Below are 260218 nucleotides of genomic sequence, written 5' to 3' on the forward strand. Positions count from 1 at the left end.
TAATTCATAGGCCTCATTATTATACTAGAACAGAAGTTGGTACACTACAAACCACGGAGGAGAGTGCAAGTCCAGTTGATCACCTGTTATTAGAAATAAAGTTTTATTGGTACATAGTCATGCATATTCATTTGCATATTGTCAGTGGCTGCTTTTGCACTACCACAGCAGAGTTGAGCAGTTGCATTAGAGACCAGATAGCCCACAAACAGTAAAGTATTTTCTATTTGGTCATGTTCAGAAAAAATTTGACAACCTCTGCAGTAGAGGTCTAGGAAAAACTCTAGGACCTAACTTGATTATGCTTTGGAGGGAAGGTGGTAGTGGAGGGAACAGATAAAGCCACCCAGAGTGGCACAGGGACCTGCATCTCTGAGGCAGAGTGTGAAGTCTCCATCTTCTTTCCTGTGCCCATCATATTTTTTTGATACTTGGGCTTTTGGACAGGTGCCAGTTCACCCACAGAACAAACTCAGACTCCCTGCACCCCTAAAGACAAATGAAGTTGAACTCAAAGACACAGTGGATGTAGGTTGTCGGAGTAAAGATATGGGAGTACATAGCTGTCATGGCTTCTTGGTACCCTGGGTCAGAGAGCATCTCAAATATGGTGAGATGATTAAAAAAAAAAAAAACAAAAAACAAGAGACAGATGCTAAAAAAAAAAGGCTGAGTTGAATGAGGGCTTTGTGGGCTGCATGACTTTAGGCAAGACACGTAATCTCTCTCATCCTCTCTGTACCCAGGAATAGTAGTTGCTGCCTAACCTGCCCTGGCTCTCCAGCTTCTTATGCAGAGTGAGGAAATGACACCTGTAAAGAGCTCAGGGTTCAGATAAGGGGAAGTCTGGTATTTGAGGAGTTGGCCCAGGTATAGGATCTGCTCTTTACCCTGAGACTCCCTGGCTTATGTCACAGCTCAAATATCTTTCTTCTCCACCAACATTTACTCCCCAGTAGTTAAACATTTTTGTCCAACCCCCTCATTAGCTCAAGGAAGGAAGTAGTGGTAGCAACTCACAGCCAGAAACTCCAAGTAGGGACTGTTGGCCTCCCAGATCTCTTTCAGGAATAGTCTCTTCTCCAGTTTCTCCAGCAGTAGCTAGAGAACCTTGGGGCAGATCCTGGAGTTGGCACCTACTGTCTTTCACAGCTCTGCCTACAGTCACCTTGGGGCCACCAACACCCTCCAGTGGTCTTAGGTCAGATCCAGTGAGCACCCAAGAACACACACAGCTATAAGGCATTAGTTCATTTTCTCATCCATCCATTCCACAAACTTTCCCAGAGCTCCTACTCTGAGCCAGTCACTGTGTCCAACATCAGAAACACAGTGGGGACTAAGACACAGTCCTTACCATAACAGCATCATAACACATAAGCAAATAATCATAGCATCTTCTATATCATTGTCACTTGTGGAATGATATATTCCAAATATTCCATATATAGTATTCCCTATTCCATATATTCTATATATTCCACATGCGATATGTGGAATACTATATGGAATATAAATATGTAAACATGTACTGTGTCAGAGGGATGCACAGAGTGCTAGTGGAGTTAAAAAGAGTGGAAACAGACCAGGTCTCAGAAACAAGGGGACATCTGAACTGGCTCTTGAATAATCAGTAGTTTTCTAGGCAAAGGGGATGAAGGGAAGTCTAAGTGGAGGAAATGCCATGTGCAAAGGCAGGTTCAGAGGCATGAAAGGGCATGGTGGATTCCAGAATAGTACATGTTTTCATGGAGCTAAAACATGAGAGTGGAGAGGCACAAAGGAGGGGCTAATGTTGAAAAAACTAGTAGATGATTGATTATAAACAGTCTTGAATGCTGTGCTAAATTCGATTTTTTTTCTGATGATTGTGAGGAACCAACAGAAAATTTTTATTTAGTTTGGCTTTTAAAGCAAAGAATTTTTAAGCAAACAGATTTCCAGCATCATTAATTAGGACTGAATCCTTAAGCCCTCCTTAGATCTATGTTTTTCAAACTATAGTGAGTTTTGAAATAGACTTTTAAAGGGCCAGCTTCTTTAATGAAACAGGAAATAATATATATTTTCAGAATACTGTACATCACATGATGAGGGTATGTATTTTTCATGAAACTTATGCTTAAGGGATGTGTGTGTGTGTGTGTGTGTGTGTGTGTGTGTGTGAGCACACACCCATAAGGAAGGGCATGTAAAATGTATTCCTATTTATGGGTCTCTGTCAAAAACTTTGAAAACCATAGCCCTAGGTTCAGCCCCTTCTCTATCATTCCCAGCCATCTCTGACCTAATTCTTTCCAGGAAGCCTGCCCCCTGTAGGCTCACCTGACCATTCAGATGAGCTTTGTATTGGTCATGGTGGCAGAAAGCTCCAGAAATACAGGGATATGTTCTTGCACATGGTACCAAGCTAGGTAAGAGATGGCCTGTAGCACATCGAAATGTAGTCTCCTTCAGTTTGATGATGTGGATGAAGGAGAACTGTTGGAAAACCTGCTTGGCAACGCCAGTCTCAAGTGAGAGGACTCACTTGAAAGTGAGTCATGGGCTGGGCTTAAGGGATATGTTCACCACCATCTACTGTGAGCCTTCCAGTCCTCTGACAAAAACAACATGAATTTTTTTAAATTGTTTTTTTAAGTACTTTGTGGGGGAGAGGGGATGAATAAACAAAACACAGAGGATTTACAAGATAGTTAAAATATGGTATATGATACTGTAGTGATGGATATGTGTTCAAACCCATAGAATGTACAACACTAAGAATGAACCCTAAAGTAAATTATGGAGTTTTATTGATTATGATGTATCAATGTCAGATCATTCTTGGTTAAAAAAAAGTACCATTCTAGTAAGTGACGCTGCTATTAGGAAGGTTATTCATGTTTGACAACAGAGGTATATAAGAATTCTCTACCTTCCTCTCAATTTTGCTGTCAACCTAAAACTGCTCCAAAAAAACCCACTCTTTTTTAAAGCGGTTTCTGTGAAAAAGGGAGGGTTTTTTTTCTCCCAGAAGAAAAATTCTTTTAGGAAAAGTTCTAGTGTAACTGAGTTTGATAGAATTCTACACTTATTGTCAGAAGCAACTTTTTGAAAGTGGCTAGTTCCTAAGGGAATTAATCAGGAGATTTCATTTCTTAGAAGATCTAACTAAGGAAGTGAAAAGTTAATTAAGGTAGCAGTCTGACTCAAACATAAGGTTCCAGAGGGAGGTTGAAAGAATCTTACACTTAGGTGTTAATAATTAAGGATGTGTCAGGAAGGTACTAAGGCTTGATACCTTGCATATAAAGCCCTTATATATTCTTCACAAGTTACTGATGTTAATAAAACATCAATTCATTAAACTGTTTTTTGTTCAAATACAAGAAAAAAGTTCATTTAGAAAGTCACAGGTAGCAGAAGTGAGCTGTGGAAGAAGTGAGTCAGCTGAGCTGTGTGGGTTCAGGAGACAAGCTAGAGAGCAAAAGAAGGGCCCTTAGAGCTTAGGAGAAAGAAAGCTAACTTATTCTCCTCAAGGGAAGAAAGGCACAGGCATGCTCTAGAGAGGGAGTGAGTGCACATCCATTAAACTGTCCTCATAAATGAATGTTTTCTTCTTTCAATTATATTTTACTTTATTTTTATTGTTGACATTAATATAGATACCTCCATTCTCCCCCCTTTGCCTGCCTTCATCTAGCCCCACCCCTGCTTCCCTCTGCCCATCAGTACACTATTGTCTGTGTTTATGAGTTATGCATATACTCCTATGTTCTTTGGCTAATCCTTCACCTTCTTTCATCATTCCCTAACCAATAAATTAATAATTTATATTGGGAAAATGTGAACACTGATATGTAATTTTATGATATTAAGGATTTATTTAACATGGGACAATGGCATTATAGATGTAGAAAAGTGTCCTTATCTTTTCAAAATACAAACTGAAGTATTTATAGATGAAATAAAATGGTATCTAAGATAATCCAGTCGGCAGGGTATTTTATGTATGGAATCATTAGTTGATAATTATTGAGGCTGGATGGTGGACACACAAAGTTCATTAAATTATTTACTTCTTAAAAATTAAAAATTTTCCACAATAAAAAAATTTTAAATAAACATTTAAAGGGAGATTTTTGATAGGAAAATATAATGAATAGGCAGAAAGATATGTCTGGTAAGTACAACCCAGGGCCATCCTGTTGTTTGAACCAGTCCCTTGTAACAAAGTCCCTGCACTGGGTTCAATAGTGTCCCCTCAAAATTCATATACTCCCCAGAACCTCAGGATATGACCCTATTTGGAAACAGGGTCATTGCAGATATAAACAGTTAAGGTGAGGTAACAATGAAGTAGGGCAAACTGTTAATCCAATAAGACTGGTGTCCTTAAACAGACAAGAAAACAGAGACACATAGGGAGAATGCCATATGAACATGGAGACAGAGATTGGAGTTATGCCACAAAAAAAAAACAAGGAGTGACAAGGATTGCCAGCAACTACCACAGCTAGCAGAGAGGCATGGAACACATTTTCCCTTTGAGCCTCAAGGAGGAACCAACACCTTAATTTCAGAGTTCTAGCCTCCAGAACTGTGAGAGACTAAATTTTTGTTGTTGTAAGCCATCTGTTTTGTGGTACTTTGTTACAGCAGCCCTAGCAAATTAATACTGGCACCATTGGTTGTATATGCTCTCCTATCATTTGCATATCTTGACTTCAGACCAATAGCCTGAGGCTTTGCTTCTCCAAAGAGTGGCCAGCAAACCTCCCAGCAAATACAGCTTGTGCACAGGAGGCCAGGACAGGGCAGTGAAATAACAGGCTAAACATGGCATAGCCCATCTTCTTGGGGAATTAATTTCAGTCAATGGGTAAGTAATTGAGATCTTGATACTTATACTAATGAAAACAGGGATGTAATATGGAATATATTGAAAAGCTGACATGACTGTTTAAGATAAAACATGAGGCTTCAAATAAATTTTTTTGACCTGGCGGCTGGTGCCAAATCTCCTCCCCAGATCCCCAGGGGCTCAAGGACACTCCTCTCCTTTGAGATGTCCTTTTGTAGAAACATTTGAAAATCACTAGCTTCAGGAAAATAAACAGAGTTAGGAGTGCAAAACTTGGAAAGTTAAGTATAAAGTGAGAACATTTCCAGATGGATCTAAGATTTAAATATTAAGAATGAAAAAGAGAATTTAAATGCAAAAAGAAAAACTGGCAAAACTTGTATAACCTCTAACTGAAGAAATGATTTTTAAACGCGATATAAAAATTCAAAAACATAAAAGAAAAGGTAGCCCTGAGTGGTGTAGCTCAGTGGATTGAGTACGGGCTGAAAACCAAAGGGTTGCCAGATCAATTCCCAGTCAGGGCACATGGCTAGGTTGCGGGTCAAGTCCCCAGTACTGGGCAGTCGAGAGGCAACCACACATTGATGTTTCTCTCCCTCTCTTTCTCCTTCTCTTCCCCTCTGTCTAAAAATGAATAAATAAAATCTTGAAAAAATAAAAAAGAAAAGATAGATTAGTACATTTTACTACATAATGCTTCAAACTTCTGCATCATAAAAATATATACAGCATTAAATGAAAATACGAACAGCAAACTAGAAACATATTTACAGAGAACAGAAAAAGATGGGATTACTTTCCTCAATAACAAAGAGATCATAAAAACCATTAACAATAAGGTGAATAATCAACAATAACAATAAAATGGAAAGGGGGTACAAATAGGGAGTACACAAACTAATATTAATGACTATACAATTGCTCATCTTTAGTCATAATGAAAAAATTCAAATTAAAGTGAGATACTATTTTTCACTTATCAGACCAGTGGAGTGACAGTGTAGAGAAACAGCTATTTAAAAAAAAATAAAAAGATTTTATTTATTTACTTTTAGGGAGAAGGGAAGGGAGGAAGAAAGAGAGGAGAGAAACATCAATGTACAGGAAATACATGGTTCCCTCCCGCACGCCCCCAACTGGGGACCTGGCCCGAAACCCAGGCATGTGCCCTGACTGGGAATCCAACAGGTGACCTTTTGGTTTGCAGGTCAGTATTCAATCTATGGAGCCACAGCAGCCAGAGCAAAATAATCATTCTTATATATAGTTAGTAGGAACATAAATTGGGCAACCTCTTTAAGGGCAGTTCATCAATATCTATCAATCAAAACTGCTAAGTGTGCATAACCTTTGACCCAACAATTATACTCTAAGGAATTTAGCCAGCAAATGTATGACGCTTGTTCATGGACATGTGTATAAGGGATTAAGGGGGAAAATCCCTACATATTCATCAGTTAGGGACAGGTCAATAAAATTAAAGTGTAAATTCTACTGGTAACTATGCCTCAGTTAAAAAGAATGAGGGAGGGCTGGGGGAGTGGGCTGGGAAGGGAGTAAAAGACAGAGAAAACTGTACTTGAACAATAATTAAAATAAATATATATATACATATACATATATATAAAGGAATTAGAAAAAAAGAATGAGGTAAATATGAAAAGTCATCCAAATATAGGTAAGTAAACAAAGCAGGATAGAGAACATTGTGTCTAGTATGAGTTTATTTGTTCAAAAAAAAAAAGTATGTTGTTCTATATAGACCGTTAACATTTTTTGGAAGGTACACAAAAGAAACTCTTACAAGTGGATACCTCCTGGGGAGTGAACCTGGCAGTCTGGCTGTTTGCACTTATAAATTATTTACTTTTAAATTTTAAAGAGTAATTAATTTTAAAATAACTGTTATCTACTGCAATAATTTTAGAAAGTGAGTACAGTCAGGCCAAAGTGTTTCAGTGATTGTTTTTGCCACTTCCACTAGTCAGGGCTGAAGTCTAAGGGTGAATGTATGTTGGTTAAATCCCAAATAGGATATTTTCTTGCCGTGGCCAATGAGCATAATTTAGGACTGGAGGCAGAGCACTATACCTCATATCTGTTATGGATGTATTCTTAAAAGCAATAAAGTCTTGTTTTTCTTGACTCTCACCCATGGTGGCAGAAATGCAGTAGTGCTGCTGAACTCCTTGCCCTATGTGACTCCACCTTTATAGTGAAGGGATCTCTGAAGGGGTTATCTCACCTCATCCAGGTGGTCCCCAAATACTTCAAACATGCTGCCTAGCATCTCAACAGCAGTGTAAACACGGCATATCAAGCTGTCCTGATTTTCAAGCAATGCTCCCTTGGTTGGAGCTTGTGGAAGTGCTCCCCAAAAGCCTGACACAGCCAGGAATATTTGGTTGTGTGTGAGGAGGCAGCAGTAGCTGAGGTCTGGGGAGAATAGGGATCAGTGAATCATTTCTTGAGAAGAAGAGGTGAAGGGAGTAATGACCTCTCTCAGGCTTACTAGCTTTAATCCTAAAGTGCAAAGTGGCAGGTTAAAGGCTGGAAGGGACTGTTCTGTTTCCCTACCTTACCATAACCCACTGACTAGACAGAAATTTAGAGTAGCAAGGGACCCCTCAGAGATCATGGAGTTCACTCTTTCATGTTATAGAGGTCAGAGTAAGGAAGAAACTCGCCCATGTAGCACAGCAAGTCTGGCAGAGCTGGAACTAGAGCTCAGACCTTTTGCCTCCGAGTCCAGTGCTCTTTTCATGACATCAGGCTGTCCTAGCAACTCAAGGCAGTCTAGCTGAAATTTCATGATTCCACCAAAGAGATGAGACTCCAGTCTCCCAAACCTCATCCCAGCAAGTCTTGCTCACAATTACTATCTTCAACAATCTGGGAGCGATTTGTAAATAATTCCCTATAATTTTCTGGGGTCTCCTGGTCCATCTCTCACTGGTGACCACTGTAATGAAGTTTCTCTCTCTCTCTCTCTCTCTCTCTCTCTCTCTCTCTCACACACACACACACACACACACACACACCCCTCAGCTTTCCAATAGAACACCATTAAACAGCCCTAGGAGTGCTGAGTCAGTGACGCTGACTTCACCCTCCACCTAGGACCTGCTAAGCCCTGAGGCTTGGGATCAATAGCATGCCCTGAAAATTATATAGTAGGCAGTAAGACAGGAACAGAGTATGAACAGGAATAGAAGGTTAAAGCCCTGGGTGCCTAGCAACAAGCAGAACTGGGAAAACAAGTATTGTAGAATGTCCTCCCCTGGCATATCAATAGTCATGTGCTTTAGAAATCCTCCCTCACCTTTCATGTCGCTGGTCATGAGGTTTGGATCCTCCCCTGACCTTTTCTCCCCTGGCATATCACTGGTCATGAGGTTTGGACCCACTTAGAGGAGGAACAAGGGGGCCAGAGAACAACCTCACATGACTCCCATACAAGGCCTTGCATGACCACTCCCTTAAGCACTAAACCCTCAGAACAATGAGGTACTGACCCGAATCAGATAATCTTAGGAAAAACTTTCTGATCTGTTGACCACAGAAACAGAGTTTTGGTCAAACGAGAGATAACATTTAGGCCTCAGTTGTGTTTCAGCTCCAAGCCCAGAAAAGCAACAAAACCAGACAACTCATGCCATGGCTAACATCAGGACCAGCTGCATTGACTAATGGTCCCCATCCTGACATCAACCAATCAGTGGGGACCATGACCCTGAAAGGCCACACCTGGGAAAGCTGATGAAAATTTTACTGAGATCCTCCTCTAAGACCTCCCCTAAAGTTCCCCACATTTGGAAAACTGATAAAAACACTTAAAATAAAGGACTCAGCACTCTCTTTCACCCTTTCACCCTCCTTGCTCTTTCTCTTTCTTCCTCTGGAGTATGCCTGTGCCTTTCTCCACCTCCTTCTCTTCTCCTCCCCCACCTCGCCTGTGACTTTCCTTCCCCCTTTTTCCCCTCAAGGTGCATAGCTTTGCTTTATTTCTCCTAAGCTTCAAGTTTCCTCCCCTTTTTGCCTCTGTAACTTGCTTCCTGAGTCCACACAGCCTAGCTGGCTCACTTCTTCCACACCTCACTTTGATTTTGGTGACTTTCTAAATAAACTTTTGCTTGTATTTGAGTTCCTTGGCTCTGAATTCTTTTCTTAGCAGAACTCAAAGAGCGAGGTCTAACATCTGGTGTCAGTAGTTAAGGGGACACTGAGGCTGTGGCCCTCAGTCAAGTGAGAAGAGGCAGCCTGCTCTAGCTCCTTGTCCAAAGATGATTCATCTCTGGCCTCTGAGAAAGAAAGGGAAATGCAATAGAACAGATCCCAGGATCAAAAGCAGGAGAGGGATGACTCCTCTAATGTAAGACCATGTAAACACCCAAAGAGAAGGTGACAATCTATCTGCAAGCCAAGGAGAGAAGCTTCAGAAGAAACCATACCTGAGGACACCTTGGTCTTGAGCTTCTAGCATTCAGATCTGTAAGAAAATAAATGTCTCTTGTGAATCCACACAGCCTGTGGTATTTTGTTATGGAAGCCCTACCAAACTAATATAGCAAGGAAACAGCAGAGCCAGGAATTCACCCCCAGCTATTTGCCTCCATGGCCCATGTTCACCCAACCTATCGGTTGTTTAAAGGTTAGGACAAAGAGAATCAGGGAAAGATCAAAGCCCCGAGCCTCCCAGTGTCTTAGCCCTGGTCAGGCCTCTATAAGCACCTCAGTCCACCCTGCTGTCCTGCAGTAGTTGGAGCCAAGAGGTAGCTAGCTAATAAGGGGCCAGGGAACATTTAACCCTAATCATAAGTCTTGAAAAAAGCTTAAAAGACGTGGCCAACTCTCAATTACCCGTGTACTAATAACTAGTGAATTATTCACAAGGTGTTTCATTGTTTGTGATTAAAACCTGTTTTTAACCCCTTGTGTACACTGCCTTCATTCTCCTTCTATCACCTCCTCCTAGACAGCATACATTCACTGGTATTCTAGCTATGACAACCCCTGGGTCAGAGATGCCCTGCTAAGCCTGTACCTGTACCTTGCTAAAGTCAGGGTTCTCGGAGCAGAAAACTAGAGCACCTGATCCAAGACCTATACCATTTGTCCATAAAGAATCCAGACAGAGAACAAAGATGAATGAGCCAGGGACTGGCAAGGACACCAGGCTCTCAGTGGAGTGACCATAAGTGCTCTGTGGACCAAAACAGGGGGTTCTATGGAAAGTAACCTCACAGGATGATCTAATCACAAATTTCTTTTTTTAAAAGACTTGATTTATTCATTTTAGAGAAGGAAACGGAGGGAGAGAAACACCAATGTGTGGTTGCCCCTCATGTGCTACCTACTGGGGACCCTGGCCCACAACTCAGGCACGTGCTCTGACTGGGAATCAAACCAGTGATCCTTTGGTTCGCAGGCCCATGTTTAATCCACTGAGCCACATCAGCCAGGGCAGATCATAACTTTCTAATTGGGTAGAATTTGGTAGGTAGTCACACCCCAGGCATATAACAAATGGAAACAGCAAGGAAATGTTAAGTTATTATGTTCCTATCAGATGCCATACACACATTTTCTCTTTTCAAACTTTCCTCACAAACCACCCTAAGAATTAGCTTCTACTAACCCCATTTTACAGGTGAAGAAACTAACACTTAGAAGGGAAAGTTATTTTAGCCAAGTTTGTAGCAGGTGGTTAGACAGGCGTGAGCAGAGTAGGAATGATAGGCCAAGTACTAGAGGTCACCAGGGTGAAAAGCCACATGTTCCTAGCCACAAACAATCTTGGCATATTAGAAGGATGCTCTAATCAACTGAGCTACCCAGCCAGGGCAACTACTACCTCTGTCTTTAAGTTTTTTTCTTTATTTTTTATCGTTTAGGCTGTAACAGTTGTCCCCACTGTTTCCCTCTTTTACCTACCCCACCTCAGGCCATCACCACACTGTTTGCGTCTATGGGTTATGCATATACTGTATTTTGCTCTGTATGATGAGCACCCATGTTTTTGGCCCAAACTTTCAGGGGAAAAAAATCTTCCATTTTAATTTTTTAATTCGATTAGTTATTTATATTTAGATACTTGTTTTTTGTATTATAAAGGAATTTTAGCATTTATTTTTGAACATATCATGGTATGAGAAATTTTATGTAACAAACAATTCCAAAACACAAGAACAGCTACAAGGTACAAGAAATTTACGTACACGTAACAAATTTACAGTATTTATTCATCATAGAAGGGCAAGAACTCTTTGTCACTGTCAATATCAGAAGTATTTTGTTCAATTTCTATATTACCAGTGTCTTCTGAAGAGTTCCTTTCCTCATCCCAGTAAATGTCATCGTTCTCAGTTCCATCCATGGGCAAGTTTCATTTTTGGGTAAGTTTCATTCGGGCCCTCATGCTCAAACCTTCTCTCTTCATAAAGTTAAAGCAGCATTTAGGTGTCTCTGAGAAATCATCAATGTTTTTTGTTTTTTTTTTTCTCATGCAATCCCATTAACTTCTTGTATCATCTTGGTCCAAACGGAGATCCCAGTTTGATGCTGCTCCAGAATCCAGGTCTTCACCTCCTGGTCCCACCTCTGGCCACTGTGGTTTCCCTCACTTTGCCTTCTTCTGTTTTGGCATCTGGAGAAGGTTTTCTTCCTGTTGCCTCCACAATCTGATGACACTCTCTGTGAGAGGAGGTCCAAAATGTCTCTTGGCAGCTCTGTTGCCATGCTTTTTAGCATATTTAATAACTTTTAGCTTAAAGCTTGCAGTGTGCAAAAACTGGGCATTTTCCAAGTGATTTTCCAATAATGTCTTCCACCTAGAGTGTATGAAGACAAATGTCCCGCTGTTCACCCTATGGTAATAAAGTTGGCATCACCTATGTTATCAACATCTATCTGATTCTGTGGATAACAAACATCACTCTTTGTTTCATTTCATTGAATTGTTGGGCAAAACTGCTTTTGTTGCAAGTTCAACAAAACCGATGATCATATTCCAGGGTGTTATTTTGCATACAGATAGCATTATTGTTTTCTAGAGTTACACTTTTAACACATAAGCATAAATAAAATAATTAAAAACATTTATACAGATACAAAATTAGTACTACCCATGTATAATGCATATTCTTATTGTTCCCTCAAAAAATGGGCAAAAAAGTGTGCATTATACACTGCAAAATATGTGTATGTTCTTTGGCTAATCCAGTCACCTTTTTCTTTTCAGTATATTTTATTGATTATGCTATTACATTTGCTCCATTTTTTCTCCCCTTTATTCCCCTACATCCACTCCCCCCAGCATTTCCCCATCTTAGTTCATGTCCATGGGTCATACATGAAAGTTCTTTGGCTTCTCCATTTCCTATACTATGTTTTAACCTCCCCCTGCCTATTTTGCACCTACAAACTATGTTTCTTATTCCCTATACCTTTTCACCTATGCTCCCACTCCCCACTGATAACCCTCCATGTGATCTCCATTTCTGTGATTCTGTGCTTTGATGTGATAGAGAAACACACATCAGTTGCCTCTCACATTTCCGCAACTGGGCACCTGGCCTGTAGTCCACGCATGTGCCCTGAGTGGGAATTGAACCTGTGACTTTTCAGGTCACAGGCTGGCAGTCAAGCCACTGAACCACACCAGCTAGGGTGGAAGTTAGTTTTTTGTTATTGTCCAACACTCTTTTATACTTCACCTACCCTCAGACCCTCCGAAAGTCACATTTTTTGTGAAATTTGTCCTTGCAGAGCCTCAGTCATGGAAAACAGGAAAATCTATGTCTAGTTTTTCGAGTTTATTTCACAGGCAGCCAGAGCAAGGCACTGAACTCCAGAGTAGTCTGAGTCTTAGAAAGAGCTGGTTAGCCACTCACCCAATCAACGTTCCCCTACTCAGTCTCCTTTCTTTAATTACACAGCAAGTTTTAATCAGTCATTTGTACCCTGGGCCAGATTAGTCAGCTAATTAGAGAGTTGTTTTATCTAAAGAGATTGTTAGATGATTAGTCAACTAGCCAGTGTTGACTGTTCAGTTAATCAGTGAATTAGGCACAATGAGTCAGGGTTTAGTAGGTGGGCACCAGTCAGTTAATTGAACACTACATCCCAACTCATTAAAAAGTAACAGAATGTTATCCTAAAATATGCCTGTTTGTCATAAGAATTATTTTGAGAAACTGAAGACACAGGAAAAGCTCTAAAAACAGAGCGGAAGTTATCCTTTTATAAGGAACATTTACAGAAAGGGAGCCTGTGCCAGAAAGGGAGCTATTACAGTTTCCAGAGGAGGACCGAGACCAAAGCTGGTCTGCCCAGGCAGTCTGGGAACAGGATTCTTCTGTGGGGTTGCAGGAAAGGAATTTCAGGGACACAGGCACAGGAGGATTTGAAGCAATAGTGGCAAGATTTATTAGAGTTAAAAGAGATAGTGTGCCCTCACAGAGGCAGAGAGCACACAGTCTATAGAAGGGGGTGCTTTGAGGTCCTTGCTAAGCCTCCATACATTTTCTTGGGTTCCCCAAACAGTAGACTTTATTTCAAATTATCCAATCTCTTTCCTGGTACTTCCCAGGGTTATGCTTTTGCCCTCCCTGAATTCAGTCCCTTTCCTGTATCTTCTGAAGCTTCATGCCTTTATCCTATCTGATTTTTTCCTCATATTTTCCTAGATTAGTCTCCTCCCGCTTTGTGGTCGCCATTTTGGCTCCTACTGTGTGTGGCTCATACTTCTGCTTCATTATTTGGTTTCCACTGTGCTTGTGCTTAGTAAAAGCAGTCCCTCTGCACTATCTTGGCTTCTACTGCACATTCACTTAGTAAAAGGAACCCCTTTGCACCATTTTCTTCTTCCCACCATTAATCCTGGGGAACAATGCAGGTTTTCCGCTGCGCCCCACCCCCACCCCAGTTGCTGTAAAGCTATCTTTCCTGCGTAGTCCACTAGGCAGGATGTTGTCCAGAGCCGATGCCAGTTTCTCTTCGGGGTGACTGTGAAACTGCTGTTTTTCGAGTTAATCAGATGTTTGCCTCTCCTCTCTTTCACTAATAACTGTCTACTGTAACATTACTGGAGATAACTTTTTAATCTTACCGACTTATCTGCATGGCACGGCAACCTCTGTTTATGATATATTTTCTCCCTTCACCTTCCTGTGAATTGCCCTTTTCCTCTTTGAAGCTTTGGGCCCATATTCTTTTTCTAAACCTCAACTGTTTGGTTGACTTTTGAATCTTCTATCTTTGTGGGTCCTGCCATATATACACAATTCAATTTGTTTTTATCTTGTTAACCTGTCTTATGTCAATTTAATTATTAGACCAGTTACAGAACCTAAGAGGGAAGAAGGGAAAAATCGTGACTCCCATACATCATCAGTCTGTGCTATCAGTGAGTCAGAGTTAGTTAATTGGTTAGTTCCTAATCAGGACTAAACAATCCAAATTAGTTCAAGCCAGTCAAGTCACTAATTGTTGAATTTCTTAAGGTTAATTATTCAATCAGGCCATTAGATGAGGGCTTAGTCAGTCAGAAGGTCAATCCAAAGAGTTCTTTCAGTCAGTAAGTTGAGTTGTGAGTCAGTGAGATTGTGAGTTAGCTACCAGCCAGCTGGTTAGTCAGCTGTGCATTGCTTACCTGTATATAGGGTGGTGTGACATTGTGATTTATAATAAGAAATATATAGTTTGGTCCTACTCCCATTTCTGGCACAGAGTTCCTAAAACCATTGGAATTTACTAAGTGATAACAGCAATAAAGGTGTCTTGATATTCATAACAAACCTTTCAACCACACCGGAGTTTATGTTATAAAGTGACTTCTGAAAATCCTTTAGAATAGGGCTGGTTGCCAGGAGAACCAACCCCATGACCAAAAGGGAGGGGAGAGGGCTGGAGATTACATTGACTGGCCAATGGCCAATCATTTAATCAATCATGCCTGTAATAAAGCTTCCATAAAAACCCAAGAGGATGCAGTTTGGAGGGCTTTCAGGTAGTTTAACACCTATGAAAGCTCTGTGCCCCCTTCTCACAAATCTTTTCCTATATATCTCTTTCATCTAGCTGTTTCTGAATAATACCCTTTTATAATAAGCTGGTAATGTAGTAAGTAAAATGTTTCTCTGAGTTCTGTTAGCTGCTCCAACAAATTGAACCCAATGTGGACCAAAAAAGGGGGGCTTCTATGGAAAGTAACCTGACATTCTTAACTGGGCAGTTCACAGTAGGTAGCCATGCCCCAGGCAAGCAAGTAAAGTTATTTACTAAAAGGCTTATTTTGCCTTAAGCAAACCCTGTCCATTGTTTCTGTGAATCTAGGTTAACACAGATTTCAAATAAACCATAACCAACCTCAAGGGGAGCACATAATTTTATTAACTAGCCTGTAATCCAATCCCCACTTTGCTTTTTCCCACTTTTATTCAGTCTTTCTTAGGTCCCCTCCTTAATTTCAAGTGCATAAAAGAAGTAGCAAAACTATTATCCTGTGAAGTAGTTGAGATCTTGCTCCCAAGCATATGTCAGTTTGACTCAAATAAACTCACAAAAATTCTCTACAGGTTGGGACATTTCTTACCTCAACACTGAGGAGGGGGTTGTGGGAACCTTCAATCTACAGCCAGTAGGTGAGAACCACAGGTTATTACCTGGACTTGCAATGGGCCTCCAAACTGGTGGGGAGTACTTTTGTTGGTCTGAAACCTTAATCTGTGAGATCTGATGTTGTCTCCAGGTAGATAGTGTCAGAATTCAGTAGAATTGTAGGACACTCAGCTGGCATTGTAGAATTACTTGGTGTGGGGAAAAAGGCACATGTAGATGGGTTTATATCAGAGCAATTTTCTTGCTCCAGGATCTCTAATGCAGGCAGTGCAAGAAACCTCTGAAAGTAGGAAGTCAGAAGTCCTGTCTTCTCTTGATCTTTCAGAGAGGGCTTGAGTTAGCTGGAAAAGGACCCCTGTATCTAGTAAAAAGAAAAAAAATGGAAAGAACAGGTAGAAGGTGGCCCAAGGCAGAACATAGAGAAAGCAAAGGGGTATAGAAAGGAAAGGAAGCCTGCTCCCAAGGGCAACATAAGAAAGAAACAAGCAGAGCCTGAGACTTAGATCTGGACTCTGTGGCCTGATCTGTGAAGAGTGAACGCAGGCAGCTAGGGGAAAGGTGTCTGTCCCACACTAGGCAAGTGTTTAAGAAGTACTTCTTACTTTAATTCAAAGATTCTTGGCTTAAAGCTGGGACCCAGACCACTCAGAGGAAAAGCATCTCTTTCTCTGGCACTGCCCCTAAATCCCCTTTCAGGTGCTAAAGCACAAAGCAGCAGATAAAAGCCCTCGAAAAAGGAAGGTGGCAAGGTTAAAGGACCCCTGCTCTAAGAACAAGGTGGTAAGGGGCTACCTGAGAGTAGCAACAGCAAGGAAGGCCTCCCGAATATCTGAGGTTCTTCATGTGTCTTGAGACTTCTGTTCTACCATCTCTGACAACAAATGGGGAAGGAAAACTCAGGCTAGCTAAAGAGTGATCTCTGTGTCCAAGGCCCTCCAGGCAAAGGATTTCAAAGGCTCCCCAGCTTGTATGTCTTGACTGACATCTTTCCCAACAGTAAATTGCCTTATACCATCAGGAGCTGCTGATGTCACATAAAAGACAAGATTAGACTCAAGAGGAAGGGGGAAAAGGAAATACACACTTAATGAGCTCCTACTGTTGACACAGAAAAGAGAATAGGGAACAAAGGCCTCACACTCTACCCCTCCCCTTTTCAGTCTTGGCTGGACACAACCTTCACTGACCACCTGTTCCCCCGCTTCCCCCTCCCCAGTTTCCTGTCATTGAGAGAACCAAAAAGAAATCATTATCTGGAAAGGAGAGACAAGGACAAGCCACGTCAGCACTCACCCAGTGCAGAAGCCGAGGACCACCTTATTCCCCCTTGACCACATTTAATGAAAACCTTCCACCCAGACCCCATCAGCATGTCTTGTTCTCTGAGGCCGCCCGCTCTCACTTCTCCAGTGTGTACTATCACTTTAAGAAATTTGCTGCGCTTTGCTAAATCCTTCTGTCACACTCTCAAATCTTTTCTTGTACCATGACAAGAATGTGGATAGGGTTCAGGCCTTCCTTGGCCCCGCTGTGAGCCACAGGGCATCACTGTGAGGATCTTAAAAATCAAGTATTCACCAATGAGGGCACACAGGTCTCAAAGGCAAGCAACTGGAGCAGTTAAAGAGTCCACTTTGGATCCAAACCGCCTTGTCACTGCCCTTACTCTCCTTATCTGGAAAGTGGATATGATGATAACATGTACCTCAAAAAAATGTTGTAAATTTTAAAGATTTTATTTATGTATTTTTAGAGAGAAGGGAGGGAGGGAGAAAGAGAGGGATAGAAACATCAATTGGTTGCCTCTTGTATGCCTTTAACCAAGGACCTGGCCTACAACCTGGGCATGTGCCCTAGCTGTAAATTTTAAGTAAGTTCACATGCATTAGATTTGAAAAGGTGCCTGATACCCAGTATCACCCAGTACAGAGTACCTGTTATTTTTGCACATCGTGTGCCAGGTAGTTTTCCATGAAATCAAATAGTAAACACAGTGCATCTTCCTGAAAAATTAATTTTCCTCCATGGTATTGACATAAGAAACACGCAAACCTGTAAGAATTTTTAGGAGCTTATTTGAGCAAAACTGACAACAATTGCCAGGAAGCAAAACCTCAAAGGGCTGAGAAAATGCCCCAGAGAATGGCAGTTTTGCTCTTTAATTTATACAGTACAATAAAAGGAGAAGGCCTTAAGGGGATTATATGCAATACACTGGTGATAGATTAGGGAAATGGGAGACAACAAAGCAGAATCAGGGGGAGTCTCTGGGATTAGAAAAACAGTAAAGCGAACTTTTATTTCTGTGGGTATTGGATAGTTAACAATGAACACAATAACAATAACAATGAGAGGTTCTGCGGTCTCTGCTCTGGTGGAAGATTGTGTCCTGAGGGGTCTGGAAAAAGGAAATAACCCTGACATTCCTATGTTATTATAGATGCAAAAAGACAATAGGCAGGCTTAGTTAAGATAAAGATCGACCTTTCTCAAGGAAGACACCAGCCTAGGACATGACTACCCGCCACGAGTCGCTTTTAGTTAGAAGTTTTAATCCTATGTGGTCACTTTCAGTCTCTGAGTTTGCAATGCAGGCCTCCCCTGGGCTTATCAAGTTTAGTATGTGGCTGCTTTTTCATCCACAATGGTAAATATTTGTAAAACATTATTTTAATATTAAACAGAATATTTTGGTGTAGAAATCCTTCGTGAATTTTTAAGCTAAAACAAGATGTTTTAAGGAAACCCAGGACTTTCCACAGGAGACTTCCTGAAACTCTCCCTCAGACCTTGTCTGCTTATTCTGTACTGTGTGTCCTCAGAGCCAAACATGGTGTTTGTCAATTAGACGGCACCTGATAAATATTTGTGTAATGTTTGAATGAATCAATATGCCCCACTTGTCTCTCTGTACCTAAAAAGTTTAGAGGAACTTTAAATCTTCACATAAGCCTACAAAATATTATATATCACAATTATCTTTAGATATTAGGAAAGCAAAACTAGTTAAATAATTTTTTAAAGCTCTGACCAGTGTGGCTCAGTTGGTGGGCATTGTCCCACAAAGCAAAAGGTCTCTGGTTCAATTCCTGGTCAGGACACATGCTAGAAGTAACCTATTAATGTTTCTCTTTCACATTAATGTTTCTGTCCCTTCCTGCCCCTCTTTCTAAAAATAAATAAAGAAAATTTTCAAAAAACTAGTCAAGTTTTGGTTCCCTCTCTCTCCACGCCTCTCATGGTGGAGCAAGAGGCAACTTGCCTGTGTTTGGGAACCACATCTGCCCACTGAGTTCACCTTGGGCAGATCACTTAGACTACAAATCTGTTTCTTCCCCTATAAAATGGGAAAGAGTCTCTGCTTCTCAGAGTTGTGGACATGAAGAGAGATGCATGAGAAAGTATTTTGTAAAAGTATTTAGCTAAAGTACACAGTGTATGCAGTGTACACATATGAAAACTATGATTTGCTTTTAAACCCATAGGCTTATTATCATACAAAGAGGGCAAGTGGGTGATTTTACACTGCATAGCACAATAGTTAAGAGAGAAGTTTCTGGAATCACAGTGCATGAGTTTGAAGCCCACCGCTGATACTTGCTGTGTGGTTTTGGAAAAGTCTTATACCTGCTTTAGCCTCATTTTTCCCATTTGTCAAGTGGTTATAATTATAGCCTCTACTTCATAGGGTTGTTATGAGGAATAAGTGTAGGTTTTTATAATAATACCTAACTTCTGAAGTGCCAGGCACTGTGCTCAGCACTTCTTATTTTTCCTAACCTACAAATCAGAAAAATTGACACAGAGAGGTTAAGTCACTTGCCAAAAGTCACACAACAAGTGGCAGAACTGGATTCCAATCCAGACCATCTGGTTCCAGAGTCCAAGGTTTTAAAAAAAAATTATAAGAGTTTATTTGAGCCAAACATATGCCAGGGAACAAGATTTCAAATGCTCTACAGCACAAGCTCTTGTCTGACTTGCTGGTTTGGTGAATATCTAGTTATTACTCTTAACAATCATAATGATTTCTGAAGGGAGAGGATCCCAGAGGAGCTAAAATCAGAGACCAGAATGTGTCAGTATAAGAAATATCCAAATCAAGCCCTGGTTGGGTAGCTCAGCTGTTTAGAGTGTTGTCCAGATATGCCAAGGTTGTGAGTTCGATCCCTGGTCAGGGCACATACCTGTTACTTTTGTTAAATAAAGTTTGTATGATGCATTTTTTTAAACTGTGGAACTAAGGTAGATTACACAAAGGAGACAGCAAGGCAGGGATCGGATTACAGAATGGTTAATAAGATTATGTGCCCCCATGAGAGTAGTTACGATTTATTTCAAAGGTGTGTTGCAAGTCCATTTTTAGGGGCAATGGGGAGTGATCAGGGAAACAGTGAACCTAGTGTCAGAAGCCCTGGGTTTGATTATCTATCCCTGACCTTAGGCAAGGTAACTAACCCATGTGAACCACCTGTATATACCTGATCCATAAAGTAGGCTGATGATTATCTTCCTCCCAGAGCTAGAAAGGGTACATCACGCCTATAAACACCTTTAAAAATCAGACAGTGATTTATAATTCAGACACAATGCTAATGAAACGTGCTAAATTCATATTTTGTTTGCTCAAGGAATAATTTCAACTCTGCCTGCAAGTTTGAAGTTCCCAAAGGGAAGTAGGGTGGTAAGAGGAAAGCAGTAAGAGAACTAGGGTAACCAACACTTCTGGTCTTCCCAGGACTGAAGGGTGTTCTCAGGATTCAGGACAAGTTGGTCACTATAAAAAGAACTCTGGCCAGAAAGTCAGGAAGAAAGAAGGGGATGAATATCTGAGTACCTCCTCTGTGCTGGGCACTGTCTTGGCATTGTTCCTCTGGTTCAGTTCCAAGCTCTGACATCAACTTCCATTGAACAAGAGTCTGGGTTTCAGGTGGGATAAGAGCTCTGAAGCCCATCCAAATTCGAACGTTCTGTGAGTCCTTTCCTTCAAACTCAGGTGGCATTTGAAACCTAGGGAGGTAAATCCCACCCAGTAGACTGGACACAGCTGAATGTGGCCATGAATTTCCAACCCCTACTCCCAACACATACCACTTTCCCTGCTATCACCCTTCTCTAGAAACTTTCTGGTATAGCTTTATTCACACTTGCTGAACTCCTGCTGGAGTTCTGTCATCTCGATTTTCTCCATGAGCATCTGCAGGGACATTTTATGTATCTGTGAAAACATACTTAGATTTCAGGGATCAAGGCAGGCTACAGAGGGCCTCATAGGTATGTGAGTCAGCTGCCTGCAGTGAAGTGTGGGGATGAAACCTGGGGTTGATGTATGGGGCAGAGGAAGCTTCCTTTGAGTCCTAGCTTAATTCAACTTGGGGTAGTTTCAAAGGACCCAATTTAGGGTGGGGATTTAAATACTAGGACTGGGTGACCAAAGGCAGGGGCAGAGTAGAAATAGGGTTGTCTCAGGAACATAGTACTGCTCCAGGCACAGGGCATGGAGATGACCTGAAGTGGCCCACAATCCCTTCCCAACTGGCTGGACAGGGGCACCAGTAGGAGCTTGCTTTCTCCCAAAGCTTACGGGTCTTGGACAAGCTGAACTTTCTCTAAAGTATTCCTCTCCCTCCACACCCTGAAGCCCCTCTGGGCATACAGTTTTTCCCTCTGCTCCCTCTGGACTGGCAGATCTACAGTCCTCTATGTTTTAGCTCTTTGTCTATCACCATCATCTCCATTCCCCAACACACATCCCAGGGACCAAGAGTAAGGAGGTGGCATAGTTGGGCAGTTTTTCTGGGAGGAGCAGGAATGGCAATTTAGGCTTTCTCAGGAGGAGGACTGGGCTGTGGGAATGAGGGACAGTGGCGAATGCCCAGGCTTAGGAGTTAGAAACCTTGGGCCAGAGTCCAGGTCCTACTGTGGTAGGCAGTTAGACAGGCATGAGCAGGGTAGGAACAATAGGCCTATTGGTGACTGGAGGTCGCCAAAGTGGAAAGCCCTGGGTACCTAGTAATGAGCAAAACTGGGATGGGACCTGGCTCCCAGGGTGACATGTCTTCCCTTAGCTTGTCGATAGTCATGTGGTTCAGACCCTCCCCTAACTTTTCATATTGCTAGTCATGCAGTTCAGATACTGCCCCGACTTTTCCTCCCCATGACATGTCCTCACTCGTGCAGGTTAGACCCCCTTAGAGTGGGAATGAACAAGGACATGGGAGAATAGGCCATATGACGCACGTACAAGCCCTTGCACAACCACTCCATTAAGCATTAAGCCCTAGAGATAATATCTAGGCCTCAGTTGTGTTTCAGATCCAGGCCCAGAAAAGCAGCAAGGCCATGCGGGGTGATGTCATGACTGACATTATGACCAGCTGTGATGATTAACAACCCCCTGCTTAGGGGCCAACCAGTCAGTGGTGATCATGACCCTGAGGGGACACACCTGGAAAGCTGATGAATATTCTGTTGAGATCCTCCTCTGAGACCTCTCCTAAAATCACTGCCTTTGGAAAACAGATAAAATCCCTTGAAGCAAAGGAATGAGCATGGCTCTCAGCTCTCGCTCTCTCTAAAACACACCTGCACCTTCACCCCTCTCCTTCCCCCAGGAAAATTATCTTTGCCTTTCTCCTAAGCTCCAAGGGCCCTTCTTTTGCCTCTCTAGCTTGTCTCCTGAGCCCGCGCAGCCCAGCTGGCTCACTTCTTCCACAGCTCACTTCTATCCCTGTGACTTTCTAAATAAACTTTTGCTTGCATTTGAATGCCTTGGCTCTAAATTTTTCTAGCCAAACTCAAGGCTCGAGGTCTAAGGTCTAATATCTGGTGCCATTTTGTCATTACCACTGCCATTTAGTTATTGGCTGTGCGGACTCAGGCAAATCATTTGTACCTCTTCGAGTCTCAATTTCTTTCTTAGTAAAATGGAAGGAATGACAATCTATTAGCCTCAAAGTGTTGATGTGGGCAACAGATGTGTAGTAGACATGAATTTTGTAAACTGTCAAGGTCTCTACGTATGTTTGCCATTTATTTACTTCTCCCTCCTAAGTCAATTGAATAGAACACGTTGATTAAGTGTCCACTATGTGGCAGGCACTGTGGAGACTATAAGACGGGATCCCTGAAGACAAGGCCAAACACTGTTATGTTAAGGTAGTTGAACTATGAATAATTGTTCTTTTTTCTCCATTTTCTATTCTATGTAATGTGGCTGTTACTTTTCATAACATAAATAAATGATAAGCTAATATTGGTTGAATATCTAATATGTGCCGAGCACTATATGGGGCAAACTACACACATTATCTTATTTAATCCTTGCAACAACTCTATATGCCACCCCATAGAATTGCCATAAGGATTAAATATGATTTTTACTATTTTACACCATTTTACAAATACAGATACTGGACTCAAGAGGTTAAGCCACTTGCCCTGGCCAGTTAGCTCAGCTGGTTAGAGCATCATCCTGATATGCCAAGGTTGCAGGTTTGATCCCTGGTCAAGGCACAAACAAGAGTCAACCAATCATGGACATGGACAACAGTGTGGTGATTGCTGGGGTGAGGGGAGTATAAGGGGACTAATTGGTAATGGAAAAAATACAATAAAGATTAAATTAAAAAATAAAATATAAATAAAACATACAAGAGTCAAGCAATGAATGCATAAATGAGTGGAAAAACAAATCAATGTCTTCCTTTCTCTCCCTCCGTTCCTGTCTCTAAAATCAATAAATATTTTTTTAAAAAAAGAGTTTAAACTGTTTGTTGAAGGTATTACAACCAATAAATGAGTGGTAGAGCCAGAGTTTCAATCCAGACCTCTCAGGTTCCAAAGCCAAAGTCACTCTTTGGGAGTTGCAACTCTTAAGGGGGTACTGAACGGAAATATACAACACACTATAAGACTGACCATGTTAAGTTTCAGAATAAAGATAGAAAATTCTGCATGCACAAAGAAAACCAGTAAGTAAACTCAAATGGGCCTAGAACTAAGTCATCTACTAGTCTACTGACTTTTATTTCATTCTTTCACAACACTGTGAGAATTTTCCAACGCAACAAATCATACACATGTGTAAAATCATAACCCACAGCACACAACTCCACAAAGAGAGAAGCTTCTCAGACACTTCATTTTAATACATACTGTTGGCTTGAGATTTACAGAAGTAACAAAAAAAAAACCATAAATAGAGAAAAGTCAATTACTTAATAATGCCAGGCTAGGCAAATGAGTTACATCCAGAATCACAGCGATCACATCAACAATACCTCGGATGATCTGGCTTCCTCCCTCCCCACTTTAAGGCTGAGGACACTGACCTTTCCAAGGAGTAGGAGAATCAGCAAGCTGCTCTTCAGCTCAAGGTATCACACAGCCAGACTCCTCCTGGCTAGAACTTCCAATTTCTTCATCTGCACCAGGGCCAGGACAATGTTCAGAAACTAAGAAGTCTTTTGAATGATAATTCAGATTCCAACAGTGGTGGATTGTAGTGCCAGGCTCAGTGCCCGACTCACTGAGTGATCTTGGGCTAGGCCATTGGCCTTTCTGGTCATCACTGCTTCCCCTCCTCTAAGCTTAGAAAGTTAAAATGGCTGATCTTCTGAAGGTCCTTCCAGTTCCAATTGTCCATGCTTCTGAGGGAGTTTGCCTCAGCAATTTTAAGTGTAAGAGGGGATCCGTGTGAGCCTGCTTCCTCACTGGCGCTGGTGGAAGTGGAGTCCTTGCAGTGCCACGAGAAAAGCATTTTCGAGGATGCACAAGGGAGGGTGAGGTCTGGGGATAAGCTTTCTTTTGGGTGAAAATAGAAGGGCTGCCCCCAGGTTCCTCATGTGTCATCTGCGTTCCTTTCGCTCTGAATGAAGTCCAATCTTTTCTTCATCAGGCCCAGAAATAGGACTAGTGTCCAGACATTTTGCACCCTTGGTTTGGTCCATGTCTCTGTCTGGATCTGGCAAGTTTAGTGTGCTCCCGGTTGGCATTGCGCTCAGGTGCTCACAGTCCGCTGCGGACCTCAGGTGGCTGCTAGGGCCACATGACGGCTACGAGGAGAATGCACAAATGAACAAGGCAACTGCATATTACAGTGAGGGAGGGAGATTCTTTGTTAGGCTGATTATACTATCTCAACCTTGGGATACACCAGGTACTTCTTTAAACTAGCCAATCAACTTCTCAAGCTTTCGTGTGCTTGCGCTGGATCCTGTGCCTAACGGATCTATTTCCCAGATCTTCCTTTATCCAATCCAATTCTTCTCCCAGGCTAAACAGACAGGCTTTTATGGTCACCATCTTGGCTCCTATTGCACATGCCTCTTAGAAGCACCTCCCCCTTTGCCATTTTGGCTTCTACTACACACGTGCTTACCTTCCACCATGGTGTGAGGAGGATGAACTGTTTGTACCCTGTAGAGACTGGAAAGCTGGCCCTCCCAACACACGGGAGGGAGGAGTGTTAATCCCCACGGCAGGGCAATGCTGCTATGCCCTGGAGTGTATGAAGCTATAGCTTCCTGGTTAAGCAGGCTCATGCTCCCTTGTTGATTATGCTTAATAATGTCTGATTCCCTTTGCTTCCGTCCTCTATTAATATCTAGTAACCCACACTAACATCACCACTCCTTCTGCAGTATCACTGACTGGCCTGGAGACCAGTAGATTACATCCAGGAAGTGGGAGGGGGATAAATCAAAGAACCTTATTCTCTGGCAGCCTTGAACTTCAGAGAAGAACAGATAATATTGTGATGAGAGTGAACAGTTCTGTTAGGCAAACAGCAGCACTAATACATTCTAGACTTTAATTAATCAAAAGATATGCATAGGAAAGCAGTGAGCAGCTCACCGATTACACTGTGGGTACTAAGAGCAAATGCAAATTTGTTTTTGAATTGCTAAGGGATAGCTGCTTAGGACATCAAAATGCAGGCAGGAAGCAGAGCATAAGAGACACACAGTATATTTTCTAGCAATTAGCAGAAAAAGCCCCAGACTTCCCTAAAAATTTCCTCATCCCAGAAAAGACAGCTTCCTTCCAACAGGCCTAGCAAGGGCTTGTGATACCAGACCATTGTGCCAATCTCTCCAGGGACAAAACTGTTTTGTGTGTGTGTGTGTTTTGGGGGGGTAGGGGTTAGGGTGGAGTGTTGAGGACTCCTGGGAAATGACAGTGTGCTGAGGAAATGTGAGTGTCAGAGCGGCACAGTGGATTTGCTCTCTCTTTTCTGCCACAAGTCACCCCACTCACCTTTCCCACCCTACCTTCTCCTCACTGAAGGGTAATGCTCCCAAAAGGTACCAGGACAATCTTGTAGATACATCTTCCTGGGACTCACCCATTTCTCATCACCATCTCCTTACCCTTGAAGATGATTTTTTCAATGTAGACTGGTATACTCCAAGGAGGCCCACTTCATGCTGAAGGCTTTGGGCATAATATGGGCATAACTTGTGTGTCCACACTGTCAACAGAAAGTCACTGACTGTATTCTGGTAGGCCTCCTTGCATCCTGGGCCAATGGCAGAGGGACAGAAAGACCCCAGAGTGGGATGGAAGGGAGTCTGAATCATCCCACTGGGTTTTTGGAAGACCTGAAACCATCCCACATCCTTGGAATGGACTTGTCCAAATGCCAGTGGCTACACCATCCAACTGCATTGAGTCTCAGTTGCCTATCTGAGGAAATAGGGGTATTACTTTTGTCACAGACTTGTTGCCAGGATCGAACAGTCTGTGTAAAGTGCCCAGAAAAATGCCCAGAGTAAAGTACCTACTAGTGTTGCCTGTTTTGACTACAATGGCATCCTGGTTTGCCTATGACGTTCCTGGTTCTAGCACTGAAAGTTTCTCATCTTGGGAAACTCCCTGAGTTCTGGCAGCCCAGACAGTAGGTCATCCTATTTTCTGTCCTCTCTCCTCAACTTTTCAAATGAAGGTACAAGCCAACCATCTCACATCCTCATCTGTTTGACTCACAAAAACCAATCAACTCCTGTATTTCTCTAATCAAAGTCCTAAAAATTTATAACATATCCTTAAGTCCAACAAATTGCAATATGCTTCTAATATCTATAAGTTTGTGTTCTAGCTCAGTGTTTCTCAACTGAGATTTTACCTGCAGGGCCCTTTGACAATGTCTGGAAGTACTTTTTGTTGTCACGGCGTGGGGGGGGGGGCGCAGGAGAGAGTGCCACTGACATGTAGTAGGTCCCTACCAACATCCCGTGATGCACAGGACAACTCCAACAACAAATTATTGGGTCAAATGTCAATAGTGCTGAGGTTGAGAAACCTAAATCTAGTGGTTATTATTAGCTCAATATACGCTACAAATGAAGAGTGAGGCTGAGGAAGATAAGTAACTTAAAGTCAAAGAGCTGGAAAATGGCCCAGATTCAAATCCAGACTGGTTGACTCTGAATCCGGTTGTTTTCTTACAATATTGCAATGCTCTTGAGAACATTTTCTTTGTCACCTCCGTTGGGTGTATCACGTCCCTGGCATGTTAAGGCATGGCCTATATTAGAGATAAAAAGATGGAGTCTCCAAAACTCAGGTTGTTAAGTTTCTCAATCCATTTTAGCTTTATATCCTGCAGCCTACCCCACCCCACTCCACACACACAGAGAACAAGGTATAATGGAAATGAAGATTTGCTGATTGGTTGGGAGCCCTTGGGAGGCCTGGAGGTGAGTAACATCTGGGGAGCAGGGTGGTGATGGAGAGGTAAGAATGGAAAGATAGTAGTAACGGGTAGACAGAAAGTCCATCCCTGCAGCCTCTTGGCATCCACAAGAATGTCTCCAGCTCCTGATTCCAAAACCATGTCTCAAGAGGGACCACATCTTGCATTGTGGAGCTCATAAGAAGTGAACTGTTGATGTAATCTGCTCCAAAGTTCTCATTTTACAGATACGGAAATCCAGATAAGGGTCTGGCTCATTGTCCTGAGGAGAGAGACAGAAACACTAGCATATGCTGCCACCTAGTGCAGGTCTTATGTCACTGCATTCTCTGGAATCTGAGGCTTGCAGGCTATGCAGGCCCTTCCACTTTAGTGCTGGGTGCAAGCCAAAACATCCCCCACCCAGCAGGCTCTATTAATATCCTGGAATTTGAGGATCCTGAGGCAGATGTTAGGGTATGGAGGTGGGGGAAGGGCAGAAGAAAGGAAGCTATAAACCTTCCCTCTCCCCTTTTTGACATCTCTTTTACACTGTAGTCCTGGGCTGTTGACTCCCTCATGTCAACGCCATCTCTCAGCTTCACTGTGTAGCTCCTACTTCCCCAATGCCCTTCCTTGACCTTGGTTAATTTGTCCTTTGTAAAGCTCCTGTTAAACAGAAAACCACAGGCCCAAAATGGCATCACTTCTGCTAAAGCAAACCTAGAGTTAATGCCTAACCTAATTGCAGTTTTAACCTAAACCAGAAATGTAATCTTAATCAACCGGTCTTGAATTTTCCGGTCAACATCAAAGAGGTAATCTGTCATGTGGGGCCTCTCTACCGCCCAGCACCCCCCCCCCATAAGAAGAAGAGGAAATCTGCATAATAAAACCCTTGCTGTCCCCCAAAAAGGTGATTTCCTGGTCTAAACATAATCCTTTATTTTATTTTACTGAAAACTCCCCTGCCACATGCTCCTTCCTATAGAAACCTTCCATTTTAGTACAAAACTTTCAGTGCCCTTCTAACTGCTAGACAGGATGTTGTTTGGTTCATGAATTATTTAATACAGCCAACTAGATCTTCAAATTTACTCAATGGAATTTTGTCTTTAACACAACTAAACCTCAAAGCAAAGGAATTAATCCTAAATGTAACATTTTCTTTTAATTTTCTTTCTTTCTTTTCTTTCTTTCTTTCTTTCTTTCTTTCTTTCATTTTAATTGTTGTTCAAGTACAGTTTTCTGTCCTTTACTCCCATCCCAGCCCACACACCCAGCCCTCCCCACCTCCCTCCTATTTCCATCCCCCCAGTTTTTGTCCATGGGTCCTTGATACTTGTTCCTGCAAACCCTTCCCTTTTTCCCCTGAAATTCCCTCCCCTCTCCCCTCTGGTCACTGTCAGCCTGCTTTCTATTTCAGTGTCTTTGGTTATATTTTGCTTGTTTGTTTTGTTGTTTAGGTTCCTGTTAAAGGTGAGATCATATGGTATTTGTCTTTCACTGCTTGGCTTACTAAATGGAACATTTTCTATACCAAACTACCCCTACACATACTTCTGTTACCTGCCAGACCCAATGGGCATCAGAGTTTGGGACCCCAGTCTACCCTAAGCCCTTATTCCCTAAGGCAGACAGTCTAATTGAGTATTCCAGCTACACATATCCTGCTCACAGAGAAAACACCTAGCTTACTATGTACAGTGGTTCTCGAAAGGTGGTCCCTAAATCAATAATGTCACCACTCTCTGGGAACTTGTTAGAAATGCAAAATCTCGGGTCCTATCGCATACCTACAGTATCAGCGACCCTGGGGGTGAAAGCCAGTAATCTTCGCTTTAACCAGCACTCCAGGTGAGCCTGCTACAAACTGAACTTGGAGACATTCTGCCCTGTGCCTTTTAAAAAATATATTTTATTTATTTTTTTTAGAGAGAGGGGAAGGGAAGAAGAAAGGGAGAGAAACATCAGTATGTTGTTCCTACTGGGAACCTGGCCTGCAACCCAGGCAAGAACCCTAACTGGAAATCAAACCAGCAACCTTTCAGTTCACCGGCTGGGGCTCAATCCACTGAACCATACCAGTCAGGGTCTGTCCTGTACCTTTAGGTTAGTTTATAAAGAGGCAAAACTGTATCATTTTACAGGTACTAGGAAATAGGGTTGTTACCAGACAGCACCTAAACCGTGGGCTAGCCCTGCCCCAGCATGGTCTGGGAGCTTTCTAGTGTCAGGAGACCTCCCGGTTCTTGATTCGTGCACAAAAAATTTCAAGGCATGAGCCCAGGTGACAACAAAGCTAGTTTAATTCAGTCAGAGAAAAAGAAAGGTCAGGGTGCAGGCACCGCTGTGAAAGGAGCCAAAAGTACACACCCGAGTGGACATTGGACAACTCACTGAGTTGTGCACGTGGTCAGTTAATTCTTGGGATCTTACGTGTTTGGCGGAGGGCGGGGGAGACGGGATTGTCTCTAAGCTTTTCGGCGCCAAATTCTGATTCCGCCTTCTGGGTGGGAGGGGGGGGGGTCTTGTTCCTAATATGGTTTGTTCCGGGAGTGTCTTGGTATTTGACAATCCTGGCGGCGGGTGAGGGGGGTAGGCTTCTACTTGCAGTGTCAATTTTATTATAATGATGGTATAATAAGCTTTGGGGTCGTTTTCTGGTCAGTTTTTCTTCCATCTTAGATTAGTCTGGGTCTAATTGGTTTTTCTTATCTCCCTCCCTGACTTTGGTGATTTAAACCATCTGCTCTTAGGCATCCTCAGTTAGGGAGGATAGGGTCTTGTGATTTATCAGCTAGTTGTTAATTGCTCAGCCGTTCTGGCCCTTTGTTCAACCATTTGTCTCAGTTTCCTCATTACACTTGCCAGGGAATTTTCTTAGTTTCTTACTGACCTGCCTCAGGGCCACCTGAGAGCAGTTGCACTCCGTACAACTTTCTTTCTGTTGATGTGAATGGTGCCGTGTAGATTTGCGCAGTGCAGACCTGCTAGTAAGGGTGCTGTTTTTCTTCCCGCCATGAAAAAAGTTAACAAAAACAAGCCAACAACTCCACATTTCCCCTTAGTCCTCACAGTGATGCTCTGGAGCTGGTTCATACAAGCTGGAGCCAATTGTGCATCTCTTCACAAGTCTGCATTCAGGAGTTTCCCATTGATAGCTTGAAATCAGCTATGACAAAGGTATTTCAACCATGGAAATCGGTAAACAGTACAAATCACGTTTGTTTGTTTTTAAATGAAGAGTCTGTTTACCCTTCCTAGCAGGGCTACCAGGTTTAGCTGTGTGAGTTATGCACTGCAGTACTGCCTCTCCAGCAAATCTGTACAAAAATGTTCTTGCATCATAGTTCTTAGTGGCAAGAAATTGGTAACAAAGCGAATGCCCAGTGATATGGGATAGTTGAAAAAACTACAGTATGGTCCCACCACAGAATATTATATGGCCATCAAAAAGGAAATAATTGCCCCTCGCTGGTGTGGCTCAGTGAATTGAGAGCCAGCCTGCAAATCAAAGGGTTGCAGGTTCGATTCCTAGTCATGGCATGTGCCTGGGTTGCAGGCCAGGTCCCCAGTAGGGGGCACACGAGAGGCAACCACACATAGATGTTTCTCTCCCTCTCTTTCTCTCTCCCTTCCTCTCTCTAAAAATAAATATTTAAAAAAGAACCTTAAAAAAAAACCCTGGCTGGTGTGGCTCAGTGGATTGAGTGCCAGCCTGCTAATCAAAGGGTTGCCGGTTCAATTCCCAGTCAGGGCACATGCCTAGGTTGTGGGCCAGGTTCCTAGTAGGGGGCGTGTGAAAGGCAACCACACATTAATGTTTCCCTCTGTTTCTCCTTCCCTTCTCTCTCTAAAAAGAAATAAAATCTGTTTTAAAAAACCTGTAATGGAATAATATTGTCATATACATGCTTTAAAAAAATAGAAATAAATACAGACATAAAAGAGTACCTCATAAAGGAGTTCAGGGAAGACCTCTATAGAATGTGCTCAATCTACAGTGGCAGTGGAAACATTGGAAATGGAGATGAGAGGGAACTGGAAAAGGGGATTAAATATTCTAAATCAATGTACTTACATGATATTGGAGGAAAATGCTACAGATAAGGGAGATACAGTTCAAGTGAAATGTGTCAAACCCCTACCCTTACCACTACTAACAGAAGGGAATAAATACAGGGTTAGGGGAAGCTAAGTCCTAAGGAACTGAGGCTCAGGAGTCTAGGCCCAGCATAAGCCTGGGGCCCTTAGGAAGTGCCCAGCTTTCTTCTGTCTGGGCTGGTTCCATTAGAATTGAAACAGGCTAGCTGGTTTCTGGTTGGTCATCTCTGACTCTAATTTATCATTTGTTCAATGACTTGGCTGTGCCCTATGTTGCTCAGCAGGTGGCCTGTATATCAGGTCCAAGGGCAAGAGGAACTGAAAATTGTTAAATCCCAGTCCTTTACTTACTGACTAGGATTCAGGAACTGTCCCACTTGTGGGAGTGTGAGTTTAATTGGATCCTCGATAGTATTGCCATGCCTACTACCATCTGACCATCTGACCAACTTTATATTATTTTAACTATATTCTCCCAAACAGGTTTACATTTACAGAATACATAAAATGTCATTAACTATGTAAATCTAACTATATAAATATTGGGGATATTTTGAATAGCCCTTTTTTAAAAGATTTTGTCTGTTTTTAGAGAGAGGGGAAAGAAGGGAGAGAGAGAGACAGAAACATTGACTTGCAAGAGAAACATTGATCGGTTGCCTCTCGAATGCTTCCAACCGAGGACCTGGCCTGCAACCCAGGCATGTGTCCTGACTGGGAATTGAACTGGCGACCCTTTGGTTTGAGGGCCAGCACTCAATCTACTGAGCCACACCAGTCAGGGTTTTTTTAAAAAAAATGTTTCTTCTTTTAAATATTTATTTTTAGAGAGGGAAAGAGAGGGAGAAAGAGAGGGAGAGAAACACCAATGTGTGGCTGCCTCTTGCACGCCCCCCACTGGGGACCTGGACTGCAACCCAGGCACGTGCCATGACTAGGAATCGAACCTGCAACCCTTTGATTTGCAGGCTGGCACTCCATCCACTGAGCCACACCATCCAGGGCTATTTCTTTTTTAATACAACTCTCATCATTACCTGGAATTATATCACTTGGTATTTGTTTTCATGTAGGTTCTCTCTTTCCTTACACTGGAATGTAGTAGGCTTTACCTGGACCAGGACTTTGCTCTGTTCACTATTGCATCCTCATTTCATTCCCTTTTTCAGTAGTTTAGCTGAGAACTGGCTGTGCTGTACTGAGCCAGCTGTAGAAAGACAAAGCCTTTGGCTGATATCAGCATTTCTGACAGGGAGAATTCTTCCCAGGGCCCTGGGTATGCAGCCCTTGTCCCTGATTATGCACACTGTTCCTGATCTGAGGGACTACTGATACATTTCTTGTTACTTGGAGAAACTAGGTATTGCCTTAGCCCCTTCTCCCAGTGTGTAGGCGGAGCTCCTGTTCTCTTTGAGTGCTAGCATTGGAACAGTCCGCCTACTGTCCAAGAAGCTCCTCTTTTCAGGGACTTTGGCCTTGCTGCACACAGAACGTCTGTGACGGGCTTGTGTCAGGGAGCAAGGAGAGTTTGGGAGACTACGTGTGCTCTGCTACTTCTCGGCTTGCTTGTAAGTGTTCCCTCTATAAACCCCATGTTGTAACTGCACCCTGCTGCATGTGGAAAGCTGGCTCCCCAAGTATTAGCACCACAGGCTGTTGATAAGAACAAGCTGAGTGGCTTGCTTACCAGGTAAAGGGGAACGCCACCTCTGCAAAGCTTCAGCAGAGGTGTCTCAGAGGGAGGGAAGGCACCGTTAGAACTTGAGAATTGTAAGTTTGGTATGAAGTAGCTCTTTCAATGCGGAGACTTCATTAGAATTAGGTAAGGATTGTAATACAGCGGTCCAGGATTGGTGGAAACAACAACACAAGGATTTTGAGGTAAGGGGTGTAAAGAATCTTTGTGCATTTCAAAATCTCTGTTAATTCTCTTCATTGAAGACTTAGTTGTTGGCTTTTTCGGGATGTTCTGGTAATGAACCATTTGCTTAGACAGGGAGTCCTGGAAAAGTAAAGTCATACTGGTGAAGATAGTAAAATAGAAAAAAAATCATATTAGTGTAGCTGTAAGGCATTGTTTCAGTTTTCAATGTCCAGGCTAAGTGTGGGGGTACAAGGTTTTGCTTCACAAGTGCTTGTGGTGTATATCCATGAGCCCCTTGCATGGCAGTGATGCGCAGCATTTAAAAAAAATACAACTAGATAAGCTAGAGCTGAATTGCATGTAGCAAGTGTTGTTTTGTGGAAATTTTGTTTTAGTTAGCTATTTGTATGTGGAAAATGAGTCATGAAATAAAATGTATTTCTTACACTGCGTCTGGATCCAGACAGGTTCGAAATCTACTTACTGCCTTAGAGAAATGCTGATAGACCTCCTGGGAGGGATGATCCCTTCTCGCAGCCAGTTTGCACTGCTCCTATCTAGTCTCCCATAGCTAGAAGAGGGATGTCCGGCTGTGTTAGGGAAGACTACGTAATCTGAGAATTGGAACGGAGGTCCTGTTCAGGTAAATTAATGGCTGAGTGGGAATTTTGTGAATCTATAAGGCCGTCCTCCACCATTTTGACTGAAAGCAGAAAGAAAGCCACATTGCTCCATTAGCACAGAAGATAGAGGCTAGACACAAAAAGACTTCCTACTGTGGGTGTCTAAAACAAACCCTTGAGAAGGTATAGGGTCCCATCTGACTGAAATACAACCTACTTAGTCAGGGGACTAGATAAGATGACCTCAGGGGTCCTCTCCATTGGGAGAATATTATGATTTCTGGACAGAATCCTACAAGAGAAGCAGTTAACCTGAGATGGGTTTATCTGGATATCACCTCCCAGAACCTGACTCTGAGATACTGTTGGATAGAACAATAAATGTGATACAGTAGCCAATGAAGAGATTCCAGTCCCCAGTATGCCATTAACTTTTCTGAGGAAATCCTGCCACTTGAGGGCTTCAGAAGGCTGGGGGTTTTCAAAGAGACATTAGATCCTCCTTCCCCTCCCCCATCAGGTCTGACCTTTTCAGAGGACCCATTACTTTGGATAAGGCACTATATTCTCTGTTTTAAAATGTAAAATCTCCGTTGGCTCAGAATTTTAACCACTCACATTTGTTTTTACCTAATTCTTAAAAAGAGGCTTGGGTTAAAAAGAAAGTCTGAAAAACACTGCAATGCTACCTCAGTGGGAGTCGCTGTGGCTTCTTCAGGAATTTGCTCAGCAAATAGGGATTAAGGTTCTTTGGAGCCTGGATGTCCCTGCTTTTGAAACTCTCAAGGTCTGAAGCAGACCTGTAAACAGGTAAAGCACAGCCTCTGTGTGAACACTGTGGAAAGAGCAGCCTTTCTTCGTGGTGCCATCTTAGGCCGCGTAGGTGAGTTCTGTTTTCTCATTTTATTTGAACTAAACCAATGTCACAGAATTGTGAGGACCATGTGAAAGACAAAATGCTTCAGGCAACTAATGAGATGATTTTATTCAGGTTATAGCCATAGGGAGAATGCTCAAAGGGGGGGATAAAGGAAAGTTGGAGTTTCATAGAGGCAGGTAAAACAAAGGAGCCATCAAGAAGTCTTACGGGAATAATGAGGAAGTATGGAGAGGGCCTTATCTCAGAATATTCCAGGGCAATGTGGTCCTTTACAATAAGCTGTTTTTGGAACACAAAAGGGTGGAGAAGTTTCTCAACAATGTCTGCTTTCTTGATAGGCATTCAGCAGCTGTTTTGTTTCCTTGTTTCTTCCAATGGAAGAATGTGCAAAGTGATGTGGGGGTTCGGAGAAGAACCTGACAGATTTATTCTGCAGGGAGAACTAGATTTCACAAAGGATCCTGCATCTTAAAAGATGAGTAGTGGTTTTCCAGAAAGGGGGAAGTAAGGAGAACACTCTAAATAATGCTAACATAATAGATGAAGGCATGCAGGGGTGTCCAGACTTTTGGCATCTCCGGGCCACACTGGAAGAAGAAGAGTTGTCTTGGGCCACACATTAAATACATTGCAACACATAATCATAAAAAAAATCTCATCATGTTTTACGTAAATTTACAATTTTGTGTTGGGCCACATTCATAGTCATCCTGAGCTGCATGCAGCTCGAGGGCCACAGGTTGGACACCCCTGGATAGAGGCTTATAAGAGGGTTGCGCCCTGGCTGGTGTAGCTCAGTGGATTGAGCGCGGGCTGCTAACCAAGGGGTTGCCAGTTCAATTTCCAGTCAGGGCACATGCCTGGGTTGCAGGCCAGGTCCCTGATACAGGGCACTTGAGAGGGAACTGCACATTGATAATCCTCTCCATCTCATTCTCCTCCTCTTCACCTCTCTCTAAAAATGAAAAAATAAAATCTTAAGAAGAAGAAAAAAAGTCTGTGCTTGTTGAAAAAATAATAAAAAAAGAGGGTTGCATATTCAGAGATTGGCTGTAACTTCAATGTAGAACAGAGTAACTAGGCATGAGGTGGGTTTGAGCCAAATTGTAAAAACCTTTGGAAAGTTACTTAATGCCTACTGTTTCAGGAAAACAGTCCAGGAATTTATGATTCTAACAAGATGCAGTTTAAGTTTATGAAACCCCCTCTCTGCTGTGTGATAGGGGCATGGAGACCACCACTTAGGCAAGTAGTATGCGATCCAGAGTGGACCAAAGCCAGAACTGGTGCAGTGGTCACGAGAATGTCAAGGAAAAGACTGATTAAAAAGATACTAAGTAGCCCTAGCTGGTGTGGCTCAGTGGATTAAGTGCAGGCCTGCAAAACAAGGCTCGGCTGGTTCAATTTCCAGTCTAGGGTACATGCCTGCGTTGCAGGCCAGATCCCCAGTAGGGGGCGCGTGAGAGGCAACCACACACTGGTGTTTCTCTCCCTCCTCTTTCTCCCTCCCTTCCTATCTAAAAGTAAATAAAATCTTTTAAAACAATAGTAAGTAGAATTTACTAGACAGATTATGTAAGTGTGGGGAATGGGAACAAGAGCTGAGGGGGGAGGTAGAATAGCGAAGGATGATAATATTAATAACAGTATAGGCTAATATTTCAAGTGCTTATAATGTACCATACGTGGTACTAAGAACACTACACTTATCTCTTTTAATCCATACAATAGTCCTGTGAGGTAAGTGCTCTTTTTTTCTGCATTTTGAGATAAAAATAACTAGTACAAGTTTACACATAGAGTTAAAGGTAAAGCCAGAATTCAAGACCCAGCTGTTCAGTTCAGAGACTGAAGTTTGGATGACTGTGTAGTGGTGCCATCTACTGGGATCAAAGGGTATGGGAGGGGGGTCAGATTTATGGGGAAAGCATTTTATTTTTGAACAGGTTGGTACTGAGTGCAGCAGGCAGTTGGTTAAATGGATGTGGAGCTCCAGAGAAAGATTAGAACCAGAGCTGGAGACTTGACGGGCATCAACATCTAGGTATGTCCTCAGTAGGGGCCTTGGGACTGCCTTAGGTCAGCAGGACGCACCAAGTGGGGCTGAGGAGTTAGAGGGAGGGGGATGATGAAACAAATAAGGGGAAGCAGTAGTTTGAAGACAAATGTCACCAACTTCAAGATGTCGTAGGCAATGGTTTAGGCTTGGAGAGTGCTTGTTGAATTCACGCCCACTGGTACGGCTGAAGGTGTTCTGCAGCACCACATGCTTAGGGATTCTTAGGATTCTTGAGCATGTGTCTGTAGCAGGCTGAAGAAATCACTCCCCCCCACCCCCAAAGCAGGCATCCACATCATAATCCCTGGAGCCTGTGAATGTTACTTTATATGGTAAAATAAATAAATTTAAAAAATAATACTACCTTGTTAGGTAACATAAATTTAATAATACGTCTAATTTCAGACATAATCAAATTAACAATCTTGAAATGGGGAGATTATCCTGGATTATTCAGGTGGGCCCTAAATGTGATTACATGTACTAGAGGGAGGCAGAGGGAAATTTTACGAACAGAGAGAAGAGGTGAAGGCAGAGCACAGACATTTGAAGATGCTGACCTTGAACACTGGAGTGATACAGCTAGAAGCCAAGGAATTCCAGTAGCTACCAGAAGCTGGAAAAGACAAGGAATGGATTCTCCCCTAGAGCAGCTAGACGGACTATAGCCCTGCCAGCACCTTGATTTCAGCCAAATAAAACTGATTTTGGATTTCTGACTTCCAGAACTGTGAGACCCTGACGGTGAAAGGGCATCTTGTTTCTAGCGGATACCTGGCCAAATGATTGGCATGGCTGCTCAGGACACAGTAACTGCCAATCACGAACCACGGGCAGAATACATCTTAGGAGAAGCTGGCTGGAGAAAGAAGCATATGTGGAAAATGGATTGGAATTTGTTGCGGCAAGGTGGAAAAAAAAAGAGCCTACTCACAGCAGTGATCTTCAGGTTGCTAGCAACACTTCTCTCTCCAGTATTAGATTGGAAAATGACTTCTGTGAGGACTGGAGTGGAGTCCTGAACACATTTTAACCAACCTGTACAATCAGAAGGGGTTCATAAAATTGCTTTCCTCCAAGAACTGCAGAATCCTAAGGAATTATTCAGAAAAACGAGACATACCTTTGTGGATGGTGAAGCCAACATAGAAGTGGAAAGCTGGCAAAGTAAACTCCCTATAATTTTCAGCTATGGAAGAGAACCGAGAGATCAGCCATTCTTAGCCCTGCGTTGTACAGATGTGAAGGCTCAGCAGATTTTTCAACCCAACTTTAGATGTTTAGATGTTAGATATTTTGCTCTGTAGTCCTGCTTCAGTGTCCATAATTTTCTACTGGGTCAGGTGCTGATTGGCGACAAGGAAAACATTAAGTGCATTTCTGGTACGTAGGATAACCTCAATCTCTCCCTTGCCCGCCAGGGGGCGCAAACTAAAATTCTGCCACACTCCAGACAGTATCTCTCCGGATCCGTGACAGAGAACCGTTAGCAACCAGGAAATTAGCGGAACCTTGAGGCCGAATGCTTGTAGCTGGTAGAGTTGTTTTGAGAAGAGAACACTTCCGGCAGACGAAGGCACATCTTCAACTTGTGCTTCCTACGGTCCTCAGCTCTCAAGTTCCGATTTGTTACACTGACGGTGGGAGGCGGGCTTGCGTCGGGGTCACACTCTCCCATTGGCTGCTGGTGCGGTGGCGGTTTGCAGTGAGTCTAGCACGTTGAGCTGAAGGCTCTGGCGAGTACCGAGACGCCGGGCTTGGTGTCTAGCTGAGGGTGTGGTGGGATTCCTCAGTCAGGTCAGGTCTGGGTTCTTGGGGGATGGATCGTGTGTGGACTGCGTGGTGCGGGAAGGGCGTCAAAGAGAAAAATTTGTCGCCCCTCTGGGCCCAGCGCATCGTAGTCGCCTGGCTCAGTAAGGCAGAGTGGGATCAGGTGACAGTGTACCTGTTCTGTGATGACCATAAATTGCAGCGGTACGCGCTGAACCGCATCACAGCGTGGAGGAGCAGGTAAGGCAATCAGCTCAGCCCTCCTGCCTGCGTGCTGGTCACACCTGCCTTTGGGAATCCTACAAGGCTTTATTCTGCAGTCATGCCCCAAATTGCCGCTGGTACCCCTCCCAGTGGTTTGGGCGTTGCTTCTCTCAAGTGTCTGAGGGAAAGTCGCAGCCAAGCTCTGGCCCTAATCCTGTTTGTGGAAAGAAAGCGGGTGTGTCTCAGCAACCCTGTTGTTAAATCTGTAAGTTTTTACCCTTAACTTCTCCCATCTTGAGGAGGTTGTCGGAGGGACCACTGTGGCTGAGCCAGGGCTTAAGGAGTGGGTTAGCATCCTAGGGTGGATTCCTGATTTGGATTAGAGAGGTTCGGGGGGAGGTTGCCTGCAAAGCCATGTTTCAATGGAGCACCTCAGTCTGGTTGGTAAGATTGATTTGGGAGCAGACAAGGGATAATATTCTGAAGGAACAAGGTCTTTTCTAGCAGAGTGCATGGAAGGTTTAAGGGGAAAGAAAGGGATGTGTCTATGCTGAATTGTTCGTTGATTGCATAGCAGTTAGGTGTCCTCTGTGTATCCTAGCCAACCTCTCATGCCCTGTATACAATTGGATCCCAGGGACATTACCCTTCCTCTTTCCACCGTCTTGATTTGTGTCCACTCGTGTCCACTCGAGCCAGTATATACCGAGATTGGAAAAAGTAGGTATACAGTTGTAATACAAATAAACACAATAATTAAAAAGTAATAATACAAGAATAAACTGTGTTTTGCATATTCACAACTATAAACCTACTTTTCACACCATTGTGTTTGGAATAGCCTACAGCAAGCTACGGTCTGAGGTGGAGGGTGGACCAGTGTAAGGGACCTTTATGATGGTGCTGGACTGTGGCCCTTTAGGTTAGGCAACGAACTGCCTCTGGCAGTGGCTTCTACTGCTGACCTCGTACGCTGTAAGCTCTTGGATGTAACTGGTGGCTTGGGCACTGATGAACTTAGACTGCTCTATGGCATGGCATTGGTCAGGTAAGACCGACATGGGTATGGGTGGAGGGTGGTTTGGGGGATAGGGGTGGGGTGGAGAGGTAGCATGCCATAAACAAATCTTGACTTCAGGTGGTACCCAAAGGAAAAAGCCCCATGTGTCCCTGTGTACGGGTCACCGTGGGATTCCTTGATGTGACAGGTTTGTTGTACCCTGTCAACACACATTCCTCTTTTTCTTCACCTGAGAGCCTTCTCTCTTCCAGTTTTCTTGCCTTCTTTTTGTTAGGCTGCGGGGTGGGGGGCGGTTCACACCAAGTGATCTCTATGGGTCTCTTCCAGCTTTGGCAGGTTGATTTCGTTCTCCCTGCTTTAACTCTTTCACCCAAAGGAACTTGTCTGAGTGGTTCAGTGCCCCATCCCATGATTTCATGTGGATTTTCCAGCTCTACCCCAGTGTACACCTGCCTAGCACTACCCTTTTCCCCTTCTCCGAACGGTTGCCGAGTTGTGGAAGTAGAGACGTGGGCTGAGAGTTCTGGGCTTACAAAGTGCCTCAGAGGGGTTCTAGCTGTCTCATGCACATCGGGGAAAAGGCTGCTACTGAGTTTTCTCATCTGTCAGAGATTCTCATCTCAACCTATTCCCCTTGTCTGCCTCGAGGTCCTTCCTAGCTCTTCTTACCTTCTCCGTATCATGTGATATAGTCCTCGGTTCTAGCATTTATAACAAACTATGTTGTAGTATCATATGCTGTTTTATGTGGTGACTACTTATCCTACACTGAGCTCTTCGAGGCCAAAGCAGTGTCTTATTCACCTGTATGGCTTCAGTACAGGGCAGACTCTCAGTAAGTGCTGGACTGGATGGAGCCATCCCCGCTGTGCTGACACTAACCATAAGAACAGGACAGAACAGGCAGTGGACAGGTTGTGGAAATGCAAGGTGTCAGGAAATCAGCGAGGGCTTTTGAAGCCCCACTGGTTTGAGTAAAACAGTCACTCGGGCTGTGCCACTCATTTTTCCCCCAACCCCAGGTTTGTGAATCTTATCTCGGAGAGGAAGACAAAGTCTGCCAGGCTCCCCCTCAAGTGCCTGGCTCAGGAGGTGTGTATGACAAAGTGGTCTTGCTCAATTCTCTTCCCCTAGGAGGGCTCACTAAATGGGGCATGGGGTCACGTGGGCACCCAGCCAGGCTGCCTCATCCCATCACTACGAGCCAAGCCCAGCGAGAACCCCAGAGCCTCAGCCTCTAGCTTGAAGCAAGGAGACTTCCTCCCTTGTTTATGCCTGCTATCTTCAATGGGCTTGGCCTTCCCAGCTTGCTGGGAAGTGGCCCAGTGAAGCTAAGGCGCCCACATGGAATGCATTACTGGGTGGGGACAGGAGAGAGGTGGCAGTCACAGCACCTGCCCTCTGGGAACTGACAGTTTGCTGGAGGAGACAAGTTCAGCCAAGCAGCATGGAAATGCCAGGCATTTCTGCCCTGGTGTGCGAGGTGTGTAGAGGGCAGGAGGGTTCTCAGCCATCGGGTACAGCTTCCTGGAGGGAGTGTGGGACAGAGGTAGGTGGGGAAGGAGGGAGGGAGGATGAAGGGAGGATGAAGGGAGGGAGGGAGGAGGCGTACAAGGTACCCAGGGAGAAGGACTGGTATTATTAATGCTCGTTTATAGGAATCTCTTGGAGGAATGTGGCTGGTGGTCGGGGGGGAGGCAAGTGTCTTTGCTGATTTTCAAGATTACCTCCTCAGAGCAGTAAAAAGAATCAGGAGACCTGGTTTCTCATCTTGGCTCTGCCACAAAGACTGAAACCTCCTCTCGGGACCTCAATTTCTCCATCTGTAAAATGGGGGGAGGCCAGGCTCACTCATGTCTGTGCTCCCCTCCAGCTTGACTGGTTTCTAATATCGGCACGCACACCCTCCCCTACAATCAGGTGAACATTCCAGATTGGATTGTTGAACTTCGCCATCAGCTGACCCACAAGAAAATGCCTCATATAAATGACTGCCGTAGAGGTGAGTCCCCAAGGTGTATATCTATCACAATTAAGCCTAGGGGCCAAGGCTTGGTGACAGTGTGGGGGGACAGAGGAGGGTCTCCACCTCGGGTCAGAGCCAGGACTACCATGAGGCGAGGCACTCGTCTTGGGTACAAACTTAAAGGGGGTGTCAGAAGCTCAGTAATCAGACCTGGCTGGTGTGGCTCAGTGGGTTGAGCACCAGCCTGCAGACCAAAGGGTCGCTGGTTTGATTCCCAGTCAGGGCACATGCCTGGATTGCAAGCCACATCCCGGTAGAGGGTACACAATAGGCATCCACACGTCAATGTTTCTCTCCTTCTCTTTCTTCTTTCCTTCCCCTCACTCTAAAAAATAAACAAATAAAATCTTTAAATACATATACAAAATAATTTTTTAAAGCTCAGTAATCATAATAGATAACATTTTAATTTGGAAAAACCCATGATGAATAAAATCCCAAAATTTTTAAATAAAGACAAGATTAGTGTTATTGAACTCTAAAACTTCTCCTTTTGCTTTAGACTCCAATATGGCTTGTCAGGGCACTGTTCTGCTCCCAATTAAGGCATTTTTTTTTTTGGCATCTCCTTAAGTTTTGTGCCTGAGGAGGAGGTGAGTGGGAGTGGCTTGAGAGGTGTGAGTCATCGAATGTCATGAACCCAGAGGTGCTTTGGATACCCCATTCCAACTAAGAACCCCTGCTTCAGCCTAGCCCCTTCATACTGGGGGAAACCGAGATCTCGAAAAAGAGAAAAGACTTGGCCAAGGCCTCGTAACCAGCTAGTGGGACTATCCCTGTTCTCCCACTTGCCAGTCCTGCGCCATATTTGGCATCCTGTGTGCAAGTCTGGCGTTAGTTTTTTTTTTTTCCTAGGAAAGGTGCTAGTAAGCAGGAAAAAGCAAATGACCCTGAACAAGAGGGGCTACTTCTGGACATTTAAGATTTGTGCCTTCTTGGAGCCAAGCTTCTTCTCTTGGGCCTTCCCATAGTGCTTGCAAGATGAGGCTGGTGGCCTGCTGGGAGCCGCTCGCCTGTGGCTGCTCCTGTGGCACTGCCTGCCTTCCTGCCCTCCTTTAGGTTGCTATTTTGTCCTGCAATGGCTCCAGAAGACCTACTGGTGCCGCCAACTGGAGAACAGCCTGAGAGAGGCATGGGAGTTGGAGGAGGACAAGGAAGAGGCAGATGAAGACTGCCAGGAGGAATCCAAGAGCACTCTTGAGAGCATCGCAGACCAGAAACCAAAGCCTGAGGATGAGAAGACAGGTGCAGAGCTGGATGTCAGGGCTGGTGGAGACAGCCAAGGCGACAAAGAGATAGATGCGCATTTGGAAAAGGCTCGGAGACATAAAGAGCTGTATGGTAGGTGTCGTTGGCGGTGGGTAGAGAGGGGCCCATGAGCCCCTCTCAGGCTTAAGGTTGACACTGGTTATTTTCCTTGCTCAGCCTTTCCTTTGGGATTGTGGCGAGTCTTCACTTAAAATAATTACGGTCACAAACCATCCTCCTTAAGCCCTGTGAAGTAGGAAAGGCAAGAATTCTAGTTACTCAGGAAATGAGGTGAGAGGGGCCCAGAATTCCATCAGAAGAAGGGGCTGGCCTGGCTGCCCTATCTGTTTCCTTCTTTGGTTTTCAGAAAGAGCCCGAGAACTGCTGATATCGTATGAAGAGGAGCAGTTTAAGGTAAGAAAGCGCCTTTGACTTGGCCCCAGCCATTTCTTCCCTCTGCCTGAGGGAAATCCTGAGGAGGAGTTTGAAAGAAAAGTGGCAAAGCTTGAGGGACCTTCTCGCTAAGAGAGAGGGGGCAGTAGGAACGAGACAAGAGGAGCCGAGTCCAATTGGCTGATCCTCCACACTGATGGAAGGGAGCAGATGATGGAAGTTTGTGCCTCATCAGTGGTAGGGAACAACCTGGGTGGAGGTGGTTGCATAGCCCTGCAGTACTGCAGCTGTTCAGCAGGTGGCGCCCAAAGAACTTTTGTAGATCAGGTGAGCTTAAGGGGTTCTGTTTTTATCAGGAAGGGAGGTAGCTTAGAAATCATTTAGCTGGACCCTTTTCACAGATGAAGAAATTGAAGCTATGGATAAGTGGACTGGCCCAGGGTCACATATGCAGTTAGTGGTGGAACTAGGATTAAAACTTGAGTCTCCATATTCCCTTTCTTCCATAATCCATCGCTTCCCCTCGCCCTTTGGCCCAAGGGTCTCTGTCCACCTCCAACCAAGTGCCCCGAGTGGATAACTCAGTATTAGGGTATCTGGTGATTGGAGCCACAGGAATTCACGGGTGGGGGAGGAGGAGGAAGAGGAGAAAGTCTGGCCTTTGAGGATCAGGATATTTTTAGTTCCAGGTCTAGTAGGGGAGTGGTGGACCCACCCCTGCATGCCCTGTCCTATCCCCTTAAGGAAAGTGCTGAGTGGTCCCATGGGAAGGGGTCCTGGAGGGGTGGGGGCGGGTTGCCTGGCCAAGCCAGCCGCTGATGGAACCCTCTTTGCTGGCAGGTGCTGGAAAAATTTAGGTTCTTACCTCAGGCCATTAAGGTGTGGAATCAGCTGCCTCCACCTATAGACTGCATCTTGGCAGACCTCAAGGGCATTACATGGGAGAACAGGTACAGAACTAAGTCACCAGGGGCTGCTGACACCTCTACGGTATAGCTTGGCAACCTTTCTGAAATCAGTGTCTGTATCCCAGCTTGCCAGCCTCTGCTGCCGGAAATCTCAGGGATGATTCTGATCCCCCCATGGAGTGGGGGGGATCCCTGCATTCCGCATGACCCTTTTGCTTGGGCACTGCCAGCTACCAGGTCGGGGTTGCATACTGTGAATCACGGGAATGGCCAGAGGCAGGGTGTCTGCTGTCATCTGTGCACTAGCCAGGATTGCTCCTCTCTGTCCAGTGGTATGTGGGGCCCTGGCAACTAGGAGAAGCCCTTAATCCTTATCCCTTCACTGCCTGGGCCTTGTTCAAGTTTGAGGTCAAAGCTACTCGGCGGGCCCTGCTCGTCTTTCCTTTTGAAAATCTATTGGGAGAGTATCAGCATCCCCTGGACAGTCGTGGTTGGGGCCTTCCTAGGGTCTGACTCCTCCAAAGACTTAAGTCCCTCCCCACTCGGTATGGCCATGACACTTCTTCCCCTCCCACCAAAAACTGCTCAGTTCAATCCAGGGCAGACAAACAATGTCTGTCTATTCCTCTCCTCCCTAGCTCTTGGGGGCTTGCTACCTAGATTCAGCTGGAAAGGACTTGGGGGAACATTCCACTGAGCACCTGTGGAGGCAGTGCTGGGCCTTCCCAGCTAGAGACGGGAATGGAGCTGTAGCACGGCAGAGTGTAAGGCCGTGGTGTGTAGGTGACAGAGTGGGCCTGGGTGACAGCCGACAGCCTATCTTCCTCACTTGCTGGATACCACTAGGTCCAAAGGCAGTTTCTCAGTGTGTGCCCAGCCTAGGCTTCTTGGTCACAGCCTTCAGCAGAGGCGTGGGCAGTGGTCCCCTCAGCAGCAGAGGAAGCTATCCATGCGCCCCTGTACAGTAGTGTCTGCCTTGTCGTGCTCAGCAGACAGCTGACTTGCTTCTTTCAGTGCTCTTCCTGGATACTGGGGAGATCAGTGGAAGCGTAGCCAACTTCTTTCCCTCTTTAGCCTGGTAGAGGGTGGAATCTGAGCATGACAAGTCTCCGTGCATCGAGATGCCCTGGGAACTTGTGTCCCCCCCTAGGCCTCTTTAGCTGTGAGAGCCTCTGGGAGGAAGCGCTGAGCGCTGGCTCTGGAGGAGACGGCTGTTGCTGGTTCCGGTTTGAGCTAGACACGGGGCGGGGAATCGCTCCTGTAGCCTACACTTTCAACCCCTATAACTCAGTTCTGGGTTCTTCAGGCCCCTAGGATCAAGGGTCATATTCAGTCCAGCAATTAGGTCCCCAAAGCTTCTGCTTCTGGGACCTGAAAGAGAGCAAGTGAGGGGAAGAGGAGGGGCAGGAGATTGGAGGACTGTCCAGAGGAACAGCCTGAGCAGGAACTGAGGTCCAAAATCCTTTAGCCCACTGACTCCAGACGTTTAACTCCTCTGTGGACCTGCAGCTTTTCTCCATCTGTGCTTTTGGCCTGTTCAGTCACTGCTGCCCTTGCTGTGGGCCCTAGGTCAGCATGTGCTTGCTCACCGCTTGTCAGAACCCACAGATCCCGGTCTGGCCCAGCCCCTTCCCCAGGAGGCTGAGGCTTGAGATTCAACTGTCAGCCCTCCGCTTTCCCCTCTATGCTGCTTTGGCCACTTGAGCCAGAGGCATTCGCTGCTTTGGGAGCGGGGGGAGGAGTAGGAGAGAGTCTCCCCTCTGCTTTCAGTGTGTTTCATTGAGCGTCGTCTTTCTGCAGGGGCGTTGTGCTGGATGCTTTCCTGGATGATGGCTTCCTCATCCCCACATTTGAGCAGTTGGCAGCTTTGCAGATAGAGTATGAAGGTAGAGTCTTGGGGGCTCACTGCTGCCTAGGGCAGTGTGTTTTGGGGGCAAGAACAGCAGGGGTGGGCTGGGTGGGCCTGGGCTTGGGGAAAGGGCTGTGTGCTGCGGTTCCCCAGCCTCTGGAAGCCCCACCGGGCTGAGAAGAACAGGTAACCCCACTGACAAGCCCTGACTGGGCTTTCCTTAGGGGGCCTGGAACTGGGTGGGCTGCGGTGGGGTTGAGGGAAGTCTAATGCTATTATTGTGCCATGCTAATTGTGATTCAGCCACTCGCTAGAGAGCTAGGACAGCAAAACTGGAAGGACCTTGTGAGGTCATCCGGTTCAACGTCCTCATGTTACAGATGGGCAGACTGAGGTCCAGAAAGGGGAAGGTACTGACCCAGAGTCACACAGTGAGTTACTGACAGAGCTGAAGCTAGAACCAGAGCTCTTTTTCTCTTCCCCTGTTCCGAGTGAATTGTTTGATGCCGGACACTAAGTTATCTCTCTCCCTGTTGTTCTGCTCTCCTGTTTCCTCCGGTTCTCTGACGGCAACTCTGGTTTTTGTTGGTGGTGGGATCTCCTCTCTCTTTCCGTCTCTCTTTTCTTCCTTCTCTCTCCTTCCCTTCCTTCCTCCCTTCTTCCCTCCATTCTTCCTTCCCGTTCTTCCCTCGTCCTCTCCCTCCATGTCTCCCTTTGTAACCCACCCCTCGCTCTTTCTCTTTCAACACATGGCCCTTAACAACCAGAAAACATGGACTTTGATGATATCGTGGTACCAAAGCCATTCTCTCAGTTCTGGCAGCCCCTGATCAGGGGCCTGCACTCCGAGGCCTTCACGCACGCCCTGCTGGAGAAGATGTTGTCTGAGCTGTCAGCCTTGGGGAGCAATGGGATCCGGGCCACCTACATCCTGAGATGGACCGTTGAACTGATCGTGGCCAACACCAAGGCTGGTGAGGGAGACCAGCCCTAGCCTCGGGGCCTCACACAGCCGGAACGAGAGCATGTGCCCACTGTTCTCAGCTCGGCTGAATAGCACCAGGTGGACACAGCCCTTGTTAGAGGGTTAGGTTTACCCAGGGGGCCCTGCGGCGGCAGCACGCAAGTCCCCCTCCGCCTTTTTCTTCTCAGAGGCGACTACACTGAGCTGGAGGCAAAGCGCTTCCACAGGTGCTTTGAGCAATTGGGGGGTATACAGTGGGGGAGTCTGGGGGCAGGGGGAAGAGGGACAGCGTCCAGTTTTTCAAAGTACAAGGTTGGGTAGGGGAGGCGGTGCCTAGTTCCTTCTCCTCAGGCCCTCTCTTCTCTCTCAGGACGGAATGCCCGCCGGTTTTCTGCTGTCCAGTGGGAAGCAAGGAAAAGCTGGAGGCTCTTCAACTGCTCTGCCTCCCTGGACTGGCCCCGGTTGGTTGAGTCCTGCTTGGCCTCACCCTGCTGGGCCAGCCCCCATCTCCTTCAGCTGTAAGTGTCCTGAATTTGTCTGTTAAGAGGGTGAGGCACGGCAGGCCTTAAGACTGCACAGTGCTGCAGTGGCAGAGTTAGATTCATCCTGTCTCCCTCCTACTAACTGATGGGAGAACCGAGTCCAGTAAGGGAACCGGTGAGACAGCCCCCTTAGAGTGCTCAGCACAGTGGCCTGTACAGAGCAAGTGCACAGTAAGTGGTGGCGGCTGCTGATAATTGAGCCCAGGGTTCTGACTCGAAGCCCAGTGCTGTCTCCTCTCTTGTCTTCCCAGAGTATCCCTGTCATACATGCTCTGCAACCTTCAGTGGCTCTCTGTTGCCTTCCTGATCTCTAGGCTTCTTAGCCTGCTAGTCAAAGATCTTTCTGACTCTGCCCCAGCCTACCATGGTAACCCCACCTCATGTGATTCCCCTTTACCCAATCCACCCTGGGCGCCGTGGTCAGTCTGAATACTGCACTGCTTCCCGTAATGACCCATGGTTGCCTCCCTTCCATTTCCTTTGTCACTTCCTCGCCCTGAGCCACTTCCCTCATGGTCGTGGCAGCCTTTGGCACCCAGTTCTCTTCCTGCTCTCTGGAGCAGTGTCTGTTTCGTTAGCGTGACCCATCTGACACTCTGTGACTCCTCCAGTCCAGTGACCTTCATTGTACATGACACTCACCAAGCCATTTCCATCACTCAGAGCTGTTCCATCTCTCAAAGCTGACATGCCAGCATCGACCCACCCTCCAGTGTCAGGGTGAGGTAGTCTTTCCCCCACTCAGAGCCTCGCTACCGCCTGTGCTCTGCAGCCACCTCTGCCAGCGTTGCTGGGGCCTCATCTCAGCCTCTCCCTCAGCACCACTGGCTCTTGTTTTTCATCCAGTGACCGCCACCTCTTGGCCTTGCAGTCCTCACCCTTGCGTCATGGCATCTGCTCTTCGCCCGCGTCCAGATCTCCATCCCTGTACTCCCTACCTCCCTCAGCCCTGCTTCCCCTCCATCCTGTGGTTGATGGCTTCAGCTGCTCATCAGCATCCTCAGCTCTGTCCGTCCTTTGGCACATCTGACTTGCAAACCCCAGAGCTGGGATTCATTCCCATTCTGCTCCCCCTACTCTTCAGCGTGGAGAGCTGAGCCCTGCTGGAGGAAAGTACTCAGCCCTGTGGATGGCTGCCACTAATCTGAGGCCAGGCCCTGGTTCTGCTTATCTGAACTTTTCCCTGTTTTCTGCCCATTTGCCTGTTTCCCGACTGTTCTAAACCCTTACCACTCATCTTAAAGCTCTTCCCCCTTTCAAATTTACCCTAGCTTCCTCAAGCACATGGAGGCATCCAGTGCCCCCTCCACACAAGGTCCAGTCCTTGTGAACTGATCTGCGGCTACATTCGACCCACCCGCCAATGTCAGGGTGAGGTGGTCTTTCCCCCACTCAGAGCCTCGCTACCGCCTGTGCTCTGCAGCCACCTCTGCCAGCGTTGCTGGGGCCTCGTCTCAGCCTCTCCCTCAGCACCACTGGCTCTTGTTTTTTAACCTGTGAATGTGCCTGAGTGTTTCTCATCTTAAAACTCCGAACAAAAACACAAGCAAAACCTGCTTTGACCCTGCATCCCTCTGTTGGGTTAGCACCAGCTTGTCTCTGCCTCCTCTCCCATCGGAGCATCTGAAAAGAAAATCTGCACTCAATGATCTCGATTTCCTCACTGCCCTCTTACTCCTTAACCTGCCACAATTTGGCGGTCACTACCCAGAGCTTCTTAGATCTAATTACCAAACCCAGGGGGCCCTGGTCCATCACTATGTCTATGGCATTGATGCTGTTTATTACTCTCTCCTTGAAATGCCCATGCTTTTTTACTCGGTCCTATAAAATGCCGAGGCCCAAATCTCTTTGTCTAGGCCAGGCCTTTCCCCCAAGATTCAATGTCCTATATTTGAAAGCACATCAGACGTCTCCCCTTGGATGCCCCAGAATTGGGTGTGTCCAAAACAGCATTGATTATCTTACTTTCCATGCCTACCCCTACGTCAGGGGTGTCAAACTCATTTTCACCAGGGGCCACATCAGCCTTGCAGTTGCCTTCAAAGGGCTGAATATAATTTTAGGACTGTATAAAGGTAACTAATCCTTAACTGTTCAGGAGTTGAAATTACATTTGGCCCTTTGAAGGCTACCACGAGACTGATGTGGCCCCCGGTGAAAATGAGTTTGACACCCCTGGTCTAAGCGGTCTCCCCCCTCAGCTCCCAATCTCCCTTGGTGCTGGCACCATCTGTCCTGTTGTGCTGACTCTCAACTGCTTCCAAAATCTGAGATCTTACGTTACAGTGTCTCCTTCCCCTAGCGTCTCTTTCCCTCTGTCAGACTAAGCTTTACAAGGGCAAGGACTCTGCATTAGCCACCTGTGCCCCAGCACACCACCCACTACCAGGCTCTGAACACATCTCAGTGAATGTTGGCGAACTAAACTAGACTCAGCCGTCTTGTTGCCAGCAGTGCTGTCTTTGATGGGAGCTTACTCCGTGCCTGGGAAATGAAAGAAGGGGCAGGCTGGATGCCAAGACCCTCTTAGTCCCCTCATGCCCCGCATACAGTTAGAAAGTCTTTCTTGAGCCATGATGCCTTTGCAGGCATGGTAGTAACTTTTAAGAGCAAAAAGTAGCCTCGCGGACAAAGTCAATTGGGGCAAGCCCTGCAGGAGATGGGACTGAACCAGATACTCAAATCTCTAGACGTGTGTGCTCTACACTGGAGGTGATGTGGATGGGTGGGAAACTGGGAAGAGAACCAAAAAAAAAAAACAGGCCTGGAGGGATGAAAGCATTACAGACAAGGCATGGCAGCAATTAGAACTCTGAAACGCATAAAGGAAGTTTCCGAGGCAGAAGAACACAGCATGTGTATGTTATGGGGGGACAGTGAAAAGAACCTCATGGAGAGGTTTGGATAGGTGGCCTTCAAGATACTTTCCAATCATGAGGGCCTGCAGAGTAGAAGCTGCTGGTCTTGGAGAAGTCAGGAGCACAGAGATCTCCCAGCCCAAGCATACCAGAGGGATGCAACCCATGCCAGCAGTAACAGCGGCTCGCTTGGAGTACGATTTCTTATGTACAGATCCTGCTTTTCCCAGATGATCAGTCAATCTAGTCCGAATCACCCCATTACCCGGATTGGGAAATGGGATGTAGTCTGGTGTTATGTTTCAAGTCAAGAGCAAGTTCAGCAAGTCAGAGCTGAGGTCAAAACCCAGATATCCTGTCCTTACTCCTGTGCTCTTTCTACAGTGTTCCACTAGATGGCACTATTGCCAAAAGCAGGTGTTGTTAGGCACGTACAAAAACGTGGCTTTTGTTTTTCCCAGAGGAAAAATAAAAGTTGCACAGGTGATTAAATGTCAGCTGTGGTGCTGTGTTTTCAGTAGAACTTATGTCATTTGACACAACAGTCTTTGAAGACAGAGGAATAATATTGTTATTTGACAGATACGAGAGATATTGAGGCTAGGAGGAGCAAAGTGACTTATCCAGAAGTCACATGGTTTGTTGATGGTTGGGGCGGGGATTTGGGCACAGGTCTTGCAAATGCAAAATGCACCTTCTTTTCATGAACCTCACCTGTGACCCGACAAACCCAAGGATGGGAGGTGCATTTTAAGATTCGTATCACCCCTGCACCTCAGTGGGCAGGCTAGACAGCTCGAGATAGCGGCCGGGTAATAAGAAACAGCAGTGATATGGCATCTTGCCAATATCAAGTGCCTAGGAATATTTATTATTAATCATACTAATGGACCACAGTGAAAGGGAAGAGAGTTTCTCTCTGGCTTTTCTCTAATAAAGCTGCAAGCTTTTCAAGAGCTTTCCCCAGCTGGCCAATATCAATGCAATTGGAGCCAGTGTCCCGTTAGCATATGAAATTAGCCCCACAGGGATGGTGCCCCAGTCTGCCAGTAGAGTCCCTGGCCCTTAGCCCTGTTCCCTGCGACCAGTGACCAGAGATCACTCGAATGTGGCCAGTCTGCCTGTAGGGCACAGAGCAAACAGCACCCCCAGAACATAGGACCCCTCCAAGAATGGCCCACAGTTCAAAGTTGATACACCTGGAAGAAACCATCCATCTGTCTGCCGCACCCTTCCTCCATCAGTGAGCAGGTGCCTGCTAGGTGCCTGGTTCTACTCAAGGTTCTGCTGGGCGTGTTCACCCTCTCCCTTCCCAGGGGTCTGTATCTGCTGGTGGTTTTACTGTGAGTGCCGTCTGTTGTGTGTGCCACCATGCCCTCATCTTTAACTCCCCTCTGCGGGACTCCTGCCCTCTGCTCATCCAGCGCTGCCCTCTGTCACAGCATCTCCCTCCCATCTCGAATGCCCAGGTCTTAGGTCTCCCTCATCGACTCTCCCTGGTCCCCCCGCCTCCAGGCTGCCACATCCAGGCCACCCTCCACGTGGCCGTCCTCCACACGGGCACCATAGCCATCTTCAGAGGCGCACCTTGTACCTGTGCTCAGTCACCCGGTGACCCTTCTGCCCAACACACACACTTAACCTTTGCAGCCCGTTCTTCCTCCCACAGCTCCTGAGCACAGCCCTTCCCCTGGAGCCAGGCTCATCTCAGCACACGTTCACAGCACGGTGTGCTCGCTCTGGTCTCCGCACCAAGACCTCCCTCGACGTGTCCTGCCGTCCCTGTGCTTCCTTCCTCCCCCAGCTCCAGTAGTGCCCGAGATCCTCAGTGCTCACCTGCCATTTTTCCTACATCCTGTGTTGTCCTGTCAACTACTGCTTTTTTCCTTTTTATCCATTCCAGGCTGGGCTGTAGTTGTTCCCAGAGAGGGATCACACTTGGGCTCCACTCAGAAGGAGCCCAGTGTGCATGCAGGCACGTCTTTGAAGCTCAGGACAGATTGCTCAGCTGGGCCAGAGGATCTGCCGTCCTCATGTCCAGCCATGTAGGCTCATTGTCTCATTTGTGTATTTACGTAGTGTTTCAGTACAGATTAATATGAGCTGTCATTTACTGCATGGCCATTATGTGCCAGGCACTGTGCCAGGCATTCTGTTAGGTGCCATTATTGTCCCCATTTTACTGAGAATGAAAGTGAGCCACAGAGATGAATCCCAGAGCTTGTCCGGGGTCCGTGGTCTTGCTGTTGTGTTCCATCTGCTCTGCCACATAGCCTTTCAGAGGCAGGTCTGGAAGTTCAGAGACCAAGTTCAAAGTGTGGAGTGGTGGATATGTCGTGACTTGAGATTGTGAATCTTTTTTCCCCCATCCCTCCCTTGGGGCAGCATCTTCAAAGCCATGGGGCAGGTCCTGCCAGATGAGGAGCAGAAGAAGCTGCTGAGCATCTGTTCCATCTATACCCAGAATGGTAAAAACAGCCTGGTGCAGGAGGGCGCAGAGGCCTTCCCTGTTGTGAAGTCTGCGTACACACTGGACAGCCTGTATTGGAGCCTCAAACCAGCTGCCTCCTTCTGCGGGCCTGCAGGAGCAGACCAGCAGCAGGAGGAGGAGGGCAACCTTAACAACGTCCAGGAACATGAAGAGGAGGACGAGGAGGAGGAGAAGGAGGTCATGGAAGACCAGGTAGAAGAGGAGGAAGAGGAGAATGCTGACCAAGGGAAGTGGGAGGAAGAGGAAGATGAAGATGATGAAGATGATGAAGACGAGGACGATGAGGAGGAGGATGACAGGATGGAGGTGGGCATTCTCTCCCTGGTGGAGTCGTCCCCCAGTGCCGAGAGTGCCAGGGCCCTGGCCCAGAAAAGAGAAGCTTTGCAGGGCTCTCCGTGGCAAGTGAGCTCAGGTAAGAAGCCTGATGCCAGCTCTCTCCCCACCCATCTGCGCTCTCGGGCTGCCTCCTGAGCCATTTTTCCATCCTACAAAGGAATGGAAAGTAGCAGAGAAACACAAGGTAGCAAGAGGTAGCACATGGGAGGCAAGCCTCGGAGGCAGCCTAGTAATATGCTTGACGGCTGGCTTCCCTGTCCCTTACACAAAGCATGTAAGTGCCAGGGACCTGAGCGCTGTCCTGCTGCTGGCTCCTTCAGGCAGAGAGCACATTCGGAGGGGATGGTGTGGGTGTGGGCCCTGTGCCTCCACGCAGAGCAGAAAGAGGGAGGTAGAGGGTGGGTAGATGTCTCATTCTGCATATGCTCCTCAGGTGCAGTGATGCCGGGCACAGAGACAAAGGAGTGCTTTTTGTGTGTACGTGTGTGTGTCTGTACACAGGGAGGCGGGGTGGTGATGAGACAGGATTTTGCTGTGTGTCTGAGAAAGGAGGAGCCCAGAGGCATTCGGTCAGAGGAAGTGGAAGTGAGATCAGAAGAGTGAGAAGAAAGAGTGATGTGGTTTTTAGGTGCGCGTACCAGTTAGTGAGACGACACTGGCAGAGAGCAGGGACAGTTGTGTGATAAGAAAGTGGGGGAACCTGAATCTGATCCCCCTGAGGCTGGTCATTTGATTGCCCTCATTTAGGTTAGGGAGCAGGAGCCTTAAGGCAGGGAGACCCCAAAGGACCAAACAGCCTGGTGTGCATGCGTGGGCACGTGTGTATGCACCTGCGCTTCAATGTGGGGCACAGCCTGCGTGGTGGAGCCTGAGAGAGGGGAGTCAGTGAAGGAAGTGAGGGGAGGGGTGGAGCCTTTGGCCTTGTGTGGATGTGTGTGGAAGGGCGGAGGCGTGAAGGCTCTGTGTGCTAAGGGGTGAAGGAAGACATTTACATCTGTGTGTGTGATCGGGTGTGTGCCCGCACGTGCTAGACAAACCAAGGCACAGTGACAGAAACGTCTTAGGGCAAAGAGGTCTGTGTTTGTGGGTATTTGTCAGTATCAGAAGTGAGCGGGGATATGGGTCCAGGCAGTGTGTGCGTGTGTCTGAGAGAAGAGGCTGTGGAAAGAGATCATGGTGAAGTCGTTGTCTGTGCACCTGGGTATACACTCACACATAGTCACGTATAGCGATGAGGTGGGGGTGCCCACGCTGTCCCTGAAGGAGCATGCACAGGGCTATCAGGCTACAGAGGTAGGGGCAAGTGATGGAGGCGTGGTTGGGGATGTTAGTGGCAGGGAGGGAGAAAGGTCAGGTCGGTGAGTTGGGGGCAGGGGCCCTGTGGGCAAAGGTGTCTGTGCGCACAGGGCAATGCCGGGTATCAAGACAGGCACCGATGCCCTATAAAGGAGCCAGGCCTCGGGCAGTAGGCAGGCAGGGAAACAGCCCTTCCTGAGGGGCTTGTGCAGGTGACATAAAAAGCTCGTGCAGGGTTGGCACCTCCAGAATGCTAAGGGCATGATGACAGGGAGAATTCTTTGGATGCCAGGGAAATGCAGAAGGCCAGAAAGTGGATCTTCTTGCAGAAGCTCACTGTGAAGGGCTTCACTTGAAAACACCAGATGTACCGGTGTAAAGACAGGATGGGCATTTAGTCGAATGGTATGCGGACGGTGTTTAAATGCTAGAGCTGAGGGCGGAGGGTGCCTGACGTAGTGTGCTATCAGGTCTGGGGTGTCTGTGGTTTGGGAACATGGAAAGACGAAGACATTAAATCCTTTCCCTCTGCCCTTTGCCGCTGCTTCCTCTGTGCGCCTACACTTGTGGGGATGCAGTGACATTGAGATGTCTGAGTTGTGGGCCTGTGAATGAGACGTGTAGGAGGCAGGGTGTGAAATGGAACGTTCGTTGAACAGAGGACTTGGTCTTCGTGCTTGTGGTACTTAGGTGGCCGTGGGGGCCGGGCTGTGCAGTGACACAGCCCCTCCCCAGAGAAGGGATGTTATATGAGTGCGCAGCTGGGGCCAAGGGGGACCATACTGTGTCCGAGAGGGAGTTCATGCTCAGCTGGTGTTTCATTGTCGCAAGCCAAGGGTATTAAGAAGTGGTGTGGTCTTCAGACACGTCAGGGAGTTCGTGTGTACATCTGCGGTGCCTTTTCCACAGGCATCTATGGGATGCGGAACCTGTATGTCTTTGCTTTGATGTCCTGGTATGTTTCATCCCATAAGAACTGTGGAGATGCCCGGTCTAACAGTGATCTGAGGGTCCACAGTGGAGAAGAACCGCAGCTCTCCCCCACTATCACCCACGTGGACGGACCCACCGAGATGTATAAGTTGAGCTGCAAGGAAGCCCAGGAGCAGATGGCTGCAGCACCTGGCTGGGACTGTCCCCGACATCCCAGCCTTGCTAACTAGAGTGAGGAGCATGCCAGAGAGAGCTCACTGTGCAAACAAATGCTTGACTGCTCATGTTTCTTAGCTGTGGTTTCTGGGACCAGTGGCGTGGATGTTGTCACTTTGCCTTCTGACCATAGCTCTTAGAGGACAGATTTCTGTAGCCACTAATGCATTGTATATAACAAAAGCTCTGGTGTGACACATTTACTTTGGTGTGACACAGATACTCTGAGGTGTCTGTGCGTTTGGGGGAGGAGGTGACGAGGGAATTTGAGGCACGTAGACTTTCTAGGACACAGGTGCATGTGGAAATTGGTAAGGGTGAGGGGCTTACGTAGTGGCACACCCAGGTCTGAAGATGTTGTCTGTGTTGGTGCAGGGACACATGTGTGGACGTGGGAGAAAAGTGGAGGGGAACCAAAAAGTCTAGTTCTGTGCATGACGTGCAGGTGCCGAGGGTGGGCGGGATGTGTGTGTGAACGCACAGAGGAGGAAAGGCCTTAAAGGCTGTGTGGGGGGTGTGGCAGGGGTGGAGGGGGTGCTAAATGGGGAGAGGATCTCGGGAGAAGTGATGCAGAAAGGAATGAGGATGGACAAGCAGAGCCCGTGCCCAGTGTGCTCCATGATGTGGTGGACAGACCGGAGAGGCAGGCCTGTGTACCAGTGTGAGAAGTCGCTAATCAACCCTCTCTGCCCCCCTCTGCTCTACAGAAGACGTGCGGTGGATCAACTTCCCCATAGGCCTCATGCCGGGTCAGACCGAGGACCCAGCGGAGCTTATGGTGGAGAATTATGAGACCATGTATCTTTTGGACCAGCCTGTGCTAGAGCAGCGGCTGGAACCTCCAACAGGCAAGATGGGGTAAGTGCCCACGGCACCAGGATTTCTCACCCCTTTCTCTACCTCCTGCGGGAGGGAGGATGGGAGGGACGGACCGAACACAAAGTAGGGTGGGTGGGGGACACAGCTTTCCCCAGTCTGGGCCGAAATGAGTGAAGTGTAAGCTCCAGTCCCTGCCTGGGCCCTTGCAGCGGCTCCCCCCAGCCCCTACTGGGGGCAGCCCTCGAGGTAGCCGCATAGAGCTGGCTTGGCATCCAGTGTTTGTCCATGTATGAGTGAGTGAGTGTGTGTGTGTGTGTGTGTGTGTGCATTCTGGGAGGAGAGCATTCCATAGCTTTCAGCAGGTTCTCTAAAGGGCCCACCACTCCCAGAAGGTCAAGGGGGAAGGGATTTGTCCAAAGGCACGCAGAGGACGGAATCAGTAGGCTTTCCCACACTGTCCGGACATCTTCATAGCAAGGCCTGCGCACAGCTTTACTCTCTCCCTCGAAACTCGCCTCTGTGTCGCAGGCCTGGGAGCTCTGGGGTCATCAGGGAGACAGGAAGCAGGTAGCCTGTGCTGAGGGGCGCTGGGCATTCGGGGAGAGAACTGTAGAACTCAGAGGCCAGCAGCCAGCCAGGCCCAAGGCAGCGCCATGAACTGGCTGTCCGAGGCTGGGAGGCAGCAGGCCTCTCAGAGACGGGAAGGGAGGAGGCAGCTGGGGAGGCCAGGTGGTGTGTAGTTGTATGTGGGACCCACACACAGGCTCCTGTCCCCTTGGTGAGACTGGCTTGACAAACCCTAGGGTATCAAGGGTGGGCTGGTGGAGCTAATTCCAGAACAAAGCTTAGTTGGCCCAGCTCCCACATCCCACCCCTGACTTGGCTTTCTGCCTTGGGCAAGTCCCTTTACATCTCTGAGCCTCAGGTCCCTGGGCTGTAAATCGGTGGGTAATGGGAGGGGGTGGGACTACACCAACTCTAAAGGGTTTTTCAGAAGGTGTAGTGTAAGCGTAGGCCTGCCTGAGGGGAGCGATAATGGCTTTGCTCTGGGCTGTCATCCTCATCTACCTGGAAGGTCCTTTGACCTGCAGAAAGGCGGGGGAGGGAGGGGGTGGCTGCAAGGACAGCATTCTGAGCAGGTCCAGGGACTCAGGGAACACAGTGTCTCCCTAGAACAAAGCTGAAATCCTAGCTGGGGAGCTAGGCCTTGTCCTGCCGCCCAAACCTGGCCTCGGGCTCCTTCACCGGCTCTCGGGAGTGGAAGGGATCCAGCCTGGGGTTCTTCTGGGTTCTTGGAAGAAGGCCTGTTAAGGCAGCCACTGCCAGTGTCTTCCTGTGGGTGGGGTCATGTAGGGCCCCTCTGTCTCTCTACCAAGATCTGCTTTACATACCGGGACTCCGCATAAAGTTTCACTTGAAAAGTTCTGCCTCTCCCCTTCCTCACCAGGAAGGGGAGGGGCAGAGCCCTCGCTGGAGACCATCTGAAGTGGTTTCTCAGATTTGCTCTAATCTCTTCTTTGTAAGGCCAAGCAGAACAGTGGGTTCTTCCCACAGACACCCAGGCAAGCACTCTTAGCCCTTCCAGAGCCTGCGTCCTTCCCTGACTGCCCCCCCTCCCCATAGCACCCTGGCCCTTACCTGTGGCATCGGCAGTGGCAACTGTAGCAACGGCAGCAACGACCTGGAGGGCCTTCTCTGGAGCCAGGGCCAGCTGCACGGGCTCAAAACTGGTCTGCAGCTCTTCTGATGTCCACCTTAGTCCCCCCTTCTGTTGCACCTGATGTTCCCCGAAACCTCCCTGGAGCTAACTGTTGTCAGCCACGTCAGTTCAGTGTTCACCCCAATGTTATTTGGATTGGTTTTGTTTGTTTTTTTTTTGTTGTTGGAAATACAATAAACAGGCAATTGTTGTTTTTGTGGTTTTGAAGTCATTTGTGTGCTGGGGCACGACCAACATAGTTCTCCGTTTATTCTGGGGGCCCCAGAGAAGGCGGGATCCTAGTGGGGTCTTGAGTGGGAGCTGGCTCCTGATGCCTGTGGGGCCCAGGGCCCCTGATTGTTTCCATCAGTAGGCTCCGTTCCTTGCGTCTTTCTGACCCAAACCACGTTTGCTCGCCTCACCTGTTAGTCTGGGGCCAGCTCACCGGGAAGCATGAAGCCCCAGAAGAGAGCATTGCTGGACACACAGCCCAGCCGGCAGCAAGGGGATCTGCTCAGAACCTCCCTGACAGTGGGAGTACCCACACCTTTCTGATGCTGCCCAGCAGGCTTCTGACTCATTTCCCTGCCTGCCCTCGCTGGCCACCAGACAGCAGTTCAAAGTGAGAGAATCCTTTGTTAATTCCTTTCCAATTTCTTTGGCCTAGAAAAGATAGAGTGGACTTCCCTGTGGAGTGCACTGAAGCCAGAGCTGCCTTAGCAACTGGCCCAGCGCTCCTTCTCCACAGGCACCCAATTCCCTTAGATCCTTACAGCGCCTACCCCATGTCAGCCCTGAGCTGCCAACACGTATGGATGATTAGTCTATGTCCTCACCCCTCAGAGCCCTCTGCTGGTGACAAAGTCACCAATAAGTGTCTTAGGGACCTCTGGTATGCCCCCACAAGCTCTTGGTTTTCCTCAGGGTGGTATTTCCAGGGTGGTGGTTGACCAAGGCCAAGTCTAGCTACAGCATTCCCAGCCCCCACTCTGGGGACAGGAGTTAGCTGGGCAAGACAGTGAGCAGCACTGTGGGGCCAAGTTTGGACCCTGAGGAGTGGAGCAAGGGACAGAAGCAGGCAACACTGCAGCCAGGAAGCTGGCCCAAGAAGTGGCTGAGCCAGGGAATGGCAGAAAGGGCTTTTGCCGGGGGTGTCAAACTCATTGTCACCGGGGGCCACATCAGCCTTGTGGCTGCCTTCAAAGGGCCGAATGTAACTTTAGGACGGTATACATGTAGCTACTCCTTAACTGTTACGTGAGAGCTCGGCGCTGCTGCTGGGTAGAAACTAGGTGCTGGGCCGGATAAAACAAGGTGGAGGGGTGGATTTGGCTGTGGGCCTTGTGTTTGCCACCTGTGGCTTATGCTGTGAAAATGCCAAGGAAGAATTTAGTCGAAATGTTATGCCAGAGCCTGCAGTCAAGGGTTTTAACTTGAGTCAGGACCTCTAGGGAGTCCCCGACACCTTTTAAAGGATATCCTGAATATCTCTGTGAGTATATGTCTCTAATCAGTTTTCTAGAGCTGGCCCACAGATCCGGTCCACTTGTGAAAGGGGGCCAGGGCCCCAGCAGCCCAGCAGGGCTGATTTCCTGTCCTGTGTGGACCCAAGCATCACGCATGGGCCGAGCAGTCTCCTGCACAGATTAAAGTCAGTGTTTGTCCAACTCTTCCCTGTCCTGCCAGAATGACAAATGCTGTGTTATTGTGTCCTGAAATGCCAGAGCTAAAGGAGCCCTCAAAGAAAATCTACGCCACATCTGGTCAAGAGATTTGCGAAAGTATTCTGGGAGATAGCTCGGCGCCTGCTCCGTGACAAGATGGGTGCTGCAAACTCTTCTCGGTTTCCTTCCACTGCTTCTCCAGAGCAGCCTGCATTTTCTCTGTTGGCTCCTACATAGGAATTTTCAATTTCTTGCTAAGTTGGTTTTGCTGCTAAAGAGTTAGGAAATCCTAGTTTTAACCTAGCTCTCTCATTTTAGGCATTGAAATACTGAGGCCGATAAAAAGGGAAGGGATTAGCCCAAGGACACAGAACAAGTTAATAGCTTCATGTAGATCCACATTTCTTGCAAAATCAGCACCACCTGGGTACTTGGTAGAATTGCCAATGTTTAACCGCACTCCTGACTTGAATCAGGTTGAGGGTGGGCAGCAAACTGTTTAACAAGCCCTTCAAGTTTGAGATGCACTGGCGTAGAGAAAGCTACCCAGAGACCTACTCCCAGGAAGCTCCTGCACTGAACAAGAGCAACCTTGGGCAAATCATGGCAGTTTCTTCCTTTGTAGAAGAAGGATATTTGCTTCACAGGCTTGGAAGCATCAAACATAACAACATGTGAAAGTGCTCCGTAAAGCGTATTGTGCTTTGCATGTATGAGTGATGTGGATTCCTGCCAGAGTTGGCCTTGCTCTCAGGATTCAGGTGTCCATAAACCTTGGACAAAGGGCTTTCCCCGGTCCTCAAACACTGAAAGATGAGGAGCACACTCTCTGACCTCATTTGTACTCCAGGTCCAGGGACAGTAAGAGGCAAAGGCCACTGTTGGCTGGAAGCATCCTGAAACATGGGATTTGCGGGGCCGGGTTCCCGGGGGGCTGCTTCAGGTGGCAGGGGATGGCGGTTGGGATGAGGGAGGGGTTCAGGGGACGACCGGACAGGAAGCAGCCCCACAGTCCAAATGCCCTTGGATCTTTCCCTTCTGACTGGCGATCAGAGACTTATTAGAAAAACTCTTTCAGCTGCATGCATTTAATTGGGAACAGGGTTGGGAGTCAAAGGCAGGGAGCATAGATGATATTATTATTCAACAACAGTAATTGAGTCACCCCTTCATTATTCCTGCCCCAAAGGAACTCCAGCTTTGTGGGGAAGTCTGCTGTGTGTAATTACAACAATGTGACAAGCACTTAAACAGAGGTATTGCTCATGATGCCTGCAACACCCACTGGGTGGGGGGTGACTAACAATGTCTGGACAAGGAGGTGGGACGGCTCAATGGAGGAGGTGACCTTAGCAATGTGTCTTCAGAGTGAATACTTGTCACGACAAGGACTAGAAGGCAGGAAGGTAAAAGTCTGGAGGGGATAAGAAAGAACAGGGCATATTGGGGCACCTGAAAAGGGTCCAGGATGATTGGAACATGGCTCATGCGAAGGAAATATAGGTTCTGAGGCCAGAGAGATAACGTTAGCTAGAGGGATGTGGTTGGACGAGTTGAATTTCCACCCACGATTAGGGAGAGTCATTGAAAGTTGAATTGTCCCTTCTTGGAATTCTCTTTTTATCACGTCCCCTACCCTCATGCTGCCCCTGCCCTCCTTTGTAAATGAATTAAATGTAGCAGGGCAGGGGTGTCAAACTCATTTTCACCGGGGGCCACATCAGCTGCGTGGTTGCCTTCAAAGGGCCAAATGTAACTTTAGGACTGTGTAAATGTGACTATTCCTGAACAGTTAAGCGAGAGCTCGGCGCTGCCGCTGGGTAGAAACAAGGTGCCAGGCTGATAAAACAAGGTGGAGGGTGGGATTGGGCCATCGGGCCTTGTGTTTGCCACCTGTGTATTAGGGTAACATTTGTTAATAACATTGTAAAGTTTCAGGTGCAGGAAATAACATTCTACAAGTTTCAGGTGTGGAATTCTATAGTAAGGAGGGTTTTTTTTTTAGCTCATACCTAGTTTTATTTTTAGCTCATACCTAGTTTTATTTTTATTTTTTTTAATAATTATATTGTATCTTCCCATTACTATTTATCCCCCTTATACTTCTCCCCTCCAAGGAAAGTCTTAACTTATTAATCCATTCTCTAAGTGTACTTCATTCCTTCACTACAATGCCAGTTCCAGAAGACAGGAACTGTTTCCTCCTCATCAGTCTCTCCCTAGGCCCGTGTAGGCCAGGCCCCTATCTTGTACTCAGTAGGAACCTGACAGAAGTTTGCCTGAGAAATGTGTGGGAAGGCAGCAAGTGGAAAGACAGAGAGGAAGAGGGTGGGGGAGACATGAGCACTCTTAGTCTGAAGACAGATGATGAAAGAAAAGAAAACGAGCCCCAGCTGCTGTGGCTCAGTGGATTGAGTGCCGGCCTACGAACCAAAACGTCACTGGTTCGATTCCCAGTCAGGACACATGCCTGGGTTGTGGGCGTGGTAACAGATCACTGTTTCTCTCCCTCTTTCTTTCTCCCTCCCTTCTCAATAAATAAATAAATAAAATCTTAAAAAGAGAGATTCTCAGATTCACAAACAGCCCCCAAAGGGTTCCCAGGCTGGGCTCCCCCGCAGCCACTGTGGCCACCTCTGCCTTTACAATGAGACTGGCCTGGAACGACAGGGTGGGGCAAGTAGGAGCCTCCAGACAGGCGCGAAGGAAAAGCAGACTCGCTGACCTGGAGCAATGAGGCCAGGGTTTCCTTCCTGGCCTTGCCGCTAACTCCCTGTTCAGCTTTGTATTCTCAGTTCCCACACCTATAGCCTGATGGAGCTGATGCAGCTGAGTACTCCCTGAGTGACTTCTCTGCAAAGTTCAGGTGTCAGGCTGCTTGTAGCTCTGATATTCTGGCTAAGGCCCAGCTGACGCCTCTGTGAGTCTGAGGCTATCCAGGGGATAAACTATAGGTTCACAGAAATAAGCCTGAGATCCGAGCTCTCCACCTGGTTCTGACCAGTGGATGCCTGGCCCCGAGCAACCCCATGGGAAACATCAGTGGGCCAGCATTTGGAACCGTGTCAGCGAACAAAAACTGGAGTGCATATGCCTACCATGATAAAATTCAGGTGAAGTCATTTGGGGAGGTCCCCCTCCTATAGCTTATGTCAAGATGCAAGTCCCAAGTACAGAAATGTACTTTTTTTCAGGAGCAAACTGGTGTCTGTGCCTAGGTGTGCAGTGGCGTTTGGGGATGTTGCTCTTAGGGAAGCAGAGGCATTTGTAGTTAGTAGACAAATAGTTTATTCAGTAGATAAGTGTGATTACAGTTCATTGTTGTAAATGATACAGCATTTCCATCGCTATTATAAGTGAAGCAAATTAAAACCTCGTGAAGTAGTCAGAGCACATTCATGCTAGAAAGAACATGTTGCAAAGCAGTACGCGTGCACTATAGGAGCAGACAAAGTTGGGGACGGAATATGTTTTCACTCACCTCTGGTTGGCTTCGTATATTTTGTCATTGAGACTTACATTATGTTTGGGTCAAACAAAAAACCCAAAGAGGTTTTATAAGAGTTTACAACCATTAAACAGTATTGTTTAATCCCACAAGTAGATAAAGCAAACTACTATAGCTCCTTGATTCACAAACCAGGATTAAAAATAGTCAATCTGCCTATGTATATAGCTAGCTACAATGTGATAGATATTGAATAGTGTGAGTCTTCAAAGGCATCGGCTACTGTAGGCCAGCAAGTTTTCCCAAAATATACTGGTTTGGTTTCCAATGAGAACTAACTGCATCGTGACTGTACTTGAAGACTGTGCTCCTCGGTGTCAGGCCTGAGGAGAAGCAAAGGAGGACGAGGCAGAGACGGGTTAGGGGGCGACCTGAGCAGGACTCTTTGGACAGCCTGACATGACTTTCCCTGTGCAGTTCCAGACCTGGTTCCCAGAGTAAAAGTAAGTGTATTAAAATCCTGGGCCCTCAAAACGGGCAATTGTACAGCATAGATAGAATGGTGCCTCGTGCCTCTCAGAATGAATTATTTTATGCTAGAAGAAAACCCCGTGCTAGAGATTAATGGATATCCATGTTTGAATATTGTATAAAGATCATTTATTCTACAATAGAAAAAATGGGATTTAAAAGTATTCTCCCAGAAACTGGCAGAGAGAGAGAGAGAGAGAGAGAGAGAGAGAGAGAGAGAGAATATTACTTTGAAGAAAAGTTTCAGAGACCATTTCCATAAGGCATCTCTGTCATTCTCCCTTCCATACCTTGCACCTTAAGAGAGTGCAATGGCTATATGTTGCCTTTGAAAAGGCTCGCTGGATAGAACACGCCACTGCAGAGTCACACTTCCTCAGGTCGAAATGAAACAACAACGGAATCACAAAATCCACAAAACCTAAGGTCTGAACCAGCAGAGACTTCCCATGAGTTCAGAAATTCAGTGAAAGAATTAAAGTCGCAAAGCACCTCTTGCAAAATATACTGCCACTTGAAAACCTGTCACGAAACACTGTGCAGTCCCCTGCTGAGTGCTTTGAGGTAAGTATCCGGAAGGACACCCACTTAGTCCCAGGAAGGAAGCTTGATTTCATTATCAAGGAAGCGAGGGGGTCCCCATGCTTCTTTGTATTTGCTGTTGTATAGTTACAGACAAAATGGAAAAGTCGAGAGCTGTGCAGACCTCAATATAAGGAAAATGTGTCTCTAAAAACTTCACTAAAAACCAAGCTGGGTTTATGCATTCATAAGTGTACGGCTCCATTTATAGATTCTTGCAGATGATTCACTAACACTGACACTTTTTATACAAAATCCCTTTTGCAAGGGCATATTCAATTGAATAGGCTAAAGAGAACTTATTGCAATATAATGCTTGAAACTGTATACACAATAGCTGTGCACATTGTAATAAAGAGGCCTTGAAAAACTGTCTTTGTCTATGAACTACTACCGCCCTTTGGAAATTAAAGCTCTCTCGCAACCCCTGGGCTACTTCCCTGTGGCACACAGTGCCACAGACATCATGGGGAAAGTCAGTACCAAACCTGGTTTAAGATGAGTTTTGTACATTTGTTACTTACTATACAGTCAGGAAAAAAAGGAGATACAATTTGTATCAACAGAAGGTCATTTCTGGTTATTTGAGGCATTGCTCCCAGCAGCTTTGGTTCATACACATTTTATGAGAAGAGAATGACAGTTGTTCTTTAGGAAATAAGAACTACATATTCTGCCTTAAAAAAGATGTCCTGCATTGGGAGGAGCGTACGATTTTGTGAGCACTAAACATGAACGTGTTCAAGATGAACTGCGGCTGACAAGATTAACCTTGTGCTTCCCGGTAAATTGTGCAGGTAGCGGAGACTGTGATGTCGTTGATGATTTTGGGAGGAAGGGGAACTAAGTGGCACAGAATCAGCAGAGTTCCCTCAGATTGTCAAATACCCTGATTTACACAATAGGACAGACTTAGAAGATCCAAGAAGTTGAAACAATGAAATGGGAACTTGAGCGGGAACTGCTACTGTCTATGGACCTACATGACATGAAAACACTTTTACACCTCAGTAAAAATGCCGGGGCATGGGGAGATCAGAGGGTGGGACATGAACGTGAAGCTGTGGCGGACGCGAGAGAAACGTTGGGTGAGGTGCAGTTTTGATCAGGACAGAGACAGAAAGCCAGAAAGCAACATGCAAGCCATGATCAAACCACCAGAAACAACCCTGACTACAGCCTCACATTCGGAGTGTTTCAGAGTAAGAAACATTTATAGGCAGTGTCACACCTTCTCATGAAGAAACGAAAGGCCAAGGCCGGGCCTTCTCAACTTTCATGAAAAAACGATCATAGAAATTAGCAAGTGCCAGCTCAGTACATAGTGAGCTGGTCATGGTTCAAAATGCTGAAATATACAGTGGATTCAAAAAGGGGGTTCATTTAGTGCAGCTTTAAAAAAAAACAAAAAATGCCTTTTCTAGAGGCGTTTAATTACAAAGGTTCCCACCCTGAGCAAGTTACTAGTTGTGCAAATGATGCCATTCAACCCCAAGTCCTGCCATCTTTAGTAATGCATTTAAGAATTATCTAAGGGCAAGTTCACGCTCTTGGAGTGTGTATTTGAAGTGCATAACTAAGCCAGCTATTGGAAAAGATGTAGCGTCTCCTTGTGGGAGCTACATTTTCCTATCTAGAAAATCCCCTGGTTTTGTTGCCTAAAGAAATTTTGCTCCACCGCTAATTGACTTCATTGCCCAGAGACTGGCCAGCAGGAGAGAGAGGATTGCATGGCTGTGCACTGTCCTCCATGACATTTCATCCTGTGATGTTGAATACTGCATAGATCAGAAGTCCAAAGCTCGTCCGGGAGGCCCTCCTTGAGTGCAGCTTTGGTGTTCACCGTGGAATGCCGCGTGAGTTTGGCCATCTCTCTGGTAGTGAATTCCTTGGTGCCGGTCAAACTCTTCCCGTGCCTGTGTAGCACACATCTACAATGCTTGGGAGTTGCGCTTATTATCCATCAGCGACTCTGCAGAAAAAGGCTGCAATCTGATCCGTAATTGGTTGAGGTGAAGAGGCTTAAAAGCTAAGAACTGTCAATAAATGTTGACAAGTAGAAAAGTGCAAAGGAAATAGAGCTAGTTTGCTCTGGTGTTTAAGAAAGCGATGCTCAAATACTGGTATGTGATTTCACTTTCAAAACTAGTGGAAACTAGGAAATGTGGCATAAAATCATCAAGTCAGATTTGTGATCTATTTAGCTGTAGACTAAGGTCTGTGTAGAGCCTATCTTATCATCACTGTGTAAAAAGTTATACAGAGGTACACACACATCTCAAGCTAAATACATACACTCATACATGCGGTCTAATTCCTAGCAATAGGTTTGAAATATAACTCTAAAAGCTTCACTATGACCCTATAGCTTGGTTAGTAAAGACAGTAAATAAACGGTTAGATATCCATGCAATAAAATATGCATTTGCTTTGAAATAGCTTTAACTATTCCCATTAAAAATTCTAAAAGATTAATTCTACCTATTACCTGATCCCAAGGTTCTCTAAATTAGATATATGATCAACACTCTGTAATATAAAACATGTAATTATGACAAGGTTTAGAATGGAATCCCTTGGGGTTCTTTGCATTTAGCTCCCCGCCAGGGTTTTGTCCTTCATGATCTGCCTGGCACAGTGCAGAAGGGAGTGAGCCTCGGAGTCACAGGACTTGGGCGGAGTCCTGACTTGGTCCTGATTTGCTAGCAGTACGACCTTGGCAAATCGCTTAATCTCACTGAGCTTCAGTTTCCTTGTCTCGAAAACAAGGTATTAGTACAACTTACCTCACAGGGTTGTTATGTGCTTCAAAGACATAAACATTCTGTAACTTGTAAAGAACAACACACAATTATTAGTGACTGTTATGACAGTATTAGTGCACTACTAGCATTAGTATTCATATTTGTATAAAGGAACAGGTCTTAATGTCACATCAACGTGCAGCCCTAAGCTTAGAAACAATCAAGGCTGCCAGCTGCTGCGCATCCGCTGTGTGGGGATTCTTCTCCATCACTGAGAGCACGATGTTGGAAGGGAAAATATTGCAGAGGTTCTTGTAGGTCTGATACTGGTGTTCTGGGATCAGATGCTCCCTGGAATCATTGCACATTCCAACCCAAGGATTCCTCCAAAGCTGCTCCATCTTTTCAGGCACGCTGCGTACCATGACTGGCTCATAGCACGGTTGCATGAGGCTGTTGCTCAGAGGATAGGAGTGGTAGCCATAGGAATCGGCTGCACAAGGCAGCGGATCCCAGCTGGCGTGTTGTTCCCGGCACAGAGGAGGTCGTCTTTGCCTCATGGGGTTGCTCTCATAGAGGCGGGAGTCAGAAATGCTGTCCATCCGAGTCATCACCAGAGCACGTCCCGACTGGGGGGTTGCCCCAGGATGGATATTGGGAGGCATGGGGTAGTCTCCAGGACAGCTGGAGCGTGCTCCAGCTGCTGGGTGCTGGGCATGCAGCACTAAGTGGGGGACTGACTGCTTGTGGGAGGCTTGCTTAGAATCCTCTGGGCCATAGCTCTGTACTCGCGTTAAGGCTTCATGGTAACCATGGGGAAAAGGCTGAAGACGGTTTTGAGATGCTGAGCGATGCAGCTTCAAACTGCCTTCAGGATGGGCATCAGCTACAGCCAAGTACAGGTTGTTGTAAGAGGAATAGTTGTCGTTCCTGGTATGGCTCATATGGCTGTCAGGACAGAGGCTGGGACTCCTGGCATACATCCCCCGGTCTGCCTCAGCCATGTAGTACTCTCGGTTATGCATGCTGTTGATGTTCATTTTGGAGAAGTCGCCTAACATTGAATAGTAGCCGTGGTCCCCCAAGGACTCAAACTTTGGGTATTGCTCAGCATAGCTAATAGGGGTCCCATGGCTGTTGGTAACCAGGATGGGAGGGTACTGCATGCTGGCCATGTGCTCCAATGAGGATTTCTGGTGGGGGAAATGAGAGGATCCTGGCACTGGGCTGCTGGCTGAACGGGTGTTGAGTGCACCCACTGCATGGCTTTTGGGAGGTGGAATCGTGGGGACACTGAGGGCAGTCACAAGTGAGGGGACAGAGCTGGCCTCAGGCTTACGGGAAATGGACACCCATTCCTCAGGCTCCACAGCCACGGACCGGATACTGGGATCTGATTGGCGCTTCGGGGCCACCCGCTTGACCTCTGAGGTTATCTCACCTTTGGCATTTGACAGCCCCGCGCCACACTTGGCCAGGGTACCTTCGCTCATGGTTTTCACTGTGGACAGTTTGGCACTGATGCGGAGCTCGTCAGCCACTGAACGCTGGGGCTGGTTGGCCCGCTCTGGATGGTAGTATTTGCACTTGTGGCCGTACGTGCATTTTTTACCTGAAACAATAATGCCTTGGGGTGAGACCTCTCTTATAGCAGTGCAACTCTGTTTGCTAGAAACTGTCGTAACAATCTGGTCACTCACATTAGAGTTTTTACTGTTTGCGGTTAAAGCCAAAAAGTAACTTTCCATAAAGATGGGAGTCACACAACACCAAGGAAGCCACCACGCACTGTGAGGGGAGAGAGAAGAAGGAAGCCGGGGAGGAAATTGCAGTGTGAAAGCTAGGAGCTAAGCAGTTGAAGAGCCTTCATTTGCCTGTAATTCCCAACTTTGCCTGGCCCGTGACCCGCGCGCTGCGGTGGCGGAGAGCAGCAGCAGGCAGCACAGTCCCCAATGCAAAGAGCCCAGGCTTGGAGGCCAGGCAGACCTAGGTTTCGATTGCAGCTCTGTCACTCACTAGCTGTGTGACCTTGGAAAGTGACTTTACTTGTTGAACCTCATTTTCCTCTTCTTTAAACAAGGTTTGCAATTATGCCTGTATTACAGGGCCTTCGTGAAGATGAAATGAAGATGATGAACATGAAAATACTCTATGATTTCAATAAATGTTCAGTGAGAACAAAAACTAACACATCCCAGAAACAAATGACCCCAAAAGAGTGAACATCCAAACTGGCGTCAGACCAGGCGGCCTACATTGCAGTGCTGGCCTTGCAAACTTTGTAACAGAGAGACTTGGGTAAGACCATGAAAGTACTCTACAAAACTGCATTTTTAAAAAGTAAATGAAAAGAAAGTTTAGAAGCAAACTGGAAAGTACAGGTCCAAAGAAAAGGGTATTTGGTAGTTGATGGGGGTGCAATCATGTGCCTGGCAGACATGTGTCTCTTGGGGCCAAACCCAGTTTGGCATTGCACTTTCTGCTTCTGCAGGCCCTGCGGGGTTCTGAGCTTCGCCGGGGGCAGGGACACAGGCAGCTAGAACGCGTGCATCATTTTCACAAGTGACAAGTAATCTTCTCTTCAATTCTAGTTACCTTTTTCTCATGCGGTTTCTAGGATGTTTCCTTAAATGCCTACATGCAACTACATGAAGACACATGCTTTAACCACAGAGAGTGGAAAAGCCAGAATTCTCCACTAGAAAGGGAAACCTTGAAGAGAAAAGCATTCAGAGTCCTTATGTTTCCCTTAGTATAGAACTCAGTTTTGTACATAGGTACTCACCATAGGGACATGGCTGCTTCTTGTGCTCGGGAACAACAGGTCTCTTTCTTAAGAAATTTTCGAGGCTTGGCCCATGACGTCCTAAAGGATCATCTGGAGGCATAAATCTGAAAGCAAGCAAGCAAGAGGTAAATGTCTTCCCTTCTGTTCCCACTATCCCTTATCAGAAGTTCACACCTTTGCCCTGGCTGGTGTGGCTCAGTGGATTGAGCATCACCCTGAGAACCAAAGGCTCGCTTGTTTGATTCCCAGTCAGGTCACACCCCTGGGTTTTGGGCCAGGTCCCCAGTAGGGGGCGCATGAGAGGCAACCACACAATGATCTTTCTGTTCCTCTCTCTCTCCCTCCCTTCCCTTATATAAAAATAAATTAATTAAATCTTTTAAAAAAGAAGTTCAGACCTTCATTACCTCTCGCCTATACTGTTTTCACAGCCTTATCATTGCCCTTCCTGCCTCCAGTCTATCTTTTGCTAAGGTAGCAGTTTTTCTCTGTATTCCACTCAATCACAAAAAAGGAGGATTTTTTTCCCTGTGCATAATTCTTTCACGGACTATATGTTCCAGCCATACTGGCGTGCTCGCTGGCTTTCCAACATGCAACTCACTTTCACACCTTTATAGCTTTATTCACGATGTTCCCTTTGCCTGTAATGCCCAGCTGCCCCCTTTCCTCTATCTGTCAACTTCATCTCGAATGTCATCTCCTCTGTGAGGCCTGTTCCTACCATTTCACACAGACGGAGCAGTTTTAAAAATTGTAACCATAGCAATTATCGCAACACATTATGGTTGTCTTTCCCAAAGGGAAACTCTTGTTTCTGATCCAGCATTTTATCCCCATGGCAGCCAGCACGATGCACGGTACCCAGTGAGCATTCAGAAAATGTTTATTGCCATGAAGTAAAATGTCTTCCTAGGAGTAACTTGGATTTAGGCTATTTAGAGTCTACTGGAAAGAAACATACTTGTCATTCACGAAAGAATACATCAGCAATCGCTCTTCTATAAACTTCTTCCATTCTGGTTTTTCGACTTGAAGGTCTCGATAGTTATCATTGGATACAATGATGCCATCAGAATCGAAAGCCAACTTGACTATGAAGCGGTCATCGTAGCAGACAACTCTCCTGCCTTGGACCCTTCGGGATGGTGTGAAGACAAGAATCTTTTCCTTCTCCAGTTTTCGTAGGACATCTTGATCTGTCAAAATAAGGATTATATGCTCCAGAGTACAATTTATCTTTGGAAATTAACACTATCCCCATGTTATGAGTACGTAAATTGGTACTAGATGGATACATTATTTTCCCATAGGAAAAGGTAGCTTCAGTTTTCTTTTTGATAACATGAGAGAGCTGGATTCAATGATAACTAAGTTTTAAAGCTACCATGAAGCGTAAGAAATAACACTGATATTCTAGAATTCTTCATGCTTATTTTCCTCTTTGCCTAAAGCACCAGCTTTTGCTTGCTGAAGAAAATAGGGCAATGTGCTGAAGGTGTGGCTGTCACAAGGAGAGTAAAGCATCATTCCTAGGGACTTAAAGGGTTTTTTTGTTGTTGTTTGTTTGTTTGTTTGTTTGTTTTTGCATTCTGCCTAGAGCACAGGCGGCAAACACAAGGCCTGCAGGCCAAGTCCGTCCCGGCACCTTGTTTCTACCCGGCTGCTGCCGAGCTCTCGCTTAACCATTAAAGAGTAGTTATATTCATACAGTCCTAAAGTTACATTTGGCTCTTTGAAGGCAGCTGTGAGGCTGATGTGGCTCCCAGTGAAAATGAGTTTGACACCCCTGGCCTAGAGGAAGGCCACAGCTAAGGGAAAACATCAAGCTAGACCCTGTCAGTCCCAACCCTCTTTCCTTTCGGCCTCTTAATTGCTGAGGACACAAAGGCTGTGCCCAAGCAGGGCTAGGATCCACTCTCAGACTGCTGCTCCATGACACAGCTCCAACATCCATGCACTGGACTTGCCCATTTGCCACATCAGGCAACGGCTGATACTCAGAGGACTGGGGTCTATATGTTCTCAAATGTTGAAAAGAGCTAGCTTCAGCCCTGGCTGGTGTGGCTCAGTGGATTGCACGCTGGCCTGAGAACCAAAGGGTCGCCAGTTTGATTCCCAGTCAGGGCACATGCCTGGGTTGCAGGGGCGCTTGAGAAACAAGCACACATTGATGTTTCCCTCCCTCTCTTTCTCTCTCCCTTCCTCTCTCTCTAAAACTAAATAAATAAAATCCTTAAAAAAATAGAGCTAGCTTCACATACTGGTGTTAGTCAGTGCAGTGATCCTACTGCTGTTAGGGCTGCATATGATTTTTGTGGACCTTAGGCACTTTTGCCTTCATGGGCCCCTTCTTCCACAAAGAAATATTAAAAATTATACTTTAAGTGTTGCAGGTTCAATTCCCAGTCAGGGTACATGCCTGGGTTGCAGCCCATGACCCCCAGCAACTGCACATTGATGTTTCTCTCTCTCTCTCTTTCTCCCTCCCTTCCTTCTCTAAAAATAAATAAATAAAATCTTAAAAAAATTATACTTTAAAACTGCATTAGTATAGAGACAAATAATCTAGTCAGAGATGTTATTACACATTCATTGTTATTATATTCAATTTCTCCTCCTGGAACTCCTATGCCTCATGGATAAATTGGTTCTAACATGGGACTTTCCTCTCTATTCTATTCCCTAATTTGCAAAACCCACAGTCACTTTTCTGATACAGAATGACATTTGTTGTCTACCACAGCTTCTTCAGTCTTTTGGAAAACAGTCATGTTCATCACCAGATTCGTTCCCCTTTAGTCTGAAGTCTGTGGTAAAACAGAAAAGCATGCTTTTTGCAACCGTGTGCTTTCTTCTTTGCTGAATTGAAGTTGTCTCTACTGAACTGTCGTATGCCACAACAGAATGACAGTTTTAACTGGAAAAGTATGCTTAAAATACACTTAATAAAATACATTTTAAGTATACTTAAGAAACTTAGAAAAATAATTATCTAAATTGGGACTAGCAACCTCTCCCCAAACTATCTGGCTAGCTCTGCTTCTGGATGTGTACCTGTAATGGGCGTATCAGGTCGAGATTGCTCCTTTCTCCACGCAGGCACAAATACGGTAATATCCTTATGGCCTTTATCGAGAAACCAGTCCACAGCAAGCTGTATTCCTCTGCAGGAGAACTCTTCCTTATTCCCATGGCTTTCAAAAAACATAAAATGAGAGGAGAGGACTGATAAGAGGTAGCAAAGAAATACTCTAAACAGAGCCCTGGCTGGCGTAGCTCAGTGGATTGAGCTCAGGCTGTGAACCAAAGTGTCACAGGTTCGATTCCCAGTCAGGGTGCATGCCTGGGTTGCAGGCCATGACCCCTAGCAACCGCACATTGATGTTTCTCTCTCTCTCTTTCTCCCTCCCTTCCCTCTCTAAAAATAAATAAATAAAATCTTTAAAAAATATATTTTTAAAACAGAAAAGAAAAGTGAGAAAAATATTATTAAAAAAAGAAATACTCTAAACAGGCTTTTTCTTAGTAGCAAGACATTAGCAGATGTTTTCTTTCTTGATAATGCCAAAAATGTAAATATTTTTAAAAGAGCAAATCAAATGCTCTTTTATTCAATCATTACAAATATTGCCATTATTATTATACGTTCAATCAAGGTCACAGATGATTGAAAACAACTCCTAGTTTATAGTGATAGGTTATTTCCTATCACTACTTCCATTTTCTCTCTTTCTGTTTCTACCATCACTTTCTTTTCAGAGACTCAGATATTTTCAACAGATAAGAAAGAAGAGATGTCACCAGAGGTGAAAGAAGAGATGTCACCGGAGGTTTAAATAAAGTTTATATGGAGGATTAGTTACATCTGAGTCTTAAGCACATATATTAAGTTTAAAAAAGAACAATGACAGCAAAGAAGACACACACATAAAAACTGACTGAAAATAGTTATCACATTTAATATAATATAATACACCAACTAAAATCACCTTGTTGAAATTTTAAGATATCAGAAATGTTTATAATACTAAAAGAGAAAAGAAAGGGTATATACTAGTATATATAATATAATCTCAATTTTGTAGAAAACAGTGTATGTATAAGCCCATAAAATACTAGAAAAGAGACACATCAAAATATTAATAAAAACTGTGATTCTGTGTGAGAGGGTTATAAGTGATTTATTTTCTTTCTTTAATTCTAAAATTCCTTCAAAAAATTAAGTATTCCTTTTATAATTAGGGCATGATGTACAAAGAGAAGACATTCTATCATGATTATTTGTAGAATAAACACTGTAAAAACTTAATTCATTTGACTGGAAATTGGAAGAAGGAAGATTGGCAGTTGAATTGGGAAAAGATATTTATTGTCATCAGTCAAAAAGCTCACAAATGCTGTGCTAGTTTGACTGTGAAAATCTGATCACTTAGTATCAAAGCTGGTGCTCTGACATATTACATAAACCACACTAAGTCACAGTAAATTGAAACAGCTTGGATGGTAAAACAAATTGGCTTACATGTAGCAATTCCATTGCAATCACTGGATATTACCTGTCACACAAGACTGACTGGAAGGAAAGACAATGTGAAGGAGGCTCTCTCTTTTAGATTCCTCACTTTCTCATTGATAATCACTCAACTACAAGAGAAATTAGCTCCAGTTATACTGTTCCCTTTGGGTAAATTCATACCTAATCTCAGGGGCCCCACTAATACATGTACTGCAAGCCTTCCCACAGTCTTATCACTCTTGAGGTGCACGACAAAAATTTAGTAAATGCCCTTGTTAACATTTCCAAACATGTTCAGCATGTTTAAAGGTCTCCAGTGTGTACCATAAAGCAATTATACCACTCTACTAAAAGTCGAAGCACTTAAGAAAAAAGAAATGAAAATATATTTAACTGCCAACAGACTACAAGGTAGCCTTAGAGACAGCTACCACTGACTGCTTCTGGAAAGGTGAACTGTGGGTAAATCGGACAGGTCCATGGTTCTTAAAGGGTTCGTATGGGATTAACCCAGCATGAAGCTGGCTTTTCGGGGAAGATGTCCAGATGTGCTTTTTCCCCCCACACCTATAATACTGGTAATTATAAGAATAACCTGAACTCTGGAAATCATCAGAATTTCTATTAGAGAAGAAGTTTGGAGAAATAGGATGGGTTTTCATTTCACTGGGCTCTATGGTACTATAAAGTGTGTTGTTTCAAAGACAGTCCAAAACTAGAAACAAATACAAGAGTAACATTTGCTGTTGGATACATCAACTTTATATTTTATACTACCAAATTATTTCTCATCATTATAAAGGTAATATATACTTATGGTAGAAAATGAGGAAAATGCATAACGTATGTTTTTAAAAAAAATCCCTGCAGAATCTGTTTACAACTACCCGGGGACAAACACGTCGCAATATTTTGATGCATCTATATTCTGAATCAGTTTTTTAGCATACTGGGAATAATCATATTAAGGAAAATGTAAAATACCTATAGCATTCCATTATATTCCATTAGCATTCCATAATATATTAAAACCATGCTATGGGAGCATTCTATGAAGTACATCAAATGCCCAAGAGGAATCAGAATTCACTTTCAGCCCTGGCTGGTGTGGCTAAGTGAATTGAGCACCAGCCTGAGAAGCAAAGGGTCGCTTGTTTGATTCCCAGTCAGGGCACATGCCTGAGCTGCAGGCCAGGTCCCCAGTAGGGGGTGTGCAAGAGGCAACCACACATTGATGCTTCTCTCCCTCTTTCTCCTTCCCTGTTCCTCTCTAAAAAAAAATAAACAAAATCTTTATAAAAATTATCTTTAAAAAAAGAATTCACTTTGAACATTTATTGAGGTGGTAATGAAGTCCTACATAAGGACTCAATATGCAAAGTGTAGTGCTCAATAAATGTTTAAGGAAGGATTAATTTTACAAGTGAAAAGTAAAGTAATGGTTGCCAGGATGACTTGTTTAAGTGAAAACTCACAAACAGTCTCATCACAATTTTAAAAAGCTAGGACCTATAAGCCTATCTAAAAAGCGGTGAAGAGCCTATAGGACCTAAAAGTCACAGAGTATCTTGGTGACACTACAGCTCCCTCTGTCCCAATAACTGGCTTAGACACATATCGTGATCCAAGTTTCCAACCAAATTCTGCCTAGCAGATGGGTCACTGGCCTCCCCCTCTGAGTTTTTGAAAACTAGGGTTCAAATATTTGGGCTTCTCCCCGACTTAACAAACAATATGGGAGCATTTGCATTTGGAAGCCTTCATTTGCCCGCAATGCATTTTTCTTCCCAAAGGAGACGGGTCACAGAATGAACATGTCCTTTAGCATCTTAGCATACATTAGTATGTGAATCACAGGTCCGTCACAGTAGCAACTATTAAACACATGCTGCCAATGACAAACAAAGAATTATAATGTCAGTGCAGGCTCCTCACCCAACATGCTGAGGATGAACAGATGTTATTACGTAGTTTGTGTGAGAAGGGCCCATCACGATACATTTATAGCTAACTATGAGAAAAACAAACCACATTTAGAGTAATGGCACTAACGAATTCATAAGCCGACTGTGGCACTGAACTTTGACCACGTAAAATGTGACTGCAGAATAATGGACTCATCAGTGGCTTACCGAGTCAAATCAGGGAAGAGATGTTAACAAGAACAAAGCTGGCAATTAAAGCAAAATCATGTGATCCACCACACACTCTTTTAATATGCTCCTAAAAATAAGGTTCAGTGTTATTTTTTTTTTTGCTTTCTTTAAATTGTGTAAGATATCTTTAATTTAGTAAAGCAACTCCTACAAAAGACAACAGTTCATCTTCCTATCAGTGTGACAGTTTGCTACTGGCACAGACTAGATATGTTAAAACTAATTACCTTGGTAATGAATGCTCCGTTATTCCTTTCAAAGCAAGAGAACCATGTAGTATACTTCCTAACTATCAATCCTTGAAGAGAATTCCAAAGACAAGGAAGACTGTATATCACCATCTCAAAGTCCTCAAAGAAGTTTTGGGTTCTTCTCATCCCTACCTCTACAGCGCAAAACCCTACGTCCAGTCTAGGTGTTCCGGGCTGTCTGATCTGATAAGAGGTTGAGTGTGGCAGATCCCATACTACTTCCTCTCTAGAATCACTCTAGTTTATGCCTATTAGGAGGGGAGCAGAGTTACCTTTAGCCGTTTGAACAAAGAAATCACTTTCCACTGGCCCTCTGCTTTCCACTGGCCCACTGTACCATTACTATTTTGTACACAGATAATTTAACTTCCTTGTTACTATGCTTCTAGCCTCCCTTCATTAAAACTGGGATGTCTAGCCTGTTCTACCCACCCTGCTTTGATGCTGTCATGATTTAAAAGATTTTAAAAAGGAGATCTGTGAATGTATTACCTTCTCCTAGGAAGAATGCCAAGTATTTTTCATTTTTTATTGACTTGAGAAACAGCCACGTGTTCCATTTATTTATGCATTCATTGGTTGACTCCTGCATATGCCCTGACCAGAGATCAAGCCCAAATCTTGGCGTATGGTGATGATGCTCTAACCAGCTGAACCACCTAGGCCTAGGGCCAAAGTATTCTCAATAACACTAATAGCCACACAGTCTTGCATGAGATGGTAAAAGGGGCATTGGCATCAGATTCAGGTTTTGATCAAAGCTTTGTCATTTATTACTTGTGGAACATTAGGCAGTTACTCAACCTCTCCGAACCTGAGTCTCTTCACCTGCAAAAATGAACTGAATTAGTCCATTCAAACAGGGTTTTTAGAGAGGAGTATATTACTTATGCTAAAGGACCTGGCACAGAATATGCATTTACAAATGTTAGTTGAATTTCATTCATTTGAAGCCAGAGACTTAAGTTTAAATGCTTGCTTTGCTACTTACTAGCTATAGCAAGTCAGGTCAAGGAAGTCACTTAACTTTGCTGAATTCTATAGTTTTGTCATCTGTAAAGTCGCTGCGAGGATTAAATAGAACTATATATTAAAGTATATCTGCAGGCAGTCTGCTAAGCAAGTCCTGAATATAGCAATGGTATGGTTCGTAAGACTGGCCCTTATTCCTGCTCTCTCATATCTCTGTGGGAGCATCCAACATTGTGCTATGAGCTCTGGGGAGAACAATGGATGCAAAAGAAGGTCCCTACCCTCAAAAACAATGGGATAGTCAAGCCCTGGCTGGTGTGGCTCAGCGGATTGAGCGCTGGCCAGCGAACCAAAGGGTTGTAGGTTCGATTGCCAGTCAGGGCACATGCCTGGGTTGTAGGCCACGTCCCCAGTGGGGGGTGCATGAGAGGCAACCGCACATTCATGTCTCTCTCCCTCTCTTTCTCCCTCCCTTCCCCTCTCTAAAAATAAATACAATCTTTAAGAAAAACAATGGGATAGTCAAATGAAAAATTTGCTACTCTAGGCTTTTTACTTTGTTCTGATGGTGTATGGTGTAAGAATTCCAGTGAGCCCATCAAGCAGTAGTGCACTCAACAGAAAGCTGGCTCCTGATCACTGGGAATGTTTAAGCCAAAGCTGGATGACAACTCAGTTGAGAAATAGAAGAAGGAATGTCTAAGGCTCTCTGATATGAAATAAAAATGATATGAGAGTATGGAATAAAGTACGAAGCCCCTCTTGGTTCTGTGTCACTTTCCTATTGCTGATATAACAAATAGCTACACGTTTACTGACTTAAAATCAGACCAATTGATTCTGCTTCAGGAGATCAGAAGCCTCAAATCAAAGAGTTGGCAAGGCTGTGTTTTTTCTTCAGACTTCTAATGCCTTTTCAGCTTCTGGAGCCCTTATTTCTTGGTTTCTGGCTCCTTTCTTACATCACCCTAACCTCTGCTTTCCATCATCATATTGAATATTTCCTACTGTTCATTCTGACCCTGATGCCTCCCTCCTTCTTATAAGGAGCCCTGTGGTTATACTGAGCCCACCTTGATGATCCAGGATCCTTTTCCTCATTTCAAAATCCTTACTCGTATCTGCAAAGTCCCTTTTGCTGTGCAAGATAATATATTCACAGACTCCAGGGATTAGGATGTAGACATCTTTAGGGAGACATCATTCAGCCTACCATAAGTACTGCAGCTCAGAGGCAATCACTGGGATCAGAAAAGTGAGAATGTCGTTTGTAGAGGTGGTACATCACGAAGGGTATGAAGATAAGGAGGTCACTCCTAGGTTGGAAAATGACATGAACCCAAGTAGTGGGCATAGAAATCAGCATAATTTACACGGAGACTGTTAAAAAATGATGTAAATACGGTTAGTCTGAGAGCTACAATCAAATAGGAGGAAGAAAAGATGAGATCACAAAGCCAGGCAAAGGGATCCAAATTTGGTACAAAGGCAATGGGGAGTTACTGTGAGTTCCCAAGTATGCCGCAAAGTGACATTATAAAAGCAATGTTTTGCCCTGGCTGGTGTGGCTCAGTGGACTGAGCACCGGACTGCGAAGCAAAAGGTAGCCAGTTCGATTCCCAGTCAGAGCACATGCCTGGGTTGCAGGCCAGGTCCCCAGTAGGGAGCATGTGAGGGGGAACCACACACTGATGTTTCCCTCCCTCTCTTTCTCCCTTCCTTCTCCTCTCTAAAAGTAAATAAATAAAATCTTTTTAAAAATAAATAAAAGCAATATTTGCAGGATGATTGGTCTAGCCAAGTATAGGTGGGAGGGAGAACTTCAAGAAAAACAAAGCCTGAATGGTTATGCCTTCTCTGAAGTATCACTGATGTCTAAGCTGCTTTCAGACCCCCTGAAGATAAATCAGCAACAATTTCCAAGTAGAGAGAAAACGCTAGGGCAGAATCATCTTAGCCTCTCTCCACCTAGAGGAGCACGAGCTAGACAACAACAAAGGGCATACCCTAGTTTTTGGTAAAGGAAGACAATTTCTATAAGCTTGTGGCAGTTTTAAAGAAAGAGAGAGAAAATTTACCAGTCTTACCTCATTGCCACGTTACTTCCATCGATGACAATTGGCCTCAAATTGTCACTGCTATCTATTTCATCATCAAGAGACAGTTCAGGGCTTGCAATCTCTCTGGAGCTGGATCCCCGGGGCACGAACAGGCTCGGGTTGACCTGCCCTTCCGAATCACCTCTGGTTCCAAGTCTGACGAGCTCTGCCAATACATCATTAATAAGTGACTCTGGGCCCAGCTTGTTCAGCACTGATTGAATCTGTTCCTCTGCATAGCCCAGCTTTAGAGCAAAATCCATCTTGGCTTGGTATTCCTTTTCCAAGTCAAGCTTCCCATCCTGCAGAATGCTGCTCTGGGAGAAGCTCGGACGATCCAGGCAGGGTGACCTACAGAGCTGGCGGTGTGGCTTGGGAGGAATCTCCTTTTTCTTCAACTGAACAGCCCCAGGTTTGCTGCTAGTATCATTGCTATTGCCGCTCTTAAGGCTCATCTGTTCAGGGTCACTCTCGGAGCTCACCCAGTCTTCAGAATCAGCAGTGCCCTGCTCTGTGCTGTCTTGCTTAGGCTGCTGCTTCTCTTCCTTGGGAGCACTCTTCTTCATTTTTGTTGTCTCCACTGTAGCTGTGGCCGTCATCCCGTTCAGTGGGTCTGAGATCTGATCAACGCTCTTTTCTTTTTAAGCCTGCTGGGAATCCACGTACGGTGGCATTTCTTTGTGTTAAAATGTGGTGGTAGTGATGGTGCAAGACTCTGTCTGTTTGGGTTGGTGTGTTCAGATGTTACTACTCCCTACAAATGAACACACATACCGCAGTCATGTTTAGCAAAATTCTGGGAAAGCATTTTAGAACGTAACAGTTTCTTCCTAAGAAACTAGCTGTTGTCCGACATTTTTTTTTTTTTTGCTTAAAATGGTTGACCTCATCTTACATTAAAAATACAGAAAAAATACAGAAAGTTTTTAATTCTCTAATAATTCTAGACATAAGTCTTTCAGTGGTGACAATAATGCTATAACCACCCCCCCCAAACACACACACAAATCACAGCTGAAGTTAACTGCTTATCACAACTTTGAGAAAGAGAAACATGACATTTCAACAGGGCACAAAAATATAAATTTCCTTGAAAGGACTCTCTCTCTTCCTTTATACCATGTAAGTTGTCCAGATCCCACACCAGATCCTCCCTGCTAGAGCTGAGCTCCACTCGTGAAGACTACAGCCTCTCCAGCACTACTTTCTGCAAAATATCAAGGAACTCATCTACTGGGGAAGTTTAAAACCATTAAATTTGCTTTTAAGTGACTGCAGCAGGCCAGAAGGGTAACAAATAGAGAGGTGTGCTCCAGATAGGGAAAGAGGTTTGTACACACTCATGAATTGTGTCTGTAGCCTCTTATATTTATTGTAGCTGTCTTTATTATATTGGAAAAGAAGTAAAGTCGACTCAACTTGCATGAGACATCAGGACATTTAAAAAATCGAAGCTACAGAAAAGAATCAGGGGCAATTTTATTTCTCAACTTTTCTCACCTAACTTCATCTGTCCTGGCCGGTTTAGTTCTAACTTGGCCAAAGTGTTTCCTTCAATTTGAGCCTCACTCCCTCCTATGTAAAATGAGGACACTGATAGTTACCTCACAGGGTGATGATTACATACAATGAGTAAGAAAAGTGCTTAGTTAAGTGAACAGAACACAGTTAAGTTCTCGATATATGTAAAGGGCGCAAGAGACACCACTAGAGGTTTGGTTTAAAAAAGAATAGGCCTGGCTGGTGTGGCTCAGTGGATTGAGTGCCAGCCTGTGAACCAAAGGGTTGTGGGTTGAATTCCCAATCAGGGCACATGCCTGAGCTGTGGTCAGCTCCCCTGTAGGGGGTGCTCAAGAGGCAACCACACACTGATGTTTCTCTCCCTCTCTTTCTCCTTCCCTTACCCTTTGTTTAACATAAATAAATAAAACATTTTTAAAAAAGAAAGGAAGGAGACTGACCATGAGGGAAGGCTGTAGACATGTGAATACTGACAAGCTCTTCAGTTAGTACCTATGCTCACTAATCTAAAACCAGACTATCTATATATCAGTGTACTAGAGTTTTCCAGTTACACCTCAATCCTATTTTTATAAACAAGAAGAAAAGCTACCGATAGCTCTATCTAAGAAGAATATGCACAACTGCATGCTTACTTCAAAGAGTCATATTTGGAAACATTACATGCTCACAGAATTGACAGGAGAACTGACATTCAGACAGCATATAATGACTCCTCTAATGATTACACTACCAGTTATAACTTTAATATTTCCCTTAATTAATTAGCTAGCACATAGATACGGATTTTGCTTTTACTTCTCCATTCAACTTTGTTATTCAAACTGTAAAGCCTATTCCCTCTATAAGTTACACGTTTACTATGTGACTTACATTTTATTCTCTTCAAAATAATGTCTAGGGCATTGAGATTCCTGCCCCCACATTTATTCAAAATTCCAAAGTCACTTAAAAACAACTGTTTGTAAGACTGCATATATATATATCTTCTTGGCAAATGTGAAAGACATGTTTGCCGCTCTTAGTGGAGCACAGAATGTTTTTCTCCAAATTGACACTGGGGTGAGCACCTTTACCATGTTCACAGAGACAGACATACAATAGCAAATTTACACTCAGGGAAAATCCCACAACAAAGAAAATCCTCAGTGAAATGACTAGTTGTTATTGTGAAATGTTCCTACTCAATAACCTAAAGTAGAAGAGAAACAAATGACTCGGCAGGCATAAGCATGGATTTACCATTCAAAGTCTTAAGCAATGCAATTTTGTCAACATTGTTTTTCATCTGTCTTAGAGCCTATGTAGGTGTGAGGTATCATGTACTTTTTGTGTTTGTTTTGTATCATTTGACAACGCAAGCCCCTTGAGTCAACAATAGCAGGAATGTCTTTTTTCTCAAAAGACCAGCCACTGAGTGCCAGACACTGTGATAAGCCCCGGGTCTAGGAAAAGAAACCAGAACTGATCCTTGTCCTCAAACAACTCACAAGCTAAAAAATAAAAATGGCTAGATGGGGCCCTATACAGTGCTGAAACACAATTCTATACAGGGTGACTGTTTCAATTACAGTCCAACATGGGACACTTTTGAGAATGAAAGGAGGATTATTAATTAGTATGTCAGAACCATAGGCAAACCTAATGCCTGGTTGGTCCTTCAAGTTACTTGAAAATTTCCATTGACATACAGAAGAGGAAATGTTCAGTTCTGTCAGTGAGGTTGTAGATGGGAGCAGTGGTTGTAGGGATTAGGATGGAATTCAAGAATTAATTCAAGAATTAATTCAAGAATTGATAAAATACTTGAAGTCATTTCCCCCCTTTTTATTGAATTTACTGGGGTGACACTGGTTAACAAAATTGTATGGGTTTCAGGTGCTCAACCTACAACATATCACCTGTACACTGTATTGTGTGTTCACCACCACAAGTCAAGTCTCCGTCCATCTCCATTTATCCCCCCTACCCTCCTCCACCTTCCCAGCCCTCCTCCCCAGGCAGTCACCACACTGCTGCCCATGTCCAAGAGTTTTTTTTCTCTTTTTTTGTTTTTTGCTCAATTCCTCACCCCGCCCCGACTCAGCACCCCCCAACAGCTGTCAGCCTGCTCTCTATCCAAGACTCTGTCTCTGTTTTGCTTGTTATTTTTCATTTTGCTCATTAGACTCCACATATGAGTGAAATCATATGGTACTTGTCTTTCTTTCACTGGCTTATTTCACTTAGCATAATGCTGTCCAGGTCCACCCGTGCTGTCACAAAGGGTAATGAAAATTAAAACCCAATGAAATATCACTTCACACCTGTCAGAATTGCCATTATCAATAAATCAACAAGCAAGTGTTGGAGAGGTTGTGGAGAACAGGGAACCCTCATGCACTGTTGGTGGGAATGCAGACTGGTGCAGCCACTGTAGAAAACAATATAGATGTTCCTCAAAAAATTAAAAATGGAACTGCCTTATGATCTAGTGATTCCACTGCTGGGAAAATATCGGAAGAAACCTAAAACAGTAATTCAAAAGAATATATGCACCCCTAGGTTCATAGCAGCATGAGTTACAATAGGCAAGATTTGGAAACATCCCAAATGCCCATCAGTAAATGAGTGGATCAAAAAGCTCTGGTCCATTTACACAATGGAATACTACTCAGCTGTAAAAAAAAGAAGTCATTTTTTTTAGTTATTAATTAAGTACCAAGAAACATATTAGGGGCTGAGGACATAAAAACAGACATGGCCCCTAATTTCGAGGTGCTTTTAGTGATGGTGGTATGGAGTGAAGATAGACAAATGTCTATCTTCATTTATCTTCATTATCTTCAAATGTCTATCATATTAAAATGATTATATAATTCACAATTAAAAACTATGACAAGTGATTAAGAGACAGAGAAAGAGGAAAAGCGCATTTCACTTGTATGTAAAATAAAAAAACCCCCACAAAATAACAAACAAAACCCCACAAAACCCCCACAAGATAACAAACAAAACAAAAACAGAGTCATGGAAATGAAGAACAAGCCCTGGCTAGTGTGGCTCAGTGGACTGAGCTCTGGCCTGCGAACCAAAAGGTCACCAGTTCGATTCTCCTCAGGACACATGCTTGAGTTGCGGGCCGGGTCCCCAGCTGGGGGCCTGCAAGAGGCAAGCACACATTGATGTTTCTCTCCCTCTCTTTCTCCCTCCCTTCCCCTCCCTCTAAAAATAAATAAATAAAATCTTAAAAGAAAGAAAGAAACTGAGAACAAACCGATGATTGCCAGAGGAGAAGGAGATATAGGTGGATGGATAAAAATGGTAAAAAGGAATATAGTCAATAATACTGTGATAACTTTGCAGGGTGACAAGATGGTTACTACACTTAATGTGATCATCACATACTAAGGTATACAAATGTCTAATCACTATGTTGTACACTTGAAATTAATATAATATTGTATTTCAACTATACTTTCATTTTAAAAAGTATAGGAGGTATGAGTTGAGCCTTAAAGGAAACAGTAACAATTTTCTGGGCAGGGAAGAGTTTTTTAAATTATAGATATATGAAGATTAATATGGTATTGTGCCTTAGTCAATACCTCATGTCTAATATTACTGGTGAGAGCAGTAATAAGTGAAAGCATTGAGGATGGCTAAAAGAAAATAGTTAATTTTGCCCAAAAAGGAAGTGAGTGGGAAGAAAACTTTCAAAGATAATGTTCTAGCACATATTTATGACACGTGGTGAAAAGACATTTTATCTTTCATTGTTATTGATAAAAAAATCACAAATGAATACACGAAAGACTGGCATACTATGGAAAATCACATTAGTCAGATGAAATTATAGGATTGGGATATAACTTAAGAAGCTAAGAACTCTGTCACCAGAAAGCCACATGTTATAAGTGCAGTGCTTGCCTATAATGTGCTTAAGAATATGGTTAAGCAAATGATTACAGACTTGTATTTGAATATAAAAAAAGCAGTGACACCTATACAGGCAAAAGCTGACAATAGTGACCTCAAGAAACTGCCACCAAGAAAAAACAAAACAGCTCAGGCTGGTGTGGCTCAGTGGATAGAACACCGGCCTATGAACCAAAGGGTCGTCTGTTGGATTCCCAGTCAGGGCACATGCCTGGGTTGCAGGCCAGGTCTCCAGCAGGGGGCGCACGAGAGGCAACCATTCACTGATGTTTCTCTCTCTCTTTCTCCCTCTCTTCCCCTCTGTATAAAGATAAAATAAATACAATCTTTAAAGAAAAAAGAAAAAACAGAACAAACAAAGTCTTCCTGTGTGCTCAGTGTACTTTCCTCCTCCACCTTTCCCCCATCATTCTTTCATGAAATATAACTCATTCATTTTGCATTTTCATAGAAGAATTTTCCAAGGTCAAGTATTCAGGTGCTACTACAAACTTCACTTCATTTTTTTAACCCAAATATGCCAAAACCAGCCTGTATGAAGACAGAAATATCTGGCCATGTGTACTGGGCCACTGGAAATGTTCAAAGAAGCCCAATTACCACGTAGGACAGAGCTATCCAGCAGATGCTATGTCAAGAACAAGATAGTAAATTTGAAATTATCTACATATGGTTAAGTTACTTTATTATTGGTGGAGTTGTTAACACTCAAGCTGTGCTCTGGAAAGGCATGTTCTGAGAAAGACTTAGGAATACCTAGTTAGACAACTGCCTTTCCCTTCCCCTTCTTGCAATTTTTTTTTCACAGTAGGCATCCTCACAGAAAATATGCACATAAAAATTATCTACTAAGTGAGGTTTTTAGTGGGGTCCAGGTAATTGAGAAGTGACTACAGCTCAGTTATCATAAGACTACTGAGCTCTTTTCTTGGTTTCTACTCTTTCAACTATATAATTTTAAAAACAGAATTAGCTTTAAAAGAGAGCACATCCAAATCTGTATTGTATTAAGCCATCATATCTTACTTTAAAAATGGCAAAAATAAGTTATTATGAAACTTTAGGAATAATAACAACATATGAACAATCATTTCCATTTGCATTGCATATTAGCGTCACCTCAGTGCTTTCACATACACACTTTCAATCAACAGGGCCACGTCATTACCTGCACAACCCAGATTTGGGTTGTTATGACTTATGTAGCCCACCTTTCATTGCTTGTGTCAAGCACATCAGCTAAAGAAATTACACAAATCCCAGGGAGAAACATAAAGTGTAAGCTTTCTTAATGCTTGGGAGGGTAAGGGGTTTGATACCTTTGCTGATTCTGAAAATGTGAAGGGTTCACGTGAACGCTTAACAGAGACAATTCAAAATCCCAAATCTTAAAGGTGTTTCCATTTTCATTTATATTAAATCTATTACATACAGCAATTATATCATAAAGGAGGTAAAGACTTCCTTCACTGCTTCCTCAGCCTCCAATTACACACACTTGTTCATGCACTCTTTTTCTTTTTCATTTCGATTTTTTAAAAGATTTTATTTATTTACTTTTAGAGAGAGGAGAAGGGAGGCCGAAAGCCAGAAACATCAGTGTGAGAGAGATCATCGATTGGTTGCTTGTTACAGGCCCCCGACCGGGGACCCGAAACCCAGGCATGTGCCCTCATCAAGAATCAAACCCAAGATCTTTCAGTTCACAGGCCAGTGCTCAGTCCACTAAAGCCGCAGCAGGGTTTCTGTGCCAGGGCTATTCCTGCACTCTTAAATGGTTTATACACAGGTAGCACTTAGCAAGGAAATAAGTATAAAAAATAGAATATTTTCTACAGTTTGTAAAAATGAGATTTCCCTCAAACAGTGAGAACACGCTTGGTAGCCTGCTTTTACACTACTCTCTAAAACAAAAGTGGTTTTTCTTTCTTTTAATGTTTTTCATCTTCAATGTGTTCTCATTATATGTCACAGCAAAAATCACCACCACCAGAACCAAGCACAACTGAGCTTATTTACAATTTAAGATTTCATTTCATAGCTTTGCACACAATTATATGGCCTCAATTAGTGTCCTCTGCCCCCACATGAAATGTCAAAACTTTACACAAAATGCTGATAGGAAAGTAATTGTCTATTGATTTTCATTATCCATTCATCCTTCTAGGATTTCAAACATAATAGACACACGATAATTTGATTTCAAGACTCATTATTCCTAGGTTTTAAACTCGGGCTCGTTTTCCTGTTACCTTCACCAGCACTGATTCCCATTACGGAGGACTTATGTTCATAGCCCATCTAAAACGCCTTACACTACACACACTCTGCTGTCCAAACTAATTAAAACCACATTGTTAAATGTAACATTAATTTATGCTGGACTTTATCTCCCACATATAAAGCATCTGCAGTGCTCAACCTTTCAGAAGTACAAGAAAGCTGTAGGTTACATACTTACTAGTTCCTTCTTGCTTGTATAAAGAAGGTCTGGAGAAAAATCAGTTGAAATTCAACTGGGAAAGCTGCATCAGAAACTACAGGAAATGGTCACTGTTAGAGTAACTGTGCAGTGAATGTGTGATCTCTGGTCAGGAGTGAAGGCTGGGGAGCTGTTATTAAAGTAGCTTCTCCAGAGAACACGCCTACTCCCATGACTCATTTGTGAAGTTCCTTATCTCTCCTTTCCTTTCCCCTCTCCTCTCGTCCTCTCTCCCCCTCCCCTCCCCTCCCCTCCCCTCCTCTCCTCTCCTGTCCTCTCATCTCCTCACCTCTCCTCTCCTCTCCTCTCCCCTTACCTCTCCTTCCTCTCTATTCTCTTTCTCTCCCTGCCACACACTCCCACCCCTAAGACTCTTTTGATCAAAGGCTGTAGGGAAATGTGGCTATGCTATTCTGTACTTCCAGTCAATTGAAAACATAGCGCCTGCGCTATGACCTTAACAGGAATAAACATATCTTGAACATCCCTGTCAGTTAATAACACTGAGCTGGGTCTTGTATTTATTCTCTCCAATTCAAATGCTTAGAAAAATGAATAGAATAGAGTATATCCTGTTTTTTTGCTTCACATGCAAATGAACAGACTAAAAGGAGAAAGGACTCAATGATCAGGACAGTTTTGAGGGGCAGCTGCCATACTGCAGCCGCGATGTCATTAGCTTGAGCCTGGTTATCCCCGAAGATCTTCGAGAAGAAATCTAAAATGTATTGAAAGGCAAATGGAAGTAGAAGGGAAAGGGAGAATGGAACAGATGTTATTAGACTCCCAAGTCTTAACTCTCCTTATTTAAACCAATATATTGTTTTCACTTCAAACAGTGATGTGTTGTTGTTTCAACAGCTCCGTTTTATCTCAGCAGCACTGCACTTCTGTGGCCCGTGAAGTTCATAAGAAATGGTCATAAAAATATTTCAGAGGCTTTAGAAATAAGGGGTGTTTAATAATGCAATATGTGTTATACTGAATGCATCGACCATTTTATGCCAGAGGCACTCTCCTGGCTGCCCCACGAGCCTAGCATGTCGGGGATCCTTAAAGAATCCAAACAAGAATAAGAAAACCAAATCCCAGGGAAAAGCTCTCTGCATTTGGAGTTGGAGTCAGGAGATGTGGGGCTCAAATCTTCCTTCTACCACTTACAAAAGCTGTGTGACTTTAATGCCGGCACCTCACCTATGAGTCTGCTTTCTTATCTGGAGAATAAAGATACTCTTATCTGTCTGCTGAGACAACTGGTATGAGGAACAGGAAGCTATATGAGGAAAGTATGTTATCAACTGTAAATTTGTATAAATGTTATATATTGTTATTGGTTACTGCAGAGAAAGGTATGAACTGCTTAATAACAGGCAGCTACTACTGCAGTAGAATGAGAATCAATAAATTTAAATGTTAGTACCAACTCTAGTGTGACTAATTATGAGATTTGGGGCAAATTATAATACCTCTCTGTACCATAGTTTTTTCACCTGTAAATTGAGAACAATGATGGCACCTATTTCATAGGGGTTGGTAAACATTAAATACGAAACATGTGAGGACTGTAGATAAGCTATAAAGTTCTCTACCAGTTGCCCATCTAACCTATTTTCATACCCCAGACTTGGTAGGTCGCTTCACCACCAACTGTACTGTTGAAACATGTCAAAGTAGTATTTCTCTTAGGCTTGCATTAATCACTTATCAAGACGTCGCCACTAGGAGGCGATCGAAACGCCACTGTTCCACATTATATAATCATTGTGCCATTTTGGATCTTTAAAGTTCTAATTGCTCACTCCTCCTCTGCATACTATGTGCCCAGCACTGCTCCAGGTACCGAGGGTTCAAAAACAAATATGATAAGTCCCTGTAAGGAGTTCACATTCTATTAGGTGACATAAACATGTAAAAAAATAGCTACAGAGCAATATAATATGCTCTCATAAAGTTGTTCGTGAGTGCTGAGGGAACACCAAGGAGGGAATAAGTAATTCTGCTATCTGAGGTGAGGAAAATAAAATTTGAGCTGGCTTTGAGGGTTTACTAGGAAAAAGGTAAGGACATTGTAGAAGACACGCTGACCAGCTGGATTAGTGTATAAAAGGGCAAGGACATGTGAAAGGCCATGGTGTGGTCAAGAGTAGTGAGTAATGCTCTCCACGCTCAGGCTTCTCTCCTGTACTTCTCTCACTTCATTCCCTCCCTCATTTGTTACAAGTATGTCTCTGTCTTCCACCAGAATGCAAGCTCCACTAAAGGCAAGAACCAGCCACATTCATGTTTGTGTCTCTGCTTTGCCCAATCCCAACATTTGGCATATAGCTATGTATGTGGTAGGTTTTTAATAAATATTTTATTAAATGTATCCTCTGCACTATTGTAAGTTCTGACATAGTCATAGAAGCCTGCAGTCATTTTTAGCTGATCAAAATAATAAAAACCATTTGACTTTATATCAATTATAGCCCAGACTTTACTTAAATGATAAGTTGGGTTAAAGTGATTTTTTGTGAGTCACTTATTATCTAGATGCAATTTTTATAAAAAACATGTCTATAACTGACTTTGTGTTTCAGTCAACATTAACACCAGGGTTTTTTAGAAAGTACTTTTTTCACAATAGAGATTAAAAATAATAAAAACTGTGTATAGCAGTAATTCTCCAAATGTCTCAACGTTTATGTAATCACCTTTATGCCATGACATCCTTTGATATTTACATGACTTTAAATCAATGCTAGCTTTGAGTGATATTAACACAGATTGTAGAGAAAAGACCTCTAAAATCTACTTGTTAATGAAAGTAATGTGAACAATAACACAAATCGTTAAAATCAACTTTTTCAGAATTCTGGTATTTAAGCAAAGACTTGCAATTATCCAAGGGGTGTTGAATTCTAAAACCCAAACCAAAAACAAAACACACACAAAAACTCAACAAGTTTTATTAGCTGAACCATGGTTCAAACAGAAAATGCTGTGCATTTTAATTCCCCTTTTCCCATTTCCCTTCCCATTGCCACAGTGGCCCTGGAAGCCAATAGCCTCACAATCACAGTAGCCACAAGAACCAGCAACTCAGAAGCCAACAGAGGGAAAGGAATGAATTTGGAGCTTCTCCAAAGTCTGTCCCCATCGAAATATCACTATCTGACCTGTCTGGCACTTTCTTGGAAAACTTGAATCACAGCGCTTGTCTTCATTTGACATGACTTAGAGCTCAGGCATGGTACACAGATCCCTCCAAGCAGGGATGTTTATCAAAAACAATTAGAGGCAGCTGTTTAACATAACAGCTATCTTAGGTCATAACAACACTTACGGGAAACAAGAAGCTGACCAAAAGTGTATAAGGAAAAGCTTGCAACTAGATGTCCACAGGCAACACTGAAAAAGCTCCAAAATATCCCAGGGTATCTAGAAGGACGTGTACGTGTGCAGGGCTGTGTACGTGCTCAGTAAAGACCTAAAAAGGCCCTAATCTTTCACCTTGCTGACTTTAGGGATCTATGCATCATAAAGTTAAGGCTAAGGCAAAGTTACCAAATGCCTTCTACACTGTTGAAAGTATCTCTCAATGTACACACAAAGTCCCTTAGCCGAAGGTTGGAAATTTATTGGTTCATAGCATTGATATTCTTTGTTGAACCATTAGCTAATAACTTAGCTATTCCAAGCAGACACCTCAGTGATCACACATCACAATGAATACAGACTTTATGGAATTACTGCAGAAGTCATTAAATAACTCACCCTGGCTGGTATGGCTCAGTAGATTGAGCACTAGCCTGCAAACCAAAAGGTCGCTGGTTCGATTCCCAGTCAGGGCACATGCCTGGGTTGTGGGCCAGGTCCCCAGTTGGGGATGTGTGAGAGGCAACCGGTAGGTGTTCTGGTACCTCTCACACATCTCCCTCTTTCTTCCCCACTTCCCACCTCTCTAAAAATAATAAGTAAAATCTTAAAAAAAGAAGTCATTAAATAACTTAACTACAATAAACCCTGGGGAGAGGAGGGAATCTAATTTCCAGAGTTGCCACAGTGCATTATTTAAAATGTCCCATTTTCAACAAAAAAGATGAGACATGAAAAGAAACAAAAGGCATAGGCCAGGTGGGGTCAACAATATGGTAAAATAGGAGGTGCTGTGCTTGTATCTCCCCTTAGCAACTATAACATGACATTTATTCATGAACAAAAGTGCTCTGTGGGAACTTTGGGATCCAGATAGGAGACTGTGAAAATTCAGTGGAGCCCAAGACCAGTGGGGGCCACTTTAAGAAGGCAGGTCCAACCCAAGTGGCTGACTCACCAACCATGGTCCAGCTACAAACTTGGAAACAGCTCCATCACCCTGTGGGCTCAGCTAAAGCCCTGTCTGTCTGTGGTTCTGCCACCAGTACCACAAAACTGGCCTTCAGAAGTAAAGGAGAGATGAAGACATTCCCAGACAAAAGCTGAGGGAGCTCATCACAGGAACCTGCCTTATAAGAAATACAAAGTGAGTTCTTCAAGTTGGAATGAAAGAACGCTAAGTAACAATAGGAAAACATGTAAAAGGATAAAACTTACTAGTAAAGTTAAATACATAGTCAAATGAAGAATACTCTAATACTATAATGGTGGTGCATAAATCACTTTTTATTTCTAGTATAAAAGTCAAATAGTGTTAAAACTAACTGTAGGTATAATAATTTGTTAATGGATGCACAAAGTAAAAAGATGTAAAATGTGACATCACTAACATAAAGTGTGAGGAGAGGAGACTTAAAAGTGCACAGTTTCCGTATGTGGTTGAAGTTAACCTGTTATCAGCTTAAAATAGACGGTATCAAATATAAGATAGACATAAGATGCAATCACCTCCAGTCAGGCTTACCAGATGGTCAAAACTGGACATTATATTCAGTGATAAATGGGGCTACTAATTAACTTCCCTCCCCCGGCAGGACAGCAAGCCAGAGCCCAGAGACTGTGACAGCTTGTTATTTTGGAGCCTGAATCAGGCCTGAGTGTTCACTGAATTCCCTAGTCGGATGAAATCACTGATGTTGCTCTTGTTTGGGGAAACAATTGGCTGTGCTCTCTGTTCAAGCACTACTGTTCATATGACTGTTGAGTGGGCTACGCAGCTTACTGTGTGTTCTAATTAGGTCCCCTGGTTGGACAGGCTGACTACTGTATTTAGCAATGAGCAAGGGCCATTAGTTAGATTGCCTGTCTGGTCACAGCAGGACAGGTGGTTCCAAAAACCGGTAAAGCTCTTTGTTGTTTTAATTCAAGCCAACCTGCACACCAAGTTCCAGGGCCTTGGCTCAACAGGCCTATTGGTTTTACTCTGTGAACTATCAGCTCTATCTGCCCTTCTCTTGGTTCCAGTGCCACTGGGCTACAGGGGAGTTCTCTCCAGCACTTATCAATGGGGCCGGGAGACTCTCTTCACAGCAGCTGGGGCTAGTCTCAGCCCCTTGCCTGGAAGGGGAGGCGGGGTACTCTAGGCTACTCTGGATTTCCCAAACATGCTTTCCAGTTGGGAGGGACTAGGACCGACCCTCAGCCTTGGCTATGCATTAATCCCCCTGTCCATATATAGCAAGGAAGCCTCCATGCCCGGTGATGGCTTTGCTTTCGGGTAATCAGTTCTGCCCACACACCTCTCAGCTTAAACGCCACTAAGGACAAACAGCTTCTAGTCATCAGCAGCATTTCTGGTCAAATGGACTGAAAAGCATTCTCTACAGCAGGTGGTGTTACGACTCAGCATCTTGCCTGGGCACGACCAAACCAGTCTCCAGTGATGGAAAATCAGGTGTATCTGCACCCCACCAAGTTCCGTGGTCAGAGTATGTCCACTGTTTTGGTTCTGTAGGTGAGCAAAGCTGCTGATGGAATTGCTACAACCAGCATGTAGATTGCCAAGATCCACGTGCTGGTTGTTGCAAGCTGCCACAGTCAGATTCCCAGTGGCTGGGTCCTGTAGATCCCCCTGCAATCCCCATAGTGCAAGATCAGAGTGGAGGCTCCCACTAAGCAACCCACAAAGGCTGGGGGAAACTCCTGGCTCCCGCCACCCCACCCCCAGGTTCTCTTTTCCCACGGGAGGAACCAGAGGCTCTGTGTGGTGTTGCACTCCCTTGGGGGAGGAGCAATTCAGTGAAAATGTAGATACTTCTTACCCTTCTAATGCAGTGTGTCTCGGTCTCAGAGGTGCAGGTGGGTGCTTCAGCCTCACCCCCATGTTCTAGGATTCTCTCAGTGGAGTTTTATTCTTGAATAGATATTAGCTGTTCTTGTGAGGGGGAGTGAGGTCAGGAATTACCTATGTCGCCAGGTTGGTGACATCATTCTGAGCTTCAATTTTAACATCTGTGAAGTAGGGATAATACTTTCTGGTCATAATAAAGATTAAATAAGACAATAAATACAATGTACTTTGTAAATTATAAATCAGTTTACAAGTCCAATAAATATTTATGAAGTACTTGCAATAGGCCAGGCATTAATTGTGATACAGTGATATACAAATAGTCCCTGACCTCAAACAGTTTATAAAATTAATGACCCATTCTACACAGCGTGGTATAGTGGAAAGAACACAGACACTATTAGTCAGACACCTATGTTCAAGTCTTAGCTCTGCTACTTATCAGCCAAAGAATCTTATTTTTTAAAATAGATTCTTTTAAAAAATCTCACAAATTTATTACATTTTAGTTCCCTGATGTTGGGCAGAAATAATGCTTGCAAAAATTGTATTACAAAAAATATATTTCGTGAGGATAGATGATGCAAACGATAATAATAAAACCATCTTTATTATGAAAGTTAGGTAGCAAGTGGAATATTCGGAGATCATCTACAGTACACCAAACTGTCACCATGTCTTTTTTGAAACATTTTATTTATTTATGTTTTTAGAGAGAGGGGGAGAGAAACATCAATGTGCAAGAGAAACATTGATCAATTGCTTCCCATATGGGCCCCGACTGTGGACTGAACCTGCAACCCAGGCATATGCCCTGACCAGAATGAAACCAGCGACCTTTTGCTTCGCAGACAACGCCCAACCACTGAGCCACATGTGCCAGGGCTGTCACCGTGTCTTGACCTAAAAGCAGTAGTTGCACATGTTGGTATGGACACTGTATATTCAATTGTTTTTTTTTACAAAAAGCTTTATTGAGATATAAGTAACATACTATACAATTAATCCATTTAAAGTATTCAATTATATAGGCTTTGGTATATTTACAGATATGTGCAACCTTCACCAGTCAATTTTAGAGCATTTCATCACTTCCAAAAGAAACCCCACATGTGTATTGATTGAAAGACTTAATATTGTGAAGATGTCAATACTACTCAAAATGACCTACAGATTTATTTCAATCCCTATTAAAGCCCCAATGGCAATTTTTGCAGAAATAGAAAAATACATCTTAAAATTCATATGGAATTTCAAGGTACCCCGGATAGCCAAAGCAATCTTGACAAAAAACAAAGCTAGAGGTCTCATACTTCTATATTTCAAAACCTATTACAAAGGTCCAGCAATGAAAACAGTGTGGTACTGACATAAAGACAGACAGATAGACTAATGGAATACAATAAAAAGTCCATAAAATAACCATCATATATATGGATGGGGAAAAGGCAGTTCTTTCATTAAATGGTATTGGGCAAACTGGATATTCACACAGAAAAGAGCACATTTGCACACTTAGTTTATGACATATACAAAAATTACCTCAAAAGGGACATAAATGTAAGAGCGAACACTATAAAATTCTTAGAAGAAAACGTAGGGGGAAAGCTTCATGACATTGGTCTTGGCAATGATTTGCTGGACATGACACCAAAAGCACAGACAACAAAAGTAAAAAACAGATAAACTGCATTAAACTTAAAAACTTCAGAGCATCAAAGGACACAATCAACAGAGCGAAAAGGCAATCTAGACAATCAAAGAAAATACTTGCAAAACATATATTTGAAAAGGGTTTAATAGCCAGAATATGTAAAGAATTATGGAAACGTCATAGAAACAACAGATAAAAAATGGACAAAATATGTGAATAGACATTTTTCCATCAAAGACATACAAAGTACCAATAAGCACATGAAAAGATTCTCAACAGCACTAATCATCAAGGAAATGCAAATTAAATCCACAATGAGATATCACCTCACACTTGTTAGGGTGGCTACTAGAAAAAGCAACCAGAATGTAAGTATTGGCAAGGATGTGGAGAAATTGGAACCCTTGTGCACTGTTGCTTGGACTGTAAAATGGTGCAGCCACCATGGAAAACAGTATGAAGTCTCCTAAAAAAATAAAAAATAGAATTACTATATGATCCATCAATTCCACGCCTGCGGATACTCCCCCAAAGAACTGAAAGCAGGGTCTCGAACACATATTTGTACACCCATGTTCATTTCAGCATACAAAAGCCAAGAGATGGAAGCAACCCAAGTGTCCATCAATGGATGAATAAATAAAACAATTGTGGTATATATACCACAGTGAACATTCAGCCTTAAAAAGGATGAAAATTCTTTTGGTTGGGGTGGCAGAGAGTGGGAGGGGATACAGACAACTGTAATTGAACAACAAAATAATTTTTTAAAAAAGAAGAAAATTCTGATATTTTCTACAACATGGATGAACCTTAAGGACATGATGTTAAGTGAAATAAGCCAGCCACACATGCAAAAATACTGTCTGATTCCACTTCTGTGAGGTTATCTAAAGGAAACTGACTCTTAGAATCAAAAAGCAGAATGACAGTTGCCAGGAACTGGGGGAAGGAAGATAGGGGTATTACTGTTTAATGGATATAGAGCTTCAGTTTTGCAAGATAAAAATCTAGAGAGCTGTTGCACAACAATGTGTTTGTAGGTAACCATATTGTACTGTCTACCTAAAATAGGATTAAAATTATAAACTTTATGTTTAAAATAAATAAATAAATAAAAATTTCCAGCCCTGGCTGGCATACCTCAGTGGATTGAGTGCGGGCTGGGAACCAAGGCATTGCAGGTTCGATTCCCAGTCAGGGCACATGCCTGGGTTGCAGGCCACGGCCCCCAGCAACCGCATTGATGTCTCTCTCTCTCTCTCTCTCTCTCTCTCTCTCTCTCTCTAGCGCTCTCTCTCTCTCTCTCTCTCTCTCTCTCCCCCTCTCTCTAAAAATAAAATAAAAATAAAATCTTAAAAAAAATTTCCAATGCATGTAGCTTGCTATGACAGAATGAGGAGATAGTCTGTTCAAACTAAAATATAGTAAAGATGGTAAATTTTATGTTATGTGACTTTAAACCCAACTAAAAATAAAAAAGCAGTACTCTGAAACCTTTAGCATTCACACACCTATCCTCACATCCCTCCCTACCCAAGACCCTAAGCAATCACTAATTTACTTTCTGTCTCCTCTTCTGGATTTTCAAATAAATGGAATAATAGTAAGTGGTCATTTAGTGACTGGCCTCTTTTACTTAGTGCAGTATTTTCCAGATTCATCCATGGTGTAACATGTATCAATACTTCATTCTCTTCATGGTTAAATAATATTTCATTGCATGGTCTACAACCATTCATCTGCTGATGTACATGGGTTGTTACCACCTACTGTCTATTTAAAATAATGCTTCTATAAATATTCACCTCTAAGTGTCAATGTGAACATGTTTGTATTTCTCTTGGGTACAAATATATGAGCAGAATTGCAGAGTTATGAGGCAATTCTATGTTTCATCACACTAGAAACAGCCATGCTAGCTTAAAAAGTGCCTGCACACCATCAGTGTATGAGGGTTCTTCTGATTCCTCCACATCTTCGCCAACACTTGTTTATTATCTGACTTTTTTTAGTTTAGCCAATCTTTGTGGGTATAAAGTAATATCTCATTGTGGTTTTGACTTGCATTTCCCTGATGACTAATGCTGCCGAGCATTTTTTCATGTGCTTTCGGCCATTTGTATGTCTTCTTTAGAGAAATATCTATTCAGATCCATGGTCCATTTTTACATTGGGTCATATTTATTACTGATTTGTAGGTGTTCTTTATATATTTTTAAATAAAAGTTCATCGTCAGATACATGATTTTCAAATATTTTCTCCCATTCCATGCATTGGTTATCTTTTCATTTTACTGATGGATTATTCTGAAGCACAAAACTTTTTCATTTTGATGCAGTTAAATCTATTTATTGTCTTTTGTTTCTTGTGCATTTGTATCGCTGTCAAAACTCCTACATCATGAAGATTTATCCTCATGTTTTCTTCTAAGGATTTTTAAATGTTTTACTCTTACCCTTATGTTTTTAATCCATTTTGAGTTCATTTTTGTCTATGGTATGAGGCAAAGGCCCGATTTAATTTTCTTGTACGTGATTATCCAGTGGTGCCAGTACCGTTTTTTGAAGACTATAATTTCCTTCAATAAATGGCCTTGGCAACCCTGTCACAGATCAGTTGGCCACAAATGGATGGGTTATGTTTGGACACTCAATTCTATTACATTTATCTATATGCATAAACTTTTGCCAGTAACATAGGCTTTTTTTTTCATAAAAAAATCTATTTATTTTTCTTTTTTCAATGAATTTATTGGGGTGACATTGGTTCACAAAACCATAAAGGTTTAAAGTGTACAACTCAACAAAACATCATCTGCACACGACATGTGCACCCATCACCTGAAGCAAAGCCTCTTTCCGTTCCCATTTACCCCTTTGCCCACTTTCACCTCCCCTACCTCCTTACCCTGTGGCTACCACCATACTGCTGTCCATGTCTATGTGTCATATATACGTATTTTTGATTAATCCCTTCACCTTTTTGATCCCAGCCTAACCTCTCTCCCCTCTGACAGTTATCAGTCTGTTCTATGCATCTATGCTTCTGTTTATATTTTGTTAAAATATTTTGTTGATTGGATTCCACATATGAGTGAAATCATATGGTATGTCTTTCTCTGACTGGCTTATCTCACTTAGCATAATAGTTTCCAGGTCCATCCATGCTGTTACAAAAGGTAAGATTTCCTTCTTTTTTATGGCTACATAGTATTCCATTGTGGAAACGTACCACAACTTTTTTATCCACTCATCTAGTGATGGGCACTTGGGCTGTTTCCAGATCTTGGCTATTATAAACAGCACTGCTAAGAATATAGAAGTGCATAAAATCTCTCAAATTAGTGTTTCAGCATTCTTAGAATATATTCCCATAAGTGGAATCACTGGGTCAAAAGGCAGTTCCACTTTTTTTTATTTTTTGAGGAAACTCCATACTCTTTTCCACAGTGGCTACAAGAATTTGCAGTCCCACCAACAGTGCACTAAGGTTGTCTTTTCTCCACAACCTCACCAACACTACTTATTTGTTGATTTGTTGATGATGGCCGTTCTGGCAGGTGTGAGGTGATATCTCTTTGTGGTTTCAATTTGCATTTCTCTAATGATTAGTGACATTGAGCATTTTTTCAAATGTCTATTAGCTACCTGTATGGCCTCTTTGGAGAAGTATCTATTCAGACCCTTTTCCCATTTTTTCATTGGGTTGTTTGCTTTCTTGTTGTTGAGTTTTAGAAGTTTTTTGTATATTTTGGAAATTAACTCCTTACCAAGATGTATCATTGGCGAATATGTTTTCCCATTTAGTGGGTCCCTTTTTTATTTTGTCGATGGTTTCTTTTGTTGTGCAAAAGCTTTTTTAGTTTGATGTAATCCTGTATGTTTATATATTTCCTTTATTTCCCTTGCCCTAGGAGACATATCAACAAAATTTTTGCTCTGAGAGGATATGTGAAATTTTACTGCCTATATTTTCTTGCAGGATTTTTATGCTTTCACAACTTACGTTTAGGTCTTTTATCCATGTTGAGTTTATTCTGGTGTACGATATAAAATGGTGGTCTAGTTTCATTTTTTTGCATGTACCTGTCCAATTTTCCCAACACCATTTATTTAAGAGGCTGTCTTTATTGTATGCTCTAGCCTCTTTAGTCAAATATTAATTGACCATATAAGCACGGGTTACTTTCTGGGCTCTCTGTTCTGTTCCCTTGTACATAACTAACTGCTTTTCTCTTGCTGCTTTTAAGATTCTCTCTTTGTCTTTAAGCTTCGGCATTTTAATTATGATGTGTTTTGGTATGGGCCTCTTTGGGTTCATCTTGATTGGGACTCTCTGTGCTTCCTGGACTTGCATATCTTTTTCCTTTACCACGTTAGGGACGTTTTCAGTCATTATTTCTTCAAATACAGTGGTCAATTCATTTCGGAACTCATGATGAGTGCCGAAACTGACAAGTACCAAACGATGAAGCATTTTCTCTTGCAAGGCAGTGTTGTGAATCACACAAGTTCTAGCAAGTGCAACAAGTCCCAAGCAAGCACCGAGTGTTGAAACATTTTTTTTTCCTCATCAAAATGCAACAAGTACAGAGTTTGATGAGCTCTGAAGTCGATAAGTACTGAGGTATGACTGTATGTTTTTCATCGCTTGCTCTCTCTCTTTTCTTTCTGGTACCCCTGTGATGCAGATGTTACGCTTCGTGTTGTCCCAAAGTTCCTTAAATTACCCTCATTCCCTTTCATTCCTTTTTCTTTTTGCTGCTCTGAGTGGGCATTTCTTTTCTACTTAAACTTCCAAGTTGCTGATTTGATCCTCTGCTTCATCTAATCTACTTTTTATTCTTCCCAGTTCATTCTTTTCTTTCTCCCAGTTTATTCTTGATGTCAGACATGGTATTCTTACTTTGTGACTGGTTCTTTTTCATGATTTCTATGTTCTTTTTCATGCTGTTGTAGTTCTCACTAAGTTCCTTGAGCATCCTTATAACCATGTCTTTGAACTCCATATCTCATAGATTGCTTGCTTTCATTTTATTTAGCTTTTTTTTTCTGGAGATTTCTCCCGTTCTTTCATTTGGGGTGCATTTCTTTGTCTCCTCATTTTGTCTGTCTCTTTGTATTTCTCCTATGTATTAGATAGATCTGCTATGACTCCCAGTCTTTGTGGGGTGTCCTTATTTGTAAGTGTCCTTTGTCCAGTGATGCAATCTCCTGGATCTCCTGAGCTGGATGCTCTAGAAATGTCCCTTGTGTAGGTTATGTGGGCCCTCCTGTTGTAATTGAGTCTTGATTGCTGTTGGTCTATTCATGTATGGGATGGACTCTCAGGCTGGCTGGCTCTGAGGCTCAACCCCAACCAGAGCATATAAGCTGCTGTGCAGGTGCAGTGTTGCCGTGGCTTTTTCTGCAAATCCTTGGTTATAAGGCTCTTCCTCGGCTTCTCTCCTTTGATGAAATGGTTTCTGAGGTCAGTGCTTGATATCTGTTCTCACCATAGCAGGCCTCTTCTAAGCTCTCTAACCCCTAGTTCCCTTCTGTGCAGTCCTGGCCTACAGTCTCAGCTGTATTTTCATTAGATCTACAAATATCCTCCCAATTCTCTTTCCTAACCTCCACTCTTCTTGAGAGCACCCTGAGGTTTAAACTTCTCACTTTGTAGCAAATTTAGGAAAACATTAGGAGCCATATGTTTTATGGCAAAATCTCTGTGCCAGGGCTCTCAAGCTAGTGGTAGGGGCAATGGGAAACTTTTCTCTGAATGACATTATCACTCTAGTAGCTGAGTTCTTGTGGGGCGAGGGAAGTAGTTTGACATCCTCTTGGCTTGCCTCTTCTGGAGTGGTGTCACTGCCTCGTGAGCTGGGGGAAGGACTATAGGAGCCGGAGTATTCTCGGCGTACCATGTCCAAAGTGAAGCTCCTGTTTCTTTAGTGGGGTTAGTCTCCACCTCTTCAGGAGCCCCCTCCTATCTACTTCACTTGCCTACGACTTAGCATCAACAACAGGTAGCTAGGGCAGTATGAGAAACACTGAGATACTGCTCTTCCAAGGAAGAAAGCACTCTGGCTCGGAAATGAAGAAGGATCTTGCCTGTTGCAGTTTTGAGTAGTTTCTGTCTCACTGAGCTGAGAGTGTCAACACAGAAGAAGCTCAAAGTGGTCCTATCTTGCTTCTAACAAGACATTGAGTTGCTTTTGAGAGACAGCAGTCCAAAACTGCAAATCATGAAGGTGAAGCATGCCCAGAGGAGAGAATTTTGACTTCCAGTTGCAACTGGAAACAAAGTTTCACCCCTCTCTCCATGGAACAGAAGGACCGGTACATTATCAGAACTTTAACATTACAACCTTTTCAGATGCAAAGGGTCAGTTGTATAGGAAACTCTGGTACTGAAGTCCCTCCACCATATCTTGACATAAATAGCCATGTTCCAAATATCGCCAATCAAAATTGCCCTGCCAGCACTTCTGCATATCAGCCTGTTCCACCAAAGTCCTTAAAACTTGCTCTAAACTCTGGATTGGGGAGACATATTTGACTCTTGCCTCCTGTCCTTTTTTTTAAAAGATTGTATTTATTTATTTTGGACAGAGGGGAAGGGAGGGAGAGAGGGAGAGAAACATCCATGTGTGGTTGCCTCTTGTATGCCGCCCACTGGGGTGCAGTCCACAACCCAGGCATGTGCCCTGACTGGGAATCGAACGGGCAGCCATTTGGTTCACAGGCCGGCACTCAATCCACTGAGCCACACCAGCCAGGGCTATCTTTTTGTCAGTTGACTTAGTAATAACAACTTTTTCTTTTCTCAAAAGCCGGTGACATAGTATTGGCTCCCATATGCACGGGGCACTGGGCCTTTGCTCAGTATCAGGAGGGGAAAGGGAGAGAACAGCTTGGTTGCAATACCACAGACTCTCACTTTTCTTAATACATTTTCATAGGGTTTTTTTTTTAATACATGTTTCTTGATTTTCTGCTTGCTCTTAGGACCATTTCCAGAGGCTTTAAATGGTTGCTTTTAAAAAGTTTTCACCAGTTTCACTGGAAAGGTCAGCAGAGCTCCTCGTGCTGTTATTTTGGAAGTTGATCCCCTGTACATTCAATCTTGCTTACATTTAATAAAGTGGCTGATTTCTTAGATATCTTGAACCCATGCTGAAGTGTCCAGCAGAACTCCTGCACCATCCATTCTTTAACACCCTGACAACAAATTATACCCAATGAACTTGCCTTATAATGAAACTTATATTTTTCATGCAACAGAAGGTAACTCTTACAGCTCATAATTTGGACCTACAATTGATTTCATTTTGTGTGTGAAGGTTAAGAGCTGTCCTCCTTTTAATAATAAAAAATGCCAAAAGAATCGCAGAAAACTTGAAAGCAGGCTTAAATCTCAAAGTTATCTAGTTAGGGGCAGAGGTATATTAGAACTCTGGCATCTAGATGCTCAGGCTTGTGGCCTCTGTAGTTGAATATAATGCCTGTTAGACAGCAATGAACAGACTGTGCATGCTTCAGTGTTTATATAACATTTTAATCTATATTGTCTCATGTCATCTTCACAGAAACCCTGGAAGGGAGCATGGGAAGTATACTATTATTTTCACTTCACAGGTGAGGAAACTATAATTCAAATCTACAACATAGGGAGAAAATAACTTACATGGTTATTTTTATCTATAGTATCTTATGTAATATTCCTAAGACCCTAGAAGATGGTCCGAGTAGTATACTAATATTTTCACATTATAGATGAGAAATTAAATTCAAACATCCAATATAGAGGTAAAATGACTTACATGGTTACCTGACTCAAATCTCCTGTTCTTTCCATCATACCAGGCTTCAAAGGAGGTTCCTCAGTTGGAACACAAACCCTTAACCTTGAGGCAAAGAATTGCACATTCTAATAGTGATGTCAACATTAATACAGAGACATAAAATAAACTAGGAAACTTAGCGCCATATTCTCACCTCAGACCCTATGACTTCTGACCTGAAGTTTGCCTCTTATTTCTTTTCATCTTCCCCCTGATTGATAGTCCAGACTTTTTTGTGTCTCCTTTGTTATACAAAAGTAGAGTCAGTCAGGTAGTTGCAGCAGTGAGAGATGGTGTCATTTCAGAAATAATACTCTGGGCTTCTTGATGATCCCTACTGGAGCTACCTCATGGTCCCCAAGCTCTTTATCTTCCTGGAGAACCAAAACATTAAAATAAACCATAGTCAGTAAAAACATCTTGGGACTCAGTGCATTTTCTTTGAAATATCAGACAACAAAAAACTGTGTAAATACACCATGAAGGAAGAAAGCAGCTTGAACCTAATCAGTTCAATATATTTCTTACTCTTATCATACTTTGGTATGCAATCAAACGGTAATACCCAATTTGTAAATTAAAAAAAAACAACAACTACAAATGCTTTGGTGAAAAATAATCCACACAATCACATATACATGCATTCTTCCCTTGCCCTAACTCCAGAGTTGATGTATTCTGAATCATATATAGACCTTGGTTCAAATTTTTACTCTGCCACTTGCTAGTTCTGTGACCTGTAGCTTTAGGCTCCCCACCTGTAAATGGCAATAATACAACTTACATCGAAGTGCTCTTATGAGAAAACAATGAGACCATGTATATGAAGGAACCAGAGCCAGCACATTGACTAGAACACAGTGATCACTCAGTCGATGTTCTTTGTTTTCCTTTTCTTTTACAATGACAGTGAGGAAATTACTATATTTTGCCATGTATAGTGAGCATTTTTTGCCCAAATATTTGAGGGGGAAAAATAAGGCTGTGCATTATACATGGGTATAATGATTATAGGCCATGGGTATAATAATCCCATGTATAATGCGCAGAAAAATGTGGGTGCACATTATACACTGCAAAATATGATGGTGACCATGAAGCTCTCAGAGAACAATTCAGTCTATTTCATGGTATTGATGCTATGTAAGAAAAAGTTCAGAAAAGACAGAGCAGCGAGAGGATTACAATGGTTAAGGAAGTCTCCCTAAAGAAGGTATGACTAGAGTTTGGCTTTAAGGGATGTATACCCTTTGGATGAATAGCCCAGTGTATGTCAAAATCCTTTCTGAGCACTGAAATACTGTACAATGGGCCAGGGTGCCCCATTATTTAAATGCAATAATAGTAATCACTTCTCAATTTTTGAAGCAATTAAGATAACATTTTCTCAATTTGACATTTCCCTTTTACACATTTCTTTAATTCTTTGGTACTTGCTACAGCTTCTCTAAATTAAAATATACAACGAGAGTAATACATTTAGCACAACCATACTTATTTATTTTATGTTTAGTACAGTTACTTTGTGATAGTCCACAGAGAGAATCATGACCTCAGGTGCTCTGATACCTGAACACATTTGAGAGACACAGAGATGGGCAAAAAACATGAATCAAATGGGGAAACAGTATAAAGATAGCATAAAAAAGTATTAGATAGTACAGTGAGCAGATCCATCTGGAATGGACAGTATGTGTTATAGATTAATAGAAAATAATACTTAGGTAATAATAAGGTATAGTACTATCCTGAGTATAGTAATTTACAATTTGCAAAGAGCTTACACACATCAGGGTTAATTCTCCTAACAACTTTGAGACATGAAGAGGGCAGGTAATATAGTGTTATCATTAATACCGACAGTTCTAATTATTGAACATTCTCTATGTGACAGACATCACTGCTAGATGCTTCACCTATATTATCTTCAATGTTCGTAATAACCCTGCAATATAGGTGATATCTTAATTTTACAGTTGAGTAAACGAAGATTTTACAGAGGTTGTCATTTGTCCAATGCCATACACCTAGTAAAGTGAAGATGCTTAAATCTGAACCTCAGGTCTGTCTGATACCAGCTTGACTATACTAGTCTAAGCATGAAAAAAAGAAATAAAAGAGGTGAAAGGGAGAGGGCAGTAACAAGTGTGTGACATTGTAGCTTACCTAAAATAACCCTAAGGTTGTGTCTTCCACAAAATAAAGTAATTTTAAGCCCATTCTGTAACAACAGCAAAAGACCCCACTTTGAAAGCCCAGTTGCCATGCTGAAGTACTTTGGGAGTACTGGGTTCATTTTGGAACTCATGTGCTAGAATAATGTATCCAACTGGAAATAAGAGAAATAAAAAGTTTTCTAGATTGACATTATTTACCATTGATTTGTTTTTCTTGTCTGTGGGGACAAACCAACACAAGCTCCCTGTATAATAGGGATGTGTAAAGCCACCCACAGGGTGAAGTGTGAGGAGTCTTCATGACTGGCTCCCTATCGAAGTATTTCCCTTCTGTAAGGAGAGGGCCTGCGGTTGCCAAAGCCAGGCACCAGCACCAAGGCCGGCGTTGGCGCCCCATCATCTCTTGAAAGGGTGAAATGTTCAGGATACTCTTTTAGGAGGAACAAATCATTTCACCTGTGGGAAAAGGCTTGGCTCGTCAATACCCGTCATGGAGGAGATAAATACTGACATTTGATTTTAGACTAGAGACAAGGCAGCATCTGTTTTAGCTCCAGAAAGAATGATGAAATCTGTTACAGAATTTTGGCCCTTATGATAGGGAAGCTTTGTCACCCCTTCCCTACTGCAGGTATACTTGAAACCCAGGAGGCAGTAAAAGGCTCCCGAGAAGCCTGAAAGGATGACACTTGGTTTAGAAATTAAACCTCATTTAACTTTACTCATAGAAAGAGTTCTTCCATCGTGTACTTAAAGCCAAATAACACATATTGTGATTAAAACAACTCTTTTTTTTTAATTTAAAAAGTATAAATATTAGTTTTGGGTGTACACCTGACTGATTAGACAATATATCTTAGTAAGTGATCACCCTGATAAATCTCATACCCATATGACACCATACATATGTGTTAGAATATTATTGACTATATTGCCCATGTGATACTTTATATCCCCATGACTATTTTGTAACAACTAATTTGTATTTCTTAATCCTTCCACTTTTTTACATCGCATAATATTGTATGTCAAATTTACTAATGTAAAAATAAAAACACGATTTTTAAAAGTATGAATAAGCACCCTTGAAACTATTTCATTTTGGAGAAAATGGCATGTTTTGCCAAAAACAAGGAAGATTGACACTGCTTTTAGTTATCGAAAAAATTCTGGGTTAAAAGCACTCAAAAACAAAGTAAAATAAAAACACACAGAGGTTCTACATTATCTTCATAGAGCCTTCTCTATTCTCCCGGCAGGGGTGTCCAACCTGTCGCCCACAGGCCACACACATGCAGCTCCAGATGGCTATGAGCGCGGCCCAACACAAAATCGTAAATATAATTAAAACAATATGAGATTTATTTTTATGATTACATGTCACAATGTATTTCATGTGTGGCCCAAGGCAACGCTTTTTCCAGTGTGGCCCAGAGACACCAAAAGGTCGGATACCCCTGTAAGTGCCTTACTACTCAAAGGATGGTTCACTTACCAGTAGCATAGGTATCACCTGGGAGCTCATTTCAATGCTGAGTGTCATACGTATTAAATCTGAATATGCATTTTAACCAAATACCAGTTAAGTGTGATAAGCATTAGTCTAGGCATGGGAAATGTTTTTTCAAGTGTCACTTGTGACTACTTTCATTAGAATCTGGGGGATTGGTTTAAATGATAAGGCTAGTTAAAAAAAATAAGGGTACTGGGCTCTACCTCAGACCTACTAAATCACATCTCTCAGAGTGGGATCCGGGGGTATGCATTATCAAGTGTAGCAGGGCAGTACATTGCAAACTCGAGCATATATCAGAGTTACTTGGAGGGCCTGCTGAGGCACAGATTGCTGGGATTTACCCCAGAGTTCTCTGATTCAGTAAGTCTGAAGCAGGGCCTGAGATTTTGCATTTCTTTTTTTGCAACCAGAGAAATTTATTTTCAAATAGAAACATATATACATTAAGCTTTAAAAATAGACCAGTTTTAAATAAAAAGGAAAAAAAGCCCTTTGATCCCAGTGCCTACACAGCATGGATTGAGAAGCATTTGAAATTCACGTAGGGAGCACTTACAGACAACTGGGCATGGAAACCCACCTCCCTGCCTCCAGAGTCTGCCAGGTGGAGGACACTGGGGTGATGGCACAGCCACTGCTCACGTTAGATATTCCTGTGGCGAGAGCCACCAATGGCCAAGGGTAACCACGAGGCCAACATCTTAGTGATCAAGACAGATGTCTTTAGTCTGCGGGCACTGTAAGTGAAGCCAGCTCCTCTCAAACACCACAGGAAGGGACTCAGGAGACATATGAGAAATGCTCAGGGTTTTTGGCAATGTAGAAGGTGTAATGTCCAGGAACTCATGAAAAATGCTCAGTCAGCTGATCATCCAAGAGGTGCTGCGTAGTGGTCCATGGGTGGCTCATGGGGGGTTTCTACTGGGGTCCCTCCTTGCAGGACCCCCCACATTTGTTCAGTCTGCTTCTGTCCACAGGGCAGGGCCATCACTGGTTCAGGCAGACAAGAAATACCACATCGTCCCTGAAACAGGTGAGGAGATGGGAGGTATGTACGGTGATGATGAAGGCAAAGACGTCATCGAGGAAGGTGTTGAAGGTCTTGTACCTGAAGGCCTCCCAGGCCTTCCCTTGACTTCACCTTGTAGTTCACAAAGAGCTGGGGCAGCATGAAGAGAAAGCCAAAGGCATACACCCCATTGATGAAGCTGTTGATGAACCAGCAATACCAACTCTTACACTTGATGTTGAGCAGTGAGTAGACGATGCCCTGATGCACAGACGATAGGGCAGGTAGAGCAGGTACTTCATGGCCTGAGTGTTGAACTCCTTGGTTTTCCTCTCAGATCCACTGTAGGTGCCAAACTGAAACTTGCGCCGGAGACACCTCCAAACAGCTGTCATTTTCAGAGCCTTTTTTCACTTCCACAGCTTGATGACAGCTGCGACACCTGCCGGGCCCAGCACCAGCAGGCCTGTCTGCTCATCCGGCAGGAACAGAAAGATGACCACAGTGCTGATGCGGTGCCAGAGCACTGCTTTGGTGAACATCCCAATCAGGCTCTTGTTTTTCTTCCAGAAATTGATGTTGTTTTTAAATGGTAGGAAATCAAACAGAAAGTGAAACACTGGTGCAAAGAAGGTCAACGTTAAGAAATACAAGTTGGTACCGACAAAACTTTCTTTCACTTCATCAGCATCTTTCTCTGAAAACCCGAACTGCTGCAGGGAGTGCATGGTGTCTTGCGTGTGGATCCAGAAGTGGACCCTCTCCAGTGAGGTCTTGCTGTAAGACCCAGTGAGGGGTGGCTCAGTGGTGGTGGTTGATGACCATGAGGTCCTTCACCCGATTGCTGAGCTCGTTGATGAACAGGATGGAGGGGTAGTGCATGGTCTTCCCGATTGGGATCACCTTCATGTATGGCTGCACATTAGCAGGCAGGGACCTGTCAAAGACGAAGCATTCACCATCACGTTCAGTGTCAGTCTCGGTCTTCAGTGAGAAACTGGGCTCGTCCAGGGCAATCATTGGCTTCTTCTCAGTTTCGATCTTCTGCTCAGCAGATTCCCTAGTAAGCAGATTGACCTCTTCCAGTGTGGGAACCACCTAGGTGGTCAGAGGACACACCAGGCACACCTGCTTGCCATCGTGCCATGGCAGAATGCCAGCATGATGGAGGAAGACATACTCACACAGCGTCCCGTTACTTATTGTTTTCTTTGGTAGAGAAACATTAGCTGTTCTTTCAAATTTGGACTGCACATTAAAGTCTTTCATGTTCAAGACAAGATCCACATTGTTCTAAGCCCCAAGGTTGGGCCATGTGGTGGCATACACACTGAACCTTGGGCCTCTGTGCCAGGTAGGGCTGAATGTATTTACTGTCACTAGTGCATGGGGTGTGTGTACACCATGCCATACCTGACTCAGCAGATGTGTACCACATATATGACAAACATGCCCACCACCAGGCGGGTGGATGTGCTGCTGCCACTCCACATAGCACTGCTGCTGACAGGCGAGTGTGGCACCCACCTGCCCCCCACTCTAGCTGCTGTGGGACCCACAAGCCTCCCACCAGATGGCCTGCTGTATGTTCCTGCCTTCCATTCATGCAAGAACCACCCTGGGGCACCACAGCTGCATGGGAAGTAATGCACCCAGCGCCACAAGCCGCCAGCCACTCTACATACTCTTGTCACTACCACCCACACCTACCTGTGGCTACCAGCAGCTCAACTTTGTATTTCTAACACATGTCTCAGTGATGTTGGTCCAAGAACCACAACAGAGGATCCACTGCATAAACATCATTTTAACATGTTTAGTTATATGGTTTTCAAGTGTAGATTAGCAGCTGACAATTACAAAGGGAGTAGTCAGAGGCAGGAATACCAATAGCAGCAAGAGGCAACATCTGATAGGCTGAAAATGCAGGGAAAGAAAACACTCAGGCCTGTCAGATTGGCTACCATCAATAAATCAAAAACAAGTGCTGGTGAAGATATGGAGAAAAGGGAACCCTAGTGCACTGTTGGTGGGAATGCAGACTGGTGCAGCCACTGTGGAAAACAGTATGGAGTTTCCTCAAAAAACTAAAAATGGAACTGCCTAATGATCCAGGGATTCGACCTCTGGGAATATATCCTAAGATTCCCAAAACACTAATTTCAAAATAATATAAGCACCCCTATGTATATTGCAGCATTATTTACAATAGCCAAGTGCTGGAAACAGCCTAACTGCTCATCAGTAGAGAATGGATAAAAAAGCAGTAGAACATTTACATAGTGGAATACTACTCAGCCATAAAAAAGAAGAAAGTCTTATCTTTTGTGGCAGCATGGATGGAACTGGAAGTTATTATGCAAAGTGAAATAAGTGAGTCAGAGAAAGAAAAATACCACATGATTCCATTTATATGTGGAGTCTAATGAACAAAATAATTTAACAGATAAAATACAGAAACATAAATACATAGAACAGATGGACAGCTGTCATACAGAAAAAGGGTAGGGGAGGTGGAAGTGTACAAAGGGGGGATAAATGGGGATGGAAAGAGACTTTGCTTTGTGCAATGAGCATATAATACAGTATACATATGATGTTTTATTGAGTTGTACATTTTAAACCTGTACAGTTTTATTAACCAATGCCATCCCAATAAATTCAAGAAAAAATGAGAAATAAGAAATTAAGACATACAAATGGCCAACAGATAGATGAAAAGATGCTCAATGACACTAGCTATCAGGGAAATGCAAATCAAAACTACAACGAGATGCCACCTCACACCAGTTAGAATGGCTGTCATCAACAAGACAAGTAATATCAAGTGTTGGAGAGATTGTGGAGAAAAGGGAACCCTCGTTTATTGCTGGTGGGAACGTAAACTGGTACAGCCACTATGGAAAACAGAACAGAGGCTCCTCAAAAAATTAAGAATAGAGCAACCCCTCTTCTGGGTATCTACCTGAAAAATTTGACCTTTATTCCCAAAGATACATGCACCCCTATGTTCATTGCAACATTATTCAGGGTGGCCAAGACATGGAAACAATCAAAGTGCCCTTCCATAGTGGATTGGACAAAGAAGATGTAGTTCATATATACAGTGGAATACTACTCAGCCATAAGAAAAGTTTAAATACTGCCATTTGTGACAACATGGATGGATCTTGAGAGTATCAAGTCAGACAGAAAAAGTGAAGAACCATGATTTCACTCATAGGAGGGATATGAAACAGAAAGCAGCAAATGAACAAGTGGGACAAACAAACAAACAAGAATTCATAGACACAGACAACAGTAGGGTGGTTACCAGAGGGTAAGGAGGTGAGAGATAGTAAATGGTAAAGGGACCAAATATATGGAGACAGAAGGAGATTTGACTTTGGGTGGTGGACACACACCACAATATACAAGTGATGGATAATAGAAATGTACACTTGAAACCTCTATCATCTTATTAACCAATGTCACCCTAGTACATTTAATTAAAAATAAAAAAAGAAATAAATGGATATATATTTCTGGGGCTATTGAGTGTACGTGTGAAGAACCTTATGTGTTTCACTCCTGCCGTTTCCCATGGCTACCAGTCTCCTAGTCACTGTGTTTTATATGATAATGATGTGAGATAATGCATGCTCATTAATAATGACCTCTGGTAATCAAGAAGAGGTTTAATTCTCTTTAGTTTACTGTTTAAGCAGGTATATATTTGCACAACATATTTATTTTTTTTAATATTTTAGAAATCTTCCCATTGAGGCTCAACTTTTAAACACTAATATTTAAGTTCACTTTTGAAAACCGCTCTATCAATTCCAAATGATAAAGGATAAATGAAAATTATCTAACTGGAGTTTAGGCAATCCAAAGATGGTGATAGCATCTAACATTTAAAAAGCAAGTTTTTCCATGCAATACAGTAATAACCTCAGACATATATAATCATAATTTCTTAAAGGATGACTAAACTAAGATTCAGAAAATTGAATTAAAGTATTGATATCACAGAGGTAGTTAACTGGTAGTGGAGCTAGATTTTAACTTAGGTCTATCTGACTCCATTTTTCTAGACATTTTGCTCTCTTTACACGGAAAAAAAAAATCTCAGGCTGAGAAGCTGGATACTGGGTCTCTGTAGGCCATACTCCTCTGTAGAGCTTCCTGTAAGACAGTTATCCAAACTTCATTACCATTAGCAGTTTCTTTCACTTACAGAAACTACAAGAACTCCTGTAAATGCCTCTATGTGCTGTAACTTAGAATATGCTTTCTTTCCTCCTTCACTCTGTAGGTTTCATTCATTGTTGCACGGAACCACCCTTGCCTCCTCCTACACCGCTCCTTCCTGCTCTACACTCTAATTCTTCAGTGGCAACACAGAAGGGCTAGCGGGGATAGAAGAGGCAATCAGAGATAAAGACAGAGGAAAGACCTGTGGTCCGTGTAGCTGTCTTCCCTCGCCCATTCCTGTACTTCCCCAGAGCCTGGGCTGATCTCCACATCATTCTCACAGTCTCGCCCTGCTCTTAAGATAAGTTCCTCAAACACTGACACTGACTGGTTGGTTCTCTGGAATGAAGATAAAGCTCATTTATCCCTGCAAGATTTCAGGCCCCACCATTCACATGTACACACACATTCAGTTGTTCTGAGAGGGCTAAGTGAATGGGATGCTTAGGAGCAGAGACTGTTACACTCCCTGTCTCTTTCTTGCAATTGTTGGCAGCTGGTATTCTTCCAAACCTCCAGAACAGAATGCTTGCTTCATTCAGGACAGGCAACTGAGAAGGAGTATTGTTTTATTCCATAGTGTGTCTCAAAAGAAAGAAAATGGGAAAAAGGAAAGGAGCAGAAGTGTTGTGTACAGCAGACCTAAGGTAAAATTCCTACCATTTCCCCTTACAGTTGGATGACTTGGAACATCATTTAATTTATCTGATTTATAGGGGTTATTATAGGCTAACGACCCCTGTCATTCTTACCTCACAGAATCGTTATGAAACACTAATGAAACAATAAATATGAAAGTGCCCTGGAAAGGGTAAATGTGTGTGTATAAATTTTAATTGCTAATACAATTGTGTGTTCCCGGCATGGCACATGTTTTGGTGTTATCATTGGTTAGATGTTCATGGTACCATTCATGTATTCAAGATGCATTTATGGAGAGCTTGCTTTTTACAGACACTATACCAGGAATGGAGAGTACAGAAATATACTGGATACAATGATTTTTCTGAGCGAGGGAATCAATTCAGGTGGATTGATAGGTTTCAGTGGTGGTGGGAGAAGAATGCAACTGATGACTGGCCAGGGAATCCAACTATGGCTTTCATGGCAGTAATTTAGAAATGAACTTTATTATGCGGTTTACATATGGCGTCGCATCAGTAAAATGCTGGAGCAGGCAGCTCCAAATTCCTATCCTTCCACATACAAATCAAAAAACAAGTAAACCTTGGCTGGAATAGCTCAGTGGATTGAGCGCGGGCTGCGAACCACAGTGTCGCAGGTTCGATTCCCAGCCAGGGTACGTGCCTGGGTTGCAGGGCATAACCCCCAGCAACCACACATTGATGTCTCTCTCTCTACCTCCCTCCCTTCCCTCTCTAAAAATAAATAAAATCTTAAAAAAACAAGTAAAAAGTGTCAGAGCCAACTTTGTCAGAACTCTGGAACACAGTAAAACATCGATAGCAACCAAGCAAATGTGGAATCCAGGGAAAGCCAATTTAAAATTATAAGAATGTTTTATAGTGCTTTTATTGACCTTCGCTCCACCCCCTCCCAGTTCAGCTGTGATCTTGAAGATGGCAGTCCCTACTCCCCATGAATGACCCTGGTTTCTGGTGGCAGAGGGAGTGGGCAAAACCTCATTTACAAATTATCATGTTAGTCGGTTCTAACCTGTCTGAGAGCTGCGTGAAAGACTGATGCAAGGTGCTCCTACCTGTTTCACCTAACTTGGAACTCAGGGGAAAAGTGGAAGGCATAGTTCGAAAACATTGGAAGAGGGGATGGAAAATCTGGACCATCAGGGCCAAAAGACTACCGCTGAAAGTCGCATTTCAAGATGGAGACATAAGAATATCCTGATCTCACCCCCTCCCACGGACATGCTGAGTCTACAGCAATGTATGGAACAACTTCCTCTGAAAAAAAAACATAAAAATTTGCGGGGTGACCCCTACTCATTGAGCAAATGACAAAAATACACACTAAAGTGGGGAGGAAGGACTGAGACACAATCTCTCCATAAAATCAACCCTTGGCACGGCAACCCGCAATCAAGAGGGAATTCAAAAGTCAGAGTGTCTTCCGAGTGAAGGGTTCATACCCACACAGGGCTCCCTAACTTTTAAGGCTACCACCTGAAAGATGAGCCCCGAAAACACTTAACTTTAAAAACCAATGAGGCTCATGCCCACAAGACCTTTGGGGCTGTGACAAACTGAGAAACAGCTCTTAAAGGGCTCACACTCAGTCTCACCTACCCCAGGGTCCAGTGGGTGAACTACCCTTTGAAAAGTGCCCAGGCTTTATGGGAAAGAGGCTCACTTGCTAATTTTAAAGTATTGGTCTGAGGAGCACCAGCCTACTGGGATGCTCTCTGGGAACGGAGATGAGTGGACACCATCTTACTGCTCTCCCTCTGCCTTATTAAAGGCACCAGGAAATGTCTTTTTTTCATTTGTTTTTATTGTTTTTCTTTACTTTTTAAAGAAGTTGCTAACTTTGCGCTCTCCCTCTGCCTTGCTCCAGCCATTGGGTGCCATCTTCTCACCCCCTCTGCTGTGCTACAAAGCACCAGAATCTCTCAGCCGAAACCTTCTACACATGTCTGCTGACCAAGGTTTTGTGGCTGCCACCCAAGGGACACCCCTTGGTCAGCTGGCTCTGAAGGCCAGGGAGGCTGAAATTCCTGGGTCCCTTGGGAAGTAACAAGCAGAGAGACAGTTCTTGGCAGGCCACCACCCCCAAGGCACTACACAGACAACAGACTGAAACATACTCCCAGCCTTTCTGTAAAACAGACTTGCTTGCTTGTCAGAATCTTTAGCCTGAGGGGGGGCAGGGCTTCTGATGTGGCACACTTACAGGGTCCTACGGACGTGCTCTCAGGGAACAGAGGCCAGTAGATGCAACCTTTCTGTTCTCCCTCTGCCTCACTTTAACTTGCTGGTATCTTTCAAAAAAGAGGGCTTATAACTTTGGTTCACTGATTTTTGTGACTGCTTTTTTTTTCTTCTCTGTATCCATTTCTTTTTCTTTTTTTAATTTTATTTTAATCATTGTTCAAGTACAGTTTTCTCCCTTTTACTCCCATTCCAGCCCACCCACCCAACCCTCCCCACTTCCCTCCCATTACCACTCTCCCCTAGTTTTTGTCCATGTGTCCTTTATATTTGCTCCTGTAAAGCCTTCCCATTCTCCCCTGAAATTCCCTCGTCTCTCCCCTCTGGTCACTGTCAGTCTGTCCCCTATTTCAGTGTCTTTGGTTATATTTTGCTTGTTTCTTTGTTTTGTTGTTTAGGTTCCTGTTAAAGGTGAGATCATATGGTATTTGTCTTTCACTGCTTTAAGGAGACACCACTGTATCACCTGGCCCTGGCGGCTAGCAGCACTGATAATTGTGGGTCCCATGGGACTGTAACCAATAGAAAAAGTTGTTAAACAGCTACCACCCCCAGGACACAAGAGGCAACACATTCAGGAGATTAGTCTTTCTGTGAAAGAGGCCTATTAACTTATACTATAGCTGCAGGCTAAGGGGCAAGTTTATAATTATATATACATATATAAGGGCTTACCTTTTAAACCTTTCCTGAAACTTTGGAGGGCAGATGCCATCTTGGAGCACTATCTCTGCTGCACCTCACAGCACCAGCCTTAGGGGCAGGCTTCAGGGTTGGTACACATCTAGAGGCCACAGTGGTGCTCTCAAGGAACGTAGGCCGGGGGATGGCGCCTTTGCACTCGCCTTCTGCATGACTACAGCTCATTGATCTCTCCCAGAAAGGAGCTTCTACACTCATCTGGAGCCCTGATTTTTGTGACTGCTGCCCAGGGGATACCTCCAGATTGCCTGGCTCTGGTAGCCGGTGGGGCTTACACTTTCAGCCCCACAGGACTATATGTACTTGCATTTGTTAAAGGCAAATGCCTCAAGGTCTGGCTTGCAATCAGCCTGCATATACATGCCTGCTGAGATGCTCCCCTTTGGGACACCCTCAGTTACTGGGAGGATTAAAAATACAATAGGCTGTTTGGGAGAGAGTGGAGCCTAAGGTGGCAGGGAAGGGAGATTCTGAATTCACCTCTTCCCATGCACACACCAAATTTACAGCTATATATAATTTCCCTTTGAAAATGATCTGAAAACTAGATAAACTGCTCTCCTCAATAAAAGATAAAGGGATTACTCTGAGACAGGTAAGAGAGGCAGAGACACAGTCTTGTTAGAAAAATCCCACCCCCAAGCACGCCAACACACAATAGAGAGGGATCTCACCACACGGGCTTCTCCTGGAGGAGTGAGGGCTTGGTACCTCACATCTGGAATCCTGAGCCCTGTGAGCTGCACTGGAGAAACAAGCCCCTAAAACATCTGCCTTAGAAAACCAATGGGGATGACGTTTAAAGGACACCATGTGCTATAAAAAAACTGAGACTCCTCTCTTAAAAGGCTTGGGTGTGGTCTCACTGGCCTGGAGAGCCAGCAGTTTGAAAAGTGCCCAAGCTATATGGGAAATAGATTCATTTATTAGACTAAAAATCATTAGCTGGAGGGATGGGAGACAATTGAAATGCTCCCTGGAGCCCCCAGCAGGTGTGGCCCAGTTGTTTGGGCATCGTCCTGCAAACTGAAAGGTCACTGGATTGATTCCAGGGCGCATGCCTGGGTTGCAGGTTCAGTCCCCACTAGAGGCATGTACACAAGGCAGCCAATCAGGGTTTCTCTCTCACATCGATGTTTCCCTCCCTCTTTCTCCCTCCCTTCCCCTCTCTCTAAAATAAAAAAATAAAAATTGAAAAAAAAACCCAAATGCTCCATGGAGACATCATTACTGCAGTTTCTACCTAACATGCTAATGCAAGCAGGTGCTAGCAGTTACGGCATCATCCCACTGCTTTGCTAAAGCCAGAGATGTGGGCTGCTGTAACACTGCTCTACTTCCTGATGGGCCAGTGAGTGTGAATGGGTTGTAGCATCATCCTGCTCCCTGCCTAACATCTGTGAGTGCAGCTGCTTGTGAAACCCCTCCAGCTAGAGGGCAGGTGCTCTCATGCCATTCTCCTGCCAGCCTCAAGCTAAGCACACGCACAGGCAAGGCACTCTCTTGCTGCAGTGCTGCAGCCCATGGCCACTTCCAGTCAAGACAGTTTTCTGCAGCTTTTCTGAAGCAAGCAAGTGAGCCCTGCCCCCTACACTCTACAGCTGCTTCGCTAAAAGCCATGGATGCACACAATCCACTCATATAATACTGTCCTATTCTTGTTTTTCATGTCACATTTTATAACACTTTTATTTTTTCAAGAGTTTATTTATGTTTTAGACAGAGAGAAAAAGGGAGGGAGAAAGAGAGGGAGAGAAACATCCATATGAGAGAGATAGATACTTGGATCTGTTGTCTCCCAGGGACCCAGCCCACAACCCAGGCTTGTGCCCTGACCAGGAATCAGACCGGTGACCTTTTGGATCACAGGCCGGCACTCAACCCACTGAGCCACACCAGCCAGGGCTGCCCTAACTCTTTACATTTAACATATGGAAAAACAGTAAATTTTCTTTCAGATTCATTTTGCAGATGAATTGCACTTATTCTAAGCCTGGATCATATCACCTAGGCAGCCTGGTGTAGTGGAAAAACACTGTGCTTAGAGACAGACAGACTAGAGTTGGATTTTTGACTCTCATGTACTAACTATGTGACTGTGCAAACCTTTCAACCTCAGTTTCTTAATTTATTATGTAAGATAAATGATGAAATGCTGTTATTTTCAGACTGAAATGAGATGCTCGATCTTAAAATACTTTGAAAAAGTAAAGAATTATGTTAATTATTCCCCAGTAAAGCTATTCATGTAAGTGAATGTTTATGACAACACAAATGAGAACACATTTTTTTGTAATTTTTTCTTTTTCCTTTTGGGTATAAAATGTCACCCTAAAATCTATATACAATTTGAATATTTTTATTGTAATTTAAAATAGGATCACAGATGATCAATGCTGAAATAGACCTTGAAGGTAATCTAGTCTATCCCACATGACTGTATGGAAGGAAACCCTGAGGCTGAGAGGAAAGAGGGACTTGCCTTAGGTTATGCAATTAGTCCGGGAATCAGGATTGACGCTTCAGTCTCCTTTGTTCCTGCTCAGTGCCTTTCCTGCTCTACCATAATGTGTCATCTCAATGGTCCTTTTGGGTTTTGTTATGAAACTACTGTCTTTCCCCAACTTCCCTTTGATTGCCCTGAACCAAAATGTTGATATGCCTTGTTAAGCAGGATTCTCCTTGAGGAGAGAACAATTTACATGGAGAGAATAATGTAGGAGGCAGCTCTTCCACGCATTTTTACCTTCCTGCCAGGATCTTGCGAATGACCGCATGGCTCCTGGGGCAATAGGTAGCAGAGTCAGGAAAAGTGACTCATCAGAAATACTCAGACCTTGGTGTTCATGTGATTCCCTTTCCCCTTACATGGTGATAGGATTTTATTGTCTACAAAGTACATTCATATTTATTATTGAAGTTATTCTCACAGCAACTATATGAGGCAGGGATTATTATCCCCATATTACAGATGAAAAAAACTGAAGATTAGAGAGATTAGGTATCAACATTTATGTATTAGATAAGAGGCACAGCTAACATTTCAATGCAGACTCTCTAGTTCTAATAAAGGGATCTTGCCACTATAACACAGTGGCATGTCATTTTGCCATACTTAATGAATTCTGAAAAATATTAGTGAAGATGTAATCAAAAGTTAATAAAATGTCATGCAGAATAAGTTCTAAGGCTGTGACTTAATAAAAATAGACTAATATTTCCAACTTTGAAACTATCTAAATGATCCTAAACTCTAAACGTAAAAGAGGTGTAAATTCCTTAGGCTGATCAAGAGTCCAACAGTACGTGACAAGAGTCTAGAATGAATCACAAAGAACTTTACATTGCTGCTTTAGCTGCATTAATTAAACATATAGCAAAAACAGAAGCCTTCATTTCTACACTCACAAAGGGTATAAATGGTCTGGAAAACTTGGTTTTCATTCACATAATATATGGGGAAATGAAGAAGAAAAAGTAAAAAAAGTCAGAACCACAGCTATTTCACTGCTTGAGAATGTTTTCTTCTCTCTCTAGGGTTGATTTTTCTTCAGTTGCATATATTGGGGTTGCTGAAGCATTTTCTGAATATACTATGTGAAAAACTTCCCTAAGAAAACTAAAATGAAGTACAGGTACAATTCTTCATAAGGAAACCGTAAAATGATATAGTCATAGTTTTCTCTTAGATATTTAGTCCTTTCTAAGTATAGCATTAGATGTATGAGAGACCTGGATCTAAAACACAACCCTGAACATAATAGTTACATGACCTTAGGCAAGTGAACTCATTCAAGACTGTTTTCTCTGTATAAACTAGAAATGATGATAGTGCGTACCTCATAGTATTGTTATGAGGATTAAAGACAGTAACAAATGTGAAGCATTTGGAACATGATTAGTAAACCTCAAAAGGTATTAGTTCCTTTTCTCTCACTCCCTTCTAGGCTGGTTTCCTGTTACAAAAGCCTATATGTGCTTCTTAAAATTTTTATTAAATTTTCCCTGGCTGGTGTAGCTCAGTGGATTGAGCAAGGGCTGCGAACCAAAGTGTCGCAGGTTTGATTCCCAGTCAGGGTACATGCATGAGTTGCAGGCCATGACCCCCAGCAACCCCACATTGGTGTTTCTCTCTCTGTCTCTATCTCCCTCCCTTCACTCTCTAAAAATAAATAAATACAATCTTTAAAAAAAGAATGAGTCAACAATATTTTTAAAAAATTTATAAAATGTATTGAGTTGACATTGGTTAATAAAAATCATATAGGTTTCAAGTGTACAATTCTATAATACACCATCTATATATCGTATGGTGTGTCACCACCCAAACCAGGTCTCTTTCCATCACCATTTATTCCCCTTTACCCTCTCCTACCTCCCCCACCCTCCTTTCCCTCTGGCAATCGCCAGACTGTTGTCTGCGTCTATGAGGGTTTTTTTTCTTAATTCCTTCACCTTTTTCACCCAGCCCCCCAACCGTCCTCCCCTCTGACAGCAATCGGTCTGTTTTCTATCTGTGAGTGTGTTTCTATTTTGTTTGTCAGTTTATTTTGTTCATTTTGTTACATTCCACAAATAAGTGAAGTCACATGGTATTTGTCTCTCTCTGACTGGCTTATTTCACTTAGCACAATGTCTCCACGTTTATCCATGCTGTCCCAAAGGGAAAGGTTTCCTTCTTTTTTTACAGCTGAATAGTATTCCATTGTATAAATGTACCACAGCTAGAAAGCCTACACATTTTTAAGCTAAGAAGATAATCTTACTAGCTGTGTACTTCAGATTTTTACAACTGCCTTGATAGCTCAACTTTTCTGAAAGCTTAACTTTCTTATAAAAGTAGGCTAGCTTTTTATATTATAAAGATTATGCTAATCTTCTCACTGAATCTACTCTCTCTCACACACATACGCACACACAAACACACATACAGATACTCACACTCCTGAATAAAAATAACCACCAAAGAACTCACCTCTTAACATCTCCAACATTTCCAACTTCTGGCACTGATCTTCAGCAAGCTCGATTATTTTTTGAAGGCCTGCAGTCCACATCTGTATTTCTTACTTGTGCAGCTTATCCATCACATCATGGCTTTTATCCTTTGTTGTTGAGGCAGAATGTCCAAGAATCCTAAGCCTTGGGAAAGGGAAATTCCAATAGAGTTGAATGAGCAGAGGCAACCCTTCCTCTAAAACAGGTGTTACCCACTTACAGTTCAGTACTACAGTCAGGGCAGCAAGGGATTTGTGTCTCAATGGTTGATAGTTCCTTTCAATAATTGTGCTAATCTGAGGTGTAGCACTGTTCTAGTCTTCTATATACACTGACACTCAGAATCTTCCATAGACCTAAGAGAACTTACATCGTAATAGTGGAAAAGACTCAGTCTAAAGGAACAGTGGTTGAATTGTGTGTGCATGCATGCGAGCACACACATTGTTTCAAAAAAGAAAAACACAGATGAACAGTTAATGTAAGAACTACTTTATCTAGACTTCTCATTAAGTAGCAGAATGTTTCCAGATGAATCCTATGTAACATCTGCAGATTAGTTATGACTATTTCTTCTTGTTGATCTTCTATGGAAAAAAAAATAAGACCATAGCCTTAAAAGAACACAATTCCGAATAAACATTAATTTCCTAATGACTTGAAATGTACTACATTCCACCTTGAGAGACTTTTCTGTCCTTCAGTTCCCTCATGGTCCAATTAAATAAAAAGTCACATACAGTTTACAAAGTTGACCGAAACAAGAAAAACAAGTGAGACTAGCTTTGAACATTTTGCCCATTCTCTTCTATATCACTCCAAAATAAACCAATGAATGATCTTTTAGGAACACTTAAAATGCTAAACCATTAACTAATAACTGATGACCATTTTCTATTCTGAAGCGATTCAAAACATGTGTCCCACCTACAAGTCAAAACATTAAATCATGGTCCAGGGGCGAAGTATGACTTAACAAAGTTTTGCAAAGACCCTTATCATTATCCCCACTCCCTAGCTTTGGGCATTTTCCCATTCCCTGGACATTACTTTTAGTAATGTGCTGACTGTATTTTCCAAACTCCAAATTATCTGATAAGATCTGGTAAATGAGATTTTTGTGCTGCTTCTTAGAGCCAGATACAATCCAGAAGAGGTACCAAGGATATTGAAAAAAAATAGAACTTCTGAACACTGATGGTATGGAAGTATAATAGAAGAGAGCCTTTAAGATTAAGAATGTCTTAAAAAATTTGGTTACTGTATGACTGGGACATTGAGTCATTGACACTGGATAGGGGAACAAAATCAATGAAAAGTCAATGCAGGAAAAACTGGCAATAGTATGTAACCTGAAATCATCAGAGGATACATTTCACAGTTCATTTAGACACATATAAATTTCAAGAAAATGGCGTGTAGCTTTATGCAAATATGCCTATAACCTTCTATTAGATGTGAAACAAGTTCAAGAGTGAGATGCTATTCTAGAGTTGATACCCCATGTATATATTATCAGAATATTAGGCTTCCTGCTGAAGCTGGCATCTGTAGGGAAGTATATTCCCATGAGGCACTGGCATCTGAGCTGGAGATACCAGCAAATATGTTGTTAGTTGTAGCTCCGTGTTGCCACAGGTATCATCATGAAAGGGTCAACCTTGTTTACACACATCCCCTCTTGGTTCTACTGTTTGAATGATTTATAGATGCAATAATACAACATTTGTGGGCAGCCAAGAAAAAGCTTACAATGTGTCTCTGAAGTCTAGAAGGAGACTAAGAAGAATGTTCTCAATAGCTTTCATTCTGCTAAACTAAGCTCCTTTTTAAAAGATTTTATTTATTTATTTTTAGAGAGGGGAAGGGAGGAAGACAGGGAGAGAAAGAGAAACATCAATGTGTGATTTCCTCTCCCACATCCCCACCTGGGGACCTGGCCCACAACCCAGGCATGTGCCCTGACTGGGAATCGAACTGGCAACTCTTTAGTTTACAGGCTGGTGCTCAATCCACTGAACTACACCAGCCAAGGCTAAAAAAGCTACTTGAGGATGAGATGAATCTTACTCATCCCTAACTCCCCTGTGCTAAGTTTCACATATATATAGTAGATGCTCCACAAATATATGTTAAATGGCTTATAATATCCTAGGGGAAGAAAATATATTCCTGACCTTCCAAGTTGTTCTTCTTATCTTTATTACTGAGTAGCAGCTATTTTCTTGAGTTGACTGTCATCTTATAGGCAAGCAGAACAGGAAGCACAATGTTTTGAAGTATCAGATAAAGTTATTCAAACAATGGTGCCAATGTGGAATATATGGCTTGGAGGAGCTACTACTCACCTACACACTTTCTCATGTGTCCAGGATGAAGGAGACAGGTGGTCATTATCTCTCTTTCCAAGTGCCACCTATGAAACGCATGGTCCTTAAAAGAAGCAGTAGTACCTTGCAACTTGGCTATTTAGGCTACTTCCTTGTAAAGGGGTAAGAAGCAGCACAATCAGTGACTGTTAACTCTACGTCTCTCTCAAAGTGAAATCTTGTTAGAATACAGAAGGTAGTGAAGAGGATTAAGAAAGTGTATCATTCTTCAGTAGCTTTCCAGACATCTAATCTTCACAATGGTCTGGCTGGCAGAGAGAGAGAGGAGAGAAGAGAGAGAGAGACAAAATTAAAATAAACATGACCTCACAATGGCAAAGAACAAATACATGCACAACAGGATCCCAAGAAATTTCTGAAATTTCATGAGCAAGTTAAAGGGCTACCAGCAGGACAGATGACCATCACTAGAAGAAACAAGTCTATTAGAAGAAACCGAATCCATAAACTTGTTTCCTATTTCTACCACTTTTAAAAAAGAATCATTCCCGTTTGTATAACTGGTAAATCAGAAACCACTTTTTTGACCAATGAGAAAAATACCCTTTTTCTGGCATTCATATATGTGCATATGTATGTACATATATATACACCAAGAAATATATTACTACAATAGACAGTTAATATGTAGCAACTCATTAATATAGGTTAGAGCCAAACAGATTCAAATCAAGACTATTAGGTAGTCTAATGCTGTGTACTAGATGACTGACTTAGTTTTGTATGTTTTCTTTGGTGGAAAAATCTTCACACAGTTTTGTTTTATGTTCTTACACAAATGGTACCAGATTTTTTGGACCATAAGATGCACCAAGGTTTTAGAAGGGGAAATGGAAAAAAAATTGAAGCAAAAAATGTGGTAAAATATTTAATAACATAGATAACATATTTCACCAATGTAAATGTAAACAGAACTCAACAGCAGCATTAACCACCATTATTCCTCCCAAATTTGGGGGTGGGGGGAGGGATGTGTCTTATAGTCTGAAAAATATGCACTCTAAGAAGGTCACTAAACCAAACAGAAAGGAGAAATCTGTACAATTGCTGATCCCAGTTTACATGTGGAAGTTTTCTCACAATAAAAGTATGCTCCAATTTGAAGACTATGTGAGTTGGCCATATCAGGGTAACAGATGGACTGGATGTATTAGTGCCCGAATCTCTTATTGTAGTCCAGAAGCCAAGCAATAGAATTCAAGGACCGGGCATAAATATTGTTGATGTGCTGAGAAGGGAACAGTCATGACTGCGGTATTTTTGCTACCTCTTATTATGTACAAATCAACGTTCTAAGAATGTCAAAGTGTATCAATTATTACTTAGGACTTAAAGGAGCTCTCAGGCTACAGCCTTCTTTAATATGAGAAAACATTAAAAGAAAAATTCAAATTTCAGAAAATATATTTTCATAGCTTCCACTGGAAAAAGAAATTTAAAGGCCAACAAGAAATGTCGTGCAAATGATGGTTTACCAAACAAGTCCAGATATTTACCCCATTTGAGTTTTAGAACCAACATATGAAATAAACAAGATAAAGATTATTTCCTTGTTACCTAAATGAGGAAACTGAGGCCCTGAAATGTTATGTGATTTATCCCATGTCATAAAAGTCTACACTGGTGGAGGCAGAACTGGGATGCCGGTCTTCTGACCCCTAGTACATTTTTTCTTCCACCTACTAGACCACTGCTGAGTAATACTCCACTGTACGTATATACCACCATTTGTTTGTTCATTCACCTGTTGGTGAACCTTTGGGTTATTCACAGTTTTAGAACTAACATTACCATAAATATTGCATACAAATCTGTGTATGAACATACACTTTCATTTCCCTTGGTTAAATAACAATAAGTGGAAAGATCAGTTCATAAGTAGTTAACACACTTAACTTTTTAATGAGCTGCCAAACTGTTTTCCAAAGTAGTTGCATCAATTTACATTCTCATCAGCAGTGGATGCATGAGTTCTAGTTTTTCTACATCCTTGCTAACATTTTGTATGGTCAGGTTTTTTAAAGAAATTTATTCATTCTGATAGATATGCAGTAGTAACTCATGGTGCTTTTAATATGCATTTCTCTAATGATTACTTATATTTAATATTTTTCCTGTGCTTATTTGCAATTTCTATCTCTTTAGTGGTTGGAAGTGTCTATTCAAATATTTTGCCTTTTTAAAAAATTAGGTGTTTTTTCATATTAGTGACCTATTTTTATTTTAGGAAAAAATATATCATACTTTGGTTCACAGATTTTACAAACTAGTGAACTAGGAATCTAACACTACTACTTATAGATAACAGCAACTATGCATTAGAATCTCAACTTATAGATGATACAATCAAATGATAATAACAATAAAAGCAAACCAAATGTTGTCATAAAACAAAAACAAAAACTCTATGTTAACAAAACAGCTTTCGGCTAATGTCTAAAAACAGGTATGTTCATATGGTATTTGTCTTTCTCTGACACTTATATGTGGAATCTAAAGACAAATATAAATGAAGAAAACAAAACAGAAACAGATTCATAGATACAGAAAACAGACTGATGGTTGCCAGAGGGTGGGGGGTTTTGATAATTCTTTATATATTTCATATTCAAGTTCTTTATCAGATATGTGATTTGTTAACATTTCCCCCCAGCTGTGACTTGTCTTTCCAATCCCTTGACAATGTTTTTTAAAAAGATTTTATTTATTTATTTATTTTTAGGGAGGGAAGGGAGGGAGATAGAGAGAGAGAGAGACATCAATGTGTGGTTGCTGGGGGCCATGGACTGCAACCCAGGCATGTGCCCTGACTGGGAATTGAACCTGCGATGCTTTGGTTCACAGCCCGTGCTCAATCCACTGAGCTACACCAGCCAGGGCATTTTTTTTCTGCCCGACTGGTTTGGCTCAGTAGATTGAGCACCAGCCTGCAAATTGAAAGTTTGCCAGTTCGATTCCCAATCAGGGCACATGCCAGGGTTGCGGGCCAAGTCCCCGGTTGGGAAGCATGCAAGAGGCAACCAATTGATGTTTCTCTCCTTCTCTGTCTCCCTCCCTTCCCCTCTCTCTAAAAATAAATACCTAAAATGCTTTTTAAATTTATTTTTCAATTAGTTTACACTCAATATTATATTGTATTACTTTCAGGTATGCAGTATAATGGTTAAACAGTCATATACTTTACAAAGTATTTCCCCCAATATTTCCAGTATCCACCCGCCACCATGCATATACTAGAATATTATTGACTATATTTCCTATGCTGTACTTTATATCCTCATGATTACTTTGTAACTACCAATCTGTACTTCTTTACCCCTTCATCTTTTTCAGCCAGCTCCTCAAACCCACCTCACCTCTGGCAACCATCAGTCTGTCCTCTGTATCTATGACTCGGTTTCAATTTTGTTTGTTCATTTATTTTGTTATTTAGATTCCATAAATAAGTGAAATCATATGGTATTTGTCTTTCTCTGACTGGCTTATTTCATTTAGTATAATACCGTCTAGGTCCATCCATGCTGTCACAAATGGTAAGATTTCATTCTTTTTTATGGCCGAGTAGTATTCCATTGTGTAAATGTACCACAGCTTTTTTATCTACTTGTCTATTGTTGGACACTTGGGTTGTTTCCATGTCTTGGCTATTGTAAATAACATCACAATGAACATATTATTTCCAATTTGTGTTTTAGTGTTTTTTAATATATACCAGAAATGTAATCACTGAGTCAAAAGGAAGTTCCATTTTTAATTTTTTGAGGAACATCCATACTGTTGTCCACAGTGGCTGCACCAGTCTGCATTCCCACCAATGGTGCACTAGGGTTCCCTTTTCTCCACATCCTCTCCAGCACTTGTTATATTTCTTGGTTTGTTTATGATGGCCATTCTGACATGTGTGAGGTGATGTCTCTTTGTGATTTTAATTTGCATCTCTCTGATGACTAGTGGCGTTGAGCACCTTTTCATAGGCCATGGGCCATCTGTATGTCCTCTTTGTGGAAGCGTCTATTCAGGTCCTCTGACCACTTTTAAATTGGATTATTTGTTTTTTTGTTTGAATTATATGTGTTCTTTATAAAGTTTGGATATTAACTAGGAAGAGATGTTTACAGAGATAGTAGCATCAAGTGATGAAAAACAAAGGGGTTCCTGTTCGCCAAGGAGAGGTGGAGTCCTCTGGAGGCACAGGCACCCTATTAAAGGGGCAATGCACAAAATTGCATTAGCAGCCACTCACCCTGGGCTCCAACAGAGGGAGGGAGGTGAGAACTGCAGCGTCCTGAGGAGAATCTGGGGCTTGTGACTCTGGGGAGACATGTGGGGGAACAGCTGCCAGGATCCCGGCGCTGAGTCAATCTCAGATACCGGTAGTAGACATCTTTTCTGGGCCAATCAATCCCCTATGAGCAGTGTCAGCCTGGAGGAAAGCAATTGCCCATGACCCCACCCTTCGGAATTCCTTGCACCCCATCCTTAGGAATTTCTGTCGCCTCACAATATTCTGCTCACAGGAGATTGGATAGAAATACCCTCCTGACCACAGACCCAATATCTGGGCTCCTAAGGCCCCACCCACCTGAATAGTATATATAGGCTCCACCGCACGAAGTCGGGCAAAATCCAGGACAGACTCAGTGACTCTGGGGCAGCCATACCCACCACCTTCCCTGAAGCCTAAAGGGCACCTCCCCCTCACTGGAGACCCACAAGTTCCATTCTCTGGATTCTGCCAGAGGCTCTCTCAGTGACTAGGCCTAGCAGGCAGCTGGCAGGCCCACGGAAGCAGACAGGGGCAGAATCTGGGATGCCCTGGGTCGTTTGCTGGCCTGCCCCTGGGTTGGGTGCCTTGAAGAGCAGTTTGGTTCTTCTCAGATATAGCCAGGTATAGCAGGGCTAGACACAAACTGTGGATCCCTTGTAGCTTCAACAGGTTGCTGAGGGCAAGGCACCAACTGTGCTTCTGACATTGGCCAGAGCTGGAGTCCCATCCTAGGAGCCCAGAACCAACACACCAAGTGGCCAGTGTCAGACAACCGTGGAGCAAGATCCAACAAACTTCAAACACAGTATATCCAAAGGGAGATTGCAGAAGTCACCAACCTCTGCGAAGAATTCCATTTTTCTCTTTTTAATTTTTTTTAAATTTTTGCTTCTTTTTTCTATTTATTTTATTTTCTTCTTTTCCATTTCTCCTTTTTTGTATGCAATTAAAATTAATTTGTTATTGGCTTAAAAGAGATTGTTATAACTGTAAGGTGTTTTATATAATCTTCATGGCAATCACAAAAAATACCTATAAAAGATACACAAGAGAATATGAGAAAAAAATGAAAGCATGTTACTACAAAAAAAAACACTATGAAGGAAACATAAAGGAAAACATCAAAAGAGGTAAGAGCGACAAAAACTACAAAATAGACAGCAAACAGCAAAATGGCAGTTTTAAGTCCTTCCCTGTCAATAATGACTTGAAATGTAAATAGATTTTACTCTCTAATGAAAATGCATCAAGTGGCCGAATGAAAAAATCTCACTATATGCTGCCTACAAAGAACTCATTTTAGATTTAAGGCCACATATAGGCCAAAAGTGAAAGGACAGAATAAAATATTCTATGGAAATGGTAATGAAAAGAATAGGTGGCCATCTTTACATTAAACAGAATAGACTTTAAGTCAAAAACTGTCACAGAAACAAAGAAAGATATTTATAATGGCAAAGTTAATTCAATAGGAATGTATAACAATTATAAATATACATGCCATCAACATCAGAGACTCCAAATGTATGAGTCACACGCTGACAGCACTAAAGGGAGAAACAGAGAGCAGCACAACAGTAGTAGGAGATTTCAATACCTCAAATTCAATCACGGATGGAACACCCGTACAGATTCCAGGATATCAGTAAGAAAACAGAGAACTTGCACACTGTAAACCACTTAGAACACCATGGACCTGACAGATGCACACACACTCACAGAGTGGGGCAAAAGTAGGTTTACAGTCGTTCCCGTGGAAAATGACATAATAATTAATAAATAATAATACAAGAATAAACTTTGTTTTTGCATACTCACAACTGTGTGTGTGTGTGTGTGTAAAACCCAATGACAGTACAGTATTTACTCTTCATAAATGCAGATAGAACATTCCCTGGGATAAATCACTTTACATCACAAAACAAGTCTTAAGAAATTTAAGAATTAAGAAGACTGAAAGCATAAGTATCTACTCTGAACTCAGTGGCTTGAAATTAGAGGTGAATAGCAAAATGAAAATTGGGATATTCTCAAATACGCAGACATGAAACAATACATTCTTGAAAAACCAACGTGTCAACGAAAAGGGATCATAGTAGCATAAGAGAACCATAGTAGCATAAGACATTCCTCCTTTTTGAACAATGAATTAGACACCCATCCGTGAACAAAAGAACCATTGTAAAACCTAGCACCTACACCAAGGGACCCAAGAGAAGTCTTACCCACCAGTGCATCTGACAATAATATGCAGACCTCAGTACAGGCTTTAGAAACTGTAGAGCCAGCAAACCTGCTCAAACCAATCAGGAAAAAACCTGCAGAATGTTGACCTTGGCAGATTCCCACACATGAGACAGAATTTGCAGAAATCCATCTTTCCTTAGGGAGATTCCAGTATGATATTGGGGGGAAAAATGCAAGTTTGGTTGCAGCAGAGGCAGCAGTAAGAAATTTTCCCAGCACCACCCACCCCCAACGATATACTAAACAGGGCTGATCTATTGGATGGCAGTGACTTCTCCCTCTGGGGAGAAAGAGAGTGGTAAGTGAGAGTCTAGTTAACCTAGTGATACAGCATGCATCTGATGAAACTTGTTTTTCTTCAGGACCACCAAGAATACTAAGGTGAGACCTCCATGACTGGAGGGAGGCAGGTTATCTGGAAAGAGGCAAATAAGAATAGAACTGTACACCTGAAACACATATAACTTTATTAATCAATGTCACCTCCAATAAATGTAATAAAAATAAAATAAATAGACTTCTGAGATTGAAAGAAAGAACTTCTCTTTTTAAAAGATTTTATTTTTAGACAGAGGGGAAGGGAGGGAGAAAGAGAGGGAGAGAAACATGGATGTGAGACAGAAACACTGATCAGTTGCCTCTCACACATGCCTCTACAGGGGACCTGGCCCACAACCCAGGCATGTACCCTGACTGGGAATTGAACCAGTGGCCTTTTGCCCTGCAGAACAATGCCCAACCAATTGAGCCATACCAGTCAGGGTGAAACAAAGAATTTCAAAGGGTAATAAAAAGATTGCACTCAGTAGGAAGTCCATCCTTGAACTTTTGTGAGTACCACACTCAGGGGTCTCTGCTAGGTCCACAGACAATCCCAAAACACTAAGTAATAAACCCACACCTCTTTCCACTCTGAGACTGGTCCCCTGTTTGGACTTCCGTGTGCAGTTCATGATAAGGACCTCCAGTAGACAGAGAGGTCTCAGTTTATGAGCAAGGCAGAAAGCACAAACTTGAGCTGTAGCATCACCTTCTAAAAAACAGAGAGGATCCCAGTAGCCAACCTGGTAAGCTGTAAGAACCAGACAAGACATAAAAGCTTAAGAATTCTGCCACGAGAGAGCAAGAACAGTTCAGCAGATGTACTAATACAAACACAGAGAAAACCCCAGATAATAACACCATCAAACAGAATACTCCATCTGAAAATAACTAGCAAAGATTTAAGGAGATGCTAACTCAAATGCAAAAGCAACAACACAAAGTAACAAGGAAGTAAAAAATCAACAAAATACACCATTTTAAAAAGAAAATAATAATTCCCTAATAACTGAGCTCAAAGGCAGAGAATTCTGTGATCTTGCTGATAAAGAAGTTATAATTTCTGTTTTGAAGAAACTCAATAAGCTACAAGAAAATTCAGAACAACAATTCAATGAAATCTTGAAAGAAATATTTGATCAAAATGAAATGCTTAACAAAGAGGCAGAAATCATACAAAAAAATCCCACAAATTCTGGAGCTGCAGAATACAATGAATGAAATTTAAAATGTAACAGAGGGCATCTGCAGTAAAGTAGAGCAAATGGAAGATAGAATGTATGAGTTGTTTGTGCTACTCGCCATTGAAACATCTCTGACTCCTGGGGACCCTATGAATAAGTGGTATCTACAATGTCCTGTCTTAAATTTTGAAACAACCCAGTTAAAGGTAAACAAAGAAAAAAGAATGAAAAAGAGCAAAGAAAGCCTACACAATATATAGGATTCAAATAAAAAAACAAATATTAATACATGTCAGGAATCCTAAGAGAGGGAGAAGGGAGATGAAAATTTAATTAGAGTAATAGCTGAGAACTTCATAAGCCTGGACCAGTTCTCTCCCTATTATCTCAATGCAAAAAAACCAAAAACCAAAACAAAATCCTCTAGCACATTATAGTCAACCTGGAAAATAAAAATTAAAGAAATTATTCTAAAAACAGTTAGTTAAAAAAAAAAGATGGTAACATAAAAAGGAATCCCCATTAGGGTATCAGTGGATTTCCAGCGGAAATCTTCAGTCAAGATGAGAATGGAGTGTCATATCCAAAGTGTTAAAAGGTGAAAATTGGCCAGCCAATAATACTCTATTCAGAAAAGTTATGTTTCAGATATGAAGTGTAATACTTTCATAGACAAACAAAGTTCAAAGAGTTTATCACTACTAGACTGCCTTGGAACAAATGCTGAAAGAAGTTGTTCAAGCTAAAATGAAAAATACTAACTAGTGGCACATAGACATACAAAAGTATAACCCACACTAGTAGAGGTCAAAACTATAAAACTATAAATGTGTAATAGGGTGGTGTGTTTACCATCAACTATAGTATAAAGGTCAAAACAAAGAGAGCATTAAAAATAATTGTAGTATTTCCAGTCAAGATGGAGGCATAGGTAAACATCGCTCACCTCCTCACACAACCACATCAAAATTACAACTAAACTATAGAACTGTCACTAAGAACCATCAGAAATCAAGTTGAATGGAAGTCTGACAACTATAGAACTGAAGAAAACACATCCATCCAGACAGGTGGGAGGGGAAAAGACATGGAACAGATTGGTCCCACATACATGTGTGGTGGATAAAAATTCAAGAGGGATATCTCAGGAGTCCCAGCCCTATCCCAGGCCCCCCAGCCCAGGGTTCCAGTGCCAGGAAGGTGAGTCCCCACAACTTCTGACTGCAAAAACCAGCAGGGATTGAGTCAGTGGAAGAAAGGGATTGAGTCGGACTCTTCCAGAGTCCCAAGCAGTTCCTCTTAAAGAACATAATGGACTTAGTCAGATTCACTCCCTCTGAGCTCTAGCATTGGTGCGGCAGCTTGAAAAGCACCAGTGGCATACAGGGAGGAACTGGAGTGTCTGGCATCAAGGGTAGAGCTGTGGGAAAACCTTCCAGTCAGAAAGGCAGTCCATTGTCCTTTTTATGAACCCTCCCGCCACAGAGCCACGGGGCCACAGAGCTGACAGGCTGGTGCTATATCTGAGACTCCATCAACCTGGCTAACACTGTTTGCCTTGCCTTGGAGATCCCCAGAAACTCAGTCCCACACACCTTACTGGCCCACCAAAGCTGCTTTTCCATGTGAATGAATGATCTTGGCTCATCCTTCACAATGTCCTACATCCTCTCAAACAAGTAACAACCAGCTTCAGTGAACCCCCAGGTCCCATACCTCTTGCTAAGGGGGAACAGGCTTGGCACTAGCAGTAGCCAGCCTAGATTCACAGCTTGGCTTCACCTGGGAATCTCCAAGGCCTGCACAAGTAGCAGCCATCTCAGATTGCTTTATAGCTCAGGCAGGGTGGCTCTGGGCAAAACACAAGTGGGGGCTCACCTTGGCCTGCACTACCTAGGAAATCCCAGAGCCTGAGCACCTAGTGAACAACTATAGACCACATGAGAGCACCACCACCCTGCCCCTGCACAGCTGATCCTCCATGGAGGGGGGAGGTTGGTGGTCAGTGGTCACAGCCAGTCCTTACAGCTGACTGGCCTGGGTAAATTGTCCCATCAATCTGCCAACAATAGTCAAGGCTCAGCTTGATTATTGTTGAGGAAGGTGTACTCAGCCCACATGAAGGGTGAACCTCCAGTACCCAGCTTGAGTGAAATGAGCAGCTATAACACTGGACCCGACAGGACATGCCTACCACATTAGGCCACACTACCAACACAGGGAGTCAAAGAAGCCTTACCTAATACATAGAAACAAACACAGGAAGGCTGCCAAAACAAGGAGACAAACAAACATGGCCCAAATGAAAGAAGAGATCAAAACTCCAGAAAAAAAATTAAACAAAATGAAGATAAACAATGTATCAGATACAGAACTCAAAATACTGGTTATAAGTATGCTCAAGGAACTTAGTGAGGACCTCAGCAGCATAAAAAAGTTCCACTCAGAAACAAAGAGTGCACTAATTGAAATACAGAACAATTTACAGGAAAACAACAGTAGAGTGGATGAAGCTGAGAATCAAGTCAATGATTTGGAACATAAGGAAGCAAAAAACAACCAATCAGAACAAGAAGAAGAAAAAAAAATTAATGAGGATATTGTAAGCAGCCTCTGGGACAACTTCAAGTGTTCCAACATTCACATCGCAGGTGTGCCAGAAGGAGAAGACAAAGAGCAAGAAATTGAAAAATCTATTTGAAAAAATCATAAAAGAAAACCTCCTTAATTTGGTGAGGGAAATAGACATGCAAGTCCAGGAAGCACAGAGAGTCCCAAACAAGATGGATGCAGAGAGGCCCACACCAAGACACATCATAATTAAAATGCTAAAGGTTAAAGGTAAAGAGAGAATTTTAAAAGCAGCAACAGAAAAGCAGTTAATAGCCCTGGCTGGTGTGGCTCAGTGGATTGAGTGCGGGCTGCGAAGCAAAGCATTGCAGGTTTGATTCCCAGTCAGGGCACATGCCTGGGTTGCAGGCCATGGCCCCCAGCAATCACACATTGATGTTTCTCTCTCTCTCTCTCTTTCTCCCTCCCTTCCCTCTCTAAAAATAAATAAATAAAATCTTTAAAAAATTCTAAAAAAATTAATTAATTTTAAAAAAGCTGTTAGTTACCTACAGGTGCATTCCCATAGGACTTTCAGCTGATTTCTCAAAAGAAACTTTCCAAACAAAAGGGGTTGGCAAGAAATATTCAAAGTCATGAAAAGCAGGGACCTACAGCCAAGATTGCTCTACCCAGCAAAAGTATCATTTAGAATTGAAGGGAAGATAAAGAGCTTCTCAGACAAGAAAAAAACTAAAGGAGTTCATCATCACCAAACCATTATTATATGAAATGCTAAATGGACTTATTGAAGAAAAAGATCAAAACTATGAATAATTAAATGGTAAAAACAATTATAGCTACTATTATGTGTTGATAAATATACAATATAATAAGAGGTAAATAAGGACATCAAAAATAGAAAAAGGTGGGAGTAATAGGGTAAAGCTTTTGTACATGATAATAAAGTTAAATTGCTATCAGCTTAAAATGGATTTTTTTTTACCTATGAGATGGCTTCCATAAACCTTATGGTAACTAAAAAGCAAAAACCTAGAGTAGATGCACTGAATATAAACATAGGAAAACAAAACACACTACCACAGAAAATCACCAATTTACAAATGTAGAAACAGAGAGAAAAAGAATCAATGGAAATACAAAACAACCAGAACACAATTAACAAATAAAATTAGTAAGTTCTCACATATCAATAAATTAAAATGTAAATAGATTGAATTAATCAATGAAAAGGCATACAGTAGCTGTATGAAATTTTTTTAAACTATATGCTGACAAGAAGAGACGTTAGCTTCAATGACACAAAGGCTTAAAGTTAAAGGATTGAGAAAGATATTCCATGCAAATGGAAAACAGAAGAAAGTAGAGGCAGCTATACTTACATCTGACAAAATAGACTTTAAGGCAAAAACAGTAACAAGGGACAAAAAAAGTCATTATATAATGATAAATGGGTCAATTCATCAATAATATGTAACAATTGTAAACAGACATGCACACAACACTGGAGCACCTAAATACATTAAGCAAATATTACCAGATATAAAGGGAAAAGTAGAAAAGAATGCAATAACAGTATAGGACTTCAAGAGCCCACTGTGAGCAATGAATAGATCATCCAGACAGAAAATCAACAAGGAAACAATAAACTTCAACTATACATTAGACTAAATGGCCCTAATAGACATTTATAGAACACCGCATCCAACAGGAGTAGAATATATGTTTTTCTCAAGAGTATACAGGGCATTATCTATGATGCCCATATGATAGGATACAAAACAAGTTTCAGAAAATTTAAGAAGATTCAAACCAAGTATCTTTTCTGACCACAGTAGTATTAAACTAGAAATTAACAAGAGAGAAGCTGAGTAATATACAAATATGTGTAAATTAAACACACATCTGAACAATCAATGGGTCAAAAAAGAAATCAATAGTAAAGAAAGATCACAGAACATATTAGAATGAGCCCTGGCAGATGTGGCTCAGTTGGTTGGGCACTGTCTTGCAAACCGAAAGGTCACTGGTTTGATGATCAGGCAGGGCGTATGCATGGGTTGTGGGTTAGGTCCCCAGTTGGGATATGTACAGAAGGCAACCAGTCGATGTTTCTCTCTCACATTGATGTTTTTTCCCCTCTCTTTCTCCCTCCCTTCCCCTCTGTTGCTAAAATAAAAAATTAAAGTTTTAAAAATTTTTAAAAAATTAAAATGAGCCCTGGCTGGTGTAGCTCAGTGGATTGAGCACGGGCTGGGAACCAAAGTGTCCCAGGTTCGATTCCCAGCCAGGGTACATTCCTGGGTTGCAGGCCATAACCCCCAGCAACCGCACATTGATGTTTGTTTCTCTCTCTCTCTCTCTCTCTCTCTCTCTCTCTCTCTCTCTCTCTCTCTCTCTCTCTCTCTCCTCCCTCCCTCCCTCTCTCTCTCTCTCCCTTCCCTCCCTAAAAATAAAATAAATAAATAAAATCTTTAAAAAAAAATGAAAATGAAAACACAACACACCAAACTCATGTGATGCTGCACAATGTTTTGAAAGGTAAATATTTAGTGGGAAATGCCTACATTAAGAAAATAGAAATATCCCAGATACACAACCAAACTTTATACCTCAAGAAACTAGGAAAAAGCCCTGGCTGGTGTAGCTCAGTGGATTGAGTGTGGGCTGCGAACCAAAGTGTTGCAGGTTCGATTCCCAGCCAGGGTACATGCCTGGGTTGCAGGCCATGACCCTCAGCAACCGCACATTGATGTTTCTCTCTCTGTCTCTATCTCCCTCCCTTCCCTCTCTAAAAATAAATAAATAAAATCTTAAAAAAAAGAAACTAGGAAAAGAAGAAACTAAGCCCAAAGCAGAAGGAAGAAAGATCAGAGCAGAAATAAGTCAAATAGAAACCAGAAAAAGAATAGAAAAAAATCAACAAAACTAAGAGCTGGCTTTTTAAAAAGATAAAATTGACAAACTAGCAAGGCTAACAAAAAAAAAGAGAGGGAAGACTCAAATAAGTAAAGTCAGAAATTAAAGAGAAGACATTATAACTAATAACAGAAAAATAAATAAGCATATACTGTAAGAGACTACTATGTACAATATATGAAAACAAATTGGATAAACTTAGAAAAAAAAACAATAAATCCCTGCAAGTGTACAACCTACCCAGACTGATTCAGGAAGAAACAGAAAATGTTAACAAACCAATAATGAGGAAGGAGAGATTGAGATAACTTTATGCGGTGACAAATGACTACTAGAATTAGTGGGGTGAGTACATTATAATGTATAAAAATGTCAAATCACTATATTGTACACCTGAAACTAAGGTAACCAATATAAGATGATATACCAACTATATTTAAATAAAAATTAATTTTAAAAAATCTCTCTATACAAAAAAGCACAAGGACAGATGGCTTCACTGGTGAATGCTACTAAAAATTTAGAGAAGAATTAATACCAAACTTTTTCAAACAATTCCAAAAAACTGAAGAAAAGGGAACACTTACAAATATTTTTTTTACTTTTTAAAAAGATTTTTATTTATTTATTTATTTTTAGAGAGAGGGGAAGAGAGGGAGAAAGAGAGGGAGAGAAACATCAATGTGTGGTTGACTCTCACACGTCTCCCACCAGGGACCAGGCCCACAACCCAGGCATATGCCTTGACTGGGAATTGAACTGGAAACCCTTTGGTTCGCAGACTGGCACTCAATTCACTAAGCCACACCAGCCAGGACTTACAAATTTATTTTGCAAGGCCAGCCTTACCCTGTTACCAAGGACAGATTAAGACTCTACAAGAATAAAACATACAGATCAATGTCCCTGGTAATATAAACATAAAAATTCTCAACGAAATTTAGCAAACTGACTTCAACAACACATCAAAAGGATTATAGATCATGACCAAACTAAAAGCTTTTTACTCTAAGATGAGAAACAAGGCAAAGATGCCCACGACCACCACTTCTATTCAACATACTACTGAAGATTGTTGCTAGCTAGAGCATATAGGCTAATAAAGAACATTAAAAAGGCATCAAATCAGAACAAAAGTAGTGAAATTATCTGTTAGCAAATGGCATGATCTTATATATAGAAAATCCTAAAGATCACAAACACACACAAATATCTTTTAGATACCTTTTAGAATAAATAAATTCAGTACAGTTCAGGATAAAGAATCAACATATAAAAATCAGTTGTATTCCCATACACTAATAATGAATAATTTGATAGAAAATTAAGAACACAATCACAATTACAATAGCATCAAAATTAAAATAATTAGGAATAAACTTAAAGAGGCTAAAGACTTGCACTGAAAACTACAAAACATTTTTGGAAGAAATTTAAGATGACACAAATAATTGGAAAGATATCCCATGTTTGTGTACTGGGGGACTTCATATTGTTAAAATGTCTGTACTACCCAAAGCAATCTCTAGTTTCAATGTAATCCCTATCAAAATCCCAATGGCACTTTTTACACAAAATTTAAAATATCCTAACACTCAAATGGAACCACAAAGGACCCTACATGTTAAGGAAAAAGAACAACACTGGAGTCCTCACACTTCCTGTTTTCAAAACAAATTAGAAAACTACAGTAATTAAAACAGCATGGTACTAGTCCTGACCAGTGTGTGGCTCAGTCGGTTGGGTATTGTACTGCAAAGTGAAAAGTCGCTGGATCAATTCCCAATCAGGACACATAGCTGGGTTGAATGTTCGGTCCCTGGTAGGGGCGCATACAAGAGGCAACCGATCAATTATTTCCCTCTCTCATTGATGCCTCTCTCCCTCTCCCCACTCCCTTCCCCTCTCTCTAAAAATAAATAAATAAAATCTTTTTTAAAGAAACAGCATGGTACTAGCATAAAGACAGACAATATAGACCTATGGAAGAGAATAGAGAGCCCAGAAATAAACCCAACTGATCTTTGATAGGGTGCCAAGAATACACCATAGGAAAAGGACAGACTCTTCAATAAATGGGGTTGGAAAATTGCATATCCACTAACAAGAAAATAAAATTCAACCTTAACACGATACACAAAATTCCCCTCAAAATTGACTAGCAACTTAAATGTTAAGACCTGAAATCGTAAAACTCCTAGAAGAAAACATGGAAGGAGAGCTTCATAACATTGGTCCTGGCAGTGACTTCTTGGACATGACACCAAAAGTCTAGGCAACAAAAACAAAAATAGACAAATAGGAGTCTATCAATCTAAAAAGCATCTATATAGCAAAACAGATCATCAACAGATTAAAAAGGCATCATATGAAATGGGAGACACTATTTGCAAACCATGTTTCTGACAAGGGATTGATTTCCAAAATACTTAAGAAATTCCTACAAGTCAATACTGAAAAATAATAATACCGTAATAATAATAACCCAATGAAAAAAAAACCAAGAAAATGCTCCTGGCTGTTGTGGCTCAGTTGGTTGGAGTGTTGTTCTGTAAACCAAAAGGTGGAGGGTTCAATTCCCAGTGAGGGCACATGCCTAGGTTGTGGGTTCAACCCCCAGTAGTGTGCATATGAGAAGCAACTAATCGACATTTCTCTCCTTCTGTCTCCCTCTCTCCCTTCCCCTCTCTCTGAAATCAATAAGCATGTCCTCGGGTTTGGATTAAAAAAACAACAAGGAAATGAGTTGAATAAACAGTTTTCCAAATAAGACATACAAATGGCCAACAAGCATATGAAAAGATGTTCAACATCACTAATTATTATGGAAATGTAAACCAAAACCACAAGGAGATATTACTTCACACCTGTTAGGATGGCCATTACAAAAAGAAAAAAAAAACAGAAAATAAGAAGTGTTGGTGAGAATATTCAGAAACTACAAATCTTGTGCCATGTTTGGTGAATGTAAAATGGGGCAGCTGCTATGGAAAACAGAATGGAGGTTCCTCAAAAAAAAGTTAAACTACCATTTTTAAAAACATACCATCAATACCACTTCCAGGTGTTTATCCAAAAATACTGAAAATAAGATCTCTAAGAGATATTTGTACTCACATATATATTGCAGCATTATTTACAATAGCTAAGAGTGGGGACAACCTAAATGTACATTGAAAGATGAGTAGGTACCTGGCTGGAGTAGCTCAGTGGATTGAGTGCAGGCTGCAAACCAAAGTGTCACGGGTTCAATTCCCAGTCAGGGTACATGCCTGGGTTGCAGGCCATGACCCCCAGCAACTGCACATTGATGTTTCTCTCTCTCTCTTTCTCCCTCCCTTCCCTCTCTAAAAGTAAATAAATAAAATCTTTAAAAAAAAGAAAGATGAGTAGGTAAAGAAAATATGGCAGATACATACAACGGAATATTACTCAGCCTTAAAAAAGAAGGAAATCCTGCTACATGCTACAACATGAATAAAATTTGAGGACATCATGCTAAGTGAAATGAGCCTGCCACAGAACAACAGATATTGTATGATTCCACTTAAATGAGGTATCTAAAGTAGGCAAAATTGCCCTGACTGGTGTGGCTCAGTTGGTTGGAGCATCATCCCGCAAAGCATATGGTCACTGGTTCGATTCCTGGTCATGGCACCTGTCTAGGTTTTGGGCACGTACAAGAGGCAACTGATTGATGTTTTTCTCTCAGGTAAATGTTTCTTTCCCTCTCTTTTTCCATTCCCCTCTGTTTAAAAAAAATAATGAATAAAATTTTAAAAAATAGTCAAACTCACCCCTGGCTGGCGTAGCTCAGTGGATTGAGTGTGGGCTGCGAACCGAAGTGTCGCAGGTTCGATTCCCAGCCAGGGTACATGCCTGGGTTGCAGGCCATGACCCCCAGCAACCGCACATTGATGTTTCTCTCTCACTCTCTTTCTCCCTCCCTTCCCTCTCTAAAAATAAATAAATAAAATCTTTAAAAAAATAGTCAAACTCATAGAAGTGTAAAGCATAGTGGTGGTTACCAATGGCTGGGGGGAGGAGAAACGGGGAGTTGCTGTTTAATGAGTATAGAATTTCAGTCATGCAAGATGAAAAAGTTCTACACATTTGCTGTACAAATGCTTTACTGAACAGAACACTTACCAGTTTAAGGGGTTAGATCTCATGTTATATGGTTGTTGTTTTTTTACCATAGTCAAAAATGGAAGCTGTAGTCCTGAACTATTAATAATTGTTTTAATATATAAATAGTCTAAATGCACCAATTAAAATACAGACTATGGCAGAGTGGATTAAAAGAACAAGGTCTAGGCGCACCCTCCTTGGAGCACGCACCTGACCTTCTCTCCGGCATGCTCTTTTTTGCCTTCTTTCCTCCTAAACTTAGGAGTCCCCACAAGACTTACCACCCCGCTTAAAAGGGAAGCAGCGAGCAGCAGCAGGGGACTCTCCCTTTTGCCTGTGTTAACTTCCTTTCCTGAGTCCACGCAGCCACTACTATAGCGGGTCCACTCTCCGCCTTTTGAGGCTGTTCCATCTCTTCTCACTCTAATAAACCCTGCCACTCTCTATTAAAAAATTTTAAAACCATGGTCTGGTATATGCTGTCTATGAGACATTTACTTCAAACATACAAACATGTGTATATTGAAAGTACCAGTAAATAAATGGATGGGGAAAAAGATTTAACATTGAAAAATGAATTTTTAAAAAAACCACTTTCACGTAAAGTGCACTTCAGAGCAAAGAAAATGACTAGGGATAAAGAGGTGCGTTATACAACATTCATGAAATTACATATTATAAAGACAGAGAACAGATTAGAGGTTAGGGGCTCAGGAAGGAGACAAAGAAGGTAAGAATGGCATAATAAAGGGTTAGAATGAGAGAGCCTTGTGATTGATGCAGTTAAGTGTTTTGTAGTGGTGATTACATGAAGCTACACACACAAGTGCTTATATAAGTGGGGAAACCTGAATAAGGTGTCCATATCAATTTTCCAGATTTTGATATTGTACTTCAGTAATGCACCATTAATACTGGGGAAGACCAGATGAAAGGTACACATGATCTCCCTGTATATTTATAACAACTTCCTATGAATCAAAAATTATATTTATATATATATACACACACACACATATATATGGTATATGTATTTATGTATATGAATATACTTCAAATCTATCCATCTATCTGTCTATTCAGAATCTACTTTTCACTTCTGCCACTACTATGACTAATCCAGCCATTTTCTCTTAGCCAGATTACTGTAACATCCCTCTAACTGGTCTCCTTCCTTCTTCTCTTTCCCTCTTGAAGTTGATTCTCCACACAGCAACCAGAATATTCTCTTTACATGTAGATCAAGTCAAGTTCCTATTCTCCCAACCTCCCAGTGTCTTTTCATCACATAGATTAAAACCCGAAACTCCTATTTTGTCCTAGAAGGCCTACATGATTTGGCCTCTGAATACTCTTGACACTTTCTGTCTCCCTCCTTCTCTACATTCTTTAGTTACACTGGCCTCCTTGCTGTTTTGGAACACACCAAGCAGGTTCACACCTCAGGGCCTTTGTACATTCTCTTCTCTCAACCTGAAATGCTCTTTCTCTAGATATTCATATGGCCTGCTCTCTCGCTTCATTCGGGTCTCTGCTCAGTGTTATCTCATCAGAGACACCTTCCTTGACCACTGTAATAGAAAATAACACCACTCATTCTTTATCCTCTCACCTTGGCTTATCAGTCTCATATCTCTTATCAATATCTGGCGCCATATATATATATATATATATATATATATATATATTTATTTATTTATTTATTTATTTATTTATTTATATTTATAAAATACATTATTTGTTTATTCCCTGCCTGAATAATCCTCTGAAATGCAAACTCCATGAGTGCAGGAACTGTGTTCTGTTCACCACTGTATACCCAGTGCTTAAAGCAGGGCTGGATGCATAGCACTCAATGAATAAATGTTACTGGTAAATGAAAGCATAGGACAAAAAGTAGCAAATAGCCCTGGCTGGTGAGGCTCAGTGGATTGAGTGCCAGCCTGCAAACCAAAGGGACGCCAGTTTGATTCCCAGTCAAGGCACATGCCTGGGTTGTGGACCAGGTCCCCAGTGCGGGGTGCACAAGAGGCAACCACGCATTGATGCTTCTCTCCCTCTCTCTGTCCCTTCCTCTCTCTCTAAAAATGAATAAATAAAATCTCTTTTAAAAGTGTTAACAGTTCAATAGATACTTTGGTTACTTGGCTGCCAGCATTTAGGAAAAACTAGAAGCCACAGGGTTAGGATTGCAGTTATAGCTTTTCTTTTATTTTAAATATATTTTAATTAAGTTATTACAGTTGTCTCGTTTTCCCCCCTTCACTCCCCTCTGCCATGCACACCCCCTCCCACCCACATTCCCCCCTTTAGTTCATGTCCGTGGGTCGTACATATAAGTTCTTCGGCTTCTACATTTCCCATATTATTCTTACCCTCCCCCTTTCTATTTTCTACCTACCATCTATGCTACTTATTCTCTGTACCTTTTCCCCCTCTCTCCCCTTCCCACTCCCCCACTGATAACCCTCCATGTGATCTCCATTTCTGTGGTTCTGTTCCTGTTCTAGTTGTTTGCTTAGTTTGCTTTTGTTTTTGTTTTAGGTGTGGTTGTTAATGATTGTCAGTTTGCTGTCATTTTATTATATATGTTTTTTTATCTTCTTTTTCTTAGGTAAGTCCTTTTAACATTTCATGTAAGGGCTTGGTGATGATGAACTCCTTTAACTTGACCCTATCTGAGAAGTACTTTATCTGCCCTTCCATTCTAAATGAAAGCTTTGCTGGATAGAGTAATCTTGGATTGTAGGTCCTTGCCTTTCATGATTTGGATTACTTCTTTCCAGCCCCATCTTGCCTGCAAGGTCTCTTTTGAGAAATCAGCTGACAGTCTGATGGGAACTCCTTTGTAGATAACTGCCTCCTTATCTCTTGCTGCTTCTAGGATTCTCTCCTTCATTTTAATCTTGGGTAATGTAACTATGATGTGACTTGGTGTGTTCCTCCTTGAACCCAACTTCTTTGGGACTTTCTGAGCTTCCTGGACTTCCTGGAAGTCTATTTCCTTGGCCAGATTGGGGAAGTTCTCTTTCATTATTTGTTCAAATAACCTTTCCACTTGTTGCTCTTCCTCTTCCCCTTCTGGTATAATTCAGATGTTGGAATGTTTAAAGATGTCCTGGAGGTTCCTAAGCTGCTACTCATTTTTTTGAATTCTTGTTTCTCCATTCTTTTTTGTTTGGTTATTTCTTTCTTCCTTCTGGTCCACTGCATTGATCTGAGTCCCAGTTTCCTCCCCACCACTGTTGGTTCCCTGTACATTTTTTCTTTATTTCACTTAGCATAGCCTTCACTTGTCCATCTAATCTGTGACCAAATTCAACCAATTCTGTGAGCATTCTGATTAGCAGTGTTTTCAACTGTGCATCTGATAGGTTGGCTATCTCTTCATTGCTTAGCTGTATTTTTCCTGGAGCTTTGATCTGTTCTTTCATTTGGGCCATTTTTTTTTGTATTGATGCACCTGTTATGTAGTGACGGGCAGAGCCTTAGGTGTTCACCAGGGTGGGGTAACCCAGATGGCTTTGTTGTGACACTGTATGTGGGGCAGGGGTCCGAGAGGGAACAATGGCACTTGCTCTGCTCTCTGCTGGCTTTCAGTCACTTCCCCTGCTTCCCCCAAGCAAACTGGGCCCTTCTGGTGCTGATTCCCATGTGGGTGGGTTTGTGTATGTTCTAGGACCCCGTGGGTCTCTCCAATGAACTCGCTTGTGAGGTTAAGAGTTTCTCCCGCTGCCTCAACCCCCACAGGTGTTTTCAATCGGTGGTTTGAGGCTTTATTTCCTCATGCTGGGGCCAGGGATTGTGTAGTCCATCCAGCTCCCCAGTCATTTTTCCCAGTTTATCTGCATATGAATGTGGGACTGCCCACTCCACCAGCCAGCACCGCAGTCTGGTCGGCCAGCTGCAGCCTTGCACACCCTGCTCCACAATCTGCCACCTTGTTGGGTCCTCCAGCTACCCCTTTGCCATGAATCCTCTCTGCCTGGCTGCCCATCTCCACCCCTCTTACCGGTCTGGGTGAGTGTTTCTTTAACTCCTTGGTTGTGGGACTTCCATACAGTTGGATTTTTTTGTCAGTTCTCGTCGTTTTTTAGTTTTGAATTGTTGTTGTCATCCTTCTTTTGGTTGTATGAAGAGGCACAGTGTGTCTACCTACGCCTCCATCTTGGCCGGCAGTCAGGATTGCAGTTACAGCTTTTCATATGACCTTAGATAATTTTTAAATCATCCCTGGGCTTCAGATTTCTCCTTAATATAAGGAGACTACATAATACGATATCTAATGTTCATTCTTGTTCTATGAATGAAAATAAGCAAATATGATTTACTTCTGATTATACTCCATGGTAGGTACCATTTGAGATTCCGTTCACCCCACACTTCCCTTTCTGTAGGAACTATATGTCCCCGCACTTAGGGCTGGGGCCTATTAGCCATATTTATACCAAATGATCTTGCTTTCCCAGCCATAGATACTCAGATACTGGATTGATATCTGATCCAAACTGAGTGAATCAGAATCGGGAATTGGGATTCAGAAATGCTAGTTTATCTGCTGATTGCCTAAATTTACAATATGTAAACTTGGGAGCTCTAAGATAAGCCATGTTTGGCCATGTGCTGAGGGAGTGAGAAGAACAAAGCACAGAAGTTGAAAGGACCGGAGATAAACAGGAGACTCTCTGACTGTGGGGATTGGCGGTGGAGGAAGATAAAGGAGGAGGAAACCCCCTTTAGCCATTGACAGCTTTTTACTCAAAGTTATAGTTTCTCATGTGCCTACATTATACTTTCTGCCCTTGAGATCCACAAGAACTGACTGTACCCTTAACATAAATTCTTTTCTTTTCCATTTAGTTTGAAGTAGACCTTTATTATTTGCAACCAAAAATCTTTAATCAAGAAAGACACAAATGGGTCAGTGGTCAACAAATAAAATGATGCACAAATTAATTCTCTGCAGCCAGGGGTGTCCAACCTTTTGGTGTCTCTGGGTCACACTGGAAGAACGGTTGTCTCAGACCACACATTAACTACACAGTGACATGTAATCACAAAAAACAATCTCATCATGTTTTAAGTAAATGTATGATTTTATGTTGAGCTGCATTCACAGCCATCCTGGGCTGCATGTGGCCCGCAGGCTGCAGGTTGGACACCCTTGACTAGACATCTTATGCAAAGCATCCTCACCCCAGTTTCACTACATATGTGGATTGATCCTTAGTTAAGTAGAAAATTCATTAACTAAGATATTTCATTCAATAGCCTTTAGTTAACTAAGTCTCTGAGACTAAGATTAGAATCATTCATTTTCAAATAAAAATACAAAAATTCCCTTCCGAAATCAAGTGATTAAAACCTTTTTTCCTAAGCTTCTGTCCCTCTCTGTTAGAGAAGACCACTAAAAATTAAATAGATGTCACTAATTCCTAAGCTGCACTGGATGTTTAGCTGTAAGAAAAGCGTTACACAAATTCTTAGTTTCTATTCCTCTCACCATAATGGTAAAGGGTAGGAGACGGAGAGTTCTAATTAGCTCAAAAATTCCAGAAGGCTAAAATTTTATTCTAGTTGATCCAATGATCTCTGCTCTTACTCCTAAAATCTAAGTTCTATAAGTAAAGAACAATGAGTTAACACAGTAGAGGGAAATTATCTTTACTGTAAAAGGCATGAAACAAAGAACTAGCTTTTCTCCCCCCCCCAAAAGGTAAATAAGAAGCTTTTAGCAACACTATTATTAGGTGTAGTTGTGCACTATCCTGGTTTACTTTGACATTCATTGCAGTTTCTTGTTAGAAGAATTTCATTCCAAAACACCAGAAATGCTGGTTTTCAGAGCTTACTGCATCATATAAATAGAATAAAACTATCAATATACATGCATGCATTATATGATTTGATTATTAATTCAGAACTGAAGAGGAGGGACAGACATCCTGAACTTTTACTAGCTTCAGAGCTGTTGCAACATCATGAACATACTAAGAGTACTAGGTATAACTTTTAACGAACATTTTACTTTCTTACTCTGATGAATTGATGAGAAGAATCTGTAAGTTTACAGAATTTACATGCAAATAATATTACTACTGCAGCTTTTAAAACATCTGAAAGCAGTACACCATAACTATCGGCCCAATTTTGCTTAAACTCTTAACTGGTGTTCAAATCTCTTTTCTTATAATCAGTCCAATACACTTAATATCCTAATTCTCATATACTCAATAGAGCACTTATAAGACATTTTAAACACCTAGATGGTTCCTGCTTTCTTCCCTCCTAGCACTCATTTTAATTCAATATCAGTACTTTTATAGCCAGTAAAGAAGCTCTGATATTACTAACCTCTGGCAGGACCCTGGTTGCTCCTCTCATAGAGTGTAATCTATCAACAGCATGGGTTAGACATCCTACTGAAGGTATTTTTAGCATAAATACTACATCCAGGCTATAACAAATTTTTTATTAATGGGGTCTGAATTAAGGACATTTTATTGTACTGTAATTTGGATACCACTGATTCAGAATATGTGATAATTCAGAAAGGAGCTGAGATTAAATTGACCTTAGTATTATTTGGGAAAAAAGAGTTTGCTAAGCAAATTAATAGTGTAAACAAGATAGAGAAGATATTGAAAGTACTTAAAAGAAAAAATGCTTCCAAGCACATTTAAATACATTAGAAATATATTTTTATATATGTTCATTGATATACTAACTACACATCATTGTCATCTATTAAACCAAGATCCCAAAGGGAAATATTTCGTTAGCCTAGATATAGTTACTACACGTACAGGAGAGCCATGAAAACTGCAGCTCATAAAAAAAAAAACTATTCTAAAATTGAAAACTTCAACCATTTTAGAACTATTCTACCAAAGTTATTGTAAATTAAGAAAAACCTCACTTCCAGACAAGACGGCAGCATAGGCAGACATGGCTTGCCTCTTTGCACAACCACAGCAAAAATTACAATTAAATTATAGAACAACCACCACTCAGAACCAACAGAAATTGGGTTGAATGGAAGTCAGACAACTATGGAATTAAAGAAACCACATCCATCCAGACTGGTAGGAGGGGCACAGGCACGAAACAGGCTGGTCCCACATCCATGTGCCATGGATAAAAATTCAGGAGAGCTATCTCAGGAGCAAGGAGTCCCAGTCTCACACCAGGCCCCACAGCCCAGGGTTCCAGGGCCAGGAAGATAAGTCCCCACAACTTCTGACTGCAAAACCCAGCAGGGATTGAGTTGGTGGAAAAAACTTCTAGAGTCCCAAGAAGTTCCTCTTCAAGAACCCACACAAAGACTCACCTACTCAGACTCACTCCCTCTGGGCTCCAGTGCTGGGGAGGTGGCTTGAGGAGCACTGGTGGCATGCAGAGGGGGTTTGAGGTGTCTGGCATCAAGGCAAGCAGACACCACTGTCCGTTTTCTGGGCCTTTCCCCCACAGAGCCAGCAGACTGGTGCCATATCTGAGACTCCATCAACCTGGCTAACACTGTTTGCCCCACCATGGAGATCCCCAGAAACTCAGTCCCACCCACCTTACTGGCCCACCCAAGCTGCTTTTCCATATGAATGAATGGTCTTGGCTCATCCTTCACAATGTCCTACATCCTCTCAAACAAGTAACAGCCAGCCTCAGTGAACCCCCAGACCCCATATTTCTTATTAAGGGGGTACAGGCCTGGCACCAGTAGTAGCCAGCCTAGATTCACAGCTTGGCTTCACCTGGGGACCTCCAAGCCCAGCACAAGTAGCAGCCACCTCAGATTGCTTTATAGCTTAGGCTAGGTGTCCCCAAGCAAAACACATATGGGGGATGACCTTGCCCTGTACCACCCAGGAAACCCCAGGGCCAATGCACCCAGTGGACAACTACAGACCACACTGGGGCACCACCACCCTGCCCCTGCACAGCTGATCCTCCACAGAGGGTGGAGGTTGGTGGTCAGTAGTCACAGCCAGTCCTTGCAGCTGACTGGCCTGGGTAAATCCCTCCCATTGATTTGCCAACAGCAACCAAGGCTCAACTACAGGGGGAGGGTGTACTCAGCCCACACAAAGGGTGCACCTTGAGTACCAGCTTGGGTGATAGGTGAGGCTGTGCCACTGGGCCCTACAGGACACCTACAACAGGGCACACTACCAAGACACGGAGTCAAAGCAGCTCTACCTAATACATAGAAACAAACCCAGGGAGGCTGCCAAAACAAGGAGACAAAGAAACATGGCCCAATTGAAAGAACAGATTAAAAAGTCCAGAAAAAGAATTAAACAAAATGGAGATAAGCCATCTATATATGCAGAGTTCAAAATACTGGTTATAAGGATGCTCAAGGAACTTAGTGAGGACCTCAGCAGCACAAAGAAGTTCCACTCAGAAACGAAGGATTCACTAATTGAAATGCAGAAACAATTTATAGGGAAACAACAGAGTGGCTGAAACCAAGAGTCAAATCAATGATTTGGAACGTAAGGAAGCAAAAAATAACCAATAAGGACAACAGAAAGAAAAAAGAATCTGAAAAAATGAGGATAGTGTAAGCAGCCTCTGGGATAACTTTAAGCAATTCAACCTTTGCTTCATAGGGGTGCCAGAAGGAGAAGAGAAAGAGCAATAAAATGGAAATCTATTTGAAAAAATCATGAAAGAAAACTTCCCTAATTTGATAAAGGAAATAGACATGCAAGTCCAAGAAGCACAGAGAGTCCCAAAACAAGATGGAGCAAAGAGCCCCCCCCCCAAAACATATTAAAATGCCAAAGGCTAAAGATAAAGAGTTACAAGGGAGGTGTGGGAGAATGGGTGAGAGGTGAGGGGATTAAGAAGTGAATATAGGAGCCCTGGCTGGTGTGGCTCAGTGGATTGAGCACAGGCCTGCGAACCAAAGGGCTGCCAGTTCGATTCCCAGTCAGGGCACATGCCTGGGTTGCAGGCCAGGTCCCCAATGGCAGGCACTTGAGAGGCAACCACATGTTGATGTTTCCCTCTCTCTCTTTCTCCTTCCCTTTCCCCCTCTCTAAAAATAAATAAATAAAATCTTTTTAAAAAAGAAGTAAATATAGGCAGTTACAAAATAGCCATGGGGATGTAAAGTACAGTGTAGGAAAGGGAGTAGCCAAAGAACCTATGTATGGCCCATAGACATGAACAAGGCTGGGAGGATTGCCTGAGGGAGTAGGGGGTGCTAGGTGGAGGGGGACAAAGGGAAAAAATCTGGACAACTATAATAGCATAATCAATAAAATATAATTTAAAAAACCTGAAACATATAAAATCTAACATCTATTTTTTTTACCCCTACTTTTTCTCTTCTATGGACTCACAGGGATGCGTACCAATTTGGCAGTAATACGAATACATTAAATCTACTGATGATGAGCAAAAATAACCCAGTTAATGATAGGCTTGAAAGTACACAGGACAAGGAACAAGATAAGCATCTGTGTGCACATTGAGACATAAAACTAAAACTCGGCAAGAAAAATTAAATGAATTAGTATATAATATATGCCTGGCCCTACAAAGAGCAAGGAACAACTAATAAGTAATGAGACCAGCTTATGTATGGCCAGTGGAATCAAATTTATTACTTACGTCACACCTCATATGTCAACTAGTTTCCGATTTGAAAGATAAACATAGTTCCAGGTAGATGATAGGAAATATCACAGAAGGTAAAAAGAATGCTTTGAATTCCTCAGTTGAAAGATGTTGTATAAACATAAAATGTAGCAATAAGGCAGAATGGAAAAATAGAGAAGGTACACCTTTTTTACTCTAAAATTTAAGAGGACTTCAGGTCAAAATGGAGGTGTAGTTAAAAATGGCTCGCCTCCTTGCACAAGCATACCAAAATTACAACCAAAATTTTAAAACTAAGTATAAATATTTAAAATTTACATGGTAGAAAGTAACAAAGAACTCTGAATTGCTCTGAATGAAAGCATCCCTACTTTTATTCAAAAAGTACCTAAGTTTTGACATCATATTTCCTACAATAAAGAAAATAATTATTTTGGAAGTAAAAAATGTAATGATTCAAAAATTGCCTGAGTTAGAGAACCTGGGTTAGTCTTCTTCATGTTGCTACTTCCAATCAAATCACCCAGTTTCAAGTGCAGCTTATTTGGTATGGATTCAGCTTGGTAGACTATGACAGAAAATATTTCCTGAGTAACTTTTTAAAAAATACAGATCTATTTTGTAAAACTCATTTACGGGCCACAAAACGTAGCTCAGAAGTGACAGTAAGAACAAACCAATATCCACAGTGCTTAGGAAAAGTGGAAACGAGGTCCAGAAAGTGAACGTAATAATGAGGAGCTATGTAATTCAGGGCTGTGAAAGGTTATACATAGCACTACTTAACGTGCAATGGTTTTAATGAAGATTGTCAGAAAACAGCCATTTTCCTCATTATTAACCATGTCAAAATTGAATTGCAAGTTTTCAGTGAATATTTATTGCATTTTAAAAATTGCTACCAGAAGCTTCTATTTCAGAAACAATATCTTGTCACCAAATCCATATGCATATGTTATTAGGAAAACAGGAATGAATCAGATCACAGGGAAACTTTTGGGGGATGAGAGCCCAAAGACAGTTAACAATTTATACTCTAAGATGATATTAAGGAAATGATAACTATGTGTGAGATTATTCTTATGAATATTAGTTTACAACTTATATATGAAGGTTTTGGTTTGCTTTATTTAGTTTGTAGGTACTAAACTTTAAGAATTTCTCTTCTCCACTTTTATTTCTACATGGAATTGGCTGTGGGTATTTTATACTTAATGAAAAGTTATGCTGCAGGAAAATACACTCCAAAAAGAATTGTTGGATCAAAGCCATTTTTCATGTAAGCTTCCATAATAAAATTTAGAGATGTGCTCAGCTGGGAAATTTTTCAATCCATTGACATAATAAAGATGACACTTAAGAATAGAATAACACTTTTAAAATTACATATTTAAAGAAAGTTATATGTAGTTTTAAATGTGTTGGGGAGAAGGATTGGCAGACTGGATGAAAGAAGGAGAAAGTATTAGCCCCCCCAAAAAATATATATATATATATAATACAAAGACAGACAACAGAGTCTAACCACAGGGAAAGGGAGGTCAGGGGTAGGTGAAGGTAAACAAAACACAGGAAGTGGGGACAGAAAGAGACTGTGCTTGGGGCAATGGGCACACGATGCAGTGTGTAGATAATGTATAATTGAGCGTACCCTTGAAACTTGTATGGTTTTGTGAACCAATGTCACCCAATAAATTCAATAAAAATTAAAAATTAAAAAATAGGAAAATTGTAACTTATGGATACATCATTGGAATTCAGTAATGCTCTTCTAACTCCAGACTCAGTAATACGGTAAAAATACTTAGAATTATCTGTTATATAGTAACAGAAATGACAACCCCTTACCCTATTTCACATTGCAGCCACCACTGAAATTTATCAATATATCTAATATCTGTACTTGCCTTAAACAACCATAGTATTTAGAAGTTGACATAAGGTAATTGTAATTTTCTCAGCAGTTTGCCCATTATTTGAATTCACCAGTGCTTTTCCCAAAGATCTTCCCTTTTGATACCAGCATAAGCAGCCAAGAACAGAAATGTGCAATACTTGCATACTAAAAAGGAGAATAACTCCAATGCCTTCAGAATATATTTTGCTTTCAGTTAGCTGGTTAATGTCCAAAAATGATCAAATATTCACTGACTGTGTCTGTGTGGATCATTCTGTTCTCTAACTAAGAACTTCTTTATTTAGCTCACAGCTTATATCTTACATACAGTATGTTCAAAACAACAATTATATTTGTGGAAACTATTAGCTACTGTTAATTAAAGTTTATTAGTAATAACTATAATCAAGAAAGAGTATTGCTTGCAGCAAAAGATATCAAATGAGAGGTATAAGGTAGTATATAGAACACTCAAAAAATTTCAAATTTGGGCATACTGTTCCTTAGAGTAAGTCTATGAATTAAATCGAGATTTCTTTATGTAGTATTTATAATTCCCATATGTGAATTTCTATTGGGGGGCATACCCCTCTTTTGATGTAATAATTATAGTATATTTTCTTATTGTTTTTTTTTCTGTGCACAAACATCAACTTACAATGGTTGACTAAAACCCAGAAGACTTAATGGTCATATAACTAATTGTCAGGACAGCAAAAAGCTATTAGAAGAGCAAGAAAATAAGTTTTGCAGAGGTTTGTAATTACAGATTAAACACTAATGTTAGTTGTTAATTAATAACACATGCATTATTACTAACATTATTAAAACTTAGACATCAATTACAGGACTCTGATATACCCTTTGTCTTTAGAAAATAATAGAAATAGTGGTACTAATTAATAGTACTAAAACTAAGTTATATAATTTAATGGACAAAAAATCATGTTGCTCATAGCATTTCCCTAATGTACTTTGTCAAGAAATAATTTTTAAAGTATACTAATAGTCTAAAGTACTAAACAGATCATCTTATACAAAACATTTAGATTACAACTGTCTCAGGAAACAGTGAAAAAATGAACAGATTATAAAAATATGTGAACTTAATACTTTACATCTGCTTAGAAAATATTCCCACTTGCCTCAGGAAACAGGATGATTATTTTAAATCTGACTTCCATAATATGTACACGTGAAAAGCTATTTCTATTGAATTTATTAGTTTAATATGTAATTTATCATTAAAAGAAAACTATGCCCACTGCAAAGTTCATTGCCACTGAGATTCCCCTCCCCCTTTAGGTTTATCCAGGATAGTAATACTCACAAAGATTAGAAAATCAAGTGCTTTAGTTGAACTCCCCTCTTCCAACAAGGTCTATATTTCTATCAAAAACTAAAACAAGTTTCTGACTTTCTCTTAAAGACTTTTCAACCGAACACCAGCCTTCAAAGATCTTTATTATTTTAGCTCTAAGTCTTTACTACTACTCTTCCAATTGTTGACCATGATGTCACATATATGCATTTTCTTACTCCAGTGGGTAAGCAATTTAACTCCTGGGACCTGCTCTGTTCCATTCTCCACAGTACCTACCTAGCATAGTAATGGGCACTTGGTGAAGAGAGAAAATAAAAGCACGTTGAAATCAATTTTTAAAATAACTAATTCATCCCAGAGTTTACTGGTCAAGTGCCTTGATTTCACTTGCAAAATTAACTATCTTATAATGTGGTTATGACAATTTAGGTAAATGCTCTTAAGTATGTGGCACCTTCATAGCCATGTCATTAAAACAGAATTCTAAATTGGATCCAAATTACTTCCTGCTTCTAAAAGTATGTGAAGATGAACAGCAAGTACCACATAGTGCATTATTATTTCAAATAACTCAGACTTGAATTCATCAAGAGCTTTTCCAAAACAAAACAAAACACTCTTTAACTTTGGAAATCCAACTACTAGAAGCATGTAAGTTTGCCAGTTCACAAAATAATGCTGATGTGCAAGATTATCTTGCAAGTGATATCAGAATTACATTGAGCTTTAAACCATACCGAAGAAGAGTACATCAAACATCATGAAAACTGCCAAAGCAAAGCATTTCATCCAAAACAATCAGGGAGCTGTCAGTCTTGACTTACTCACTAGATAAAGTTATCTAACCACAAATAACATCTATATCCTTTTAAAAAATCTTTAGCTTAAAAGCATTTACCCAAAACTAAATTTAGCTTTTCCATTGTTGCACTTCTTTTCCACTTCTTTCATTTTTTTTGAAAAGAAAAAAAACTGAAATGGCTTAAAAATCAGTATGAAGCAAAGAAAGTCAAATAAAAGGAACCCGTCTTGCATGGTCTGTGCACAGAAGTACCTTGCAACCCAAATTACTAATTAATCTAAATTCAGTCCAATTTTGAAAGGGCTCAGCTGTGAACTGTAAGTTTTTCAGGCATTTGGTTTTAATGAAACAACTTCACTCCACAAAGATAATGTTGGTAATTTTCAAAAAGCGCCTTACAACTTTAGATCTGCATCTAATCACCTGGTCCATAATATAACTTCAGGTCCTTCATGCCAATGTTTTTGTGGAAGCAACTACTGTCAACTGCAGGCTACCGCAGGAAGAACAGATAGATCATAACACATCCTCGCTTTTATTGGGAACATTTTAGGTTTCATCATATTTATTTATAAAGAGGTGTCATTCTGGGTGAAGAGTAATTAGTTGGTAAAATCTGTTTCCCTTGTCACCAATCGACCACTCTTTGTCTACTTCAAGTTTGATGCCACATTGGAAGTCAGGTGGAGTATTTGCTAGTTTGTTTATTATTATTATTATTATTATTATTGTTTTGTTGTTATTGTTATTATTTAATGTAAGTAGTCTTCCTAACTCCAATGTCAGGAGTCAGAAGCCAGGCACATGGCTTTCAGAAGCTCTCAGCACACAAGTAGCATGAAAACTGAAAGTAAGGGGCTCCTCCAGCTGCTGGTTCAAGCCTTGAGGCATGGAGCAACAGCACCCTGAGAATCTACTCTTGAGAAGCCTGTAGTGAGACTGAACCTCCTGAGAGCAAGAGGAGGGAAAAGGGGTGAGCTCGGCACTGGGAAAGTCTTTCCCAGAATCAGGGACCAGGTACAGGATTGTACGTAGAATAACCAGCATCTACGGCATCTAACAAACAGAGCCAGGCCTTAAGCACGACCCCGTATTGCTGGACACCAGGGTTGAGACCAGGGAGCGGTGGTTTTGAGAAGGAACACTATCTCAAATTGGAATGGGGAGCAGCGAACAGATAGATGTAGGAGAGGCGTCAGAAGCTTCTGCAGGAAAAAGCAGCGCTTCGGTCGCCTCCCAGGGCCCCGGAGGTCGGAAACGTGCTCCAGCACCGGGCGAGTGCGGTGCCACTACTCACCCCTACTCTCCTATGGTCCCCGTCGTGGCCCTCCTCGACTCAGCCCCTGCAGGGGCAGCCCCTCCCCCGCCCGCTGCCAGGGGTGGTCTCAGCGGGCGAGAGGAGGCGGCGGCGCAGGTGTCCGTGAGCGCGGGCCAGTGAAGCGCCCCAAGAGGAGCTGGGTGCAAGGGAGGCAATCTGGTGCCCTGCGCTCCCTGGCGCCGCCAACTTCACCACCATCGACGTGGAAGGGCGAGGGGAGGTAATGGAGGGGAGGCCCTCGCCCAGCGGCACGGACCCTCCCGGTATACTAGGCCACAGCTCCGGTGGGACTGCCGCCCCCGGTCCCCTCAGCGACACGACCCCCAGGCCTGATTCCTGTCCCTCAGCCCCCCACAGCCACAGAGCAGCAGCGGCTCCCTCTTGGGCCGCGGTGGCAGCTGCATCCTCGTGCTCCTCCTCCTCTGGCGCCGCTGCCTACACACACAGCCCCGGCGCCTTTAGAGCCAAAAGAGCCTCGGCGCCCTGACTGCCGTCGCCTAGCAACCGCGCGCATGCGCCCCACCCCCGCTGGCGACCGCCGCCACCGCTGGCGCCTCTGTGGGAGCTCAGTCCTCAACCTATGAAACTGCATAAAAGCCCCCTTCCTACAGCCTGGATGAAACATCCTCAAGTTAAGGGTGACATGGGGTGAGCTACGCTATGCTTTGTACATCGGAAGAGGACTTAGGGCTTAGGGACCTTCTCCTGACCCCTCGACCAGCACCTCAGTGGTAGAGAGTGACAGTCACAACAATCTCAACGTATTGTTTAGTTTCTCCTACTCCACTATAATCCATCATTCAGAAGGACTTGCAGAAAACTGTTCTAAATAACTTCTCTGACCATGTTATTCATTTGCATAAGTCCTATGGCCAAGAGACAGACCCACTGAATAGGGTCTAACAGTTCTTGACTACTACACCACCATCCTCAATAGCCTCCCTGCCTTTAGACTTGTCTCACTGCAATCTGTTTTCATAGTTCTACCAGAGTGATCTTTGTCAAACATAAATCTCCTAGTCATCTCCCTCTGGTTTAGAGGATGGGCTTTTGAATTACAGCCAATTTTGGATGTCTGCCGCACCCACCAAGGGACGATTTCCTTGAGCTAGGATGTTTCCTTGAGCTAGGATGCTTAACCTCTATTAATCTGTTTCATCTGTAAAATGGGAATAATTATAGTACGTGTAAAATAGTTATGAGGATTAAATGAGAGAATACACCTAACGTACATAACTTACTCTGGCACAAAGTAAGCACTCAGTAAAAAAATACAACTGTTTTTCAGTAGATCTCATTGCTTATAATAAAGGATAAAGTACAAACTCCCTAGCTTAGTATTACAGGTTCTCTAAGATCTTGCCTCTGTTTAATTAGCCCTTGCTCCTTTCAACTCCCCCTTGGGCACCCAGCTACAGACCAGTCCTTGCAGCTTTTATATCTATAAAGTACTTAGATATATATCCCCAAGGCCCATCTGGGGATGAAATCAATGTAAACTCTCCAATGAATGAGCATGTAAGTATCCAATAATCGTTCCCAAACTATACATGTTAATTTTAAAATATTGACACTGAGAAATGACATGTAGGTAGTGATGGTTTATAAAAATTGTGTAGTTTTGTCCTGGCTGGTATGGCTCAGTGGATTGAGTGCCAGACTGTGAAGCAAAAGGTTGCTGGTTCCCGATCAGGGCACATGCCTGGGTTGTGGGTAGGGTATCCAGTTGGGAGCATGCAAGAGGCCACTGGTCGATGTATCTCTCATACATTGGATATTTGTGTTTGTTTCTTTTACCCTCCCTTCCCCTCTCCCTAAAAATAAATAAATAAAATTTTTAAAAATTGTGTGATTTTATGGGGCTTATTTACTTGATCTTTTTTGAAATTATGCTCACAGTTTCTGTAATGTGTAATGATAAAAATATGACAACAATTTTGAACTTAATACAATGTATAAACATATTTACAAACATCATGTGCCCTGCTAGATGTTTAGTTAATAAAAGATTGAAACATTTTAGGAAGTGTAAAAATAGTTGTACCATGTGTAAGAAGTCTGAGAGGCCAAAGAAGAATTGCTAATGAAAAATTAGTGGTGAGCTCAAGTGGAATATAAGACTAAAATGAAATTTTATGAAGACTAGACAGCCAAAAAATATTGAAAAAAGTGAAGAACAATTGAGAGGGTGAAAAAGAATGAATCACTCTAAGACTAATTAAATAGAAGTACCAGATGGAAATAATCAACAAACTGTAATCAACAGAGAGGATCATAACATAGGGAATATGTATTACAACTGTGAATATGGCAGTGAGCTTGAACAGAGTTCTCACACATTATACCTTTTCTTCCATATGATTCAGACATGCCTTTCAGGTTCAAAGGAAGAAAATTCCTTAGTGTTCAACCTTTTTCAAGGACCATCAAGGACTAGAGGGACAGACCTCTAGCAGAATTTGCTTAGGTCTTCTAAAATCTGTATTTAGTTATATAAAATCTACACTCTACATTGATTGAACTTATTACATTCTACAGTGGATATTTATTATGTCTGCAGTGAAACAAAGGAATAAATATTTAAATTTTGTTAGTCACTGCGCCACTTAAACTCCCTCAATATTTTTCGTGGGGTTTTAATATAAGATCTGACCTTTTTTGCACACATCAGCCTATCTGCCTCTGTGTTAGTGAAGCAAAAACTCCTATCAGCAAAGAGAGACCTATCCACATCAATATGGAATGAAATAAAACATTTATTATGGAGTAAGCGCAACACAGTACATGCATATAGGTAGCCCTCAGACTGCAAAGTCAGGATAAAATTCCACAGAACTTAGATAGTAAAGCAAAATCAAAGTGCACTTGGGAATTGAGGTGGCTATTTGTTTAGCTAATTGACTTTCTCCAAAAGAATAAACCACCCCTCTCTAGCTACCATCCTGAGTCCCCAAGCGTGTGCGCGCTCATTGTCATCTGGTCTGGCCCAGACCCCCGAGCACCAACCGTAGTCCCCTGTGAGGCCCTGCGTCCTCTCCAACAAGGTGAAAGAAACTGTCCTGAACTGGCAGAAACTCACCAAACTGCAGGCACAAGCGCATTGGTGGGAAAGGGGCTGCTCGTATTTGTAGAAAAAGGAAGGTGGTTCACAGAATGGCTACAGCAGATGATAAAAAACTCCAGTTCTCCTTAAAGAAAGTAGGGGTAAACAATGTCTCTGGTATTGAAGACGTACATATGTTACAGACCAAGGAAGTGTTACCCGCTTTAACAACCCTACAGTTCAGGCCTCTGGCAGTGAACACTGTCAGCATTACTGCCGTGCTGACACATAGCGGCTGATGGAAGTGCTGCCCAGCGTCCTAAACCAGCTTGGTGCAGACAGTCGGACTAGTTGAAGGGCACTGGCTGAGGCTCTGCCCAAACAATCCGTGCATGGAAAAGCACCGCTTGCTACCAGAGAAGAGGACGGGGATGAAGTTCCGGATCTTGTGGGCAATTTTGATGAGGTTTCCAAGAAAGAAGCAAACTGATTGAGTCAACTCAGTTTGAGACTTCAGAAGAAGATAAACTTGAAGAAGGTATTGGCCGCTGCTATTTTATATTATGACTGTTTTTTCAAATTTTGTTTATGGATCTAATAAAATCTTGATCTCTAATATTTTTAAGCCCAAGGCCCTTGGACACAACAGCTTTCTTCAGTTTTTGCTTCTACACATATTGTTCTTCACAGCTAATTAAGCTTAAGAAGCCTGGGGATAAAGTTTGAAACAAAGGTTAATAAAGTTGTTTGCCTAAATAAAAAAAGAATGAAAGTCTTCTTTTTCTTCCCAAGATACACCTAGAATCTTCCTGAAACAGTTGCACCTGGAGATGGGCTCCCACATGAACTCTGTACATATATCTTTACATTTCAAAGAAGAATATGGCCCATGAACTTGGAAACAGGTCAATATTATAAGACTGGGCACTGAGCCCTTCTAGACCCTGGAGAAATTTATCTACATTCCAAAATTTAAAGAAGAGATTTGGGCACACTATATTCTCCCAAAAGACACCCTAAGAAGTGAAAGACAGGAAAACGGCCTCTTTCTTCTTTGCTCACCTTTATTTACCTTTACAATTCAACAAGTCCTTCAAAAACAGAACCCTGTGGAGGTGCATTAGTAGATGGCACCTTGTAGATCATGAGGAAGTCTTTCTTAAATAAATAAAGTCATAGGACACTTTGGCATTGCTCTGGGTATTGACAGATGAGTAAGAGTATTCCAGAATGGGATAAGAATATTCCATGCAAAAGAAAAAGTATGTTCAAAGGTCCAGAAAATGTGAAAGTTCATTATATATTCAGTGAGGGAGGAACAGTTGACTTGTACTACATTTGTATTTAGGGGCTGAGAAGCATAAGAGCGTAATGAAGTTGAGTACAGAGAAGTAGATTGGAGATTGTGAAATGCTCTCAGTGTCATCCTGAAGCTTGTGGAAAAGGCCTATCTATATTTAATGGTTAAAATAAGGCAATGTACTAATACTTGCTCGGGGGTCAGGGACAAATATTAGATAGTACCCCAGCCTCAAAGAGCTTATAAATCTGATGGATGCAAAAAGACATGAAGAATAAAACACCAAAAGTGGGCAAAGGTATTTGAGGGGGAGGAAATAGGATTGGGGATAGACTTTGGATAAAGTTTCTGAGAAAGCTCCTTGGATGATTTCATCCTGACCTATAATGTAAAGGCTCTCGATAATTGGAGTAGATCCTGGAATTCCAAACACTTGGAACCTTTGTGTCCATATGCTGCTCTCTCCCACTGTTTCCTGTTTCCACAGTTCTGAAGAAAATCATTCTGACCTTTAACGCAAATTGATGTCACCACACATTTAGTTTCTCATCACATCACTTTGCATATCCTTTCACTTCTTCTTGGTCAGTTCCTCTCCAGTTCTTAGCTGTTATTCCAAATCTTATCTGCTCTCCATTCTGACTAATGACTTCACCACCTACTCTTCAAACTCACAACCCAACTGATTATTTCATCACCTACCTTACTTTAAAAACTGAAGCTAACAGGCATTTTCCTCACCTACAACCTGCATCTGCTCCCATATTGTACTTTAATCCCTTCAGCCTCAAAAAGGCTGTGCAAAACTATATCTTTTATCTGAGCTCCTGATCCTTGTCTCACCCAGCCCCTCAGAGAGCTTGCTCTATCACTTTTTCTTTCTGCCTTCGATACCTTACACCTCTCCCTCTCTATTGACTCATTCCACTGAGCCTATAAACGTACTCAAAACTCTTCCATCCTTAAAAACCACTTTCCTTTTGTCCTGGAACCTCCTCTTGAAGTGTTTCCTGTTACCCTCTTGCCTTACCTTGTCATCCAGAGGCCTCAAAAGTGGTTATCTACATTTACTGCTTCTCTTTCTTCATTTCCCATTTACCTTTCAACTATTGTATTAGGAATTTCACCTGCACCGCTCCACTGAAAAGTCTTCTGTTAGGAATGGCAACTACTGACAAATCCCTCTATGCAACAGGCACTTTTAAGCCCCTGTCTTATTGGACCTTACTGCCTGCCGCATATGATAGTGTTGGTTACTTCGGTATGCCTAAAATTCTCTACTCACTTGACTTCCAGACCCATTTTCCTTTTTCCATTCCTTCTGCTTTTGCTTTTTTAATTATGAAACTCTAATGAATTCCTCTTCTTCTGCCTACCTCTTAAATGTTCGTGTTATCCCATAGTTCTGTTCATGGACTATTTTTGTTCTACACCCCACACCCTATTTCCTATACCGGGATGACTTACAAATCTACATTGCTAGCTTATGCCTCCTTCACGATATCTGGGTCAGGAGAGCAAACAGTAGACATCCTCACCTGGATGTCCTGCAAGCAATTCATTTTGTTCAAAATGGCACTCATCATCTTCTCATGCTAATGTGTTTTTCTTTCTTGGTAAGGAAGATTTTAAAAAAACTCACCAAAGAGAGATGCTGTTATCATCACATGATAATTTCATCTTCTCGCAGAAATTGATAAAATGACCAGATTATGACCATATAATGTGAGTTATGTCAAAGCTGCTGTGCCATTTCCTAAAAAATAGGCTAAATATATGCACCAAGGAGGAATAAGTTGTATCACTTGAGCAGAAGCTTCCTGAGGACAGGAATTTTGTCTATTTTATTCACTGACATATCTCTAATGCTTAGAATAGTACCATGCACATAGTAAGGCTTCAATAAATGAATTAATATGTAATCCCCTGATCCCCTGCTTAAAGAGCCTTTGTTTAGAAATTCTGCTAGATTGTAGCAGAATATATACATATATATTTATATTCATATTCATAGATTAGGGAGGAATGTATCCTTTTGTATCTCTAATGAGGCAAAAGGAAATTGTTAACTGAATTTCACCCAGATTCCTACCCATGGGAAACAGAGAAAAGGGATGGCAGGGGATAAAAACACTTCATCTATCACTTGAAACAGTCCTTCCTTAGAAATTTGGAATCTGCACTAAGAGATTTCAGACATCTCTGGCTGCTTTCTTATGCTGAGTAGTGTACACTTCAGAACTGTTGGCAGCAGCCATTTTTATGCCATATGGTCTGGGAAAGAGAAAAAGCTGGTCTATGAAAGATGAAGCAGACACATAGAAGAGACGCAGAGATGAGAGAGACTCCAGATAGCAGTTGAGTCCCTAGCTCCAACTTAGTCCTTTAAGCCCACCTGCCTTATTGTTCTTGGGTTTTATAAGACACTCTATCCTCATGCTAAATTTCTTTCATTGCATAGTGTAGTTTAAGTTGAATTTCTCTTTTTTCTGAAAAATATATTGTTCTTCCATATCATGCTATTTAAACATTCTTGTGTCTTTTCTAACTGTTTTCCATTAACTGGAAAACTGTGGCTCCCTCCACAACCATTGTGTCTGAATAATTTCTATTTTAGAGGAGAAGGTAGAACCCAAGCTTTCTACCTGTATCAGGAAAGTACCTGCCTTTCTGCCCTGCTCTAACCTCATTTGTTTACAAAAAAAAGTGGTAATACTGATATTATAGGTATGAACCCTGAGGGGAAAAAAAGACACCTACTAAGAAGGGTTCTTGATGGTTAATTAGGCTCAAATTTTTAAAAACAGCCTAGCAGCCATTTTGGCAACATGGAGAAGCTTCTGTACTGAACTGCCTGCCTGCACTTTCTCCCAGCTGAGCCAGCCCTTATAAAAGTTTCCTGGAATCCTATTTCAACCAATAGGCCTGAGGCTTTCTCCATACAATCAGAGTTGTGTGGCTCCAACCATTTAGAGAGGCTTTATTCTGACCAATCAGGACAGTGCCTTTTGGACCGATCACACTATGAGGATTTAGCATCTTCATTTGCATGTGGATAGATCAACTAAGAACCAGGGCTGGGACTTCTGTCCATATAAGCCAGCTCCCTTCTGGATCCAATATCACTGAAGACTGCATTTCCCCTGTTAGAGCCATGAACATGTTTCCCTGGAGCAGAGGGAAGAAGACTGTCCTGGAGTAGAGTAGAGCGAAGCAGATTATCACAGAGCAGAGCAGAGCTGCTGGGCTGTTTTCACAGCTGATGTGTTTCCAGTGAATACAGTTTCCTTCTTCACTACACCCCAAATTAGAGATTCCTGTTGGCATTGAATTGGTGCGAACAGACCATCAGTTGACATAGGTCAGATGACATGACTGGGATTGGGTCATATTTAATAGCAGGAGGGACCATTGTCTGCACAAGAGTTCTATGTCCTGTGCCTTCTCTGTCTCTCTTGTGGATATTGTAAGAGAGCCAGAACCTTCCTTAGCAATTTGCTATGTCATACTTCTCTATATCTCTATCTATCTATCTATCTATCTATCTATCTATCTATCTATCTATCATCTATCTATCTCTATCTCTCTCTCTCTCAACCCTTCTGTCCCTCTCTCCCTCCTCTCTCATCTCCCTATGAATACTGGCATAATTCAGGTTCCTGTGCCTTGTGGCTAGTCAAAGAACAGTACCATTTTGGTTTCACATTGGGAAAAGAAGTGCCATTAGGGAATTTAGGTGTTAAGTGAACCACATCACAACCCATGTTCCCCATCACTCTACACCAGGGAATATTTTGTGAAACACCATCCCCCCATATTTAGTAATCACAGTTGCAGCTGGCATTAGGGGGAAAAGAGAGCCTGTCCTGAAGTAGGAGATAGTTTGGTGACTCTAGACTGAAGACATAGCTGCACTTATACTAAAGCCAGATTAGATGATGGAGTCCCACATGGAGAAAGGAAATTTTTCCTTCTGGCCAGCCAGGAAAAGACTCTATAGATAGAAAAAAAATGTGGTGCATGTGCTTTTAAGCACTCATTGGCAGGACAGCATCTTGCTCTCTCACACCCCTCAACCCACTTTGTCTCTCACTTGGAGCTGAATTATGGTACAGTTCTCCACGACAGGTTACATCGTGCTATGGCAAGAAATTGTAAATGGTGGAAGAAAATCTGTGTTTCTATTTATAACCAAAGCCTGAGACATTCAAACGCTGATGGAAAACAATACTGCCATGAATCTATGTTTGGTAAGTGCCAATAGTATCAGCACAGAGCTAACAAATATTTGAGGTTCCACAAGGCTTTTAGAAAATAGATATGGAAGCTCACTTGATCCCATGACAATGTCACAGTTAAATTTTATTTAACAGACTATAGACGCTGCACCATGCAGTCCAAATTGACAGGCATACAGATAAAGTTAAAAATGATATTTTAGTTCTTCTGTTTGCCCTCTATCCTTGGTTCCCAGGCAATAGGGGTGGTAATGGTAACATGGGCACATTATTTTCATTTGCGATTATCATAAGCACTTGGCTCTGCATTGTATGAGTGTGGGACTGTAACCTGAGAAAGTTAAGACCCAAGGGAGACTTGAAGTTCTATGACTCTAACTTCAAAAGTGTTAGAAGAGCTATAATCCAAGTGCAATGAAGCTAACTCTGTAGCTGCTGAAGGAAAACATACTTCACCCCGACATCTGGATGATAGCTCCTCTGGCCAAGATAAAGAAACATCAGATATTGAGGAGAAGATCATGTTTCACTTTAATTTCTACAAAAGAAGCAGTTTTCTGTATGGGACTCTATATTTGCAGAAACTTGATCTTTGAGGGTTTTTATCTTGTTCAAATGGGAGACATATTGCTGATCTAATGTTGCACTATCTAGACTGTGCTGTCAAGTGGTACTTATTGAACAAGGTTGGACAATTGTAGATAAGCATTATTTGAGATAGGAAATAGAATAGTGGGTAAATTTTTGGTTTGCTGTGCAGCTGTGGTTCTTGGATGCTATATAAAAGAATGATGGGTTTCAGGGAGATGGTATCACAAAAGGAGGAACAGAATTTCCATGATATTCTAATGGCTCTTCTCCCACAGGTGGGGTGATTATCATCCTAACTGACCATCACCTTTGCTGTTGAACCCAAAAAGTTAAGAGAGAAGTGTTCTTGGTTTCCTCTAATCACAGGAGAAAAATCTCTAACAGATGGTTTATATACCATTTCCTACTCTTTTCTTCCCTCTCCCTAAACAGGATGGAATGATGAACAGATCAGATGTAAAGACATGGCCTGGATTACAGTTACTGGTGAGGTGAGAAATGGGTTCACTAGACTAAAGACCAGGCAGTCAGGCATGGCCTTGTTCTTGGCTATTCCTTGTATTGTGCCAGGATCATCAAAATTGTTGCTCTTCACCTAAGGTTTCTGTGCCCTGCAGATAATGAAATGGGGTAGTATTTTTATTCACACTGAGTTGGGGAGGTAGCAGCCTGTCTTAGGCCTCCAGTCTGTGCCATGTACCTCAAGTTTTCTAGAACCCTATCTTGGGCATATTGGTCCAAATAATAAAATCAAAGTGAGCTGTTTACCATTTTTATTATTCTTCTCTCAGGGAACAGCTGAGAAAAAGAGTAAGGCAGAATTTGAGCATTCTTGTATATTGTAGCCAATACCAACAATAGCTCTTCACACTCCCAATACTACTTTTCTTCTAACTTTGTTGTATCAAGTACCTATGGGATTATAAACCCAGAACCTCTCTCTAGGAATTCTGCTCCCTTTATCCTGTTTCTCTGACTCACCATCTACAAGGTTGCAATAAGAGCTGTCATGTTATTACAGCGTAATCATAACCCTTAAGCATAGTTGATTGGACCAGGTGTGAATACATTATTCCAGGTGGACTTTTTCCCTGAGATAAGAAAGAAGCACCAGCTACACCTTCCCCTTTTATTAGCAAAGCTAAAGCTTTCCTGGGAGCACCCCTAAACTCATTCTCCTCATGATTACTGGTCAAAACTGGATGCATGGCCACCCTGACTTTAAGAAAGCTGGAAATGTGAATATCTTGTTCAAGGCCAGTAATATTATTTCCCAGAACAAATTTAGGGTTCTGTTGGCAAGGAAAAGTGGGGAACAGGTATTGGGAAAGCAATTAACAAGGTCAGCCACACAAATTTATTATTTATACACATAATACAAAAACAAATTTGCTAAATATAAAGCCAAATTTATTGCAAGGAAACTGATCCATTTAAAAAAGGAGCTCTTTGGCCACATGTCTTTTATGGGTTGGGTAGGCAAGCCAGTAGGGAGGGGCACGGGAGGACAGAAGTGCTCTATGTAATAGAATAGAGAGTGTTCGAAACTATGGGAGCAATCTGAGAGGGAGGAGGAGAAGAGAAGAAATGAGAGAAGGAGAAAAGGTGGTGGAACACCACATGGTTTGTGTTCTGAGCTTTCACTATTACCTGCAAATCTTCAATAAAGTATAGAATTCCTGAAAGGATCTTGAGAATAGATTTCTTGTGGAAACTGGTGAAGGATTAGTTCCATGTGCAAATTTTATTGAGTAAAACACAGACAGCATGTGTAGATACAGGAACCATAGGCCAGAGCTTGACAAAAGCAAGAAGGTATAAGCCCCACAGGTGAGCATAGAAATCATGGGGAGATTCAGGAGTTCATCTATCATGGAATGATGAAGGCAAAAACCACATATTATAAGATCTCTGAGAAGTAAGCTAAGCCCAGACAATATCTGAGTTATATGTATTTCTTGTCCCTAGTAAGTGGTGAGCTCCTTGAGAACTGGAATAACATCTTATTCATCATTGCATCCCGGCACTTAGCCAGATGTCTGGAACATAGTGGAGAGTCTATAAATATTTCGTGAATTAAATTGAACAGTCCTGTTCTATATTATAATTCTCAGTATACCGATGATCTTAACTCCCTTAGTAAATTGGAATCTCCATTAAGAGTGTGTCTGATCCATCTTTTTATTGAATAAGGTGCCTTGAACATAGTAGGTGCTTAAAGGGCCAAGTTTCAGAGCCCTAACTTCATGGGAAGGGATACAATCTCTGGTAATTGGAGTCTCATTTCTAGGATACAATTCCTGGTTTATTGGCAGCTTATTTCCCCTAGGCCAATATAAAATGAATTTTCATTCCCAAGCACATATTAAATGATGGCAGGAGAGAATAGTACAGATGCATGCTGCGTAACACAGGGAAACCAGCTTGGAATCTCAGTTTGCCACCAATGATCCACAAAGTACACAGTTAAGCAGAAAAATCAAGATTTCCCAGGATATGGCCATTACTCACAATTAGAAACCATAGTTTTCATTTATTATAAATATAACTGTGTACAGAAAAAACACTGGAATGATAGACACTATAATGTTGAGTGTGAAAATTTTTATAAATTGAAATGGGTGATTTTTCCTTTTTTATACTTTTATGCAATTAATAATCTGATGAATATGTTTATAAATGCTCTTTAAAATATTGAATAAATGCAGTTTATTTTTATTAACAAGAATAGAATTGCGCCCTGGCTGGCGTAGCTCAGTGGATTGAGCACGGGCTGTGAACCAGGCATAGCAGGTTTGATTCCCAGTCAGGGCACATGCCTGGGTTGCAGGCCACGGCCCCCAGCAACCGCACATTGATGCCTCTCTCTCTCTCTCTCTCTCTCTCTCTCTCTCTCTCTCTCTCTCTCTCCCCCTTCCCTCTCTAAAAATAAATAAATAAAATCTTTAAAAAAAATCCCCTGGCTGGCGTAGTTCAGTGGATTCAGCACGGGCTGCGAACCAAAGCATCGCTGGTTCAATTCCCAGTCAGGGCACATGCCTGGGTTGCAGGCCACAGCCCCCAGCAACCGCACATTGATGTTTCTCTTTCTCTCTCTCTCTCTCTCTCTCCTTCTCCCTCTCCCTTCCCTCTCTAAAAATAAATAAATAAAATCTTAAAAAAAAAAGAATAAAATTGCCCTGGCTGGTGTGGCTCAGTAGATTGAGCACCAGCCTATGAATTGAACCATCACCAGTTCCATTTTCAGTCAGGGCACACACCTGGGTTGTGACCAGGTCTCCAGTTGGGGATGCATGAGAGGCAACCAATCGATGTTTCTCTTCCTCTCTGTGTCCCTCCCTTCCCCTCTTTCTAAAAATAAATAAATAAAATCTTTTTAAAAAAAGAATATAATTCATATTTATTGAGTGCCTATTATGTGTAGAGCACTACACTAGGCAATTTATAGATGTTTTATCATTTAATCCTTTGTAATGCCGTATTCAGCCAATTTTATGGATGATGTAACTGAGTTCTGGAGAAGCAGAGATACTTCCTTCATAATGCAGCCAGAAAATGCAAGTGTAAATATTTAAACCCAGTTTTTTTCCTGGAGGTCTTGGTGAAACAAGGATTGCTGGGCCCCATTTTCCTATTCTTTCTTGCTGCAGACCTGAGATTTTATTCTGGACAACAGTGTGCCTAGCTTATTTCTCCTGCCTGCTTTGTAGCTAGGGATGGCTATAATACTTACTTCTGGCCAATAAAATGTAAGGGAAAATTTGATAAGCATTTCGGGGAATACTTTGCTTTCCCAAGAAAATGGGACAAAATAGTTAGTACTTTCTTCTATCACTTTCCTCCTTTTTTTGCTATGATCATGGCTAAAATGTCTTCAGTTCAAGCAGCCATCTTGCAACCATGTGAGGAAGGTCGTTGAAATATTGGTTCTAACATCATTGAACTATTCTATCAATACCAATAACTTCCTACATCTAGACTTATTAAATGACAAAAAGTTAATTGAGTAAGTAACTATAGTTGTATTTGCTGTTTATTGCTGCAGAAAGCATGCATACCTGGTGTAGTAATGTAGACCAGAGGGGTGAAACTTCCATTTTTTAAAAATTTATTTTATTTATTTATTTTTAGAGAGAAGGGAAGGGAGGGAGAAAGAGAGGGAAAGAAACATCCATGTGTGGTTGTCTCTCACACACCCCCAACCAGGGATCTGGCTGCAACCCAGGCATGTGCCCTGACAGGGATTGAACCAGCAACCTTTTGGTTCACAGGCCAGCATTCAATTCACTGAGCCACACCAGCCAGGGCATGAAACTTCCATTTTTTAATAGCCATGAGTGGCTATGATAAATTGATGATCAGCTCTGATAAATAAGAAGAGGAAACTGGTCTTCAAGAAGAAGCAAGATTGTTTAACAGATTTAGAGAGAAATGGTAGGAGATTATACAGTCCAAGAAAGAGTGAGGGCCAAAGATAGGGTTTTCAGTTCCCTGAGACATGATTGAGTTCCTCTAATTGGAATCCACAAGATTCTCTACTATATTATTATAATAACTTCCTTTTTACATCAGTTAATTTCTGTACCTGGCAACCAAATATACCTCGCATGAATACTTGAGTTAATTTTTAAAAGCAGAATACTAAAAGATTGCAATTAGTCATGTACTTAATTTCTCAATGGCTTTTAAATCTCCAGAGCCACCTGTGATGAGTTTATCAAAGAGCCATAATATCACTACAAGTCTCTTAAAATGACATACTTTATCCCCTGCAACAGAAAATTCTTCAGCCTCCACAAAACACCCAGCTCCTTGGTGTCCATCTGTAGATCTCAGTTTGTGTCCCTGATGTATAAGGGTGCCACTCTTTTATACTACCCTTAATCTGATTGTCAAACAAAGACCACAACCTAAATTCTGGGAGAGTACCTTTACTTCTTCACCCTTCATACAAATAACACTAACAGGGCTAGGTCCCAGATCTCTCCTGTCCCAGGGCCTCACTCAATCCAGCAGGTTGTCTCACAGACCACTGTGCCAGGAATCAGATCAGAAAAAAATGAGCTAAGAGAAGGGACTGGGCAAAAGGGAACACGTCGTAACACAATGGGCAAAGGGCATGGGCTTCAGAGTCAGAAAGATTCAAACCTGGGCTCAGCCATGTCTTAGCTGGGTCACTCTAAACAGCTAACTCACCCCTTTGAGCCACACATTCCTCAACAACAATATAAAGATATCAACACCCACCGTAGGGTAACATTATGAATTCAAATGTGCAATGTTTGTAAAAAGCTATTTGCCTTACGACTGGCATACTTAGATGTTCTTTTAGTGAAAAATTTATCTAAAGCTTAAGGGAAAAAGACTGCTTTTGCTGTTTTTCCTGCCGAGCGAAATCCTATCCAACTCTCAAGACCCGACTCAAATACCGTATTTTTCTGAAAGTATCAGTATTTAAATTGGAAAAAGATTCATTTACCAAAGAGGTTATCTAAACTATTAAACTGCCCTGAAGTTATGTGACTGGACTAAATTAAGTACTGCCTTTAATGACTGAAATAATAGTTTGAAACATAGCTATATGAATGATCTATTTTTGTAAAATAATCTCTTATTTTCTATCAATGATATTTTCTTCACATTGACTTTAAATTATATGTTTTACAGAATATATCTAAGGAAATGAATGATCTATAAGATGTCAGCAAATGAACAGGTGATATTTACCATAATTACATTCAATGATTTAATGTAGCTGAAAAATATTTTGGAACAATTATTGCTGACCTACCCTCTCTGAAAGACTACATAGAGACTCTCTGAGCTCCAATAAGAGGAAGAGGGCTTTGGGAAGGAAAACAAACTAGTTCATGAGATCTCTTGGTAGGTATCCCATGCCCTAATCCTACCATTCTCCTACCAAGGAGTAGCTTCAGTAAGACTGGAATCTACACTGCCTGGCTGGCATAGCTCAGTGGATTGAGCGCGGGCTGCAAACCAAAGTGTCACAGGTTCAATTCCCAGTCAGGGCACATGCCTGGGTTGCAGGCCATGGCCCCCAGCAACCGCACATTGATGTTTCTCTCTCTCTCTCTCTCTCTCTCTCTCTCTCTCTCTCTCTCTCTCTCTCTCTCTCTCTCTCTCTCTCTCTCTCTCTCCCTCCCTTCCCTCTCTAAAAATAAATAAATAAAATATTTAAAAAAAAGACTGGAATCTACAAAACTATTAGGACTCAAGAACAGAGAATACTCATGCTTGCTTTTTATCTGAAAACTTGGGGTAGGGACAGCCTTGCAAGAGTTCCTATGACATCACAGTATAAGAACTGAAAACGAGGGCTAAGTGTGGTTACAGAAGCAGAGATAGAGTGAAACAAAATATCCCATAGCCCTGGAGTGGTAGGAAGAGCACCTGAACTGTCTGGTACTCCAAAGAAGGGTGTGTAATGCCAGCACAGAACACCATATGCCTTCCTATGTATGCTGTTGGAGCTTAAGTCAAGGCAAAAGAAAAAGGAAAAGGAAGATTAGAAAATCTTGAATTGTTGGAGTTTAACTGAGGAAAAGCCCTCATGTGACTTAATAATGTATCAGGACTTGACTAGACTACATTTTTTTGTGTCTCTTGACAGAAAGGGGGCTGGAAGTAGTGCTAGTTTGGTTGTGGAAAAGTAAATTTATACTTTTTGCAATCTGAGTATACATTGATCATATCTGTTATATGTACAAACAGAGAAGCAAATAATAATAAGGATCCTAAAGTAATAAGACAACCAATTTCAAGGTAGAGGTTAACAGAACCAGATCAAAGAGAAGAGATTTAGACAGGACCAAAAGAGAAACTATGGGTATATACCAATTTATGAGTGATGAGTACTTGGAAGTTGATACACTTTTTAATGTTTTTAATACATTAGCTTAGGTTAATGGATAATTAAAACTCACATTTTTTATTCACAAATATGGGTTCAATAAATCCCAACATGTTCTTTTGCTGTCTTTGCAAATTTTAGAATTCAACGTGACCCCTGCACACTTTCCTCCCTAGACTGTTTAGTGTCAAGAACCATGACAAGTCTGAGAATTTTACCCTATTTTGCAAGATAATTTACCTTGGCACCATTTCATAGGTGCTAACAGAAGACGTGAAACTCCTGAGTTAAAGACAAAGGAACCCACTACTCATGGCACAGCAAGCAGCATGAACATCATGTTTATGTTGTTTCTGCATGCCACCCAAGTCCCACAGGGGTCACGTAGAGGGACTCAGCTGGATGTCGCACATGTAATGGGTTTGTGTCAAAATGAGGAACCCTGAGCTTTGTTAGGGAACCTGATCTTTTATAATGGGAAGTGAGCAAACCTGCCTGACTTTTGTTTTGAGGGGAGACGTTTCCTTTATTATACTGGACAGTAAACCAAGCTGCTCTTTGCTCTGGAGGAAGACACTATCTCTACTTTGCAAGGTTTTCTCTATGAAAACATCCTTAAAGAGATAGTTGAAAACAAAAAGGCTATTAGTACCTCTGCTTGCAAAATGTGCAGAGGTGTTAGAGACCCATTATGAATTATTTCCTAACATATAGAATCTTCCTTACCATTAATGCCAAGATTCTAATTCCCAGAAATGATAAAACTAGGTAAGACCCTTTCCAGGATGGTGTCTTAATGTAGTCTAATTCTGTTTGAATGTCCCATGTAATAAAAAAGTAGTTACTTGTGGCTGAGGATAAGGGGTATTCTGGGAAGTGATATGAAATGAAGCTAGATGGTTAGGCAAAGGCCAACAAATCAGACACTCTGATTTTTTTTCCTGAGAGCTATAGGAGCCTTAGATGGGATTTTATGGGCACCAGAAAAGGGATTAGATAGAACCAGGTGAGTTACTCGACTACCAGAAGGGCATAAATAAGATTATCATTTTAGAGGGACTACTCTGACAACTGTGTGGGGAATGCATTGAAAGCAACAAAGAGCAGGTAAGCAAGACTGGAGAGTGTTACATTAACCAAGGTATGAGATGATGGGGCTTGAATTAAGGTCATGGGAGTTAAGGAAGATAGAAGTGGGTGGATTCGACAGATTTGAAAGAGGAATAATAACCAAACTTGAGGCCTTATTGAAAATAAGCCATGAGAACAAGAGTCAATAGGTTTGTCTTTTGGGTGCTCTAGTTAATCTTTGTGGGGGTATTTTTGTTACTCAGCATTCATTTCCCCTTCCTTTGGTAGTATCACTCTCATTTTATGTTTTTTGAATGGCCTCTCTACATCATTGTGTGTACACTTGGTAAGATTATCAATCAAGGGAAATGCTCTGCCCTGTCAACCATCTGAAGTGCAAGTTCATGACCAAGGCTTGGTCAATTATACTGTCTTCTGAAACTATAAAACTTGAATAAAGTGAAGCAGTTGCCTATGGGAAAAATATTTGGAGTTGATTCAGTCAACTGATAGCTCTTGCTATCTGGTCTCCAGAGCTACCCTAGTTCTTATGCTTTTGCAGACCTACCATTGATTCTGTATCTCCCAGGTAGCTTTCCATTTCCTTTTTACTTAAATTAGCCAAGGGCATTTTCTCTTGCTTGCAACCAAAGAAATCTCCTTCATACAGGTATTTTTTAACCCTTTAAAACTTGAATTTATTGGGGTGACACTGGTTAACAAAATTATACATGTTTCAGGTGCACAATTCTACAACACATCATCTGTACACCGTATTGTGTTCACCACCCCAAGTTACGTCTCTGCCCAACACCATTTGCATTAACTCAATGGAATACTACTCAGCCTTAAAGAAGGAAATCTTACCCTTTGTGCTGACATGGATGGACCTGGGGAGCATTATGCTAAGTGAAAAAAAGCCAGCCAGACAAAGATAAGCACCGCATTATTTTACTCATAAGGGGAATCTAATGAACAAAATGAACTAACAAGCAAAATAGAGACAGATTCATAGAGAGCAGGCTGACAGCTGTCGGGAGGCAGGGGGCTAGGTGTGGGAGTGGAGGAATGGAGCAAAAAAGAAAAAAAGAAAAAACTCATGGACAGAATGACTATCATCAAAATCAACAAACAACAAGTGTTAGAGAGGATGTGGAGAAAAGGGAACCCTAGTGCACCGTTAGTGGGAATGGAGACTGGTGCAGCCATTGTGGAAAGCAGTATAGAGTTACCTCAAAAAATTAAAAATGAAACTGCCTTTTTTACATTATAATCTTTGTATAAATAACTGATATGCTTTCTATTTCTGGACTGCACTCAGGTGTAGTCACTGATATTCAGGAGGGGAAGATGGGTACATGTATGTCAGGGGAGAACGTAAGTGATGAATTTTGGATATGTTGAATGTGAGAAGGCTATAAAATATCTAGATGAAGGTGGCCAGCAAGCAGTTGGATATATTAATCTGAAGTTAGATAGTTCTAAGCTAGAAGTAAACATTTAGGGGTCACAAACATACAAATGGTCATGAAACCATGGAAGTAAATGCATTATCCAGGGAGAACATATAGAGTGTGCACAATAAATACTTTTTGATTGGTTGAGTGGGCACCAGGGCACACACAGTATGCTATGGGATACCTCTCAAGCCCAAAGTTCTCAATTCAATCACTTAGGCTCATTTAAGTATACTTGAAGTTCTTATTGACTGATGAGAGACTGACTTTTTCTACTATGCAATCAGTAAGTCTTCATTGCTATGACTTGGGATTCTTCTAGTGCTGGGTTTTAATTCATGAAAGAAAGATGCAAGGAAATCCATTTTTAAGTTAGTTCAATTGTGGTAAATATATATAACATAAATATGCAATTTAACCATTGTTAAGTATACAATGCACACAATTCAGAGGCATTAATTACTTGCACAATGCTGTGCAACCATTACCACTATTTTAAAAGCTTTTTCATCACCCCGCAAACAGAAAATATGTATTCATTAAGCAATAACTCCTCATTTTCAGGCCCCTCCACTCAGTTCTTACCATTCCCTTGCACTCTTCACAACCTTTGACATAATTATCTGTGACAAATTGATTTAAAGTGCGGCTGCAGGAAAAGAAACAGGAGTGTCTCGCTTGGTCTTCTGGGATTTGTAGTCCTGCAAGCCGTCGGGCTGCCTGGCTGGCCTGAGAGCAGCGACTACAGCTCCCAGGCCTTCTTCGAGTCCCTACCGCACAGACTCAGAGCCCCATGCCGGGAGGAGGTGATTACATTGTGTCTATTGTATCCCTGGATTTGTGTGTTTGTACATTTCTCGGGACGTGAAATTGAAAGTGAAAAGCATGGCAGATGAGCAAGAAATAATGTGCAAATTGGAAAGCATTAAAGAGATCAGGTAAGTGGAATGTTGCAGCGCCCCAGGCCCCCTTGAAGCCGCCCCCCATCCCTTGCTGAAGGAGAGGGCTGAGTTACCTTGTAAAGTACCTATTGTTGGGCTACTTGCTGAGGGGGGTGGGAAAGGAGCCCGTACACCACGGATTTCAAGGATGGGAAAGAGGCTGGAGAGAGCTGAGACAGCCTAGAGAGAGACAGAGAAACAGAGCAACTGATGAAGAGAGACCTCGCCAGATGTGGCTGAGGAAGCCAGATGGAGACACAAGGCGGAGGGAAGGGGGTGTTGATCCCAAGACACTTTTATCTTCTTGGGGTGGGAGTTGGGGGGTCGGCATTCTTGGACCCATTATTTTTTTTTCAGTGTTTGCTCCAAGGTGTACTTGGCTCCTTGTTCTTTCGGTGTCGAGATTTTTTTCAGTCTCCCATTGAACTTCAGGACCTGGAGCATGGGTGAGCATTTTGAGAGCAGAGTGTAGCGCGTTGGGGCTGCTGGAGGCTTCCAGGAACTACAGGCTGGGAGTGCTGAGGAATCCCAGCTGGCCAAGATTGGGAGGATGGCGAATGCTCGCGCGTGTGTATTTGCTTTCACTCATTCACCACTTTCTTCCCCTCCTATCCCGTGCTCCAGAAAGGGGATGGGAGCGAAGGAGACTGGGGAGGAGGTCCCGCATCAGTTGGCAAGATCTCACCAGCTGCTCTGAGGCGCCAGAGGTTAAGGGGCAGGCAGAAAAAGTGGGAGTTGCCTGTGCCCCCCACCCCTCCTTCCCTCTGGGAGTGGCTTTGGCTAGGCGATGATGTTGTCTTTGCTCAGAACACAATAGCACCCGGCCAAGTAGACTGCCTGGGCTGGTACCAGGCCTTCCTTCACCTGCCCTTCTCTGCCAGAGCACTGCCTCCAGCTTCCACCTTCATTCTGAGGGTGGCATGGGGGCATCCAGCTGTCTCCCTTTAGTGTTTTCCAGCAATCTAGAGAAAAAGAGGGGAGGATATGAAGTGTGTCAATTTAAGAAATAAGACTGTGACCAAGAGATCTAAATTAACCCTTGGAGAGAATACCTAGAATGAGACCCCACTTTATGGTAATGGGGATGCACTTTGACATTTTTTTGTCCTTTAGAGGAGTTGTATCTTTACTTATGCAAGTGAGTAAAAGGAAGGGAACTATTGTTTATTGAACCCCTGGTGTGTCAAGCCCTTTGACCTGCTGTTGCTCATTTCAGTAAGAGATCTGAGAGCTCCCAACACCTCCCTTACAACTGGGGAGACAGAAGCTCAGAAAATTTAAGTAACTTCCAAAGCCAAACAGCTTGAAAATGCCAAATTTTGACAGAAACCCAGTCAATCTGCATACAGAAGCTCTGGTCTTCCCACTCTGTCCTATAGAGTCTGAGAAACGATGGAGAGTGGGGGCATGCTTCAGTTTTTTCTGTGACAGCATCAGGAGATAAGGAGCAAGGTAACTGTGCAAGAAAAGGCCAGCTGTCATGATAACAATGTAGCTAATAAGATTAGGTGTGCAGCCTGGCACGGTGGCCTGAACCTGTAGTCCCAGCAGGAGTCTGAAGCAGGAGGATTGCTTGAGTCTATAGTATGCTATGCCGATCTGGTATCTGCACTAAGTTCAGCATCAATATGGTGACCTCCCAGGAGCAGGGGGCCACCAGGTTGCCAAAGGAGGGGTGAACCGGTCCAGGTCGGAACAGAAGATTACGTATGCAAGTGGAAAGCCTAAACTTTTACTCTCACTATACTTTCAAGAAGCCCTTGCCCAAGCCCAAGAGAAGGAATAGTTGGAAGCAAGGGAAAGGGATCTGTCCCAGTGAAGACCAAATGCAATTTCAAACCAGGCATTCCTACCACTAATACCTGGGATCGGATCATCAGAGGTCTAGAGAGAGGGCTGAATTCATCTTCAACCTGGATGTCACAGACCCAGTGAAGAACCTAGACTTCTACTGGCCCCCAACTGGGGACCCAGCCTGCAACTCAGGCATGGGCCCTGACTGGGAATCAAACTGGCAATATTTTGGTTCTCAGGCCGGCGCTCAATCCACTGAGTCACACCAACTAGGGCTAAACTCTTTTCTTTAAATTAAATGTATTGGAGTGACAAGATCATACAGGCTTCAAGTATCCATTTCTATGATACATGATCTGTGTATTGCATTATGTGCCTACCACCCAAAGTCAAATCATCTTCCATCACCATATATTTGACCCCATTTACCCTTTACTACCTGCCCTCTGGTAACCACTCTACTGTTGTTTATTTGTTTTTATTTGTTTGCCTTGTTTGTCCATTTGCTGCTTTCTGTTTTATATCCCACATATGAATGAAACATATGGTCCTTAACATTTTCTGACTTATTTCGCTTTCCATGATCTTCTCAAGGTCCATCCATGTTGTTGCAAATGGAAGTATTTCGTCTTTTCTTATGGCTGAGTAGTGTTCCATTGTCTAAAATCTTGCTCAACAGAAAGATGGGGGATTCAGAGGAAATAATCAGACAACTTAAATATAAAACAATAGAAATCACCCAATCTGAATAGTGGGGAAATTTGATTTTAAAAAAGAAGAAGATAAAAAAGAATGCATTGAGCAGAGCCTCCACACCTGTGGGACTATTTACGTTCATGTTAATAGTTATAGTCATGTTAACATTCATGTCAACAGAATCTCAGAGAAGAAAGAGGGCAGGACTGGAAAAGTACCTAAAGAAATAGTGGATAAAAACTTTGCAAACTGAGCAAAGGACAAACCTCCAGATTCAGGAAGCTAAGCAAACACCGTCAGGATAAACTGAAAGAAATTCACACCAAGAAACATCATAGTCAACCTTCTGAAAACAAAAGGCAAAGAAAAGATCTAGAAAGCAGCCAAAGGGAAACAACACCTTACTTATACCTTCACGGCAGCGGGGCGGGGGAAGAGGGGAAGAATATTAGCAGGTTTCTCATCAGAAACTGATGAAGTCCTAGGGGGAAGTGGTACAACATTTTTCAAGTGCTGAAGAGAAAGAATCATCACCCCAGAATCTTATGTCCAGTGATAATACCTTTCAAGAATAGAGATAATCAAGACATTCTTAGATGAAAGGAAACAGGGACTTTATCTGTAGGATGTCCAGCCTAAAAGAATGACTGAAGTAAGTTCTTGTACCAAAAGAAACAATAAAAGAAGGAGCCTTGAATGAAAGAACACAGTAGGCAAAAACACAGGTAAATACAACAGAATTCTTTTCCTCTTAGGTTGTCTGAATTGTCTGATGATTGGAACAAAATTTATCTCAGTTTCATGTTCTCAATGTATGTAGAGGAGATATTTAAGACATATTATAAACAGGAGTATTAAAGGGATATAAAAGGGAGGTAAGGTTTCTATATTTCCTTGAACTGGTAAAATGATGACATCAGAAAACTATGATAAATTATGTGTAATGTTATACTCATAGAAAATGCTAAAAAAGCTGTACAGAGAGATGCACTAAAACACATTATGGATAAACCAAAATGGAATGTGAAAAAATGTTCAAGTCAACCAGAGGAAGGCAGGACAAAGAAGACAGAAAAACTAAAAACAGAGACAACAAACAAATCACAAAAAAAATAAAACAGTAGGCTTAACATATTGATAATTATGTTGAATATAAATGGTCTAAATATCCCAATTAAAAGACAGAATGGACTTAGAAACCATGACCCACCTATATGCTATCTATAGTAAATTTACTTCAAATATAATGAGCAAGTAGGTTGCGAGTAAAAAGGATAGAAAAAGATGTCATGCAAACATCAATCAAAAGAAAGCAGGAGCAGCTATATTAATATCAGATAAAACAGATTCCAGAGCAAAGAAAATACCCAGGGACAAAGTTGGACATTACCTAATGAGAAAGGGTCAGTCCACCAAGACATAACAACTCCAGATGTACCTACACCAAAAGTGATTTAAATTATCCTGCTTTTGACAGTTTTACAGTAATATGGAAAGGCTACATCACTTGGTTTAAGAATTTGAAATGGGGAAAGGACTACATATAGGTACTTGATGTTCACATATGGACAGGTAAACATGCATGGGAGGTAGAAAGAAGGAAGAGGCAAAGGAAGGGGTAGAAGGAACTTGGGAAAGGAACTAATGTTTGTTGGACAGCTACTAATTTCAAAGCTCTTGTCTCATTTAATACTTAACCTTTCTAATGGAAATCTGTGGTGGGAATTATCCCCATTTTACAGATAAAGACACTGAGGCTTCAGGGTTTAAGTAACTCATCTACAGTAATACATAAAGGAAAGAGAGACTATATCTTATTCACATGGCATACACATTTCAGCAAATGCTGATAATCTGATTAACCATTATTCACATTAAGTCCATTGCTCTACTGCTAAACCCCTTAAAGGTATAAACAGAGCCTCCTATTACTGTTAAAAAAATAATGGCAATGTTATTTGTGGGTAGAAGTAGCAGGGATGATGACAGTATCACCTAAATACCTGATAATGTCAAACTGAGAGCCAAACACAACCCCAGGCGCAGGCCCTGAGATACACACATGCATACTCCGTTCTCACATACGCCGATGGCAGAACTGGAAGTGGGGGGTATCTCGGGAATAGATTCTCCCACCACAGACCGTTCCACACGCCTGACTCTGACCCCATGCCCAGCCCTGTCTTTCCTCCCAATCCCAACCACACCCCCAGCACTATGCTCCAGACCTTATCCCCCCAATTCCATGCTGGTCTCTTTTGCCTGTCCATTCCTTAAGCTTTCAAGGGGTGAAGAAGGACTGTGTGGATATGTGGAAAGGGGAAGTAAAGAATGGCTCGAAAAAAGGGAGATGGAAAAGAGGGAAGGAAAGGAGAAGAAGCCATGAAGGAGAGAAAGGAAGTGCAGCCACCACTAGATCAACCAGAGCCCTTCCCTAGCTCCCCAAATGCATACTAATATCTCCTCAACATGCGTATGCCATCCATATGTACACATTGTACACACCCATGTTTCTATTGCACATGTATCCATACATAATAAGCTTCCCTCACTTAGGAAAAACTCATTTTGGAAGGACATATTATGGTGTTAAGTAGATCCTCTTAAGTGTAAGTTGTTATCCTGGGTGTTCTCTTTTTCTCTCTGCATACCCTCCTGAGTAACCGCTTGTACTCCCATGGCTTTCAATATTATCTCCCAGGTCCCCGTCTCTACCCCAACTTCCTTCCAAGCTTCAGCCTAATACATCCCACAGCCTGTTGAACTTGTCTACCTTGTAGGTCCCCAGACACAACTCAAATGGGCTAACACTTCAGACTTTCTCTCTCCCTGCCCCAATCTAGCTCCTGCACCTAAACCTCTGGTTTAATGCTATCACTCTCTGCATAGTTCCCTCACATTGAAACCTCTTGGTCACTTTGCGACTGCTACTGTTTCTGCCTTCAACATCTGACTCACATTCCTGCCCCACTCTCTATCTCCATACTCACTGCCCCAGTCTACACCTTCGTCATGACTGGATATTTATCATGTTGTATCTATTTTCACCTAGAAAAATGTTTTTGTCTTCTTTCCCCTCCCCCCTGCCATCTTCCATGCCATCCACACTATGAGAAAAACCTTCCTAAAGCACTGGTGTTATGTTATTCCTCAAACACATTCACTGACTTCCCATCACTTATAACAGTATTTTTCAAATCACAAGCCATGAACCATTAGTACATCATGAAAGAAATTAGTTGCTACTATCATTTGTAAAAAGGATTTTTGTGGTTCTGCAAAAAATTTAGAATAGAGTTACCATATGACCCAGCAATCCCTCTTCTGGGTATCTACCTGAAAAACTCAAAAACATTTATTCACAAGGACATATGCACCCCTATGTTCACTGCAGCAAAAATTTACAGTGGTCAAGACATGGAGACAACCAAATTGTCTTTCTATAGAGCAGGGGTGTCAAACTCATTTTCACCTGGTGTGGGGCACAGCAGCCTCACGCTTGCCTGCAAAGGGCCAAATGTAACTTTAGGCCTGTATAAATGTAACCACTCCTTAACTAGGGGCAAGGAGCTCTGTGCTGCTCCTGGGCAGAAACAAGGTGCGGGCCGGATAAACAAAGTGGAGGGCCAGATTCAGCCCACTGGCCTTTTATTTGCCACCTGTGCTATAGATGATTGGATAAAGAAGATTTGGTAATGTACACAATGGAATACTACTCAGCCATAAGAAAAGATGGAATACTGGATGGACCTTGAGAATATCATGCTAAGCGAAATAAGTCAGACAAAGCTAACCATATGATTCCACTCACATGGGGGATATAAACTGAAACTCACAGACACAGAAAACAGTATGGTAGTTACTAGAGGGAAGGGGGTGGAGGGCCAAATATATGGTGATGGAAGATTTTACTTTGGTTGGTGGGTACACAGTGCAACATACAGACGATGTATCATAGAATTGTGCACTTGAAACCTATATGATCTTATTAACCAATGCCACCCCAATAAATTTAATAAAAACATAAAAGAACTAGATAGAAAATATCAGCAAACCGTTGCATAAAAAATGATAAGTATCCTTTGTGGAAACTTGTTTCTGCTTTATATTGCGTACGTGTGTATTCGGTCACAATGTGAAACTCATTTCTCACTGTAGGACATTTGTTGCTGTATGTCTTTTGGACAGGCATTTGTCTATAATCGCAGCTATTGTATTCATGCCCCTGTCTCTCACAAGTCTGTCCAAGATGATCCTCTCTAATTTTCATTTACCCTATCCTTTGTCCACGCAGAAGTTCCTGTGTCATAAATGTCCATTCCTCTAGGCCTTTGTCAATGCCGATCCTTCATTCTTGAATGTGCTTCCATCATTCCATGGCTGTTAAATTCTGCTCATTCTTCAAGGAAGACCAAGAACAAACACCCCTTCTTGTTTAAAACCTCAAATTCCACAGTCCAAATGAATCACTACCCCTTTGGGTCCCCACAGGGAGATTTATTATAACACTCAAGTTATTTCACCTTATGATAAAACTTTGTATTGATGTGCTTTCTTACTTTTTTCCTTCCTTCCTCCCTCCCTTCCTTCCTCCCTCCCTCCCTTCCTCCCTCCCTCCCTCCCTCCCTCCCTCCCTCCCTCCCTTCCTTCCTTCCTTCCTTCCTTCCTTCCTTCCTTCCTTCTTCCCTTCTTTCCTTCCCTCCATCATTGCTGTAGCAGCTTCAGCAGGCTTCTCTGTCACTGGCTTGAGTGCTCACTCAACAGCAAATTACAGGACAGCTGAGACCTCTGGGACTTAGAGATGGGCAGTTCAAGCCAAACAATACCAACCATAGGAGAGGGAATGGTAAGGAAATGGCATTTAGTAATGAGCTATATAAGAAAGCCTTCGATTCCCAGCCAGGGTACATGCCTGGGTTGCAGGCCATGACCCCCAGCAACCGCACATTGATGTTTCTCTCTGTCTCTCTATCTCCTTCCCTTCCCTCTCTAAAAATAAATAAATAAAATCTTTAAAAAAAAACAAGAAAGCCTTCAAGGTGAACTGTTCTATGAAACTGCTGTTTTGACAGTAGCTGTTTTTCCAGATATGCAAATAAATATTAAATGGAAGAACACTTGGTATTTAGGCAGTGTTCTCACCAGACCAGAGAAAGAAGAAAAAGCTGGGTTTGTTTTGTTTTGTTTTGTTTTATTCAGTGACAGTTACCAAGCACCTGCTCTGGGCCATACACAGGGGTGGGGTATTCTGTGGGAACCAGAAAGATGAATTAGACCTATTCTTAAGAAGCTTAGAATCAAGATGAGTAGTTCTGATCTCTCCTCTGAGTTTGACTCACTATCCAACTTCCCACTTAACCAAATGCACTGCATGTATCTGGCATCCCAAACAGACCCCAACAGAACTCTCAATTGCTCCCCGCCTGCCCCCAAGCATTCTTCTTAGTCTTCCCCAACAGTACAAAATGTCACCCCATCCCCAATCTGGAATTATATTCTTCATTCCTTCCTCTCCTGACCCCCTGCATGTGAAACATTAGCACAGTGGTCATCAAACCCCATTGTGCATTAGGCTTCATCCGGAGGGTCATTGAAACATAGGTTACTGGGTCCCATCTTGAGTCTCTGATTCAGTCAATATGAGGTGGGACCTGAGAATTTGCATTTCTAACAAGTTCCCAGGCAATGCCGTTGCTGCTTGTCCAGGGACCACACTTGGAAAATCACTGTGTCAGTAAGACCTGGTGTATTATGCCTATATGATGCATTCTGGATCTGTCTGCTTCTTACCATTCCCTTAGCTCATCAACAAATCTGAGCAGTTTTCTAGCCATCTCTACTAGTCACTGTCTTCCCTTAATGTCTCAGCTGTCTTACCCTGCTTATTGAGTGAGTGCTGCAGCTAAGTCACCTCTGGAGCTGGGTGACAGACGAGCCTACCAAGTTTGCCCCAGGAGTGGATAATCCATTTTTTTCAGAACCTCTATCCTCTCCACATTAGCCAGCAAAGAGCCATTGGAAAGATGTTAGCCAGTTAATGTGTTTGGTCTTGGCCCAGGGTTCTGACTAGAGAGGCTGTGGCCTATGAAGGTCAAAAATTCTGGATCAGCCCTGGCTGGTGTGGCTCAGTGGATTGAGTGCCAGCCTGCAAACCAAATGGTTGCCTGTTCTATTCCCAGTCAGGGCACATGCCTGGGTTGTGAGCCAGGACCCCAGTTGGGGGTGTGTGAGAGACAATAAATCAAGGTATCTCTCATATATCATGTTTCTCTCTCTCTCTCTCTCTCTCTCTCTCTCTCTCTCTCTCTCTCTCTCTCCCTTCTCTCTATAAATAAATAAATAAATAAATAAAATCTTTAAAAAATCTTGGATCAACAGTTAAGTAAAACTGTGGCCCCAGTGACTGTGGGAAAACCTAAGGAGCTATTCTGTGGTTTTCCTGGGATTCTGTGGCCATACCAGCTGCACTTTAGCCCTGTGGGAGGGTTTCATTGGAAGTTTTCCATATAAAATTAGGCATTTAATGATGTGGATGCTTTCCTCACTTGTGCCACCAAACATTCCACAGATTTCATTTCATGAAGTCATCCAACAACTCTACTGAGTCCCAATCCTCACGCAGAATTTCCAAGGTTCTGAGAAGTTCCACAATGTGCCCTTTTCACCCTGAAATTAGTGACTGACCTAGGACAAGAATTCACCCTATTAATTTGTTTTCCAAGGCTTAAAATCCATTATATGAGGAAAGTTCCTTAGTCTGGTGGAAAAGTGATTAGGCTTAGCACGCTGGATTTTCCACTTGGCTTTGTGATCTTGAGGTACACATTTTATTTCTCCTAGCCTAAAAATGTTCATCTGTAAAAATGAAGCTAACCATACCTTATCCATATGGCTGTAGTTAAAATTAAATTAGCATGTAGAATTCCTAACACAGTTGCTGGAATGTAATAGACCCCCCCCCGCCCAGTAATAATAGTTACTATTTTTTAAAATATTTATTTATTTATTTATTTTTAGAGAGAGGGGAAAGGAGAGAGAAAGAGAGGGAGAGAAACATCAATGTGTGGTTGCCCTCATGTGCCCACTGCTGGGGACCTGGTCTGTGTTAGGCCGGAGTCACTCAAGAGACCAGACAGCTAAGTCTGTCAGTCTGCAACCCAGGCATGTGCCCTGACTGAGAATTAAACTGGTGACCCTTTGGCTTGCAGGCTGGTGCTCAATCCACTGAGTCACACCAGCCAGGGCTAGCTACTATTATTATGAAACAAAGCCTTTCTTAGCACTCAATTCCCTCCCAGGTCCTGGCACTTACAGATTCTTAATGAACTTTAACTTCAGTGAATGAAAGCTGCCCCGAACCATGGTAATGTCTTTCTTTTTGGGGTGTCTACTAAAACTACAATCAGTATCCTAAATTTACTACCTATTTGCATTCATTTTTTTTTTTGTCCTGTAAATGTCATTGTCGAGCCCCACTGATGGTCAAAGCAGTGTAATAGACGACATGGAGTTTACAGAGAAATGTGGTATAGTGCCAGTCTCTAGGTGGCTTTTGTGTACACAGTCATCTGGATTTCAAATTGCTTTATGCACAAATCTATACATGTAGAAGACTCAGTTGACTGTAGCTGCATGCTCTTGGGCTAGTTCCTTTCCCATTCTGGACATTTGTTTCTTCATCTCTGAAATGAAGAGGATGGACCTGATTGGTGGCTGGCAAATAATGTTGTGAGGAGCCCTGGGGGTGCCAGAGAGATATATCAAGGACTACTGTGTTAAAGTCAGCTACAGCTGGATTTGAAGAGAAAATAAGGACTCTGGGGGTCTCACTTCCACTTCAACCGTAACAGTTATGATTTGGTCTGTTTTCTATATTGTATCACAGTCATTTTATGTGAAGAAAGGGGTGTTATCATCCATCATCCACAGAAGCTATCACACTGTTGGGTAAATGGTACTTAGTTAATACTTTTTTTGTCTGCTTGATTGATAGAAAATAGAAAGAGAAGGAAACTAGTGTGTGTGTGTGTGTGTGTGTGTGTGTGTGTGTGCATTTAAGCAGTGGCTGGCATGATTCCCATTTTGTATCTTTGAGAGAGGAAAGGCCTTTTACTTAGATTTAATCTTAACCCAAACTACCCAGTTGCTGGAAAGAGGGTAGAAGGTGGGTCATTAGATACCAAGCCTAAAGAGCAGAGTAAAGGCAACCACAAGGGTGATGACTCCCCAATTTCCTTTTTTATTATTAATCCTCTTCCCATTCCTTTTGGGGATCTCAATTGACTAACTCCATTAAAAATCTATTTCCTCTCACAATTTGATGAGTCATTTATTGTTCTAGGAAAACAGGAGCAGAGGAGTAGAAACTGCTTAGAATTTGGGTTCAGATGGTGATGTGGGTTTAGATTTAATTCTGTGTCTAGTAAGAAGCCATTACAGGATATGTATGTATTTTTAATCCTCAGCCGGATTAAATAATCCTCAAAGGATATACTTATTGATTTTATTCTTTTAGGTTTTTATTTATTTATTTTAGAGAGGGGAAGGGAGGGAGAAAGAGAGGGAGAGAAACATCAATATGCAGTTGCCTCTCATGTGCCCCTTGTTGGGGACCTGGCCTGCAACCCAGGCACATGCCCTGACTGGGAATCGAACCAGTGACCCTTTGGTTTGCAGGCCAGTGTCCAATCCACTGAGCTACACCAGCCAGGGCTACTTATTGATTTTAGAAAGAGGGAAGGGATAGAGAGAGAGAAGGAAAGAAACATTGGTGTGAGAGAGAAACATCCATTGGTTGCCTATGGTTCATGCCTTGACCAGTAATCAGGACAGAACCCACAACCTAGGTATGTACCCTGATTGGGAATCACACCTGCAATCTTTCAGTTTATGTGACAACACTCTAGCCAACTGAGCCACACCAGCCAGGGCATTAAAGGATATATTTTTAATAGTTTTATTGCATTGTAATTTACATACCATAGAAACTATCCATTTTATGAGTAGAATTAAATGACTTTTAGTAAATTTACAGAGTTTTGCAACTATCACCACAGTACAATTTTAGAACATTTCCATCATCCCCAAGAGAGCCCTTATGCCCAGTTTCAGAAATCTCTGTTATCCACCCACAGCCCCAGGGAACCAGTCATATACTGTCTGTCTCTACAGATTTGTCTTTTCAAGACATTGCATGCAACTTAGCATGTTTGTTTTTGAGGCTCATACATATTAGCATATATCGGTATTTCTTTCCTTTTCATTTATTTTTTTTAAATGTGTATTGAATTTATTGGGATGACATTAGTTACTAAAATTATATAGGTTTCAAGTGTACAATTCTATAATGCACCATCTGTATATTGTTCTGTGTGTTCACCACCCGAAGGCAAGTCTCCTTCCATCATCATTTATCTCCCTTTACCCTCTTCTACCTCCCCACCCCCCTTTCTGTGTGGCAATCACCATACTGTTATCTGTGTCTATGGGGTTTTTTTTTTAGATTTTATTTATTTATTTTTAGAGGGAAAGGAAGGGAGGGAGAAAGAGAGGGAGAGAAACACTGATGTGCTAGAGATACATCAATTGGTTGCCTCTCTCATGCCCACAACTGGAGACCTGGCCCACAACCCAGGCATGTGCCCTGACTTGGAATCGAACTGGCAGCCTTTCAGTTCACAAGTTGGCACTCAATCCACTGAGCCACACCAGCCAGGGCTATGAGGTTTTTTGTTTGTTTGTTTGTTTGTTTGTTTTTCCTTAATCCCTTCACCTTTTTTACCCAAACCCTGCAACTCCCCACCCCTCTGACAGCTGCCAGTCTGTTTTCTATGAGTCTGGCCTTTCTATGAGCGAATCTATGAGCCTTTCTATGAGTATCTATGAGTCTGTTTCTATTTTGTTTGTTTCATCGCATGGGTATACCACATACTGTTTATTTACTCACCAGTCTACAAACATTTGGGATGTTTCCACCTTTTGGCTGTGATGAATAATGCTGCTCCAAACACTTGCCTATAAAAGTCTTTGCATGAAAATATGTTTTCATTTATCCTAATTAGATTCCTAAGAGTGAAATTTCTGGGTTATATGGCAAGCATGCACATACCTTTTTAAGATACTGCAAAGCTGTTCTCTAAAGTGGTGGTGCCAATTTCCATCTTCAGAAGCAGAATATGAAGGTTTTAGTTTCTCTGCATCTTCAACAACACTTGTTATTGTGTGTATAAAAAGGACATTATAGCCACTCCAATGGTATGGAGTGGTAGTTCTTTGTAGTTCATTGTAGTTTTAACTAGCATTTGCCTAATGACTAAACTTGTTGGTCATCTTCTCATGGGTTTATTTGCCACCCATACATCTTCCTTGATGAAGTGTCTATTCAAACCTTTTCCTCATTTATCAATTGAGTTGCTTTTTTAACTTACTGTAAATTTTGAGTGATTCTTAAATATTTGGATCCAAGTCCTTCATCAGGTATATGCTTTGCCAAGATGTTCTCCCAGTCTGTGATGTGCTTTTCCTTCTTTTAACAGTGCCTTTTGAACTGCAGACTTTTTTTTAGTATAAATGAAGAAATTCAATACATCAGTATTTTTATGGAGTGATTTTTGTGTCATATAAAAGAAACCTTTGCCCAAGCCAAAGTCACAAAGATCTTTCAGAAATTTTATTTTTAGATTTTACACATAGACCTATGGTCCATTTTTCACTTAATTTTTGTATAGGTGAGTGTTTATTTTTTAATTTATGTATTTTTGCATGTGAATATCAGTTGTTTCAGGGCTGTTCAGTGGAAAGGGCATCCTTTCTCTACAGCATTGCCTTTGTACCTTTGTCAAAAGTCAGTTGTCTACCTACAGGGGTAGGCAAAAGTAGGTTTACAGTTGCATTGTGACAACCTTTTGAGTTAATAGAGCTAGTGTAATAATCATAACCTGCATGTCTTTTTCCATGTGAACAACTGTGAACCTACTTTTACCCATTTCTGTATTGTGGTGGGGGGGGTGTTATTTCTAGACTCTCTATTCTGCTTCATAGGTCTATTTGTGTATCTTTTCTTTTTAAGATTTTATTTATTTACTCTTAGAGAGAGGGGAAGGGAGGGAGAAAGAGAGGAAGAGAAATATCATTGTGTGGTTGCCTCTCGCGTACCCCCTACTGGAGAATTGGCCCACAACCCAGGCATGTGCCCTGACTGGGAATAGAACCAGCTACTCATTGGTTCGCAGACTGGCACTCAACCCACTGAGCCACACCAGCCAAGGCTATTTGTATATTTTTATGCCAATACTTCACTCTTTTGATTACTTCACCTATGTAATAATTCTTGAAATCAGGCGCTGTGAGTTCTCCAACTTTGTAATTCTTCTGCAGAGTTTTTTGCACCACTCTAGACTGTGTGTTACTATGTAAATTTTAAATTCCAGTGTCAATTTCTACAAAAAAAAAAGCATGCTGATATTTTGATAGGATTGCATTGGTTTTGTAGATTAACTTGTTGGATTTCCCCAGGGTTGAAATAATGTCCTTTTTCTGTTCTAGGATCCAATCCAAGATAGTGCACTGCATTTAGCCAGCTTTCTTTGGAATAGCGTCAGCGTGCTGTGTGTTCCTCATCTTTCTACTTGTTTCTTTAATTTTAAAGTGGGATTCTTAGAGGCAACCCATAGTCTTGTTTTTGTTTTGTTTGAATTCAACCTGTCTCCTATTTACATGGTGGTATTTGGGCCATTTATATTATAGTACTTGTTAATAAGGTCAGGTTGAAATCTACCACTTTGTTGTTTTCCATTGATTTCATCTGTTTTTTGTTACTTTTTTTCCATCTTTTCTATCCTTTCTTTTGGATTATGTATATTTTAGGGTTCCATTTGATGTCTTTTTCTAACTTATTAGCTGTTGTTCTCTTTTGTTATTTTAGTGGGTGATTTAGGGTCTATATTAGATATCTTGTCAAAATTGATCTCATACTGCTGCAGATATAGTGTAAAAAACTCACAACACTATACTTTTATTTCTCCATTTCTGGTCTCTGTGCTATTACTTTCATGTACATCTTTGTTTAAACTGTTATCTTTTTTTAAATCGTTTTTTACTTTGCAATTTTAGTTGACATACAATATTATATTAGTTTCAGGTGTACACCCTAGTGATTAGACATTGTATAACTTACTAAGTGATCATCCCAATAAATCTAGTGCCCATCTGACACCATACATAGTTTTAGAATATTATTGACTATATTCCCTATGCTGTACTTTACATCCCCATGACTGTTCTGTGGCAACCAATTTGTACTTCTGAATCCCTTCACCGTTTTTACCCATACTCCTAATTCCCCTCCCATGTGGCAATCACCACAATATTCTGTTTCTGTTCTTCTTGTTCATTTATTTTGTTTATTTTTTAAAGATTTATTTATTTATTTGTTATCTATTTTAGACAGAGAGGAAGGGAGGGAGAAAGAGAGAGAAAGAAATATCAATGTGTGGTTACCTCTCGTGTGCTCCCCACTGGGGACCTGGCCTGCAACCCAGGCATGTGCCCTGACTGGGAATTGAACTGGTGACTGTTTGGTCCACAGGCCAGTGCTCAATCCATTGGGCCACACCAGCCAGGGCTATTTTGTTTTTTGTTTTTTGTTTTTTTTTTTAGAATCAATTGTTGATAGATATGTATGTATTACCATTTTATTGTTTATATTTTTTATTCTCCTTCTTCTTTCTCTTCTTCCCCCTTTTCCCTTTCTTTCTCTTCTTCCCCCTTTTCCCTTTCTTTTTCTCCTTCTGGCCTTCTTCTTCTTCTTCAAGAAGACCCTTAAACATGCCTCTACTTGACAGAGCCAGTATTTCCACAAGGTTTGTGAACATATGAAATGCATTCATAATAACTATTAGTATCCTTGGCTTCTAATTTTATCAACCATGTCATCTTTTGGTCAGGTTTATTATTCTTTGTGTCAGGGGTTGCATTTTTCCTGCTTAATTGCACACCTGACAAGATTTGCTTGGATGCCAGACATTGTGAAATTTACCTTGTTGATTCTTCTTATTTTTACATTCTTATATATATGCTTGAGGTTGCTTCTGGCATGTCATTAAGACACTTGGAAGCAGAGTCCTATCCTTCTGGGCCTTATTTTCGAACTTAGTTAACAGGACCGTAGCAACATTTAGTGTAGGGCTCATTTTCTCTAGTCGTAATGCAAAATTTTTTCTTTGTACTTTAATGCTTTGTGAACTGTGAAGTTTTTTCACCTTGGCCATTTAAAACAGTCACTCTTCCCAGCCCTGTGTGGGTTCAAACACTTTCCCTCTAATCCTTTCAAATGGTTCTTTCCTTGGCCTCAGGTAGTTTCCTTATGCACATATGCTGATCAATACCTAACTGGATATTTGAGTAGGATACTCTGAAGTTTGTAGCATCTCTCTCCACAGGTCTCCCCTCTCCAAAACTCGTTCAAGCAAAGTCAAGATTCCTTGGCTTCCCCAGACTCATAGCTTCATTTCCTCAATTACGGTAAACCTCCAGGCTCTGAGTTCCCTGCCCCTGACCTGCAACCTAGAACATTTCTTTAGGCAAAAAGATAGGGTAATCTTTGGACTCATCTAAGCTTTTTCATTCCTTAGAAATCATTCATTGAGTTTACTTGCCCGATGTCCAATGACTTGAACATTGTTTCACGTATTTTGTCTGGTATTTTTGTTTCTTTCTTTTGTTTTGTTTTAGTTATTTTATATGAGCAGATATGCCTGGTCTCTGTTACTCTGCCTTCACCAGAAGTGTAAATCAAGGTTATTCCCCAAAGTTGGTTTTAAAATATCAGATCTCACCCTTTAGGACATATAGTTTATATTTTAAAAATCTAAAGTCATGATGTATCTTAAATATAGTGCTACCTTTCTAGCATGTTTGGCCAAGAGGTAATTGCGCTGTTGTCAATACCCATGTACTTGGCCATGGCTGTTCATATTATCATCCTTTTAATTGACTTGTATGCATGATTGCCACTGTATGTGTTTAGCTGAATTGTCATTTAGAATATCTTCAAAAAGATTTCATCATGATTCTCCCTTGAAATGAAAAGTTATTGTGTAGGAGGAATGAATCAGACTACAAACTTCAGATAAAATTAGTGTCTTAAATAAGTCTACAAGAACTCTTTCAATAAGCATTAAATTGACATTTAAATAATAAGAAAACATTTTGTCATAATATAATTGCTAGCATATTTTCTTAGTAGTGCATAAAATAATGAGTACCTTATGTTCACTGGCATCTTAAATTCAATTTAATACAATAACCAATCAGCCAGGATATTAGTAAAGTGAATCCAACTGAGTTCCAAAATAGCAGCGGTTAAAACAAGAAAGAAGGTCATTCTTCTCTCACATTATCAGACTGGAAAAAGCTACTCATGGTTTGTGTGGTTGCTCAGTGTTGGGAACTCAGGCTCTTTTTATTTTGTCACTTCAGTGTGTACAGGATATTGCTGTCATCTACATGGTTCAGGATGGCTCAAAGCTATGTACACATCTTTTTAAAGATTTTATTTCTTTATTTTTAGGGAGAGGGGAAGGGACGGAGAAAGAGAAGGACAGAAACATCAATGTGTGGTTGCCTCTCATACCCCCCTTACTGGAGACCTGTCCCGCAACCCAGGCATGTGCCCTGACTGGGAGTCACACTGGCGACCCTTGGGTTCACAGTGCTCATTCCACTGAGCCACACCAGCCAGGGCATTATGTACATATTTTAGGCAGTGAGAAGAAGGCAAAGGGGAAGTAAATGGCCTGCTCCTTTCCTTTAGAGACACAGCCTACAAGTTGCACTTACCACATGTGTTTTCATCCCATTGGCCTGAATATTGTCATATGGACACAAATAGCTGCAAAGTAGGTGGGGAAATCTACCCCTTATTCCAGGCGCAGATGAAAAGAGAGGTTCTATTACTATTAAAGGAGGAGGGAATGAGTTTTGGGAGGCAAGGGGCATTTGTGTTCTGTGTGTGACCCTAGGGTTTCCAAACTGTTGAGCTGCCTATAGATGGAATGAATTCCCTAGAGAAGTAGTGAGAGCTCCGTGACTAAGTTGTTCAGTGAAGGCCTAATTGAACAGTTGGCAGTGATGTTATAGAGGGCACTTACGCAGTGGTTGGGGGAGGAACAGTAGATGCCTTCAAAGGTCCTTCCCAGAGGGGAAATTCACATGTACTCAGATTCTACTCACACTGGACTGGGAGTCCCTGGAACAACTTGCTCTATATGAATTACTTGGCTGCTGTCAGTGCCCAGCATTCCTCTATATTTTACTTCACTACAAACGGCCAAATAAATACAGACCTTTAGATAAAATTCTCATCTAACCACCAGTGATCAGAGATGGGGCTGTGGGGTCAGAGCTATAATAACTTGGCAAAACTCTTAATCAGATCTCGATGGTGGTAGGGTAGAGCTACTAGGTGAGTTGGGCAGAGATTGCCTAAGAGGGAAATGAGAAAAGCTCAGGGTACATTCTGTTACAGATGTCCAGTTGAGTGGATCTCCCAAGCTTCCCCATTGCTCCTGCTTTCTGAGTACAAACACAGATACAGGAGCTCACAAGCACTACTGGTAAAAAATGTAAACTTGTGTAGCTATCCCGCAGAGCAAATTGGCGCTTCTTAGATGAAATAAAAATATACATTACCTGTGTCCCAGAATTTTCCCTCTTGGGATACATCTCCCTAAATTTACTCTGAAAGGTACAAGGATATTCATTGAGGTATTGTTTGAGGTAAAAATGAAAGCAAAGTGAGACTATCCTTGGAAGTGTGGACAGGTAAAATGTGGTGGATGGCCACATTTAAAAGCAAGAAATCCTGGATGTTAACAGACTGCTGCTTGAAAATATATATATTATCATTTGTCTATACTGTGTGTGTGTGTGTGTGTGTGTGTGTGTGTGTGTGTGTGTGAAATTAACAGTGCCACAATGAAATAACTCATTCTGGCTTTAACAGAAGACATTTATTTTCTCACAATCCTGAAAACTAGAAGTCCATGGTATAGGTGCCAGCAATTTTGTTTTCTGGTAAGGGATATTCCTATCTTGTAGATGGCTGCCTCTTTCCTGTGTCCTCACATGGTTTTTCCTCTGTTCTAATGCAAACATAGAAAGAGCTCACATCCCTTCCTTTTCTTGTAAGTGCACCAATATTATCATGTTGGACCCAACTATGATGACTTACTTTATCTTTATGCCTCCCTAAAAGTCCTGTCTCCAAATATAGTCACGTTGGAGATCAGGGATTCAACAGCTATATTTTAAGGGAACACAATGCATTCTATAACATTCCACCCTGTTACCCACCCAAGCATGTCCTTTTCACATAGAAAATTGATCCACCACCCAGCAGCCCCAAATGTCTTAACCCATTCCAGCACCAGTGTCCACTTCAAAGTCTCATCTTAATATCATCTAATTAGATTGGGGCAAGACTTGAGGAATGATTCATCTGGAGGCAAAATTCCTTTGTGAAACCAGACAAATGATCTGCTTCACAAGTATAATGGTAGGACAGGCATAGGCTAGACATTCCCTTTTTTAAAGGAATAAATCAGAAAGAAGATAGGGATGACAAGTCCCAGAAAGAGAAATGAAAAAGGCACAAATTAATGGAATGAACACAGGTAATTCTGTGTTCATGGATGGGAAGAATTAACATTGATAAAATGTCCATACTACCCAAAACAATATACAGATTCAGTGCAACCCCTATCAAAATACCAATAACATTTTCACATAACTAGAACAAATAATTTTAAACTTTATGTGGATTAACAAAAGATCCTGAATAGTCAAAGCAATCTTGAGAAAGAAGAACAAAGGAGGTGTCATGCTAAGTGATATCAAACTATACTACAAGGCCATAATAATCTAAACAGCATGGTACTAGCATAAAAACATAAACATAGATCAATGGACCAGAATAAATAGCCCAGAAATCAACCCACACCTACATGGTCGATTAATCTGTGACAAAGAAGGAAACATTATACAGTCTTTTCAGGAAATGGTGTTGGAAAAACTGGATAGATACATGCAAAAAAAAAAAAAAAGAACCTAGGCCATTTTATTATGCCATATACCTCAAACCCCTCAAATTGTATTAAAACTTAAATGTAAGACATGAAACCATAAAACTCCTTTAAGAAAACATAGGGAGTAAACTCTGGCATTGCTCTTAGCAATATTCTTTTAGATGTTTCCCCAGGCAAGGGAAACACAAGAAAAAATAAACAAATGTGATTACAGCAAACTAAAAAGTTTTTGCATAGTGAAGGGAACCAACAGAAACAAAAAGTTGGCTATTTGAAAGCTATATAAAATTATAAAACCTTTAGCAACACAAGCAGAGAGGGTAAAAAAAAAAGACACAAATCACTGACATCAAGAGTAAAACAGGATAATCACTGTAGACCCCACAGGTTTCAAAACAATAACAAGGGAGTACTATGAACAGTTCTTATTCAAGTAAATCAGACAAGTTTCATGTACCCAGCATGAAATAGGTAATTTGAATAACCCTGTAATTGTTTAGAAAATGGAATTTGAAATTTCAAAACTCCCCAAACCAGAAACTTCACTTGAGAATTCTAGAAGCAGTTAAGAAAATTCTTAACAATCTATCCAGGAAAGTAGAAAAGGAAAGAAGACTTCTCAGTTCATTTTATGAAGTCTGTAATACCCTGATACCAATTCCAGGCAACAATAGTATAAGAAAACTACAACTGATATCCCTCATTGATATGGGAGTAAAAATCTTTATCAAAATATTGGCAAGTTGAATTCAGCAATACATATGCACAAAAAAGTATACACCATGATGAAGTGTGGTTTATTCCAAACATGCAAAGCTGGTTTATTTTTCAAAAATGTTGATTTTTCAAAAAATATGGAAGTAACATCATATTATCAGGCTATAGACAAAAATCACATTATCGTGTCAATTTATATAGATAGAGCATATGACAAAGTTCCACACATGTTTATGGTAAAATCTCTTTCAAAACTAGAAATGGGGGGAACTTTCTTAACTTGATGAAGTGCATCTACACAAACTCTCCAGTAGCTAATATTACACTTAATTGTGAAAGAAAGAATGTTATCCCCATAAGAGCAGAAATAAGACAAGGACACTCATTCTCAGCACTGCTAGTCAATACAGCATTAGATATTCTAGGCAGGACAATTAGGCAGAAAAGGAAATAAAAGGCATACAGATGAAAGGGAAGAAATAAAACTGTCCCTGTTTGCAGATAACATGATGCTCTATGTAGGAAATCCCAAGAAATCCTAAAGGAAACTAAAATTAAAAAGAACCCTCCTATATCTAATTTGTGAGTTAGTAGTATTGCAGGATATAAGATCAACATACACACACACATACACATTAAAAAATAACAATATCCCTGGCTGGTGTGGCTCAGTGGATTGAGTAATGGCCTGATAACTGAAGGGTCGCTGGTTTGGTTCCCAGTCAGGGCACGTGCCTGGATTGCGGACCAGGCCCCTAGTAGGGGGCACATGAGAGGCAACCACACAATGATGTTTCTCTCCCTGTCTTTCTCCCTCCCTTCCCCTCTCGCTAAGAGAAAATAAATAAACATTAAAAAAAACTCAAAACTCAACTCAGAAAAAAGTCTAATTAGAAAAGGACTGAAGACATGCACAGATATTTTGTGGAAAAGAATATCCAAGATGGCCAGTAAGTACATGAAAAGATTTTCAATATCACTAGCCACTAGGGAAATGCAATTTAAGATCATTCTGGGGTATCACCACGTACCCTATTAAAACAATTCAAGCAAAATGTAGAGGAGATTTATAGGTAGAGGATCTGGATTGGTCATACATTGTTGGCGAGCATGTGAAATGATACAGCCACTCGGGAAGACAGTTGGGCAGTTTCCTGAAAAACTGAACATATGCTTACCATACAACCCAGCAATTACAGTCTTGATCATTTATCCCAGAGAAATGAAAACTCATGCTCAGATTGAAGCGTGTACATGGATATTCACACCAGCTTTATTTATAATTTCCCAACCCTGGAATCAGCCCAGATGTCCTTCAGTGAACATTGTTTAGAATTACTTCATAGTGCTAAAAAAAGCAAAGACCAACTTCAGTTGGTTCTATTATTATTTTTGTAATTCTCCACACACAATGAACCCCCTTATTGTCTTCACCCAGGATGGACTGCTCCCACTGTCCTGTCCCTTGGTGCACTACTGCTTGGGTCACAGTAGTACCACTGACACTGCTGTCCTTCCAATAAAGCATGGGCCAGGATCCGGCCCCCCCCCAGCAAAACTGACTTTAGAAATAGCAAATAGAGGCTATGTCTGAAACCAGTCTTCATACCTCTGTTGCCCTTCCCTAAGTAGGAGTCTTGGCCCTCCTGCTCCTTAGTCAGGGTCTCTAGTCCTTGCTATTTCTTGCCACATGGACAGTTGAAAAAGGCTGCAAAGCACCTTGGGTAAAGCCTGGTTTGGTGACAGCCACACTCCCCAGGAAGAAGGAATACCACTAGTACTTTGAGAAAGGCTTTGTGCCTTTGATTTTCCATTTCCAGGTAGCAATTGACTGTGACCCCACCAGTTAAAATGCCTTTGGTTGATTTTTGACTTAATCTGGGATTGCAGTGTCTCCTGCCTAACATCAGAGGGTTCTGTAGGCAGAATTAGACATGGAAGGAGGATTCTATTAAAGGCCTTCATCCATGCAGGGAAAGATATACTATGCTGATTTCTATGAAGTGCCAGTGGGAGAGGCTTCTCACCCCTGATTTCATTTAGTAGTACTATTTGGTGACATCTTAATTGAATTCATTACAAATTCCAAAGGCTTGGCCCAGATCTGTAAAATGTCATTATTTATATTGACATTATGAGGGGGTTTATGCTAACTATTATAATCTTAGTAACTGGCAATATACCTTGCCACTCATGCTAGTGTAGGTACATATACATGACATCTGTCCAGAAGGTATGCAGCCATGTAATATGAAAAATAGGGACATTTATTGAAGAAGACACAAGAAACACTGTTCATAGGACAATAATGCCTCAGTCCCCTTCAAGGTAGGTACCTTGGGACCTCATACAGCTCCCCCAGTCGCTATCAGTTGCCCCATTGTATTTTCCTGAATCTCATCGATGGTCTTAAATCTCTTTCCTTTCAAAGGTGATTTTAGTTTTGGAAAAAGCCAGAAGTTGCAGGGTGCCAAATCTGGGCTATAGGGGGGTGAATCACCTGGGTGATTGGATGTTTCACCAAAAAACTGCACGAGACATGATGCATGAGTGGGCATATTGTCATGATGAAGTTGCCAATCACCAGTTGCCCATTGCTGCAGCCTTCTGAATCATTAGAATAGTTTCTGTGGAGGAATGTTCAGTCTTATCACAAAATTTGATGCAGATTCATTGCTCTACTCACTCAGTCATATTGAATGCGATGGCCACACAGTACATATGCTCACTCAACAGTGTCTACTGCCCCCACTGACTAGTACAGTGAAGTGGTCATTGTTCATGCATGCGCATTCCAGTCCACTCCTAAGCTGTCAGGTTACATTGATGTTGCACAAACCATTCTTGTCATATTAACAATGGTTGAACTTTTTCCGGACAAATTTTGTACATGTGCACATGTGTGCGCGCGCAGACACACACCCTACTCACTGTAGGCTCTTTATAAAAAAGTTCAAACCACTGTGGTAAAGGAGATAACCATAACAGAAGAGCTAGGCAGAGTGGGGAGGGAAGGTTACTATCATGTGTCAACCACCCACCATGTGCCGTGCCATATACTCTGCTTGGGGACATTATGTGTCTTGGATAATTTTAACCCTCACCACATAACCTGTAAAGTAGGTACTATTCCTATTCCTGTTACTGATGAGGAAGTGAAATGAGATAATCAGATTATGTCATTCTGCTGCTTAAAACTCAACCACATCATCCTTTCCTCAGGGGATAAAAGTCCTCACTCCTCATCCCAGTCTCCAGGCTGTGTTCTGGCAACTTCACTAGATTCATCTCAGACCCCTCCCCTCTTGCAGCCACACTGACCTTTGTTCAGTTCCTCTAATGCACCATATCCTTTTCTATTCTAGGGCCTTTGCTAAGGTTATTTTCTCTGCCTGCACTGCTCTCCTCTGTGTCTACCTGCATTTACCAACTACGTCCTACTCATTATCCATGTCTTAGCATAATGTCACATCCTCAGGTTCTCAGGAAAACTTCCACTGACTTCCCCCTTTACTCTATGATGTCTCTCAGACTATGGTAGATCCCTTTGTTGTGTCCTTCTGTTGCACTGTATATTTCACCCCTCCTACTCATCACATAGTTTCACATTTAATAGTGTATTCAGGATGTTTTACTCATTGGATGAATCTTCCTGTTTAGAGAGGATCCTGTTCTCTGCTCTATCCCTAGCACCTAGTACAGTGCTTGACCTGTGGTAGATGTCTCATAAATATTTGTTGAACTACTGTATATTTAAATTCTCTATAATCAGTACATTATAGGTACTCTATAAACATAGTTGTTATTATTATTGTCCAAGGGCAAATATGTAGTTAGGGGCAGAACCAGGATTTATATCCAGGTGTGAATCTAAAGCCCATGTTTCTTTCACAATATGGCTTTGCCTGGAGGTATGAGCTCTAGGCTCAACACTGCCACAACCTGGCCATATGACTTAGGGTGAGACACTGTATTGCTCTGAATCTCAGTTTTCTGTCCTATAATTTGGGGTAGGGGCAGGTGAACTTCAGGTTGATCTTCACCTAAGAAGGAGAATAGCAGTCTGTATAAGAGAGGGTATCAATAGTTAATTGATTGACTATTACAAAATTAGTGTCATCCCTCTGCAAGACATTTAAACAGGTACACCAAGAACCCTCAATATGTTCATGCCCTTCAGCCTGAGTAACCTCACTCAGGCAGTGTGGAGAAATGGGTAGTATTAGAGAGCTCTGGGATTAAGTCCCAATATCCCCTTTACTACCTCCGTGGTCTTGGGCAAGTTAATACCTGAACCTCATGTTCTTCTTTACAAATAGAATAAAAGCATTTATGTTTTAACCCTTTGCTAAGGTGAAAACAATATAGTAACATGAAAGGGAATTCTTTAATATAGAAATAAAAATTTCTCCCATGATCCTCTGCACACAGTTCTTTCTGTGATTGTGGTGCCACTGAGGGCTACCTCTTGAGGCAGGAGCCACAGGCACCATTGAGAAAGGAGAGAGAGACTGAAGACAGAAGTAGGCTGAGGTCAGGGACCAGCGTCTAGGGTGGGGACCATGGGCATGGGCTGGAATAAAGGAGAAAGCCAGCTACTGAGGCAGAAGAAAGGAGATGCCAAATCTGCTCATGGATAATGGATAGGCAGGACAGATAGAGAGCCAGTAGGAGGACAACAAGGTGCCCCAGAGGACCTCCTTCCAAAGTTCTGTGGACCTTTCAACTTAGGCATGCTTCAAATGATCTCAAAGATCTTTAAAACTGTACCCCTGCCAGTTCCTTTTCTTGTTTAGTCACATGCATGTATATTTTAAAATTGCAATCTTAGCATAAATACCTTTTTTATTGAGTAGTAGATCTTTAATATTTTTCAAGTCACAAGTTTTCATAATGATTCCTTTTCAAGGTTGCCACATATTCCAATTTTACCCATAGCCCAGAAGGCACATTCCTAGGTATTAACTTTTTTGCATCCTTGAATTACTTTCTTGGAATAAATTCCCAGGTGTGCAATTACTGAGTCAGTCAGAGGTTATGCAACTGGAACATAACAACCAGAACAGGTATCATTTTTCCAAGAAAAGAAATGAGCTACAGTCTTTTTTTTCTTCCTCTCCCGGAACTGATGAGTTGACCTTATCAAGGTGTGCTGTCCAATATGAGAGCCATTAACCACATGTAGCTGTTTAAAGTTTGATTCATTAAAATGAAATAAAATCTAAAATTTAGTTTCTCGGTTGCACTAGCCACATTGCAAGTGCTCAGTAACTACACATGTCTAGCCTTGGCTCAGAGCCTAACCCTGTATTCCATTCTCATTTCCCTCTCTTCTTCTGGTCCATATCCTCTTCTGGGGGAATTGCAGGAATAAGACCCTGCAGATGGAGAAGATCAAGGCCCGTTTGAAGGCTGAGTTTGAGGCCCTTGAATCAGAGGAGAGACACCTGAAGGAATACAAGCAGGAGATGGACCTCCTGCTACAAGAGAAGATGGCCCATGTGGAGGAGCTCCGACTGATCCATGCTGACATCAATGTGGTAGGTGTCTGGCTGCCTAAAGCCTACCTCTGAGCCCTTTCAGGAATAGGTAATAGTGAATGCTGTGGTATCTCCTCAAGCTGTGGCTGTGGCCAACTTGGGGGAGTACGCATCCAGCTGTAGTGGAGTGGAGAATCCAGGAGTTCTGAGATCCAGCCTGGTGCTGTCACTGACTGTACATCGCTGGACAAGTGCCTTCTTCTCCCTGGGCCTTATTCTCCCTCTCTGTATTATGAGAGGGGATCAATCACATCTAAGGTCTCTTTCAGCTCTGATGTGCTTATTAGTGGAGTCTGGGAGTTAGGAGCCAGCCTTGGTGAAAAGCGGAGCAAGTAGTTGACACTGGGGTCTAGCCTAAAGGGCTCCAAAGGTTCTGTAATTTAGCCGACACAAACCATATCTGCCGACCTGCGAAAGTGGGGCCCCTCTTTAGAGTCTCTCTTTTGGAGATTCTTGGAACATGGTGAATGAACTGCGCAAATGTGGTAAGTCCCTAACTTTTTGGAGTTAGTCACACAGAGTCTGAATGACCACCTATCTGGGCTGCATGCAGAATCGATGATTCCTTCACCAGGACAGATGTTGGAGGTGTTGACCTGTAAGGTCCTCTCCAACTCTTAGGGCCTATGACAATGAGAAGCCTTTTTTTTTTTTTCTAAAAAAAAAACAAAACTACATTTGAAGGCATTTCTATTCTTGGGAAACTCATTTCTCTGACAACACTTATTTCCTGATTTTTCTAGGCCTAGAATTTTCAAGGAAATATGGATGCGATTTGGACAGTAAGCATTTGGGATTTTCTGTGTCACAGATCACAGGGTTCCAGGGTCTCATGAGGAGTCGGCAGTTTTGCTGCCAGCAAACCCAAGTATACAGACCCAATGAAATGAACAGGGTGTTAGCCACAGAGGGGCTGAGAATCTAAGCGAGTACTCAAACTTGAATGTTCATCCGAGTCAGCTGGAGGGCCTGTTAAAACAGATTGTTCAATTGCACCCTCAAGTTTCTGATCCCGTAAGTCTAGGGTGGTGCCTGAGAATTTGCATTCCCAATGAGTGATGCTGATGCTGCTGATCTGGTGACCACATTCAGAGGACCATTAACTGAGGAGAAAGGCCACTGGCCTGGGAGGCAGAAGCCCTGAGTTTTGAATCTAGGCTTTGCCTCTAAGAAGTATTTTTCTGAGGAAGTTCCTTCTCTCTGAGCCAATTCCCTCATCTGTAAAATGGTGGTGAGGTACACTAAAATGCTGTATTTGAGTAATAACTACCATTTATTCAGTCTTTGCTCTGTTAGCCCCTATACCGAGAGCGTTATATAAATTCAGTCATTGAATCCTCACCAAGATTACATGAGGTAGGCACTATTTTTCTCACCATTATACAGATGAAGAAACTGAGGCTCGACAAGAGTCACACAGAACACAGAGCAGATTGAGGATTTGACCATACATTGGTCTGGCTCTGGAGCCTGTGCTATCATCTTGTACAGCCTCATTGAGAATCTTGGGGGATCTTCCTCTTTGCCTACGTCACTCTGTGTTCCAGATGGAAAATACCATCAAACAGTCTGAGAATGACTTAAACAAGCTGCTAGAGTCTACCCGCCGTCTACACGATGAGTATAAGCCACTGAAGGAACATGTGGACGCCCTGCGCATGACTCTGGGCCTGCAGAGGCTCCCTGACCTATGTGAAGAGGAGGAGAAGCTCTCCTTGGAGTAAGTAGCCTCCCCCCTGTCCTTGCAACACGCGGAAACCACACACATATACACCCCCACAGAGCTTGGTCTGAAAGTCAGTCCTGGCCCCAGGCCTGTCAGTGGCTGACTCATTGCATGGACCTTGGGCATGTCCCTGTGCTGGGCTGTTACACCAAGAGCAGGATGATTAAACTGGAATTACTGGATGGCTTTTAAAATTGTTTGTGCAATTTTAACAGCACAAGACTAGGTCTATGACTCGTGTGTGTATGACTCTTGGGAGGTTACTTCCCAGGTGAAGGTCGAGAAGAGGTGTCCGGAAACCTTCGAAAATACAGAGGGCTGAACTTTCATGGTCTCCAGGGGCTAGGCTGGAAGGAACTTCATCCTAAGACTCAGAGGCGAGAGCCAGAGTCCAGTTCAGTAGAAGGAAACACACTTCCTTAAGGTAGAGCAGGCTGCCTGTGGAAGTGCAGGCTTTCTTGTTCCTAGAGGTATGCCAGGAGAGGCCCGCGGGCAGAATAGAAACCCTGCAAAAGAATAAGAGATGGAAGAGAGGTGAGCGCCCTTTGAGGACTTTGGTAACCCTTATTTCTTTATTTTCTGAGTCTGTCAGAGCAAGGAGTGAGAGGATTACACTTCCTAGCAGACGAAGGATCTGGAACCCAGGGAGAAGAGACTTGTGCTAGGGAGGGTGCAGGAACTTTCTATAGTGAACCTCAGCCCAACCCCCTTGGTTCAATGGCATGGGGTCTTTAAGAGGGGCAAGGTTCTTGTTTTCAGGATGATCCAGCTAATGTCTCTCATCTCCAAAGTTACTTTGAGAAGCAGAAAGCAGAGTGGCAGACGGAGCCCCAGGAGCCCCCCATCCCAGAATCCCTGGCCGCTGCAGCCGCTGCCGCACAACAACTTCAAGTGGCTAGGAAACAGGACACCCGGCAGACAGCCACCTTCAGGCAGCAGCCCCCGCCTATGAAGGTGAGTGAGCTGGGTAGGGCCTGTGGAAGAAGCAAGTTATCCTTCAGCAGCCCTGCGGAAGGCTGCTTTTGAAATACAGTCATACCTCGGTACTTGACGCCTTCAGAACACATCAAACTGTGTACTCCTCGCATTTTGATGAGAACAAATGTTTTGGCACTTGGTGCTTGCCCGCCACTCACTGCACTTGTGAGAACTTATATGCCTCATGATGTCACCATGCAGGAGAAAATGCTTCATTAATCGTCACTTGCTCACCACTCATTGAAATGAATTAATGACGAGAACTGAGGTATCACTCTATTGGCTTTACGTATTTGGGGCCTTTCTAAAACAGCCTTTGGGACACAGAGGAAAGAGTGTCTGGCGCGTGTGCTGGAATGGACCTGCTGTTTTGTTGCCTCACATTCCCAGAGCAGTTAGAATGCAGGGAGATTGGCAGGCATTGCTAAAATATATTCAAAAAGTTAGGAACATAACTGGTACAAGTATATAGTAAGCATGTGTAAAGCTGCTTCCAGTAGCATTTGAGGAACAGATAATCATATAGTGAGGAAAGGAAAGGAATGCTGAAATCAGTTTGCAAAGTTAAATACAGAACTGGTTAATGTCCTACAGGGCAATAAAACTGTAATATTTGTGATTATCTTTTCTTAAAGATTTTTTATTTATTTATTTTTAGAGAAGGAAGGGAGGGAGATAGAGAGAAAGAAACATCAACATGTGGTTGCTGGGGGTCATGGCCTGCAACCCAGGCATGTACCCTGACTGGGAATCGAACCTGCGACACTTTGGTTCGCAGCCCGTGCTCAATCCACTGAGCCACACCAGCCAGGGCTATCTTTTCTTCTGAACAGAAATAATCTGCATCTCTCCTGGGCTAAAACCACTTGTAGTTTATCAGCATAAGTCACTGAGTCTGGGCTCTGTTCGACAGTACATAGTTAAAAAAGAAAAAGTAAATAGTTAAACAAAGGGTCATTCTCCTAGAGCAGAGGTTAGCAAATGAGAGCCCACAGGCCAAGTCAGAACTGCTCTTCTTTTTTGTAAATAAACTTTTATTGGTCTTCACTCATGCCTGTTGATGCATTGTCTACAGATTCTTTCACATAAAATGTCTGTAGATCCTTTCATGTAAAACGTATAGTATTGAATAGTTACAACTAAGATCATCTGACCTGAAAAGTCTAAAATGTTTACTATTTTGGCCTTTACAGAAAATGTTCACTGATACCTCTTTGAGAATTGATTCTTGAGCAGGCCTGTTAAACCATGCTCCGTTATAATGCTAAATGGATACGCGATTGTCATTTTGCCTTATGTGCAAGTTCTGGATGTTTTTCCTCAGCACCCGTGCTTGACTCTTACCCCCTTACATCCTTTACGTCCCTTATATCCAGCACTGATCTCTCTTCTTGGGTCTCATTTACTGCTTACTACTTCTTCCTGTTGGGAAAATCACAGTTGTGTCCTGGACCCCTGCGAATCAGAAGGCTGAATGAACCATAGACTCGAGGAATCTGACCACTAACTTTCTTTGTCCTGTGTACCCCACTAGGCCTGCTTGTCATGTCATCAACAAATTCACCGGAATGCGCCCATATGCCCTCTGTGCAAAGCCAAGAGTCGGTCCCGGAACCCCAAAAAGCCAAAACGGAAGCAGGACGAATGAAGAAGAGAGGGAGAACACAGAGAGCGCTACTGCTCATCAGCCCTCCCCTTGGCCAGTGAACAATGTCCTGATGTGAAACAACCCTTCCCCACCTCTACCAAGTCTCCAATTTAATGTGATGGAAGCACAACCCCTCTCTCACTATGCTCTTCTTTCTTTCTTCTCTCGGGGCTTCTGGTTTAGGAAGAGGTGTAGTTCAGGTGCTAATGACAGTATGTCTGATAATCCCTTCTCTTCCGCCCACATTTCAACCCCTGCTCTTGTTTGGAGCTAAGGCTAGGGCAGAAGGCCCAAATGTGATTCTCCGTCTCTTGTGCCTGAGGGCTGGGACCTAAGATCCGAGGGTTAGGGGAGGCCCATATCTTATTTAGTATAAAGGCTCCAGTGTGCCCTTCCTTAAGAGAGAGGTGAAGGGAGAGGGAAAAAGTGGGAGAGAAACATCACTGTGTGGTTGCCTCTCACACACCCCCGACTAGGGACCTGGCCCACACAACCCAGGCATGTGCCCTGACTGGGAATCAAACGGGTGACCTTTAGGTTCGCAGGCCTGTACTCAGTCCACTGAGCCAAGGCTCCCTCCCTGTACTTTTGCCTTAGGCTTTGAAGGGACAGCAATGACTTTCCAATAGGCCTGGTGCATTTATCTTCCCTACCCTCATCTCATCCACAAGGCCCAGAGGTAATTTGGACAAGCTCTCCTTTTTATATTCATTTTGGAGGACTGGGTGTTATTATAGAGTTCAGCATCCCACACCACCCCCAGTCTCCCAGATACACAAAAGTTCTCAGGTACCAGGCTGTGTGTCTGGGGATCCCGAGATCTGCGGGTCTTTCTTCCATAGTCCTAATGTTTGCAAATCAGTAGTAGAAATTCCCTGTAGTGAGATCAGGGAGCTGGAGCTATACCCCCTTCATTAAGTCCTGCCTAACTCGCCGCCTAAGTCATCGCACTAGGGCTCTGCTATTGGGGTTGCCTTAGGCTTGGATCGGCCCCAGGCTGACAATTGTGTTGCCATTTATTCAAAGTCACACATGAGTGGGTTGAGATCCGAGTGAGTGGCAATTACTTTACCCATGTGAGTGGGTGGGACTTCATTTATCCCTCCTTCTCTTGGGTCTCCCCACTTCTGTAAGGCGGCCTCAGCTCAGGTCAGCTGCTGGCCACCCCCTTTCCTGTGGATTGTACAGGTGGCTTTCCCTCCCCAAAGAAAAGGCACCAGGGTCACCAAGCCCTACAGCTCTCTACCCCACCAAAGCCAGATCGCTAATAAAGTCACCTCAGACTTAAGGGACAGGGATGGGGGTCGGCTGACTGAAAAAGTTTTAGCTCCAGGTCTCAGTCCGTGGCTGGGGAAGGAGGGAGATTTTTCCTTCCTTCCTTAACTGCAGTTTTAAGTTTCCACAGTGTCTGTGTTCAAAATATAAGAGATTCCTCTGCTCTTGGAAAGTAAGAGTGTTATGTCTGTACAAATCCTTTTAAATAAACATTTGTTCATTGGAGTAAACGCTGACTGAGTGCTTATAAGTACTAGGTAATAAAAAAGAGGCAATGCCCTTTTCGCTTCTGAGTAGCTCTTCTTCACTCGTATTCACTCCACCCTACACATGAGGAAGCTGGGCACAGTCATTGATCTCGCCATTATAATAATTTCTATTTAGCCAGCACTTACTCTGTGTCAGGTCTCTATGCAAGATGCTGTATATAAATTATTGCATTTGATATTCAAAACAACCCTTCAAGCTAAGTACTTGCATTGCCATTTTCCAAAAGAGGGTTACCTGAAGTTCAGAGAAGTGAACTAACTTGTCCATAGTGCACAAACAGCTAGTGAGAGAAGTTTCAGGATTTAAACTCAGATATGTCTGGTTTCAGAGACCATTTTCTTTCTACTTGTTCTCCATAGTCAGTGTTTCTCCCCTTTGGGATGGCATGATGTTAGCAGTTGTTGAGATAACTCTGAACTAGAAATCAGGGGCTAGGAACCTAGTGATTGATGCAGGAATATAAAGGCCTGACCTCTGTATAGAGATACAATAGGGAATAACTCTGACGGACCACTGGCTGCAGTGGTTCCCTAAATGGAAGACTGAAGTTTCCAGTAAGGCTGCATTGCAGTTCTATAGCTCCCTCTGTCCAGTCCTGTCTCGTTCTCTTCTCTTCTACAAGCACTTATTCCAAGAACTCTCTAATTGATGTCCTCAGCATTAAGCTGTCCTAGCGCTTCCCAGAAATGCCAGAGCTGACCTTCTCTGTGCCTTATCTGGAAAATGGACAAAACCTTCTCTGTGCCTCATCTGGAAAATGGGGAAAAGAGTGTACAAGGGGGGACCCCAAAACATGGAATTTATTTAGTTAAAAAATTGTTTATTCTTACGTGTTTAAACATAAGTCTTCTTCAAAGTACTCGCCATTTGATGCAATACACCTATTGAGACATTTTTTTCCACTGCGCAAAACAGTTTTGGAGCTGGCAGATTGTGATACCTTTTAGTACTTCTGCCATTTTTTGTTTCACTTCTTGTGCATCAACAAAATGTTTCCCTTTGAGGACTTTTTTGATCCAGGAAAACAAAAAATGTCACTCAGGGTGAGATAGGGTAAATGGTGAGGTTGGGGCATAGGGGTCATGCCATTTTTAGTCAAAAACTGCTCAATACTCAGCATGTTGTGAGCAGGTGCACTCGTAAATCACTCCTGAAGTGGGCAAATGCGTTGAAAGAGTCTTCAAAAAAAATTCACTGAAGCCAAATGCAGCCTCTCACAACAAGGCCAGCTGGTACACTGATGCGGATGGGTTCCTAGAACACTCACCTAGCAGGGGAAACCTGAACTACAAGGAACCTGCCCTCCAGAAGGTAATTCTGGGGGCTTTTTCTTGGGTCCCCCTCATAGTTCCTACTTCTGGAGCTATTGTGAGCAATGTCAGGCACATAAGTATGAGTTTTCTTCTTCCCCTTGTGTCCCTACCACCAAGCAGATTGGATACTCAGTCAAACAAAATATTCATGTTACTTGATATTACTGTATCAACCCAGATTTTGTTCAGCTGTGAGCCTACTTTAGGGGTGGCTCAGGCTCACTCTGGGCAAAGGAAGGACATTGAGCTGTGTGACTGGGAGTGCACCTTAACCTGTATAGGACCCAGTAGGTCCCTGTGCAGTCGTGTCCAACCTGTGGCCTGTGGGCTTCATGTGACTCATGGTGGCTGTGAATGTGGCCCAACATAAAATCATAAATTTACTTAAAATATTGTGAGATTTTTTTGTGTGATTACGTGTCACAATGCATTTCATGTGTGGCCCAAGACAAATCTTTGTCCAGTGTGGCCCACAGACACTAAAAAGTTGGAGAGCCTTGTGAGAGCCTTAGTACAGTAGCCTTAAACGACACAGTAGACCAGACAGATTTAATTGATATTTTTAAAGCATTTCACCCCAAGGTAGCAGAATATACATTCTTTTCAAGAGCATATGGAAATTTTTCTAGGGAAGACCACATGTCAGGGCACAAAACAGTGCTCAATAAATGTAAAAGATTACAATCATATCAAGCAATCTCTCTGACCACAATGATATGAAACTAGAAATCAATTACCAAAAAAGCCCCCTAGAAAACACACAAATACGTGGAAACTGAATAATATGTTACTAAACAATGAATGAGTTAACAATGAGATCAAGGAAAAAATTGAAAGATACTTTGACACAAATGAAAATGTAAACACAACCCAAAATCTACATGACACAGAAACAGCAATTCTAAGATGGAAATTTGTAGTAATGCGAGCCTAGGTCAAGAAGTAAGGAAAATCTCAAATAAACAATCTAACCTTGCACCTAAATGAACTGGCAAAAGAACAACAAACAAAGCCTAAAGGGAATAGAACCAAGGAAACAAAGATCAAAGCAGAAATAAACAACATAGAGAGGAAAAAAAATACAAAAGATGAATAAACCCGGAGATGGTTTTTTGAAAAGATAAATAAGATTGATAAACATTTAACCAGATATACCAAGAAAACAGAGAGAGGACCCACATAAATAAAATCAAAAACAGAAGAGGGGAAGAGACAACTGACACCACAAAAATACACAAGATTATAAAAATATACTATGGACAATTATATGTCATCAAATCAAACAAGCTGGAAGAAATGGGTAAATCCTTAGAAACATGCATTTATGACTCCACATCCCCTTTCTGTTCCCCACCCCTCTACAATGTTTACCAGGCTCTCTCCTCTTTCTTTTAGTTCCTCCTACTCAGCTACTCCTGGACCTCACAGAGGCCTCTGGCCTGGGATACGCTCCTGGCCCATGTACCCCAATCCTGCCTTCCTACTCCAGCCTAAACATCCTGGCCCATTGCTTCCACACTTCACTAGCCAATACCTTCAGCTCTTCTTGTCCCTGTCCTCCTTTCATACTGTCTGATGGGATAAATGCTGCTGTTTTCCTGGGCAAACAAATGCTGCTAGGAACACATCCCAACCCTGTGTAGTCTGGCTCTGCTTAGCCTTCGTGGTCCCCAACTTCATCTGGTCCTTTAGCACTATGCAGTTAGCCCCTGGTCACCTTCCTTTCCTGTTTCCTTAGTGAGGAAGAGTGGGGGATAGCACCTGGAGGCCACATTGGTGCTCAGGATTGCATGTGTTAAATAAAGCAGCATAGGTAGGAAGGAATGATTACACTTAGGCTGATCAGAGTTTGAATTTTGTGTCTTCCACTTATTAATTATGTGACCTTGGAGTCAATAATCTCTCTTAAGCCTCATTTTCCTCTCTGTCAAGTGTGGAAAATGGTGTTGGGAAGCATGCATCTAAGGGTTTAGAAGAATACCTGGCAGATAGTAGGTGCTCAATAAATGATAGCTGTTATTCCCTGGTGCCCTGGGTAGTACTCTGGGTGGCATACATCTTCATTCCAAGTCTGATTGCTTAGTTGGAAGAAGCTGTTGACCAAGCTGCTACCCTTACGAACACTGTGGTAGGTTTGAGCCTGAAGCTAGGCACATAAGGGTCTTAGAAAAGACATGGGGGACCCCAAGGCTAGAGTCAGCCACTTTACTTTTCTGAACCTCAGTTTACTCACATGCAAATTGGGGATAATAGTTCTTGCTTAGCACACCTGTCAGGGTTTTGGGACTGAGCAAATGGTATCATGGATGATAAAGTGGTTTTGTAAATTATAACAAACAAACTCTCCTCATGCTTGTTGTTTGTGCGTGTGCTCTCTATGTTCTTGCACCTTGACTCAGAATATGGCAGGAGGAAGTGGTGACTGCCTTAGGGTGTCACTCTCAGCAACAGCTTCCCCAGACAAACAAAGCAAAAAAAAAAAATTAGCCACAGTCCCGATAACCTGACTCTTCTTTTTCCTATTCTGGAAGCAGTGTAGAGTGAAAAACTTGAAAACTATTTCCAATAACGTGGCTAGCCCTGTGAGCAAAATGTTGAGTCACCTAAGAAGCTGATTAGATGAGCTCTACCTCAAGGGCTAGAGTAGATGACCTTTTGAGGATGTCCCTGGCCCCGGGATCTGGTGTTGTAATAAACCTCAAATCAGAAATATAGTTTCATATGTACTGCTAACTTCCTGTGAGATCTTGTGTGAATCCCAGCTTCTCTCTAGGCTTCGATATTTCTACCTTCAGAATCATGGGAGTCATACAAGATCCGTGGTTTCCAATGGCTGGCCCAGTGGACTGAAGACCCTAGAATCACCTGGGAAACAAACAAACAAAAAAACACTCAGCACCTCTGAAGTACCCATGTTGATAAGTTGGGGCTGAATCAGATCAAGTCTCTAGACGTTGTTATTAGATTACAGGAATGCAACGGCAGAGGAACATGTTAAATGACCCTACCGGGGCACAATTAGTAAAATTCCCAATGTAGGAGATTCTGTAGGACGAATGGAGTTTTACTAAGAAATAAATGGAAAGAAAAATAAGGGTAGGAGAATGGCTTACTTTTCAACTGGCTGCTTTAACACATTTCCACAAAAACAACCCAAACTTACCTGGAAGTTCTACAAGTCAAGGTCCAGTGTAGTCATCACTGAAGTGTTGTCACAGCTACTTTTCTGCCTCGAAGCTCTATTTCCCGGTCATTTTGAACTCCTAGAGGCTTCCCGCATATCTTGACTCATGGCTGCCTCCCTCCATCTTGAAAGCTAGCACGTCTCTGCTATTCCTCTATACCCACATCTCTCTCTGATCCTCCTCTTTCCGGCATTCTCTCCCACCTTTCAGGACATTTGTGATTGTACTGGGTCTGCCCACATAATGCAGAATAATCTCTTTATTTTAAAATCAGCTAATTAGCACTCTTAATGCTATCTGCAACCTCAATTTTTCCTTTTTTCATGTAACCTAACATATTCATAGTTTTCAGAGATTGGAATGTGGACAACCTTAGGGGGTCATTATTCTCCCAATTACTGAGAATTTATAGGTTAAAAGAGAATTAAGATATAAATCAACCAAACGCAGTCTCTGGATATAGGAATTAATCCCAATTCAAACAAACTGACTATAAAATATAAGATCAGGGAAATTTAATTGAACATCTGATGACATTAAGAAATTGTTAGCTTTTTAAGGTATGTTAATAATACCGTGGTAATGTTGAGAAAAGGAGTCCTTATTTTTTTTAAATACATAATGAAATATTTGGGGATGAATTGACATAAGTTTTGGAATTTCATATAAAATAATCCAGTGAGGAGGTGAGAGAGTAAAGGGTGCTATAGAGTAGCTACATACAGACAATTGTTAAAAACTGGGATATGGGTACATGAGGGTTGATTAAACTGTTCTCTCTATTTGTGTAGATGCATGATTTTTTAAATATAAAATCATCTGGTGAAAATTGGTTTGCAATAAATAGTGTCAACAAAAAAGAGGCCACGCACTAAACCTGGCAACGCCAGGTTGAAACGTGGGGTTGATTGCAGGCCTTATCAACCTGGTTACCAGAAGCAAACACACAGGATGGTCTAATCAGAAAAATTCGTAACTAAAGTAGTCATGGTGGGTAGTCACGTCCTCGCCTTGCAGCTTCCCTGACAAAGGTCAGTCTTTACCAGAAGTGAGCCCTGTCTATTGTCTTTGTGATCTAAGATAACATACCTTGGAAATGTCAGATTAATTTTTGTCCAGATTCCTTGAAGGCACGCCCGCCAGCCTCCGAGCACAGGACAACCAGACCACAAGACACGTCTCTGTCACCTTGTTTCATGCATACCGTCTCCATGTACTATAAATTTTCAATATTAACTCTCCTGTACCCACCTAGATAAAATAAGTATGCATTTCTCCATTTTGATTTTTATCCAATCCTAGAGATTTCCGTGCTTTGCTTTCTCCTGCCTCTTTCATCTACCACCAAAAGATTTCAAGTAGCCATCCTTATGTCTTCTCCTTTGATTCCAATGTATAAGTTACAAAACTTCCATTCTCTGAAGCATTTTCTCAGTCTCTTGAAATTTTGCTTCCAGGCATGTCCTTGCAATTTTGACTCAAACAAACTCTCCTAAAACCTTTCTATAGGCTGGTCATTGTTTCATCAACATTGACTTGGTATAGTTGACAGGATTCTAAAAAAGACCTCCTGCTATTACCCTGCAGACACGGACCCAGTGCTAGGTGCCCATTGAGCAACACGGGCCCCCTCTTCACATCCGGTGAATTTGGGGTGAGTTTTGTCTTGGAATTCTGGACCTCTTTTGCTTGTGGTAGCAGGGCCACCTTGGTTAGAGCTGTTCTTAGAAAATCCTCAAGATGGCGCTAAAGGATAAGCGTTGAAATGGACAGCTGCCTCTAATTCCAGCTTTTCAAATTGGAATTACTGCGAGTCTGAACTAAACCTTTTGCCAAATGAGTCCGAACTTGTTCAGCTCCAAAGATAAGGGGCCCCTTTTCCCCACAGCCTGAATCTTGGGTATTCTTAAGTGACTAAGAATCCAGCGGGGATTCCCTGAGGAATGCTCAGGATGTGAAGCTACCTCGTAAAGAACTCAAAGACACTCTAATTAAATTGACTCATCTGAGGATGTGCACAGAAAGGCTGATTACCTAGTGCTCCCAGTCCTTGTGGTTGTATTAGACAGCTGGGGAGAGAGACTGAGACATGTAAGGAGAGCTGCAGTTACTCAGGAGCTGACAGGCCCTTATAGCTCAACCCATAAGCAGCACACAATATCACTAGAAAGTTGCACAGATACTGCAGGTCTCAAAATAAAACTAAAATGAACACTGGAAATAATGCTTCCAAAGCTGACAAGCCCCAAGAACCCCAGATTCCCAATAACATTCCCACAGGCTATATGTATAGTTCCTATGAGGTTTAACTAGCAAGTACCTGCATATACGGAAAGATTTAATCCATTCATTTACTGACGGGCACTTAGGTTGCTTCCAGCACTTGGCTATTGTAAATTGTGCTGCTATGAACATTGGGGTGCATAGGTTCTTTTGGATTGGTGTTTCAGGGCTCTTAGGATATAATCCTAGCAGTGGAATTGCCAGGTCAAAAGGAGGTTCTAAGCCCTGGCTGGCATAGCTCAGTGGATTGAGCGCGGGCTGGGAACCAAAGTGTCCCAGGTTCGATTCCCAGCCAGGGTACATGCCTGGGTTGCAGGCCATAACCCCCAGCAACTGCACATTAATGTTTCTCTCTCTCTCTCTCTCTCTCTCTCTCTCTCTCTCTCTCTCTCTCTCTCTCTCTCTCTCTCCCTCCCTTCCCTCTCTAAAAATAAATAAATAAAATCTTAAAAAAATAAAACAAAAAAATACTGGGTTTTTGTTATTGAAAAAAAAAAGGCGGTTCTAGCTTTAGTTTTCTGAGAAAATAACTTAGTGTTTTCCACAGTGGCTGCACCAGTCTGCAATCCCACCAACAATGCACTAGGGTTCCCTTTTCTCCACAACCTTTCCATTAACTAAAAGTGCTATCAGCTTGAGATGGCCAAACTGGTACACTTTTGACACCTCCAAACTGATTTTCCTGTGTGCTCAACTGGAAAAAGCTAACTGTAAAATCAAACTGAATGAATGGGACACTTACCCTAATCAGATGTTAGAAGGTTTTAAGGGGAGCACTGGTAAATTCTCTTCTCTATAGGAAGCGAATAAAATTTTAGAAGACTCTCTGAACTAAAGAAGGCTTCTGAAGCTGACAAATAGCAACACCCCGTTTCTCCCCCCTTTCCAGCTGGTCTACTATATCCTTTGCTTTCTAAGCTTCCTTGTTAAGACTTGCTCACCCTTCCGCCTCTCCCCTTTCTCTCCTGTACCCCTCCTCCACCACCACTTCCTACTGATCTAGGGGAAACTGAGAATAGAAACCCAGACCAACATAGATCAGTAAAATCAGAAACCCTGGCAGCTCCCTTTAGGGAAAACCCAGTTTCAGGCAGAGGGGAACGGGGAACCAGCAATCATATATATTTCTTGGGCTAGAACACAATTAAGGAATCTAAATAAAAATTTTCCTGATCCTCTTAAGGACCCTGATGAGTTCAAAAAGGAATTCGATTTAACTGCAAAACACATGGTCTTTGCTATTTTAATCATACAGCCACTTGTTGCTGAGAGCAAAGTAACCATGTGGGTAAATAAGATTTGCTGGAAAATTCCAGTAGAGAGCATCATACAGAGAGACAGGCCAGGAAAAGAAGCAGGGAATTAACTCACCAGATTTGCCAAGCAGTACCTGAGCATTTTTAAAGATTTTATTCATTTATTTTTAGAGAGAGGAGAAGGAAAGGAGGGAAACATCAATGTATGATTGCCTCTCACGCGCCCCCTACTGGGGGCCTGGCCTGCAACCCAGGCACATGCCTTAGACCAGGAGTATTAAACTCATTTTAACCGGGGGCCACATCAGCCTCACGGTTGCCTTCAAAGGGCCAGATGTAATTTCAACTCCTTAACACTTAAGGAGTAGTTACATTTATACAGTCCTAAAATTATTTTGGTCCTTTGAAGGCAACGATGAGGCTGATATGGCCCCTGGTGAAAATGAGTTTGACACCCTTGCCTTAGACTGAGAATGGAACTGACAACCCTTTGGTTCCTAGGCCCACGTTCAATCCACTGAGCTACACCAGCCAGGGCATTTTTTTAATGGAAAATGGACTGGACCAAGATCCAGCAATGTGAAAAAAAAAAAAAGCCCTGATGAACCATTATTTCATTTATTTAGACATTTCAAAAAAAACTTTTAAACAATATTTAGGTATGTCTCCATACACTTTAAAAAATTATCAAAATAAAACCTAAGTGCACATCAATAAATGAATGGATCAAAAAACTGTGGTACATTTCCACATAAACCAGGCAGTGACAAATACCATAGGATCTCACCTATAAGTGGAACCTAATCAACAAAACAAACAAGCAACCAAAATAGAACCAGAGACATTAAAATAAAGAACTAACTGACAGTGACCAGAAGGGAGGGGGAGGAAGATAATGGGGGAAAGAAGGGGAAGGGTCATCAGGGAGCATGTATAAAGGACCCATGGGCCCTGGCTGGCGTAGCTCAGTGGATTGAGCGCGGGCTGCGAACAAAAGCATCGCAGGTTCGATTCCCAGTCAGGGCACATGCCTCGGTTACAGGCCATAGCCCCCAGCAACTGCACATTGATGTTTCTCTCTCTTTCTCCCTCCCTTCCCTGCCTAAAAATAAATAAATAAGATCTTAAAAGAAAAAAGAAAGAAAAGCACTTACTTAAAATTAAAAAAAAGAAGGACCCATTGACAAACCAAAGGGGGCAGGATCGAGGGTAGGAAGTGGGGGTGGGTGGGGCAGGGAAGAGTTGGGGGGAATGGAGACAGCTGTACTTGAACAACAATTTAAAAATAAAAAAAATAATTCCTTGCTAAATTTGCCATTTTTGGAAGGATTAGATGAAGAGCTTGTAACTCTGATTAAACAACATAAATTAAACTGGCTAAACAGTTACTGGTAAACTAAAAATTCTGGCTAATCAGCTATCTAAAACTATCCAAAATAATTAAAAATTCAAAGCTGCCAAAATCATGAATTTGCAGCTTCAGCAGTTAAGCAATCAGGCCACACCTCCCCAAAGGTCTTTATGACAAGAAAAAAGAAGGAGTTTGATATTTACTATAGAAAGTCAGGCCACCTTACAAAGGATTGCAAAACACTAAAGTGGGATTAGAAAAAGAAAAGAAACAGAAGCCAGCATCAGGCCACTCTGAGGACTGTGAGGGAAAATTTCCCCTTTTCCTTACCAATACTTTACAAAATATTGATATTGCCATAAAAGGGAAAACTACTAAAACCCTGTGTATACTGAAAGTACTTTATCTGTTCTTAACCCTCCCCAGTCAAGTTGCCCTCTCCCTTGGAGTAAAGCTTCTGTACAAATGGTAGGGATATCTAGTCAACCTATGTCTCTTTTTGCCTCAGGACCTGTTCTCCTCCAGCTAGGGAATGTTTAGAGCAACATATACTTTTTTGAGTCAAATCTGTCCCAATTAACCTGCTAGGGAAACAGTTTCCTGAAAGCCATGCTGTCCACATACATACTCTTTTCTCAGAAGGAAAAAAATGTATTTAGAACTAAATGAATCAGATAGTGAGCCAATTGGGAAAATAATGATTTAATTTTATTTTTTAAATGTTTTATTTATTTATTTTTAGAGATGATAAGGGAGGGAGAAAGAGAGAGAGAAACATCAATGTGTGGTTGCCTCTCATGTGGCCCCCACTGGGCACCTGGCCCGCAACCCACCATGTGCCCTGACTGGGAATCAAACCTGCAATGCTTTGGTTCGCAGCCCGAGCTCAATCCACTGAGCTAGGGAAAATAATGATTTTAAAGAAACCTCTACAAGAGGAAACTAATCTTGGGACTGAACATTTGTTACAGGATGTTCCAATGCAATTTTGGGCTCTTTCCAGTACAGGTATTGGCAAGATTATGTCAGCCACTCCTATTAAAGTCACCACTGACAATACAATGCTTCTAACTAATACTTACCAATATCCTTTAAGACCTGATGCACTAGCTGGAATTAAGTTCATTATACAAGACTACTTAAAAATAGGGCTTATAATTCCATGCATAAGACTGTAATTCTCCTATCCTTTCAGTAAAAAAATGGCAAAGAATAAAAAAAAATATACATGAGGACCTCACAGCTATAAATTCATGATTATTCTCAGACATTCTGTGGTTCCAAATCCGCAGTCCTTATTATCAGCTATTCTTATGGACTGCCAATATTTTTCAGCAATAGATTTATGTAATGCTGTTTTTAGCATTCAGTGAAAACCTCCTTCCTTTCACCTGGGAAGATCACCAATTTACTTGGATGATAATGCCCCAGGGATATATAGAGTCTCACATATTTCTCTCAGATACTAAAGTCTGCTTTGAATGATGCTAAATTTCCCAGCAATTCCACTCTAATGCAATATGTGGATGATTTATTTTTATGCTCTAGGACATTGTTAGACTCCAAAGAGGACACTATTTACCTCTTACAACCGCTAACCAGAAAGGGACATATGGTCTTAAATGATAAGTCTTCAGTTCTGTTTATCCCAAGTAAAATACCTTGGTTGGCTGATATTTAAAGATGGGTGTCTAATTGTTCCAGGAAAATTTAGAGGAATTGTATTCTTTTCTCTTCAAAAAATAAAATAAAATAAAACAGCTCAGAGGATTGCTGGGTCTGACTAGGTATTGTCACAATTCGGTTCCAAATTTTTTATTAATGGCTCAGCCTCTATGTGTCTTATTAAAATCAGATCAACCTGACCCAATTCAATGGAACTCTTAATGTCATCAAGCTCTGGAAGCTTTAAAGAAAAAAATGACTTAAAGCTTCCATTTTGATACACCCTAATTATCAGCTTCCTTTCTTCCTGTTCATGTATAAATATAGAGAAAAATGCTTTAGGAGTTTTAACCCGGAAACATGGAGATCATCATAGACTGACAGAATAGTATAGCCAGAAATTAGATTTAGTAGCAAAAGGGCTCTTTCCCTGCATGAGGCACACCTCTGGGAAGCCACGCTGTGCAAACAAATGGGAGAAATAGTTAATGGGCTCCCCTGCCATTATTTATGTTTCTCATTGTGTTGAATCTTTACTAGACTCTCATGACGCTCAATACTTCTCTGTCAGTCAACTGGCTTCTTATAAAGTACCCCTACTTTCTGCACCTAATATTCCCTTAACTCGATGTAAAGCCTTAACCCAGAAGCTTTGCTACCTTGTTCATAGGATACAGACACCCGCAACTGTGTATTTATTACTGACTCCCTTTCTGTTCCTAGGAATAGTTTATAGGAAACTCCATTACATAATGCTGTTATCTTGCTTCCCACCTACCATTTCTAAGTGCTGTAAATGTTAAATAATAACTATCCTGTACCCACCAATATAAAATAAGTATGTGCTTCTCCATTTTGCCTTTTATCCAGTCTGACAGATTTCTGGGTTTTTTCTCCTGCCCCCTTAATCTACCATCAGTGGATTTCATGTAGCCCTCTTTACATCTTTTCCTTTGATTCTAATGTATAAAATCGCCATGCCCTGGAACATTTTCTGGGTTTTTTTTGTTTGTTTGTTTGTTTTTAACTGTTCTTCAAGTACAGTTTTTTGCCTTTTCTCCCCACCCCAGCCATCCCCACCTCCTTCCCCTGATTTTACCCCCCTTGGTTTTGTCCATGTGTCCTTTATAGTTGTTCCTGAAAATGCTTCACCCTTTTCCCCCATTATCCCCTCCTCTCTTCCCTCTGGTTACTGTTCTGGAACATTTTCTTAATCTATTGAGATTTTGCTTCTGAGAATGTCCTCAAACTTTTATTCTTCTTTATTTTTTAAAATGTATTATTTTTATTTTAGAATTTAAAGAGAGGGGAAAGTGGGGAGAAAGAGACGGAGAGAAACATCAATTAGCTGCCTTCTGTATACACCCCAATTGGGGACTGAACCTGTAACCCAGACATGTGCCCCGACCGGGAATCAAACTGGCAACCTTTCTGTTTGCGGGACACACCTAACCAACTAAGCCACACCAGTCTAGCTGTCCTCAGAATTCTAGCTCAAATAAAGTCTTATAAGACTTTTCTATAGGCTGGGCATTCTTTTTTCAAGAATAGCAATAATTTTTTTTCAAGCTGTACTCAGATTCCCTTAGTGGAAACTCTAGCACAAGGGGAGACCCCCAAAACAGAATTTATATATAAAAATTGTGTATTTACTCTTAGATGTTTAAACTTCAGTACCCTTTAAAGTACTCTCCATCCGGTGTAATACACCTATCCGGATGTTTTTTTCCACTGCTCAAAACAGTTTTTGAACTCGTTGATTTTGATGCCTTTTAGTGCTGCTGCTGTTTTTTGTTCATCTCTACCACATCCGGGGAAAAATTCCCTTTGAGGACTTTTATCATCCAGGGAAACAAAAACAAGTCACTCCAGGGCAAGAGTAGGTGAATAGGGAGGGCAAGGCCCTGGGGTCATGCGCTTAGGGAGTGGTTCAGACAGGTTTGGCCTTTGCTGAGCTCCTCCTGAGGTACCACCATGGCTGACACTCAGTTAATCCCCAAATGCTTTCCAGATCACTCCTTTCCTCTCACATGCACATTTGCCTACACATTGGAAGCAACTCCTGCCTCTCAGTGCCTTTCCTGCTCAGCAGAAGATGCTACCAACCGTCAATGATGTTGAGCTTCTCAATGTGAGGACTATAAGCTTTTGCTGAAAAAAATTATTGATGGCTGGGGTGGGGGGGAAGTAGTGGGGGGGGGGAATGGAGACAACTGTACCTGAACAATAAAAAATGCCATTAAAAAGAAGTAAAAAAATATAAAAATAAATATCAAAACAAATTATTGAACTTTTACTATGGGCCAGGCACTGTGGTGGAGGTTTTTACATACTCCATTTACTTTTCAAGACACAAGTCTGCATGCGAGGTGTTATTATCCCTTTTTTTACAAATTCACTTATTCACATAAGGTCCTGTCTGCATCTTTCATTCCTTTAAATCAGCCATAAATGTTTACTGAGCACTCATGACAAGGCAGGCACCTCTTTTAGGTGCTGGGAAAGTAATAGTAAACAAAATAAAACAAAAAACCCTTTGAGATTCCTCCTTACAGAGGGGGAGACAAATAACCACATAAACATATATACATATGTGTGTGGTCATATATATATGGAGTAAAGCAGAACTAGACAAGGGGGTAGAGTGACTGAGAGGGCATTATGGGCAGGGAATTCAGAAAAGACCTTTCTGAAGAGGTGAAATTTGAGCAGAGACCTTGAATTCATCTGATGAGGGAGGGAGTCAGGCAGAGTTGAGAGAAAGCTGTTCTTGGCAGAGAGAACAAGGGTAAAAGCGCTCAAGGCGGGATGTGCTCAGTGTGCCCAGGAAACCGCAAATAGGCCAGTGTGGCTGGAGTGCAGCCACTCAGTGAGGAGGAAAGTAGTAGGGGGTGTCAGAGAAGAAGCAAGGGGCCTTTTCCTTATTTTTATCCTGAGATGAGAGTCACTGGAAGGATTTGAGCGAGGGAGTAACGTGATGTGACTAACGTGTTAATGGGACAAATCAAACTGTTGTTCTGAGAACACGCTGTAGGGGGCAACAACAGAAGCAGGAAAGAGGTTGCTGCAGAAATTAGAACTAGTGGTATTATTTTCTCCTGCTACCTTCATAGAGTTGATGAGGTAACGCACAAATACAGGTGTATTTCACATGTAATTGCACTCAGTCATAATACACACAAAGCCCAATACAAAGACATATTGAAGCAGGCACATGTAGGTATGCAATATACCAACATAAATACCAACATCCACACATGTACCCACACAGATACCAACACATAGCATTGTACATCCAGACACAAACACATGTATACAGAGGCACACACTAATTCACATATATATATTCACAGGTGCAAATAAACAAATTTACATATATACAAACATATGTACATACATGGGCTGTTCTCTGGTATGTGCTGGTACTACTAGACAAATTGCTGTGTTTATGCTGCCTAGGTCTTAAATATTGTAATTGTCACTCCATCACAACACATACACATACACAGCCCCTCCCGCTGCCCTGACACTAGCGGAAACATATTAAAATGGTCACATCCCACTTATGAAAGATTTTTACCACTATGTCACAGAAGCCAGTGGTTTGTGAAGGAGGATTCCCACCACATTTGTTGCCAAGAGAGCTGAAGAATCAAATGGCCCCTACTGATTCTGTATCTGAAGACCATACAAGGAAACTGGGACGACAGAATCCTCTGAAGTCATTAAAAAGCCTGGGGAAGCTTCGGACATCCGGATAATGGAGTGATCAGTCAGATGTATTGGTAATGGAAAAGAGCTAAGTGTAGAACAGTATCATAGTATACTCTCATTTGGGTAAAAAGATCACACACACACACACACACACACACACACACACACACACACACGCAGGGTAAGTCCCAGACAATAAGCTCTTTTGATTATAACATAAGTGCTGATATTAAAGCTTTCGACTGCCAAGGTTTTCACTTCAAAGGCATCTATTTCAAATGAACACAGGTCCAGCTGTGTGACACAGTTACTAGCTATACCACTAGGTAAGGGGCCAGGCCCCCCAACTGCCACCCATGAAGTTTTCCTTTTAGAAAGCCCAGGTTAACCTAGATAATGGTTAAATGGCTCCACTTTTCCCTTCCCACATCCTAATTCCCACTCTCATTCTTTAATTTCCCAATAAAGACTGAACCCATGAAATTTTAGCCACTCTATGCTTGGATCTCAATAAAGGCAGAGCGCCCCCCACTCCTCCTCCCCCAACCAAGCCCAACACATATACTCTCTGCACCTGCTACCTCACTGTGTGGCCCCGCACACGCTGTGTATTCTCCGTGACCTGTGAGTAATAAAGTGTGGTTTTCAAAGTTCTCTGATGGTTGTTGCAGAGGTGTATCTCGGAGTCATAATAAGGACCATGAGGGCTGGCCTGGCCATGACATTGGCTCTTGTGGGGGGAATCTCTATGGGGCTGTCACAAGTAGTAGGGCCCAGGTGAGTGTTGCAGGCATTCCTAGCTGATAGCATCATTATGGGATAGTCTGAGACCTCCATGAAACAGCACAAAGAAGTAAACTCTATTTTCTTTTTATTTTTAAAGAACATGGAATGAAAACAAAGATTGCCAATTCATGTGATTTCTGCCCTTACAACATCATTCCTCTTGATTGTTTCACTGGCTGATTCATTCACCTCTTGAAACCTACCAACACAACATGGCAGTCTCTTCAGGTGTAAATATAACCAGCACGTTCATACTCTCTTCCATTGGCATGATTTTCCTTACTCTTTTCACATATTTCCTGTAGCATTCTAAAAATATTTAGATGTCATAATAAGGGCCTCAAAGGCGTGCATTTATAATGGAGCAATTAACAAAGAATTATAAAAACTACAGTGGTAAATGTGAGTGGTTAAAATAGAAGCAAGAAAACCCCAAATCCTTACAAAAGCTGGAAAATGTCTGCAAAGCAATAGAGCTTGATTGTTACTACGACCTGCATAAAACTCAGAGGGTGAAGTTTAAATAATAAGTCTCTCTCCCTCATTGTCTCCCTCTTGCGCACTTGCTCACACTCCCCCACCCCGCCTCATAGAACAACCCCCACACGTTCACACTCACACAGAGTCTGGGGGAGGAAGAAACAATAATTGCCATTATCTTCTTTCAGAAAGCTTTTCTGAACATTGAAGAGATTTTTAAATGTCAGATTTTACAGTTTGAATGTATAAATAGTCTTTGTTCTCTCCAAAGCCAATATAACAGTTCGTAACCTTTACATTTCCCAACGTAAATAAAATCACCAAACCAGAGAGGGAATTAATAGAAGGGGCTAGACTGAGAGCAGTGCCTGAGTTCTTGTGGAAAAACTGAGCGGTGAGGAAGAATGGAGGGAGGAATGAAAGGGGAGGAATGGAAGGGGGTTCGGAGGAAGAGAGTATTTACTCTCTGTTGCCTTTTTATGACATCTCAGTAATATGTCTGCAGCGGGAGGCAGGTTTCCAGACTTGGACTTCCAGCCTAAACCTTTCCTAGTGGACCAGGTTCTGGAGCTGGCTGGGAGGTGAGGTCACTGGAAATCTAGCAGCTCTGAAATTCATTCGTTTTCCCTATCTTAGGTCAGCTGGAGTGCTACCTGCCCAAATGGTACCTTTGAGAGTATTAGAAAGATTGTAAAGATGAAAAGATTGCTCTTTGAAAAGACAAAGCCCTGGGCAAGAGCAAATACCTTGGTCAAGGAAGTATGGGCTGATTTCTCTCTCAATTGCCTTTTTACCCGTGTCCATGGCTTTCTTGGGGCCTAGCCCTCTATGCAACAACTTCTTGCCCCAGACCCTGGTGTACCAGAAGGAATCAGAAGACAGAAGCTAAGTGGCCCATAGTAACAAACACTTTTTACTTTGCAACCAGGTACATACTCACCTATACCCATACACAGACATATTTATAACTGAAACCAAAATTCCACCCAAAATCCTTTGGTACGCTCTGATATTCCCTACTCTATTCTAAAAGCTGGTGAAGATTCAATAACATGATTGCATGACCCTCTAAGGTGTTGCAACATATTGTTTAAAGAATCACTGGTTCACTAGTGCTTGTAGTAATGCCATACCAATAGGAGCTTCAGGGAGATATACATCTCAGTTTTCTCATCTGTGCAGTGGGAGTAACAGTGCTAATTATTTCATATGGTTGTGGTAAGGACTAAATGAAAAAAAAAAGCACAGAGCACTCAACAAAGGGTCTGGCATATTCTCAGTACGCAGTAGTTTCTGGGAGCTGTTATACATTCTGTGGCAGTGAGTTGAGTGGACTGGTCATGTTGGCAGGTGAATATCCAACATGAGGGGTGTTTTGTTAAGGAAATGATTTTTAAACTGCTCTGAGAATCCCTGAGTATTCCATTAAGTGTCCTCAAGTACATCCATCAAGGTCATGGTGGTAGCTAAGAGGGTAGTATCCAAGGTGGTCATTCATTTCAACCAAGTAACACTGATTTTAAATCATGCTTGATGATTTCACTTGATGGCCTTTGAATAGGAAAACTGGCTTTGAAAACTCCTGAGGAAGAAGAAGAGTTGGTCTCTATCTGCATGGTGATAGAGGCTGGAAATTCTTGTGGTGAGCAAACTAGCTGTGGCTCTTCGCAAGCTGGATAGTTGGGTGGAGGCAGGGGTTAAAAGGCATCATTTTCTGAAGGTATCACCACATTCAAGATGACGACAAAGCAGGGAATGGAAATAGATTGGACATCCATTAAATTTTAAAAAGAATAAAAATACAAGCCAATACGTCTTTTGTCAGCATGTTGGTAACCAGAGGTATGATTTCCCCATCAAATGAGTTTATTCTTTTCCCAGCAGTTGGGTGGGGGAAGAGACAATATGAGAGCTACGTAACTGACATAAGCGGGGTGTCACAACTTAAACATTCCCCAGGCCTGTGGGAGAGGCTGAAGGTAGATTTGAAACCTGATACCATAACCTGCATTCCCAATTGTGTGTGCTGGGAAAGAAGGTAGTGGGGACTGTGTTATAGTGTCTTCTAGGGTAGAGTATCATCTTTCCTCTGTTTGTATAGTATTGGTTGGGGATACTTGTGACAATTGATTAATGATACTAATCACATCCTGACTGGTAGGAAAACAGAGGACTGAGAAATAAGTTGAGGCTTCTACAGCTGGCAAAAGGGCTGTTAATTCAATTCAATAGGCAAAGATGGTACCAGAGGTTGAGGAGTTGAAAAAGGGGGTGGGGAGAGAATGGAAAAAATCCAAATTTTATAAGGCTCTAGACTACAGTGTCCTATCTCTCCCTCTTTTTTTAAGATTGTATTTATTTATTTTTAGAGAGGGAAGGGAGGGAGAAAGAGAGAGAAAGAAACATCAATGTGCAGTTGCTGGGGGTCATGGCCTGCAACCCAGGTATGTGCCCTGGCTGGGAATCGAACCTGAGACACTTTGGTTCACAGCCCATGCTCAATCCACTGAGCTACGCCAGCCAGGGCAAGCTCTCCCTCTTAGAAGATGAGCATCTTTGGGCAAGTTCATTCATTCATTCATTCATTCATCCTGTAATTCATTCAATAAACATTAACTGGGCACCTACTAAGTGCCAGTCACTGTAGTTAACCTAGGAGTAGTTCAATAAACATCCTCACAATCTGACCACAATTGAGCACAAACAATGGACTTTATCAAGTACATAATCAACAGATATTATCAAGTACCTGCTTCATATAAAGTCCTGAGCTTGTGGCTGAGTATGGGGTAGTGAACAAGACAAAGACTCAAGCCCTAAGGAGCTTACCTTCTAGTGAAGGATGGCGGGCAAGAGAGGAGACACACAATAAATATGTAGCAAATGAATAAAGAGAACTAGCACTTCTGTTAGGTAATATGCTGAGGGAATAAATGGGATGACATATTCAAGAGTAACTGAAAAGCAAGGCGGTTATTTAACATAGGGTGGTTAGGTAGCTGAGACCTAAAGGATAAAAGGAAGCCAATTATGCAAAGAAGCAGAAGAGCACTTCAGGAAGAAGGAAAGGCTAGTACAAAGGCCTTGAGATGGGAAGGGAATTGGGCTGTTAGAGAAACAAAAAGGAGGCCAGTGTGGCTGGAACAAGGTGAGAAAGGCTAGGTGGGCGGAGCTGAGTGGTGCCAGAAGAGACAGTGCAGATAGAGAAGGGATTCCTTCTGACGTTATGTGTCTTTAAATTGGATATAATAACAATAGCAGGTTCATGTCTATCACTTGAGTGCCTAGTACAGAGCTCGGCACAAAGTGGGCTCTCAATGAGTGTCCAGTTAGTGTATTGTTTTGCTTGACAGGTAAGTCAAAGTGAAGAGCGGAGGGAAAGACCCACTAAAGGGTCTCCTTAACACCTATGCCAGACAGTGCTGCACATAGTGGAAAACATGTGGGAGAAAACATGGAGTCTCTGGGAAGTCAGATTACAGCCATCTCCAATGTGAGATCTTAGAAGGAAAATGCAGTGTGCTCTGGGCTTTCTAGAAAAACCAAATCTCCTGGGACCAGAAGGCGTTTCTGCTGGCACTCCTGAAGTCTACAGATAAGCCCAGTAACTGGGCCAGTGTCTGTGTTATATTTTGGGATATTAAAAGTCTCCAGTTGAGCCCTGGCTGGTGTGACTCAGTGGATTGAATGCCAGCCTGCAAATCAAAAGGTCCCCGGTTCAATTCCAAGTCAGGACACAAGCCTGGGTTGCGGGCCAGGTCCCTGGTTGGAGGCACATGAGAGGCAACCACACATTGATGTTTCTCTCCCTCTCTTTCTCTCTTCCTTTTCCTCTCTCTGAAAAGAAATAAAATCTTTTTTAAAAAAAGCCTGTAGTTGAATAGCTTAGGATTGCTGGCATGCAAGGATCAGGATGGTTTCTCAGAATCTATTTTTCCATGTGACAGGGCAAAATGTCTGATCAGAACATTCAGAAATGATGATCACATATTTAAGAAACGGGCTTTCATTTCTGTTCCCAGCTCAAAATCTCACGTGATTTTCCCAATTCCCTAGTTTTGAAGCCTCAGATCCTAGACTCGTAGAACCTCTGGGCAGAAAGAACCCCGAAGGTCACTTAATCCAACTTGCCAGCTCCCTGCTAGATGTGATTACACCCCCTCAGACACTCAGGATGCTTCAATGCCTTCTACGACCCTGCCAAAAAACAGGGACATAGCCATGAATGACATGTTTACTGTGTGTCAGACCCTTGGCTAGACATTTTGCACACTTAATATAATTTATCAAAAAAAGTTAATTACACAAATGTGGAAATTGAGGCTTAAAGAGGTGAAGAAGATTGTACAAAGCTACACAGTTTCCAATTTGGGCAGTATTCACGCCCAGGTTTTTCCATGATGTTGCACTGGAAATCCTCCAGGTGTAAGGAACTCAAAGGAATCTGATTGTATTCGTGAATACCTCTGAGAGTAGAAATCTGAAGTTGGTTCCCTCTGTCTTCTATTCTTGGGGGCTCACGTGAGTGGTCAGACTTTAGATACTCAAAGACAAAGATCATGTCCTTCAAAAGTTTATCCTGGGTCCTGTCCTGGCTGGTGTAGCTCAGTGGATTGAGCGCAGGCCTGCAAACCAAAAGGTCACTGGTAGATTCCCAGTCAGGGCACGTGCTTGGGTTGCAGGCCAGGCTCCCAGTAGGGGGTATGTGAGAGGCAACCACACACTAATGTTTCTCTCCCTCTCTTTCTCCCTCCCTTCCCCTCTGTCTAAAAATAAATAAATAAATAAATAAATAAATAAATAAATAAATAAATAAATAAATCCTGGATCATGAGTTCGAATTGTCTCTACAATGTGCTCCTTTCTTTCTGAACCTGTGCCAGTATCCTTCAGTACATGTACATAGATTCTACCCTGTCAATTTAGGCTCCTATACCAGAATACCGTAGACAGGGTGGATTATAAACAATAGACTTTTGTTTCTCACAGTTATGGAGGCTGTGCAGTCCAAGATCAAGGTGTCAGCAGATTCAGTGTCTAGTGAGAGCTGACTTCCTTGTTCATAGACAACTGTCTTCTCAACAGGTCCTCACAAAGCAAAAGGGGCAAGGAAGCACTCTGTGGTCTCCTTCATTAAGACTCTCATGTCACCCATGAGGCTCCTGCCTTATGATCTTATCACCTCCCAAGGACCCCATCTCCAAATACCATTCTTTCGGGGATTAGGTTTCAACACATGAATTTGTGGGTGATACAAATATTGAGTTCATAGCATAACATTTACTTTGACCTCTACATCCCCAACAATCAATTACTTGCCAAGTCCTGTTGATTATAATACTGTGAGATAGATATTGTTAAAATTATACTCACTTGCCCCGGCTGGTGTGGCTCAGTGAATTGAGCACCAGCCTGCAAAACAAAGGGTCACTGGTTCAATTCCTAGTCAGGGCACATGCCTGGGTTGCAGGCCGGGTCTCCAGTGTGGGGGCACGCAAGAGGCAATCACATGTTGATGTTTTTCTCTCTCTCTTTCTCCCTCCCTTTCCCTCTCTAAAAATAAATAAATAAATAAATAAATAAATAAATAAATAATATTATGCTCGCTTGACAAGATGGAGAAACTGGGACAGAGCAACTGAGAAACTTGGCAAAAGTCCAAAGTCACACAGCTAGTAAATGTCAGAGCGGGAAATTTGAACCTGAACCATCTTATTTCATATATGTGCTATTTACTATTACACTAAACCACCAATCAAATGATGATTATTACAGTAATGACCACAATTCCCAACTCCACCTCTACTGAGTTTATAGGTTTCTCAGTCACATTCACCTGTACACTCTCATCAGCTTTGCCAAGCTACATGTGGTGGGTAGCCTTGTGACCCTATTTTATACAGCACAGGTGGCAAACACAAGTTTGGGCCCAATCCGCCCCTCCACCTTGTTTTATCTGGCTTGGCACCTTGTTTCTACCCAGTGGCAGTGCCTAGCTCTCACGTAACAGTTCAGGAGTAGTTACGTTTATACAGTCGTAAAGTTACATTCGGCCCTTTGAAGGCAACTGCGAAACTGATGTGGCTCCCGGTGAAAATGAGCTTGACACCCCTGTTATAGATGGGAGAAACTGAGGCCCAAAGAGGTAAGTGTTTTTCTTGAGGTTACAAAGCAAACTAGTGGCAAAGTTGGAGCTGGACCCCATGTTCCCTGATGTCCCATTTCTTATCCCCTTTCGTTTCAACAATAGCCAGGGTTTTACTGTGTATTAAGCACTGCGGGGTACAAGTAGTGATTGCTGTGAATATCCGTGGTCTTGAATTTCTGTACACTGTGTTACATTTAAGTACCAAATTACCTGTCTGGAGTATAATGCTGTTATTCTCAGTACTTTTAGAAATCTAGGATATGAGTCATAATGTGTTCAGATGTACCAAGAAAATTGTATTCTGCATCACTAAAGTTTTGAAATGGACAAAGTTGCACTTGTATGAGCATCGTGACCACAGCACTGCGCTGTTTAAGCGTCTTCTGCTGCATCTTATTTTCATATTCCAGTTTCCCAGGATTCTAGTGAACCTGAACATCTTTTCTAATGTTTATTAATTATTTTTATTTCACTCAGGTTCATTTTGGGCCTTGTTCTACCTCAGAGGTTCCAGGAGGAGTCATCTTAGATCCAGGGGTAGGGTGGAAGGAAGGGAGAGTGTTAAGCAACAGAGGAAGAGCTGGGATTGGAGGATTAGGGGAGGATACAAATGGAAAAAGAAATGTAACCAAATCCAGTTCCACCATCCCCTAGAGTGACTGGTTGCTCACCCCTCCCCGTCTTCTCTCCACTTCTTTCACTTGGTTTTCCTCCAGAGACAGATCCATTCTCTGAGGTGTCATCCCGTTTCGGCTAAAATATTTTATTTTATTTATTTATTTTAATCCACACCCGAGGATATGTTGTTTGATTTGACAGAGAGAGAAACATGTTTATTGATTTGAGAGGAAAGGAGAGATAGAGAAACATCCATTAGTTGCCTCCCATATGCTCCCCAAAGGAAAATGGGGGGGGGGCTTACCACCAAAAGAACGAAGGAAGGGATGCTAAATAGATAAAAATTGTAGATACCCACTAACATATATAGTTAAATTTGTTTTCTTCCCAAGGGGAGAGCTAATTATTCCAACACCTTTTATCAAAGGCTCTGTCCTCTTTCCCTTGAATTGAAATGCTATCTCATCATATACTAATTCTTACACACACATTGGTCTGGTTCTAGACTTTCCATTCTGTTCCACTGATAGATTGTTTTGTTTCATTTGTCTGATCGTCTGTTCATATGCTAAGACCACATTCTTTTCATTACTATGGCTTTATAATCATTTGGATGTGTACTGTAGCAAGAGCCCTCTCACTGATATTTTTATATTTTATGCAGAATTTCAGGTAGGCAAAATAAATACTGAAACATATTACAAACATCTAGGTACCCATTCCTACATTACAAACACAGTCGGAGACCCTTTCTTTATGACATGACCCTACTCACTTCCCCAGAGATAATCATTCTCCTGAACATTTAATTTGTCTAGCATTTGACACTGTGAAATAGAACACACACAGAGAAAAGCGCATGCAACACAGACTTACAGTTCAATGAACAACTATGTAGAGAATGTAACCACCATCTAGGTCAGGAAATAGAACACGATCAGCTGCTCCCATCCACCCTCATGGACCTTCTGTGTGTCCTTCCTCATCACAGCATCTTCTTACCTGAGGTGGCAACTGCCCTTCTGACACCCTAAATAATCCCTAAGGAATATAGTCATGCCTGTTATTATACTTATTGTAAATGGAGTTATATGATCTATATTCTTCCCTATTTCTCCTTTCATTCAACATTTTGAAAGCTTTATCCATATTGTGCGTGGCTCTATTTTGTTCATTTTTTGGATGCATATTTAAATTTTTATATGTTGTATAATTCAAAATAGTGTTAGGACTTGCTTTTCTTACTCAATATTATATGTGTGAGATCTGTCTGTGTTTTTAAGAGTAGCTCTAATTCATTCATTTTTACTGCTGTACTGTAACCCATCAAATCAATGTACAGCCATTTATATTTCCAATTTGGCTCCTCTGTTGATAAATATGTACATTGTTTACAATTGTGTCACCATGTCAAACAAATCTGCTCTCACCGTTCTTGCACATGTCTTCTTGTATATGCGTGCAAGAGTTTTTCTAAGTCATTAACAACTTTACCAGATGATGCCAGGATTCTCTCCAAACTGGCTTACTATAATGCATCCCAACCAGCAGTGCCCAAAGATACCCATTTTCCAAACATCTTCATACCAATTATTCCAGGACTTTTTAATGCTCGCCAATACAGTGGGGTGCAAGGTTAATGCACTCTGGTTTTAAGTTCCCTTTCCCTGATTACTAATGAGTTTGGTTATCTTTTGTATTTCCTAGACCTCAACTATTTTTCATATTTTAACTGCTTATCCATGTCATTGTCCGTTTATCTACTGCATTGATTTTTTTGTTGATTAGCATGAATATTTAGTATTCTGTATACTAATCTTTTGTTGAGTATACGTGTTGAAAATATCTTCCCCCAGTCTGTGGATTGTCATTGTACTTTGCTTTGTCTGTCAGCACAGAAGGTTGTGGCTTTAAGGTTGTTAAATTCATCACAGTGTCTATTCTCCTAGACGCTTTGTGATTGTGTCTTGTTAAAGTAATCCTTCCCTCTCCTAAAGGTTAGAAAGGTAGTTTCCTCTCTTTTCTTCTGAAATATTTGAAGTTTATATTTTCAGATTTAGATCTATACCTGGTGTGTGTGTGTGTGTGTGTGTGTGTGTGTGTGTGTGTTTCAACATGGAATTAGTCCTAGCATCATTTGCTGGAGGAGACTCCATCATCACCACATGGATCTGCAATGCCACTTATGTCACATATTTTTTAAAGATTTTATTTATTTATTTATTTTTAGAGAGAGAGAGAAAGAGAGGGAGAGAAACATCAATGTGTGGTTACCTCTCACATGCCCCCACTGGGGACCTGGCCTGCAACCCAGGCATGTGCCCTGACCGGGAATCGAACTGGTGACCCTTTGGCTTGCAGGCCGGTGCTCAATCCACTGAGCCACACCAGCCAGGGCTTCTGTCACATATTAATAGTCCACATATGTATTGTTTTGTTTCTGGGCTCCCTATGCTGTTCCAAAAGCCTTTCTGTCTACTCCTATACCAACACACCACTGCATTAGTTCCTATGTGTTTAAACTGAATGTTGATATCTAATAGAGCAAGTCCTCCAACTTTGATCTTTTTCACGGGAAGTATCTCTTGCTGCATAAAAAGCACCCCGAAACTTAGTGGCTTAAAGTGACAGCTTTTATTATATCTAGTGACTTAGTGAGTGAGTCATTTGGGCATAGATCAAGTGGCCGTTCCATTGGTACCAACTGGGGCCAGTCAGTGCTTTCAGTCGAGAGCTGGGCTGCACTGGAGGATCCAAGATAGCTTCACTCATATGTCTCGTACCTTCTAGGAGACAGTTAGAAGGCTGGAATCAACTGGGTTTTTCTCCCTAACCATGTAGCCTCAGGGCCAGCTCGCTGGTCTGTCCAGCAGGTATTCAGATTTGTTACATGGTGGCTCAGGGCATGAGTTGCCATATATAGCATATAACAATAGGATATCTCCAGAAAAAATGTTGCTCACATAAGCAACAAATATTGTTTTTAGTGTAAGTATGCCTATACAAGACTTGCAACATACTCATGCTAAAATTTATTTGCTGTTTTTGTGAAATTCAGATTTAACTAGATGTGCTTATTTTATCTGGCTATCTTTTTCAGAGCTTGTACAGCCCAAGACAGAAATTGTAATCTCTCTTAAAGTGTAAAGTTCGACTTAAAGAACACATACTCCTTAAAATGATTTGATTCACATTATAATGACAACTTTGTTTTATTAAAACAAGTATACATACAGCACTATCACCACATACTAATTCTGCTTCAGACATGGACAACATTAATTAATATTAACTTCAGGCAAGCCATTACTTAAGAAAAACTTCGGGGGGATGGGGTAATTGGTTGTTGTAATTTGGGAGTTGGTTTTCTTTTTCCTCTCCTTTTAAATAAAAAGCACACATTACGTACAATTAAGCACATTTACTTATTTTGTTATAGTCAGTGCTTAAAATATAAACTACATGTGTCAAGATTATAGAGTCTTTATTACTATCCAAGAAATCAACTACCACATTATGACCCTGATACTAAACAACATTCCCGTCTGTGTATTCAGATGCCTACTATTGGTAAGTAAATGAGCAGTGCAGAACTTCTATTTATTCACACCTACCACCAAATTAAAGGTTAAGAGTACATATAACATATTTGTCTTTTTCTAACTAACTTACTTCACTCAGCATAACAGTCTCCAGGTCCATCCATGCTGTCGCAAAAGGTAAGATTTCCTTCTTTCTTACAGCGACGTAGGATTCCATTGTGTAAAGTTACCACAGCTTTTTTATCCTCTCATCTACTGATGGGCACTTGGGTTGCTTCTAGATCTTGGCTACTGTAAATAATACTTCAGTGAACATAGGGGTGCCTGTATTCTTTTGAATCAGTGCTTCGGATTTCTTCAGCTATATTCCCAGAAGTGGAATTGCTGTATTACAGAATTGTGTGTCTGAAACGTACATAATCTTATTAACCAAGGTCACCCCAATTAATTCAATAAAACACTTAAGAAGAGTCAATAAACTGTAGATGTAAAATATGTGATAGCTTTACTTCCATTTTACAAAAAAGCAAAAACAAAAAGCAACCTTCCACCAAGTTATCTGAAATAAAATGGTAGACAGCTTTCAAACAATCAACAACTTTGTTTAACAGATCAGCTCCAATATGAACTCTTGCTTTTGGAATTCACTGTACAATTTTCATTCTTCTGTCCTTACTCTTCATGTTGTTCTGCAGTATGTCAGTTTGTTGCCTGTGGTCTTACTTCATGTTATTTCATTTTTTATTGTTTCATGTTCAATTTCTTCTGAAGTCAATCCCTAAAGGTCATAGTCATACCTCTTACTGGCAGCACAAAAATTATAAAACCCAAGCCCTCCTGCCACTGTCTGCCTCTCCTAACATCACTGTTCATCACCAGTGGATATTGCAGCAGCTATGTGAGTCACTTTTGCCCAGTTCATAGAAGTGAAGACACAAGAATAATTTCCCAGAAGTGAAGTCCATCAAATATTGCATTAGCTTCTCCAGAAACTTTGGGATCTCTCATAGGGATGTCTTGTCAAACCTGAGGTCCTCCAGCAGTCTCAGAAAAGTTAAACTGGAAAAATAAGAAGCGGCATGGATCTGTGGTGCTTTTTAGGCAAAGGATTGTAGATAAAGGGGTGAAATCAAATGAGCTTTGGAATGCTATGGATATCTGCATTCCCATCATCTGGACATTACCAGTAATAGAAAACTGAGTAGAATTGGACTTGGAATTCCTTACCCTCCCAAATGTACATTATCTCAATTTTACAAAGAGGAAGAGCTAAGTGTCTCGTCATTCCCACTCCATCAAAGAGTAGGAGGCTCTCCTACTCTTTGACAGGAGACTTTTCCCCCTTTGCATTGGGGAGGCTCATCTACTAAAGCTATCTCTTCCCTTAAACTAGGGGCTTGTTGTTGCATTTTGGTAGGAATGGTTTGAGATTATGTAGAAACAATGAAATTAGGAGGCTCCTTACAACCTGAGCATTAGTGAACCCCGCTGGGTGGGGGAGGATATGAGGTTTGGCTGTGGGTTGTTCCTCTGTAAGCTGAAGATGTTGGAGATCTTTTTGTTTTTAATTTATTGTTGTTGAGTTACAGTTGCCTCGCATCTTGAACCCTAGGTCTGCTCTGATTCTGATGGTCTGTCTCTGTCTTAGTCCTTAGCCTGGTGGACAAAGAGGAGGACATAGAGTGTTTCAGGACCATGGAGAGGTTACCTGGTGCCTCATTCCACGCATGACGTCCATCTCAGCGTCCCAGCACAGACTCTCGTGGGAATTGGATATTGCTGAAATAGAATGGGGAAGGGTACTTCCAGGGTGAGGTTTGGGCTTAGTTCAGAGGAGAGAGGTACAGGTTAGTAAATGTGCAAGTGGTAGACTCAAAGAACCAAAAGTGATGTCGTCCAGGGCTCCCAGCCAGAAGGCACCTATGCTGTACATTCTCTCCAATGCAACCAGCTGTGGTTACCCAGTGCCTCCTCTATGCCAGGCACCGTTTTAGACACAGAGAAAAAAAGCAATGAATTACACCAGGGTTCCCATTAAGGTCCACTCAGGTGGGGTGCTCCTCTCCAGAACCTGGAGGTGGTCAACCGGTTATTGCCCTAATCTCAACTTGTCCTTCCACTTCATAATCAGCAAAAACCTGGAATAAACCACTCTCCCCAGCCCCGCTAGAAGCCGTAGCGTGGCTTCCAGGCGACCAGTGGTGAGAAGGGAGGGGCAGGGCGGAGGCAGCTGGGACGCCGTGACCTGATTTCATTTGCCACGTTTCTCCTTTCTTGGTCGCGCCCACGTGACCACCTTCCCCTAAATAAAGTTGAACAGTTCTAGGCTGTGCTCAGTTGCTGAGGGAGACAGCACTACCAAGTGAGCTTCCCTGGCTGCAGCAGTCCTCTGCTGGCACCCGACCCCTTCAACACACACACAGACAGCCCTGCGCCCTTGGATCTGAGGCATCATCCAGAGCTCAGCTCAGTTCCTAGTACACGAACCGCACAGGTAGGAAGCCCCGCTCACCCATTAGATGAAAAGGTGGGTGGGTGGGTGGGTGGGTGGGTGGTGGGGCTTTGGCACTGACAAACAGAGCTGGGCTGGGGGTAATGGGGAGTCAAGAGGTAAAGAGCGAGCTCTAGGCATGAAGAAACACTTGTAAGGACGGATGAGGTTTGTGCGTGTGGGTGCTGCTGAGCGCGCGAGGCTTTGGGGAGGCGGCGTTGGACTCCAGATGAGAAAAGTGCAGTGTTCTGGGACTCCAAAAGCCTGGGATTTCTCCCCAACCCAGCTTCAACCTTGCAACATAACCTTGAACCAGGAGGCTGTCTTAACCCCTCTTAACCTCATTTTACCCATTTGCAAGAACCAGGCTCAGGCTCCCGCAGATTTCAGCTAGTAATGCAGCTGAAGGCGCGGAAGAGACAATGGCGGAAAGCGTGGCGCACCTGTGCGGAGGGCTGCGGACTTGAGCGTCCGTGACAGAGCTCTCCTTGAGAATGGGGATGGGACAGGCATACGGGGGCGGAGCCGGGCGTCTACCTCTGGGGCACTCACCCCTTCGTCACCCGCGTTCGGATCCAGCTGCAGCTATGGACAGAGCTGGGGTACTAGGGCCCTACCCCCGGGCTGCTGGGTCCCTGCAGTTGGGCCGGCGTCCAATCGGATTCCTGAGCCCTACTTGTGGCGGTGGGACCCTAACTTGCTAGATAAGGGTCCCCAGAATGCCTAGGCTCCTTCCTGGCCACCCCTCCCCAAGGATGCGTCTGCTCTGGGATTACTGGGAGAAAGGAAGGGGGAGGGGATGAGAGAGTGGGAACCGAAAGGGAGGGAAGCAGTGTCTGTGTGTGTGTGGTGGTGGGCGGTGATACTGTCCCTCCGGAATTCTCAGTCATCCAGCTGGTGCCAAGGACGCCGGTACTAAACCTCCAATCTCTTCACGAGGGCCCTCTACCCCAACACAAATTCTGGAGGTAACAGCTCAGACACCACGCCCCGCCTGGAAAAGGGGTGGGAAAGCAGAAAGCTGACCCTCCGGGAGCCCAGGGACAGTGATCCCCCAGCCCAAACCTGAGAGCGCTTTTGAGACACACAGGTTTCATCCCACATTGAGAGAGGAGTGGTGGAGGGAGGGAAAGGGCAAGGTCGGGTAGGGTGGGGTGGGGTGGGTTGGAGCAGGCACACTACTGGCCTACGGCAGAGGATGGACCCTATTCATTTCAGATCCGTATCTGGCATCTCCGTCTGATGACAGTAGCAGCTGCACCAACCATCTGAATGGCCCAGAAGATGGAAGCCTGAAGGAGAGAATAGCGCCCTGAGACTGTCTGTGCCTTCTGCATTGAACCTCAGGTATCCTGGGGAAGGGTGGAGCCAGGGAAGAGTATAACATCCTCCAGTTCTTCCCTCCGTTTGAATCCTGACTGCCCTACCCCCATTACCTTCATGGAACTATGACACAGTAGTGCTCCTGTCTTCCTATCTTTTTTTTCTATCTTCTTACCTTGAAAGCAAATATCTTATTCTACCCCTACTAGCAATGCATTTTCAATTGCCCTGACTTGGGGGTGGTAATAATTTCCCTCTCAGAGTACCTGCCACCTCCATTTCCCATCAGACCTGAGGTGGAATTCAAAGAAGAAATAATAGTTCAGTGATGCATTCTGGGGGTGGGGCAGATAGGTAACCATTATGGTGATTACCCCACCTCAGATTAAAATGGAAACCAATGAACACCAGCCAATAACCCTGCTTTTGGGTGGGGGTAGGGAATTAATCTGCTAAAGCAATACATCTAGACTCGGGCAAGAGAATAGATTTACAGATAGTTGTGGAGGAATAAAGAGATGACAATAATTTTCAGTGTGTGGTTTTCAAAGATGGTCCCTAAGCGTGTGTAGACCTGCAATGCAACCCTGGCTGTCCCATCTCCCTTCCTTTCTAGTGGCTTTAAGTGGAGACTAGCTCAGCATCAGGCTACCAAAATAAGAAATGTACCAGTGCCTGCCCCTCCCTAGGAGCACTGCCTCAGACAACTGTAGTCATAGAAAACTTGACTGGGGACTTAGAGCTTTAGTGCTATGCTGTTTTAAGGATAGCTGTGTTTTTATGTTATTTTAATACTATCTTCATTTGAAAACCTTTTAGATCCAGATTAATGGAAGACATTTTTATTCCCACCTATGCTAAAGTAACATTAAAATAGACACAACGATCACCAATGACTCTTACAAACTATATAAAAGAGAAAGTTTTAGGCCATGGAGTCTCGATTTCTGCTTTTTTTTCCTCTTGCATGTCTACTGAATTAAAATCCATAATTCGTATGGGAGATAACCCCATAGAGAGGGGTTATAGGGTAGAGAGGAAGGGCATGGGAGGAGGGAGTGAAGACCAGAACATATCCTTAGGGGCAGCGGTAAGTGATCAATTTGAGTTGGTTTTAGCAAATTCTTGGAGCTTCATATGCTGTATTTCAGGAATGAGAAAAAGAACAAGCCAATAGACTTGAACATGTGACACGTACACTGATAGGACTCATTTTCACGATGGTACCTGAGACAGGGTACTGAGGTCAGGAGGCTGGAGGCCTTCCCTGTGTCTGCATAGCTGAATCCCTCCCCTCTGTATCCTCTTCATGCACCACACACACACACACACACACACACACACACGTGCACGCACATATGCACATGCACACACATTTTAGTTTGATGAATATTTGTTGGATTCACTTGAAATCAAGGAATAAGTGCTTAGAATTGGCATAGTACTGATTTTATGTGCGGCCTTCAATTACCCCACCCCCTCCTTCATTCCCTGTCCCTTAGAATTTCTGCTTAGAGTTTAAACTTTGCTAAACAGAGGAAATGGGATAGGACATTGAATAGATATAATGAAATCACTAATTGTCTCATTTAAAGCTTCATTATGTGCCCTCTGTTACTCAAAACCAAATCTGTACTTATACTGAATGACTGGTATGGCCAGTTGTGAAAGCTCCTTCTGGTGTAAATCATGATTCACTCATGTGATTTGACAGCGGCATGGAAGACAGCAGGAAGTCCGGGTTTGTTTTCCCTATGTGGGCTACTGCATTACATTAATGAGATTCCAGTTTTGGAGGGCTAAGGTGGGGGACTGGGCACAGAGCTGAATGGGGACAGTTTTGTTTCTGTCTGAGAAAAGCATGTTTTATTTGTAATGAGCTTATTATTATTTTACATGAAGACATTATAGATGGAGAAGAGATTGCCCTGTGGTAGAAACCACCATCCAAGAAGTTTGGCCCCAGCACATGACAATTGGTGACAGAAATTCTTTTGTGGGTTGTAGTCTCCTAGTGGAGCCAAAGTCAGTTGCCATGAGATGATCTCCATGGTCTATTGAGCAGCAAAGGTGAGACTGGCTCTTGGCCACAAACTCGACTTCACAGTCACTAAAATCTGCTTCCATCAATCCGAGGCTGCTGTAAGGAATGGGGACAGTTTTTAAAGGTTATTTGAAAAGCAGTTTGCCAAAGCACACTACTTCCCTTGCTTGCCAAAGCAAGCTCAGCAGCAGTTCTCCCATCCAGACAAGTACTTCATGCTGAATCTTTAATCCATGACTTAACTGGCATTGGAAACTTGATATTTCATTCTCTGCTGCAGGCAGTGTATCACTTTAAAAGTTCCAAACTGGTCTTCCATCTTCCTAGTTGGACTCTCAGCCTGTTAAACTGAAAAATAAGGGGAGTAGGTTTAACTGCTTTAAAGGCTCTGCCAGCTATGACAGCCTAGGATTCTATGATTTGATGAAACTTCAAAGATATATATCTCCAACCACACAGGTTCCTTTAATGAAGCCAGAAGACAGATCTGAAAGGCGGGGTGGAGGGGGAGAAAAGATGCTCTTTAAAGAATAATTCAGGCGCTGCCTGGTGTGGCTCAGGGGATTGAGCACCAGCTTGCAAACCAAAGGGTCACCCATTCAATTTCCAGTCATGGTGCATGCCTGGGTTGCAGGCCAGATCCCCAGTAGGGGGCGCTTGAGAGGCAACCACACATTGATGTTTCTCTCCCTCTTTTTCTCCCCCCCTTCCCCTCTGTCTAAAAATAAATAAAATAAAAAAAAAAGAATAATTTAGCCTCTGGGGGGAAGAACATGCCCAGGGCCTCAACACATCTCTGCCTTCGAGTGAAAAGGCAAAGGTAAGAGAAATGTAAGCCTTCCCTTTTGCCTGCCTTGCTCTACCATGATACATGGGTCACTTTTAAAAGCGGGAGCTACAAGGTACGGGCAGTTGAAATGTGATAAAATGAAACCCCAGCTCCCCTCTCAAAAGCTGGATTTACCTTGTCATTTTTATGTTCATTTTTCTGTTTTATCCAAAGAGATTTACATAATGGTGTAGTCATTCAAATCTTTGGATGTGAGTAAAATATAACCCCCACATACTCATCAAGGGACTATCAGAAGCTGCATTTTTCAAATCGCACCCACCAAAAAGAATGAATTGCTCAAAATGTGGATTATTCTGAGTTAAATCTTGGAGTCACTGATGGGAGGATCTTTCTGCAGCACCTCTGCGCTGTGTTGTACATTTTGGGCAGTAGAACATAATGTGTACTGCCTGTAACATGAACTCTGACCTTTGACTAGTTTATTTACATTTCCATAATTTTATACCACTATTTTATTTCTCATGTGTGTACCCTTAAATCTGTTATCCTGTCTTTTTATCAAAGTGCATCGTATTTCTTGCCCCAAGCTTCTCTAAAATCCAGCATTTAAACTGTTCTGGAAATTAACATATTGTGGGAGCATATGTGCTTTGATTAGGGAAAAGTGCTAATTTAATTTAGTTCATTTTAATAATAAAAGTATGCCAATTTATAGTAAACAGGAGTGTGTTAGAATTGGAAAGTGCTCAACAACACCGTTAATTAGCAATCAGGCAGTGAGTCCCCCTTTACAGGGAGGGCTACGCTACAGACTTCCATTAAGAAATTCATTATGTGGGGATGGCTGGGGTGGGGGGCATGGCAGGGGGAAAAGGCAGACAAGTGTGCTTGAACACCAATAAAATAAAAATTAAAAAAGAAATTCATTATGATTGTGTTATATATAATTATTCCCCAAACAAAAGCTATCACTCGGAATTCCCAAAATCGAAAAAGGGTCACAGAGCAGTATTGGGGTTAAGGATAGATAGTAATTATGAGAATAGCAGCATATAAGCATGTGGTTTGAAAAACATATTTTCTTTTTTTTTAAAGATTTTATTTATTTTTATTTTTAGAGAGGGAAGGGAGGGAGAAAGAGAGAGAGAGAGAAAGATCAATGTGCGGTTGTTGGGGGTCATGGCCTGCAACCCAGGCATGTGCCCTGACTGGGAATTGAACCTGCTATGCTTTGGTTCGCAGCCCGCACTCAATCCACTGAGCTACACAATCCAGGGCTGAAAAACATATTTTCTAAGCATATGTTATCTTCAGATTTGTTGTTATTCAACATTAACTACATGGTCAGAGCTCTTGCATTGAAACCAGTCAATTAAGGGAACTACTCCAGGGTGGAGGTTGAAAATAGTATTGTGCTGTTTATGCCACAGGTTACATGGGTTGGTGTGTATCCAAAATGACTGTTTTCTCCTGGTTTCAGATAATATAGTCCTTTAACTAGAGTTTAAAAAAAAAAAACGCTTGCCAAATACCTGCCATTTTGGCCTGGGTTATTTTTCTAGATTCCCAATTTTCTACAATTTTAGAAAATGCTTAATTTCTCCTTAAAGACTTTAAGGAACGTGCTTGTTGCTAAAGGACATGAATACTAACATTGAAGGGAGAGGAGATAGGGTTCTGCTGCCTCTCTGAAAATGTTATGAATGTACCCTACCCTACTCAATGAACTGCCTGTGTCTTGTATATGCTACATTTACACTTGGGGTTTTAAAACTTGTTTAAAATTTAACTTCAGGAGCCCAGTATTAATGGAAAGTTGACTCCCCTCTCTTCAAAACCAGCTTCTGAGGCCACCTACTGGAGATTGCTGCCAATTTCCAGAACAGAAAATCCAAGTCCACTCTCCAGCCGTCTTCAAGCCAGGAAGCTGTGAGAGGAACACTTTCATTGTTGCTTTTTCTTCCAATGAGATCACCTTTCAACTTAGCATTCATGCCTGCCTTCTGGACTTCTGAGGACTATGAGAATGTTGATAAGGTGAATGCAACCATAAAGGCTGAAGCCGCCCATCTGGAGGCTCCTCTGTCCTCCACAGTGGCCTTGATAATAGTGTTGATAATTATTTTCTCATTGGTAATGACCTCCTTTGTGACATACTGTTTTCACAAGTGGAGGCTGAAGGGCCGCAAGCTGCAGAGAGCGCAGGAAGAGTATCAAAGAGATCAGGAGAAAAATATATTTCATAGCTTTCCTGATCTTATTTCCTAAAAACGCAGTCAACTGACATGTGAAGTGTACCATCTGTGACAAAGCCACGTAACATAATATGACAAGAAATGAAACAACATGAAATTGCAAGAAAGAAAGAAATTGGGCATGAAACAATAAAAAGGGACATAATATGAAATAAAACCCTGGGCAACAAAATGACATACTGCAGAACAACATGAAGAGAAAGGACAGAAGAATGACAATTGTACAGTGAATTCCAAAAGCAAGAGTTCATGTTGTAGCTGATCTGTTAATCAAGCTGTTCATTGTTTGAAAGCTGTCTATGGTTTTATTACAGGTTATAAGCAACTTGGTAGTAGGTTTCTTTTTGTCGTTGTTTTGTTGTACAGTGAAAGCAAAGCTATCACACATTTCCCACCTACATTTTATTTACTCTTCATCTTTGATTTGGTGGTGGGTGTGAGTAAATAGAAGTTCTGTACTGCTCATTTACTTACCGAGGCCGGGCAGCTGAATACACAGATAGGAATGTTGTTTAGTATCAGGCTCATAATGTAGTAATATCTGTCATGAAGATGAGAAAAAGTAAGTCTATAATCTTGGCACATGTAGCTGATATTTTAAGTACTGACTATAGCAAAGTAAGTAAATGTGCTGAATTATAAGCAATGTGTGTGGTTTTTTTTTTTATTTAAAGGGAGAGGAAAAAAGAGAACCAACTCCCAAATGACCAATTACCCCATTTCCCTGAAGTTCCCTGAAGTTTTTCTTAAGTAATGGCTTGCCTGAAGTTAATATTAATTAATGTTGTCCATGTTTGAAGCAGAATTAGTATGTGATAATAGTGCTGTATGTATACTTGTTTTGATAAGACAAAGTTGTCATTATAATGTGAATGAGATCATTTTAAGGCTTATGTGTTCAAGTAGTGTTGACAATTGAAATCTGAAAATTTTCTGGATGTTGTAAATGAAATCTACTAAGTAATATATAGATTTATTATAGAATGTATTGTGGAACATACCAGTTATTGGATATGAAAGCAAATAAGCAAGCAGTCATACTTTAAATATATGCATTATAAATAAAATGCTAGTATTTGGATGCTAACAAAGCAATTGTCTTTGTATAAAATTGTCATCATTACATAACGTAGAGAAGGGCTGGGGTTTGAGGTGGCTGGAAAGCAGTTTCTGCACACCAGAGGATGTCTGAGAAAGGAAGATGGAGTGAAATTGAAGCAAAAAGATTTCTATAGGACAAACACACGGTTTTAAAGTCTCAGAGAGCAAAAACAGAGATAAAAATACATTGTCTCTGTTCTCAAGGAACATAAATTGATACTGAAAATGAACACTTAGGACAAGAGGTGGGAACATTTACAAAGCACATATAAGGGGATTCAAATACATATAGTTAACCAAATTGCCTCTGGGCCTCACTAGCCAATAGATACATACACAGTCCATTAACATCAAGAGCATGGAGTTCTCATTCCCACTCCCACTTGCTAACAGGGGGCCTCCAATATATCTTACAACTTTACTGGGAGTCTCCCACGTGCGGGGGTGAGGAGCAGGGAAGGGGGCAATGGTGTTTGCAATCAATATTTCCGCTGTAGTCACAACACAGTGATCACCGTGTTTTCTTTCTCATGCATTGGTTACCATTTGGCAACACCTGCCTCCTGCAAAGCTGCTCCGCACAGTGATCACCGTGTTTTCTTCCTCATGCACTGGTTCCCATTTGGCAACACCTGCCTCCTGCAAAGCTGCTCCGAGGAGCCTCCCTGTTAACCCTTGAAGATGATGCCCATGATGTGGAAGCCAAGTGTGCACCACTGATGGTGTTGCTCACTTCCTACAAATCGCCACTCCCTGGGGTGCCAGAGTAGTGTGAGGCTCCATATGGAACTGACCAGAAAAGGACCTTTATCCAATTTCATGCCAGTCATTGTCACCTGGATTCCAAAACAGCATTGCTAGTTCCCACCTAAACAAAATGATTGTGCCACACCCTCCAAAACATCCCAGGCTTGCACCTGTGCGAGGTGCACTCTTTCCCTTGAATCTGACTCCCCATCTCTCCTGAGACCCATATCCCCCCTGGTTTTCCTGGTTACAAAACAAATTCCCCTCTCTCCTTCCAATATCAGTAAGTACAAAATGGACAATGGAAGAAAGTAGGAGAGGTTGTAACCATACTATTTAAGCCCCTTCCCCTCCCCCTCAAAAAAAACAAGCTGTTATGGTAGTTCAGGATGCAAAAGGCTATGCATAGTAAGAGACTAATGTAAGAGGTTGTATGAAGTTATAGGGATTTTATTCCCATAGAAGGATTTTGAATCATATTTTGAAGAAAAGGAAGAAAGTGATAAAAAGAGGAGGAATGGGTAAAAGAGGATTAGGATTCCTACTGGGATAATGACACTTGCAAAGCTTTAACTATTTGAAGCACACCCTCCCTTTTTCTGAGGCTTCTAAGGGACAGAAGGAGTTTGCTGTGGATGTGGCGTATCCACAGTGGCAAGTGATGCTGAAAGATGGGCAAGCTGAGCTGAGGGTCAAGGGGGAGCCTCGGTCTTTAAGGCAAAGAAGGCATCGAAATGAATCGCCCAGGAGAGGGGAAAAAGACTTCAGACAAAAAAGAGCTTGGGAATTAGTGAGCTCTGGGAAAAACGAGTCTGTGAAAAGTCAGTCCCAGGCCAGTCCTCAGGCCATGCGATGTCACCCTCAGCAGCTTTTTACATGCTTGCCCTATGTGCATACAGCTGAAACAAACAGAATTCAAATTTACTCCCAAGAATGTCACCAGCAAAAGGATTCTTGTCATCCCCCCTCCCAAGATGGACATCAGATTCAAAAGAAGGTTTACTGAAAACAAAGTAGAGGGCAGGAAGAAAGGGAGTTTTGATGCATCAAGGGAGCATACACGAACAAAGAATATGGCTGCCCGAAGTGCTGCCAGGGTCTGGCTTATATAGGGCTGCGTTCTTTACGCAGACATGGAGTAGATGCCTTTGCTTTCCCGGTTCCTGAGGTGAGTGGGTATCGACTGGCACAGCTGCAGAGCAGAGCTCTTGGCTTTTCAGGAACACTTTGCTTTTATGGGCAGGTGTCACCCAGCGCACGCACACACAGCAGAGCTCTTTGGGGAGTGCCTGAAGAGAACTTTTAAACTTCTCTAAGAGAGCCTTAAAAATAATTGAAGAGCCTACCCAGCCATTTAAAAGAGGTTCAGCCTAAGAATAACAGTTTTTTTTTTCTCTTTCATGTAACAATCCAATGCAAAAGTTCCACACCCGCTGGTGATGGTAGGATGAGGGGCTTGCTCATTGATGCATTCAGGGACTCAGGCTAAAGTTGGAACTGCTGTCTTCAACATATCACCTACAGATAAGAGCTCAGACTGGCCAACATCTTCATTTCAGCCTTGTGAGAGCCAAGACTTCTTGTCTTGTATGACTTGTAGGCAGTGAACCCAGCTGTACTCACCCAGACTTCTAACAATGAATTTTGAGCTAATGAGTTTTGATTTTAACTGCCAAGCATGGGGAATTTGTTACACTGCTCTAAAAAAAATAATAGAGTGGTTGAACAGAAACCTTTGGTACCCATATCCCATCCCCATAGACTACCTCTGAGTTTTAGCTACAGCTGTAATGGACAGTTCTGATTCCCTCCTAGCTGCTAGTGTCCTACCTCAAGAGCACACAGCATCTTTCTGAAATCTACCCTAGTGCTTTTTCTGTTGCTGTGGAGTTTTCTCAAAAGAACCCAGAAGTGAGTGCAGGGAAAATGAATGCTTCCCACAGGCGACCTTCCGTCAGTGGAGGAAGGGAAATGGGATTAGCTATATCATCGAGCCTCTAAAACAAATTTGGGTAGACAGTTCTGGGAGGCATCCTGTGTGCTTCTCAGAGATCCTAGTGGAATTGAACTTCTGTTGTCTAGAGCAATGACTTCAATAATGCATCTTTATACTTAATTTCCTCTTTCAATGTCTCTCTCTGCTCCCTCACTTGTGATTCCTGGGATCATCTCCTAAATAAATTGCTGTTTTTAAATATTTGTCTCAGGCTCTATTTTTGAGAGAACGTATAGAAGCCAATGATGCTGTAAATTAATATGTGAAATACTAAAACAGAGAGCAGGTATGATGGAGCAAGTAGAGATAATAATTTCAGCTTAGATATAATGAATTTAAGTGTCCTGTAAGACAGTAATCCATGGATTCATTCTTCTGATGTTAAAGGCTTGACAGGGAAGGTAGACTATGAAAGAGTTCTTTGAATGTCGGAAGAGCCAGTGCAGAGTGCTTAGAAGCTTATACTAAGCAGACCTAACCTAGCTATGTGTACCCTTAGAGGGCTGACTAGAGAAAGCAAGTTTTCAAGTAAGATCTTGTGACAGAATGGACCTGTCGGGGAGAACAAAATACTATTACCAAATGGACTCCCCCTCTTCTCCCAGGGTCCCCCTGTACTAGGTTCACCTTGCCCGCCACCAGGGAATAATATCTTTCAATGCCAGAGATTGGTGAAAAGGAAAGGAATTATTTATTCAAAAGTTATACAGACTTAGAGTAATGACTTAATGTCTTCATTGCAATCCCAGAGTCCCTTAAAACACCCAGAAACACATACAGTCCTTCATTCCCTCCTCTTCCCAGTCTGGGGTAGTGTATCTCAGGAAAAGAAATAGAAGTCCATGGCTCTGGTAGCCCCTGGTTCTTCCCAGTAATCCATGCTCGGCTGGCAGGCCTCTCTCAGTTCCTAGCACCATCAGCTGTGTCACTCTGCGATCTCCAGTTCTTAATCCAAACCCACGTGGCCCCTTCTCATGGCCCACCCGCAAGAGTCCTTTCACCCCTTTCCTTCCCACAGCGTCTCTCCTGCATTCTTCCAAACTGCTAAGAGACAGCTCTGCATCACTGCTACATCTTACTTTTCAGCTTCCTAAGCTGTGTGGCAAAGGGAGCCCCAAAGCCATGTGGTCCCCCTCTTTCTTGCCAATGCCGCAAGTTCTCCTCTTACTCCAAGCTCCCACGAAAGTCACACAACCAGGGAGAGATGCCTCCCAGTTGCATCCTGGGTGGAAGTCACTTCCATCTCCCTGGCTCAAACCTTGGCCACAGCTATTTAACATATCCATTAAACTGGTTAAAAGATATGTGAAATGACCATGCCTGAGGTTAGTTGCAAAACTGTTGCTATGCAGAACAGCTCTCAATGGCCCTGCTCCATGTGTCCCATCCCCCGGCTCAGACTTGTGGGGATGAGGACATCATTCACACACACACACACACACACACACACACACACACACACACACACACATCCTGGACACCCTGAGTTCTGGACCCCCATTACAAATCCTTCTTTGGGGCCCCCCTGGCTGCACCCTGTTACAATCTGAAGAATGAGAAGGTATTATTAGGAGACACTCAGGGGGAGAAGTGAGGGAGGCAAACAAGGAGAGGTCCAGGCAGAGAGAAATGTATGCAAAGGTCCTTAGGTAAGAAATAGCTTAAAACATTTGGTTATAGCTGTACTTTAGAACAAAAGAGTATAGTACAAAGTGAAGCTCAAGAGGGAGTTAGGGCCTGACCTTGCCAGGCTTTGTAAGCTATGGAGGGGTTTTCCATTTTTATTCTAATAATAAGATACACACAACTGGAAGCCACAGGGGTATTTTAAGCAAGACAGTGCCATCAGATTTGCATTTTAAAAACATCACTATAGCTGCTTTGTGGAGATGAATTGGCGAAGTGGGTAGCCTGAAGGCAGGAAAACCAGCTAAGAGACTCAATTCTAGGTAAAAGATGTATGTAGCTTAAATTAGTATGTTTCAGGGGCATCGGAGAGAAAGTAAACAGACTCGAGAGATACTCAGGATGTATAATTAATATCACTTGGTGAGTGACTACATGTGAGAGTGGGTTTGCAGGAGAAGGGTGCATTAAGGATGACTGCCAAGCATATGCCTAATCATCTGGAGAAATGGTGGTGCCATTTCTATACGGAATGAATAATGAAACCACATCGGTGTAGATGCATGTAATCCTTCAATATCCCCCTCCCTTCCCATTGCTCCAAGTTTGCTGTTCCTGGATCTGATTCCCTTAGAAACCTGTGCTCTGCAGAGTAACTGACTAGAGCTAATGTGATAAGTTAAGTCATGTATTAATTAAGGCTAATAGGTTAAGATGCCATCTCTCTAAGACTGAGCTTGGCATTTTGCCAGGGACTTTGGAAGAGGATGCCTCTACTCAAAGATGCACTGTGGAAAATCAAAGATGCTGGGGAGGTTTGTAGACAGCCAGGTTTTCTTGTGTGGGGGACACACCAACATTTCTCTGGTAAGTACGGCCAACACCCAAAGGACTCAAGGCTCATGTGTTTGCAAACCTCATACTCAGTATGTCTCTAATTTTGCCCATGTTAGGAAGATTGAGGCTAACTGGAAGGTCTGTATCACTGGGATCCAAATTTTATCCTAGCCCAGCTGACCTGTATTAGCTAGTGAGAGCTAATTGTGAAATTTTCAGGAATTTTGTGACTAGTTGATAGATTGCATTTGGTTATAATGGGAGAATTCACTTCATGGAAATTGTAAAATGCTACAAATTAGGGCTTTTCCCCCCTTGAAGAATTTTGTACCTTGTTACAAAATGTTTACCATCCTGCTGTAGACTAACCATGTGGTTTCACTTGTTTTTTGTGGCTATAAATATCAAGTACATTCTAAAAACTCCCAAATTGGCATCTCCACACCAGACCTTTATTCTCAATGCCAGACTCACTTAACCAACTACCTATTTAACATTTGACATTTCCATTCGGGTCTCTAACAGGCATCCTAAGCTTAACATGGCCAAGGATAAGTTCCTTATCTATGAACCCCACAACCTCCTCACCACAAACTTTCTTCTGCTGTCTTGTTCATTTCATCAAACCCCTAATTCTTCCTGTTGCTCAGGCCCAAAAGAAGGTTGTTATCATTGAATAGTCTTTGTCACATGCCACATCCAATCCGTCGTCAAATTCTGTTTTCCTTATTTTCAAAACACATTCAGATTCTGACCGCTCATTTCCATCTCTTCTGCTACCATCCTACTCTGTGCCCCCACCATCTCCTACCTGGATCGTTGCAGCAGCCTCCCAGCTGCATTCCCTGCTTCCTTCTTTGCCTTCATTGCCTCCTTTAGGTCTTTTCTTTAGCATTGCCTATGGGTAAGGTAACTGCTGTGGTCTGAATGTTGAAATTCATAATGTTAAAATTCATATGTTGAAATCCTAACCCTGAAAGTTAGTAGGTGGGGCTTCTGAGAGGTGGTTAGGCATGAGGGTGGAGCCCTAGTGAATAGGGTTAGTGGTGTCATGAAAGAGATCCCACAAAGCTACCCAGGCTCTTCCACCATGTGAGGACGCAGCAAGAAAGTACTGGCTATGGATTAGGAAAAGGGTCCTCACCAAAACACAATCATATTACAGAACAGACCCAGGGTGATGTGGAACAAAATACTATTACCGAATGGACTCCCCTTCTGCAGGGGTCACCCCTGTACAAGGTTTGCCTTACTTTCCACCAGGGAATGACATCTCTTAATGCCATAGATTGGTGAAAAAGAAAGGAATTATTTATTCAAAAAGTTATACAGACTTAGAGTAATGACTTAATGTCTTCATTGTGATCCCAAAGTCCCTTAAAACACCCACAAACACACACAGTCCTTCCTTGCCCCCTTTGCCCAGTCTAGGGTACTGTATTTCAGGGAAAGAAATAGAAGTCCATGGCTCTGGTAGCCCCCAGTTCTTTCCAGCAATCCTTGCTTGGCTGGTAGGCCTCTTTGGGTTTCCAGCACCATCAGCTGTGCAGTTGCCACGATCTCCAGTTAATCCAAACCCACATGGAACCTTCTCATGGCCCTCCAGCAAGAGTCCTTCCACCCCTTTCCTTCCCACAGTGTCTCTCCTGCATTCTTTCAAAATGCTAAGAGAGAGCTCTGCATCTCTGCTACATCTTGCTTTTCAGCTTCTTAAGCTTTGTGGCAAAGGGAGCCCCAAAACCATGTGGTCCCCTCTTACTCCAAGCTCTCACACAGGCAGGTGCTGTAACCTGGAGGAGTTTGCCTCCTAGTTGCATCCCATCTCCCTGGCTCAAAGCAGGGCCACAGCCATTTAACATATCCATGAAATCCATTAAAAGTTATAGATATGCTAAATAACCATGCCATAAGGCTATCTGCAAAACTGTTGCTATGCAGCACAACTCTCAATGTCCTTGTTCCATGCCCCAGTTCAGACTTGTGGGGGTGAGGACGTCCTATATTTTTAAATATTTCCTGGATACCCTGAGTTCTGGACCCCATTGGAAATCCCTCTTTGGGGCACCCTGCCTGTACTCTGTTATAATCATGCTTTTCTTTCTGTTTTACCACTTATCACCATCTGATCCAGTTTGTATATTACTTAATTTCGAGTATTATCTGTCTCCTAGACTCGACTGAAAGCTCCATGAGAGCAGGGAATTTTCCCTGTTTTGTCAACTGTTGAATTATCAGGGCCTAGAGCGCTGTTTGAAATAGAGTGGGTACTCGGTAAGTATCTGAATGAATGAATGAATGAATGAATGAATGAATTCTCTAATACCACTTACTATACTGTATTATCATTTATCTGTTCACAATAAGTACACAGTAGGCACTCAATCAACATTTGCTGAATGAATGAATGGCAAAAGCCTGTCATAAACCATGAAGCACTCAGTGCCTTATCATTAGGAAATGGCCACCCTGTTCTGCTCTGCGTCACAAGAATGAGGCTGCTTGCTGCTCTTCCAAAGAACTGCTTCCACCCTTTATACAAGAGGCAACACTTTATTCTTATCCCCTCACCTCCACCTCTGGCCGCCTCGAAATCCGTGAAAGCCTCTGATACAACTGGCACTTAGAAGCCAGTTTCCAGACTCTGTTGTCAACCCCATGGAAGCTCAGCCTGCACCCCCACCCACTTCCAAGCACCTGCCTGAAGCTAGGTGGCTCTAATTTCACCGGCACACCCACCCCCATGGTTGACCTGATATCTAGAGCACTTTACACTTCCCAAAGCAGTCTGCACCCATTTTTTCACTTGATCTCCACACCAGTCCTGCTGGGATCAGCATCTCCATTTTCTGGGTAAAGAACCAGAGGCCCATAGAGGTAAGTGATTAGTGTACGATTATGTGCCTAATAAGTGAAGCTTGAGCTGGGATTCACATTCTCAGAATCCAAGCCTTTTTATCCTATTGTAAAGGCACTGATACACAATCCATCTAGAAAACAAATAAACACATATAAATAAATGCAGTGCATGTAGAACTGTAAATTAGCGAAGAGAATGCATATTCTTTGCAATAATGAGCAAGGGCAGCAGCCAACGGGAGTTTTGCACTCAGTTCCTATACCATTAATTGTGTGTGCCATTCACTGGGCATAGAGTTCATACTGTGCAAGGAACATAATAATCACATGAAGCCTCAAAACCATAACTAAGTATTTTCCAGAGTGAGACATCCCACTGCCTAGAGGCCAGGAAATTAGTGACTTGTATTGGAGGGTGGGGGAGACAAGGGATGGAGAGCAGTCACCAGTAACATCCCTTCATTCTCATTTAAACTGCTGGAAACCAAGGGGAGGGTTTGGCTGGATAGCTGTTTCTTTCTCCATGAATTTATTAAGTCTGCCATTCATTTAATAATCCTGCAAGTTGTGTAGTCATTGAGAACTCTGTAGCACTAAAAGTCTGCTAATGGGGGTTGCAGCCAAGTAATCATCTCTAGGGGAACTTACAGGCTAATAAGGGAGAGAAGGTATGTACATGCATAGGAATGACTGAAAGTTGAAAGAGTTAAGTGTTATGACAAAGGTGCAAAGAAGGAGGTGGGGCATTCCAAAGCATGAGAGAACACCTCCAAAACTGGGGGATAAATAATATCCCCAGAGAAATAGGGCCAGTGGCTGGGCCTTGAAAAATGAGTAGTATATGGGCTTGAAACTGTTAGACAATGGGAGGGGCAAGGTAGGTGGTGGTGAATTCTGAGAACACCATGGGGAAAATTGTGAAGCATGTCCCCAAAACAAGGAATTTTGCAGTGTGGCTGAACTGCAAGGTGCAAGAAAGGAAATGTGGGCACCAGGGCTGCAGACACAAGTGAGGGCTAGTTTCTGAATCCTACTGTGGGCACCCAAAACACCACACGGGCACAGGATGGATGGAAAAGAAATGGGGCTTCCGTGGTGACTTCTGGGAATAAAACAGCCCAAATGAGTTTCTCTGCACATTCACTTCCAGCTTATTTTTATGAAAGACACATTCAGCGTGTAGGGAAAGACTTCACCATAGCAACAGGCTAGGGCCACGGCCAGGTCCGGTGCTTCTCTTTGGTTAGATCAAGGGCAAGGATCTCTGCCGCATGGCTACAACATGAGCTTGCTTCTCATTCCCAGTTTAGCACTCGGGGCTTCATCAGCCATAGGCCTAATGGAGTTTTTTTGTTCGAGGGGGTATCTGGGAACTCTAGCTTATCTTCAAATGAAGAATGTGCCTGCGTCCCTCTAACTGGCAAGGCCATTTTACCTCAATAGCCTTATTTTCTGAACACGTCTCTTTGCTTGGGAGGAGGTCTGTCTAAGCTGGAAAGAATTGTGTAGAAGGCTCAATTATCTTAAGGATTCACCTTCATCATCCTTCATCTCACCTCCCTCTCTTCCCCTTTAGGGACATGTATCATGCCACAGTGGGGCTCTAATGAAGCCACTTCCATGTGTATTTTTTTTCCTGACTTATTGACCCGCCACCATTTCAAACTTTTTTCTAAACAGTAGTCAGAGTAAAAAAGCCTTAGGATGTTTAGTTAACCAGGAGCTGAATGACTTAGACATATGATGTGGCTGCCAACAAAGTAGTGACCCATGTTTTTTGGACCATAAGATGCACCTAGTTTTTAAAGGAAAATAGGAAAAAAAAATTTGAACCAAAAAATGTGGTAAAATATTTAATGACATAAATAACATAATATTTCACCAATGTAAATGTAAGCGGAACTCAACAGTAGCATTAACAACCATTATTCCTCTCAAATTTGAGGGGGGGATAGTGCATCTTATAGTACGAAAAATGTGGTAAGCCTATTTCATTAGAGAGGGCCCAGGAGAGCAATGAGAACTTTTGCTCCACTTTGCTGCTTACCCTGGGAGACAGCATCACTACCATATTCAAGGATGCTGCGAGTGAGGAGGGAAAGGGAGCAATGACCTTGGAAGGTACAATCACATTGGCCTCCTGATGGTTCTTCCACAGATCAAGCATGCTCTGTCTCAGCTCCTTTAAATGGCTCTTCCCTCTGCCTACAACACATTCCCCAATTCTTGACATGGCTCACTCCCTCACCTCAGGAGGTCTCTGCACAAATATCCTCTTGCCAGAGAGGCTGCCCTGACCTCCCAGGTCTCTTAGAATAGTCTCTTTTCATCACTCTCTATCACCCTCTATACCAGGGGTGTCAAACTCATTTTCACCTGGGGCCACATCAGCCTTGTGGTTGCTTTCAGAGGGCTGAAACAATTTTAGGACTATATAAATGTTATAACTCCTGAACTGTTAAAGAGTTGAAATTACATTTGGCCCTTTGAAGGCAACTGCAAGGCTGATGTGGCCCCCAGTGAAAATGAGTTTGACACCCCTGAAGTCTATACTGTTTTTTGTTCGTCTTCATGACACTTACCATCTCCTGACACATATTATGTTTCTCCCATTGAAATGTAAGCTCCACGAGCGATGGGTTTTTGTGTATTTTGTCCACTACTGGGTCTACAACAGCGTCTGATCCATAGCGGGGGCTCAATACATATTTGGAAACACAAATTTTTCATAGCATCTACTTCATTGTCCTGTAATTTATTTCCATTAGAATATTGTCTAAGAAGCCTCTTTTTCCTTTTTTTTTTCTGACATTTTCATTAATTAGTTAGCCAATGCTGGCATTGAATGCATTGGTTGGATGGATGGATGGATGCAGTAGCACAACATTGCAGAGGGATGTCAAACATTAGATGAAGTTGCCCTATACCCACGCCACACAGTCTGGTAGCCTCTAGATGCATGTGACTATTGAGCACTTGAAAGGAGGTTTGTCTGAATTGAGATGTGTAGCAAATGTAAAATAAACACCAGATGTTTTTTAAAAGCTTTATTTATTTATTTTTAGGCAGAGAAGAAAGGAGAGAGAAGAGAGGGAGAGAAACATCCATGTGTGTTTGCACCCTGCACTCCCCCCACCAGGGACCTGGTGGGCAACCTAGGCATGTGCCCTGACTGGGAATTGAACCAGTGACCCTTTGGTTCACAGGCTGGCACTCAATCCACTGAGCCACACCAGCCAGGGCCAGATTTTGAATTTGGGGCATAAAACCATGTAAAATATTTCATCAATAATAATACTTGTATTGATCATAGGTTTAAATAATACTATTTTGGATGTACTGGGTTAAATAAAAGTATTCCTAAAATGAAGTTCACCTGTTTAATTTTTTTTAATGTTACTGCCAGAAAATTTGAAATTACACGTGTGACTAGCATTATATTTGTATTGAATGGCACTGCTGTAGAGAATTTTGACAAACTCCATGTTGAAACCCAGAACTCTGCAAACTTACGAGGTTGTGTTTCGGGGGGGGGGTGGGTACAGGTAGTTCCTTGTGATTAACACAGAAGAGGGTTCTTTATACTCACTGCTGCCGGGATCTGGTGACAGCAGAGTCAAATAAGCACTATGATTTTTACACAACCTCATCTTTCTCATTTCTTCTTTCTCTCAGCCCAGTTTTCCCAGAGCTGCCAGCAATAAGCCAGATCAAATTGTTACAATGTTTCACCTCCTTTCTCAACCCCTGCCCACCCATCATTTCTGTGAATGGGCGCTAACAGTGAACACATAAATGGTCCAAAGGTGAGCTACAGGTTGGAAGAAGAAAATGTAGCCACAAGCACCCTGGGTCGCCGACACCCAGCACAAACCCCCCTTTGGAAACATGTCTCCTTTTCTGAGAAGGTGATTTGATGCACGTAACCAGCTCTCCTGGCAGATTCCCATGCTGGCTTATCCCAGGAAAGAAATAGAAAAGTAGAAGACACACCACCTTATCCTTTAAGAGATTACAATCAAGTTAAGAAACAAAAATAACTGACATGTATGTGAAAGGTCAACTAGAACATAGAACATTCATCCAAGAAATGTTGGGAAGAGTGTGATAAAGGCCGAACAAATACCCTAGAAAATTAGTACCCTCAGAGTTCAAATCAAAGTTAGTTCCAAATATTGAGACAGGCAAAGAAAGACTTTTTGAGGTGCAAGTGCTTGAGTTGGACCTTGAGGAATACGGTGAGGTTACAAAATTGTGGATTTCCAGAGCTTGAAGGGCCCTTAGAGATACAGCGTACTCCTCACTGGACATAAAACAAAACTGAAGCTCTCAGAGAAAGAAAGATCTCATAGTAAGTCAAGAAAAAGTTGGTATTAGAACCGAGATTTTCTAGTCCCCTGTCTACTACTCTCAGTATTCTCTTGTCCAGGTGCTAAGAAGGGAAGGGTGGTGTTCTAGGTATAAAAAAACCAAGAACCAAGCCCTGGCTGGTGTAGCTCAGTGGATTGAGCGCGGGCTGAGAACCAAAGTGTCACAAGTTCGATTCCCAGCCAGGGTACATGCCTGGGTTGCAGGCCATGACTCCCAGCAACCGCACATTGATGTTTCTCTCTCTCTGTCTCTTTTCCCTTCCCTTCCCTCTCTAAAAATAAATAAATAAAATCTTAAAAAAAGCCGAGAACCCCAAATAATTTACCCATCCCCCAACACACACAAAAATACATATACAAGCACACACAGATACACTCACACACACACATACCTGTAAATCTGATGAGCCCTCTGTTTCTTTTTCCTTCACTACCATGTTAATTTAGCAAGAGAAACAGATAAAACTGAACTCATATTCCAGGTCGAACAACATCACCTTTTCATTTTGTTAGAAATGGGCGGTGCATTGATGAATGGCCTTTCTGATGTAACCTGCCATCTCAAAAGCATTCGGATTGAGAAGCTCTGCTTCTGTTCTTTTTTGTCCCATCAACACAAGATACACAGACTCGATCTGAATTACTGTCACTGCCTGGCTGCCCCAACTCTGGCCTTTGGTGTGGAGGTCCATGGTATCCTTGCCCTTGGTGTCCAGGTTGTCCCGGATCAGCAAGCATTTACTGTAGTCCCCCCAAGGGTGATTCCCTGAAGAAACAACTTCTCTCTCCCCTCTCTCTCACCAGCAAGATCTGAATTTCTTCCTGGGCCGACCCAGAACAATTTGCCTTCAGGGTAAGAAGCTAACAATCAGGGTGGAGAATTGGGGATAATTGCCGCAGCACAGCACATCCTACTCTTCAGGAAGAGGGTGATACAGTCTTGGCACACCTCTGGGCTAATGTCCTTTAAGCACGGCATGACTCAAGTAAGCTGCCTCTTAACGATGAATAAAGTGCCTTCTGGCAAGCTGGTCTTCAAAAGCTGTTTGTTTGCAATTAGCTCAAGATGACTGATAATCAGGGACTGAAACCGGCTAAAAATACAGTCTGTTACTGCAGACCTCTGGTGGAGAGAGCTCTCGGTGACTTGTATGAAGTTATGCCACAGCTGCCCTCTGCTGTGATTTATCCAGCTACCTCTGGAGGAGGAGTGAGGTCACAAAGACTCTTTAAATGGTCATCCTCCACCAGATCATGGGTGACCTTTGGCAGTAGCTTTCTGAGGCTGTGTGTCTAGCTGATGAGATGGTGGGGCTCGGAGGGGATATACCTACTTACTTTCCTAGGATACCATGGGAAGAACACTAACCTCTAACAGTGGAAAAAGCCCTCAAAGTAGAACATAAGTGGGCAATAAATGAGTAAATGAGTTGGAAGTGTGGATATACAGAAGGACAAGTGAGATTTGCTGCAGCGACTAGCATCTCCAATGTTGGCTAATCTCACTGAGTCCTGAGCTCTAGGTGCAAAGTCAAAAAACCCACGGGCTCACTATTCACACCTGCTTTGGGGATGATCAAAATAGTCTCTACATTGTTTCTCTGCCTCTCAGGGGTGTCAAACTCATTTTCATCAGGGGCCACATCAGCCTCGCGGTTGCCTTCATAGGGCCGAATGTAACTTTAGGACTATATACATGGAACTACTCCTGAATAGTTAAGTGAGAGCTCAGTGCTGCCACTGGGTAGAAACAAGGTGCAGACCCCATAAAACAAGGGGGAGGGCCAGATTGGGCCCGCGGGCCTTGTGTTTGCCACCTGTGCCCTAGATTCTTTCCTTCTAGTTTATCTTCTGCCCAACACCAGCTGTGAATCTTGAGTCATTCATCGTCATCTAGTCCCTCAGCAGGTATTCATCAAGCATTCATTATGTGCCAAAGACTGTTCTAGGCACTGGGTTACAGAACTGAAAAGAAAAACCTCTTGGAGCTGATGTCATGATGGAAGGAGATAAATAAATAATAAATAGAAAATAGTATCCCTTTCATTGAAAATATTTTATGAGTCTAATATTTTCTTCTTCCGGATTTTCCCAGGCTCTCTTTGCTCCTAAAGGTCCAATCTGACTTCTGACTCTTCTGCAGCCTCTAGCAAATCATGGTCTGTGCCTTAATTTCCTGTAAAATGACACCAACTTGCCTTAAAGAGGGAATGTTAGAAGGAATGGCTCAAGTTAATGGTGGAGAAAATCTAGGATAGCTTTGAAAATCTATTTATTCAACAAATATTTATTGAGTACTTACTGTGTGCCAGATGTATTGTAGACTTTGGAGACCAAAGCGACAAACCCAAAGTCCCCACCCTCATGAAGGTGACAATCTAGAGGGGGAGACAAATGGCAAAAACATTTATAGTATATCAACTGGTATTAATAAGTATGAAGAAAAAGGGTTAGGAGGGTAGAGAATGCTGGAGAAGGAGTGGTGGTGGTTTTATATTACATAAGGTACTCAAGTAAAGATTCTTTGATATGGTGACATTTGATCAGAGACCTGACAGAGATGAGGGAGAGAGCATGTGGATATCTAGAGGAAGGGCATTCTAGGCAGAGAGAACAGCAAGTGTAAAGGTCCTGAGGCAAGAGCATGTCTGGAATATTTGAGAACAGCAAGGAGATTAATATCACATAAGCAGAGAGACAATTGGGTGATAGAAGATGTAGTCACAGTGGTACTGGGCTTAGATCATATGTAAGGCTTCATAGGCTGTGATTAACAGTTTGGCTTTTGTCCTGAGACGGGGTGCGACTGGAATGTTTTAAGCAAACAAGTGACATCACTATAGAGTCTGGAAGATGCTATGTGGAGAATAAATTCTAGGGAGGACAGGGACAAAACATGGAAACTGAACTGATCCAGGCAAGATAAATAAAGGCTTGGGTGAGGGCACAAGGGTGAGAAGAGGTTGGATTTGGAGACTGTGTTGAAAGATGAGCCGATAGGATTTGATTATGTGTCAGGCCTGGGATGTGAGAGAAAGAGGATGCCTCTGAGGCTTTTGGCTGGAGTCACTGGGAGGATAGAGTTGCCATTTCCTGAGATAAATACTACAAAAGAACACATTTGAGAATGTAGGTAGAAATCAAAAGTTTGGTTTTGGATATGATAAGTTTGAGATGCCTATAAGACATTCAAATAGACATGTACAGTAGGCTGTTGGATATTATGTAAGCCAAAGCACTCAGAGGACAGATGAGGAATAGAGTCAACATCTTGAAAGTTGCATAGAAATAAATAGTATTTAAAGGCATGGAACTGGATGACAGCACTCAGGAAATAAAAGTAAGTGGAGAAGAGAACAAAGGTCTAAGTCCTGGCAGCATTGCAATATGTAGAGATAGGTAAGATGAGGGATAAACAGCAAAGGAGATTGGGAAAGAGAAGTCAAGAGAAGAACAGTAGTGTCCCTGAAGTCAAGTGCAAAAAAAAAAAAATTGTATCAAGAGGAAGACAGTGATCTGAGACTGCTGAGAGGACAAGAAGAGGAGAGAATTGGGTAATAGATTTTGCAATGTGGAAATTACTTCAAACTTTGACAAGGGCAGTTTGGTAGGGTGGTGGGGGCAAAATGTAACTACAGTTGTTTCAAGAGAATGGAAGAGAGGAAAAGAAATGGGGGGAAGGAGCAAATTTAGAAAAAATCTTTGGAGGGCTTTTGCTCTAAAATGCAACAGAGAAATGGGGAGATTATCTGAGTGTTCACCTGTAGTTTTTTTGCTCAAGTGTACAAATAAACTTGCTATTTCATTTCCACTATGTGTGTATAAATAAACTTACGATTTCATTTCCACTATACATGTTATCTCTGGATTGAATTCTTCTCTTGCACTTGCACTGGAGGCAAGAACTGAGGAAGTGAAGAAGTCCCCACTGCCCCCACCCCACCTGCCATCTCCCCAGTAACACGTTTACCACATCTGTAATGAAAAAAATTATGACGATAGTGCAATTGTCCGGTCCATAACTAGGTTAATGGCAGTAGACTTGTAAAGGGA

General features: G+C 42.3%; 3 protein-coding genes, 1 long non-coding RNA gene and 2 pseudogenes across 10 annotated transcripts; 4 read left to right on the forward strand and 2 right to left on the reverse strand.

Annotated features, from left to right (window-relative positions):
• The first annotated feature begins 38374 nt into the window (after positions 1-38374).
• Positions 38375-58466, forward strand: LAS1L (LAS1 like ribosome biogenesis factor). 6 transcript variants are annotated; one of them, XM_045847489.1, is made up of 15 exons: positions 38375-38689; positions 39576-39701; positions 40697-40766; positions 41595-41676; positions 42760-43041; positions 43316-43362; positions 44182-44291; positions 46050-46135; positions 46866-47072; positions 47251-47289; positions 47433-47580; positions 52851-52933; positions 53051-53368; positions 56445-56595; positions 58180-58466. In XM_045847489.1, exons 1-15 carry the CDS (start codon positions 38499-38501, stop codon positions 58301-58303), a joined length of 2064 nt encoding a protein of 687 aa, XP_045703445.1. In that variant the 5' UTR covers positions 38375-38498; the 3' UTR covers positions 58304-58466. The 6 variants fall into 6 exon arrangements, with proteins under 6 accessions (XP_045703445.1, XP_045703442.1, XP_045703444.1 ...); XM_045847486.1 differs by having other exon boundaries at positions 52851-53368; XM_045847488.1 differs by having other exon boundaries at positions 52851-53368; positions 58081-58218.
• Positions 58467-63232: 4766 nt separating this feature from the next.
• Positions 63233-156517, reverse strand: ZC3H12B (zinc finger CCCH-type containing 12B). The gene is made up of 10 exons (XM_045847538.1): positions 156125-156517; positions 123514-123803; positions 121143-121309; positions 103776-103995; positions 94110-94299; positions 79998-80763; positions 73070-73209; positions 70977-71211; positions 70010-70116; positions 63233-68836 (listed from the first exon to the last, which is right to left on the reverse strand). The coding sequence occupies exons 6-10, from the start codon at positions 80606-80608 to the stop codon at positions 67416-67418; spliced, it is 2514 nt and encodes an 837-aa protein (XP_045703494.1). The 5' UTR covers positions 80609-80763; positions 94110-94299; positions 103776-103995; positions 121143-121309; positions 123514-123803; positions 156125-156517; the 3' UTR covers positions 63233-67415.
• Positions 108233-109816, reverse strand: LOC123824393 (annotated as a pseudogene).
• LOC123824255 lies at positions 155987-159678 on the forward strand (annotated as a pseudogene).
• A 15830-nt stretch (positions 159679-175508) lies between these two features.
• Positions 175509-207345, forward strand: ZC4H2 (zinc finger C4H2-type containing). 2 transcript variants are annotated; one of them, XM_045847447.1, is made up of 5 exons: positions 175509-175654; positions 201317-201488; positions 203036-203208; positions 204006-204168; positions 205727-207345. In XM_045847447.1, the coding sequence occupies exons 1-5, from the start codon at positions 175602-175604 to the stop codon at positions 205838-205840; spliced, it is 675 nt and encodes a 224-aa protein (XP_045703403.1). In that variant the 5' UTR covers positions 175509-175601; the 3' UTR covers positions 205841-207345. The 2 variants fall into 2 exon arrangements, with proteins under 2 accessions (XP_045703403.1, XP_045703404.1); XM_045847448.1 differs by lacking the exon at positions 204006-204168.
• Positions 207346-236082: 28737 nt separating this feature from the next.
• LOC123824355 lies at positions 236083-243719 on the forward strand. Its single transcript, XR_006786681.1, has 3 exons — positions 236083-236220; positions 237436-237564; positions 242219-243719. It is a non-coding gene; the product is annotated as an uncharacterized LOC123824355 (long non-coding RNA).
• Positions 243720-260218: the final 16499 nt, after the last annotated feature.

This window comes from Phyllostomus hastatus, unplaced genomic scaffold (genome assembly GCF_019186645.2).
Source record: "Phyllostomus hastatus isolate PE091 unplaced genomic scaffold, TTU_PhHast_1.1 phas_contig_551, whole genome shotgun sequence".
NCBI classification, from domain to species: domain Eukaryota; kingdom Metazoa; phylum Chordata; class Mammalia; order Chiroptera; family Phyllostomidae; genus Phyllostomus; species Phyllostomus hastatus.

Bases quoted from the DNA above. Each gene is read 5' to 3' on its own strand.
- LAS1L (XM_045847486.1), top strand. From the start codon at position 38,499: ATGGATCGTGTGTGGACTGCGTGGTGCGGGAAGGGCGTCAAAGAGAAA. The intron at 40,767-41,594 runs GTGTGTATGACA...CCCTACAATCAG, and splicing joins TCAAGTGCCTGGCTCAGGAG to GTGAACATTCCAGATTGGAT. The intron at 53,369-56,444 runs GTAAGAAGCCTG...TCTGCTCTACAG, and splicing joins TCCGTGGCAAGTGAGCTCAG to AAGACGTGCGGTGGATCAAC.
- ZC3H12B (XM_045847538.1), bottom strand. From the start codon at position 80,608: ATGACGGCCACAGCTACAGTGGAGACAACAAAAATGAAGAAGAGTGCT. The intron at 71,212-73,069 runs GTACACATCCAG...TTATTTTGACAG, and splicing joins ACCTGATACGCCCATTACAG to ATCAAGATGTCCTACGAAAA. The intron at 70,117-70,976 runs GTATGTTTCTTT...GCTTGCTTTCAG, and splicing joins TATTCTTTCGTGAATGACAA to ATTTATGCCTCCAGATGATC.
- ZC4H2 (XM_045847447.1), top strand. From the start codon at position 175,602: ATGGCAGATGAGCAAGAAATAATGTGCAAATTGGAAAGCATTAAAGAG. The intron at 201,489-203,035 runs GTAGGTGTCTGG...TCTGTGTTCCAG, and splicing joins TCCATGCTGACATCAATGTG to ATGGAAAATACCATCAAACA. The intron at 204,169-205,726 runs GTGAGTGAGCTG...GTACCCCACTAG, and splicing joins AGCAGCCCCCGCCTATGAAG to GCCTGCTTGTCATGTCATCA.